This window comes from Coregonus lavaretus (genome assembly GCF_964263955.1).
Source record: "Coregonus lavaretus genome assembly, chromosome: 23".
NCBI lineage: Eukaryota > Metazoa > Chordata > Actinopteri > Salmoniformes > Salmonidae > Coregonus > Coregonus lavaretus.
Window position 1 is genome coordinate 10,591,606 of NC_140010.1, and position 249,308 is coordinate 10,840,913.

General features: G+C 45.0%; 8 protein-coding genes across 11 annotated transcripts; 5 read left to right on the forward strand and 3 right to left on the reverse strand.

The window, feature by feature from the left end:
• Window positions 1-28,427: 28,427 nt before the first annotated feature.
• On the forward strand, window positions 28,428-109,105 carry LOC311099048 (uncharacterized protein). Of its 2 annotated transcripts, XM_084139652.1 has the most exons (94): window positions 28,428-28,536; window positions 28,702-28,832; window positions 29,255-29,284; window positions 30,518-30,542; window positions 30,670-30,738; window positions 31,539-31,628; window positions 31,761-31,829; window positions 31,931-32,014; window positions 32,309-32,395; window positions 32,590-32,673; window positions 32,846-32,920; window positions 33,082-33,171; window positions 33,248-33,334; window positions 33,431-33,520; window positions 33,638-33,727; window positions 33,887-33,976; window positions 34,203-34,265; window positions 34,458-34,520; window positions 34,703-34,771; window positions 34,893-34,976; window positions 35,094-35,180; window positions 35,339-35,422; window positions 35,556-35,624; window positions 43,916-44,005; window positions 44,113-44,178; window positions 44,300-44,392; window positions 46,110-46,199; window positions 46,391-46,480; window positions 46,632-46,694; window positions 46,844-46,906; window positions 47,016-47,084; window positions 47,170-47,247; window positions 47,353-47,439; window positions 47,577-47,660; window positions 47,877-47,945; window positions 48,056-48,145; window positions 48,315-48,404; window positions 48,530-48,619; window positions 51,841-51,930; window positions 52,051-52,134; window positions 52,292-52,354; window positions 52,673-52,726; window positions 52,836-52,904; window positions 53,012-53,089; window positions 62,063-62,149; window positions 62,283-62,366; window positions 62,583-62,651; window positions 62,764-62,853; window positions 63,000-63,089; window positions 63,215-63,304; window positions 66,335-66,424; window positions 66,545-66,628; window positions 66,786-66,848; window positions 67,167-67,220; window positions 67,330-67,398; window positions 67,506-67,583; window positions 75,898-75,984; window positions 76,118-76,201; window positions 76,418-76,486; window positions 76,599-76,688; window positions 76,858-76,947; window positions 77,046-77,135; window positions 80,177-80,266; window positions 80,387-80,470; window positions 80,628-80,690; window positions 81,009-81,062; window positions 81,172-81,240; window positions 81,348-81,425; window positions 91,435-91,521; window positions 91,655-91,738; window positions 91,955-92,023; window positions 92,136-92,225; window positions 92,372-92,461; window positions 92,587-92,676; window positions 98,047-98,136; window positions 98,257-98,340; window positions 98,498-98,560; window positions 98,879-98,932; window positions 99,042-99,110; window positions 99,218-99,295; window positions 105,416-105,502; window positions 105,636-105,719; window positions 105,936-106,004; window positions 106,117-106,206; window positions 106,376-106,465; window positions 106,564-106,653; window positions 107,032-107,121; window positions 107,242-107,331; window positions 107,468-107,530; window positions 107,612-107,674; window positions 107,763-107,909; window positions 108,105-108,146; window positions 108,241-108,276; window positions 108,400-109,105. In XM_084139652.1, exons 1-94 carry the CDS (start codon window positions 28,461-28,463, stop codon window positions 108,951-108,953), a joined length of 7,875 nt encoding a protein of 2,624 aa, XP_083995778.1. In that variant the 5' UTR covers window positions 28,428-28,460; the 3' UTR covers window positions 108,954-109,105. The 2 variants fall into 2 exon arrangements, with proteins under 2 accessions (XP_083995778.1, XP_083995779.1); XM_084139653.1 differs by lacking the exons at window positions 98,257-98,340; window positions 98,498-98,560; window positions 98,879-98,932; ... (7 more) ...; window positions 106,564-106,653; window positions 107,032-107,121.
• On the reverse strand, window positions 109,106-111,736 carry LOC311099058 (uncharacterized protein C14orf119 homolog). The gene is made up of 3 exons (XM_084139672.1): window positions 111,602-111,736; window positions 110,116-110,553; window positions 109,106-109,975 (listed from the first exon to the last, which is right to left on the reverse strand). Exons 1-3 carry the CDS (start codon window positions 111,602-111,604, stop codon window positions 109,802-109,804), a joined length of 615 nt encoding a protein of 204 aa, XP_083995798.1. The 5' UTR covers window positions 111,605-111,736; the 3' UTR covers window positions 109,106-109,801.
• A 2,738-nt stretch (window positions 111,737-114,474) lies between these two features.
• LOC311099051 (uncharacterized protein) lies at window positions 114,475-141,152 on the forward strand. Of its 3 annotated transcripts, none has more exons than XM_084139657.1 (18): window positions 114,475-114,682; window positions 115,551-115,616; window positions 115,884-115,995; window positions 116,187-116,248; window positions 116,464-119,337; window positions 119,374-120,357; window positions 120,951-121,103; window positions 121,223-121,308; window positions 134,921-134,978; window positions 137,263-137,308; window positions 137,503-137,639; window positions 137,806-137,949; window positions 138,186-138,375; window positions 138,678-138,931; window positions 139,170-139,277; window positions 139,405-139,693; window positions 139,787-139,887; window positions 140,053-141,152. In XM_084139657.1, the coding sequence occupies exons 1-18, from the start codon at window positions 114,545-114,547 to the stop codon at window positions 140,353-140,355; spliced, it is 6,105 nt and encodes a 2,034-aa protein (XP_083995783.1). In that variant the 5' UTR covers window positions 114,475-114,544; the 3' UTR covers window positions 140,356-141,152. The 3 variants fall into 3 exon arrangements, with proteins under 3 accessions (XP_083995783.1, XP_083995784.1, XP_083995782.1); XM_084139658.1 differs by having other exon boundaries at window positions 114,476-114,682; window positions 116,464-118,200; window positions 118,243-120,357; XM_084139656.1 differs by having other exon boundaries at window positions 114,476-114,682; window positions 116,464-120,357.
• A 27,674-nt stretch (window positions 141,153-168,826) lies between these two features.
• On the reverse strand, window positions 168,827-184,153 carry LOC311099055 (matrix metalloproteinase-14-like). Its single transcript, XM_084139669.1, has 10 exons — window positions 183,953-184,153; window positions 173,809-173,957; window positions 173,473-173,595; window positions 172,906-173,213; window positions 172,281-172,442; window positions 171,938-172,104; window positions 171,690-171,828; window positions 171,401-171,551; window positions 171,034-171,149; window positions 168,827-170,913 (listed from the first exon to the last, which is right to left on the reverse strand). Exons 1-10 carry the CDS (start codon window positions 184,049-184,051, stop codon window positions 170,540-170,542), a joined length of 1,788 nt encoding a protein of 595 aa, XP_083995795.1. The 5' UTR covers window positions 184,052-184,153; the 3' UTR covers window positions 168,827-170,539.
• Window positions 184,154-195,369: 11,216 nt separating this feature from the next.
• LOC311098868 (uncharacterized protein) lies at window positions 195,370-200,371 on the reverse strand. The gene is made up of 2 exons (XM_084139431.1): window positions 196,943-200,371; window positions 195,370-196,572 (listed from the first exon to the last, which is right to left on the reverse strand). Exons 1-2 carry the CDS (start codon window positions 200,354-200,356, stop codon window positions 196,225-196,227), a joined length of 3,762 nt encoding a protein of 1,253 aa, XP_083995557.1. The 5' UTR covers window positions 200,357-200,371; the 3' UTR covers window positions 195,370-196,224.
• A 29,489-nt stretch (window positions 200,372-229,860) lies between these two features.
• LOC311099057 (E3 ubiquitin/ISG15 ligase TRIM25-like) lies at window positions 229,861-236,234 on the forward strand. The gene is made up of 8 exons (XM_084139671.1): window positions 229,861-229,957; window positions 231,440-231,980; window positions 232,064-232,159; window positions 232,306-232,539; window positions 233,373-233,395; window positions 233,477-233,622; window positions 233,764-234,035; window positions 234,278-236,234. Exons 2-8 carry the CDS (start codon window positions 231,483-231,485, stop codon window positions 234,545-234,547), a joined length of 1,539 nt encoding a protein of 512 aa, XP_083995797.1. The 5' UTR covers window positions 229,861-229,957; window positions 231,440-231,482; the 3' UTR covers window positions 234,548-236,234.
• Window positions 236,235-238,240: 2,006 nt separating this feature from the next.
• Window positions 238,241-239,158, forward strand: LOC311099059 (cerebellin-1-like; the record flags this gene model as incomplete). Its single annotated transcript, XM_084139673.1, has 3 exons — window positions 238,241-238,531; window positions 238,741-238,860; window positions 238,961-239,158. The coding sequence occupies 3 exons, from the start codon at window positions 238,241-238,243 to the stop codon at window positions 239,156-239,158; spliced, it is 609 nt and encodes a 202-aa protein (XP_083995799.1).
• A 5,555-nt stretch (window positions 239,159-244,713) lies between these two features.
• On the forward strand, window positions 244,714-247,670 carry LOC311099053 (uncharacterized protein). Its single transcript, XM_084139667.1, has 2 exons — window positions 244,714-244,962; window positions 245,809-247,670. Exons 1-2 carry the CDS (start codon window positions 244,777-244,779, stop codon window positions 247,507-247,509), a joined length of 1,887 nt encoding a protein of 628 aa, XP_083995793.1. The 5' UTR covers window positions 244,714-244,776; the 3' UTR covers window positions 247,510-247,670.
• The last annotated feature ends 1,638 nt before the right edge of the window (window positions 247,671-249,308 follow it).

The window sequence follows — 249,308 nt, forward strand, 5'->3', positions numbered from 1 at the left end:
CGTCAGCGTAGCAATGATAGGAGAGGCCATGTGAGGATATGACAGAGCCAAGTGACTTGGTGTATAGCGAGAATAGGAGAGGGCCTAGAACTGAGCCCTGGGGGACACCAGTGGTGAGAGCACATGGTGCGGAGACAGCTTCTCACCACGCCACTTGGTAGGAGCGACCGGTCAGGTAGGACGCAATCCAAGAGTGAGCCGCGCCGGAGATGCCCAGCTCAGAGAGGGTGGAGAGGAGGATCTGATGGTTCACAGTATCAAAGGCAGCAGACAGGTCTAGAAGGACAAGAGCAGAGGAGAGAGAGTTAGCTTTAGCAGTGCGGAGAGCCTCCGTGACACAGAGAAGAGCAGTCTCAGTTGAATGACCAGTCTTGAAACCTGACTGGTTTGGATCAAGAAGGTCATTCTGAGAGAAATAGCAAGAGAGTTGGCTAAAGACGGCACGCTCAAGAGTTTTGGAGAGAAAAGAAAGAAGGGATACTGGTCTGTAGTTGTTGACATCAGAGGGATCGAGTGTTGGTTTTTTGAGAAGGGGTGCAACTCTCGCTCTCTTGAAGACGGAAGGGACATAGCCAGCGGTCAAGGATGAGTTGATGATCGAGGTGAGGTAAGGGAGAAGGTCACCGGAGATGGTCTGGAGAAGAGAGGAGGGGATAGGGTCAAGCGGGCAGGTTGTTGGGTGGCTGGCCATCACAAGTCGCAAGATTTTATCTGGAGAGAGAGGGGAGAAAGAAGTCAAAGCATAGGGTAGGGCAGTGTGAGCAGGACCAGCAGTGTCATTTGACTTAACAAACGAGGATTGGATGTCGTCAACCTTCTTTTCAAAATGGTTGACGAAGTCATCCACAGAGAGGGAGGAGGGGAGGGGAGGGGGAGGAGGATTCAGCAGGGAGGAGAAGGTGGCAAAGAGCTTCCTAGGGTTAGAGGCAGATGCTTGGAATTTAGAGTGGTAGAAAGTGGCTTTAGCAGCAGAAACAGATGAAGAAAATGTAGAGAGGAGGGAGTGAAAAGATGCCAGGTCCGCAGGGAGTCTAATTTTCCTGCATTTCCGCTCGGCTGCCCAGAGCCCTGTTCTGTGAGCTCGCAATGAGTCATCAAGCCACGGAGCAGGAGGGGAGGACCGAGCCGGCCGGGAGGATAGGGGACATAGAGAGTCTAAGGATGCAGAAAGGGAGGAGAGGAGGGTTGAGGAGGCAGAATCAGGAGATTGGAGGGAGAAGGATTGAGCAGAGGGAAGAGATGATAGGATGGAAGAGGAGAGAGTAGCGGGAGAGAGAGAGCGAAGGTTGCGACGACGCATTACCATCTGAGTAGTGGCAGAGTGAGTATTGTTGGAGGAGAGCGAGAGAGAAAAGGATACAAAGTAGTGGTCGGAGACATGGAGGGGAGTTGCAGTGAGATTAGTAGAAGAACAGCATCTAGTAAAGATGAGGTCAAGCGTATTGCCTGCCTTGTGAGTAGGGGGGGACGGTGAGAGGGTGAGGTCAAAAGAGGAGAGGAGTGGAAAGAAGGAGGCAGAGAGAAATGAGTCAAAGGTAGACGTAGGGAGGTTGAAGTCACCCAGAACTGTGAGGGGTGAGCCATCCTCAGGAAAGGAACTTATCAAGGCAACCATGGGGCACTCTGTTCACAACGTTGACATCAGCAAACCGCTCGCTCCCACACGATGCCATACACACTGTCTGCCATCTGCCCGGTACAGTTGAAACCGGGATTAATCCATGAAGAGCACATTTCTCCAGGGTGCCAGTGGCCATCGAAGGTGAGCATTTGCCCACTGAAGTCGGTTACGACCCCAAACTGCAGTCAGTTCAAGACTCTGTTGAGGACGACGAGCACGCAGATGAGCTTCCCTGAGATGATTTCTGACAGTTTGTGCAGAAATTATTTGGTTATGCAAACCCACAGTTTCATCAGCTGTCCAGGTGGCTGGTCTCAGATGATCACGCAGGTGAAGAAGCCGGATGTGTAGGTCCTGGGCTGACATGGTTACACATGGTCTGCGGTTGTGAGGCCAGTTGGACATACTGCACATTTTAGAGTGGCCTTTTCTTGTCACCAGCACAAGGTGCACCTGTGTAATGAACATGCTGTTTAATCAGCTTCTTGATATGCCACACCTGTCAGGTGGATGGATTATCTTGGCAAAGGATAAATGCTCACTAACAGGGATGTCACAAAATCTCTGCACAAAATTTGAGAAAAATAATATTTTTGTGCATAAGGAAAATGTCTGGGATCTTTTATTTAAGCTCATGAAACATGGGACCAACACTTTACATGTTGGGTTTATATTTCTGTTCAGTATAGATGAGTATAAGTATGAGTACCCCCACCCCCCCCCAAAAAAATTGTAAAGTGGTTATCCCACTGGCTATAGGGTGAATGCACCAATTTGTGAGTCGCTCTGGATAAGAGCGTCTGCTAAATGACGTAAATGTGCCCTTGAGCAAGGCACTTAACCCTAATTGCTCCTGTAAGTCGCTCTGGATAAGAGCGTCTGCTAAATGACTAAAATGTAAAATGTAAATGTATAACAGAGAAATTGCACAAAAATAATATCTGAACAGGCCCATGGGCCACCAGCCATGTCACCTTTTTAATTGTTTTATTTTTAGATAAAACAAATATTATTGTACATGTCAATTTTGACCAGCCCATCCAACTAAAAAATGGCCCAAATCCGCCCCTGCCTCAGTGCCTCTACCCCAGGGTGTGGGGTGGGGACAGTCTGCTACTAGACAATAGTAGCCCAGAGTCTAGACATATTGGGTCCATGCTTGCGAACATTCGAACCCAGAAGATAGCCTTATTTGGTAAAAGACAAAGTCCATATTATGGCAAGAACAGCTCAAATAAGCAAAGAGAAACGACAGTCCATCATTACTTTAAGACATGAAGGTCAGTCAATACGGAACATTTCAAGAACTTTGAAAATGTCTTTAAGTGCAGTCGCGAATGCCATCAAGCGCTATGATGAAACTGGCTCTCATGAGGACCACCACAGGAATGGAAGACCCAGAGTTGCCTCTGCTGCAGAGGATAGAGTTACCAGCCTCATAAATTGAAGCCCAAATAAATGCTTCACAGAGTTCAAGTAACAGACACATCTCAACATCAACTGTTCAAAGGAGACTGTGTGAATCAGGCCTTCATGGTTGAATTGTTGCAAAGAAACTTGTCCTTTGTTCTGGAGTCCAAATTTGAGATTTTTGGTTCCAACCGCCATGTCTTTGTGAGACGCGGTATGGGTGAACGGATGATCTCCACATGTGTATTTCCCACCGTAAAGCATGGAGGAGGAGGTGTTATGGTGTGGGGGTGCTTTGCTGGTGACACTGTGATTTATTTAGAATTCAAGGCACTCTTAACCAGCATGGCTACCACAGCATTCTGCAGCGATACGCCATCCCATCTGGTTTGGGCTTAGTGGGACTATCATTTGTTTTTCAACAGGACAATGACCCAACACACCTCCAGGCTGTGTAAGGGCTATTTTACCAAGAAGGAGAGTGATGGGGTGCTGCATCAGTTGACCTGGCCTCCACAATCCCCCGATCTCAACCAAATTTAGATGGTTTGGGATGAGTCGGACCGCAGAGTGAAGGAAAAGCAGCCAACAAGTGCTCAGCATATGTGGGAACTCCTTCAAGACTGTTGGAAAAGCATTCCAGGTGAAGCTGGTTGAGAGAATGCCAAGAGTGTGCAAAGCTGTCATCAATGCAAAGGGTGGCTATTTGAAGAATCTCAAATATAAAATATATTTTGATTTTATAACGCTTTTTTGGTTACTACATGATTCCATATGTGTTATTTCATAGTATTGATGTCTTCACTATTATTCTACAATGTAGAAAATAGTAAAAATAAAGAAAAACCATTGAATGAGTAGGTGTTCTAAAACTTTTGACCGGTAGTGTAGTTGCATGTGATGAAATGCCTCTTTGTTTTTCACATTAGATAACCTGTACAATTTTGCCCTATGCTAACCTGTACAGTTGGCCATGATTAAAGCCACTTCAAATTCCGTATCAGCTAATTCAAATTTTAGATGAACACATGTTCATGAAAGCATACTTAACAGAAGTCCAATGGCACGTTCTGATAATCAAAGCAACTAGATCACATGCATTTGACTGACTGGTTATATAGCTCACATTATAAACTGGGTGGTTCGAGCCCTGAATGCTGATTGGCTGAAAGCTGTGGTATTCAGATCGTATACAATGGGTGTGACAAAACATTATTTTTTACTGCTCTAACTATGTTGGTAACCAGTTTATAATAGCAATAAGCTACCTCGGGGGTTTGTGATATATGGCCAGTATACCATGGCTAAGGGCTGTGTCCTAGCAATCTCAGTTGCGTCGTGCCTACAAACAGCCCTTAGCCGTGGTATATTGGCCATATACCACACCCCCTAGGGCCTTATTGCTTAAATATATAATGCCTAGCTCCTCGTATTTGTTGCAGATTGTGTCAAGGGTTTTAATCCCACATTAATCCCCCCTTGAAATGTAAAATGTGACATTTTTAATGGCCTTAATCTTTTGGACGCCATTCATCGCATCTCCATCTCTTCACCCCATGGACCCTTTTAACCGCACGTGTTTCTGCACGGACCCTTTAAAGCAAAACACACAACACGCTGTGAGCCCGTGCTTTGTTCAGTCAGTGTGGACTCCATCTTGGGGAGTGCGGTCTCAGCTTTGAATTACAATTTTGAAGAAAAACGTACAGAAAGTTAAACCATAAACACATTCCCAGGCGTTTCTTTAGATAACAGCAAAAACATAACTTGTATAGATACAGAAGTAGCTAGCTAGTTATGCTAACAGCTAAACCAAAATAATGTTGAATGCCATGGCTGAATTCCTCTTGATTCAACTAACTTCCCACAAGGATTTTACAGTGCCTTGCAAAAGTATTCATCCCCCTTGGCGTTTTTCCTATTTTGTTGCATTACAACCTGTAATAGAAATTGATTTTTATTTGGATTTCATGTAATGGACATACACAAAATTGTCCATATTGGTGTAGTGAAATGAAAAAAATTACTTGTTTCAAAGAATTCTAAAAAATAAATAACGGAAAAGTGGTGCGTGCATATGTATTCACACCCTTTGCTATGAAGCCCCTAAATAAGATCTGGTGCAACCAATGAACTTCAGAAGTCACACATAGTTAAATAAATTCAACCTGTGTGTAATCTAAGTGTCACATGATCTATCACATGATCTCAGTAGATATACATCTGTTCTGAAAGGCCCCAGAGTCTGCAACACCACTAAGCAAGGGGCACCACCAAGCAAGCGGCACCATGAAGACCAAGGAGCTCTCCAAACAGGTCAGGGACAAAGTTGTGGAGAAGTACAGATCAGGGTTGGGTTATAAAAAAATATCAGAAACTTTGAACATCCCACGGAGCACCATTAAATCCATTATTAAAAAATAGAAAGAATATGGCACCACAACAAACCTGCCAAGAGAGGGCCGCCCACCAAAACTCATGGCCCAGGCAAGGAGGGCATTAATCAGAGAGGCAACAAAGAAACCAAAGATAACCCTGAAGGAGCTGCAAAGCTCCACACGGAGATAGGAGTATCTGTCCATAGGACCACTTTAAGCCGTACACTCAACAGAGCTGGGCTTTATGGAAGAGTGGCCAGAAAAAAGCCATTGCTTAAAGAAAATATAAGCAAACACGTTTGGTGTTCACCAAAAGGCATGTGGGAGACACCCCAAACATATGGAAGAAGGTACTCTGGTCAGATGAGACTAAAATTGAGCTTTTTGGCCATCAAGGAAAACGCTATGTCTGGTGCAAACCCAACACCTCTCATCACCCCGAGAACACCATCGGCAGGGATTGGGAAACTGGTCAGAATTGAAGGAATGATGGATGGCGCTAAATACATAGAAATTCTTGAGGGAAACCTGTTTCAGTCTTCCAGAGATTTGAGACTGGGACGGAGGTTCACCTTCCAGCAGGACAATGACCCTATGCATACTTCTAAAGCGACACTCAAGTGGTTTAAGGGGAAACATTTAAATGTCTTGGAATGGCCTAGTCAAAGCCCAGACCTCAATCCAATTGAGAATCTGTGGTATGACTTAAAGATTGCTGTATACCAGCGGAACCCATCCAACTTGAAGGAGCTGGAGCAGTTTTGCCTCGAAGAATGGGCAAAAATCCCAGTGGCTAGATGTGCCAAGCTTATAGAGACATACTCCAAGAGACTTGCAGCTGTAATTGCTGCAAAAGGTGGCTCTACAAAGTATTGACTTTGGGGGGGTGAATTGTTACGCACGCTCAAGTTTTCTGTTTTTTTGTCTTATTTCTGGTTTGTTTCACCCCCAAAAATATTTTGCATCTTCAAAGTGGTAGGCACGTTGTGTAAATCAAATGATACAAACCCCCCAAAAATCCATTTTAATTCCAGGTTGTAAGGCAACAAAATAGGAAAAATGCCAAGGGGGGTGAATACTTTCACAAGCCACTGTATGTTCCATCTCTGCAGTACAATTGATAACCATTGCTATGACCGCTAAGAAGCCAATCTTATTGACAATATCACTCATTGGCCTATCCCTCTGTTCTGGCACAGATCTACTATTCACAGGGATCCTCTCAGAATCCCTCACCCTTGATCCACCCTCCTCTACTTTCTTCACTGCCCAGCATACGAAATCTTCTGCACTACTCTGACCCTGGCCACCTCAACCTGCCTCTCTCGCACCGGACACCTCCGATCCCCAGCTACATGGGCACCCCTACAGTTGACACATACAACTTTTTCCACGAAACTACACATATGAAGAGTGTTGTCTAATTTCCATGTTTGCGGTTTCCTGAAAAATCGGGCTACTTTGAAAACGATGTCGCGGGAGAAAATGTTTTGGTCGTGGGTTGTGGGTTTTTGGGCTATTTCTAAGTTGCGCCGCCATGGCATTTCTCTTGAAAAATATATATTTCACTGTGACCTGCTGCTGACTGTCAGGCAGTGAGGCAGACTGTTGCTGAGTGAGTGAATGGTGGGGAGGGCCGGAGGGATGTGCATGTGTGTATGGGGGGTGATTCATGCCAGAATTAAGCCTCGTGAAGCTACTGATACCTCTCACCAAGTCACCTAACGTCTTCCTAGCGCCATAAAATACTGCCATGAATCAACACTGTCATTGGAAACAAGTTTGTTTCTAAGGCATCAAACTGCCGATGCGTTTCCATCACCTTCATGTCACGTGAAACATACCCGTCATGTAGACGTAGTGTTCACGTCGTGTAACGTGGCACTGACATGTCACGTATCAGTTTGCTTGTAAGTGTATTATGAAAGATCTCACCATGAACGCCTTAAAAACGTCTACATGACATCTACGTGTACATCATGCTTTCACGTCGTATATACGCGACACTTGCACGTCACGTTAGTTTAAGTGTCTGCTTAGTTTATTATTAAAGATCTCACCATGAACGTCTTACAAACATCTACATGACATCTACATCTACATTATTTAAAAAAAAATATTTTTCATTGCCAGAGTAATCGAATCAATTTAAATTGTTGATTTAGCTAAAATAGGCATATAACCTCAGTACAAAAATGATTAGGCTAGTTGATTTGCAGCCAGCCACCGTTACTGTGTAGATATGCCTATTTCTCAAATCAATACTGACACAAGAGCTTCTTTGTTGGAGGTAGCCCTATTCAGAAATAAGAGGTAGCCTAGGTCTCTAGTGGCGCATTCAAAACAACTCGGAACTCGGCAATCTCTGACTTCCGACTTCCGTGCGTTCAAGTTAACTGGGAACTCGGAAAAAAAAGAATTCCAATTCATAAACTCTAGCATCTTTCTCTGACCTGAAAATCACTGATGTCATGATTTGACCTCGTTTTTTCCCCAGAGTTCCCAGTTTACCGGTTTAACAGACACAATGACTGTCACCATGCAATCCTTAGGCTATACATTTCTGTGGAGATGTCTTATGGTTAAAAGCAGGGCTTGAATTGAGGGGCGTATGTGAGGATATAGGCCTAACCCTTGTTATAGAGATGGGCAAAAAGCATATGCTACCCCTTGTTTGCTTAGCCTTAGAAAAAACAACGGTCCAGATTATATAAAGCGATCTAGGCTATAACAATGATTAACTCCACAATTATTTCTGCATAGTCTACTAGCCTATCGAAGGTCTTGCTAAGCCTCAACATCACAGGAAAATGTGGTTGTTTTATTAAATGCTCCGCTATTTAGAATATTAGTGGTAGGCTATGCCTACAGCAAAATACCAAAAAGATAGAATCGGTATGGGTCTATCCATAGACCAAACAGCTTAACAGATAAACTGTTTTTTATTCAAGAGAATCGCATTGAATCAGGCTATTCATTTCAGTGCAGTTGCGTTTTTACGCGTAACCTCAGCCTAAACGGAAAGCGAAAACAGCCCAGCCTGTTTTGATCACAGATCATGATGAAGCCTGAACATTTCAGTTGTTTGTCATTGATTTAGCCCACAATCGCCTATAGATTTGATACACATGAAGACCTGTATTTAATCTGGATTTGACGAACAATAGCCTGACTAAGATGGCGTATCACTGCAGAATGCTGTGGTAGCCATGCTGGTTAAGTGTGCCTTGAATCCTAAATAAATCACAGACAGTGTCACCAGCAAAACACCCCCACACCATAACTCCTCCTCCTCTATGCTTTACGGTGGGAAATATCCATTCGAAGATCATATGTTCACCCATACCACATCTCACAAAGACACGGCGGTTGGAACCAAAAATCTCAAATTTGGACTCCAGACCAAAGGACACATTTCCACACGTCTAATGTCCATTGCTCGTGTTTCTTGGCCCAAGCAAGTATTTTCTTCTTATTGGTGTCCTTTAGTAGTGGTTTCATTGCAGCAATTCAACCACGAAGGCCTGATTCACACAGTCTCCTCTGAACAGTTGATGTTGAGATGTGTCTGTTACTTGAATTCCGTGGAGCATTTATTTGGGCTGCAATTTCTGAGGCCGGTAACTCTAATGAACTTATCCGCAGCAGCAGAGCTAACTCTGGGTCTACCATTCCTGTGGTGGTCCTCATGAGAGCCAGTTTCATCATAGCGCTTGATGGTTTTTACGACTGCACTTAAAGACATTTTCAAAGTTCTTGAAATGTTCCGTATTGACTGACCTTCATGTCTTAAAGTAATGATGGGCTGTCATTTCTCTTTGCTTATTTGAGCTGTTCTTGCCATAATATGGACTTGGTCTTTTACCAAATAAGGCTATCTTCTGGGTTCTGCAAAACACCCATGGATCCACCTGATGTCCTCCATTACCAACCACCGAACAACTTTTCATTACATCATCTACAGCTACGGTTAATGTCATGTTGTCATTATCTGCTAAGAAAGAGCAAGAAAACTATCACACTGCGCACATAATGTGAGATACAGTGCATTCGGAAAGTATTCAGACCCCTTCACTTTTTGCCACATTATGTTACACTACAGCCTTGTTCTAAAATTGATTAAATATATTTATTTTCCTCATCAATCTACACACAATACCCCATAATGACAAAGCGAAAACAGAAATACCTTATTTACATAAGTTTTCAGACCCTTCAGACCCCCTCGAAATTGAGCTCAGGTGCAACCTGTTTCCATTGATCATCCTTGAGCTGTTTCTACAACTTGATTGGAGTCCACCTGTGGTCAATTCTGTTGATTGGACATGATTTTGAAAGGCACACACCTGTCAATATAAGGTCCCACAGTTGACAGTGCATGTCAGAGCAAAAACCAAGCCATCAGGTCGAAGGAATTGTCCGTAGAGTCTGAGACAGGATTGTGTCGAGGCACAGATCTGGGGAAGGGTACTAAAACATATCTGTAGCATTGAAGGTCCCCAAGAACACAGTGGCTTCCATCATTCTTAAATGGAAGAAGTTTGGAACCACCAAGACTCTTCCTAGAGCTGGCCGCCCGGCCAATCTGAGCAATTGGGGGAGAAGGGCCATGGTCGAGGAGGTTACCAAGAACCCGATGGTCACTCTGACAGAGCTCTAGAGTTCCTCTGCGGAGATAGGAGAACCTTCCAGAAGGACAACCATGTCTGTAGCACTCCACCAATCAGGCCTTTATGGTAGTGGCCTGACGGAAGCCACTCCTCAGTAAAAGGCACATGACAGCCCGCTTCGAGTTTGCCAAAAGGCACCTAAAGGACTCTGACCATGAGAAACAAGATTCTCTGGTCTGATGAAACCAAGATTGAACTATTTGGCCTGAATGCCAAGCGTCACGTCTGGAGGAAACCTGGCACCATCCCTACGGTGAAGCATGGTGGTGGCAGCATCATGCTGTGGGGATGTTTTTCAGTGGCAGGGACTGGGAGTCTAGTCAGGATCAAGGGAAAGATGAATGGAGCAAAGTACAGAGAGATCCTTGATGAAAACCTGCTCCAGAGCGCTCAGGACCTCAGACTGGGGTGAAGGTTCATCCTCCAACAGGACAACGACCCTAATTACACAGCCAAGACAACGCAGGAGAGGCTTCGGGACAAGTCTCTGAATGTCCTTGACTGGCCGAGCCAGAGCCCGGACTTGAACCGATCAAACATCTCTGGAGAGACCTGAAAATAGCTGTGCAGCAACGCTGCCCATCCAACCTGACAGAGCTTGAGAGGATATGCAGAGAGGAATGGGAGAAACTCCCCAAATATAGGTGTGCCAAGCTTGTAGCATAATACCCAAGAAGACTCGAGACTGTAATCGCTGCCAAAGGTGCTTCAACAAAGTACTGAGTAAAGGGCCTGAACACTTATGTAAATGTGATATTTCAGTGTTTTATTTTTAATAAATTAACAAACATTTCTAAAAACCTGTTTTTTCTTTGTCATTATGGGGTATTGTATGTAGATTGATGAGGGAAAAAAACAATGTAATACATTTTAGAATAAGACTGTAACCTCACAAAATGTGGAAAAGTCAAGGGATCTGAATACTTTCCGAAGGCAATGTATAGCTCCATTCTTGTGTATTTTATTTTATTCCTCTTGTGTTACTATTTTACGGCTCGTAAGCAAGTATTTCGCGGTAGTCTTTGTTCAGTTAATTCGGCATGAAGCATTCAAAACAGGACGTTGAAGCGGTTATTGTCTTGCTCTTTACTGTAATCAGAGGGCTAATATCAATTATATGCATGTCCTAAAAGTAAAGAAGTGACTGACTGCATCACTTTTTGTTTTTAGAAGAAGCATTAATGTGTTGAACATTTCAAATTGTTTGCATAGTCAACTCACACACAGCGCTGACACACACACTGACACATATACTTTAATTGCATGTAGTTCTGTCCTTAATAAGCTGTTCTTGTTTATTTATATTCAGTATCATGTCATGTGGAACCCAGGAAGAGTAGCTGCTGCAATCGCCACAGCTAATGAGGATCCTAATAAAAAACATTTACTTTTTTTAAATTAGCACTCTACCCTGCACTGGAATTTAGTCACTGTCACTAGCTGGCTAAAATCCGGTTACTACCATGCACCTTAGAGGCTGCTGCCCTATGTACATAGTCATGGAACACTGGTCACTTTAATAATGTTTACATATTGTATTACCCACTTCATGTGTATATACTGTATTCTAGTCAAGCCCTATCCTATTTAACTATTACATATACTATTCTTCAGATATACTACATATTCTATCCATATACTGTCCATATTGTCTATATATCCCATCACATATACTGTATATATATATTTATACTCCGGACTCCAACATTGTCCTAATATTTGTATATTTCTTAATTCCATTCTTTTACTTTTTAGATTTGTGTGTTGTGTTGTGTATTGTTAGATATTACTGCACTGTTGGAGTTTTAAACACAAGCATTTCGCTACACCCGCAATAATATCTGCTAAAGATGTGTATGCCACCAATAAAATTTGATGTGATTTGATTTAAATGGTCTGCGTTACCACCTTATTAATAGGCCTACAGCGTGCAGTAGAATGCTTTGATCAGTTGATTGACAGGTGTAGGCTGTAGAACGATATACTTTCCTCTATTGTGGATGCGCACAAACACAGGCTGGTGATAATGGATGGAGCGGAATGGTATCAAATACATCATGATGCCATTCCATTTGCTCCGTTCCGGCCATTATTATGAGCCGTCCTCTCCTCAGCAGCCTCCTGTGCGTGGACTATAGCGTGCTGTTGGAATAGACTAGATAGCATCTTGTATTGTTTTGTTCCCCTTATTATTATTATTTAGTATTTAGTATAGGATCCCCAGTATTTAGTATAGTATAGGATCCCCGACTCTTCCTGGGGTCCAAACAGGGTTAAAACAATTACATCACAGCAGCCTACTGTCAGGGTTGAGTGTAGAGGTGGTGTAGAATCAGGCGCAGGACACACAGAGGTTACGAACAGCGTCTTTAGTAAAGTCCAAAATGAGCCAAACACGGCAACAGGCTACAGGCAAACTTTACGCACAACAGTAAAGTCTGCTAAGGCGCACAAAGTGCGGAACTCTCTCTCAAAACACAAAATACAGAGAGAACAGAAAAGCACACAACGTGACACGGAAACAATTACACACAACACCTGACCAAACTCAAGATAACTAAATAGGACACCTAATAAACACTAATAAGGAACAGGTGTAGCAACACAGACAAAACCAATCAAACATAGAAACATAGAACGGTGGCAGCTAGTACTCCGGAGACGACGACCGCCGAAGCCTGCCCGAACAAGGAGAAGGAGCAGCCTCGGCCGAAACCGTGACAGTACCCCCCCCTTGACGCGCGGCTCCAGCCGTGCGCCGACCCCGGCCTCGGGGACGACCAGGAAGACGCGGAGCAGGGCGCGTGGGATGACCACGATGGAACTCGGTCAGCAGAGACGGGTCTAGGATGTCCCTCCTCGGCACCCAGCAGCGCTCCTCCGGGCCGTACCCCTCCCACTCCACGAGATATTGGAGACCCCCCATCCGGCGTCTCGAATCTAGGATGGACCGAACAGTGTACGCCGGAGCCCCCTCGATGTCCAACGGGGGCGGAGGAGTCTCCTCTATCTCATAGTCCTGGAGTGGACCAGCTACCACCGGCCTGAGGAGAGACACATGGAACGAGTGGTTAATATTCTTGTAATCAATGGGCAGTTGTAACCTGTAACACACCTCGTTCAATCTCCTCAGGACTTTAAACGGCCCCACAAACCGCCGACCCAGCTTCCGGCAGGGCAGGCGGAGGGGCAGGTTTCTGGTCGAGAGCCAGACTCGATCTCCAGGTGCGTACACTGGCCCCTCACTGCGGTGGAGATCGGCGCTCGTCTTATGTCGACGGATGGCCCGCTGCAGGTGGACGTGTGCAGCGTTCCCTCCGAGCGCCGCACCCACTCATCCACCGCAGGGGCCTCGATCTGGCTCTCATGCCAAGGTGCCAGAACCGGCTGGTACCCCAACACACACTGGAAAGGGGTTAGTTTAGTGGAGGAGTGGCGGAGAGAGTTCTGTGCCATCTCTGCCCAGGGAACATATCTCGCCCACTCCTCCGGCCGGCCCTGGCAATACAACCTCAGAAACCTACCCACATCCTGGTTGACACGTTCGACCTGCCCATTACTCTCCGGGTGGTAACCCGAGGTAAGGCTCACCGAAACCCCCAACTGTTCCATAAACGCTCTCCAAACTCTGGAGGTAAACTGGGGGCCTCGATCAGACACTATATCCTCGGGTACCCCGAAATGCCGGAAGACGTGGGTAAATAGAGCCTCAGCGGTCTGTAGGGCAGTGGGAAGACCCGGCATGGGAAGGAGACGGCAGGCCTTCGAGAACCGATCCACAACGACCAGGATGGTGGTATTCCCCTGGGAGGGGGGAAGGTCTGTAACAAAATCCACCGAGAGGTGAGACCAGGGTCGTTGTGGAACGGGCAGGGGTTGTAACTTACCCCTGGGCAAGTGTCTGGGCGCCTTACACTGGGCACACACCGAGCAGGAGGAGACATAAATCCTCACATCCCTGGCTAACGTTGGCCACCAGTACTTTGTGCTAAGGCAGTGCACTGTCCGGCCAATACCTGGATGCCCAGAGGAGGGTGACGTGTGAGCTCAATAAAGGAGTCGATCCCGGACCTCGAGCGGGACGTACGTCCGACCCACCGGACACTGTGGAGGGCTAGGGTCGGTGCGCAACGCCCGCTCAATCTCCGTATCGACCTCCCATACCACCGGTGCAACCAGACAAGACTTAGGTAGTATGGGAGTGGGCTCTACGGACCTCTCCTCCGTGTCATACCGCCGAGACAGGGCATCTGCCTTCCCGTTCTGGGACCCAGGGATGTAAGTGATCTTAAACACGAACCGGGCTAGAAACATAGTCCACCGAGCCTGGCGAGGATTCAGTCTCCTAGCTGCCCGAATGTATTCCAGGTTACGGTGGTCAGTCAAAATGAGAAAAGGGTGTTGAGCCCCCTCAAGCCAATGCCTCCACACCTTTAGGGCTTGTACCACGGCTAACAACTCCCTGTCCCCTACGTCATAATTACGCTCCGCCGGACTGAGCTTCTTCGAATAAAAAGCACAGGGGCGGAGTTTAGGTGGTGTGCCGGACCGTTGTGAGAGAACGGCCCCGATACCGGCTTCAGACGCGTCCACCTCCACTTGGAATGGTAAAGCGGGATCCGGGTGCGCCAGCACCGGAGCCGAGGTAAACAGGTCCTTCAGTCTCCCAAAGGCCCTGTCCGCCTCAGCTGACCACCGCAAGCGCACCGGACCCCCCTTCAGAAGGGACGTTATGGGAGCTGCCACCTGTCCAAAACCCCGGATAAATCTCCGGTAGTAATTCGCAAAACCCAAGAACCGCTGCACCTCTTTAACCGTGGTTGGGGTTTGCCAATTACGCACGGCTGACACACGGTCAACCTCCATCTTCACCCCTGACGCAGACAACTGATAACCCAAAAAGGAGACCGACTCCTGGAAGAACAGACATTTCTCTGCCTTGACATACAGGTAATGCTCCAACAACCTCCTCAACACTCGGCGCACCAGGGCTACATTTGTGGCTCGGGTAGAACTGTACACCAGAATATCATCTATGTACACGACTACTCCCTGCCCCTGCATGTCCCGGAAAATCTCATCTACAAAGGATTGGAAGACTGATGGAGCATTCATTAACCCGTATGGCATGACGAGATACTCGTAATGACCGGAGGTAGTACTAAATGCTGTCTTCCATTCATCGCCCTCTCTAATGCGCACCAAGTTATATGCGCTCCTGAGGTCCAATTTTGTGAAGAACCGTGCCCCGTGTAATGACTCCGTCATAGTCACAATCAGAGGGAGTGGATAACTATATTTTACAGTAATCTGATTGAGACCGCGGTAATCAATACACGGGCGCAAACCTCCATCCTTCTTCTTCACAAAAAAGAAGCTTGAGGACGCGGGCGAAGTGGAGGGCCGTATGTATCCCTGTCTCAGAGACTCGGCAATGTATGTCTCCATCGCCCTCTTCTCCTCTTGTGACAAAGGATACACATGGCTCCGCGGGAGCGCAGCTCCTGCCTGGAGGTCTATCGCACAATCCCCCTGTCTATGAGGCGGCAACCGCGCCGCTCTCGTCTTGCTAAACACGAGTGCTAAATCCTCATACTCGGAGGGAATGTGCAGTGCGGGCATTTGGTTTGGACTCTCCACCGAGCTCGCCCCTACGGAAACACCCAGACATAGCCCCTCACACTGGGCAGACCACCCCTTAAGAGCCTTCTCTCGCCACGAAATAGTAGGATCATGGGTAATCAACCAGAGAAGCCCCAGTACCACCGGATACGCAGGAGAGTCGATCAGATAGAGCTGAATCGTCTCCTCATGACCCCCCTGCGTCTCCATCCTAAGTGGCACTGTGACCTCCCTAATCAACCCGGATCCTAACGGACGGCTATCTAGGGCATGTACTGGGAAAGGATTATTGACCGAAAGAAGAGGGATCCCTAACTCTACACAGAATTTACGATCTACAAAATTCCCAGCGCCTGAATCTACTAGCGCCTTATGCTGGGAACGAGGTGCAACCTGTGGAAAACAAACAGGTATAGTTATGTGTACGACAGAAAGTTCTGGGTAAGTGGGGCGCCTACTCACCTGGGAGGACTCCCCAATGCGTGGCATGCCTTCTCTTCCACCAGGAGACCCTCCCCAGCACCTAGCCGCGGTGTGCCCTCCACGGCCACAGTTGGTGCAGGGGACGGCCCCCCTCGGGCTCCTTCTCCTCTGTTCTCTAGCGCCAGCACCTCCGAGCTCCATAGGACTCGGCTCGGAGGCGCTGGAGGGTGGAATGGGCGACCCCCACTTGGGACGCCCGCGAGTGGCGAGCAGGGTGTCCAGCCGAATGGCCATGTCAACCAATTGGTCAAACGAAAGCGTGGTATCCCTACACGCCAACTCTCGCTGGACGTCCTCCCGGAGACTGCAGCGGAAGTGATCTATGAGGGCCCACTCATTCCACCCTGCATCTGCCGCTAGAGTCCGGAACTCCAGTGCAAACTCCTGAGCGCTCCTCATCCCCTGCCGGAGGTAGAATAGACGCTCCCCCGCCGCCTTCCCCTCTGGTGGATGGTCAAACACTGCACGGAAGCGGCGGGAGAACTCCGCATAGGTGATAGTAGCGGCGTCTATTCTCCTCCATTCGGCGTTGGCCCACTCCAACGCCTTGCCGGTGAGACAGGAGATGAGGGCGGAAACGCTCTCGTGTCCCGAGGGTGCCGGGTGTACGGTGGCGAGGTAGAGTTCCACTTGCAGCAGGAACCCTTGACACCCGGCAGCGGTGCCGTCGTACGCCCTCGGGAGCGAGAGCCGAATCCCACTGGGTTCCGGAAGTTGGACAGGCGGACTGATCGATGGTGATGGTGTGGTAGGTGGAGGCGTGGGTACCCCGCTGGTCTCCCATCGATGGAGGGTGTTCATAACTCTATCCAGAGCGTGTCCGATTTGATTGATCCTGTCCTCCTGTCCACGAAGACGCTCCTCGATAATTTCACTGGGTGCGGTAGCTCCTGCTGATTCCATGATCGGTGTGTAATTATGTCAGGGTTGAGTGTAGAGGTGGTGTAGAATCAGGCGCAGGACACACAGAGATTACGAACAGCGTCTTTAGTAAAGTCCAAAATGAGCCAAACACGGCAACAGGCTACAGGCGAACTTTACGCACAACAGTAAAGTATGCTAAGGCGCACAAAGTGCGGAACTCTCTCTCAAAACACAAAATACAGAGAGAACAGAAAATGTCGAACTAGCACACAACGTGACACGGAAACAATTACACACAACACCTGACCAAACTCAAGAGAACTAAATAGGACACCTAATAAACACTAATAAGGAACAGGTGTAGCAACACAGACAAAACCAATCAAACATAGAAACATAGAACGGTGGCAGCTAGTACTCCGGAGACGACGACCGCCGAAGCCTGCCCGAACAAGAAGAAGGAGCAGCCTCGGCCGAAACCGTGACACCTACATCACATGTGTCAAACTCATTCCACAGAGGGCAGAGTGTCTGCGGGTTTTCGCTCCTCCCTTATATTTGATTGATGAATTAAGGTCACTAATTACTAAGGAACTCCCCTCACCTGGTTGTCTAGGTCTTAATTGAAAGGAAAAACCAAAAACCAGCAGACACTAGGCTCTCCATGGAATGAGTTTGATATCCCTGGCCTACATCATAAATAAAACAATACATCATACTAGACATTATTAAATTATTAATCTATTAGTACACATTTACAATATAAAGTCCACAATACCACAACACTACAACAAGTGTTGTGTGCAAGGCTTACCCATGGTAGTGGCTCAACTAGCCATGGGCTACTCCACAGTACAAGTGACCAGCATTTTTTCATTCAGTTTCCAAACTGATTTGATTTTGGTGCTTACACTGAGTTGTTAGTAGAATGAGAGAACACGTGCTGTAAATAGTGAACTGAAATTAACTTTTTTTTTGTTAATACCTGTAATGGTGAAAATAGAGGACTTGTTAATATTTCCCTCTCTGAGCAGCACTGGGTTAGCTGTAGTGTATTACCCTTGTAGCTGTTTAGAGGATACGTGCCTTAACTACACTGGTTATCTACTGTTTATCATGGCAAATAAGGGTGTTGGCCACATGATACACACTAATTTAGCTGGTATTGGGTGTGCCTTTTTCTGCAGTATTCTTCTTGTGCAAGACATTTTTGTAAGTTTTACTTCTCCATATTTATTTAGAAAAGGTCATAGAATTGGACTGTGTTCCTCTATGACAGTGAATCATATTCATCATCATCTGAACATCTCACCTTTTGATGTCAATCCAAGGTTACAGTTGGCAAGAATTGTTTTGTAAGTCTTACTTCTCCATATTTCTGTTGAAAAGGTCATACAAGTTTTAGTGGGCTGTGTTCCTCTATAACCTATGCATAATCTTCATCATCATCTAAACTTTTCACCATTTGATGTCAATCCAGTGTCACAGTTTGTTAAGTTTGTATCTCCATGATATCACTCTGACTCCAGCTAAAGCAATCTTATCTAAGCCATTCATTATTTTAATCTCTCTGCTACCAATCATACTTCTGTGAAAACAGATCCAACTATACTGAACAAAAATATAAACACTACATGCAACAATTTCAAAGATTTTACAGAGTTACAGTTCATATTGGGAAATCAGTCAATTAAAATACATTTATTAGGCCCTAATCTATGGATTTAACATGACTGGGAACGCAGATATGTACAGTGGGGAGAACAATTATTTGATACACTGCCGATTTTGCAGGTTTTCCTACTTACAAAGCATGTAGAGGTCTGTAATTTTTATCATAGGTACACTTCAACTGTGAGAGATGGAATCCAGAAAATCCAGAAAATCACATTGTATGATTTTTAAGTAATTAATTTGCATTTTATTGCATGACATAAGTATTTGATCACCTACCAACCAGTAAGAATTCCAGCTCTCACAGACCTGTTAGTTTTTCTTTAAGAAGCCCTCCTGTTCTCCACTCATTACCTGTATTAACTGCACCTGTTTGAACTCGTTAACTGTATAAAAGACACCTGTCCACACACTCAATCAAACAGACTCCAACCTCTCCACAATGGCCAAGACCAGAGAGCTGTGTAAGGACATCAGGGATAACATCGTAGACCTGCACAAGGCTGGGATGGGCTACAGGACAATAGGCAAGCAGCTTGGTGAGAAGGAAACAACTGTTGGCGCAATTATTAGAAAATGGAAGAAGTTCAAGATGACGGTCAATCACCCTCGGTCTGGGGCTCCATGCAAGATCTCACCTTGTGGGGCATCAATGATCATGAGGAAGGTGAGGGATCAGCCCAGAACTACACGGCAGGACCTGGTCAATGACCTGAAGAGAGCTGGGACCACAGTCTCAAAGAAAACCATTAGTAACACACTACGCCGTCATGGATTAAAATCCTGCAGTGCACGCAAGGTCCCCCTGCTCAAGCCAGCGCATGTCCAGGCCCGTCTGAAGTTTGCCAATGACCATCTGGATGATCCAGAGGAGGAATGGGAGAAGGTCATGTGGTCTGTTGAGACAAAAATTGAGCTTTTTGGTCTAAACTCCACTCGCCGTGTTTGGAGGAAGAAGAAGGATGAATACAACCCCAAGAACACCATCCCAACCGTGAAGCATGGAGGTGGAAACATAATTCTTTGGGGATGCTTTTCTGCAAAGGGGACAGGACGACTGCACCGTATTGAGGGGAGGATGGATGGGGCCATGTATCGCGAGATCTTGGCCAACAACCTCCTTCCCTCAGTAAGAGCATTGAAGATGGGTCGTCGCTGGGTCTTCCAGCATGACAACGACCCGAAACACACAGCCAGGGCAACTAAGGAGTCTAACCAGTCTCCAGACCTGAACCCAATAGAAAAATCTTTGGAGGGAGCTGGAAGTATTGCCCAGCGACAGCCCCGAAACCTGAAGGATCTGGAGAAGGTCTGTATGGAGGAGTGGGCCAAAATCCCTGCTGCAGTGTGTGCAAACCTGGTCAAGACCTACAGGAAACGTATGATCTCTGTAATTGCAAACAAAGGTTTCTGTACCAAATATTAAGTTCTGCTTTTCTGATGTATCAAATACTTACAGTGAGGGAAAAAAGTATTTGATCCCCTGCTGATTTTATAGGTTTGCCCACTGACAAAGAAATTATCAGTCTATAATTTTAATGGTAGGTTTATTTGAACAGTGAGAGACAGAATAACAACAACAAAATCCAGAAAAACGTATGTCAAAAATGTTATAAATTGATTTGCATTTTAATGACGGAAATAAGTATTTGACCCCCTCTCAATCAGAAAGATTTCTGGCTCCCAGGTGTCTTTTATACAGGTAACGAGCTGAGATTAGGAGCACACTCTTAAAGGGAGTGCTCCTAATCTCAGTTTTGTACCTGTATAAAAGAAACCTGTCCACAGATGCAATCAATCAATCAGATTCCAAACTCTCCACCATGGCCAAGACCAAAGAGCTCTCCAAGGATCTCAGGGACAAGATTGTAGACCTACACAAGACTGGAATGGGCTACAAGACCACCGCCAAGCAGCTTGGTGAGAAGGTGACAACAGTTGGTGCGATTATTCGCAAATGGAAGAAACACAAAATAACTGTCAATCTCCCTCGGCCTGGGGCTCCATGCAAGATCTCACCTCGTGGAGTTGCAATGATCATGAGAACGGTGAGGAATCAGCCCAGAACTACACGGGAGGATCTTGTCAATGATCTCAAGGCAGATGGGACCATAGTCACCAAGAAAACAATTGGTAACACACTATGCCGTGAAGGACTGAAATCCTGCAGCGCCCGCAAGGTCCCCCTGCTCAAGAAAGCACATATACAGGGCCGTCTGAAGTTTGCCAATGAACATCTGAATGATTCAGAGGAGAACTTGGTGAAAGTCTTGTGGTCAGATGAGACCAAAACCGAGCTCTTTGGCATCAACTCAACTCGCCGTGTTTGGAGGAGGAGGAATGCTGCCTATGACCGCAAGAACACCATCGCCACCGTCAAACATGGAGGTGGAAACATTATGCTTTGGGGGTGTTTTTCTGCTAAGGGGACAGGACAACTTCACCGCATCAAAGGGACGATGGACGGGGCCATATACCGTCAAATATTGGGTGAGAACCTCCTTCCCTCAGCCAGGGCATTGAAAATTGGTCGTGGATGGGTATTCCAGCATGACAATGACCCAAAACACACGGCCAAGGCAACAAAGGACTGGCTCAAGAAGAAGCACATTAAGGTCCTGGAGTGGCCTAGCCAGTCTCCAGACCTTAATCCCATAGAAAATCTGTGGAGGGAGCTGAAGGTTCGAGTTGCCAAACGTCAGGCTCAAAACCTTAATGACTTGGAGAAGATCTGCAAAGAGGAGTGGGACAAAATCCCACCTGAGATGTCTGCAAACCTGGTGGCCAACTACAAGAAACGTCTGACCTCTGTGACTGCCAACAAGGGTTTTGCCACCAAGTACTAAGTCATGTTTTGCAGAGGGGTCAAATACTTATTTCCCTCATTAAAATGCAAATCAATTTATAACATTTTTGACGTACGTTTTTGTGGATTTTTTTGTTGTTATTCTGTCTCTCACTGTTCAAATTAACCTACCATTAAAATGATAGACTGATAATGTCACGAATACCGCCGAGGCTGCTCCTCCTCCTTGTTCGGGCAGGCTTCGGCGTTCGTCATCCCCGGAGTACTAGCTGCCACCGTTTGATGTTTTCGATGTTTGTTTGGTCATGTCTAGTTTAGTGCACCTGTTTCGTATTCTGTCCTGATTATGTCACTTATAAGTTTCCCTGTGTTATGTTTTGGAGTTGTGTGTTGTTGTCCGCCTGTCGTTTGTCTGTTGGTTTATGTTGTGCTTTAGTGTTTTACGCGTTGCGCGTAGGTTTTCGCCTCCTGTGTTTTGAGGCCATTTATTTTCTGTATTTGTGTATTCAGTCAAGTAAAGCTGTTTGACTTATCCGCTGTGTCCTGCGCCTGACTTCACCACCACCTCCACAAGTACAACGTGACAGAACAACACACCTATTACTATGGAGTCAGCAGGAGCAGTGGCGGGAACCGAGTCGCTGGAATATCGGGTCAGCTTCCAGGACGCCAGAATCCAGCAACTTGGGTCCGCCATGCAGGAGGTCATGGACACCCTGCGCCGATGGGAGAGAGGAGGTTTGTCCACACCTCCTCCTACCTTACCACCACCATCTGCCAGCCCCACCATACCAGCTCCGGAGTCCAGTGGCATTCGGCTCTCGCTCCCGAGGGCATATGATGGCACTGCAGCCGGGTGTCAGGGGTTCCTCCTTCAAGTGGAGCTCTACCTGGCTACCATACATCCGGTGCCCTCGGGATACGAGAGCGTTTCCGCCCTCATCTCCTGTCTCTCCGGCAAGGCGTTGGAGTGGGCCAACGCCGAATGGAGGGGAATAGATGCCGCCACCATCAGCTACGCAGAGTTCTCCCGCCGTTTCAGGGCTGTGTTCGATCATCCCCCTGAGGGTAAAGCGGTGGGAGAGCATCTGTTCCACCTTCGACAGGGGAAGAGGAGCGCCCAGGAGTTTGCCCTGGACTTCCGGACTCTAGCGGTGGATGCGGGGTGGAATGAGAGGGCCCTCATCGACCACTATCGGTGTAGCCTGCGTGAGGACGTTCGACAAGAGTTGGCCTGCAGGGACACCAATCTCACCTTCGACCAGCTGGTGGACATGTCAATCCGTCTGGATACCCTGCTGGCCACCCGCGGACGTCCAGAGTTGGGGCCGTCCATTCCATCCTCCAGCACCTCCGAGCCGAGCCCTATGGAGCTCGGGGGTGCTGGCGCTAGAGAGAGGAGGAGGGAGATACCGAGGGAGGCCGTCCCCTGCACCAACTGTGGTCGTAGAGGACACATTGCGGCTAGGTGCTGGGGAGGGTCTCCAGGGGTTCGAGGCAGCAGGTCGCGCACTGGGGAGTCATTCCAGGTGAGTAGGCGCCCACCTCACCCAGAGCTCTCTGTTGTTCACTTTTGTATACCTGTAGTATTTCCTCAGGTTGCATCTCAGTCCCAGCATAAGGCACTAGTCGATTCAGGCGCAGCTGGGAATTTCATTGATCGTAATTTTGGTGTTAAGTTAGGGATTCCCCTCCGACCAGTAGATGTGCCTTTCCCTATCCATGCCCTAGATAGTCGTCCGTTGGGATCTGGGTTGATTAGGGAGGTCACAGCGCCACTTAAGATGAGGATGCAGGGAGGTCATGAAGAGATTATTCAGTTGAATCTGATCGACTCTCCTGCGTATCCCGTGGTACTGGGGCTTCCTTGGTTAATCGCCCATAATCCCACCATTTCGTGGCAACAGAGGGCTCTCAAGGAGTGGTCTAACCAGTGTGTCGGGCGATGTTTAGGTGTTTCCGTAGGGGCGACCACGGTGGAGAGTCCGAACCAAGTGCCCGCAATGTACATTCCCCCCGAGTATGAGGATTTGGCACTCGTGTTCAGTAAGACTAGGGCGACGCGTTTGCCACCTCATAGACGGGGAGATTGTGCGATAGATCTCCTGGCAGGTGCGGCACTTCCGCGGAGCCATGTGTATCCCTTGTCTCAAGAGGAGACGGTGGCTATGGAGACATACATAGCCGAGTCTCTGAGACAGGGATACATACGGTCCTCCACTTCCCCTGTGTCCTCGAGTTTCTTTTTTGTGAAGAAAAAGGATGGAGGTTTGCGCCCGTGTATTGATTACCGTATTCTCAATCAGATCACAGTTAAATACCGTTATCCTCTGCCTCTGATTGCGAGTATGACGGAATCATTACGCGGAGCGCGTTTCTTCACAAAACTGGATCTCAGGAGCGCTTACAACTTGGTGCGCATTAGGGAGGGAGATGAATGGAAGACAGCATTTAGTACCACCTCGGGTCATTATGAGTATCTCGTCATGCCATATGGGTTAATGAATGCTCCTTCAGTCTTCCAATCCTTTGTGGACGAGATCTTCCGGGACTTGCATGGGCAGGGTGTGTTCGTGTACATTGACGACATTCTAGTGTACTCATCTACACGAGCCGAGCATGTAGCCCTGGTACGCCGAGTGTTGGGTAGGCTGTTGGAGCATGACTTGTATGCCAAGGCAGAGAAATGTCTGTTTTTCCAGTCCATCTCCTTTTTGGGTTATCGGTTGTCCGCGTCAGGGGTGGAGATGGAGGTTGACCGTGTGTCAGCCGTGCGTAATTGGCAGACTCCAACCACTGTTAAAGAGGTGCAACGGTTTTGGGGTTTTGCCAATTACTACCGGAGGTTTATCCAGGGTTTTGGACAGGTGGCATTTCCCATCACGTCCCTGCTGAAGGGGGGCCCGGTGCGTTTGCAGTGGTCGGCTGAGGCAGACAGGGCGTTTAATAAACTGAAGAACCTGTTCACCTCGGCTCCGGTGCTGGCGCATCCGGACCCCGCTTTAGCGTTCCAAGTGGAGGTGGACGCGTCAGAGGCCGGTATTGGGGCAGTATTGTCTCAACGCTCAGGCACGCCTCCTAAACTCCGGCCCTGCGCTTTTTATTCAAAAAAGCTCAGCCCGGCGGAACGAAATTATGACGTAGGGGACAGGGAGCTGCTAGCCGTAGTTCAGGCCCTAAAGGTGTGGAGGCATTGGCTTGAGGGGGCTCAACACCCTTTTCTCATTCTGACTGACCATCGTAACCTGGAGTACATCCGGGCAGCTAGGAGACTGAACCCTCGTCAGGCTAGGTGGAACATGTTTCTGACCCGGTTTGTCTTTAAGCTTACGTACATCCCAGGGTCCCAGAACGGTAAGGCAGACGCACTGTCCCGGCGGCATGACACAGAGGAGAGGTCCATTGAGCCCACACCCATACTGCCGGAGTCTTGTCTGGTGGCACCGGTGGTGTGGGAGATCGATGCGGAAATCGAGCGGGCGTTACGCACCGACCCTACTCCTCCGGAGTGTCCAGTGGGGCGGACGTACGTGCCGCTCGAGATCCGTAATCGTCTGATATATTGGGCTCACACGTCGCCCTCCTCTGGACATCCAGGTATTGGCCGGACAGTGCACTGCCTTAGTGTAAAGTACTGGTGGCCAACATTGGCTAGGGACGTGAGGGTTTATGTCTCCTCCTGCTCAGTGTGCGCCCAGTGTAAGGCGCCTAGACACCTGCCCAGGGGGAAGTTACAGCCCCTGCCCGTTCCACAACAGCCGTGGTCTCACCTCTCGGTAGACTTTGTCACTGACCTACCTCCCTCCCAGGGGAATACCACCATTCTGGTCATTGTGGATCGGTTCTCTAAGGCCTGTCGTCTCATCCCAATGCCGGGTCTCCCTACTGCCCTACAGACCGCAGAGGCTTTGTTTACCCACGTCTTCCGGCACTATGGGGTTCCCGAGGATATAGTGTCAGATCGAGGTCCCCAATTCACCTCTAGAGTCTGGAGGGCGTTCATGGAACGGTTGGGGGTCTCGGTTAGCCTTACCTCGGGTTTTCACCCTGAGAGTAATGGGCAGGTGGAGAGAGTGAACCAGGATGTGGGCAGGTTTCTGAGATCGTATTGCCAGGACCGGCAGGAGGAGTGGTCGGGTTATATCCCTTGGGCAGAGATTGCCCAGAACTCTCTTCGCCACTCCTCTACTAACCTGACCCCTTTCCAATGTGTGTTAGGGTATCAGCCAGTTCTGGCACCATGGCATCAGAGCCAGATCGAGGCTCCTGCGGTGGATGAGTGGTTTCGGCGCTCGGAGTAGACGTGGAACGCTGCACACGTCCATCTGCAGCGGGCTATCCGTAGACAGAAGGCGAGCGCCAATCTCCACCGCAGTGAGGGTCCAGTGTACGCACCTGGAGATCGAGTCTGGCTCTCGACTCGAAACCTGCCCCTTCGCCTGCCCTGCCGGAAGCTGGGTCGGCGGTTTGTGGGGCCATTTAAAATCCTGAGGAGATTGAACGAGGTATGCTACAAGTTACAACTGCCTAATGATTATCGCATTAACCCCTCGTTCCATGTGTCTCTCCTCAGGCCGGTGGTAGCTGGTCCACTCCAGGACTGTGAGATAAGAGAGACTCCTCCGCCCCCACTGGACATCGAGGGGGCTCCGGCGTACTCAGTCAGGTCCATCGTGGATTCGAGACGTCGGATGGGGGGTCTACAATATCTCGTGGAGTGGGAGGGGTACGGTCCGGAGGAACGGTGCTGGGTGCCTAGGAGGGATATCTTAGATCCCTCCCTCCTGACGGAGTTCCACCGAAACCATCCCACGCGCCCTGCTCCGCGTCCTCCTGGCCGTCCCCGAGGCCGGGGTCGGCGCACGGCTGGAGCCGCGCGTCAACAGGGGGGTACTGTCACGAATACCGCCGAGGCTGCTCCTCCTCCTTGTTCGGGCAGGCTTCGGCGTTCGTCGTCCCCGGAGTACTAGCTGCCACCGTTTGATGTTTTCGATGTTCGTTTGGTCATGTCTAGTTTAGTGCACCTGTTTCGTATTCTGTCCTGATTATGTCACTTATAAGTTTCCCTGTGTTATGTTTTGGAGTTGTGTGTTGTTGTCCGCCTGTCGTTTGTCTGTTGGTTTATGTTGTGCTTTAGTGTTTTACGCGTTGCGCGTAGGTTTTCGCCTCCTGTGTTTTGAGGCCATTTATTTTCTGTATTTGTGTATTCAGTCAAGTAAAGCTGTTTGACTTATCCGCTGTGTCCTGCGCCTGACTTCACCACCACCTCCACAAGTACAACGTGACAGATAATTTCTTTGTCAGTGGGCAAATACAAAATCAGCAGGGGATCAAATACTTTTTTTCCTCACTGTATGTCATGCATTAAAATGCAAATTAATTACTTAAAAATCATACAATGTGATTTTCTGGATTTTTGTTTTAGATTCCGTCTCTGACAGTTGAAGTGTACCTATGATAAAAATGACAGACCTCTACATGCTTTATAAGTAGGAAAACCTGCAAAATCGGCAGTGTATCAAATACTTGTTCTCCCCACTGTATCTGTTGGTCACAGATACCTTAAAAAAAAGGTAGGGGCATGGATCAGAAAACCAGTCAGTTTCTGGTGTGACCACCATTTGGCTCATGCAGCGCAACACATCTCCTTCGCATAGAGTTGATCAGTCTGTTGATTGTGAGCAATCCTCTTCAATGGCTGTGCAAAGTTGCTGGATATTGGCGGGAACTGGAACACGCTGTCATACAACGTCGATCCAGAGCATCCCAAACACGCTCAATCGGTGACATGTCTGGTGAGTATGCAGGCCATGGAAGAACTGGGACATTTTCAGCTTCCAGGAATTGTGTGCAGATCCTTGCGACATGGGGCCGTGCATTATTATGATGAAACATGAGGTGATGGCGGCGGATGAATGGCACGACAATGGGCCTCATTTGAAAATTGCCATAGATAAAATGCAATTGTGTTCGTTGTCCGTAGCTTATGCCTGCCCATACCATGACCCCACTGCCACCATAGGGCACTCTGTTCACAATGTTGACATCAGCAAACCGCTCGCCCACACGACGCCATACACGTGGTCTGCGGTTATGAGAACAGTTTAACGTACTGCCGAATTCTCTAAAACGACGTTATGGTAGAGAAATGTACATTACATTCTCTGGGAACAGCTCTGGTGGACATTCCTGCATTCAGCATGCCAATTGCACACTCCCTCAAAACTTGAGACATCTGTGGCAATGTGCTATGTGACAAAACTGCACATTTTAGAGTGGCCTTTTATTGTCCCCAGCACAAGGTGCACCTATGCAATGCTGTTTAATCAGCTTCTTGATATGCCACACCTGTCAGGTGGATGGATTGTCTTGGCAATGGAGAAATTCTCACTGACAGAGATATAAACCAATTTGAACACAACATTTGAGAGAAATAAGCTTTCTGGGATCTTTTAGTTCAGCTCATGAAACATGGGACCAACACTTGACATGTTGTGTTTCTACTTTTGTTCAGTATACAATTAATAAACCGTGATTGTTTGTCCATAATCGTCCAGTGCCAGCAGTGCCCCTTCCCATAAATGATAAAGTCCTTAATTTACTGTATATCCATGGCCCTTGTCCAGAGGAATGTGTGGACGCTTCCAGACCGATACCCATTGGTTGGTTAATAGAACATATCAGTTCTATGAACTTTGAATAGATTCCTGTTTCCCGTCAACAAGACTATTTGCTGATAAGACTATTTGCTCGATTCTAGGCTGGTTGTCAAGTTCTCTGCTTTCTTGATTTGGAAATAGGTAGAAATTACACCCCCCCCCCCCCCGGGGGAGGTCTTTAGAAGAGTATTGAGAAACTTTAACAAACATTGGGAGCAGCCAGCTTTATAAAAGCTAGACGACTGTGGGACAAGCACAAGTCTGTCTGACAGAATGATGGCAAGAATACAGACAACTTTAATTGGCCTCCTTCTCCCCTGTCTCCTTCAGGATTCTTTAAGTAGACATGGTGAGACACATCTGAGTTTGAAAATGTATTGCGTCAGGGTTTTTTCACAGCATAGAGAGATATTGTACTACTGGATAATAGCAATAGAATACAATATATCAATTTCTATGTGTCGTTTAAATGGTTATGGACAGTCATTGAACACTAATGTGTTTTGTTTGTCAGTCCCTCATGAAGGTGGCCATGCTTTGCAACCTCGCACCCAGAGAGACTTAAAGAATGTAGATCCCACTGTGGTCTTACAGGGGCCAGGAAGTCATGTAATAGATGTAGACGCAATCCTCCGGAAGCACAATGTAAGTGTAATCGGTGTGAAATGGCTAGCAAGTTAACGGTGCACACTAGTAATATTTCAATTGGTGATGTCATTCGCACTGAGACCTTGATTTTTGTTTGTTTTTTTGGAGCGATAGGTAACGATACCACATGAGAAGGCAGTTGTTAATGTTTTCAGGAGGTCCCTGGTTCAAGCCCAGGTTGGGGCGAGGAGAGGGAAGGAAGCAACACTGTTACATAAGAGCCTTATGCATTCTGCCTCCAAAATTCACACATCTTTTTTAACCATGCTTGGTCCCTCTCTTGTAGCATATGACAGTTGTTTGTCCATACAGTTTTGTCTGGTTTCCACTTGGTGGATAATACTGTTCAAATGTGATTAGTTTAGAATTTGGGTGTTAGAATAATGTTCTGTTTTTCCTCTTATTTTTCATACCTTCAGATCACTCTACCAAATGGCTCCCTTGGTCAGGTAAGAACTTGTACGAACTTTGCCTTTGCAACACAAATAACTAAGTTGATTACACAACGAGTTTTACTTAAAATACTGTGTTGGCTTAAAATACATGTCTTCGGCAAGTTGTATTTTACTTTATTTTCTTCAATTTACTTGTCAGGGAGCAGTTTATAATCTGATGCATTACAACAGATATAGCAAAAAAGGAAGTGGATTTGTTCTCCCCATTAGTGAGATTGTTGTACCTGTTTATATGGTCTGTGGTTAGTCAAGGACGTATATTTAAAAGAACCTGTCTGGTTCATTAATTGGATCATGAATGAAACTAGAAAGGAGTCAAACATTCATATACTCAAACAAAAGAACAACTTTACAACATTCATGTCAATATCAAAATAATTTACATAGTTGAGCAAAAGTTGATATTATAGTTCATCCAACTTAAAATGTATAGTTCAGCTGATGATACATTTTCATATTTAAGTTAAACAACACATTTAAACAACACATTTTCCTAACTCAGGAATGTACCGGTAACCATAGCCGCAGGAAGTAGGGGTGCTGAGGGTGCTGCAGCACCCCCTGAAAAATCAGAATAAAAACAAAAGATTAATAAAAACAATATGTATTTTTGAAACAATTTTTTTCCCACTAAAGTAGTGCACTGGGCCTTTACCAGTCCTGTATTTAGCGGACTGATATAGTCGTCTGCAGTGCGGGCAAAATTATTTTTTCACAAAAGTAATGCACTGGGCCTTTACTAGTCCTGTATTAGCAGACCGATATAGCCTTCTGTAGCGCAATAAAAAATTCAGCCCCCCCTGCTGGGCAGGCGATTATTTTGGCTTCCATGGCAATGCCCCCATAGGATGACAATGCCCCCATCCACAGGGAATGAGTGGTCACTGAATGGTTTGATGAACATGAAAACAATGTAAACCATATGCCATGGCCATCTTAGTCACCAGAGCTCAATCCAACTGAACACTTATGGGAGATTCTGGAGCGGCGCCTGAGACAGCATTTTCCACCACCGTCAACAAAACACAAAATTATGGAAGCTGCTCTGGCTCGTGGTGGCCCAACGCCCTATTAAGACACTTTATGTTGGTGTTTCCTTTATTTTGGCAGTTACCTGTATGTTAGTAAAACATTCCTGCCCCAAAGTTGAGCAAACTAGAAATGGTGTGGCAGCTGGTTGCCTTAATTTTTTTAAAATGTTGAGTCAACTTACATTTTTCTTTACAGTGCACTGTTGTGAACAGCTGTGAGGGTGAGTACCTTGCTTTTGCAAACACTTCTTCATGTAAAATCTATTTTTATACTTGTATCATAAGATGCTGTGATGTGACAAATGATTATATTGAACCTATGTTATTTTAACACAACTGTGTTCTCAGGTCTGAAAGAGCAACTGGAGCACACAGACAGACAATTGCAGGAGAAAACCAGCCACACCATTCAACTGGGTGAGCTGTTGTATTGCTGCTGGTCATACATGTCGCTGACAGCGCGGTCACCCTTTTTCTAGCTCCTAGCCAACTTTGCAGTATTTTGTATTTTTTTGTATTATTACTTACATTATTTGCTCAGAACGTTTCTAGTATTATTATTTCGGACTCTGACATTGCTCGTTCTAATATGTCTTAGTTGTGTATTGTTATTGTATTGCTTGATATTGCTGCATTGTTGGAGCTAGAAACTTAAGCATTTCGCTGAGGCATAAGCGACATAAGCGACCCCAAAAAACATTTATTAAAAAATGTTTAGCAACTAGTCAGGGACTCAATTTACTTGTAATGTCAATCACTGACAGTCACTCAATTACCCATGTCAGCTAACAATTTTTAGATTTATAAGTTAGTCTAGCCAGCTATCTAAACTTGTAGTGATCATGGCCGAATACCGACCGGGCATGCTGGGCACGTGCCCAGAGGTCCTGACCTTCAGAGGGCCCCCATTGATTTTTTTTGTCACTCTCACTCAGATATCATTAACATGGCATAAAGATGTCATGGCAAAATGTGTAGAATTGCAGGTAATTAACTTTAAAACGCAAATATGTTTTATCTCTGCCGTCAAGGGGGGTCCACTTAGGGCCCCCAAAAGGCTAGAGCCAGCCATGATTTCGCTGCATCTGCGATAATATCTGCAAAACTGTGTATGCGACCAATAGTCTTTAATTTAACTCAGCATCTAAGACCAAATATTCAATGTCCAGTGTGGCGACCAATTAAATGTCTCTAAAACTCTTTATTATTCCTTTTAGAACAGGAAGTGTTTAGACTGAAGTTCACAGTGAGACAGTTGAGACTGAAGTCGACATCCTGCGGTCTGGAAACATCAAATCAAATTGCCAGTAAGTATTACCTCACCACTACAACTCTTATATTTTAATCATAAGGGGGGATATGTCAAACAACTTCTTATAGAACAACTGTACTATGGTAAAATACGGGTAATGCTTGAAACAATATAATATATCTAACAGAACTGCAAGCTCAGTTGGAGGATAAGATGAGTCTACTGGAACAGATGTCGAATGACAATGGAAACCTGGGTGAGTGGAGCTGACTTGATTGGTATTGCCATAAATGATAGATTACAGGTAGAAACCCTGTCACTCATATTTATTTAATTTTCTTATTTTTCTCATTACAGTTCTGAGGATCACAGCTCTTACCTATGAAGTGAACGAACTACAGAAGAAGGACACAAACACCTCAACTTCCACCAAGATCACTGGTAAGAATGTTGTTTATTATACCTTCTCTCCATGACCATAACCATGTTTCCAAAAATTACATAGACACTCTTCAACTCCACTCTGTTCAACATTTGTTACAATGTATCATTTGCTGCAGTGAGTTATCCCCACATAATCTAAAGTGCTATGAAACCTAGTGAAAAAAAAGCCAATTTCAATGTGGTCTATCAAATCAAGGTAATGATTTTTGTACTGTTCTAAACTGTGTTAAAATAACAATGTTAACAACTACCTTACTGGTTCTTTATGAAGGATGTTTATTTGTCTTTTAGACCTACTGAGCCAGCTGGAGGAAAAGAACAAACAATTGCAGTTTAAAACAGAACAACTTGAAAAGAACAGTCGCAGCGCTCAACGTAGTAAGAGAAGAAACCTGTTATTTCAGTGTTCATGTTACTGTTCAGTAGTGGTGAATGGTTCAGAATCATGGAATCATTTTCAGTCCAGTTTCTCACAAAAAATGCAGGATAGCAAAATGCAGTTATCTTCAGTTTTGTACTTTTTAAGCATGCATGTGTAATTTCACGTGACAATGATGTTTGTTGTTTTTTAGTTCTTGAGATCATTGAACTGCAGACCCAGATCTGGGAGGTAGAGAAAACAAAACACAGTCAGGAGACTTTAACCCAAATCACTGGTACAGTATAATCTAAACTACTCAAGATTTATAAATGTTATAAATGTTCAGTTTTGTATTTTTCCAATACACTGCATCCCTTTACCATAGAATACTTTCCTTCTTCCTTTTCCAAAAGCCTGGTGCCTGCAAATGTTGTATTTATCAATAATTGTACTATTGTTGTGTCCAGTTCTACAGAGACAACTGGAGGCCAAAATCAATGAACTAGAGGGCAACTCCAAAGGGAGTGATGACTCCAAAATAGGTCAGTTTGTTTGGGTTGGATTACTGAAACTGATTCACCTGAAAATAAACATTTGCACGGCAAACAGACACCTACTCACACAAGATAGCACACATACTGAGAATATCATTGGAGAATGTCTTCCAGAATACATAGCCAAGTTGTCTCTCTTGGCTTTTCAGTGGTGATGATGATCACATTGGAGAGTGAGGTTACAGAGCTACAGAGAAGGATCTCAGAGCTCACAGAGGAATCCAAAACTAAAATGACAGGTGACTAAATAGTTATTTTATAGACAGAATTACCCCCCCCCCCCCCCGAACAAGCTAAATTGCTTTTATAAATTAGATCTACAGAGGCAACTGAAGGAGATGAACCAGCAACTTATAAACAAGATATTACAACTGCCTGACAACAACACTAACACTGAACTAAGTAAGTGGACAAGTCTCTCTACACAATGAGATATGCTGCAGTACGATCTAGTGTCTCTGCATGTCCTACAAACTGCTCTGTTATTGATTATTTCAGCTGAGGAGATTCTGGCGTTGCAGAATGCAATAAATAACCTATACATACAAATATCAAACCTACAAAAGAAGACCGATGCCCAACATGCAGGTACATGCCAATCTTACTTGTAATTGTTCATGGTTTCACCACTGACTGTGAACTCTTTTGCACTAAATGTTGCATGATTGGAAGAATGTCAAAAGCATTGTGTGTTTTTTTTTTTAGAGCTGCAGAAGAATTTGAACAACAAGGAAAAACAACAAGAAGCCTGGAAGGAACAACTGAAGGGGGAGGATGAGGCTAGCATGCAGCTGAGTGAGTGAAGCATCAAAATGTGATATTTGTGATCATATCAAACTATCCAGATAATACAATAGTTATTTAGAACAATTTATGAAATTTGATTTGAAGAAGGGATACAGACTAAAATAATCCCAGCCTGTTACTTTTCTCATTTTCTTTCTCTCTGTCCAGTTATGAAGATAATTTCTATAATGAGGGAGCAGAGAGACTTACAGATACAAACCACACAGGAGATGCAGACAACATCCTCCCAGATCACTGGTGAGATCTTTATTGTCATTATCTCCAATGTTCCTGTGAATGCACCCTCCTGTGAATGAAAAATGTATGCACTCACTAACTGTAAGTCGCTCTGGATAGGAGCGTCTGCTAAATTACTAAAATGTAAAATGTAAAATGTAATGCACCCTCCTGTGAATGCAACCTCATTGGTTTGTGTGTAGTATGATGCTCTAATATGTATCAAAATGAACTGTTTGAACTCTAGCACTTCTGCAACAAGTTCAGGACAAAGAGGATGAGATTACCAGAGTTCAGGCTGAAAACAAAGGTAAAGACCACATCCTCTGTTCCTGTCTTGTTTACCACCAGCCATGTTTAATGACAGGCCTAGAACGCTAGGCTGCTCTAATCGTTACTTTACATGTAAAACCCACAGTGTTCTACATTTCATATTTTATTTGATTGTTGTGTTCATTTGACAAGAATGTCTGAAAGATTACACTCCTTCCTTTTAAAACAGACCTGCAGAAACAGCTGAAGGAGAATAATGCAACGTGTTTCAGTCTCGAGAACAAATATGACCGTGAGACTATGTCTTCTTCCTATCACTAAAGCCATAACATTCTACCTGGAAATATGTTTCATTTACCATGTCCTCAACATTTAACATTTAAAATAAACTAGTTCTCATACATTGTGATGACATTCTGAGATGTTGAAACTCCCTTTATGATCCTTTGCCTGTTTTGTGTGTGCCTCTCACAGGGGTGAAGGGTGAATTAGAGGACAAGATAAACTTACTTAACAGTCAAAATTCAGGCAACTCCAAACTGGGTGAGTGAGGCCAGTTGGACAGTTTCTTCTAATATACAATATGTACAATGTGTTTTCTACATAGAGAACAGTTGACAGTAGCTTACTGTACAGTAATAGTATATCCTTTTGGTTCTAACAGTTCTAAGTATCGTGGCTCTGAATGATGAAGTGAAGTGGCTGAGGACTCAAATCATGTCTCCAGAGGCAGCTGGCAAGATCGATGGTGAGTGTCACTGCCAGTGCTTTCCCCTCATTATTCCATGCTCTGCAGAAGGGTTGTTCTGTAAAGAAAAACTGACATGGTTTAATTTGTTATATTTTAACTGTGTCTGTCTCTCAGAGCTGCAGAAGCAACTGGAGCAGAAGAACCGAGAATTAAAAACGAAGAGCAACGAACTGCAGGAAAAAAGTTCCAACGGACAAAGGAGTGAGTTTTCCACTGATTTAACCCATCCTGAGAGATCACATGTAATGCAATGCAATTATAATAAAGAATACACTGTTGAATTACAAATGAGACAAATTCGACATTTTAGGTTAATTCGATCGAGTCAGGTTGTTTAAAATGTTGTTGTCCTTTTTCAGTTCTGAGAATAATTGAGGTGCAGAATCTGATATGGGAGTTCCAGAAAGGAGTGGCTACTCAGAGCAACATTGACCAGATTGCAGGTGAGTGAAAGAAGCATTTCATTGATTACAAGGTCATGTTAGAGAAATACTTTGATTATTTGAGTGTAAAACTACCTATGAGACATACATTATTCAACTACATCTTTAACTCTGTTGTGCATCTTTTGCACAGTGCTACAGAAAGAGCTGAATGACCTGACTGCTGAAATGGAGGACAAGGCCGATGACGGCTCAAAACTGGGTGAGTTTATGACAATAGGATGGACAGGAAAGCTGAATATCCCACTGGGCACAAACTGATTAATTCAACGTTGTTTCAATGTCATTTGTTAATTTATTGTGACCTGGAATCATAGCCGCAGGAAGTAGGGGTGCTGAGGGTGCTACAGCACCCCCTGAAAATTAATAATGATACAAATATATATATACAGTATATACCAGTCAAAAGTTTTGACACACCTACTCATTCAAGGGTTTTTCTTTATTTTTTAAATAATTTTTAACATTGTAGAATAATAGTGAAGACATGAAAACTATAAAATAACACATATGGAATCATGTAGTAACCAAAAAAGTGTTAAACAAATCAAAATATATATATACAAACATCCACCCTTTGCCTTGATGACAGCTTTGCACACTCTTGGCATTCTCTCAACCAGCTTCATGAGGTAGTCACCTGGAATGCATTTCAATTAACAGTTGTGCCTTCTTAAAAGTTAATTTGTGGAATTTCTTTCCTTCTTAATGCATTTGAGGCAATCAGTTTTGTTGTGACAAGGTAGCCCTATTTGGTAAAAGACCAAGTCCATATTATGCCAAGAACAGCTCAAATAAGCAAAGACAAATAACAGTCCATCATTACTTTAAGACATGAAGGTCAGTCAATACCGAACATTTCAAGAACTTTGAAAATGTCTTTAAGTGCAGTCGCAAATGCCATCCAGCGCTATGATGAAACTGGCTCTCATGAGGACCGCCACAGGAAAGGAAGACCCAGAGTTACCTCTGCTGCAGAGGATAAGTTCATTAGAGTTACCAGCCTCAGAAATTGCAGCCCAAATAAATGCTTCACAGAGTTCAAGTCACAGACACAGCTCAACATCAACTGTTCAGAGGGGACTGTGTGAATTAGGCCTTCATGGTTGAATTGCTGCAAAGAAACCACTACTAAAGGACACCAATAAGAAGAAGAGACCTGCTTGGGCCAAGAAACACGAGCAATGGACATTAGAACGGTGGAAATTTGTCCTTTGGTCTGGAGTCCAAATTTGACATTTTTGGTTCCAACCGCCGTGTCTTTTTGATACGTGGTGTTGGTGAACGGATGATCTCCGCATGTATAATTCCCACCGTAAAGCATGGAGGAGGAGGTGTTATGGTGTGGGGGTGCTTTGCTGGTAACACTGCCTTTGATTTATTTAGAATTCAATTTAACACTTAACCAGCATGGCTACCACAGAATTCTGCAGCGATACGCCATCCCATCTGGTTTGGGCTTAGTGGGACTATAATTTGTTTCTCAACAGGACAATGACCCAACACACCTCCAGCCTGTGTAAGGGCTATTTTACCAAGAAGGAGAGTGATGGAGTGCTGCATCAGATGACCTGGCCTTCACAATCCCCCGACCTCAACCCAGTTGGGATGGTTTGGGATGAGTCGGACAGCAGAGTGAAGGAGTTCCAACAAGTGCTCAGCATATGTGGGAACTCCTTCAAGATTGGACTGGATTTGGAGTCACCCTCAAAATTAAAGTGGAAAACCACACTACAGGCTGATCCAACTTTGATGTAATGTCCTTAAAACAAGTCAAAATGAGGCTCAGTAGTGTGTGTGGCCTCCATGTGCCTGTATGACCTCCCTACAACGCCTGGGCATGCTCCTGATGAGGTGGCGGATGGTCTCCTGAGGGATCTCCTCCCAGACCTGGACTAAAGCATCCGCCAACTCCTGGACAGTTTGTGGTGCAACGTGGCATTGGTGGATGGAGCGAGACATGATGTCCCAGATGTGCTCAATTGGATTCAGGTCTGGGGAACGGGCGGGCCAGTCCATAGCATCAATGCCTTTCTCTTGCAGGAACTGCTGACACACTCCAGCCACATGAGGTCTAGCATTGTCTTGCATTAGGAGGAACCCAGGGCCAACCGCACCATCATATGGTCTCACAAGGGGTCTGAGGATCTCATCTCAGTACCTAATGGCAGTCAGGCTACCTCTGGCGAGCACATGGAGGGCTGTGCGGCCCCCCAAAGAAATGCCACCCCACACCATGACTGACCCACCGCCAAACCGGTCATGCTGGAGGATGTTGCAGGCAGCAGAACGTTCTCCACGGCGTCTCCAGACTCTGTCACGTCTGTCACGTGCTCAGTGTGAACCTGCTTTCATCTGTGAAGAGCACAGGGCGCCAGTGGCGAATTTGCCAATCTTGGTGTTCTCTGGCAAATGCCAAACGTCCTGCACGGTGTTGGGCTGTAAAACTACCCCCACCTGTGGACGTCGGGCCCTCATACCACCCTCATGTAGTCTGTTTCTGACCGTTTGAGCAGACACATGCACATTTGTGGCCTGCTGGAGGTCATTTTGCAGGGCTCTGGCAGTGCTCCTCCTGCTCCTCCTTGCACAAAGGCGGAGGTAGCAGTCCTGCTGCTGGGTTGTTGCCCTCCTACGGCCTCCTCCACGTCTCCTTATGTACTGGCCTGTCCCCTGGTAGCGCCTCCATGCTCTGGACACTACGCTGACAGACACAGCAAACCTTCTTGCCACAGCTCGCATTGATGTGCCATCCTGGATGAGCTGCACTACCTGAGCCACTTGTGTTGGTTGTAGACTCCGTCTCATGCTACCACTAGAGTGAAAGCACCACCAGCATTCAAAAGTGACCAAAACATCAGCCAGGAAGCATAGGAACTGAGAAGTGGTCTGTGGTCACCACCTGCAAAACCAGTCCTTTATTGGGAGTGTCTTGCTAATTGCTTATAATTTCCACCTGTTGTCTATTCCATTTGCACAACAGCATGTGACATTTATTGTCAATCAGTGTTGCTTCCTAAGTGGACAGTTTGATTTCACAGAAGTGTGATTGACTTGGAGTTACATTGTGTTGTTTAAGTGTTACCTATATTTTTTTGAGCAGTGTACAGTTGGGAAAAAAAGTATTTAGTCAGCCACCAATTGTGCAAGTTCTCCCACTTAAAAAGATGAGAGAGGCCTGTAATTTTCATCATAGGTACACGTCAACTATGACAGACAAATTCATGAAAAAAAATCCAGAAAATCACATTGTAGGATTTTGAATGAATTTATTTGCAAATTATGGTGGAAAATAAGTATTTGGTCACCTACAAACAAGCAAGATTTCTGGCTCTCACAGACCTGTAACTTCTTCTTTAAGAGGCTCCTCTGTCCTCCACTCGTTACCTGTATTAATGGCACCTGTTTGAACTTGTTATCAGTATAAAAGACACCTATCCACAACCTCAAACAGTCACACTCCAAACTCCACTATGGCCAAGACCAAACAGCTGTCAAAGGACGCCAGAAACAAAATTGTAGACCTGCACCAGGCTGGGAAGACTGAATCTGCAATAGGTAAGCAGCTTGGTTTGAAGAAATCAGCTGTGGGAGCAATTATTAGGAAATGGAAGACATACAAGACCACTGATAATCTCCCTAGATCTGGGGCTCCACGCAAGATCTCACCCCGTGGGGTCAAAATGATCACAAGAACGGTGAGCAAAAATCTCAGAACCACACGGGGGGACCTAGTGAATGACCTGCAGAGAGCTGGGACCAAAGTAACAAAGCCTACCATCAGTAACACACTACGCCACCAGGGACTCAAATCCTGCAGTGCGAGACGTGTCCCCCTGCTTAAGCCAGTACATGTCCAGGCCCGTCTGAAGTTTGCTAGAGTGCATTTGGAGGATCCAGAAGAGGATTGGGAGAATGTCATATGGTCAGATGAAACCAAAATATAACTTTTTGGTAAAAACTCAACTCGTCGTGTTTGGAGGACAAAGAATGCTGAGTTGCATCCAAAGAACACCATACCTACTGTGAAGCATGGGGTGGAAACATCATGCTTTGGGGCTGTTTTTCTGCAAAGGGACCAGGACAACTGATCCGTGTAAAGGAAAGAATGAATGGGGCCATGTATCGTGAGATTTTGAGTGAAAACCTCCTTCCATCAGCAAGGGCATTGAAGATGAAACGTGGCTGGGTCTTTCAGCATGACAATGATCCCAAACACACCGCCCGGGCAACTAAGGAGTGGCTTCGTAAGAAGCATTTCAAGGTCCTGGAGTGGCCTAGCCAGTCTCCAGATCTCAACCCCATAGAACATCTTTGGAGGGAGTTGAAAGTCTGTGTTGCCCAGCGACAGCCCCAAAACATCACTGCTCTAGAGGAGATCTGCATGGAGGAATGGGCCAAAATACCAGCAACAGTGTGTGAAAACCTTGTGAAGACTTACAGAAAACGTTTGACCTGTGTCATTGCCAACAAAGGGTATATAACAAATTATTGAGAAACTTTTGTTATTGACCAAATACTTATTTTCCACCATAATTTGCAAATAAATTCATTACAAATCCTACAATGTGATTTTCTGGAAAACAAATTCTCATTTTGTCTGTCATAGTTGACGTGTACCTATGATGAAAATGACAGGCCTCTCTCATCTTTTTAAGTGGGAGAACTTGCACAATTGGTGGCTGACTAAATACTTTTTCCCCCCACTGTATATACAGTTGAAGTTGGAAGTTTACATACACTTAGGTTGGAGTCATTAAAACTCGTTTTTCTACCACTCCACAAATTTCTTGTTAACAAACTATAATTTTGGCAAGTCGGTTAGGATATCTACTTTGCGCATGACACAAGTATTTTTCCAAAAATAGTTTACAGACAGATTATTTCACTTATAATTCACTGTATCACAATTCCAGTGGGTCAGAAGTTTACATACACTAAGTTGACTGTGCCTTTAAACAGCTTGGAAAATTCCAGAAAATGATGTCATGGCTTTAGAAGCTTCTGATAGGCTAATTGACATCATTTGAGTCAATTGTAGGTGTACCTGTAGATGTATTTCAAGGCCTACTTTCAAACTCAGTGCCTCTTTGCTTGACATCATGGGAAAATCAAAAGAAATCAGCCAAGACATCAGAAGAAGAATAATTGTAGACCTCCACAAGTCTGGTTCATCCTTGGGAGCAATTTCCAAACGCCTGAAGGTACCACGTTCATCTGTACAAACAATAGTACGCAAGTATAAACACCATGGGACCACGCAGCCGTCATACCGCTCAGGAAGGAGACGCGATCTGTCTCCTAGAGATTAACGTACTTTGGTGCGAAAAGTGCAAATAAATCCCAGAACAACAGCAAAGGACCTTGTGAAGATGCTGGAGGAAATCCATCCACAGTAAAATGAGTCCTGTATCGACATAACCTGAAAGGCCGCTCAGCAAGGAAGAAACCACTGCTCCAAAACAGCCATAAAAAAGCCAGACTACAGTTTGCAACTGCACATGGGGACAAAGATCGTACTTTGTGGAGAAATGTCCTCTGGTCTGATGAAACAAAAATAGAACTGTTTGGCCAAAATGACCGTCGTTATGTTTGGAGGAAAAAGGGGGTTGCTTGCAAGCCGAAGAACACCATCCCAACCGTGAAGCACGGGGGTGGCAGCATCATGCTTTGGGGGCGCTTTGCTGCAGGAGGGACTGGTGCACTTCACAAAATAGATGACGCCATGAGGAAGGAAAATTATGTGGATATATTGAAGCAACATGTCAAGACATCAGCAAGGAAGTTAAAGCTTGGTCGCAAATGGGTCTTTCAAATGGACAATGACCCCAAGCATATTTCCAAAGTTGTGGCAAAATGGCTTAAGGACAACAAAGTCAAGGTATTGGAGTGGCCATCACAAAGCCCTGACCTCAATCCTATACAAAATTTGTGGGCAGAACTGAAAAAGCGTGTGCGAGCAAAGAGGCCTACAAACCTGACTCAGTTACACCAGCTCTGTCAGGAGGAATGTGCCAAAATTCACCCAACTTATTGTGGGAAGCTTGTGGAAGGCTACCCGAAACGTTTGACCCAAGTTAAACAATTTAAAGGCAATGCTACCAAATACTAATTGAGTGTATGTAATCTTCTGACCCACTGGGAATGTGATGAAAGAAATAAAAGCTTAAATAAATTGTCACGCCCTGGCTCTAGGGACTCTTTTATGTTGAGCCAGGGTGTGTAGAGTCTATGTTTTGTGTTCATTGTTTCAGTTTCTAGTTCATGTGTTTCTATGTTGGCCGGGGTGGTCCTCAATCAGAGGCAACGTGAATCAGCTGTTGCTTGTTGTCTCTGATTGGGAACCATACTTAGGCAGCCGTTTGGCACTTGTGTTTTGTGGGATCTTGTTCCGTGTTGGTTTGTGTATGTACCCAAGGACTTCACGTATCGTTTTGTTGTTTTTGTTCGTGTGGTGAATATAATAATAAAGTATGTTCGCATTCCACGCTGCGCATTGGTCCAATCCTTTCGACGATCGTGACATAAATAATTCTCTCTACTATTATTCTGACATTTCACATTCTTAAAATAAAGTGGTGATCCTAACTGACCTAAGACAGGGAATCTTTACTTGGATTAAATGTCAGGAATTGTGAAAAAACTGAGTTTAAATGTATTTGGCTAAGGTGTATGTAAACCTCTGACTTCAACTGTATATAAAAAAAATTTCTTTACAAACGTAGTGCACTGGGCCTTTACTGGGATTAGCGGACCAATGTAGATGTCTGTAGTGACGGCAAACTTTTTTTTTCAGCATCTCCACTTTGGCAAAAAACGTAGTTGTATAATTAAGAACAGTATCTTGCAGGATTCAATAGTTGGAATTGTAAGAGTTGTTGCCCTGTCCCTTTCTCTGTGATTGTCATTCTAATGGAATCCAGAAAGAAAAAAAAACTGTCCTCAAACATTTACATCAAAAGGTGCAAAGTTATGAGCAAAAACACAAGACATCCTCATCCCATTAAATATTGTTCTTGATCAAATAACATGGAAAACAACCACAGTATTCATTTACCATCCTACAAACCACCTAATGTAAATGTACATTACTGTTTTGTACTTTCAATCACCATGAAGATAAACAATGCACAATACAGTAATTGAGTACATTGAGGAATCAAGTGGTTTGTGATGATGTGATGATGTAGCTCAGTTGGTAGAGCATGGCACTTGCAATGCGAGGGTTATGCGTTTGATTCCCACGGGGGACTAGTATGAAAATGTATGTACTCACTACTGTAAGTTTCTCTGGGGGCCTCCCGAGTGGTGCAGTGGTCTAAGGCACTACAGACCCAGGTTCGATCCCAGGCTGTTTCGTGACCGGGAGACCCATGAGGCAGTGCACAGTTGCTTGGTTGAAATTGAGACATGAATCCAACATATCAATTATTATTTTGTAAACAAACTGGAATTAAAGCCAGACTCAGTGGCACAGATGGAGCTATCCAAGCAGCAGAAACGTCTCCTTCAAATGTTGATATTTGGTTGCGTTGACAAACAAACACAATTCAATATCACTTTTGCAATATGGTAAATAGCCTATTAACTTGTCAACAAGTTAACAAATGATATGTTGAATTCACATCTCCATCTCAACCAAAAATACAAGTTAAAGAAATAAAATAATAGGATTAAGCCAGGGGCTCAGATCTAACTATCCAAGCAGTAGATACATATTTTTTTAATGTTGATATTTGGTTGCGTTGTCAACTAAACACAATTCAATATTAGTTTTGTAAGACAGTAAATACCCTAAAACTGATGTACTGTATGTAGCAGTATTTATTCAACTTTAAAATGAGTAAGACATCCATGGCCACATTTTGAGGTTACTGTAACAATACATGTATTCTTATGTAATCATAAAATGAGTGCATGTTTAGGGTCACAGGTCTGTGGAAATCTTCACATTTGCTATAATAATCTGTACAGAATCTGAAACGGCATTGATCATTTGCAACATGTACATTAATGTAATATTAACTGCTAAACAGGTCATTTGGTTGTGCTACTAGATTAACAACAGTGATAACACATTAAGTTGTTATAAACAAAATATCTGACATTGTATTGCCATTTGAACTTTTTTGTGCTTTTAAATGGTTGAAAGAGCAGTGATAACACATTCAGGTGACATCTAAACCAAAAATCCAACATTGACTTTCCATTGGAATTTGGTTGTGCTTTTAGATGGTTGAAAGCATAGTGATAACACATTGGTAATTCAATAAACTTTTGGCAGTCTTTTTTGAGTGGGTGAAATAGGTTGGAATCTCATTGATCAACGTATCTACAAAATATTACCCAATTCTCCATGTTGAAATGAAATGGTGTGCCCAGTGGGTGTGATGGTAGCGCTTGTCATGTTTACTCCAGGCAAGATGAAATTATGGGAGCTCAACACCTTTATTGATTGTCTGTCTTTCATCTCCTTCTCCATCTACGTTTTAGTTCTAACGATAACCACATTAAAGAGTGAGGTGGTCAACCTACAGAGAATGCTGTCAGCCCTCAGTCAGTCTACCGCAGCACAGATAATTCGTAAGTGACATCTCTATTCACAATTTTAATGTGATTCAAGTTACTTCTCTTTTACGTAAAAGTATTCGTTTATCAGGTGGTCCTTTTCCTTTTCATATCTCTGGTAGGGCTCGAGAAGCAGTTGGAGGAAAAGAAGAAGCAGTTGGCCAAGCTGATTGAGCAGAGTGGAAAGGGTGATGAACAGACTAAGTGGATCCGTCCCCCTGACACAGTTTCCTTCAGGAGACAAACATATTTTATTTGTAATGTCTGACAGTTACCCAGAATTAATTTATATCTCATTTTTCATTTCAGGTCCAAAAATGTCAAACCTTGAGAATCAAATAAGTGAAATAGAAAAGAGAATAGCAGAGCTAAAAGAATCAAATCCTGAAGCCAAGATCACTGGTAATATCATTAAAACTGTGTCATACAGTGAGGGAAAAAAGTATTTGATCCCCTGCTGATTTTGTATGTTTGCCCACTGACAAAGACATGATCAGTCTATAATTTTAATGGTAGGTTTATTTGAACAGTGAGAGACAGAATAACAACCAAAAAACCCAGAAAAACGCATGTCAAAAATGTTATTAATTGATTTGCATTTTAATGTAGGAAATAAGTATTTGACCCCTCTGCAAAACATGACTTAGTACTTGGTGGCAAAACCCTTGTTGGCAATCACAGAGGTCAGACGTTTCTTGTAGTTGGCCACCAGGTTTGCACACATCTCAGGATGGATTTTGTCCCACTCCTCTTTGCAGATCTTCTCCAAGTCATTAAGGTTTCGAGCCTGACGTTTGGCAACTCGAACCTTCAGCTCCCTCCACATATTTTCTATGGGATTAAGGTCTGGAGACTGGCTAGGCCACTCCAGGACCTTAATGTGCTTCTTCTTGAGACACTCCTTTGTTGCCTTGGCTGTGTGTTTTGGGTCATTGTCATGCTGGAATACCCATCCACGACCCATTTTCAATGCCCTGGCTGAGAGAAGGAGGTTCTCACCCAAGATTTGACGGTACATGGCCCTGTCCATCGTCCCTTTGATGCGGTGAAGTTGTCCTGTCCCCTTAGCAGAAACCCCCCCCAAGCCTAACGTTTCCACCTCCATGTTTGACGGTGGGGATGGTGTTCTTGGGACCACAACACTTTCACCCAGTTCTCCTCTGAATCATTCAGATGTTCATTGGCAAACTTCAGACGGGCCTGTATATGTGCTTTCTTGAGCAGGGGGACCTTGCAGGCGCTGCAGGATTTCAGTCCTTCACGGCGTAGTGTGTTACCAATTGTTTTCTTGGTGACTATGGTCCCAGCTGCCTTGAGATCATTGACATGATCCTCCCGTGTAGTTCTGGGCTGATTCCTCACCGTTCTCATGATCATTGTAACTCCACAAGGTGAGATCTAGCATGGAGCCCCAGGCCAAGGGAGATTGACAGTTATTTTGTGTTTCTTCCATTTGCAAATAATCGCACCAACTGTTGTCACCTTCTCACCAAGCTGCTTGGCGATGGTCTTGTAGCCCATTCCAGCCTTGTGTAGGTCTACAATCTTGTCCCTGACATCCTTGGAGAGCTCTTTGGTCTTGGCCATGGTGGAGAGTTTGGAATCTGATTGATTGCTTCTGTGGACAGGTGTTTTTATACAGGTAACAAACTGAGATTAGGAGCACTCCCTTTAAGAGTGTGCTCCTAATCTCAGCTCGTTACCTGTATAAAAGACACCTGGGAGCCAGAAATCTGTGTTTTTCTGTCTCTCACTGTTCAAATAAACCTACCATTAAAATTATAGACTGATCATTTCTTTGTCAGTGGGCAAACATACAAAATCAGCAGGGGATCAAATACTTTTTTCCCTCACTGTATATATAAATAAAGGGCTCTATTCAATCCGTATTGTGGAAATTCAGCGTTACAGCTTGATTGAAATTTAAAAGCAATGTTCCGCGTTAGCATTCATGGTAAATGCTGCATCTGTCGGCTCAACCAGAAATTACCTTTAGATTTCTAGCGCGCAATCTGTATTGATTTAGCGATACAGATTGAAAAGAGCCCAAAGTGTAATTAATTATGATGAAGTCAGATTTGTCAGGTTGTGATATGACCTTTTAAATTCCATCTCTCAGAGCTGACAACACAGCTCAAGGAAAGGGAGAGGCAGCTTGAGGAGAATATAAAAAGACTGAAGAAGAAAGACAGCAACGATTCTGACCTGAGTGAGTACACTATAATAACCTGAAATAGCCAACAACTGTTTTAATATAGTGGACATGCTGCTTAAATTATTTTTTTACCTGGTTCTCAACAGAACAAAGACTTATCTAAAAGTTCCATGATACAGTTTATTTATTTAGTGCCACTTTAAAATACTGTAACTCACAACTCTTTCCTTTTTTTGTACTCGTAGTTATGCAAATTCTTCATCTACAATGGAAACTCAGAGACATACAAAATGCTGCATCTCAGCAATTCAATGAAACTGCTGCTGATGTTAATGGTGTGTTTGGACTTTATCAAGCATAATAGATATATCACAATTGTGTTGATTATTTAAGATATCATGAACCTATTGAAATATGTCTCATACACTCTTTGAATATGTACCTAATATATGTAACAATATGTTAACATTAGTGCTTGAATTACAGCGCTTCAGGAACAACTAGAGGCCAGAGAGGAAGAGAGCGCCAGATGTCAGGCCCAGAACAAAGGTAAGCCAAGATCAGGTTCTTCTGATATTAGTCTGGTTCACCAGTTTGTGTAACTAGACGCTTGGTGAGCATAGCTGCTTGAATCACAACTACAGGTAAAGAAACAGAAGCACACATCTCATCAGTCTAATATTTTTTTCTCAAACCAGACCTGGAGAAGAGGCTGGGCAATAAGGATGCACAGTGCTCTGGACTCCAGGACAGATATGACAGTGAGCTTCACCCCTCTCTACCTTTTGCTGATGACACTGAGTGATCGACATAATAGAACCCTATTCAATAGAACCTAGTTAAAAGCTGATTTGTATTGGTCTCTCACAGGTCTGCAAGATAAGCTTGGTGCTGCAATGAATAAACTGGACAATGTAACTGGATACAACGACAAACTCGGTGAGTGGATAAATGTACATCAGTGCTCACAGATGAATGAGTCGAGTAGTCTCGTTACTCAGCTCATTTCAATGTGTTCTGTCAGTTCTTGAGGTATGGACGCTGACTAATGAGGTAGACGATCTTAAGAAGAGAACTGTGACTTCTGCAGCTAAGATCAATGGTGAGTATCCCTGTTGCCGCTCCTTATTCATAGCAAATCATGTTTGTTTCTAAAGACCTAGATATGTTGGCGTTGATCCCGTCATGATTTTTCCTCGTCTTTCAGAGCTCCAGAAGTTGCTGGATGAGAAGACCAAAGAACTGGCAAAGAAAACACAGGAATTGGAGGATAACGCTCCTCAACCAGAGAATGGTGAGTTTTATTTAGCCTTTGCCATTATAGAGTCTGTTTTCAGTTGAATAGACAGCTTTTATCATTTAGGCCCAGCCTGCTCAGTATTTCTCTGTATATGATATTCCTCAAATTGTTAAGGTGTTTGTTTGTTGCAGTTCTAAGGATCATAGCAATACAGAATGAGATCTTGAACCTGCAGAAAGGAGTTAGCAATGGGACAAACTTTGACCAGATTGCTGGTGAGTAGCAGGCGTTCTGAAGAACATAGGAGTCACTGTGTGTTCAGCACGTAAGACCAATACAAATAGTTATCATGTTTCCTCAAAGGGATAGTCCTTCACTGGTAGACATATAGGATGGTGTGATGGAAATACACTGGATTTTGCCCATTCATGGAGTTTTCCAATCCAATTATGCTTGTAACATTCAAGCTCTTCAATTATTCTTGTCCACAGCGCTTGAGAATGAACTGGATGAATTGATTGCCACAATCGAGGAGAAGAACAATGGAAACTGTAAACAAAGTGAGTTTGAAAAGCCTAATCATTTCTGGGTTGGCTGCTATCATGAGATGAATATTCTACTTTACTTAATGTTGAATGTTGTGACATCCTGCATCTCCCTGCTCATTTAGTTCTGCAGATAATTTCACTCCAAAATCAAGTCACAAGATTACAGAGGCAAGAATTAGAGTTCATTCAGACATCTGAGGCCAAGATTGCTGGTGAGTGCTATTGTAATTTTTCTTTATCCTCAGTAATAGTCTTAAAGTCACGCTGGAGAGTTTATTATCCTTATATTCACCACTAAGAGCTTTTTGTAGGCATACCGTGTAATAGAAAACTTTGTGGTGGAAAGAGGAGAACATTTGAAATAATGTTTGTGTCTCATAGAGCTAGAGAATCAACTACAGGAGACGAGAGAACAGCTGAATGAAAAGAAAGAGGAGCTGAAAGAAACAGGCAGTAGAATTCCACAACTCAGTAAGTTGTCAAGCATGTTTCCAGGAGTTTATCTAGAATCTAGAAGTCAATAATTTCTACATTTTTTGGAAACTGACATCTATTTCTGAATGCTTCATCCAGAGTGGCGTGCTTTTCTTTTTTAGCTGCAGAGATCATGGGACTTCGTAACAAAGTGACAGAGTTAGAGAGAACATTATCAGAGCTCAAACAGACAAGTGCTGACAAGATCGAAGGTAATTTGTGCTTCATTGAAATACTATTGAAAGTCTTGTTGGGTTGATTCAAATAAAACATTTTGTTTAAAGTGGACGCTATCTTAACACAGGGGAGATTATAATTGGTAAGATACAGTGCAGTCGGAAAGTATTCAGACCCCTTCACTTTTTCCACATTTTGTTACGTTGCAGCCTTATTCTAAAATTGATTCAATACAAAACATTCCTCATCAATCTACACACAATACCCCATAATGACAAAGAGAAAAAAAAAAAAAAAGATTTTTTTTCAAATGTATTCAAAATAAAAAACATAACCACCTGATTTACATAACTATTTAGACCCTTTCCTATGAGACTCAAAATTAACCTCAGGTGCATCCTGTTTCCATCGATCATCCTTGAGATGTTTCTACAACTTGATTGGAGTCCACCTGTGGTAAAGTCAATTGATTGGACATGATTTGGAAAGGCACACACCTGTCTACACTACCGTTCAAAAGTTTTAGAACAGCTACTCATTCAAGGGTTTTTCTTTATTTGTACTATTTTCTACATTCTAGAATAATAGTGAAGACATCAAAACTATGAAATAACAGATATGGAATCATGTAGTAACCAAAAAAGTATATTTTATATTTGAGATTCTTCAAATAGCCTTGATGACAGCTTTGCACACTATTGGCATTCTCTTAGCCAGCTTCATGAGGTAGTCACCTGGAATGCATTTCAATTAACAGGTGTGCCTTCTTAAAAGTTAATTTGTGGAATTTATTTCCTTCTTAATGCATTTGAGCCAATCAGTTGTGTTGTGACAAGGTAGCCCTATTTGGTAAAAGACCAAGTCCATATTATGCCAAGAACAGCTCAAATAAGCAAAGACAAATAACAGTCCATCATTACTTTAAGACATGAGGGTCAGTCAATACCGAACATTTCAAGAACTTTGAAAATGTCTTTAAGTGCAGTCGCAAATGCCATCAAGCGCTATGATGAAACTGGCTCTCATGAGGACCGCCACAGGAAAGGAAGACCCAGAGTTACCTCTGCTGCAGAGGATAAGTTCATTAGAGTTACCAGCCTCAGAAATTGCAGCCCAAATAAATCCTTCACACGGTTCAAGTAACAGACACATCTCAACATCAACTGTTCAGAGGAACTGTGTGAATCATGCCTTTATGGTTGAATTGCTGCAAAGAAACCACTACTAAAGGACACCAATAATAAGAAGAGACTTGCTTGGGCCAAGAAACACGAGCAATGGACATTAGACCGGTGGAAATTTGTCCTTTGGTCTGGAGTCCAAATTTGAGATTTTTGGTTCCAACCGCATGTGTATTTCCCACCGTAAAGCATGGAAGAGGGGGTGTTATGGTGTGGGGGTGCTTAGCTGGTGTGGGGGTGCTTTGCTGGGGACACTGTCTGTGATTTATTTAGAATTCAAGGCACACTTAACCAGCATAGCTACCACAGCATTCTGCAGCGATACGCCATCCCATCTGGTTTGGGCTATCATTTGTTTTTCATCAAGACAATGACCCAACACTCCTCCAGCCTGTGTAAGAGCTATTTTACCAAGAAGGAGAGTGATGGAGTGCTGCATCAGATGACCCGGCCTCCACAATCCCCCGACCTCAACCAAATTGAGATGGTTTGTGATGAGTCGGATCGGAGAGTGAAGGAAAAGCAGCCAACCAATGCTCATCATATGTGGGAACTCCTTCAAGACTGTTGGAAATGCATTCCAGGTGAAGTTGGTTGAGAGAATGCCGAGAGTTTGCAAAGCTGTCATCAAGGCAAAGGGTGGCTATTTGAAGAATCTCAAATATAAAATATATTAAGATTTGTTTAACACTGTTTTGGGTACTACATTATTCCACATGTGTTATTTCACAGTTTTGATGTATTCACTATTATTCTACAATGTAGAAAATAGCAAAAATAAAGAAAATCCCTTGAATGAGTAGGTGTTCTAAACATTTTGACCGGTAGTGTATATAAGGACCAACAGTTGACAGTGCATGTCAGAGCGAAAACCAAGCCTTCAGGTCGAAGTAATTGTCCGTAGAGTTCCGAGACAGGATTGTGTCGAGGAACAGATCAGGGGAAGGGTACAAAAACATTTCTGCAGCATTTAAGGTCCCCAAGAACACAGTGGCCACCATCATTCTTAAATGGAAGAAGTTTGGAACCACAAAGACTCTTCCAAGAGCTGGCCGCCGGACCAAATTGAGCAATCGGGGGAGAAGGGCCTTGGTCAGGGAGGTGACCAAGAACCCATAGTCACTCTGTAAGAGCTCCAGAGCTCCTTTGTGGAGATGGGCGAACCTTCCAGAAGGACAACCATCTCTATAGCACTCCACCAATCACGCCTTTAAGGTAGAGTGGCCAGACGGAAGCCACTCCTCAGTAAAAGTCACAACACAGCCCACTTGGAGTTTGCCAATAGGCACCTAAAGGACTCTCAGACAATGAGAAACAAGATTCTCTGGACTGATGAAACCAAGATTGACCTATTTGGCCTGAATGCCAAGTGCCATCTCTGGAGGAAACCAGGTACCGCTCATCACCTGGCCGAAACCATCCCTACGGAAAAAGCATGGTGGTGGCATTATCATGCTGTGGGGATGTTTCTAAGCGGCAGGGACTGGGAGACTAGTCAGGATCGAGGGAAAGATGAACAGATCAAAGTACAGAGAGATCCTTGATGAAAACCTGCTCCACAGCGCTCAGGACCTCAGACTGGAGCAAAGGTTTACCTTCCAACAGGACAACAACCCTAAGCACACAGCCAAGACAACGCAGGAGTGGCTTCGGGACAAGTCCCTGAATGTCCTTGAGTGGCCCAGCCAGAGCCCGGACTTAAACCCGATCTAACATCTCTGGAGAGACCTGAAAATAGCTGTGCAGCGACGCTCCGCATCCAACCTGAAAGAGCTTGAGAGGATCTGCAGAGAAGAAAAAGAGAAACTCCCCAAATACAGGTGTGCCAAGCTTGTAGCGTCATACCCAAGAAGACTCGAGGCTGTAATCGCTGCCAAAGGTGCTTCAGCAAAGTACTGAGTAAAAGGTCTGAATACTTATGTAAATGTAATATTTCAGTTTTAAAAATATATATTTGCAAACATTTCTAAAAACCTGTTTTTGCTTTGTCATTATGGGGTATTGTGTGTAGAGTTTTTGAATAAGGCTGTAACGTCACAAAATGTGTAAAAGGTGAAGGGGTCTTTCCTCCTCAGAGCTACAGAGTCTACTGAAGCAGAAGAGCAAGCAGCTTGAAGACAACACTACACAACTGAGGGCTGTGGATGCCAAAAATGCACAACAGAGTATGTTAACAAGAGTAGTTATTAGAAGTCATTAAACATGTATAATCTTCTAAAAAGTCGAATACCATTATATGATGTTAGTGTTGAATTACACAGTGCCTTTTTGTTCTGTTCTTTCAGTTCTGAAGATCATTGAACTCCAGAAACAAATGAATGAGATACGGATTGAAGCTTCAAAAGATGAAACTGCAGCAGAAATCTCTGGTTTGTCTATTTTGTCTCATGTTCCACTTATGTATAATCATCAAAATATCACAGGTTGAATAGTGTTAAAAATGGGTTTTGAGAAATTGTTATGTATAGTCATCATGATGTAACGAATATATGTAGCAATATGCTAACATTAGTGCTTGAATTACAGCGCTTCAGGAACAACTACAGGCCAGAGAGGAAGAGAGCGCCAGATGTCAGGCCCAGAACAAAGGTAAGCCAAGATCAGGTTCTTCTGATATTATATACAGCCCTCCTGTAGCTCAGTTGGTAGAGCATGGCGCTTGCAACGCCAGGGTTGTGGGTTCAATTCCCACGGGGGTCCAGTATGAAAAATGTATGCACTCACTAACTGTAAGTCGCTCTGGATAAGAGTGTCTGCTAAATGACTAAAATGTAAAAATGTAATATTAGTCTGGTTCACCAGTTTGTGTAACTAGACGCTTGGTGAGCATAGCTGCTTGAATCACAACTACAGGTAAAGAAACAGAAGCACACATCTCATCAGTCTAATATTTCTTTCTCAAACCAGACCTGGAGAAGAGGCTGGGCGATAAGGATGCACATATCCAGGACAGATATGACAGTGAGCTTCACCCCTCTCTACCTTTTGCTGATGACACTGAGTGATCGAAATAATAGAACCCTATTCAATAGAACCTAGTTAAAAGCTGATTTGTATTGGTCTCTCACAGGTCTGCAAGATAAGCTTGGTGCTGCAATGAATAAACTGGACAATGTAACTGGATACAACGACAAACTCGGTGAGTGGATAAATGTACATCAGTGCTCACAGATGAATGAGTTGAGTAGTCTTGTTTATTTTTCTGATTCAGAAAACTACTCCGCTCATTTCAATGTGTTCTGTCAGTTCTTGAGGTATGGACGCTGACTAATGAGGTAGATGATCTAAAGAAGAGAACTGTGACTTCCGCAGCTAAGATCAATGGTGAGTATCCCTGTTGCCGCTCATTATTCATAGCAAATCATGTTTGTGGTAACATTACAAGTATTATCCACATGCGTTTCAATGTTTTTTGCCTTTACTTGTAAACTACAAAATAAAGGGGTACAGCCCTGTACAAACGGTAGAAAACAGGAGAGCGAAAAACCCAACTCAACATTAGGTAGTGTCCCTTTGAATACTGAGCCAACTCTTGGTGATGACATCACAGGAGGGTAAAGGTCACAGTCAACACCAATGTCCATAATAACCATGCTCCCATGAATAGTAATAATACTATACTGCAGTTAAGTCCACCACCTATTCAGTAAGAATTATTCATATACAGTTGAAGTTGGAAGTTTACATACACCTTAGCCAAATACATTTAAACTCAGTTTTTCACAATTCCTGACATTTAATCCTAGTAAAAATTCCCTGTCTTAAGTCAGTTAGGATCACCACGTTATTTTACGAATGTGAAATGTCAGAATAATAGTAGAGAGTGACTTATTTCAGCTTTTATTTATTTCATCACATTCCCAGTGGGTCAGAAGTTTACATACACTCAATTAGTATTTGGTAGCATTGCCTTTAAATTGTTTAACTTGGGTCAAACGTTTCGGGTAGCCTTCCACAAGCTTCCCACAATAAGTTGGGTGAATTTTGGCACATTCCTCCTGACAGAGCTGGTGTAACTGAGTCAGGTTTGTAGGCCTCCTTGCTCGCACACGCTTTTTCAGTTCTGCCCACAAATTTTGTATAGGATTGAGGTCAGGGCTTTGTGATGGCCACTCCAATACCTTGACTTTGTTGTCCTTAAGCCATTTTGCCACAACTTTGAAAGTATGCTTGGGGTCATTGTCCATTTTTAAGACCTATTTGCGACCAAGCTTTAACTTCCTGACTGATGTCTTGACATGTTGCTTCAATATATCCACATCATTTTCCTTCCTCATGATGCCATCTATTTTGTGAAGTGCACCAGTCCCTCCTGCAGCAAAGCACCCCCACAGCATGATGCTGCCACCCCCGTGCTTCACAGTTGGGATGGTGTTCTTCGGCTTGCAAGCAGCCCCCTTTCTCCTCCAAACATAACGATGGTCATTATGGCCAAACAGTTCTATTTTTGTTTCATCAGACCAGAGGACATTTCTCCAGAAAGTACGATCTTTGTCCCCATGTGCAGTTGTAAGCCATAGTCTGGCTTTTTTATGGCGGTTTTGGAGCAGTGGCTTCTTCCTTGCTGTGCAGCCTTTCAGGTTATGTCAATATAGGACTCATTTTACTGTGGATATAGATACTTTAGTACCTGTTTCCTCCAGCATCTTCACAAGGTCCTTTGCTGTTGTTCTGGGATTGATTTGCAAATTTTTTGTGCGTGCAGATGCACTCGCACCTGCCTGCTGCCATTCCTGAGCAAGCTCTGCACTGGTGGTGCCCCGATCCCGCAGCTGAATCAACTTTAGGAGACGGTCCTGACGCTTGCTGGACTTTCTTGGGCGCTCTGACGCCTTCTTCACAACAATTGAACCTCTCTCCTTGAAGTTCTTGATGATCCGATAAATGGTTGATTTAGGTGCAATCTTACTAGCAGCAATATCCTTGCCTGTGAAGCCCTTTTTGTGCAAAGCAATGATGACGGCACGTGTTTCTTACTAAATCAGCATGACAGAGTGATCTCCAGCCTTGTCCTCGTCAACACTCTCACCCGTGTTAATGAGAGAATCACTGACATGATGTCAGCTGGTCCTTTTGTGGCAGGGCTGAAATACAGTGGAAATGTTTTTGGGGGATTAAGTTAATTTTCATGGCAAAGAGGGACTTTGCAATTCATTGCAATTCATCTGATCCCTCTTCATGACATTCTGGAGTATATGCAAATTGCCATCATCAAAACTGAGGCAGCAGACTTAGTGAAAATTAGTATCTGTGTCATTCTCAAAACTTTTGACCACGACTGTATGTCTACTGTTCAAAAATTAACACCATGAGTCTCCTAGTCTCAACTATAGAGTCAGTCTGTCAGGAGACTTGTGACTACGCTGTGATCTGCGCAGTATTCCTGGTGTCCCACTAGGGTCTGAGGGCACAGGAGTGGGTCAGGTGTTTGTAAGAGACAGTCCATCACCCTCTCCTGGAGCCACTGAATGCCCCTGTTCCTCCGAGACTGTTCCCTGTGGTGTTTCAACTTCTGCACTACGACCCACAGCTGTTTTGCCGGAATACATTTAGACGCAGCCCTTCATCAGAGAGTCTCTTTAACGCCTGGTCCAGATTGCGGAGGTGCTCCTCCTCCGTCTCCCCTGTAACCAGGATGTCGTCCAGGTACATTGCTACATGAGGGATCCCCTGCAACAGATTGTCCATTGTCCTCTGGAAAATGGCCAGACTGGACGCCAACCTGAAAACCAAGCGGTTGTATTTGAACAAGCCTTTGTGAGTATTGACTGTAACATACTCTTTTGAATCCTCGTCCAGGAGGAGCTGTTGGTAGGCGTGGCTCATGTCCAGCTTTGAAAATGTTGTTGATGGTGAGTTTGTAGCCCCCGCATATACGCACCGTGCCGTCACTCTTCAGAACGGGAATTATTGGAGCTGCCCAGCAAGAGAACTGAATGGGCGTAATGATGTTTGTTTCTTGCATCCGCTCCAACTCATCCTCCACTTTCTTTTTCATGGCATATGGCACTGTCCTGGGCTTGAAAAAACAAGGCTCTGCTTGAGGATCCACAAACAGCTTAACTGCAGTACACTGCAGCGTGCCCAATTCATCTCTGAAAACCTTCAGGGTACTTTTGAATGACATCCACAGTCACTTGTGTGTGTTTTATCTCACCCCAGTTCAGTTGTATTTTGTTGAGTCAGTCACGCCCTAGTAAACTAGGCCCATTCCCTTTCACCACCAGGAGCCGTGCTCTCGCTTCCTGGCTTCCTGGCTGAAATGTCCACCTCTAGAGCCCCCAGCAATGGTATGGTCTCTCCAGTGTACGTACGCAGTCTGATCCCTGCCGATGTGATGGCAGGAGCCTGTTTTGAGTCCCAGGTCTTTCTGTAGGTCTCCTCACTGATGACAGATGCAGAGGCCCCTGTTTCAACCTCCATCCTCAACTCTTTTCCATCTACCTCCACTGTAGCATATAATGGCTCCTCGCACTGCTCACTCACATTAAAAATGTTGTAGGAACAATCCTCTTCCTCTTCTTCTGTGCTCTCTAGGTGGTGCGCTGCTGGCTGCGGCTTCTTTGATTTGAACTTGCCCCTCCGAGTCTGCCCACCCTCTGGCTTGCTCTAAGCAACCCTGCACTTTTAGGCTAAATGCCCCTTTTTGTTGCAATTGTGACAGACGTTGTCCTTGAACTTACAGTTGTTTGCATAATGTGTTCCCCCACATCTAAAACATTCCACTGCTTTTCCCTTTTTTCCTGCTGCCTCTTTTGTCACCTGATGCACTGCACAACTTCCACTGTTGGCCTTTTGAATATCTATAGCATTGCTAGCTGCCATCTCCATCCCTTGAGATATGTCCGATGCTCTCTTCAAAGTCAGTGTGGCTTCCCCCAGCAAACAGCGCTGTATGCTGTCCTCATTAATGCCACAGACTAATCTGTCACGGAGCATGTCCGCTAACACAGTCCCAAACTCACAATGTTCAGAGAGTTGATGAACAGACTGACCTGTTTTCCGAAAATGGCAATTAAACTTGAACCTCTGGACGATCACTGAATGCTTTGGATTGTGGTGAGTCTGAAGGAGAGCAACTAGATCAACAAAAGGAACTTGTCCCGTCCTCTGTGGTGTAGCTGTCCTCCCTGGTGTAGCCAAATTTCTCATTAGCTTGTAAGTTTTAGCCCCACACACACTCAAGAGAATAGAGCGCTGTTTAGTCTCCTCTGTAATTCCATTTGCCAAGAAAAAGTGTCCCACCCTTTCCACATATTCTGTCCAGTTCTTGTTCTCTTCCAAAAACGAATTGATAGTCCCAAACATTGCCATTGTAACTGTCACGATCGTCGGTAAGAGAGGAGGACCAAGGCGCAGCGTTGAATGCGAACATATTTATTATAGTGATACACGATCAAAACAACAACAAACGATAACGTGACAGTCAACGGTCTAACACAAACCAACTAGAACAAGATCCCACAACTATTGTGGGAAAACAGCCTGTTTAAATGTGGTTCCCAATCAGAGACAACCAGCCACAGCTGACACTCGTTGCCTCTGATTGAGAACCACACTGGCAACATAGAAAAGAAACAACTAGACCTACAACACAGAAATCTACACACCCTGGCTCAACATAACAGTGTCCCCAGAGCCAGGGCGTGACAGTACCCCCCCCTAAAGGCGCGGACTCCGACCGCGCCAACCAAATACCACAGGGGAGGGACCGGGTGGGCACTCCGCCTAGGCGGTGGATCCGGCTCCGGACCTGATCCCCGCTCCCTCTCCAACCCCCCAAAGTACCCCTGGTCCGGTCTGGCCCCGCTGGCCGGAGCTGGACTGCACATTGGTGGAGCGGATTGCTCTAGCTCCGGCGTGAAGCATCTGACCGGTGCCGGACCAGGCACCGGTGGAACAGGCACGGGACGTGCCGGACTGACGACGCACACCACTGGCTTGGTGTGGGGAACAGGCACGGGCCGTGCCGGGCTGACGACGCACACCACTGGCTTGGTGTGGGGAACAGGCACGGGCCGTGCCGGGCTGACGACGCACACCACTGGCTTGGTGTGGGGAGCAGGAGCGGGCCGGACCGGGCTGGCGATGCGCATCACTGGCTTGGTGTGGGGAACAGGCACGGGCCGTGCCGGGCTGACGACGCACACCACTGGCTTAGTGTGGGGAGCAGGAGCGGGCCGGACCGGGCTGGCGATGCGCACCATTGGCTTGGTGCAGGGTGCAGGAGCAGGCCGGGCCGGGCTTACTTTAAAAAAAATGAAAAATAACTATTTTAAACAACATCAACTGTGAACTTATTTGGGCGTGTGTGTGTTAAAGAGACAGACAGGGAGGGACAAAGAGAGAGAGAGGCTACATTACTTGTACTGAAACTGTTCTCTTCTCTCTTTCAATGCAGCAAAGCGGTCAATGACTTTCTCATTGAAATCAGGCATGCTGAGGACTAGTTCCCTCTCCATGGAAAGCATGGCCAGTGCATTCAGACGTTCCTGGCCCATTGAATTTCGCAGGAATGTCTTAACTCGTGTCAAAGTTGAGAAACATCTCTCAGCTTCAGCTGTTGTCATGGGAGTAGTTATGAGGATGTTCAACAGAGTCACAGTCTCAGAGAACGTCTCCTGGAGGTTGTAGCTCATGAGAACCTAGTACAGTGCCAGTGCACCACAGTTTGACTTTCTCGTCGTCGGCAAAAAGACCGTTCAGTCTCTCCAAAAGCACACTGGCGATTGAGACTGAGGTTGATTCCGAGATGGGAAGGAACTCAAAAAAGCGCTCCTGCACTTTGTGGTTGCTATCTATGTACCTCAGCACAAGCACCAGCTGTGTCTGTGTAGAAACGTCCGTGGTCTCGTCAGCTTGGATAGCTACGAAGTTCGCCGACTTCACCTCCTCCACAATATGTTCCCTCATGACCGCTAGCATACACTCCAGTAGCTCGTTTTGAATGGTCTTTGATGTGAACTTCTTTCAAAGAGACAATCGAGTTGCACTGAAGGCTAGCCATCTTGATAGTAGTACGTGAATTGATTGTCACGATCGTCTGAAGAAGCGGACCAATACGCAGCGCGTGGAGTGAACATGATGACTTTATTTAATAAAGCAACCACGAAAAACAACAAATGACGATAGTGAAGTCCTCTGTAACACTGACAGAAACATGGAACAAAAACCCACACACCAAGGAAAAACCACACAGTTTAAATATGGCTCCCAATCAGAGATAACGAGCCGACAGCTGACACTCGTTACCTCCGATTGGGAGTCATATGACTAATCAAGCACAATACCCAAACATAGAAATGAACAACTAGAATACCCAACATAGAAATACACCCAAACAATGAAAATGAACAACCCTGGCTCAAATAATCAAAGTCCATGGAGCCAGAGTATCACAGTACCCCCCCCTAAAGGTGCGAACTCCGGGCGCACCAGCCTACAGTCTAGGGGAGGGTCTGGGTGGGCGTCTGTCCATGGTGGCGGCTCTGGCCCAGGTCGTGGTCCCCACCCCACCTTAGTCACTATCCGCTTCCGTAGCCCCCTCCACCTGACCACCCCCCAATTAAACCCCACTGGATTAAGGGGCGGCACCGGACTAAGGGGCAGCACCGGACTAAGGGGCAGCACCGGACTAAGGGACAGTACCTGACTAAGGGGCATTACCGGACTGAATGGCGGATCCTGGCTGGCTGGCTCTGGCGGATCCTGGCTGGACGGCTCTGGCGGATCCTGGCTGGCGGAAGGCTCTGGCTGATCCTGTCTGGCGGAAGGCTCTGGCTGATCCTGTCTGGCGGAAGGCTCTGGCTGATCCTGTCTGGCGGAAGGCTCTGGCTGATCCTGTCTGGCGGAAGGCTCTGGCTGATCCTGTCTGGCGGAAGGCTCTGGCTGCTCCTGTCTGGCGGAAGGCTCTGGCTGCTCCTGTCTGGCGGAAGGCTCTGGCTGATCCTGTCTGGCGGAAGGCTCTGGCTGCTCCTGTCTGGCGGAGAGCTCTAGCGGCTCCGGTCTGGCGGACGGCTCTGAAGGCTCATGGCAGACGGGCGGCTTTGCAGGCTCAGTACAGACGGGCAGTTCCTGCGGCGCTTGGCAGACGGACAGTTCAGACGGCGTTGGGCAGACGGGCAGTTCAGACGGCGTTGGGCAGACGGGCAGTTCAGACGGCGTTGGGCAGACGGACAGTTCAGGCCCCGTTGGGCAGACGGCAGACTCTGGCCGTCTGAGGCGCATCGTAGGCCTGGTGCGTGGTGCCGGAACAGGAGGTACCGGGCTGAGGACACGCATCTCAGGGCTAGTGCGGGGAGAAGCAACAGGGCATGCTGGACCCTGGGGACGCACCGTAGGCCTGATGCGTGGTGCCGGAACGGGAGGTACCGGGCTGAGGACACGCATCTCAGGGCTAGTGCGGGAAGCAGCAACAGGGCATGCTTGGCCCTGGGGACGCACCGTAGGCCTGATGCGTGGTGCCGGAACTGGAGGTACCGGGCTGAGGACACACATCTCAGGGCTAGTGCGGGGAGAAGCAACAGGGCATGCTGGACCCTGGGAACGCACATAAGGGCTAGTGCGGAGAGCCGGAACAGGGCATGCTGGACCCTGGGGACTCACATTAAGCCTAGTGCGGAGAGCAGCAACAGGACGCACAGGACTCGGGAGACACACAGGAGGCTTGGGGCGTGGTGTAGGCACTGGTGGGAAAGGGCTGGCGACGCGCACCGTATCCCTGGTGCGAGTGGCCGGAACAGGCCGGGCCGGGCTGGCGAAGCGCACCGTATCCCTGGTGCGAGTGGCCGGAACAGGCCGGGCTGGGCTGGCGAAGCGCACCGTATCCCTGGTGCGAGTGGCCGGAACAGGCCGGGCTGGGCTGGCGAAGCGCACCGTATCCCTGGTGCGAGTGGCCGGAACAGGCCGGGCTGGGCTGGCGAAGCGCACCGTATCCCTGGTGCGAGTGGCCGGAACAGGCCGGGCCGGGCTGGCGAAGCGCACCGTATCCTTGGTGCGAGGGGTCGTAACAGGCCGGACCGTACTGGAGGCACACACCACTGGCTCTACCCCGGGAACTGGAACGGGCCGGACCGGACTGGATACACACCTCAGTCTCTCACGCCGTGCCTCTACATCTCCTTTCCCTACTTTGGCCAGTGACCCCCGTAACCTGGTTGCCTCTTGAATTCGCCCCTTCTCTGCCTCCGTTAGCCCCGTCGTCCAAGCCATGTGCCCCCCCCAAAAAACTTTTTGGGGTTGCCTCTCGTCCTTCCAACGATGATGGCCCTGCTGACGCCGTTGCTCCTCTCTCGCCAGGGCCTTGATCTTCCCCCAAGGTCCCTTGCCCCCGAGCATGTCCTCCCAGGACCACGATTTGCCCACCTGGGCCATCGCCAGCCTCTCGATCTCTTTACCAGGTGCTTCCTCCCATGTCCAGCTGTCTTGCTCCTGGACACGCTGCTTGGTCCTTCTATGGTGGGTTTTTCTGTCACGATCGTCTGAAGAAGCGGACCAATACGCAGCGCGTGGAGTGAACATGATGACTTTATTTAATAAAGCAACCACGAAAAACAACAAATGACGATAGTGAAGTCCTCTGTAACACTGACAGAAACATGGAACAAAAACCCACACACCAAGGAAAAACCACACAGTTTAAATATGGCTCCCAATCAGAGATAACGAGCCGACAGCTGACACTCGTTACCTCCGATTGGGAGTCATATGACTAATCAAGCACAATACCCAAACATAGAAATGAACAACTAGAATACCCAACATAGAAATACACCCAAACAATGAAAATGAACAACCCTGGCTCAAATAATCAAAGTCCATGGAGCCAGAGTATCACATTGATTGACGCTGCTACCCGCTCTTTTCTTAGTTACGTTCATGGTTATGTTACGTATGACGAAAGCGCGTAAGTGCAAGCCCTCAGAAACCCATAGAGATTGTATTGAAAGCTCTGATATTTGAAAAAAAAAGATTTTACATGAGAGTCTATGAGATACTTCTGGGGCGATTTTCAACCTGACTGAAATCGCCCCAAAAGGGGCGGGGCCATTTGAAGCACGACTTTAGCCTGATTGGACATTTAGTGGCAGATCAGACGTCTAGATTAGAACACTGATAACTACTGTTGCCGTGATATAATTGATTAGAAAAAAAATCCCTTCCTTTTCCCGTTTGGCAGTGCGTCGCCCATATCGCCCTAATGAACACACCGCCCCTGTCTGCACTATAACAATGTTTGTTTCTAAAGTTCTAGATATGTTAGCCTTGATCCCATCATGGTTTTTCCTCGTCTTTCAGAGCTCCAGAAGTTGCTGGATGAGAAGATCAAAGAACTGGCAAAGAAAACACAGGAACTGGAGGATAATGCTCCTCAACCAGAGAATGGTGAGTTTTATTTAGCCTTTGCCATTATAGAGTCTGTTTTCAGTTGAACAGACAGCTTTTACCATTTAGGCCCAGCCTGCTCAGTATTTCTCTGTATATGATATTCCTCAAACTGTTTAGTTTTTTTTTTCAGTTCTAAGGATCATTGCAATACAGAATGAGATCTTGAACCTGCAGAAAGGATTTACCAACGGGACAAACTTTGACCAGATTGCTGGTGAGTAGCAGGCGTTCTGAAGAACATAGGAGTCACTGTGTGTTCAGCACGTAAGACCAATACAAATAGTTATCATGTTTCCTCAAAGGGATAGTCCTTCACTGGTAGACATATAGGATGGTGTGATGGAAATACACTGGATTTTGCCCATTCATGGAGTTTTACAATCCCATTATGCTTGTAACATTCAAGCTCTTCAATTATTCTTGTCCACAGCGCTTGAGAATGAACTGGATGAATTGATTGCCACAATCGAGGAGAAGAACAATGGAAACTGTAAACAAAGTGAGTTTGAAAAGCCTAATCATTTCTGGGTTGGCTGCTATCGTGATTTGGATATTCTACTTTACTTCAAATGTTGAATGTTGTGACATCCTGCATCCCCCTGCTCATTTAGTTTTGCAGATCATTGCACTCCAAAATCAAGTCACAAGATTACAGAGGCAAGAATTAGAGTTCATTCAGACATCTGAGGGCAAGATTGCTGGTGAGTGCTATTGTAATTTTTCTTTATCCTCAGTAATAGTCTTAAAGTCACGCTGGAGAGTTTATTATCCTTATATTCACCACTAAGAGCTTTTTGTAGGCATACCGAAAGAGGAGAACATTTGAAATAATGTTTGTGTCTCATAGAGCTAGAGAATCAACTACAGGAGACGAGAGACCAGCTGAATGAAAAGAAAGAGGAGCTGAAAGAAACAGGCAGTAGAATTCCACAACTCAGTAAGTTGTCAAGCATGTTTCCAGGAGTTTATCTAGAATCTAGAAGTCAATAATTTCTACATTTTTTGGACACTGACATCTATTTCTGAATGATTCATCCAGAGTGGCGTGCTTTTCTTTTTTAGCTGCAGAGATCATGGGACTTCGTAACAAAGTGACAGAGTTAGAGAGAACATTATCAGAGCTCAAACAGACAAGTGCTGACAAGATCGAAGGTAAATTGTGCTTCATTGAAATACTATTGAAAGTCTTGTTGCGTTGATGCAAATAAAACATTTTGTTTAAAGTGGACGCTATTTTAACACAGGGTAGATTATAATTGGTAAGATACAGTGCAGTCGGAAAGTATTCAGACACCTATGAGACTCAAAATTGACCTCAGGTGCATCCTGTTTCCATTGATCATCCTTGAGATGTTTCTACAACTTGATTGGAGTCCACCTGTGGTAAAGTCAATTGATTGGACATGATTTGGAAAGGCACACACCTGTCTACACTACCGGTCAAAAGTTTTAGAACAGCTACTCATTCAAGGGTTTTTCTTTATTTGTACTATTTTCTACATTCTAGAATAATAGTGAAGACATCAAAACTATGAAATAACAGATATGGAATCATGTAGTAACCAAAAAAGTATATTTTATATTTGAGATTCTTCAAATAGCCACTCTTTGCCTTGATGACAGCTTTGCACACTATTGGCATTCTCTTAACCAGCTTCATGAGGTAGTCACCTGGAATGCATTTCAATTAACAGGTGTGCCTTCTTAAAAGTTAATTTGTGGAATTTATTTCCTTCTTAATGCATTTGAGCCAATCAGTTGTGTTGTGACAAGGTAGCCCTATTTGGTAAAAGACCAAGTCCATATTATGCCAAGAACAGCTCAAATAAGCAAAGACAAATAACAGTCCATCATTACTTTAAGACATGAAGGTCAGTCAATACCGAACATTTCAAGAACTTTGAAAATGTCTTTAAGTGCAGTCGCAAATGCCATCAAGCGCTATGATGAAACTGGCTCTCATGAGGACCGCCACAGGAAAGGAAGACCCAGAGTTACCTCTGCTGCAGAGGATAAGTTCATTAGAGTTACCAGCCTCAGAAATTGCAGCCCAAATAAATGCTTCACACAGTTCAAGTAACAGACACATCTCAACATCAACTGTTCAGAGGAGACTGTGTGAATCATGCCTTTATGGTTGAATTGCTGCAAAGAAACCACTACTAAAGGACACCAATAAGAAGAAGAGACTTGCTTGGGCCAAGAAACACGAGCAATGGACATTAGACCGGTGGAAATTTGTCCTTTGGTCTGGAGTCCAAATTTGAGATTTTTGGTTCCAACCGCATGTGTATTTCCCACCGTAAAGCATGGAAGAGGAGGTGTTATTGTGTGGGGTGCTTAGCTGGTGTGGGGGTGCTTTGCTGGGGACACTGTCTGTGATTTATTTAGAATTCAAGGCACACTTAACCAGCATAGCTACCACAGCATTCTGCAGCGATACGCCATCCCATCTGGTTTGGGCTATAATTTTTTTTTCATCAAGACAATGACCCAACACTCCTCCAGCCTGTGTAAGAGCTATTTTACCAAGAAGGAGAGTGATGGAGTGCTGCATCAGATGACCCGGCCTCCACAATCCCCCGACCTCAACCAAATTGAGATGGTTTGTGATGAGTCGGATCGGAGATTGAAGGAAAAGCAGCCAACCAGTGCTCATCATATGTGGGAACTCCTTCAAGACTGTTGGAAATGCATTCCAGGTGAAGTTGGTTGAGAGAATGCCGAGAGTTTGCAAAGCTGTCATCAAGGCAAAGGGTGGCTATTTGAAGAATCTCAAATATAAAATATATTAAGATTTGTTTAACACTGTTTTGGGTACTACATTATTCCACATGTGTTATTTCACAGTTTTGATGTATTCACTATTATTCTACAATGTAGAAAATAGCAAAAATAAAGAATGAGTAGGTGTTCTAAACATTTTGACCGGTAGTGTATATAAGGACCAACAGTTGACAGTGCATGTCAGAGCGAAAACCAAGCCTTCAGGTCGAAGTAATTGTCCGTAGAGTTCCGAGACAGGATTGTGTCGAGGAACAGATCAGGGGAAGGGTACAAAAACATTTCTGCAGCATTTAAGGTCCCCAAGAACACAGTGGCCACCATCATTCTTAAATGGAAGAAGTTTGGAACCACAAAGACTCTTCCAAGAGCTGGCCGCCGGACCAAATTGAGCAATCGGGGGAGAAGGGCCTTGGTCAGGGAGGTGACCAAGAACCCATAGTCACTCTGTAAGAGCTCCAGAGTTCCTTTGTGGAGATGGGCGAACCTTCCAGAAGGACAACCATCTCTATAGCACTCCACCAATCACGCCTTTAAGGTAGAGTGGCCAGACGGAAGCCACTCCTCAGTAAAAGTCACAACACAGCCCACTTGGAGTTTGCCAATAGGCACCTAAAGGACTCTCAGACAATGAGAAACAAGATTCTCTGGACTGATGAAACCAAGATTGACCTATTTGGCCTGAATGCCAAGTGCCATCTCTGGAGGAAACCAGGTACCGCTCATCACCTGGCCGAAACCATCCCTACGGAAAAAGCATGGTGGTGGCATTATCATGCTGTGGGGATGTTTCTAAGCGGCAGGGACTGGGAGACTAGTCAGGATCGAGGGAAAGATGAACAGATCAAAGTACAGAGAGATCCTTGATGAAAACCTGCTCCACAGCGCTCAGGACCTCAGACTGGAGCAAAGGTTTACCTTCCAACAGGACAACAACCCTAAGCACACAGCCAAGACAACGCAGGAGTGGCTTCGGGACAAGTCCCTGAATGTCCTTGAGTGGCCCAGCCAGAGCCCGGACTTAAACCCGATCTAACATCTCTGGAGAGACCTGAAAATAGCTGTGCAGCGACGCTCCGCATCCAACCTGAAAGAGCTTGAGAGGATCTGCAGAGAAGAAAAAGAGAAACTCCCCAAATACAGGTGTGCCAAGCTTGTAGCGTCATACCCAAGAAGACTCGAGGCTGTAATCGCTGCCGAAGGTGCTTCAACAAAGTACTGAGTAAAAGGTCTGAATACTTATGTAAATGTAATATTTCAGTTTTAAAAATATATATTTGCAAACATTTCTAAAAACCTGTTTTTGCTTTGTCATTATGGGGTATTGTGTGTAGAGTTTTTGAATAAGGCTGTAACGTCACAAAATGTGTAAAAGGTGAAGGGGTCTTTCCTCCTCAGAGCTACAGAGTCTACTGAAGCAGAAGAGCAAGCAGCTTGAAGACAACACTACACAACTGAGGGCTGTGGATGCCAAAAATGCACAACAGAGTATGTTAACAAGAGTAGTTATTAGAAGTCATTAAACATGTATAATCTTCTAAAAAGTCGAATACCATTATATGATGTTAGTGTTGAATTACACAGTGCCTTTTTGTTCTGTTCTTTCAGTTCTGAAGATCATTGAACTCCAGAAACAAATGAATGAGATACGGATTGAAGCTTCAAAAGATGAAACTGCAGCAGAAATCTCTGGTTTGTCTATTTTGTCTCATGTTCCACTTATGTATAATCATCAAAATATCACAGGTTGAATAGTGTTAAAAATGGGTTTTGAGAAATTGTTATGTATAGTCATCATGATGTAACGAATATATGTAGCAATATGCTAACATTAGTGCTTGAATTACAGCGCTTCAGGAACAACTACAGGCCAGAGAGGAAGAGAGCGCCAGATGTCAGGCCCAGAACAAAGGTAAGCCAAGATCAGGTTCTTCTGATATTATATACAGCCCTCCTGTAGCTCAGTTGGTAGAGCATGGCGCTTGCAACGCCAGGGTTGTGGGTTCAATTCCCACGGGGGTCCAGTATGAAAAATGTATGCACTCACTAACTGTAAGTCGCTCTGGATAAGAGTGTCTGCTAAATGACTAAAATGTAAAAATGTAATATTAGTCTGGTTCACCAGTTTGTGTAACTAGACGCTTGGTGAGCATAGCTGCTTGAATCACAACTACAGGTAAAGAAACAGAAGCACACATCTCATCAGTCTAATATTTCTTTCTCAAACCAGACCTGGAGAAGAGGCTGGGCGATAAGGATGCACATATCCAGGACAGATATGACAGTGAGCTTCACCCCTCTCTACCTTTTGCTGATGACACTGAGTGATCGAAATAATAGAACCCTATTCAATAGAACCTAGTTAAAAGCTGATTTGTATCGGCCTCTCACAGGTCTGCAAGATAAGCTTGGTGCTGCAATGAATAAACTGGACAATGTAACTGGATACAACGACAAACTCGGTGAGTGGATAAATGTACATCAGTGCTCACAGATGAATGAGTTGAGTAGTCTTGTTTATTTTTCTGATTCAGAAAACTACTCCGCTCATTTCAATGTGTTCTGTCAGTTCTTGAGGTATGGACGCTGACTAATGAGGTAGATGATCTAAAGAAGAGAACTGTGACTTCCGCAGCTAAGATCAATGGTGAGTATCCCTGTTGCCGCTCATTATTCATATCAAATCATGTTTGTGGTAACATTACAAGTATTATCCACATGCGTTTCAATGTTTTTTGCCTTTACTTGTAAACTACAAAATAAAGGGGTACAGCCCTGTACAAACGGTAGAAAGCAGGAGAGCGAAAAACCCAACTCAACATTAGGTAGTGTCCCTTTGAATACTGAGCCAACTCTTGGTGATGACATCACATGAGGGTAAAGGTCACAGTCAACACCAATGTCCATAATAACCATGCTCCCATGAATAGTAATAATACTATACTGCAGTTAAGTACACCACCTATTCAGTAAGAATTATTCATATACAGTTGAAGTCGGAAGTTTACATACACCTTAGCCAAATACATTTAAACTCAGTTTTTCACAATTCCTGACATTTAATCCTAGTAAAAATTCCCTGTCTTAAGTCAGTTAGGATCACCACTTTATTTTACGAATGTGAAATGTCAGAATAATAGTAGAGAGTGACTTATTTCAGCTTTTATTTATTTCATCACATTCCCAGTGGGTCAGAAGTTTACATACACTCAATTAGTATTTGGTAGCATTGCCTTTAAATTGTTTAACTTGGGTCAAACGTTTCGGGTAGCCTTCCACAAGCTTCCCACAATAAGTTGGGTGAATTTTGGCACATTCCTCCTGACAGAGCTGGTGTAACTGAGTCAGGTTTGTAGGCCTCCTTGCTCGCACACGCTTTTTCAGTTCTGCCCACACATTTTGTATAGGATTGAGGTCAGGGCTTTGTGATGGCCACTCCAATACCTTGACTTTGTTGTCCTTAAGCCATTTTGCCACAACTTTGGAAGTATGCTTGGGGTCATTGTCCATTTGTAAGACCCATTTGCGACCAAGCTTTAACTTCCTGACTGATGTCTTGACATGTTGCTTCAATATATCCACATCATTTTCCTTCCTCATGATGCCATCTATTTTGTGAAGTGCACCAGTCCCTCCTGCAGCAAAGCACCCCCACAGCATGAAACTGCCACCCCCGTGCTTCACAGTTGGGATGGTGTTCTTCGGCTTGCAAGCAGCCCCCTTTTTCCTCCAAACATAACGATGGTCATTATGGCCAAACAGTTCTATTTTCAGACCAGAGGACATTTCTCCAGAAGGTACGATCTTTGTCCCCATGTGAGGTTGCAAGCCATAGTCTGGCTTTTTTATGGCGGTTTTGGAGCAGTGGCTTCTTCCTTGCTGTGCGGCCTTTCAGGTTATGTCAATATAGGACTAATTTTACTGTAGATACTTTTGTACCTGTTTCCTCCAGCATCTTCACAAGGTCCTATGACGGCTGCGTGGTCCCATGGTGTTTATACTTGCGTACTATTGTTTGTACAGACGAACGTGGCACGGTACCTTCAGGCGTTTGGAAATTGCTCCCAAGGATGAAACAGACTTGTGGAGGTCTACCATTTTTTTCTGAGGTCTTGTCTGATTTCTTTTGATTTTCTCATGATGTCAAGCAAAGAGGCACAGAGTTTGAAGGTAGGCCTTGAAATACATCCACAGGTACACCTCCAATTGACTCAAATGATGTCAATTAGCCTATCAGAAGCTTCTAAAGCCATGACATCATTTTCTGGAATTTTCCAAGCTGTTTAAAGGCACAGTCAACTTAGTGTATGTAAACTTCTGACCCACTGGAATTGTGATACAGTGAATTACAAGTGAAATAATCTGTCTGTAAACAATTGTTGGAAAAATGAGTTGTGTCATGCACAAATTAAATGTCCTAACCGGCTTGCCAAAACTATAGTTTGTTAACAAGACATTTGTGGAGTGGTTGAAAAACGAGTTTTAATGACTCCAACCTAAGTGTATATAAACTGCCGACTTCAACTGTAGTTCCACACTATAACACTTCTCCCCCCTTCATTTCAATCCCCCTGTGAAGAAAATACATTAAGTATACAAGACAACAACTAAACAACAACAGTGTTTCCTCTTCTTTTCTTCACAATACTTTAGAACTTGTACTAGTGTTACTGCAACTGGAAACAAACAAAGACCACAGATATTTTTCTTTCAACTACAGTCGTGGTCAAAAGTTTTGAGAATGACACAAGTATTGGTCTTCACAAAGTTCGCTGCTTCAGTGTTATGAGATATTTTTGTCAGATGTTACTATGGTATACTGATGTATAATTACAAGCATTCCATAAGTATCAAAGGCTTTTATTGACAATTACATTAAGTTTATGCAAAGAGTCAATATTTGCAGTGTTGACCCTTCTTTTTCAAGACCTCTGCAATCCGCCCTGGCATGCTGTCAATTAACTTCTGGGCCACATCCTGACTGATGGCAGCCCATTCTTGCATAATCAATGCTTGGAGTTTGTCAGAATTTGTGGGTTTTTGTTTGTCCACCCGCCTCTTGAGGATCGACCACAAGTTCTCAATGGGATTAAGGTCTGGGGAGTTTCCTGGCCATGGACCCAAAATGTTGATGTTTTGTTCCCTGAGCCACTTAGTTATCACTTTTGTCTTATGGCAAGGTGCTCCATCATGCTAGAAAAGGCATTGGTCGTCACCAAACTGTTCTTGGATGGTTGGGAGAAGTTGCTCTCGGAGGATGTGTTGGTACCATTCTTTATTCATGGCTGTGTTCTTAGGCAAAATTGTGAGTGAGCCCACTCCCTTGGCTGAGAAGCAACCCCACACATGAATGGTCTCAGGATGCTTTACTGTTGGCATGACACAGGACTGATGGTAGCGCTCACCTTGTCTTCTCTGGACAAGGTGTTTTCCGGATGCCCCAAACAATCGGAAAGGGGATTCATCAGAGAAAATGACTTTACCCCAGTCCTCAGTAGTCCAATCCCTGTACCTTTTGCAGAATATCAGTCTGTCCCTGACGTTTTTCCTGGAAAGAAGGGGCTTCTTTGCTGCCCTTCTTGAACCAGGCCATCCTCCATAAGTCTTCGCCTCACTGTGCGTGCAGATGCACTCGCACCTGCCTGCTGCCATTCCTGAGCAAGCTCTGCACTGGTGGTGCCCCGATCCCGCAGCTGAATCAACTTTAGGAGACAGTCCTGACGCTTGCTGGACTTTCTTGGGCGCCCTGACGCCTTCTTCACAACAATTGAACCTCTCTCCTTGAAGTTCTTGATGATCCGATAAATGGTTGAATTAGGTGCAATCTTACTAGCAGCAATATCCTTGCCTGTGAAGCCCTTTTTGTGCAAAGCAATGATGACGGCACATGTTTCTTACTAAATCAGCATGACAGAGTGATCTCCAGCCTTGTCCTCGTCAACACTCTCACCCGTGTTAACGAGAGAATCACTGACATGATGTCAGCTGGTCCTTTTGTGGCAGGGCTGAAATACAGTGGAAATGTTTTTGGGGGATTAAGTTAATTTTCATGGCAAAGAGGGACTTTGCAATTCATTGCAATTCATCTGATCCCTCTTCATGACATTCTGGAGTATATGCAAATTGCCATCATCAAAACTGAGGCAGCAGACTTTGTGAAAATTAGTATTTGTGTCATTCTCAAAACTTTTGACCACGACTGTATGTCTACTGTTCAAAAATTAACACCATGAGTCTCCTAGTCTCAACTATAGAGTCAGTCTGTCAGGAGACTTGTGACTACGCTGTGATCTGCGCAGTATTCCTGGTGTCCCACTAGGGACTGAGGGCACAGGAGTGGGTCAGGTGTTTGTAAGAGACAGTCCATCACCCTCTCCTGGAGCCACTGAATGCCCCTGTTCCTCCGAGACTGTTCCCTGTGGTGTTTCAACTTCTGCACTACGACCCACAGCTGTTTTGACGGAATACATTCAGACGCAGCCCTTCATCAGAGAGTCTCTTTAACGCCTGGTCCAGATTGCGGCGGTGCTCCTCCTCCGTCTCCCCTGTAACCAGGATGTCGTCCAGGTACATTGCTACATGAGGGATCCCCTGCAACAGATTGTCCATTGTCCTCTGGAAAATGGCCAGACTGGACGCCAACCTGAAAACCAAGCGGTTGTATTTGAACAAGCCTTTGTGAGTATTGACTGTAACATACTCTTTTGAATCCTCGTCCAGGAGGAGCTGTTGGTAGGCGTGGCTCATGTCCAGCTTTGAAAATGTTGTTGATGGTGAGTTTGTAGCCCCCGCATATACGCACCGTGCCGTCACTCTTCAGAACTGGAATTATTGGAGCTGCCCAGCAAGAGAACTGAATGGGCGTAATGATGTTTGTTTCTTGCATCCGCTCCAACTCATCCTCCACTTTCTTTTTCATGGCGTATGGCACTGTCCTGGGCTTGAAAAAACAAGGCTCTGCTTGAGGATCCACAAACAGCTTAACTGCAGTACACTGCAGCGTGCCCAATTCATCTCTGAAAACCTTCAGGGTACTTTTGAATGACATCCACAGTCACTTGTGTGTGTTTTATCTCACCCCAGTTCAGTTGTATTTTGTTGAGTCAGTCACGCCCTAGTAAACTAGGCCCATTCCCTTTCACCACCAGGAGCCGTGCTCTCGCTTCCTGGCTTCCTGGCTGAAATGTCCACCTCTAGAGCCCCCAGCAATGGTATGGTCTCTCCAGTGTACGTACGCAGTCTGATCCCTGCCGATGTGATGGCAGGAGCCTGTTTTGAGTCCCAGGTCTTTCTGTAGGTCTCCTCACTGATGACAGATGCAGAGGCCCCTGTTTCAACCTCCATCCTCAACTCTTTTCCATCTACCTCCACTGTAGCATATAATGGCTCCTCGCACTGCTCACTCACATTAAAAATGTTGTAGGAACAATCCTCTTCCTCTTCTTCTGTGCTCTCTAGGTGGTGCGCTGCTGGCTGCGGCTTCTTTGATTTGAACTTGCCCCTCCGAGTCTGCCCACCCTCTGGCTTGCTCTAAGCAACCCTGCACTTTTAGGCTAAATGCCCCTTTTTGTTGCAATTGTGACAGACGTTGTCCTTGAACTTACAGTTGTTTGCATAATGTGTTCCCCCACATCTAAAACATTCCACTAATTTTCCCTTTTTTCCTGCTGCCTCTTTTGTCACCTGATGCACTGCACAACTTCCACTGTTGGCCTTTTGAATATCTAGCATTGCTAGCTGCCATCTCCATCCCTTGAGATATGTCCGATGCTCTCTTGAAAGTCAGTGTGGCTTCCCCCAGCAAACAGCGCTGTATGCTGTCCTCATTAATGCCACAGACTAATCTGTCACGGAGCATGTCCGCTAACACAGTCCCAAACTCACAATGTTCAGAGAGTTGATGAACAGACTGACCTGTTTTCCGAAAATGGCAATTAAACTTGAACCTCTGGACGATCACTGAATGCTTTGGATTGTGGTGAGTCTGAAGGAGAGCAACTAGATCAACAAAAGGAACTTGTCCCGTCCTCTGTGGTGTAGCTGTCCTCTCTGGTGTAGCCAAATTTCTCATTAGCTTGTAAGTTTTAGCCCCACACACACTCAAGAGAATAGAGCGCTGTTTAGTCTCCTCTGTAATTCCATTTGCCAAGAAAAAGTTTCCCACCCTTTCCACATATTCTGTCCAGTTCTTGTTCTCTTCCAAAAACGAATTGATAGTCCCAAACATTGCCATTGTAACTGTCACGATCGTCGGTAAGAGAGGAGGACCAAGGCGCAGCGTTGAATGCGAACATATTTATTATAGTGATACACGATCAAAACAACAACAAACGATAACGTGACAGTCAACGGTCTAACACAAACCAACTAGAACAATATCCCACAACTATTGTGGGAAAACAGCCTGTTTAAATGTGGTTCCCAATCAGAGACAACCAGCCACAGCTGACACTCGTTGCCTCTGATTGAGAACCACACTGGCAACATAGAAAAGAAACAACTAGACCTACAACACAGAAATCTACACACCCTGGCTCAACATAACAGTGTCCCCAGAGCCAGGGCGTGACAGTAACGCCAACTTGTCCTTGATTCTCGTTAGCGATTCTCACCATCGGCGATTCCATCCGGCAGCTCCAGCTCTCCGTCGCTCAAAAAAAAAAGCAAACTCACTGTTTCTTAGCTAGTGCAGCGTCATGTGCAAGCTGACCTCAAAGTTTTATCCTCGTCGCCAAAAAGATGTGGTATCTTTACAAGGATTATCCACATGCGTTTCAATGTTCATTGCCTTTACTTGTAAACTACAAAATAAAGGGGTACAGCCCTGTACAAACAGTAGAATACAGAAGAGCTAAATACCCAACTCAACATTAGGTAGTGTCCCGTTGAATACTGAGCCAACTCTGGGTGATGACATAACAGGAGGATAAAGGTCACGATCAACACCAATGTCCATAATAACCATGCTCCCATGAATAGTAATAATACTATACTGCAGTTAATTTATATAGTGTCTGCACTCAGTGGCGGCTCCTGAAAAAATTCTCAGGGGGGGCAATTTTTCTGATGATTTAGGTGACCTACACACATTTTAAAAAAGATATGTCCAGCAACAACATGAAGACAGGGGCAGCATATAAGTCAATGCCAGAAGCATTTATTGACTGATCTCAAAAGTGTTGGCTTACAAAAGCAAAATAAGTTATCACAGTAAAAATAATCAAGGGTGTTCTTTCACATTCCTCAACACTGCATAAACAATATGCATTTCCATAAACAAATGAAATATCAGCTGAAAATACAGCATCTTGGTATTTGTTCAGATTGCAGGATCAACAAGAGCTTTTACCACATTTTTTGCCTCATGGTTGAATTGGAAATATGTGCACCTGAGCATAATTCACAACAAGCAAGCAGGAGCTTTTGATAGAGGCTACTGAAAACATTGATGCAAGTTATTGGTAATAAGAAATTTTTATAGACTTCCATATTCTGCCCTCTTGTATAGATTTGTGAAAATGAACAGTGATAGACATTTTGCCTGAAAACAGAATTTGAAAATAATTTCTAGAAAAGGTAAACACAGCTATCTGTATGGCTTTGTAAAAATGAACAACCATATTCTGGCCAATTGTATAGATTTGTAAATATGAACAACCATATTTTGGCCAATTGTATAGATTTGTAAAAATGAACATGAACAGATTTTTTTTTTTTTTTTTACTTTAAAAAAAATGAAAAATAACTATTTTAAACAACATCAACTGTGAACTTATTTGGGCGTGTGTGTGTTAAAGAGACAGACAGGGAGGGACAAAGAGAGAGAGAGGCTACATTACTTGTACTGAAACTGTTCTCTTCTCTCTTTCAATGCAGCAAAGCGGTCAATGACTTTCTCATTGAAATCAGGCATGCTGAGGACTAGTTCCCTCTCCATGGAAAGCATGGCCAGTGCATTCAGACGTTCCTGGCCCATTGAATTTCGCAGGAATGTCTTAACTCGTGTCAAAGTTGAGAAACATCTCTCAGCTTCAGCTGTTGTCATGGGAGTAGTTATGAGGATGTTCAACAGAGTCACAGTCTCAGAGAACGTCTCCTGGAGGTTGTAGCTCATGAGAACCTGGTACAGTGCCAGTGCACCACAGTTTGACTTTCTCGTCGTCGGCAAAAAGACCGTTCAGTCTCTCCAAAAGCACACTGGCGATTGAGACTGAGGTTGATTCCGAGATGGGAAGGAACTCAAAAAAGCGCTCCTGCACTTTGTGGTTGCTATCTATGTACCTCAGCACAAGCACCAGCTGTGTCTGTGTAGAAACGTCCGTGGTCTCGTCAGCTTGGATAGCTACGAAGTTCGCCGACTTCACCTCCTCCACAATATGTTCCCTCATGACCGCTAGCATACACTCCAGTAGCTCGTTTTGAATGGTCTTTGATGTGAACTTCTTTCAAAGAGACAATCGAGTTGCACTGAAGGCTAGCCATCTTGATAGTAGTACGTGAATTGATTGACGCTGCTACCCGCTCTTTTCTTAGTTACGTTCATGGTTATGTTACGTATGACGAAAGCGCGTAAGTGCAAGCCCTCAGAAACCCATAGAGATTGTATTGAAAGCTCTGATATTTGAAAAAAAAATATTTTACATGAGAGTCTATGAGATACTTCTGGGGCAATTTTCAACCTGACTGAAATCGCCCCAAAAGGGGCGGGGCCATTTGAAGCACGACTTTAGCCTGATTGGACATTTAGTGGCAGATCAGACGTCTAGATTAGAACACTGATAACTACTGTTGCCGTGATATAATTGATTAGAAAAAAAATCCCTTCCTTTTCCCGTTTGGCAGTGCGTCGCCCATATCGCCCTAATGAACACACCGCCCCTGTCTGCACTATAACAATGTTTGTTTCTAAAGTTCTAGATATGTTAGCCTTGATCCCATCATGGTTTTTCCTCGTCTTTCAGAGCTCCAGAAGTTGCTGGATGAGAAGATCAAAGAACTGGCAAAGAAAACACAGGAACTGGAGGATAATGCTCCTCAACCAGAGAATGGTGAGTTTTATTTAGCCTTTGCCATTATAGAGTCTGTTTTCAGTTGAACAGACAGCTTTTACCATTTAGGCCCAGCCTGCTCAGTATTTCTCTGTATATGATATTCCTCAAACTGTTTAGTTTTTTTTTTCAGTTCTAAGGATCATTGCAATACAGAATGAGATCTTGAACCTGCAGAAAGGATTTACCAACGGGACAAACTTTGACCAGATTGCTGGTGAGTAGCAGGCGTTCTGAAGAACATAGGAGTCACTGTGTGTTCAGTACGTAAGACCAATACAAATAGTTATCATGTTTCCTCAAAGGGATAGTCCTTCACTGGTAGACATATAGGATGGTGTGATGGAAATACACTGGATTTTGCCCATTCATGGAGTTTTACAATCCCATTATGCTTGTAACATTCAAGCTCTTCAATTATTCTTGTCCACAGCGCTTGAGAATGAACTGGATGAATTGATTGCCACAATCGAGGAGAAGAACAATGGAAACTGTAAACAAAGTGAGTTTGAAAAGCCTAATCATTTCTGGGTTGGCTGCTATCGTGATTTGGATATTCTACTTTACTTCAAATGTTGAATGTTGTGACATCCTGCATCCCCCTGCTCATTTAGTTTTGCAGATCATTGCACTCCAAAATCAAGTCACAAGATTACAGAGGCAAGAATTAGAGTTCATTCAGACATCTGAGGGCAAGATTGCTGGTGAGTGCTATTGTAATTTTTCTTTATCCTCAGTAATAGTCTTAAAGTCACGCTGGAGAGTTTATTATCCTTATATTCACCACTAAGAGCTTTTTGTAGGCATACCGTGTAATAGAAAACTTTGTGGTGGAAAGAGGAGAACATTTGAAATAATGTTTGTGTCTCATAGAGCTAGAGAATCAACTACAGGAGACGAGAGACCAGCTGAATGAAAAGAAAGAGGAGCTGAAAGAAACAGGCAGTAGAATTCCACAACTCAGTAAGTTGTCAAGCATGTTTCCAGGAGTTTATCTACAAGTCAATAATTTCTACGGTTTCTGAATGCTTCATCCAGAGTGGCGTGCTTTTCTTTTTTAGCTGCAGAGATCATGGGACTTCGTAACAAAGTGACAGAGTTAGAGAGAACATTATCAGAGCTCAAACAGACAAGTGCTGACAAGATCGAAGGTAAATTGTGCTTCATTGAAATACTATTGAAAGTCTTGTTGCGTTGATGCAAATAAAACATTTTGTTTAAAGTGGACGCTATTTTAACACAGGGGAGATTATAATTGGTAAGATACAGTGCAGTCGGAAAGTATTCAGACACCTATGAGACTCAAAATTGACCTCAGGTGCATCCTGTTTCCATTGATCATCCTTGAGATGTTTCTACAACTTGATTGGAGTCCACCTGTGGTAAAGTCAATTGATTGGACATGATTTGGAAAGGCACACACCTGTCTACACTACCGGTCAAAAGTTTTAGAACAGCTACTCATTCAAGGGTTTTTCTTTATTTGTACTATTTTCTACATTCTAGAATAATAGTGAAGACATCAAAACTATGAAATAACAGATATGGAATCATGTAGTAACCAAAAAAGTATATTTTATATTTGAGATTCTTCAAATAGCCACTCTTTGCCTTGATGACAGCTTTGCACACTATTGGCATTCTCTTAACCAGCTTCATGAGGTAGTCACCTGGAATGCATTTCAATTAACAGGTGTTCCTTCTTAAAAGTTAATTTGTGGAATTTATTTCCTTCTTAATGCATTTGAGCCAATCAGTTGTGTTGTGACAAGGTAGCCCTATTTGGTAAAAGACCAAGTCCATATTATGCCAAGAACAGCTCAAATAAGCAAAGACAAATAACAGTCCATCATTACTTTAAGACATGAAGGTCAGTCAATACCGAACATTTCAAGAACTTTGAAAATGTCTTTAAGTGCAGTCGCAAATGCCATCAAGCGCTATGATGAAACTGGCTCTCATGAGGACCGCCACAGGAAAGGAAGACCCAGAGTTACCTCTGCTGCAGAGGATAAGTTCATTAGAGTTACCAGCCTCAGAAATTGCAGCCCAAATAAATGCTTCACACAGTTCAAGTAACAGACACATCTCAACATCAACTGTTCAGAGGAGACTGTGTGAATCATGCCTTTATGGTTGAATTGCTGCAAAGAAACCACTACTAAAGGACACCAATAAGAAGAAGAGACTTGCTTGGGCCAAGAAACACGAGCAATGGACATTAGACCGGTGGAAATTTGTCCTTTGGTCTGGAGTCCAAATTTGAGATTTTTGGTTCCAACCGCATGTGTATTTCCCACCGTAAAGCATGGAAGAGGAGGTGTTATGGTGTGGGGTGCTTAGCTGGTGTGGGGGTGCTTTGCTGGGGACACTGTCTGTGATTTATTTAGAATTCAAGGCACACTTAACCAGCATAGCTACCACAGCATTCTGCAGCGATACGCCATCCCATCTGGTTTGGGCTATAATTTTTTTTTCATCAAGACAATGACCCAACACTCCTCCAGCCTGTGTAAGAGCTATTTTACCAAGAAGGAGAGTGATGGAGTGCTGCATCAGATGACCCGGCCTCCACAATCCACCGACCTCAACCAAATTGAGATGGTTTGTGATGAGTCGGATCGGAGAGTGAAGGAAAAGCAGCCAACCAGTGCTCATCATATGTGGGAACTCCTTCAAGACTGTTGGAAATGCATTCCAGGTGAAGTTGGTTGAGAGAATGCCAAGAGTTTGCAAAGCTGTCATCAAGGCAAAGGGTGGCTATTTGAAGAATCTCAAATATAAAATATATTAAGATTTGTTTAACACTGTTTTGGGTACTACATGATTCCACATGTGTTATTTCATAGTTTTGATGTCTTCACTATTATTCTACAATGTAGAAAATAGCAAAAATAAAGAAAATCCCTTGAATGAGTAGGTGTTCTAAACATTTTGACCTGTAGTGTATATAAGGACCAACAGTTGACAGTGCATGTCAGAGCGAAAACCAAGCCTTCATGTCGAAGTAATTGTCCGTAGAGTTCCGAGACAGGATTGTGTCGAGGAACAGATCAGGGGAAGGGTACAAAAACATTTCTGCAGCATTTAAGGTCCCCAAGAACACAGTGGCCACCATCATTCTTAAATGGAAGAAGTTTGGAACCACAAAGACTCTTCCAAGAGCTGGCCGCCGGACCAAATTGAGCAATCGGGGGAGAAGGGCCTTGGTCAGGGAGGTGACCAAGAACCCATAGTCACTCTGTAAGAGCTCCAGAGTTCCTTTGTGGAGATGGGCGAACCTTCCAGAAGGACAACCATCTCTATAGCACTCCACCAATCACGCCTTTAAGGTAGAGTGGCCAGACGGAAGCCACTCCTCAGTAAAAGTCACAACACAGCCCACTTGGAGTTTGCCAATAGGCACCTAAAGGACTCTCAGACAATGAGAAACAAGATTCTCTGGACTGATGAAACCAAGATTGACCTATTTGGCCTGAATGCCAAGTGCCATCTCTGGAGGAAACCAGGTACCGCTCATCACCTGGCCGAAACCATCCCTACGGAAAAAGCATGGTGGTGGCATTATCATGCTGTGGGGATGTTTCTAAGCGGCAGGGACTGGGAGACTAGTCAGGATCGAGGGAAAGATGAACAGATCAAAGTACAGAGAGATCCTTGATGAAAACCTGCTCCACAGCGCTCAGGACCTCAGACTGGAGCAAAGGTTTACCTTCCAACAGGACAACAACCCTAAGCACACAGCCAAGACAACGCAGGAGTGGCTTCGGGACAAGTCCCTGAATGTCCTTGAGTGGCCCAGCCAGAGCCCGGACTTAAACCCGATCTAACATCTCTGGAGAGACCTGAAAATAGCTGTGCAGCGACGCTCCGCATCCAACCTGAAAGAGCTTGAGAGGATCTGCAGAGAAGAAAAAGAGAAACTCCCCAAATACAGGTGTGCCAAGCTTGTAGCGTCATACCCAAGAAGACTCGAGGCTGTAATCGCTGCCAAAGGTGCTTCAGCAAAGTACTGAGTAAAAGGTCTGAATACTTATGTAAATGTAATATTTCAGTTTTAAAAATATATATTTGCAAACATTTCTAAAAACCTGTTTTTGCTTTGTCATTATGGGGTATTGTGTGTAGAGTTTTTGAATAAGGCTGTAACGTCACAAAATGTGTAAAAGGTGAAGGGGTCTTTCCTCCTCAGAGCTACAGAGTCTACTGAAGCAGAAGAGCAAGCAGCTTGAAGACAACACTACACAACTGAGGGCTGTGGATGCCAAAAATGCACAACAGAGTATGTTAACAAGAGTAGTTATTAGAAGTCATTAAACATTTATAATCTTCTAAAAAGTCGAATACCATTATATGATGTTAGTGTTGAATTACACAGTGCCTTTTTGTTCTGTTCTTTCAGTTCTGAAGATCATTGAACTCCAGAAACAAATGAATGAGATACGGATTGAAGCTTCAAAAGATGAAACTGCAGCAGAAATCTCTGGTTTGTCTATTTTGTCTCATGTTCCACTTATGTATAATCATCAAAATATCACAGGTTGAATAGTGTTAAAAATGGGTTTTGAGAAATTGTTATGTATAGTCATCATGATGTAACGAATATATGTAGCAATATGCTAACATTAGTGCTTGAATTACAGCGCTTCAGGAACAACTACAGGCCAGAGAGGAAGAGAGCGCCAGATGTCAGGCCCAGAACAAAGGTAAGCCAAGATCAGGTTCTTCTGATATTATATACAGCCCTCCTGTAGCTCAGTTGGTAGAGCATGGCGCTTGCAACGCCAGGGTTGTGGGTTCAATTCCCACGGGGGTCCAGTATGAAAAATGTATGCACTCACTAACTGTAAGTCGCTCTGGATAAGAGTGTCTGCTAAATGACTAAAATGTAAAAATGTAATATTAGTCTGGTTCACCAGTTTGTGTAACTAGACGCTTGGTGAGCATAGCTGCTTGAATCACAACTACAGGTAAAGAAACAGAAGCACACATCTCATCAGTCTAATATTTCTTTCTCAAACCAGACCTGGAGAAGAGGCTGGGCGATAAGGATGCACATATCCAGGACAGATATGACAGTGAGCTTCACCCCTCTCTACCTTTTGCTGATGACACTGAGTGATCGAAATAATAGAACCCTATTCAATAGAACCTAGTTAAAAGCTGATTTGTATTGGTCTCTCACAGGTCTGCAAGATAAGCTTGGTGCTGCAATGAATAAACTGGACAATGTAACTGGATACAACGACAAACTCGGTGAGTGGATAAATGTACATCAGTGCTCACAGATGAATGAGTTGAGTAGTCTTGTTTATTTTTCTGATTCAGAAAACTACTCCGCTCATTTCAATGTGTTCTGTCAGTTCTTGAGGTATGGACGCTGACTAATGAGGTAGATGATCTAAAGAAGAGAACTGTGACTTCCGCAGCTAAGATCAATGGTGAGTATCCCTGTTGCCGCTCATTATTCATAGCAAATCATGTTTGTGGTAACATTACAAGTATTATCCACATGCGTTTCAATGTTTTTTGCCTTTACTTGTAAACTACAAAATAAAGGGGTACAGCCCTGTACAAACGGTAGAAAACAGGAGAGCGAAAAACCCAACTCAACATTAGGTAGTGTCCCTTTGAATACTGAGCCAACTCTTGGTGATGACATCACAGGAGGGTAAAGGTCACAGTCAACACCAATGTCCATAATAACCATGCTCCCATGAATAGTAATAATACTATACTGCAGTTAAGTCCACCACCTATTCAGTAAGAATTATTCATATACAGTTGAAGTTGGAAGTTTACATACACCTTAGCCAAATACATTTAAACTCAGTTTTTCACAATTCCTGACATTTAATCCTAGTAAAAATTCCCTGTCTTAAGTCAGTTAGGATCACCACTTTATTTTACGAATGTGAAATGTCAGAATAATAGTAGAGAGTGACTTATTTCAGCTTTTATTTATTTCATCACATTCCCAGAATGGTCAGAAGTTTACATACACTCAATTAGTATTTGGTAGCATTGCCTTTAAATTGTTTAACTTGGGTCAAACGTTTCGGGTAGCCTTCCACAAGCTTCCCACAATAAGTTGGGTGAATTTTGGCACATTCCTCCTGACAGAGCTGGTGTAACTGAGTCAGGTTTGTAGGCCTCCTTGCTCGCACACGCTTTTTCAGTTCTGCCCACAAATTTTGTATAGGATTGAGGTCAGGGCTTTGTGATGGCCACTCCAATACCTTGACTTTGTTGTCCTTAAGCCATTTTGCCACAACTTTGAAAGTATGCTTGGGGTCATTGTCCATTTTTAAGACCTATTTGCGACCAAGCTTTAACTTCCTGACTGATGTCTTGACATGTTGCTTCAATATATCCACATCATTTTCCTTCCTCATGATGCCATCTATTTTGTGAAGTGCACCAGTCCCTCCTGCAGCAAAGCACCCCCACAGCATGATGCTGCCACCCCCGTGCTTCACAGTTGGGATGGTGTTCTTCGGCTTGCAAGCAGCCCCCTTTCTCCTCCAAACATAACGATGGTCATTATGGCCAAACAGTTCTATTTTTGTTTCATCAGACCAGAGGACATTTCTCCAGAAAGTACGATCTTTGTCCCCATGTGCAGTTGTAAGCCATAGTCTGGCTTTTTTATGGCGGTTTTGGAGCAGTGGCTTCTTCCTTGCTGTGCGGCCTTTCAGGTTATGTCAATATAGGACTCATTTTACTGTGGATATAGATACTTTAGTACCTGTTTCCTCCAGCATCTTCACAAGGTCCTTTGCTGTTGTTCTGGGATTGATTTGCAAATTTTGCACCAAATTACGTTCATCTCTAGGAGACAGAACGTGTCTCCTTCCTGAGCGGTATGACGGCTGCGTGGTCCCATGGTGTTTATACTTGCGTACTATTGTTTGTACAGATGAACGTGGCACGGTACCTTCAGGCGTTTGGAAATTGCTCCCAAGGATGAACCAGACTTGTGGAGGTCTACCATTTTTTTCTGAGGTCTTGTCTGATTTCTTTTGATTTTCCCATGATGTCAAGCAAAGAGGCACAGAGTTTGAAGGTAGGCCTTGAAATACATCCACAGGTACACCTCCAATTGACTCAAATGATGTCAATTGGCCTATCAGAAGCTTCTAAAGCCATGACATCATTTTCTGGAATTTTCCAAGCTGTTTAAAGGCACAGTCAACTTAGTGTATGTAAACTTCTGACCCACTGGAGTTGTGATACAGTGAATTACAAGTGAAATAATCTGTCTGTAAACAATTGTTGGAAAAATTACTTGTGTCATGCACAAATTAGATGTCCTAACCGGCTTGCCAAAACTATAGTTTGTTAACAAGACATTTGTGGAGTGGTTGAAAAACGAGTTTTAATGACTCCAACCTAAGTGTATATAAACTTCCGACTTCAACTGTAGTTCCACACTATAACACTTCTCCCCCCTTCATTTCAATCCCCCTGTGAAGAAAATACATTAAGTATACAAGACAACAACTAAACAACAACAGTGTTTCCTCTTCTTTTTTTCACAATACTTTAGAACTTGTACTAGTGTTACTGCAACTGTAAACAAACAAAGACCACAGATATTTTTCTTTCAACTACAGTCGTGGTCAAAAGTTTTGAGAATGACACAAGTATTGGTCTTCACAAAGTTCGCTGCTTCAGTGTTATGAGATATTTTTGTCAGATGTTACTATGGTATACTGATGTATAATTTCAAGCATTCCATAAGTATCAAATGCTTTTATTTACAATTACATTAAGTTTATGCAAAGAGTCAATATTTGCAGTGTTGACCCTTCTTTTTCAAGACCTCTGCAATCCGCCCTGGCATGCTGTCAATTAACTTCTGGGCCACATCCTGACTGATGGCAGCCCATTCTTGCATAATCAATGCTTGGAGTTTGTCAGAATTTGTGGGTTTTTGTTTGTCCACCCGCCTCTTGAGGATCGACCACAAGTTCTCAATGGGATTAAGGTCTGGGGAGTTTCCTGGCCATGGACCCAAAATGTTGATGTTTTGTTCCCTGAGCCACTTAGTTATCACTTTTGTCTTATGGCAAGGTGCTCCATCATGCTGGAAAAGGCATTGGTCGTCACCAAACTGTTCTTGGATGGTTGGGAGAAGTTGCTCTCAGAGGATGTGTTGGTACTATTCTTTATTCATGGCTGTGTTCTTAGGCAAAATTGTGAGTGAGCCCACTCCCTTGGCTGAGAAGCAACCCCACACATGAATGGTCTCAGGATGCTTTACTGTTGGCATGACACAGGACTGATGGTAGCGCTCACCTTGTCTTCTCTGGACAAGGTGTTTTCCGGATGCCCCAAACAATCGGAAAGGGGATTCATCAGAGAAAATGACTTTACCCCAGTCCTCAGTAGTCCAATCCCTGTACCTTTTGCAGAATATCAGTCTGTCCCTGACGTTTTTCCTGGAAAGAAGGGGCTTCTTTGCTGCCCTTCTTGAACCAGGCCATCCTCCATAAGTCTTCGCCTCACTGTGCGTGCAGATGCACTCGCACCTGCCTGCTGCCATTCCTGAGCAAGCTCTGCACTGGTGGTGCCCCGATCCCGCAGCTGAATCAACTTTAGGAGACGGTCCTGACGCTTGCTGGACTTTCTTGGGCGCCCTGACGCCTTCTTCACAACAATTGAACCTCTCTCCTTGAAGTTCTTGATGATCCGATAAATGGTTGATTTAGGTGCAATCTTACTAGCAGCAATATCCTTGCCTGTGAAGCCCTTTTTGTGCAAAGCAATGATGACGGCACGTGTTTCTTACTAAATCAGCATGACAGAGTGATCTCCAGCCTTGTCCTCGTCAACACTCTCACCCGTGTTAACGAGAGAATCACTGACATGATGTCAGCTGGTCCTTTTGTGGCAGGGCTGAAATACAGTGGAAATGTTTTTGGGGGATTAAGTTAATTTTCATGGCAAAGAGGGACTTTGCAATTCATTGCAATTCATCTGATCCCTCTTCATGACATTCTGGAGTATATGCAAATTGCCATCATCAAAACTGAGGCAGCAGACTTAGTGAAAATTAGTATCTGTGTCATTCTCAAAACTTTTGACCACGACTGTATGTCTACTGTTCAAAAATTAACACCATGAGTCTCCTAGTCTCAACTATAGAGTCAGTCTGTCAGGAGACTTGTGACTACGCTGTGATCTGCGCAGTATTCCTGGTGTCCCACTAGGGTCTGAGGGCATAGGAGTGGGTCAGGTGTTTGTAAGAGACAGTCCATCACCCTCTCCTGGAGCCACTGAATGCCCCTGTTCCTCCGAGACTGTTCCCTGTGGTGTTTCAACTTCTGCACTACGACCCACAGCTGTTTTGCCGGAATACATTTAGACGCAGCCCTTCATCAGAGAGTCTCTTTAACGCCTGGTCCAGATTGCGGAGGTGCTCCTCCTCCGTCTCCCCTGTAACCAGGATGTCGTCCAGGTACATTGCTACATGAGGGATCCCCTGCAACAGATTGTCCATTGTCCTCTGGAAAATGGCCAGACTGGACGCCAACCTGAAAACCAAGCGGTTGTATTTGAACAAGCCTTTGTGAGTATTGACTGTAACATACTCTTTTGAATCCTCGTCCAGGAGGAGCTGTTGGTAGGCGTGGCTCATGTCCAGCTTTGAAAATGTTGTTGATGGTGAGTTTGTAGCCCCCGCATATACGCACCGTGCCGTCACTCTTCAGAACTGGAATTATTGGAGCTGCCCAGCAAGAGAACTGAATGGGCGTAATGATGTTTGTTTCTTGCATCCGCTCCAACTCATCCTCCACTTTCTTTTTCATGGCGTATGGCACTGTCCTGGGCTTGAAAAAACAAGGCTCTGCTTGAGGATCCACAAACAGCTTAACTGCAGTACACTGCAGCGTGCCCAATTCATCTCTGAAAACCTTCAGGGTACTTTTGAATGACATCCACAGTCACTTGTGTGTGTTTTATCTCACCCCAGTTCAGTTGTATTTTGTTGAGTCAGTCACGCCCTAGTAAACTAGGCCCATTCCCTTTCACCACCAGGAGCCGTGCTCTCGCTTCCTGGCTTCCTGGCTGAAATGTCCACCTCTAGAGCCCCCAGCAATGGTATGGTCTCTCCAGTGTACGTACGCAGTCTGATCCCTGCCGATGTGATGGCAGGAGCCTGTTTTGAGTCCCAGGTCTTTCTGTAGGTCTCCTCACTGATGACAGATGCAGAGGCCCCTGTTTCAACCTCCATCCTCAACTCTTTTCCATCTACCTCCACTGTAGCATATAATGGCTCCTCGCACTGCTCACTCACATTAAAAATGTTGTAGGAACAATCCTCTTCCTCTTCTTCTGTGCTCTCTAGGTGGTGCGCTGCTGGCTGCGGCTTCTTTGATTTGAACTTGCCCCTCCGAGTCTGCCCACCCTCTGGCTTGCTCTAAGCAACCCTGCACTTTTAGGCTAAATGCCCCTTTTTGTTGCAATTGTGACAGACGTTGTCCTTGAACTTACAGTTGTTTGCATAATGTGTTCCCCCACATCTAAAACATTCCACTGCTTTTCCCTTTTTTCCTGCTGCCTCTTTTGTCACCTGATGCACTGCACAACTTCCACTGTTGGCCTTTTGAATATCTATAGCATTGCTAGCTGCCATCTCCATCCCTTGAGATATGTCCGATGCTCTCTTCAAAGTCAGTGTGGCTTCCCCCAGCAAACAGCGCTGTATGCTGTCCTCATTAATGCCACAGACTAATCTGTCACGGAGCATGTCCGCTAACACAGTCCCAAACTCACAATGTTCAGAGAGTTGATGAACAGACTGACCTGTTTTCCGAAAATGGCAATTAAACTTGAACCTCTGGACGATCACTGAATGCTTTGGATTGTGGTGAGTCTGAAGGAGAGCAACTAGATCAACAAAAGGAACTTGTCCCGTCCTCTGTGGTGTAGCTGTCCTCCCTGGTGTAGCCACATTTCTCATTAGCTTGTAAGTTTTAGCCCCACACACACTCAAGAGAATAGAGCGCTGTTTAGTCTCCTCTGTAATTCCATTTGCCAAGAAAAAGTGTCCCACCCTTTCCACATATTCTGTCCAGTTCTTGTTCTCTTCCAAAAACGAATTGATAGTCCCAAACATTGCCATTGTAACTGTCACGATCGTCGGTAAGAGAGGAGGACCAAGGCGCAGCGTTGAATGCGAACATATTTATTATAGTGATACACGATCAAAACAACAACAAACGATAACGTGACAGTCAACGGTCTAACACAAACCAACTAGAACAAGATCCCACAACTATTGTGGGAAAACAGCCTGTTTAAATGTGGTTCCCAATCAGAGACAACCAGCCACAGCTGACACTCGTTGCCTCTGATTGAGAACCACACTGGCAACATAGAAAAGAAACAACTAGACCTACAACACAGAAATCTACACACCCTGGCTCAACATAACAGTGTCCCCAGAGCCAGGGCGTGACAGTACCCCCCCCTAAAGGCGCGGACTCCGACCGCGCCAACCAAATACCACAGGGGAGGGACCGGGTGGGCACTCCGCCTAGGCGGTGGATCCGGCTCCGGACCTGATCCCCGCTCCCTCTCCAACCCCCCAAAGTACCCCTGGTCCGGTCTGGCCCCGCTGGCCGGAGCTGGACTGCACATTGGTGGAGCGGATTGCTCTAGCTCCGGCGTGAAGCATCTGACCGGTGCCGGACCAGGCACCGGTGGAACAGGCACGGGACGTGCCGGACTGACGACGCACACCACTGGCTTGGTGTGGGGAACAGGCACGGGCTGTGCCGGGCTGACGACGCACACCACTGGCTTGGTGTGGGGAGCAGGAGCGGGCCGGACCGGGCTGGCGATGCGCATCACTGGCTTGGTGTGGGGAACAGGCACGGGCCGTGCCGGGCTGACGACGCACACCACTGGCTTAGTGTGGGGAGCAGGAGCGGGCCGGACCGGGCTGGCGATGCGCACCATTGGCTTGGTGCAGGGTGCAGGAGCAGGCCGGGCCGGGCTGGCGACGCGCACCATAGGCTTGGTGCGGGGAGCAGGAGCGGGCCGGACCGGGCTGGAGACTCGCACCATTGGCCTGGTGCGGGGAACAGGCACGGGCCGTGCCGGGCTGACGACGCACACCACTGGCTTAGTGTGGGGAGCAGGAGCGGGCCGGACCGGGCTGGCGATGCGCACCATTGGCTTGGTGCAGGGTGCAGGAGCAGGCCGGGCCGGGCTGGCGACACGCACCATAGGCTTGGTGCGGGGAGCAGGAGCGGGCCGGACCGGGCTGGAGACTCGCACCATTGGCCTGGTGCGGGGAGCAGGAACAGGCCGGACCGTACTGGGGACACACACCACTGGCCCTACGCAGGGATCTGGAACGGGCCGGACCGGACTGGTAACACACCCCAGTACCCTTCGCCGTGCCTCTACACCTTCCATCCCCTCTTCGACCAGTGGCCCCCGTAACCTGGCGGCCTCCTCTGCCAACCCGCTGGGCCGCTCTGTCGCGGTCTCCTGCTGGCCCGTCGTCCACGGCGTTTGCCCCCCCTAAAAAATTTATGGGCTTCACTCCTACCCGTGGACCAGGTCTCCATACTTCTCGCCAGCCTTTCGCCCTTCTGCTTCCACGTCAAGCCCCTCTCTTCCTCACCCGGCTTGACCCAGTCGAGGAGGCGCTGGATATCCGCTAGGGATTTCCCTGGCGATGGCTCCTGGACCCGCTGCTTGGTCCAGTTCTGGTGGGATCTTCTGTCACGATCGTCGGTAAGAGAGGAGGACCAAGGCGCAGCGTTGAATGCGAACATATTTATTATAGTGATACACGATCAAAACAACAACAAACGATAACGTGACAGTCAACGGTCTAACACAAACCAACTAGAACAAGATCCCACAACTATTGTGGGAAAACAGCCTGTTTAAATGTGGTTCCCAATCAGAGACAACCAGCCACAGCTGACACTCGTTGCCTCTGATTGAGAACCACACTGGCAACATAGAAAAGAAACAACTAGACCTACAACACAGAAATCTACACACCCTGGCTCAACATAACAGTGTCCCCAGAGCCAGGGCGTGACAGTAACGCCAACTTGTCCTTGATTCTCGTTAGCGATTCTCACCATCGGCGATTCCATCCGGCAGCTCCAGCTCTCCGTCGCTCAAAAAAAAAAGCAAACTCACTGTTTCTTAGCTAGTGCAGCGTCATGTGCAAGCTGACCTCAAAGTTTTATCCTCGTCGCCAAAAAGATGTGGTATCTTTACAAGGATTATCCACATGCGTTTCAATGTTCATTGCCTTTACTTGTAAACTACAAAATAAAGGGGTACAGCCCTGTACAAACAGTAGAATACAGAAGAGCTAAATACCCAACTCAACATTAGGTAGTGTCCCGTTGAATACTGAGCCAACTCTGGGTGATGACATAACAGGAGGATAAAGGTCACGATCAACACCAATGTCCATAATAACCATGCTCCCATGAATAGTAATAATACTATACTGCAGTTAATTTATATAGTGTCTGCACTCAGTGGCGGCTCCTGAAAAAATTCTCAGGGGGGGCAATTTTTCTGATGATTTAGGTGACCTACACACATTTTAAAAAAGATATGTCCAGCAACAACATGAAGACAGGGGCAGCATATAAGTCAATGCCAGAAGCATTTATTGACTGATCTCAAAAGTGTTGGCTTACAAAAGCAAAATAAGTTATCACAGTAAAAATAATCAAGGGTGTTCTTTCACATTCCTCAACACTGCATAAACAATATGCATTTCCATAAACAAATGAAATATCAGCTGAAAATACAGCATCTTGGTATTTGTTCAGATTGCAGGATCAACAAGAGCTTTTACCACATTTTTTGCCTCATGGTTGAATTGGAAATATGTGCACCTGAGCATAATTCACAACAAGCAAGCAGGAGCTTTTGATAGAGGCTACTGAAAACATTGATGCAAGTTATTGGTAATAAGACATTTTTATAGACTTCCATATTCTGCCCTCTTGTATAGATTTGTGAAAATGAACAGTGATAGACATTTTGCCTGAAAACAGAATTTGAAAATAATTTCTAGAAAAGGTAAACACAGCTATCTGTATGGCTTTGTAAAAATGAACAACCATATTCTGGCCAATTGTATAGATTTGTAAATATGAACAACCATATTCTGGCCAATTGTATAGATTTGTAAAAAAAAATTTTTTATTTTTTACTTTAAAAAAAATGAAAAATAACTATTTTAAACAACATCAACTGTGAACTTATTTGGGCGTGTGTGTGTTAAAGAGACAGACAGGGAGGGACAAAGAGAGAGAGAGGCTACATTACTTGTACTGAAACTGTTCTCTTCTCTCTTTCAATGCAGCAAAGCGGTCAATGACTTTCTCATTGAAATCAGGCATGCTGAGGACTAGTTCCCTCTCCATGGAAAGCATGGCCAGTGCATTCAGACGTTCCTGGCCCATTGAATTTCGCAGGAATGTCTTAACTCGTGTCAAAGTTGAGAAACATCTCTCAGCTTCAGCTGTTGTCATGGGAGTAGTTATGAGGATGTTCAACAGAGTCACAGTCTCAGAGAACGTCTCCTGGAGGTTGTAGCTCATGAGAACCTGGTACAGTGCCAGTGCACCACAGTTTGACTTTCTCGTCGTCGGCAAAAAGACCGTTCAGTCTCTCCAAAAGCACACTGGCGATTGAGACTGAGGTTGATTCCGAGATGGGAAGGAACTCAAAAAAGCGCTCCTGCACTTTGTGGTTGCTATCTATGTACCTCAGCACAAGCACCAGTTGTGTCTGTGTAGAAACGTCCGTGGTCTCGTCAGCTTGGATAGCTACGAAGTTCGCCGACTTCACCTCCTCCACAATATGTTCCCTCATGACCGCTAGCATACACTCCAGTAGCTCGTTTTGAATGGTCTTTGATGTGAACTTCTTTCAAAGAGACAATCGAGTTGCACTGAAGGCTAGCCATCTTGATAGTAGTACGTGAATTGATTGACGCTGCTACCCGCTCTTTTCTTAGTTACGTTCATGGTTATGTTACGTATGACGAAAGCGCGTAAGTGCAAGCCCTCAGAAACCCATAGAGATTGTATTGAAAGCTCTGATATTTGAAAAAAAAAGATTTTACATGAGAGTCTATGAGATACTTCTGGGGCGATTTTCAACCTGACTGAAATCGCCCCAAAAGGGGCGGGGCCATTTGAAGCACGACTTTAGCCTGATTGGACATTTAGTGGCAGATCAGACGTCTAGATTAGAACACTGATAACTACTGTTGCCGTGATATAATTGATTAGAAAAAAAATCCCTTCCTTTTCCCGTTTGGCAGTGCGTCGCCCATATCGCCCTAATGAACACACCGCCCCTGTCTGCACTATAACAATGTTTGTTTCTAAAGTTCTAGATATGTTAGCCTTGATCCCATCATGGTTTTTCCTCGTCTTTCAGAGCTCCAGAAGTTGCTGGATGAGAAGATCAAAGAACTGGCAAAGAAAACACAGGAACTGGAGGATAATGCTCCTCAACCAGAGAATGGTGAGTTTTATTTAGCCTTTGCCATTATAGAGTCTGTTTTCAGTTGAACAGACAGCTTTTACCATTTAGGCCCAGCCTGCTCAGTATTTCTCTGTATATGATATTCCTCAAACTGTTTAGTTTTTTTTTTCAGTTCTAAGGATCATTGCAATACAGAATGAGATCTTGAACCTGCAGAAAGGATTTACCAACGGGACAAACTTTGACCAGATTGCTGGTGAGTAGCAGGCGTTCTGAAGAACATAGGAGTCACTGTGTGTTCAGCACGTAAGACCAATACAAATAGTTATCATGTTTCCTCAAAGGGATAGTCCTTCACTGGTAGACATATAGGATGGTGTGATGGAAATACACTGGATTTTGCCCATTCATGGAGTTTTACAATCCCATTATGCTTGTAACATTCAAGCTCTTCAATTATTCTTGTCCACAGCGCTTGAGAATGAACTGGATGAATTGATTGCCACAATCGAGGAGAAGAACAATGGAAACTGTAAACAAAGTGAGTTTGAAAAGCCTAATCATTTCTGGGTTGGCTGCTATCGTGATTTGGATATTCTACTTTACTTCAAATGTTGAATGTTGTGACATCCTGCATCCCCCTGCTCATTTAGTTTTGCAGATCATTGCACTCCAAAATCAAGTCACAAGATTACAGAGGCAAGAATTAGAGTTCATTCAGACATCTGAGGGCAAGATTGCTGGTGAGTGCTATTGTAATTTTTCTTTATCCTCAGTAATAGTCTTAAAGTCACGCTGGAGAGTTTATTATCCTTATATTCACCACTAAGAGCTTTTTGTAGGCATACCGAAAGAGGAGAACATTTGAAATAATGTTTGTGTCTCATAGAGCTAGAGAATCAACTACAGGAGACGAGAGACCAGCTGAATGAAAAGAAAGAGGAGCTGAAAGAAACAGGCAGTAGAATTCCACAACTCAGTAAGTTGTCAAGCATGTTTCCAGGAGTTTATCTAGAATCTAGAAGTCAATAATTTCTACATTTTTTGGACACTGACATCTATTTCTGAATGATTCATCCAGAGTGGCGTGCTTTTCTTTTTTAGCTGCAGAGATCATGGGACTTCGTAACAAAGTGACAGAGTTAGAGAGAACATTATCAGAGCTCAAACAGACAAGTGCTGACAAGATCGAAGGTAAATTGTGCTTCATTGAAATACTATTGAAAGTCTTGTTGCGTTGATGCAAATAAAACATTTTGTTTAAAGTGGACGCTATTTTAACACAGGGTAGATTATAATTGGTAAGATACAGTGCAGTCGGAAAGTATTCAGACACCTATGAGACTCAAAATTGACCTCAGGTGCATCCTGTTTCCATTGATCATCCTTGAGATGTTTCTACAACTTGATTGGAGTCCACCTGTGGTAAAGTCAATTGATTGGACATGATTTGGAAAGGCACACACCTGTCTACACTACCGGTCAAAAGTTTTAGAACAGCTACTCATTCAAGGGTTTTTCTTTATTTGTACTATTTTCTACATTCTAGAATAATAGTGAAGACATCAAAACTATGAAATAACAGATATGGAATCATGTAGTAACCAAAAAAGTATATTTTATATTTGAGATTCTTCAAATAGCCACTCTTTGCCTTGATGACAGCTTTGCACACTATTGGCATTCTCTTAACCAGCTTCATGAGGTAGTCACCTGGAATGCATTTCAATTAACAGGTGTGCCTTCTTAAAAGTTAATTTGTGGAATTTATTTCCTTCTTAATGCATTTGAGCCAATCAGTTGTGTTGTGACAAGGTAGCCCTATTTGGTAAAAGACCAAGTCCATATTATGCCAAGAACAGCTCAAATAAGCAAAGACAAATAACAGTCCATCATTACTTTAAGACATGAAGGTCAGTCAATACCGAACATTTCAAGAACTTTGAAAATGTCTTTAAGTGCAGTCGCAAATGCCATCAAGCGCTATGATGAAACTGGCTCTCATGAGGACCGCCACAGGAAAGGAAGACCCAGAGTTACCTCTGCTGCAGAGGATAAGTTCATTAGAGTTACCAGCCTCAGAAATTGCAGCCCAAATAAATGCTTCACACAGTTCAAGTAACAGACACATCTCAACATCAACTGTTCAGAGGAGACTGTGTGAATCATGCCTTTATGGTTGAATTGCTGCAAAGAAACCACTACTAAAGGACACCAATAAGAAGAAGAGACTTGCTTGGGCCAAGAAACACGAGCAATGGACATTAGACCGGTGGAAATTTGTCCTTTGGTCTGGAGTCCAAATTTGAGATTTTTGGTTCCAACCGCATGTGTATTTCCCACCGTAAAGCATGGAAGAGGAGGTGTTATTGTGTGGGGTGCTTAGCTGGTGTGGGGGTGCTTTGCTGGGGACACTGTCTGTGATTTATTTAGAATTCAAGGCACACTTAACCAGCATAGCTACCACAGCATTCTGCAGCGATACGCCATCCCATCTGGTTTGGGCTATAATTTGTTTTTCATCAAGACAATGACCCAACACTCCTCCAGCCTGTGTAAGAGCTATTTTACCAAGAAGGAGAGTGATGGAGTGCTGCATCAGATGACCCGGCCTCCACAATCCCCCGACCTCAACCAAATTGAGATGGTTTGTGATGAGTCGGATCGGAGATTGAAGGAAAAGCAGCCAACCAGTGCTCATCATATGTGGGAACTCCTTCAAGACTGTTGGAAATGCATTCCAGGTGAAGTTGGTTGAGAGAATGCCGAGAGTTTGCAAAGCTGTCATCAAGGCAAAGGGTGGCTATTTGAAGAATCTCAAATATAAAATATATTAAGATTTGTTTAACACTGTTTTGGGTACTACATTATTCCACATGTGTTATTTCACAGTTTTGATGTATTCACTATTATTCTACAATGTAGAAAATAGCAAAAATAAAGAAAATCCCTTGAATGAGTAGGTGTTCTAAACATTTTGACCGGTAGTGTATATAAGGACCAACAGTTGACAGTGCATGTCAGAGCGAAAACCAAGCCTTCATGTCGAAGTAATTGTCCGTAGAGTTCCGAGACAGGATTGTGTCGAGGAACAGATCAGGGGAAGGGTACAAAAACATTTCTGCAGCATTTAAGGTCCCCAAGAACACAGTGGCCACCATCATTCTTAAATGGAAGAAGTTTGGAACCACAAAGACTCTTCCAAGAGCTGGCCGCCGGACCAAATTGAGCAATCGGGGGAGAAGGGCCTTGGTCAGGGAGGTGACCAAGAACCCATAGTCACTCTGTAAGAGCTCCAGAGTTCCTTTGTGGAGATGGGCGAACCTTCCAGAAGGACAACCATCTCTATAGCACTCCACCAATCACGCCTTTAAGGTAGAGTGGCCAGACGGAAGCCACTCCTCAGTAAAAGTCACAACACAGCCCACTTGGAGTTTGCCAATAGGCACCTAAAGGACTCTCAGACAATGAGAAACAAGATTCTCTGGACTGATGAAACCAAGATTGACCTATTTGGCCTGAATGCCAAGTGCCATCTCTGGAGGAAACCAGGTACCGCTCATCACCTGGCCGAAACCATCCCTACGGAAAAAGCATGGTGGTGGCATTATCATGCTGTGGGGATGTTTCTAAGCGGCAGGGACTGGGAGACTAGTCAGGATCGAGGGAAAGATGAACAGATCAAAGTACAGAGAGATCCTTGATGAAAACCTGCTCCACAGCGCTCAGGACCTCAGACTGGAGCAAAGGTTTACCTTCCAACAGGACAACAACCCTAAGCACACAGCCAAGACAACGCAGGAGTGGCTTCGGGACAAGTCCCTGAATGTCCTTGAGTGGCCCAGCCAGAGCCCGGACTTAAACCCGATCTAACATCTCTGGAGAGACCTGAAAATAGCTGTGCAGCGACGCTCCGCATCCAACCTGAAAGAGCTTGAGAGGATCTGCAGAGAAGAAAAAGAGAAACTCCCCAAATACAGGTGTGCCAAGCTTGTAGCGTCATACCCAAGAAGACTCTAGGCTGTAATCGCTGCCGAAGGTGCTTCAACAAAGTACTGAGTAAAAGGTCTGAATACTTATGTAAATGTAATATTTCAGTTTTACAGTTTTTTTTGATTGCTTAAGCACGATTTTCAAAACAGGGCCCGTGTTTTCAAAACACTACACACAATTAGCACAACCACACACCCAATTAGCAAAACACTACAGATCCTTTGCAAAATTAAACACTCTTGTAAAAACTATACACTTCTTTTTAAAAACCACACTTTGTTACCATATGAAACACACACGTTTCACATTACTATACTCTGTTTGCACGAGTTACACTCTGCTGTGATAAACCTAAAACACTTTTAGCACTTCTACTTCCCTATGATTAGAGTAGGCTACTCTCAACAAAGTACAAATATAATGTAAATTCACCAAACACTGCACAAGACCAATGTTGCAGACTGAAGAAACTCATTTATTTCTCAACACGCCCAAAATGTTGACATGGAGATTCATAATACTGTAACCAAACGTCACTTTACGTATTGTAAGTTCAAAAAAAATAAAAATAAATAACTAGACATTGTCTCTTCGCCTAGCTGGATCTGGCCAGAGAATTTCATCAACATCGCAGGCAATGTTGTCATTAGCAAGACACCTTGGAAAGAAACGTCTTGAATGACGAATCCATCCTTGCATTGCTGCTACCTCCATCTGGTCACAGGCCTCCTCCATGGCTTGGATGAGGGGTACCTCAGCCTGGAGACGGAGATCATATACCTTCCACCGCCATGCCGAGAAAAACTATTATATAGGGTTGAGGAATGGAGAGTATGGTGGAAGATATAGGACGGTGAAATGTGGATGTTGCTGAAACCAGTTCTGAACCAGAGCAGAGCGGTGGAAAGACACATTGTCCCAGACAACAATGTATTGCATACGATCGATTTGATTTGCTGCTGTTATGTTGTGCAATTGGTCCAAGAATGTAAGTATGAGTGCTGTGTTGTAAGGGCCCATATGGGCATGGCGGTGGAGGACCCCATTCTGTGTAATGGCTGCACAGAGTGTTATATTACCCCCACGTTGCCCTGGGACATTGACTATAGCCCTGTGGCCAATAATGTTTCTTCCCCTCCTTCGTGTTCTCGTCAGGTTGAACCCAGCCTCATCTACGTAAATGAACTCATGCTGGATCTCCTCTCCATCCATTCGTAAAACTCTCTGAAAAACAGTGTCAGGCAAAATTGTGTAGTTCAGTGTAGATCTAGTATACATATTACAGTACAGTAAAAGATTATGAGACAGTATGCAAGATCACACTGCTAAAGTGAATACATACCTCTGCATAATCATGCCGCAGTCGTTTCACCCTTTCGGAATTGCGCTCGAAAGGCACTCGATAAATTTGCTTCATTTGAATATGTTTTTTTTTTTAGGATGCGTGCCAGTGTTGATGTTGAGACCTGATGGATATCGTTGAAAATGGCGTGGTTATTGACAATGTTAGCTTGGAGCTGCTTGAGTGTTATAGCATTGTTGGCCAAAACCATGTTTACTATCTCCCTCTCTTGCTGTTCTGTGAACATAGGAGGCCTTCCCCCTTGTCGTCCCTGACCCTCAATCCTATGTAGAAAAAAAAACAGTATACAATAGTACAGTAATTTCACAGGAAAAGGTAACAGAAGTGCTGATAGTGCATAGAATATAGTACTGTAAGCAGTTACTGAAACCGTGCAGATGTTTTTGATATGATGATATTTTTACAATACCTATTTTCCAGTCGAAATGTTCTCATCACACTTGCCACTGTATATCGGCTTAGATTTGGCTGTACTCGCAGTCCAGCCTCCCTCAGCGTCAGGCCGTGGTTGACAATGTGGTCAACCAGTGTTGCGCGGATCTCATTTGTCAGATTCGGTCCTCTTTGAGCACCTTCTTGTCTTCCTCTTCCTCTTCCTCTTCCTCCCCTTCCTCCTCCTCCTCCTCCTCCTCCTCGTTCTCCTCCTCGTCCTCCTCCTCCTCCTCCTCGTCTTACTCTTTCTCTGACTCTTTCCATTGTGCTTGAAGACCGATGAACTCACCTGCTGCTTTTTATAGTGCTTATACACCTGATTGGTGTGTCTACAATTAAGCAAACGAGTGTTTGCACACCTGATGACTGTGTTGAACCAATTGGTTGGACGGTGTGGTAATTTGACAGTCAGTGCTTTGGTATTGCAAGGACGTGACTTCATGATAGATTTTTGTGTGTAATGTATGTTAACTGTGTTTAGTGTTTTGCAAATCACTGTGTGTAGAGTTTTGCAACAAGTGTAAGGTTGACAATGTGCTTATAGTTGTGCAAATATGGGCTGATGTTTTGCTTCTTGAGTGTAAGGTTTTGCTAATAGTGTACTACTTTTAATTTTAGTGTGTAAGCAATCCAAAAAAACTGTAAAAATATATATTTGCAAACATTTCTAAAAACCTGTTTTTGCTTTGTCATTATGGGGTATTGTGTGTAGAGTTTTTGAATAAGGCTGTAACGTCACAAAATGTGTAAAAGGTGAAGGGGTCTTTCCTCCTCAGAGCTACAGAGTCTACTGAAGCAGAAGAGCAAGCAGCTTGAAGACAACACTACACAACTGAGGGCTGTGGATGCCAAAAATGCACAACAGAGTATGTTAACAAGAGTAGTTATTAGAAGTCATTAAACATTTATAATCTTCTAAAAAGTCGAATACCATTATATGATGTTAGTGTTGAATTACACAGTGCCTTTTTGTTCTGTTCTTTCAGTTCTGAAGATCATTGAACTCCAGAAACAAATGAATGAGATACGGATTGAAGCTTCAAAAGATGAAACTGCAGCAGAAATCTCTGGTTTGTCTATTTTGTCTCATGTTCCACTTATGTATAATCATCAAAATATCACAGGTTGAATAGTGTTAAAAATGGGTTTTGAGAAATTGTTATGTATAGTCATCATGATGTAACGAATATATGTAGCAATATGCTAACATTAGTGCTTGAATTACAGCGCTTCAGGAACAACTACAGGCCAGAGAGGAAGAGAGCGCCAGATGTCAGGCCCAGAACAAAGGTAAGCCAAGATCAGGTTCTTCTGATATTATATACAGCCCTCCTGTAGCTCAGTTGGTAGAGCATGGCGCTTGCAACGCCAGGGTTGTGGGTTCAATTCCCACGGGGGTCCAGTATGAAAAATGTATGCACTCACTAACTGTAAGTCGCTCTGGATAAGAGTGTCTGCTAAATGACTAAAATGTAAAAATGTAATATTAGTCTGGTTCACCAGTTTGTGTAACTAGACGCTTGGTGAGCATAGCTGCTTGAATCACAACTACAGGTAAAGAAACAGAAGCACACATCTCATCAGTCTAATATTTCTTTCTCAAACCAGACCTGGAGAAGAGGCTGGGCGATAAGGATGCACATATCCAGGACAGACATGACAGTGAGCTCCACCCCTCTCTACCTTTTGCTGATGACACTGAGTGATCGAAATAATAGAACCCTATTCAATAGAACCTAGTTAAAAGCTGATTTGTATTGGTCTCTCACAGGTCTGCAAGATAAGCTTGGTGCTGCAATGAATAAACTGGACAATGTAACTGGATACAACGACAAACTCGGTGAGTGGATAAATGTACATCAGTGCTCACAGATGAATGAGTTGAGTAGTCTTGTTTATTTTTCTGATTCAGAAAACTACTCCGCTCATTTCAATGTGTTCTGTCAGTTCTTGAGGTATGGACGCTGACTAATGAGGTAGATGATCTAAAGAAGAGAACTGTGACTTCCGCAGCTAAGATCAATGGTGAGTATCCCTGTTGCCGCTCATTATTCATAGCAAATCATGTTTGTGGTAACATTACAAGTATTATCCACATGCGTTTCAATGTTCATTGCCTTTACTTGTAAACTACAAAATAAAGGGGTACAGCCCTGTACAAACGGTAGAAAGCAGGAGAGCGAAAAACCCAACTCAACATTAGGTAGTGTCCCTTTGAATACTGAGCCAACTCTTGGTGATGACATCACATGAAGGTAAAGGTCACAGTCAACACCAATGTCCATAATAACCATGCTCCCATGAATAGTAATAATACTATACTGCAGTTAAGTACACCACCTATTCAGTAAGAATTATTCATATACAGTTGAAGTTGGAAGTTTACATACACCTTAGCCAAATACATTTAAACTCAGTTTTTCACAATTCCTGACATTTAATCCTAGTAAAAATTCCCTGTCTTAAGTCAGTTAGGATCACCACTTTATTTTACGAATGTGAAATGTCAGAATAATAGTAGAGAGTGACTTATTTCAGCTTTTATTTATTTCATCACATTCCCAGTGGGTCAGAAGTTTACATACACTCAATTAGTATTTGGTAGCATTGCCTTTAAATTGTTTAACTTGGGTCAAACGTTTCGGGTAGCCTTCCACAAGCTTCCCACAATAAGTTGGGTGAATTTTGGCACATTCCTCCTGACAGAGCTGGTGTAACTGAGTCAGGTTTGTAGGCCTCCTTGCTCGCACACGCTTTTTCAGTTCTGCCCACACATTTTGTATAGGATTGAGGTCAGGGCTTTGTGATGGCCACTCCAATACCTTGACTTTGTTGTCCTTAAGCCATTTTGCCACAACTTTGGAAGTATGCTTGGGGTCATTGTCCATTTGTAAGACCCATTTGCGACCAAGCTTTAACTTCCTGACTGATGTCTTGACATGTTGCTTCAATATATCCACATCATTTTCCTTCCTCATGATGCCATCTATTTTGTGAAGTGCACCAGTCCCTCCTGCAGCAAAGCACCCCCACAGCATGAAACTGCCACCCCCGTGCTTCACAGTTGGGATGGTGTTCTTCGGCTTGCAAGCAGCCCCCTTTTTCCTCCAAACATAACGATGGTCATTATGGCCAAACAGTTCTATTTTCAGACCAGAGGACATTTCTCCAGAAGGTACGATCTTTGTCCCCATGTGAGGTTGCAAGCCATAGTCTGGCTTTTTTATGGCGGTTTTGGAGCAGTGGCTTCTTCCTTGCTGTGCGGCCTTTCAGGTTATGTCAATATAGGACTAATTTTACTGTGGATATAGATACTTTTGTACCTGTTTCCTCCAGCATCTTCACAAGGTCCTATGACGGCTGCGTGGTCCCATGGTGTTTATACTTGCGTACTATTGTTTGTACAGACGAACGTGGCACGGTACCTTCAGGCGTTTGGAAATTGCTCCCAAGGATGAACCAGACTTGTGGAGGTCTACCATTTTTTTCTGAGGTCTTGTCTGATTTCTTTTGATTTTCTCATGATGTCAAGCAAAGAGGCACAGAGTTTGAAGGTAGGCCTTGAAATACATCCACAGGTACACCTCCAATTGACTCAAATGATGTCAATTAGCCTATCAGAAGCTTCTAAAGCCATGACATCATTTTCTGGAATTTTCCAAGCTGTTTAAAGGCACAGTCAACTTAGTGTATGTAAACTTCTGACCCACTGGAATTGTGATACAGTGAATTACAAGTGAAATAATCTGTCTGTAAACAATTGTTGGAAAAATTACTTGTGTCATGCACAAATTAGATGTCCTAACCGGCTTGCCAAAACTATAGTTTGTTAACAAGACATTTGTGGAGTGGTTGAAAAACGAGTTTTAATGACTCCAACCTAAGTGTATATAAACTGCCGACTTCAACTGTAGTTCCACACTATAACACTTCTCCCCCCTTCATTTCAATCCCCCTGTGAAGAAAATACATTAAGTATACAAGACAACAACTAAACAACAACAGTGTTTCCTCTTCTTTTCTTCACAATACTTTAGAACTTGTACTAGTGTTACTGCAACTGGAAACAAACAAAGACCACAGATATTTTTCTTTCAACTACAGTCGTGGTCAAAAGTTTTGAGAATGACACAAGTATTGGTCTTCACAAAGTTCGCTGCTTCAGTGTTATGAGATATTTTTGTCAGATGTTACTATGGTATACTGATGTATAATTACAAGCATTCCATAAGTATCAAAGGCTTTTATTGACAATTACATTAAGTTTATGCAAAGAGTCAATATTTGCAGTGTTGACCCTTCTTTTTCAAGACCTCTGCAATCCGCCCTGGCATGCTGTCAATTAACTTCTGGGCCACATCCTGACTGATGGCAGCCCATTCTTGCATAATCAATGCTTGGAGTTTGTCAGAATTTGTGGGTTTTTGTTTGTCCACCCGCCTCTTGAGGATCGACCACAAGTTCTCAATGGGATTAAGGTCTGGGGAGTTTCCTGGCCATGGACCCAAAATGTTGATGTTTTGTTCCCTGAGCCACTTAGTTATCACTTTTGTCTTATGGCAAGGTGCTCCATCATGCTAGAAAAGGCATTGGTCGTCACCAAACTGTTCTTGGATGGTTGGGAGAAGTTGCTCTCGGAGGATGTGTTGGTACCATTCTTTATTCATGGCTGTGTTCTTAGGCAAAATTGTGAGTGAGCCCACTCCCTTGGCTGAGAAGCAACCCCACACATGAATGGTCTCAGGATGCTTTACTGTTGGCATGACACAGGACTGATGGTAGCGCTCACCTTGTCTTCTCTGGACAAGGTGTTTTCCGGATGCCCCAAACAATCGGAAAGGGGATTCATCAGAGAAAATGACTTTACCCCAGTCCTCAGTAGTCCAATCCCTGTACCTTTTGCAGAATATCAGTCTGTCCCTGACGTTTTTCCTGGAAAGAAGGGGCTTCTTTGCTGCCCTTCTTGAACCAGGCCATCCTCCATAAGTCTTCGCCTCACTGTGCGTGCAGATGCACTCGCACCTGCCTGCTGCCATTCCTGAGCAAGCTCTGCACTGGTGGTGCCCCGATCCCGCAGCTGAATCAACTTTAGGAGACAGTCCTGACGCTTGCTGGACTTTCTTGGGCGCCCTGACGCCTTCTTCACAACAATTGAACCTCTCTCCTTGAAGTTCTTGATGATCCGATAAATGGTTGATTTAGGTGCAATCTTACTAGCAGCAATATCCTTGCCTGTGAAGCCCTTTTTGTGCAAAGCAATGATGACGGCACATGTTTCTTACTAAATCAGCATGACAGAGTGATCTCCAGCCTTGTCCTCGTCAACACTCTCACCCGTGTTAACGAGAGAATCACTGACATGATGTCAGCTGGTCCTTTTGTGGCAGGGCTGAAATACAGTGGAAATGTTTTTGGGGGATTAAGTTAATTTTCATGGCAAAGAGGGACTTTGCAATTCATTGCAATTCATCTGATCCCTCTTCATGACATTCTGGAGTATATGCAAATTGCCATCATCAAAACTGAGGCAGCAGACTTTGTGAAAATTAGTATTTGTGTCATTCTCAAAACTTTTGACCACGACTGTATGTCTACTGTTCAAAAATTAACACCATGAGTCTCCTAGTCTCAACTATAGAGTCAGTCTGTCAGGAGCCTTGTGACTACGCTGTGATCTGCGCAGTATTCCTGGTGTCCCACTAGGGTCTGAGGGCACAGGAGTGGGTCAGGTGTTTGTAAGAGACAGTCCATCACCCTCTCCTGGAGCCACTGAATGCCCCTGTTCCTCCGAGACTGTTCCCTGTGGTGTTTCAACTTCTGCACTACGACCCACAGCTGTTTTGACGGAATACATTCAGACGCAGCCCTTCATCAGAGAGTCTCTTTAACGCCTGGTCCAGATTGCGGCGGTGCTCCTCCTCCGTCTCCCCTGTAACCAGGATGTCGTCCAGGTACATTGCTACATGAGGGATCCCCTGCAACAGATTGTCCATTGTCCTCTGGAAAATGGCCAGACTGGACGCCAACCTGAAAACCAAGCGGTTGTATTTGAACAAGCCTTTGTGAGTATTGACTGTAACATACTCTTTTGAATCCTCGTCCAGGAGGAGCTGTTGGTAGGCGTGGCTCATGTCCAGCTTTGAAAACGTTGTTGATGGTGAGTTTGTAGCCCCCGCATATACGCACCGTGCCGTCACTCTTCAGAACGGGAATTATTGGAGCTGCCCAGCAAGAGAACTGAATGGGCGTAATGATGTTTGTTTCTTGCATCCGCTCCAACTCATCCTCCACTTTCTTTTTCATGGCGTATGGCACTGTCCTGGGCTTGAAAAAACAAGGCTCTGCTTGAGGATCCACAAACAGCTTAACTGCAGTACACTGCAGCGTGCCCAGTTCATCTCTGAAAACCTTCAGGGTACTTTTGAATGACATCCACAGTCACTTGTGTGTGTTTTATCTCACCCCAATTCAGTTGTATTTTGTTGAGTCAGTCACGCCCTAGTAAACTAGGCCCATTCCCTTTCACCACCAGGAGCCGTGCTCTCGCTTCCTGGCTTCCTGGCTGAAATGTCCACCTCTAGAGCCCCCAGCAATGGTATGGTCTCTCCAGTGTACGTACGCAGTCTGATCCCTGCCGATGTGATGGCAGGAGCCTGTTTTGAGTCCCAGGTCTTTCTGTAGGTCTCCTCACTGATGACAGATGCAGAGGCCCCTGTTTCAACCTCCATCCTCAACTCTTTTCCATCTACCTCCACTGTAGCATATAATGGCTCCTCGCACTGCTCACTCACATTAAAAATGTTGTAGGAACAATCCTCTTCCTCTTCTTCTGTACTCTCTAGGTGGTGCGCTGCTGGCTGCGGCTTCTTTGATTTGAACTTGCCCCTCCGAGTCTGCCCACCCTCTGGCTTGCTCTAAGCAACCCTGCACTTTTAGGCTAAATGCCCCTTTTTGTTGCAATTGTGACAGACGTTGTCCTTGAACTTACAGTTGTTTGCATAATGTGTTCCCCCACATCTAAAACATTCCACTGCTTTTCCCTTTTTTCCTGCTGCCTCTTTTGTCACCTGATGCACTGCACAACTTCCACTGTTGGCCTTTTGAATATCTATAGCATTGCTAGCTGCCATCTCCATCCCTTGAGATATGTCCGATGCTCTCTTGAAAGTCAGTGTGGCTTCCCCCAGCAAACAGCGCTGTATGCTGTCCTCATTAATGCCACAGACTAATCTGGCATGGAGCATGTCCTCTTACACAGTCCCAAACTCACAATGTTCAGAGAGTTGAGGTACAGACTGACCTGTTTTCCGAAAATGGCAATTAAACTTGAACCTCTGGACGATCACTGAATGCTTTGGATTGTGGTGAGTCTGAAGGAGAGCAACTAGATCAACAAAAGGAACTTGTCCCGTCCTCTGTGGTGTAGCTGTCCTCCCTGGTGTAGCCAAATTTCTCATTAGCTTGTAAATTTTAGCCCCACACACACTCAAGAGAATAGAGCGCTGTTTAGTCTCCTCTGTAATTCGATTTGCCAAGAAAAAGTGTTCTTTCCACATATTCTGTCCAGTTCTTGTTCTCTTCCAAAAACGAATTGATAGTCCCAAACATTGCCATTGTAACGCCAACTTGTCCTTGATTCTCGTTAGCGATTCTCACCATCGGCGATTCCATCCGGCGGCTCCAGCTCTCCGTCGCTCAAAAAAAAAAGCTAACTGGCTAACTCACTGTTTCTTAGCTAGCGCAGCGTCACGTGCAAGCTGACCTCAAAGTTTTATCCTCGTCGCCAAAAAGATGTGGTATCTTTACAAGGATTATCCACATGCGTTTCAATGTTCATTGCCTTTACTTGTAAACTACAAAATAAAGGGGTACAGCCCTGTACAAACAGTAGAATACAGAAGAGCTAAATACCCAACTCAACATTAGGTAGTGTCCCGTTGAATACTGAGCCAACTCTGGGTGATGACATAACAGGAGGATAAAGGTCACGGTCAACACCAATGTCCATAATAACCATGCCCCCATGAATAGTAATAATACTATACTGCAGTTAATTTATATAGTGTCTGCACTATAACAATGTTTGTTTCTAAAGTTCTAGATATGTTAGCCTTGATCCCGTCATGGTTTTTCCTCGTCTTTCAGAGCTCCAGAAGTTGCTGGATGAGAAGATCAAAGAACTGGCAAAGAAAACACAGGAACTGGAGGATAATGCTCCTCAACCAGAGAATGGTGAGTTTTATTTAGCCTTTGCCATTATAGAGTCTGTTTTCAGTTGAACAGACAGCTTTTACCATTTAGGCCCAGCCTGCTCAGTATTTCTCTGTATATGATATTCCTCAAACTGTTTAGTTTTTTTTTTCAGTTCTAAGGATCATTGCAATACAGAATGAGATCTTGAACCTGCAGAAAGGATTTACCAACGGGACAAACTTTGACCAGATTGCTGGTGAGTAGCAGGCGTTCTGAAGAACATAGGAGTCACTGTGTGTTCAGCACGTAAGACCAATACAAATAGTTATCATGTTTCCTCAAAGGGATAGTCCTTCACTGGTAGACATATAGGATGGTGTGATGGAAATACACTGGATTTTGCCCATTCATGGAGTTTTACAATCCCATTATGCTTGTAACATTCAAGCTCTTCAATTATTCTTGTCCACAGCGCTTGAGAATGAACTGGATGAATTGATTGCCACAATCGAGGAGAAGAACAATGGAAACTGTAAACAAAGTGAGTTTGAAAAGCCTAATCATTTCTGGGTTGGCTGCTATCGTGATTTGGATATTCTACTTTACTTCAAATGTTGAATGTTGTGACATCCTGCATCCCCCTGCTCATTTAGTTTTGCAGATCATTGCACTCCAAAATCAAGTCACAAGATTACAGAGGCAAGAATTAGAGTTCAATCAGACATCTGAGGGCAAGATTGCTGGTGAGTGCTATTGTAATTTTTCTTTATCCTCAGTAATAGTCTTAAAGTCACGCTGGAGAGTTTATTATCCTTATATTCACCACTAAGAGCTTTTTGTAGGCATACCGTGTAATAGAAAACGTTGTGGTGGAAAGAGGAGAACATTTGAAATAATGTTTGTGTCTCATAGAGCTAGAGAATCAACTACAGGAGACGAGAGAACAGCTGAATGAAAAGAAAGAGGAGCTGAAAGAAACAGGCAGTAGAATTCCACAACTCAGTAAGTTGTCAAGCATGTTTCCAGGAGTTTATCTACAAGTCAATAATTTCTACGGTTTCTGAATGCTTCATCCAGAGTGGCGTGCTTTTCTTTTTCAGTTGCAGAGATCATGGGACTTCGTAACAAAGTGACAGAGTTAGAGAGAACATTATCAGAGCTCAAACAGACAAGTGCTGACAAGATCGAAGGTAAATTGGGCTTCCTTAAAACACTATTGATCGTCTTGTTGGGTTGACGCAAATAAAGAATTGAGTTGAAGTGGATGCTATTTTAGCGGTAGACTCAGCGATATGACGTTGATGCAGAAAGTACATTTCCACAACAACTAAAAGCGTTGAAGCGTAAGGCTTAACTTCTCCGCTGTTTTGGTGTCCTGGCTACAACGCTGTGAACAGCGTGAAGCGAAACCGAGCACAGGCGCAGATAATGTGTGAGAACGAAGCGTTGCATCTCGCTCATCTCAACATCTCTTGTGCTGCTCGTGGCAACTTCATTTCGCAGTCTACCTTTATTTAACACAGGGTAGAGTATAAATGGTAAGATATATAAATGTCTTTCCTCCTCAGAGCTACAGAGTCTACTGAAGCAGAAGAGCAAGCAGCTTGAAGACAACACTACACAACTGAGGGCTGTGGATGCCAAAAATGCAGAACAGAGTATGTTAACAAGAGTAGTTATTAGAAGTCATTAAACATTTATAATCTTCTAAAAAGTCGAATACCATTATATGATGTTAGTGTTGAATTACACAGTGCCTTTTTGTTCTGTTCTTTCAGTTCTGAAGATCATTGAACTCCAGAAAGAAATGAAAGCCATACGAACGGAAGCTTCAAAAGCCAAAGATGAAACTGCAGCAGAAATCTCTGGTTTGTCTATTTTGTCTCATGTTCCACTTATGTATAATCATCAAAATATCACATTGAATAGTGTTAAAAATACAAGGGTTTGGGGAGTCGTTCTGTCTATAGTCATTATGATTCATTTTGCTTTCCTTCAACCCAGAGCTACAGAAACAACTTAAAGCCAAGGAGAAGCTGAATTCAAGACTGGACTCCAGAAATAGAGGTGTGACACACAGGTCCCTGAAAGCCTTTCTGGTCATCTTGGGGGGAAATATTTGAACTTCTCTCTTTCATCTCTTTTTAGAGCTGGAGAAATTACAGAAGGAAATGAAAATGGAATGTGATGAAATCCAGCACAGGTGCAATGGTGAGATTTTCATTGTACTTCGTTAACAGTTTCAATAGATGTAAATGATTTGCTGAATGTGGTGTACTGAACAACATGTATCACCCAGAGGTACAGCGACAAAACGATCAAAACCAAGAGGACTTGCTTAAACTGCAGCAGCAATTGCGAGAGAAGGAGGCAGCCTTCAATAGACTGCAGCAGCAACTCAGAGACAGCAAGGATGACAATGCCAGACTACAGGGGATAAATAAGAGTGAGATATTCGTATTATCAGCGACCAATCAATAGGACAGTGATTATAATGTAAACCAAACACTGAACATGTAAAAGAGTTCAACAATAGCCTTCAATACTGCAAATAATTTTGAGGAGTTGTCTCGTGAGTTGTCTCGTTTGTTGTCTCAAGCTATTTCTCTCTCGCCCCTCCTTTCACTCTCACTCTATAAAGGTTTGCAAGACGAGAATGACAAACTCAAGATGAATTTACAAGGTAAGATGTGTCTTTTTACCTTTGTCAGACAAAAACATGTCAAGGCTTTTATTGTGAATTAATACAATGTCTTTGGGTTGCACTCTTCTCTTAGATCTTCAGGTCGATCCAGAAACGATTGTCCATAGCTGTAAGTCTGGAAGATAATTGACATATCAACATTGAATGGATGTACATGTGTGAAGCATATTGCATGAATGTCTGGCTCTGTGCAGTAGAGACTATTACTATATCCATTCCTCTCTACCCACAGCTAAGGTGGCCTTAGACCCGGACACAGCCCATCCTAAAATCATTCTGTCACTGGATGAGACAGAAATGTCTGTAGCACAACAGCGACGTAATGTCCCCAACAATCCAGGGCGGTATGACTTGTCTCTTGCTGCTCTTGGAAAGACTGGGTTTAACAGGGGGAGAAATTACTGGGAGGTTGAAGTGGCTGGGAAGACATGTTACAACATCGGAGTTGCCAGCGGATCAGCTAATAGGAAGGGGCAGCTGAAACTAAAACCAGCAGATGGCTACTGGACCATGATCTTGACGAAACAAGGTGCGCTCAAAGCCCTTGCAGCTCGTCCACTTGACATTCAGCTGTCTGCACTCCCCCAGAAGTTTGGAATACTATTGGACTACAAGAAGGGAGAGGTCTCTTTCTACAATGCAGATACCAGGTCTCTTCTCCATACATTCACAGGCAATAGATTCACGGATAAACTATATCCATTCTTCAATACCTGTCTGGAGACTAATGATGAGGATGCTCCGATTGTCTTAACTCGTGTTGGCTCAGTGTCATGGATACAGTAGAGATATTGCATTTGACATCAAATTAATTTCAGTATAAAATCTTCACGTAGAATCATCTTTAAAAATGTAATCATTTCTGTGGTGTTGATTCAAGATTATGTTATTTCAATTATGCATTTTCAATCATTCAACAAATAAAATATGGCACCTGATCTATGAAATAGCATTTTATTTCTGGCATTGTAGAAAACTGCTCAAGATCATTACAGAAGTATAAGCATTCCCACTGGTAACAGAATTGGCCCTGGTCTCTCACACTTATTTATCTACCTCTAGTCTACACTCACTCCATTTTACCTGAACACAGCTGTGGTGTAACTGCACTGAGAGAAGAGCAAAGGGTTGATCAATAAGGATATTACATCTATCCATTAGTTTGGTAATTGAGAATTAAATGAATATGTTCACCTTATTCAGTCCATGTCTTCTCCTGTACTACCCACAAGTATGTCATCAACAGAATATGTATCAATACTATAAGGGCTTTCTCATACTTTACTAGATTCATCTCAGCCCTAGCCAGAAAAAATGATTTTACATTTATATTTTAGTCATTTAGCAGACGCTCTTATCCAGAGCGACTTACAGGAGCAATTAGGGTTAAGTGCCTAGCTCAAGGGCACATCGACATTTTTCACCTAGGGGCACATCAAAAATGTTCACCTAGTTGGCTCGGGGATTCGAACCAGCGACCTTTCAGTTACCGGCCCAACGCTCTTAACCACCCCCCCGTTCTTCACTGTCTCCACACATATGCTTCCCCATGTACCACTCCAACTTTACTTGTTTCTATCTGTCTACCACCCACGCATTGTCTATCCATTCTACACCCTCTTCTCCCGTATCCCTCAATCCCTGCCTGCTGTCCCAGCTACACCTCTGTAGAAGTGGGCAACAAAGATCGGGTCCCTCTCTTCTAGAATGTGCAGGAAACTGTTCCTCTCCTCCTCACTCCATGACTCAAACCATTGGGTCCAGAGGCGCAGTTGGCACTCAAAGATATTTGGTGGGCTGTCCTTAACCTAGAATCAGAAAGGAACAGATGGTGGTGAGGGTTTCAGTGCAAATGAGATCAACATGACTGTTACATTACTAGTAACTGGAGTAACTGGTATCTGGAGGACAAACCATTACATAATTGTAATAGCAAGATGGGTTGTACCTGTAGCGTATTGAGCGACTCGAGGAGGGTACACACTTTCCCTGGCACAGCTTTCCCCAACAGGTCCTGCAGAAACCGTTCCCTCTGGGCAGTGCCCCAGCTCAGGAACCAGCTCAATACACAACGCTGCTCCTGAAGAGTTACATAGGAGAGTGGCAGGGGCTCTCTGCCTGCCGCTGAGTTCAGAGAGGTACAAGATAGGTTCTCCAAGCTGGGAGGCACTAAACCCTGTGGTACTGACGGAAAGTCTGCCTGGCTGGGTGAAGACGAACTGGACTGTGCGCAGAGCCAACCCTGTCCAGCAGTGTTAGCTGTATCCAGTGTGTTGCTACTGATGTTGGGATAGTGTGTGTTGCTGGACAGGGTGCCAGCAGCTGGGGGCATCATGCCAGGGGGCTGCTGGTTTGAGCCTTGATTGACATGGAAGAACCAGGACATCTTTGGAAAAACAGAATAATAAAGATATGGTAAATAAATGTCTCATGTCATGTTTACATAAACAGATGAGATGTCCAAATAGCTAGCCTAATAGTTACAGGATCAGGATATGTTAGTTACCACCTAGCCCAATGTTGGACTAAAGGAGCCTAACAGTAATCCTTAGTCCAAGGACCTTACATGTTCTGTTTAAAGGGAAAATTGGCTCTGGAAGGCAAAACAGCCAAATACATCTAAACGTGAATCGATTCTCAATTGCGCTACATTCTAGAAACATAAATCCCTCTACTTTCACAAATGCAAAATACACACTTACTGTACACCACAGGAGGCTGCTCAGGGGAGGGCAGGTCATAATAACGGTTAGAACAGAGCAAATGGAATGTCATTCCACTCATTACCACGAGCCCGTCCTCCCCAATTAAGGTACCACCAACCTCCTGTGCCATACACTGTTTTAACACAGCTGCAGCCGACTATTTTTCAAGGGACAACATGTTTGTGGCGTCTGTGTTCCGCACACAGGTGTTTGAGATGCAGACAGCTAATTAGCACTGGTAGTCCACTCCGTCTTCCGTAAGCAAGCTCTGTAACATGGAAATATGACCGTGTGGGAACCCTATAAAAGGTGTATCAATTTTACCTTTTGTTTTTGGAATATTATTTCTGGCCGATATGAAAGATCCTTATGCTTCCAAAACCGTACCACAAGCGACGCGACTCTAAACAACCCCCCACCCCACAGAAGACGCCTTCGTCCAATTACTTGTATGTGTAATGTAATGGAACTGATAGTCATGATGAAGGGCTAGTTACCACCGAACTTGGACATCCCTCTTCGATCATGTCATATAGATAGCTGGCTATCGTAACCAGTTCTTTGTGTTTATTCTATCTGCTTCGACCACAACAGTAGCTAACTTAGACAGTAATGGCACTTCCTTCTTTGTATGGTGGCTAGTTAGTTGTGTACCGAACGCCGGTAACGTTTGATATGGAAAATTACCACCAGACATGCTCAGATATCTAAAAACACATTATTCCTCACCATGCACCGTTTTTTACAAGTCACGTTCTTCTTATTTTCAACATGTTGAAACCTCCAACTGAGCCGAGCAGCACTGGCACCAAATATATTTATAACTAAACCAAGATAGACCACAGCCTGTCGTTTCAAATGGGAACATATGAGCCATAACGGGCAGAACAAGCAAGAAGGTGGGCAGAGCCATGAACGAGCTAGCGAGATCCTATTGGCGCGTTCTTCTTCTTCTGTGGGTTTTATGGCGGACTACAACCCAAAAAGGTGTATTGCCGCCACCAACTGGACGTGTTGAAATCGAAACAAGGTAAAAATAAAATCCATATGTGATAGGGAAACTAACTTAATCCACCCAAATAAAAATAGTACATTGACAAAACAATCATTCTTTCAATTCTCCATATCACCCTTCTCAGGCTCTAGGGCCTGAGAGGGTGGTATGGCTTGTGACAATATTCCTTCGCCGAGAAATCTTTCAGCCCCAGGAACCGCTCCGCCACCTCCACAATGATTTATTTCTTCCTGGACCTTCTCTCCACCTTGGCAGTGCCATTTATCACCATAGCTATAAAGGCCATAAAGTCCACCTTCTTAACCTTTACAATGTCAGGATCCTGCTGGTGAAAGGCAACCCATACAGTGAAGGCCTATCCACCACCATGGACTCTTCAAGTGCACCATTCAAACCCTTAACCCTTTTAACAGCTGCTGCATATGATATGCTCTGGATAGCCCTGCCTTTGACCACCTCATTCTCTTTCACTCTTGTGGGGCATTAGAAAGATGTGGCTTCATGGTTCACACCACAATTGCAACATGTCACATTTTCATCACTTTTATAACACATAATAGGATATTTTCCACAACTTGGACATCTCGGCTTCTCCCTTCTGCAAACCCTTGAAACATGACCAAACACTTTACAATGATCACACTGCATTGGTATTGGGATAAATGCTCTGACTCTGTAGTTAATATACCCTAACTGCGCTTGAGTAGGGAGAGACTCCATATAAAAAAAATAAAAGAACAGATAGACTCTTCACGTTTTCTTCATTCACCACACTATTCATCCGACGTGCATCAATCACTCCAGGAATATTTTTAATCTCTTCAACATCTACTTCCCACGAGACTCCAGATATAACATTTACATTACATTACATTTTAGTCATTTAGCAGACGCTCTTATCCAGAGCGACTTACAGTTAGTGAGTGCATACATTATTTTTTGTATTCTTTTTCATACTGGCCCCCCGTGGGAATCAAACCCACAACACTGGCGTTGCAAACGCCATGCTCTACCAACTGAGCTACATAACCCCCTTGAGGGGTGCCCTGTTCCTAAGAGACACACACGACACTTAAAACGTATCAAATCGGTTGAAATGCAACACACGTTTCGTCTGATCCTCAGAAGCACAAAAAATCTAAACAAGCCCGCCTCTCGTGATCCTCACAGCCTTCACTCTACCCAGCACTATCTCAAATGGATTCCTCAAGACTGGTAATTCTATCAGCTGCTCCTCATTTACAAACCTTACTCCTACAATATACGAATTGACATTATATTTATATATATATTTTTTTTTTTTCTCTTCACTGTACTCTACTTTACTCCGTTTTCCATTCTTTTGGACAATATTAAATTCTCCTTGATTCTACCGCCATTAGATTCAGAATTCACTTCATCATCCACTTCCGCCATCTTTCTATTGGCGCGTTCTATCATAATTTTGCATATTTCCGTTGGGGAACGCCTACTTTGAAGTGCACGTGTGCAGTAACTCAATTCGCCTTTGCACTCCTAAACAACACCATTTTTTGAAACTTTGGCAAAGGCTAAAGCCTACAAAACGTTGTCCACTCTGTTCCTAACAGATTGCAGTTTTTGGAACAGTAAACTGTATTGAGATCAAATGTTTCACCAATGAGTAAATTATCAGAATGTCGGCCATAATCCATCTACTCCCACTACTGGCCACTGGGCTTCCTCTCACTACCATATTTGGTAGTGAGTGCAAACGCCAACCGGATGTTTCAAATGTATACATCCAGTGAAATATCTGTCTCATTGTTCTATCTGTGCTGGCGCTGTATTCTTCTTCTTCATTGGTATCATGGCGTTCGCACATTTTGTTTGTGCATGCCTCCACCTACTGTGCGGTAGTGTGTGTTCAATCACGTTACATTTTGTGATACAAAAATAAAAAAGTGGGAAAAGGAAAAAATTGCACCACCAACTAACCCTACACCTATACCACTATTTCATAAAAAATAAAATAATAATAATAAAACCCCCTTCCAACTAAACCACCGAAACTACACAATCCTCTGTCCCATGTTCTCCTGCACACTTCCCCATCTTGGAATCGCCCTCCTACACACTTCTGCAACATGACCATAAACGTTGTACCTGAAACACCGCAGTGGATTCGGCACAAAAGTTAACAGGATAACTCGGTGACCTCCATACAAAAACTCCTTGCTTGCTGTGGGAAACAACGAAAAATAGCCAGCTGCTGGAGGGAGACAGATTTTCCGCTGAGTTGGGCCTCTCTCTTCCTTTTTCTCTCTGGTTTCTCCTGACTCTGATCACAGTCAGACCAAATATAATTATGGTTACCCCTTCTGTCTGTGTTCAGACCCATCTCCCTTGACACGACCCACAGATTATTTGGACATGTGAAAGAGTTCCCCCTGTTGGCACAAATAACAATCTGGGAAAGGACATTTTCAAAAGAATGTTTAGGTATCTTATTTCTGCATGTTCACAGTGAATAGCTTGTATGGATAACAATCCACCATCTAATTTATGTGTCTTATTTTAATAAAATCTAAGAATTTGTAATACAACCAATGATTCCGTTTACACTTTTACCGGAAGTTGTCTACTCTGACGTTAGTAGAAGGAAGGCGTTGCTGACGCGAACGAGTGGAAAGGGGAAAATGGCGGACCTCGAAGACGTTAAGCTGGACGGGAGGCCCCTACAATCTCTTCGCGTGGCGGATTTGAAAGCTGCTTTAGAGGAGCGCGGGCTTCCTAAAAGCGGACAGAAAAATGCTCTCATTAAGAGACTCAAAGGGGTACGTTTCGTTAAGTATTTGAGACCATTTATAACATGCAGTCGCTAAACCTCGGTGTTGGCTAGTAGAGACTGGCGGATGCTTGTCTTGCAGGCCGGAGTTCTTGACTAGTTTGTGAAAAAAAATATGTGTGCTGCTTACTTTATGTGGTGTTGATGTTTTGTCGTCGTTGGAAGCTTTGTGCTATGTTGTACCATTTTAAATTGCTCGTTTGATAAATAAATTGTTAACCAAAGTTTAAATGGACGTGTGTTGTTTATGTGAGACACGTCTGGTAGGTAGCTATTGCTGGTGATAACTAGTTTTATCAACCGCGGCAGCGTCATCGCTTTGTTGATGTGCAAAAGTGTGTGTGTGTGTGTGTGTGTGTGTGTGTGTGTGTGTGTGTGTGTGTGTGTGTGTGTGTGTGTGTGTGTTGGGGGGGGGTTATACAACGTGGACGCGCCTGCAAGGTAACTTACTATTTACTGTACTTTAAACAAGTACGCGTTGGGGAAGCGTAGTAAACCAAATAATTAATGAATAGTAAAAAGTTAAATGGTTTATATCGGCCAGTCTACGCTTCTTCTACGACTATGAAACTTTGATCTTGACTTTGATGTTTTGCAGAACAGTGACTGTTGCATGCCTGTTGAACCAGTATGACCAGTATCTGGGCCGAGGAGGACGATATTCATCGGCTCCTCCTTGGCCCAGATACTGGTTCACACATGCCTGTCTGCCATGTGAGTGCTTTCCTCTGAGCACATCGTGGAGCTAACTCAACAACATGACTATCAGATGCAATACAACAATGACTAATTATTTAGGGTGTAAAAGGTTGTTTACTGTGTTTTCTATTTGTCATCATTTCTTATGTTTGTGACAGGCTCTCATGCTGGAGAACCTCCAGAGAACTTCACACCATCACATAGGACTGCAGCCAAACTCCCAGGTAAGACCTATCAAGATGTTGCATAGCAAGGATCATGTTTTAGCACCATGAAGAATGCACTGCGTTGCAGAAACATTGGTTAGGTTTACCCATTCAATTGTTGGGAGTATATATTGTGACTTTCTTCCTTATTTAAATTTTTTTTTTTCTTCCAATGAACCATAACATATTTAAATCGTCTCCTTGTGTAGATATTTGGCAGTTTCTCTGATTACTTCTTCAAGATGATGGTTATGGGCAAGGATTTTATTAGTCTGTGTATTTCAGATTGGTGAAGAGATGAGCCAGAACAGCTTCATAAAGCAGTATTTGGCGAAACAGCAGGAGCTCTTGAGGCAGCGTCTGGAGAGAGAGGCCCGGGAAGCAGTCGAAGATGATGGTAAGTTGGCAGTGCCCCCCCCCCCCCCCCCTCACCTGTACATATTGGCTTGGAGTTTAAGCTTGAGTAGTTTCCATGCCAGCTCCATGCCTTTACTGAGAAAGCTTTGTTTGTGTATCAAATCAGATCAACTACTCATCTCTTGCTCAGGTTACTTTCCCCTCTTACATATCACTACTATGTTTTTCCAGATACAGACCAAGAGGACCACACACAGGACAATAACAGCTCTGCCTGTGCTGCCCCAGACCCGGTTAGTTGCAGACTAATCGCTGTATACTTTCGTTTTTTAAGTCTCCTGTTGTACAACTTGCATGTGTGAGAAAAGCTTGCATGTATGAGAATCTTGCATGATTGATGTGATCTTGCATGCAGTTTAATGAATGCTTGAACAATTGCTTGCATGGGAGAAACTCTGGCATAGTCCTGCAACAAACTCAATCTCAACACCCTTTCTGTCCTCATCAGGATGTCGCACCCGTGTTGGTTGACCAGCTCAAGCTTCTTGGCCCCTCCGAGGGAGAGGGACTAGCAGGCCCAGCAAGCGATGGAGAGGGGCACATGTCCAGAGATGGCCATGTGTCTGGTCCACCTGCTCCTACCTCGCCTACCTCTGCCCCTGCTGCCGTTGCCTCTCTGGCTGTGCGTGTTGCTGGTGGCGAGCAGCGACCGGAGAGAGTCCCAACCTCTAGTCAAGTCCCAGCAGATGGCGATGATGACGGCGCTGATGAGGACTGGGATAGCGGTGCCAGGAGGAGGAATCTAGTAGAGCCACCAAGAGGCCAATTAGCAAGAGCGAGGTCTGGAGGATCCCACCAACACCCACAGCACATTCCCCCCCTGTTGTCTCCGCAGCTTCGACAGCCTACCCCTCCTCCCTCCCCTCCCCCAGAGTTATCATTCCCACTGCCTGATACACCTAAACAAAGCCCCCCTAGTCCAGGTGAGCCCCCAGCTAGGCAGTGTACTTCCAGTACCTCCAGCTCTGGCTCCTCTAGCAGTGGCAGTCGTAGTAGCAGCCCAGAGCCACAAAGCAATGCAGAGCGCAAGCCTGGCCCACTGACCCTGCTGGCACGCAAGATGGCATCAGAGGGGGCTTTCTCTGGAGTTGGGTGGCATGGACGTGGGGATGCAGAGAGACAGGACAACAATGCTGCAACTGCAACAATGTCTTCTGCTAGAGGTCCTCAAGAGGGCATAGTGTCTGCCATCACCCACACAACCAATGCTGCAGCCAGTTTGCCCTTCCCCAGACAGGTTACAGTAACCAACCAGGGAGTCCTTGGAGGCCATCTCCCCCACAGTGAAGTTCCTGTGAGTGTGCTTAGGCCCACTATTATGGAAGAGCGAGATGCTACATGGCAACAAGAAAACAAGGAAAAGGAGCTGCAGGCAGAGAGGGAAAGAGAAAAAGCCCTTGAGCAAGACAGACTTAGAGCTGTAGAGCAGGAAAAACTGGAGAGGCAGAGAATATTTGAGCAACAGCGTGCCGTGGAGCAAAATAGGGAAAGAGCTTTGGAGCGAGGGAGGGAGAAGGCTTTGGAGGCAGAAAGGAAGGAAAGGGAAAAGGCTTTGGAGGCAGAAAGGGAGGAGACTGAGAGGGCTTTGGAGAAAGAGAGGGAAGAGGGAGAGAAGGCTATGGCAAGAGAGAAAGCCCTGGAGCTTGTTAGAGAGAAGGCTATGCAGTTAGAAAAGCAGAGAGCCATGGAACGAGAGCGAGCTTTGGAGCAAGAGAGGGAGGAGAGGGAAAGGGCTCTGGAGCGGGTGGAAAGGGAGAAAGCTTTGGAGCGAGAGAGGCAGGAAAGGGAGAAATCCTTGGAGCGAGAACTGTTGGAGAGGGAGAAAGCTTTGGAGCTAGAGCGGCAGAAAGCTTTGGAACGGGAGGAGAGGGAGAAAGAGAGGGAGGAGAAGGCGAGGGCTTTGAAGCAAGAAATAATTGAACGTGCGAAAGCCCTTGAGAAAGAAAGAGCCATGGAGAAAGAAAGAGAGGAGAGGGAAAAAGCTTTGGAACATGAGAGAGAGAACAAGGAGATAGCCTTGGAACAGGAGAAGGTCCTGCAGAGGGAGAAAGAGGAGAGGGAGAGAGCTTTGGAGCAGGAGAAGGTCCTGCAGAGAGAGAATGAGGAGAGGGAGAGAGCTTTGGAACAGGAGAAGGTCCTGCAGAGAGCGAAAGAGGAGAGGGAGAGAGCTTTGGAACAGGAGAAGGTCCTGCAGAGAGAGAGGGAGAGAGCTTTGGAACAGGAGAAGGTCCTGCAGAGAGAGAAGGAGGAGAGGGAGAGAGCTTTGGAACAGGAGAGGGTCCTGCAGAGGGAGAAAGAAGAGAGGGGGAGAGCTTTGGAACAGGAGAAGGTCCTGCAGAGAGCGAAAGAAGAGAGGGGGAGAGCTTTGGAACAGGAGAAGGTCCTGCAGAGAGTGAAAGAGGAGAAGGAGAGAGCTTTGGAACAGGATAAGGTCCTGCAGAGAGAGAAGGAGAGAGCTTTGGAACAGGAGAAGGTCCTGCAGAGAGAGAAAGAAGAGAGGGGGAGAGCTTTGGAACAGGAGAAGGTCCTGCAGAGAGTGAAAGAGGAGAGGGAGAGAGCTTTGGAACAGGAGAAGGTCCTGCAGAGAGAGAAAGAGGAGAGGGAGAGAGCTTTGGAACAGGAGAAGGTCCTGCAGAGAGAGAGAGAGGAGAGGGAGAGAGCTTTGGAACAGGAGAAGGTCCTGCAGAGAGCGAAAGAGGAGAGGGAGAGAGCTTTGGAACAGGAGAAGGTCCTGCAGAGAGAGAAGGAGGAGAGGGAGAGAGCTTTGGAACAGGAGAAGGTCCTGCAGAGAGAGAGAGAGGAGAGGGAGAGAGCTTTGGAACAGGAGGAGGTCCTGCAGAGAGAGAAGGAGAGAGCTTTGGAACAGGAGAAGGTCCTGCAGAGAGTGAAAGAGGAGAGGGAGAGAGCTTTGGAACAGGAGAAGGTCCTGCAGAGAGTGAAAGAGGAGAGGGAGAGAGCTTTGGAACAGGAGAAGGTCCTGCAGAGAGAGAAAGAGGAGAGGGAGAGAGCTTTGGAACAGGATAAGGTCCTGCAGAGAGCGAAAGAGGAGAGGGAGAGAGCTTTGGAACAGGAGAAGGTCCTGCAGAGAGAGAAGGAGGAGAGAGAGAGAGCTTTGGAACAGGAGAAGGTCCTGCAGAGAGAGAGAGAGGAGAGGGAGAGAGCTTTGGAACAGGAGGAGGTCCTGCAGAGAGAGAAGGAGAGAGCTTTGGAACAGGAGAAGGTCCTGCAGAGGGAGAAAGAAGAGAGGGAGAGAGCTTTGGAACAGGAGAAGGTCCTGCAGAGAGAGAAAGAGGAGAGGGAGAGAGCTTTGGAACAGGAGAAGGTCCTGCAGAGGGAGAGAGCTTTGGAACATGAGAAGGTCCTGCAGAGAGAGAGAGAGAAAGAGGAGAGGGAGAGAGCTTTGGAACAGGAGAAGGTCCTGCAGAGAGAGAAGGAGAGGGCTTTGGAACAGGAGAAGGAAAGGGCTAAGGTGGCTGAAAGAGAGAGGGCTAGTCATCTTCCTCCATGGAAGCGTAGTCGTGAGATTGGTCTTACCCCCCTGCGTACTCCTCCCCTCTCCACAGGAGCAGGTAAGATGGCGGCAACAGAGGAGGGTGGGGAGCCCAAAGTGCCATCCCTACCCCAAACAGCATCAAGAGACAACCAGCCAGCTGAATCTGGTACGCCCCTGTCACAAACTCTAGCAACGTCTCTATCACCACAGTCCTCCTTCAAGAAGTTCCGTTTCTTGAGAGACCCCCTAGTTCTATCCCCATCTTCAGCATCCCTGGTCATCAAGAGGCCCCGTACATTCTCTGAAAGCCCCCATCCTCAGGCCTTAGCTCTCCAGTCCCCCAGCAAACCTGGGGAACCAGAGCAGGAAGTTACACCGCAGGGGCCCCAGCCTTCTGCTGGACAAGCAGCACCAAAGAAGCCTGCAAGACAGGGGGTCCTTGTTTCTGTAGCAAACACGTCAGGGACGACAGGGCCAGAGAGGGAGACCCCAGTGATTGCCACAATGGGTAAGAGTCCTGAAGAAGAAAAGGGTAAGAGCCTGGCGTCAGAGGAGCATCTCCAAGCACATAAAGAGGAAACCGACAAACAGGCGGTGGGAGAGATGACCAGAGAAACAAACGCCCCCTCGGTTCCAGCGGGAGCTGTGCTACCTCCCTCAACCCCACCAGAGAAGGGCAAGGTAGAAAAAGGAAGGGAGAGAAGTCAAAAGAAAGAAGAAAAGCAGGGAAGACGGGCTTCCTCATCTAGTGACTCCTCAGATTCTGACTCTGGGTCGTCGTCCTCACGTTCGTCTGATTCGTCCTCATCATCCCAGGGCAAAACACACACCACTCCCAGTGGTAGAAGGGTGAGTGGTCTATAGGTGTTCTTTCTCTCTCAATCAGTGAAATGACAGTGATCCAACAGCAATATGAGAATAGTAATGTTCATTAACCATGTAGCCTAGTACTTGGACTTTCTTTAGATTTCTTTAGGTTGTTTTTCATTCTGTCAGGGCCTAGGTTTGACAGGACCACCCAATTAGTGACAATCAATGGTTCATTGGAGATCAGAAGCTGTTATTTCATTCATGTTCAAAGGCAACTTGTCCAAATGATCAAATCCAGATGTTCAAGATGTTTTCAAGAAAGGTTTCTGATTTATTAATAACATGTTTTGCTGTAGTAGTGAAAGATGGAGGCAAAGGGGTTTCCTGTGCACATATATATGCAAGTACATGGGTATAGGCCTAGGTGTGCTCTTGCTGGTAAAGCACACAATGAACGTTAAACAATTTGCAGCAAAACAATTATGAAATATGAAATGATTATTAAGTCCATTGTCATGTACTGTATTTGCTCTTTGCATTGCTTACTCAATAGCCCATTAGACAAGCCGAGACGTTGTCTATGATATTTTGCCCAATATACAATTAATTGACTTGTTCTCTCTCTCCCTTAGCCTGAGAAACCTTTGACAAACACCATATCCCAGCATAAGGAAACGGTTAGTCAACCTGAGAATCCAACTGAGGCCCCAAAAGCCCCACAGCACAAAAAGCGAGTATCTGGGGAGGAGGAGGACATAACCATTGATGGAGCCAGACACAGAAAGGTCAGCAGAGATTCAAACTGTAGTCTCTTTATTCTCTACAAATCTCCTAAATATCTGTGTATTTTTATTGTTTTTTTATGGTTCTTCCCCTCTGACACCACCCACTTTATGACCATCAGAAGCCGTTCCTTGGGATACCTGCTGGAGAAGACAATTGGCAGAAGAAAAACAGCGTGGGAGAGGAGGTAAAGACAGACACTACAAGGTCAGTTTACAGAATTGGTGCAAAAGACACACACGTGTGTGTATATGTGTATAGATGTACAGTTGAAGTCGGAAGTTTACATACACTTAGGTTGGAGTAATTAAAACTTGTTTTTCAACTACTCCACTAATTTCTTGTTAACAAACTATAGTTTAGGCAAGTCGGTTAGGACATCTACTTTGTGCATGACACAAGTCATTTTCCCAACAATTGTTTACAGACAGATTATTTCACTTATAATTCACTGTATCACAATTCCAGTGGGTCAGAAGTTTACATACACTAAGTTGACTGTGCCTTTTAAACAGCTTGGAAAATTCCAGAAAATGATGTAATGGCTTTAGAAGCTTCTGATAGGCTAATTGACATAATTTAAGTCAATTGGAGGTGTACTTGTGGATGTATTTCAAGGCCTACCTTCAAACTCAGTACCTCTTTGCTTGACATCATAGGAAAATGAAAAGAAATCAGCCAAGACCTCAGAAAGAAATTTGTAGACCTCCACAAGTCTGGTTCATCCTTGGGAGCAATTTCCAAATGCCTGAAGGTACCACGTTCATCTGTACAAACAATAGTACGAAAGTATAAACACCTTTTGGACCACGCAGCCGTCTTACCGCTCAGGAAGGAGACGTGTTCTGTCTCCTAGAGATGAACGTACTTTGGTGCGAAAAGTGCAAAGGACCTTGTGAAGATGCTGGAGGAAACGGGTAAAAAAGTATCTATATCCACAGTAAAACAAGTCCTATATCGACATAACCTGAAAGGCCGCTCAGCAAGGAAGAAGCCACTGCTCCAAAACCACCATAAAAAAGCCAGACTACGGTTTGCAACTGCACATGGGGACAAAGATTGTACTTTTTGGAGAAATGTCCCCTGGTCTAATGGAACAAAAATAGAACTGTTTGGCCATAATGACCATCATTATGTTTGGAGGAGAAAGGGGGTGGCTTGCAAGCTGAAGAACACCATCCCAACCATGAAGCACGGGGGTGGCAGCATCATGCTGTGGGGGTGCTTTGCTGCAGGAGGGACTGGTGCACTTCACAAAATAGATGGCATCGTGAGGAAGGACATTTGTGGAAATATTGAAGCAACATCTCAAGACATCAGTCAGGAAGTTAAAGCTTGGTCACAAATGGGTCTTCCAAATGGACAATGACCCCAAGCATACTTCCAAAGTTGTGGCAAAATGGCTTAAGGACAACAAAGTCAAGGTATTGGAGTGGCCCTGACCTCAATCCTATAGAACATTTGTGGGCAGAACTGAAAAAGTGTGTGCGAGCAAGGAGGCCTACAAACCTGACTGTTACACCAGCTCTGTCAGGAGGAATGGGCCAAAATTCACCCAACTTACTGTGGGAAGCTTGTGGAAGGCTACCCGAAACGTTTGACCCAAGTTAAACAATTTTAAAGGCAATGCTACCAAATACTAATTGAGTGTATGTAAACTTCTGACCCACTGGGAATGTGATGAAAGAAATAAAAGCTGAAATAAATCACTCTACTCTTTTTCTGACATTTCACATTCTTAAAATAAAGTGGTGATCCTAACTGACCTAAGACGAGGAATTTTTACTAGGATTAAATGTCAGGAATTGTGAAAAACTGAGCTTAAATGTATTTGGCTAAGGTGTATGTAAACTTCCGACTTCAACTGTATATGTGTATACAGGTAAAAGTCAGTAAATTTAGAATATTTTGAAAAACTTGATTTATTTCAGTAATTGCATTCAAAAGGTGTAACTTGTACATTATATTTATTCATTGCACACAGACTGATGCATTCAAATGTTTATTTCATTTAATTTTGATGATTTGAAGTGGCAACAAATGAAAATCCAAAATTCCGTGTGTCACAAAATTAGAATATTACTTAAGGCTAATACAAAAAAGGGATTTTTTAGAAATGTTGGCCAACTGAAAAGTATGAAAATGAAAAATATGAGCATGTACAATACTCAATACTTGGTTGGAGCTCCTTTTGCCTCAATTACTGCATTAATGCGGCGTGGCATGGAGTCGATGAGTTTCTGGCACTGCTCAGGTGTTATGAGAGCCCAGGTTGCTCTGATAGTGGCCTTCAACTCTTCTGCGTTGTTGGGTCTGGCATTCTGCATCTTCCTTTTCACCATACCCCACAGATTTTCTATGGGGCTAAGGTCAGGGGAGTTGGCTGGCCAATTTAGAACAGAAATACCATGGTCCGTAAACCAGGCACGGGTAGATTTTGCGCTGTGTGCAGGCGCCAAGTCCTGTTGGAACCTGAAATCTCCATCTCCATAGAGCAGGTCAGCAGCAGGAAGCATGAAGTGCTCTAAAACTTGCTGGTAGACGGCTGCGTTGACCCTTGATCTCAGGAAACAGAGTGGACCGACACCAGCAGATGACATGGCACCCCAAACCATCACTGATGGTGGAAACTTTACACTAGACTTCAGGCAACGTGGATCCTGTGCCTCTCCTGTCTTCCTCCAGACTCTGGGACCTCGATTTCCAAAGGAAATGCAAAATTTGCTTTCGTCAGAAAACATGACTTTAGACCACTCAGCAGCAGTCCAGCTCTTTTTTTCCTTAGCCCAGGTGAGACGCTTTTCGCGCTGTTTCTTGGTCAACAGTGGCTTGACACGAGGTATGCGGCAGTTGAAACCCATGTCTTTCAAGCGTCTCTTGGTGGTGGATCTTGAAGCCCTGACTCCAGCAGCTGTCCACTCCTTGTGAATCTCCCCCACATTTTTGAATGGGTTTTTTTTCACAATCTTGACTAGGGCGCGGTGATCCCTATCGCTTGTACACTTTTTCTGACCACAGTTTTTCCTTCCCTTTGCCTCTCTATTAATGTGTTTGGACACAGAGCTCTGAGAACAGCCAGCCTCTTCTGCAATAACCTTTTGTGTCTTTCCCTCCTTGTGCAATGTGTCGATGGTCGCCTTTTGGACAGCTGTCAAATCTGAAGTCTTCCCCATGTTTGTGTAGGCTTCAGAACTGGACTGAGAGACCATTTAAAGCCCTTTGCAGGTGTTTTGAGTTAATCAGCTGATTATTTTGTGGCACCAGGTGTCTTCAAAATGTAACCCTTACACAATATTCTAATTTTGTGACACACGGAATTTTGGATTTTCATTTGTTGCCACTTCAAATCATCAAAATTAAATGAAATAAACATTTGAATGCATCAGTCTGTGTGCAATGAATAAATATAATGTACAAGTTACACCTTTTGAATGCAATTACTGAAATAAATAAAGTTTTTCAAAATATTCTAATTTACTGACTTTTACCTGTATACACACTACCAGTCAAAAGTTTGGACACACCTACTCATTCAAGGGTTATTCTTTATTTTTACAAAAAAAAAAATACATTATAGTTTTGATGTCTACACTATTATTCTATGAAATAACACATGGAATCATGTATTAACCAAAAAGGTGTTAAACAAATCAAATATATTTTATATTTGAGATTCTTCAAAGTAGCCACCCTTTGCCTTGATGACAGCTTTGCGCACTCTTGGCATTCTCTCAACCAGCTTCATGAGGTAGTCACCTGGAATGCATTTAAATTAACAGGTGTGCCTTCTTAAAAGTTAATTTGTGGAATTTCTTTCCTTCTTAAAGCGTTTGAGCCAATCAGTTGTGCTGTGACAAGGTATACAGAAGATAGCCCTATTTGGTAAAAGACTAAGTCCATATTATGCCAAGAACAGCTCAAATAAGCGAAGAGAAATACAGTCCATCATTACTTTAAGACATGAAGGTCAGTCAATGCGGAATATTTCAAGGACTTTGAAAGTTTCTTCAAGTGTAGTCGCAAAAACCATCAAGCGCTATGAAGAAACTGGCTCTCATGAGGACCGCCACAGGAATGGAAGACCCAGAGTTACCTCTGCTGCAGAGGATAAATTCATTAGAGTTACCAGCCTCAGAAATGGCAGCCCAAATAAATGCTTCACGGAGTTAAAGTCAGACAGATCTTAACATAAACTGATCAGAGAGGACTGTGTGAATCAGGCCTTTATGGTCGAATTGCTGCAAAGAAACCACTACTAAAGGACACCAATAAGAAGAAGAGACCTGCTTGGGCCAAGAAACACGAGCAATAGACATTAGACCGGTGGAAGTTTGTCCTTTTGGTCTGGTCTCCAAATTTGAGATTTTTGGTTCCAACCGCCGTGGCTTTGTGAGACGCGGTGTGGGTGAACAGATTATCTCGGCATGTGTATTTCCCACCGTAAAGTATGGAGGAGGTGGTGTTATGGTGTGGGGGTGCTTTGCTGTTGACACTGTCTGTGATTTATTTAGAATTCAAGGCACACTTAACCAGCATGGCTACCACAGCATTCTGAAGTGATACGCCATCCCATCTGGTTTGGGCTTAGTGGGACTATCATTTGCTTTTCAACAGGACAATGACCCAACACACCTTCAGGCTGTGTAAGGGCTATTTTACCAAGAAGGAGAGTGATTGAGTGCTGCATCAGATGACATGGCCTCCACAATCCCCCGACCTCAACCAAATTGAGATGGTTTGGGATGAGTCGGACAGCAGAGTGAAGGAAAAGCAGCCAACAAGCCCTCAGCATATGTGGGAACTCCTTGAAGACTGTTGGAAAAGCATGCCAGGTGAAGCCAGTTGAGAGAATGCCAATAGTGTGCAATGCTGTCAAGGCAAAGGGTGGCTATTTGAAGAATCTCAAATATAAAATATTTTGATTTGTTTAACACTTTCTTGGTTACTACAGGATTCTATGTGTTATTTCAATTTAAGTTTTTAAGACTTCACTATTATTCTACAATGTAGAAAATAGTAAAAAAAAAAAAGAACTTGAATGAGTAGGTGTGTCCATACTTTTGACTGGTACTGTATATGTTTGTGTGTGTGTATATACGTGATATGTGATCAAAAACAATGGAGAAAATGCATCCCATAACATTTTAACATGGAAATAGCTGTTCTATCATTCAGCCTACAGCAGCAGCCAATGTGTGGTGTTCAATGTAGGCCGCAGTACTGTAACCACTGTATCACAATACAAAGTGTCACAATATACTGTGTCATCGGTCCAAACCCGCCCCACCTAGTCCAATAGTAACACCAATGACTAGTGGGCAGATCACCAGAATACGGGCCATACTAATCTGTACTAGCAGATAGATGATACCTCAATATCCTGTTACAACAATACCGGCCACTAATGGAATGACACAAAGTGTCACTCTACATTGTGCACACGGTAGCCCGCCCCACTCAATCAATGGAACCCCAAAGATTAGTGGGAAGATCCCAGAACATGATTCATACTAATCTGAACAAGCAGATAGATGACGTCACATTCCGTCAAAATTGTCAGGACCGGTCTAATAGTACCGTAACCAAGGTTACTACTATTATCCCTCATCATTCCGCCTCAACCCAGTTATTCACTGGTGGGCAAATCAATACATGCCTTCTACTGTACTGAACGATTAGTTACCGGAGTGTAACTCCAGTTCTATGAGTGGAGCGGAGCCCCATAGGGGAGCTCTGCTCCTATTGGTTTACCCACTGCCCTAAGGCAGCATCAGCCTGAGACAAAATTATGCACACACCTGCAGCCAATAGGAGTACAGGTGTCCCTATAAGAGGGGATGCCTCCCCTCAATCAGCCTCCCGAGATATTTATCTTCAGCGAGACTAGAGAGGGTCGGCAGGGCCTTAAGTCCTATGGGGCACCGCTCCACTCATAGAACTGGAGTTACACTCCGGTAACTATCGTTCTATATCGTGGAGCACCGCCCCATAGGGGAGCTCTGCTCCTATTGGTTTAAGGCGGAGCGTAGCGCTCCACAATGTACTCCCTGCCGAGCCCAACACTTCCCATCAAAATGAAAAGGTCAGGCCTAGCAATGGCTGCAACCAATTCCCGCAGTACTGTAACCACTGTCACCCTACAAGTGTCACAATATACTGCGTCATCGGTTAAAAACCCGCCCCACCTAGTCCAATGGCAACACCAATGACTAGTGGGCAGATCACCAGAATACGGGCCATACTAATCTGTACTAGCAGATAGATGATACCTCAATATCCTGTTACAACAATACCGGCCACTAATGGAATGACACAAAGTGTCACTCTACATTGTGTACACGGTAGGCCGCCTCAATCAATGGAAACCCAGAGATTAGTGGGCAGATCCCAGAACATGATTCATACTAATCTGAACAAGCAGATAGATGACGTCACATTCCGTCAAATTGTCATGACCGGTATAATAGTATCGTAACCAAGTTACTACTATTATCCCCCATCATTCCGCCTCACTCCAGTGAATCACTGGTGGGCAGATCAATACATGCCCTCTACTGTACTGAACCTGTCAGTCAGGAGTATGTCCTTCTATCAGAAGCGGACCTGATAGAGACCCTGTCTCCACAGTCCTGCATTCCTCTCCTCCTATCTCAAAGTCTCCCTTCAGCCACGCTGAGTACAGACTGAGCCAAAGAGTTAGAAGACATATCCAAGAGATAGAAACGGATAAATGGAGACTGTGTTGACCATGACGCCGCTCAACATATATCCTCTACCCCTGTTCCTCTGAAAAGGGCAGTAGAAGCTGCTACTCCACGAGTGGAGTGAGCTCTGATACCCTGAGGCAATTGTCGCCCCGCTGCCTCATAAGCTGTCTCAATGCCTTCACAAAGCCAATGAGACAGACGCTGTTTTGAAAGTGGTCTACCTAGTGCAGCCGCATCGTGACACACAAACAGCTGAGGCGATGACCTAATCGCTGCTGTGCGCTCAACGTAACACGCCAAAGCGCGAACTTGGCACAGGTGATGGAGCCTTTCCTCTCCCCATGAGGAGGGGGAGAAAAAGCCCACAGCTCCACGGTCTGTGATCTATATGAGCTCTTAATAACCTTCGGCACAAATGCCGAGTTAGGACATAACACCGCTCTGCTCAAATCGCCATTAATGGCAAGGCAGTCGGGTCTCGTCGAAAGAGCACACAAATCACTAACACGCTTAGCAGTAGTCAAAGTGAGCAACAGTGCAGTCTTCATAGACAGCATCTTGAGGGGTATTTGATTAAATGGCTCGAACGGCGACTCACAGAGCGCTTTGAGTACCAAAGCCAAATTCCACTGAGGAAGCGTGGCTCTAGGCATTGGCCTAAGCCGCCGCTTTCCTAATAAGAAACGTTTCACTAGAGGGTGGCTGAAGACGGTGTCTCTGCCAAACCCCTCGTGACAAGCTGAAATCGCCGCTGCAAACACCTTAATGGTGGCGGGCGATCGCTGCTTATCAAACAAACTGCACAAAAGAACACTCTCAACCTGACAGTTCATGGGGTCTACATTCTCTGTGACGCACCATTATGAAAAAAACGTTGCACCCTGGAAGTGGAACTGGCACGTGAACCCTGTATGGTCCTGATTACTGAATCAGATAACCCACGGCGCTCTAGCCTGTCCCTCTCAGGAGCCAAGCCTTCAGTGGTTGGCCGATTATGGGCAATCGCCTTATCGAGCCTCCCGCCTGAGACAACGCGTCCGGTTGATGTGGAATTGGCCAAGGTGGCGCAATCAACATCTGACTCATCTCCGCAAACCATGGAGCCCCTGGGCGATCGGGGGCTACCAATATTATTGACAGCCCGACTGATCTCACCCTGGCTAACAGTGGGAGAATGCAGGACATCGGAGGGAATGCATACAGAAGAACTCTCGGCCACAGATGGGGCGCGAACGCGTCCCTTCCTAGTGGCAGTTCGTCCTGTTCCCTCAGAAAGAACCATAGGGGACAATGCGCGTTCAAGCGTGACGCGAATAAGTCCACCTCGGCTCTCCCGAACTGTTCCCAAATTTGGAGAACAATGTCCGGATGCAGACGCCACTCGTCGTCTCGGGGACCCCCTCGAGACATGAGGTCTGCTCCTACGTTCAAGTAGCCCGGAATGTGTGCTGCTCTCAATGAGCGAATGTGCTCATGAGCCCACAGCCACAATTCCTCCGCCGACCGGTGGAGAGCAGGAGACCTGACTCCTCCCTGGCGATTTATGTAGGCTACTGTGGTCCGGTTGTCTGACCAGACCAGCACATCACGACCCCGAAGGGTAGACGCGAAGTGGGTCAGAACCAGTCGAACCGGTTCCAACTCCCAAGAGGTTGATGTGGTGACTCGAAAGAGGCCACACCCCTCCTATCGCTTGGGTCTGACATGTCCCTCCCCATCCAGTCAGAGAGGCATCTGTAAACACTGGAATGTAGGAGGACACTTTGCCTATCGGGACTCCGTGCATGAGAACGCGCGGGTCTCTCCAATAGTTCAGATCTGCGCTGAGCGAGAGAGGAACCACCACCAACCGATGACGTTGACGCACTGGGTCTAGTCTTAGTTGGGCAAACCATCGCTGCATCCTGCGCATGCGCAGGAGTCCCAGCGGAACCACGAAATGGGCTGACGACATGAGACCCAAGAGTGACATGACTGACAGCGCCGTTACCGGCTGATTTGGAAGACACTTTCTCAGGGCTAGCAACAAGACTACCCTTCGAGGGTCTGAAATTCGAGCCCTCATCATTAGTGTCTAGCTGTATCCCCAGGTAGACAATCTGATGACTGGGCCAGGGCGCGCTCTTTTTCCAATTCACAGCGAACCCCAGACGCGTGAGATGAATCACTGTCTGTGTCGTGTGAGTGAACGCCAGATCTGCTGACGGGGCGAGAACCAGTAGGTCGTCTAGGTAGGCTAGTAGCCTTATTCCCTGACGACGCAACGGTTCCAATGCCGCCTCTACACACTTGGAGAACGTGCGAGGTGCCAGGGCGTACCCGAATGGCATCCTCGTGTATTCGTACGCCACCCTTGAAAGGCAAATCGCAGAAACTTTCTGTGACGCGGCTGCACCGGCACATGAAAGTACGCGTCCTTTAGGTCTATGCTTGTACAAAAGTCTCCTTTCTGGACACATTCCAGCAGACGTTTTGTCGTGAGCATTCGGAAGGGCCGTTTGGTTACGCTCTCGTTGAGAATGTGTAAATCCAATATCGGCCTCGTTCCCCCTGTCTTTTTGGGCACCAGGATGTAGGGCGAATATAGCCCTTTGTTCCTTTGCTCCTTGGGAACTACTGTGACCGCCTCCTTTGCCAAAAGTTCCGTAATCTCTGACACCAGAGCGGCCACTTTTTCAGGCGTTTTCATCACCATCTCCACCACTCCCCTGAATGGGGGCGGGGTCCGATGGAATTGGATGGCATAACCCTTCTGCAACGTCTGGTCTAGCCAGCGTGAGAGGGTACAGCTTCGCCGCCACTCCCAGCAATGCAGAGAAAGCGGGCGAGCGCGAAGCTGTGGTACGTTCAGTAGGAATGACCTGTATTCCTCGATGGCCCTTGCCGCCGCTGTTCCCCAGCACTGAGGTGGTGGAACAGCCCAAGGCGGGCCTCCCATGAAAGGGAGAGGAAACATCAGCGCGTTCTGAGAGAAGTTCCGTGAACGCAGCACGGGTCTGAGCTGCACTGACTGAGGTGTTAGCCTGAGACAGAGCGCCATCCCCAGATAGCAGTCGTGTCATCATGCCATTATCTGGCGGAGACTGCTGCCTGCTATGTGAGACACTCACTACAGCACTCCTAGGAGTCTGTGACGAGAGGTCTCTATTAGGTATTAGAGACATAGGGCGTGAAGTACTCTGAACGTTCTCAGACGTGTTATGGAAAAGGGGCTCTCTTGTGACAATGTCAATGGGAGCCAACTCTTTATTAAACACATTAAAACAGTCTCCTCCATACCCTGTACAGAAGGGTGGGGGGGAATAGTGGGCTCAGTCGTTCTACACGCTGAGCCAGCTCCCATTCTCTCCCCCTCGTTCCGTCATTGACGTCGTCTCTTGTGCGCCCCCTTAGGGTGCTGCCAGGTCGACGTCGTGATCACCTCCCTCGCCGGCGGAATCGTCGTAGCCACAGGTGCTGCTGGGGGGGCGGGGCCCACTCGCCTGCTGCTCGCGGCTGACGTCTGACGCCTGGCACGCCGCCTCGCTGTAGATCCTGCTCTACTGGGGGAGTTGGAGGTAGACTGCTTTTGTGGCGTGTGGCTAGACTTCCCTGCCAATGGCAGGTGTCTTCCCAGCTGCTTCTTCTCCTTGTCCATCTTTGCAAAACGCTCCGTCGCCTCTTTGACGACGACTCCGAAGAGACCGTCGTCAGAGAGGGGGGCGTTGAGCAGTGACGCTCTGTCGGTCTCCTTCATGGCCGTCAAAGACAGCCAGAGGTGTCGCTTCGTGACCACCGAAGTGGCCATGGACCTCCCCGCACATACAGCCGACGCCTGAGTTAGGTGAAGAATAGCGGCAGATATTCTAGACGCCTCTTCCACCTCCTCACTCGTGAGCTCAGTTCTACCTGTTGTTAAACGGGATAGAGAGGCTGCGAGGAGGGCAATATTGTTAGCTGCTGCTACAGCTTGGGCTCCCAACGTGAAGGACTTCTCTGCCAGCTGCGCTGTAAGTCTGTCTTTTTGTGTTGGCAAAGTGGCTTTTTTGGAGGAGGGCCAGGGACTCGAACCCGGCACTAGATACTTCCTTCCACTCTAGTGAATGGGCAGTACGCTTTAGCTGGCGAACGCGCCACTAAACGTGCCTCCCATGAGCCCCCGACGTATTTGCTGAGATAGGGCATGGCTGGAGCCAATGGCTCTGCCGCCCTTCTCGGCCGAGAATAGGGTCCGCCCTCCATCATATCCACTTCCGCAGAGGGGGGAATGGGGGGCAGCGCTATCTCTAGTCGTTTGGCAGCCCGTTCAATGAGCCCAGGAAAGTCTGAGCGCAGAGAGGCCGCTGCGAAGGACAGGGCTACTGATCTCTCAGAGCCTGTGTCGTCATCGCCCAGGGAGCTACAAGACCTCTCACTCTCCACTGGAAAGGGGGTCTTGAAAGTCTGGGTCAGAGGAACGGATTGTTCCATTGGAATATCCATCTCTTCCCCATTCTTCCTGTCATCCTCAGAGTCGGTGCCCTCAGATGATGCCTCAGAGGCTGAGGCTAGCACTGAGAGCACATCCTCCAAGGGGATATCCTCCCTGAAAAACGGCCAGCGCTGCTTCCTCTCCTTTAAAGAAAGGAGGGCGCAGCTGACGCAAATAGGGGGATCGCTGATTCCATCCTTGGCGTGCTGCGCAACCAAACACACGAAACAGAGCCACCATGGAGGAACAGCGGCATTGAGCTCTGAAAAGAGCTTTTGAGGGTGGAACATTTCCTGGTGTGCTCTTTTAGGACGACGTCGATGAACTGGAAAATTTACGTCGTATCTCGTCCTGAGTCTTCTCTTCGTCTCTTCTTGGCTTCTTCAGTCTAGTCCAGTCGCTGAAGATAAAGGGAGGCTGATTGAGGGGAGGCATCCCCTCTTATAGGGACACCTGTACTCCTATTGGCTGCAGGTGTGTGTATAATTTTGTCTCAGGCTGATGCTGCCTTAGGGCAGTAGGTAAACCAATTGGAGCAGAGCTCCCCTATGGGGCGGAGCTCTACGATATAGAACTGACTTGCTTTTCAAAGATGTGTAGAAATGTACACGTTTTGTGCTCTTGTAGGAAGCAATCACTCCCCTATCTCTGACTACAAATTATTTATAACTGGGCTAATAACTCTAACTAGCAAAGGATATGAACAAAATGTGCACATGTGGCTACATGCAGCTCTTGTTTTGATCTCAAAACAAGCACATCTACTCACGACCACAGCTATAAACAGTCCATTTCAAAATAAATTGCACAGATCCATATATGGCAATAGTCTATTTGCATATAGGCCTATTGCAGCTCTGATTGGTTATGCCGCACCGGTCTGTGTAGAGTAGTGGCTGAGTCGTGGGCAATAGAATCCTACTCTGATGCGTTCTGGCTACAACAAAATCTCTTGCATAGTTTGTTTTGTTTCACTATGTTGCATTGAAAGTGGTTAATATTGCGTTGATTCGATCACAATTGCCACAGTAAAGGGAAAAGTTGATAGTGTTAACTAACAGGGGAAATTCTAGAAAGTTGAATTAAATTCAATCTTGTGCTTCTCTCCATGGGCTGATATTTCTTCTGAACCCGGCAAGTCAGTTTAGAAGGAACGTTACCATCAACTCAAGGTCATTTCGGTTATTGTCTGCTTGGCTCATCATTCAAGCAAGCCTAGTAAAATGATTTGAAATGGGGTGATAACTGGCTAGTGGCTACAGGTTTCCGATATGACCCAGATGAATCACATTAATTTCCAGGCCACCCATGCTCCACATAAAATTATTACCTTAAAAAAAGATTGCTAACTTTTGTGTGGTGTCTATGTGCATTCAGGATACTGCTTATAAAGTTTGCCATTCCAAATGCATAACTCCATCATAAAGCCAATCTGAAAAATACCTGAGAATACAAGTGTCAACCTCGCAAGATTTACCATCCCTATTTGTAGATAAAACAGCAGGAAAAGAACAATACCATTAAAACATGCAGTGCTTGACCCCCTATTATTAAATGGGTTGTCAATGGAAGAATCACAGGTTAATAAAATTCCCGTCAGGCGTTTAATGCGCCTGCCTAGAAACCGGTGTGGCTGAGAAGATGAGGGTCCTTTTTCCTGTCATTTTTCATTCAATTCAGTATGGCTGTGCTGCGTGTATGGTTTGGTTGTAACCGATGACAAAGCATTGCATCCGCCAGCAGCCAAATTTATCGCAACGCGTGTCTCCTTGTATAGTTTAATCGGGCTGAGATATTTGGCTATCTACCGGGCTCTGTAAAAATGCTGTCCGGGGGGATTAAAAGCCGGAAAGCGTGAGGTAGGAAGAGAAGAGACTGCTCGTGGTTGTGCTGGGATTGCGGTGTTTCATTGTAGCGACATTGTTTTGTCGTCCAGCTCTTTTAGAACCCATTGCAATTTTGTAGCGATAAATGTTGCGCTCTTAGATTATTAATCCGAAGCAGAAGAGTCCTGTTGAGTGAGTGTGGGGGTGGACGGGAGGTGTATGGGGGGGCGTTCAGTCACCGCTCTCATTGTACTGTGCCGCTCCTTGACGGAATGAATGAAAAGGGATTGCGCTTGAATAGCATATTCCAAAATGCCTTGCTTTTCGAAGTGACTGCAGAATCTGCATGAATTGGAAAGAGAATGCGCGAATGGCAATAATAAGCATACACATTTATCTATTGTCATTTTGTTAGCAGACCTAATTTCATATATCAAATTCAGTTTTTACAGAAGCATAATTACATTCTAATAGAGCAAGTTCTGGGATTTGATTAAGCACAAAACAAACGCCTAATATTTTATAAATGAGGTTTGTTCTCTAATGGAAGTAAATGCTTAAAAAGCACATTTGCAAATGAGGGATTCCTGCCTTATTTGGTCATATGTAGTATTTGCAGCAGATGTTGCACCTCTTCTCTTCTACACCAATCTGTATGGAGCACCCTGTTAGGCAGGCCATTCTTTTTTTGGACAGGACACTACCATATTGCTTGTACATCCTATCCCCATATTGCATATTTTTTTGACCCTATTGTTCTGAATACCTTTTTGCAACTAACCAGAACCACACTCTCTCTGTCTCGCTCTCGCGCTCTCTCTCTCTTTTTTTCATAGGGAGGTGAATGAGGCTGCCATGGCTGAGCCTAAGAGGGCTCCTGAGAGCAGTGAGGAGGTAAGGCCACTGAGGAACACTGGAACTTTATGACTCTAAAGAGGGCTTGGACTGTCACTGGCCAACCAGTGAGGAGGCATCACTCCAGTTGTCAGCCATCAAAACTAACCACTTCGTTGAGGAATGAGAGATGAGGTGTTTGTTTTTGGTCATAGTTTTAGGTGGTGCTATTGAGCGTATCAGTGCTCCGTATTCTCCAGTTAACAATGTCTCTCATGTTCCTTTTGCTTTATATCCCCTATCTCATTGTAGGCAATTAAGTGCTTTTAGGTTATTTTTTTATGTAGTATTAAGATACTGATTTGGTGACATTGCACCTTAAAAAAAAATATGAGCAAGGTGTAAAACAATAAATAATAATTAGCTGTGTATTTTTTTTAAACCTTTGCTGATGCTATCTCAGACAGAACCAGCAGAGGAGATGCTCCTTCTGTGGCTGATGTTTAAAACCCCATTGATTGCTTTGTTATAAAGGTGCTCATGCCTCTTCCATTGCCCCTAATGGTACCTGCATACTACTTCTGCCACTACTACTGCTGCACCTGTTCCAATGTCCCCAAGAGCCCTGGGTATACCACAGATAGGCCCCCCGAGTCTGCACTGCAGTGGGACAGCTGTGGCAACAAAGGCCACGTTGTCACGGAGATGGCACTTGATTGGACTAATGGGCTGAGGGTTTGGGATGACTGATCTCGTCTGTCTGTCACCAACACCTGGCTCAACTGGTTCATACACACCTGTATGGCCACGTACAATCTCACCACACAGAGGGGTCAGAGTGGAGATGAAGAGGCAGACACTCTATAGACTGTTTCAAACCCTTCAACGACAGGCCTGTAGATGGCTTCCGATGGGGTCGCTTCAGTACATTTGTCTTCTCATCATCTACACACGAATGTACTGCTTAATGGACATGCATGGACAGTTTAACTGGTGAATCTTTTTTTTCTGGACTAAACGGTTTCTGTGAGAAATAACATTTTTGGATTTTGTTCTCCAACTGTTCAGAATGGGATCCGAATGAATCTCTCATGAGGCCAACTTGGGGCTTCTCTTCATCGCTGTTTTTCAAAGACATGATCTCGGACATTTTATATTATTCTCAATGGTTTTTAGCATTTCTTTGGACTCACAACCAAACATGTCAGATTGTTGGCTGAAATAGGGATTTGCCAATTGGATCCCTTTTTCTGCTACAACCTGTCACCCAACAGACTGTCTTCTGATGCCCCTGAGAAAGAGGGTGTATGCTTACGCCCCTTCTAGTTTTAGGAGTGACTCTTGTTCAACATTGATTATCCCATCTCCATTTAACCTCAGTTGGACAAAGATCTGAAAGGACTGATGCCTGAGCTCTTAAGGACTTGACTCCAAAACCTTTTCAAAAGCCACTCAAGCCCCGCCCCCACTGAACTACAGAGCCCATCCTGTCAACCAGCTGTCAGATATCCACCCAAACTTCACAACCTCCTTTGATTGGACCCTTGTTGCCTAGATACAGTACATGCAGTCGAGATTGGGCCATATCCAACCCAGTAAGGATCAGGTGTCAGTGGTACCAGGGAATAAGTAGTCATTTTCTCAATGTTATTTTCTATCAAAAAACTATAATTAGGAAATGCATAGTTTGTCGACTACCTCCTCTTAGCCTAAAATGGGGGAATTGATTCCGACACAATTGTCAAATCCAAATAGATTAATTTACATATTTATGGCTACTGCAGTTTTGAATGAAAACGGTTGTAAACCACCAAATATTTCATAGTCTTGTTGTATGTCTCAGTAATCCTGGCAGCCACTTAGTTTACCAGCTACACTATTCAGATGTTCTATGAAAGTGAAATTAATTTCAACTGCAGTATTGCTATCAAGCTACTATCTATCTGTCTTTCTGTGTGTATGAGACTTCGGCTCCCCTAACACCTTTCTACACCAATCATAAACACATTTGGGGCTTCAGTCATTAATGTTACATATCTTAAAGCCATACACACTGTTTTGAGACCAAGCATAGATATAATCCACAGTATGCTCACTACAGTGTGCCATTGAGAGCCATATATATTGCGGTTCAATATGACTCCGGTGCTATTCATTGTCTGGTTGTCATATGTTGAGGTGGAAAGTGACCTGCAGTCTCTCTCACCTAGTTTCTCTTCCCTTGTGCACCCACCCACTCTCTCTTGTCCTGTCTTCCCTTCAATCTGTCCATGCACCTCTCCATCTCTGCCTCTCACCTTTCCCCTCTGTACTTTGGGGTGTGTTTATTTCTTTTTTTTCCCAGAGTTTGACACCAAAGGCATTCACAGCCCGTAGGATCTCCCTTAGCAGTGAGTATACCTCCCTCTAAATGCTCATGCCTGTTTTGGTTGATTGTTTTCTTCAGCCCAGTAGGTAGTCTTGGTTTTTCGTTTAATTTGCCTGTGTGTGAGTGAGAGCCAGTTATAGATGCGGTGTCGTGCGTTGTCTGTGTGTGCTTGCGATTATGCGTTTGGCCATGGTTCAATTCCCGTCTGTGTTCCAGGCAGCAAGCTCTCTCAAGGTGCTGTCAGTGCAGAGGGCGAGACAGAGTCTGGGGCCGGGAGGAAGAGGAGGTGGGGATCCAGCACTGCAGTCACAGCCAAGAAATCATCCATGAGCATCACCACAGACTCTCTGAAGGTATAGCATGATCAATTACACTGCAAAAAATACTGTTGTACATATTACTTATCTAAAACACCTTCTCATAATGAATACTAACAAACCTTTTACTATCTGTTGTTGAGTCTTGATGCTTTTTTTCCTTTTCTTCCACCCCTAATCTGTAAATTCTGTTTCTCCCCAGTCTCTGATCCCAGACATCAGGCCATGTCCAGGCCAGGAGGTGGTGGTGGATCTGCACCTGGAGGAGGATCACCTCTCTGGGGTGGAGGAGGAGGACAGGGAGCAGGGCGAGCAGGACCTCAAGATCAGACGCACAGTCACACAGGTCAGAGTTTAACTTCACCTGTTCTGTGGACTGTACATTTATCTAGTTTCAAGTAGTAGGAATGTATTACTGGAAATTGGTTTTGCTGCAGTCATTAATAAAGGTGCATTCAGTAGGATTTACTATAACGGCTAACATTCTTAATTGACCCAAAGGTATTAGCATTTGTGAATGTCATATTAAAACATCTGTGTGCCGCTGCCTCCTCTTCCCCACCCACCTCTAATGTAATGTAGGTGGTCCCGTCAGTGACCCAGGAGAATGGACAGAAGGAGTCCAAGAGGAGTGAACATGAGGAGGAAGACCGAGAGCATGGAGGGGAGGTTAAAGGAGACAGAGAGGAGAAGTTGGACGACTCATTCCAGAGAGACTCCATGGAGACACAATGCCCCTCTCCCCCCAGCCATGACATGGAGATGAAAACAGGTGATAGATTGATCCAAAATTTAAAGAGCAACTTAACATTTTAAACATTTTAGTCATTTCGCAGACGCTCTTATCCAGAGCGACTTACAGTTAGTGAGTGCATACATTTTCATACTGGCTCCCCTTGGGAAACGAACCCACAACCCTGGCATTGCAAGCGCCCTGCTCTACCAACTGTGCTACAGGGGACTGTGTGCTTAATTATCAGATCAGATCAAAACCTCTAACCCTGGGCTACATTCTACCCTTTGATATGTTGAGTGAGTTCAGGTTGATGTATCTCTATCCTTTCCTCTCCTCAGTGACCCCCAGTGACACATTGATCCGTCGCTCCATCAGCCAGCAGAAGTCTGGCGTGTCCATCACCATAGACGACCCTGTCCGCACGGCCAAGCAGCCCTCTCCTCCACGAGGCAAAATGTCCAACATCGTCCACGTGTCCAACCTGGTTCGGCCGTTCACCCTGGGCCAGCTGAAGGAGCTGCTCGGCAGGACCGGCACCGTGCTCGAGGACGGCTTCTGGATCGACAAGATCAAATCTCACTGCTACGTCACAGTACGTCTCTGTCTGTTGGCCGTCATCCTGAATCCAGTGCTGCGTCTCAACCGACGTCCTATTCTCCGTAAAGTACACTACTATGGTCAAAGCTAGTGTATTTGACTATAGGGGGGATTAGGGTGTCATTTGAGATGCGGCCCAGAGCAGCTCCTATATCTCCCTACTATCTGTCTTATCTAAGGCAATCCTCACTGTCCCTAATGGATGTCCTGTCTTGCTCTCCTGTCTCTTCCAGTACTCCAGTGCAGAGGAGTCAATGGCCACACGTGCAGCCCTGCATGGGGTGAAATGGCCTCAGAGCAACCCCAAGTTCCTCAGTGTGGACTTCAGTCAGCAAGACGAGGTAAGAGTGTCTGGGTCCTCGTGGTTTTGCCCTACCTATGATGGATATCGTTCCCCAGTTCTTTCATGTTTCAGTTCTTATGGTGTTCCTTATGGTAACTCCTTTTCCTCTGTGTGTGTGTGTTTAGCTGGACTTCCACAGATGCCTGCCTCCCCCTGAGAGGGCTGGGGTGTGTGAGCGGGGGGCTGCGGCGGTGCCTGTTCGAGGGGTGGCCTTGCCCCCTCTCCTGCCCGAGCGGGACCAGTGGGCGGAGCGAGAACGTGAGATGGAGCGCAGGGAGAGGTCCCGGGCTGAGAGGGAGTGGGACAGGGACAAGGTCCGGGACTTTGGTCCAGGAAAAACTGGAGAGGAAGCGGGCCCCAGACGATCCCGCTCCAGAGAGAGGAAACGCAAGGAGAGGAAGACGGACAAGAAAGGTGAGGAGTTGGTGATGGAGAGATGGGGGTTTAGATCTGTGCCCTGTTGGGTCAACTGTATGTTTACTCTTTGTGTTTGTGTTGTTTCTTCAGAGAAAGCTGCAGACGAACCTCCTGTCAAACTGCTGGATGACCTGTTCAATAAAACCAAAGCAGCCCCTTGTATATACTGGCTCCCCCTCACAGAAGAGCAGGTCGGTTATACACACACAACTCAACTATGTGAACAAGATAATACATTCATGTCTTATTGATGATATGGGGTCCACATGTCCTTCCTTACATTTGTTGAAAGTATTGATTTAAATTGTTCACATTCCACACCTCTGATATTCTCCCATGTTCTGTCTCTGTGGCAGGTTGCACAGAAGGAAGCAGCTCGACAGGAGAGGATGAAGGAGCGAGAGAAGAGGAGGAAAGAGCAGCAAGAGGAGGTGGAGAAGAAAAGGGAGGAAGAGCGGAAAGAAAGGATGAAAGCCGGGAGTGCCGCATCTGGAGAAAGAGGCGAGGGGGAGCGGTACAGAGAGAGAGAGCGGGGCAGAGACGGAGAGAGTGACAAACACAGAGAAGGTGGCTACCGCAGACCTCGGGGCAGCAGTGCAGGGGGGGGCAGACGCTCCCGCAGCCGCAGTGACACCCCACCTCGTGACAGACGATGCTAGAGGGAATCGGTGTGGCTGGAACTGTCTTAAAATAACCCCCCATTCCCCATCACTACATTTACTTCATTACAATATAAGACCCTACAGTAGACCAACAGGTGTAGTCACTATCTGTCACTTTTTTTTTTAACGCACACTGACACACATACAGATAGGGACCATGGTTTAGTTTTCCCCCAGACTGCTATCTGTCTTGAGATTTTATTTGTGTTCATTTTGCCTGAGTGTTTTCTTATTCCTTTTTTTTATATTATATTCTTGGCAGATCGACGGTAAGGCAACCAACCCTCCCCCATGTGTCTCTGAAGCGTAAGTGCTCTACGTAGAGTTCTGTGTATACACACACATCGGTTTTTAGCCTTCCCCAGTGTTGTGTGTGTTCCACAACTGGTTTCTGTGGGGTGCTTCGTCATTGCTGCATGCTGTCCCAGTCCGCCGTCCTCCGCCTTGTGTCCTAGGGAGGACTGACGGGGTTGTGCAGTGTTCTGTCCCCTGTGTCTTTGTTTAGTTTGAGGGATGAGACTATATTATCTGCAAGAGATTAGAAATGACACACACTCCTCTGATGTCTTCATCTTCTACATGCTTCTTTCTGTGCATCCTTTGTCAACCCCCCCCCCCCCCCAAATCCCCCAATAGGGTTCTCCCTATACGGTCAACGCAAGCTGGAGAAGGGGTGCATATTAGAACGCCACACAAATGGTTTTAATAGTTTTAAAAATCATTATTAAAGCTTTTCTTTTTTTGTTTACTCCTGTAAGTGGTGAATGTACAAATAAAATTTTGAAAAAGCTTTTGCACTTGTTTTCTGCAAGAGAGGACTTCTATCAGTAGGAGATGGCCATATTTATTTTCAATCATTGTAGCAAAACAAATAGAGCTAAATGGATTCCATTTTTTAACTATTTCACACATTTCATGTTGCAGTAACTGATTGATTTCTTAGTAATCTATTACTATGAAGCTGAAAATGGCATATAAACTCAGCAAATAAAGAAACGTCCCTTTTTCTGGACCCTGTCTTTCAAAGATAATTTGTAAAAATCTAAATAACTGCACAGATCTTCATTTGTAAATGGTTTAAACACTGTTTCCCATGCTTGTTCAATGAACCATAAGCAATTAATGAACATGCACCTGTGGAACGGTCTTAACAGCTTACAGATGGTAGGCAATTAAGGTCACAGTTATGAAAACTTAGGACACTAAAGAGGCCTTTCTACTGACTGGAAAAACACCAAAAGTAAGATGGCCAATAAATTGCAATGTCTGTACTGTGAGATGCCTACAACAGCACTACAAGGAGACAGGACGGACAGCTGATCGTCCTCCCAGTGGCAGGCCACGTGTAACAACACCTGCACAGGATCGGTACATCCGAACATCACACCTGCGGGACAGATATAGGATGGAAACAACTACCCGAGTTACACCAGGAACGCACAATCTCTCCATCAGTGCTCAAACTGTCCACAATAGGCTGAGAGGCTGGACTGAGGGCTTTAGGCCTGTTGTAAGGCAGGTCCTCACCAGACATCACCGGCAACAACGTCGCCTATGGGCACAAACCCACCGTCGCTGGACCAGACAGGACTGGCTAAAAGTGCTCTTCACTGACTAGTCGTGGTTTTGTCTCACCAGGGGTGATGGTCGGATTTGCGTTTATCGTCGAAGGATCGAGCGTTACACCGAGGCCTGTACTCTGGAGCGGGATGGATTTGGAGGTGGAGGGTCCGTCATGGTCTGGGGCGGTGTGTCACAGCGTCATCGGGCTGAGCTTGTTATTGCCGGCAATCTGAACGCTGTGCGTTACAGGGAAAACATCCTCCTCCCTCATGCGGTAGGTACCCTTCCTGCAGGCTCATCCTGACATGACCCTCCAGCATGACAATGCCACCAGCCATACTGCGCGTGATTTCCTGCAAGACAGGAATGTCAGTGTTCTGCCATGGCCAGTGAAGAGCCCGGATCTCAATCCCATTGAGCACGTCTGGGACCTGTTGGATCGGAGGGTGAGGGCTAGGACCATTCCCCCCAGAAATGTCCAGGAACTTAATAATATAATAACATGCCATTTAGCAGACTCTTTTATCCAAAGCGACTTACAGTCATGCGTGCATACATTTTTGTGTATGGGTGGTCCCGGGGATCGAACCCACTACCTTGGCGTTACAAGCGCCGTGCTCTACCAGCTGAGCTACAGAGGACAACTTGCAGGTGCCTTGGTGGAAGAGTGGGGTAACATCTCACTGCAGTAACTGGCAAATCTGGTCCATGAGGAGGAGATGTACTGCAGTACTTAATGCAGCTGGTGGCCACACCAGATACTACTGACTGTTACTTTTGATTTTGACCCCCCCTTTGTTCAGGGACACATTATTTCATTTATGTTAGTCACATGTCTGTGGAACTTGTTCAGTTTATGTCTCAGTTGTTGAATCTTGTTATGTTCATACAAATATTTATATATGTTAAGTTTGCTGAAAATAAACGCAGTTGACAGTGAGAGGACGTTTTTCTTTTCTGAGTTTACTGTAAACCAAGGCCAGTCAACAACAAAAAAATAGTTGCAGTAATATTAGAGATCCACAAGGTGTCAGTGATGGACAATAGGCATTTGTAGGAAGGGCCATGGAGTGAAGTAGATGAAGAGACTAAAGAGCTGATGAACATGAGTTATTAATAGGAAAGCTGAATGGAAATGTTTTCTGGCATACACTTTGGGGGAGAATTTAAATTGTACTTTATTACTGAAACAAATGGCTCTAAAAAAAGAGTGTCAGATGAGGAATATGTGATGGTTAGAATAGCATTTCCCTATATGGCAGGGTTCTTCAATTCCGGTCCTGGAGGGCCGAAACACCTCTGTTTTTCATCCTCTCCTTCTAATCAGGGGCTAATTCAGACCTGGGACACCAGGTGAGTGCAATTAACTACCAGGTAGAAATAAAAAACAGAAGTGTTTCGGCCCTCCAGGACCGGAATTGAAGAACCCTGCTATATGGCTTTGTCAAGCCAATAAAATACATGCATTTTGCTCTGCAGTGCTGTAGTTAATTAGTTTGTGTGAGTATCTACCGCTAAATGCAGTTTTAAGTTAATTGAGAGACTGCAATGGAAACTTACCATGTTTTTAAAGTTGTTAAAAAACAACCTCTCCCCCTTACACACACCCAATTCCCCCTTTCTATCTCACTTTCCTCTTTCCCACCCTTCCTCCTCTCTATCATTAGTATTTTGTGCATGGTGAAGTGCTCTCTCTTCCTCTGGCCCATCCCTTGCTACTTCTCTCAGGCCTTGATGTTCTTCCTGCCGAGCTCAGCAAAGCTCCTCTATAATTACAGCTCTCTGGTCGCTGAGCTGAACATTTTTGTGCCCTGATGCAACTCTGTTCAGGGCGGCTCAACTGAACTGGGTCGACCCTCCTGCTTCCGGCACCCTGGCCCAGCCGGCACACTCCTGCCAGCCTGTGAGCAGCTCACTCCATGAAGAAACCCACTATAGAAATGAGAGAATTGTGTTTGACACATCTTTCAATTAAGTGGTTATCAAGCAGGATAGTGTTTTACTCAATTAACAACACAGCCATGTGTGCTCATTTACGTGTCAGAGTGAAGACAGAAGGATGAGAGCCTGTTCCTACCATTATGAGGTGTTTGGGAGTAGCAATAAAGGTTTGAGGTTGAAGGTAGAGCGAAGTGTTGAGAGTGTGGGTAACTGTACGGAAGGGATCATCAACTAGATTCAGCCGTGGGCCAATTTTTTTCTTGAGCAGATGGTCGGGGGGCTGGAACATAATTACAAATAATTTGTAAACAGCAAATTGACCGCAAGAAGCCCAAACAGATATGTTTGACTAAAACATAATTTCAAACCTTGCTTACATTTGTATACGATCACATTTCTCTCTATGTGTGGGAATACTTGGAAACAGATTTCTTAAATTAAAATCACTTGGAGCTGATTTCCTGGTGTTTTTAGTATATTATGTCCAACAATAAAAATAAAAAAACTTGGTGGGCCAAATAAAACCACCTGAGGGCCAAATTCAGCCTGCGGGCTGCCAGTTGGGGAACCATGGAACCGTGGTGTACAAAATGGAGGGTGTGGGGTTTGTAGATGTTCTGTGGGCCTGGAATCTGTTGCGATCTTGTATGAGACAATAGTTACCGTGAGGCCGGGGGAGTTTGGCTAACCTCTCTGTGGAAAGAGAGACTGAAGAAGACAAGGACGTAGGTCCGCTGGCCATGTAGGCTAAGTGCTCTACAGGACACAGCCAAGGAGGATAGGGATACATGGCTATTTCCACCCTCTAGGTTGCCAATAGGCTGACTCAATTTAGGTTCCCGAACACAGCAATCTTCTGGTGTGGGAAGATGGAGCTCAAATGCATTGCTCTCTGGTTGTAGCTAGGTGTAGCGGAACCTCTCCCCACCTCTTTCGGGGGTATACTCATCAGTACAGGCCCCTCTAGCCCTCCCTGGAAACTGAGCTGAGCCAGGCTAATCCATGCTGATGACTGGGCAATAAAAACATGGTTTAGGCCCACATGGTCCTTTGTGTCCAGAGTCCAGACCAGCACTCACAGTAACAACCCTGACGGGGGCCCCCGGCGCCACTTTCAAAGGCTACCTCTGATGTGGCAGCTCAGAACTGTCTCTCTTTCGCTCTCGCTCTTGCTTTCGTTTTCTTCTAGTCCTTTTTCTGACAAGAGTTTGACCTGTAGGACAATGCAGAAATAAGGTGCAGACAACTTGAAAGACAGTGATATCTGGGTAATCGGAAACAGCATGAGGTCAAAGACTGCCCTCTCATGTGGTCTAGACTAACATTGTGTGCATATTTAGTTGCCAGATTAAAAGTGCCAGTAGTCCAGACCAGGCCCAGATTAAAGCAGGGGGGTTTCCTAACGGATGTGACTGGGTCAGAGCGAGGGTGGCTGGGGTTTGGGAGAGGAGGGAAGGAGGGCGAGTCTGATTCAGCAGCTCCTGCTGGGAAGTCTCTTCCTGCTCAGTTTGGGAAACTGTGCCATATGATAAAAAAAAATAAAAAAGCATATTACTCAAGTTCCTACCACCTGTATTATTTTCACACAATACTTTGTTTGGCTAAAAAGAACTAACACCACACCCTAGTCAAAGTGCAGACAGAGAGTATAACTTACATAGCATAGCACATTAATGCAGCCGTTTCAACCATACCATGATAGCTGTGTTCAGATTCATCACTGGTGGGAGAGAGACATACCGTGCCACAAAGGAAAACAGAGAAAGGATTCGAAATCAAACAGTTGGTAAGTTATTGAATTGGAGAAAAATAGGAATATTAGCACATCTGCAAGAACACACACATGCAGTCTCACACACACACACACGTTTGTTTTACTATACTTGTGGGGACCTAAAATTGATTTCCATTCAACATTCTGTTTTCCCTAATCCCTAAACCTTAACCCCTAAACCTAACCCCTTAACTCCTAAACCTAACCCTTAACCCTAATTCTAACCCTAAACCTTAAGCCTAAAATAGCCTTTGTCCCCACAAGGGAGATTTTTCCTTGTTTTACTATCCCTGTGAAGACTTCTGGTACCCACAAGGATAGTAAAACAAACACACACACACACACACACTATAGACCTATAAGTGAGGAAAGTTTTTTTTCCATTGAAACTAATATAATATGTAATAGAAGACTTGCAAGAGAAATGAAGCAAGATTAAAAAAAGGAGTGAATATTAGACATACCATCTTTCTTTCCCCTTTCTGTTTTCCATTGAGTCCAGCTACACACCACCAATATGCACACAGAGCAAATATCATACAAACAAGTGTAGGTGGCTTTGTTTCTGTGTGCAAGCGTATTTGTGTCAGTGTGTCTGCGTATTTGAATGAATATGTGTGGTGTTGAGTATAGATAATGACAAGGTTTTTTGGTGTATCAGAGCTTGTACAGGATGTGGCATGGCTGTTTGAAAATGAAGCCATGTGTAGCCTATATACTCACTCGATACAGAAGGGCCTTTACCCTGTGTGGGTTCTGGAATACATTGAATACGTGCAATGGTTGGGGGTACTGGAGGAGAGGTTTGGGAAAAACTGCACAAGTACAGTAAATTCTATTTGTGTTATTGTCAAGGCTGAGGTGTATGTGGTGTGGGAGTCAGGCGCAGGACACCGAAGCTTAGTCCAACAAAGTTTACTTGTGAAACCACAAGGCAAAGATACAATGATCGGCCTCAAAACAAAACAGAGGCGAGCAATTACGCAACTATGCGTAAAACAATAAAACAACAAAACAGAGACAAACACGCAGCACTACGGACAGGCGAAAAACAACACACAACCTAACCAATACAAAACAGGCAACTTATAGAACACGTAATCAGACACAAACGGACACAGGTGTAATAGACAGACAAAAGCAATCAAACATAGAAACATTCAACGGTGGCAGCTAGTACTCCGGGGACGACGAACGCCGAAGCCTGCCCGAACTAGGAGGAGGAGCAGCCTCGGCAGAATCCGTGACAGTACCCCCCCCTTGACGCGCGGCTCCAGCCGTGCGCCGACCCCGGCCTCGGGGACGGCCAGGAGGACGCGGACCCGGGCGCGTGGGATGCCCACGGTGGAACTCAGTCAGGAGGGATGGATCTAGGATGTCCCTTCTAGGCACCCAGCACCGTTCCTCCGAACCGTACCCCTCCCACTCCACGAGATACTGGAGACCACTCATCCGGCGCCTCGAGTCCAAGATGGTCCGGACCCTGTACGCCGGGGCCCCCTCGATGTCCAAAGGGGGCGGAGGGTTCTCTCCTATCTCATCTTCTTGGAGTGGGCCAGCTACCACCGGCCTGAGAAGAGACACATGGAACGAGGGGTTAATATTCTTGTAATCAATAGGCAGTTGTAACCTGTAACACACCTCGTTCAATCTTCTCAGGACTTTAAAGGGCCCCACAAACCACCGACCCAGCTTCCGGCAGGGCAGGCGGAGGGGCAGGTTTTGAGTCGAGAGCCAGACTCGATCTCCCGGTGCGTACACCGGTCCCTCACTGCGGTGGCGATCGGCGCTCGCCTTTTGTCGACGGATGGCCCGCTGCAGATGGACATGGGCAGCGTCCCACGTCTCCTCCGAGCGCCGAATCCACTCATCCACCGCAGGGGCCTCGATCTGGCTCTCGTGCCATGGTGCCAGGACCGGCTGATACCCTAAAACACACTGGAAAGGTGTTAAATTGGTGGAGGAGTGGCAGAGAGAGTTCTGGGCCATCTCTGCCCAGGGGATATACCTAGACCACTCCTCCGGCCGGCCCTGGCAATAGGACCTCAGAAACCTACCCACATCCTGGTTGACTCGTTCAACCTGCCCATTGCTCTCTGGGTGGTACCCCGAGGTAAGGCTCACCGAGACCCCCAAGCGTTCCATGAACGCCCCCCAGACTCTGGAGGTGAACTGGGGACCTCGGTCAGACACAATATCCTCGGGGACCCCATAGTGCCGGAACACGTGGGTAAATAGGGCCTCAGTGGTCTGTAGGGCAGTAGGGAGACCCGGCATTGGGAGGAGACGACAGGCCTTGGAAAACCGATCCACAACGACCAAAATGGTGTTATTCCCCTGGGAGGGGGGTAGGTCGGTCACAAAATCCACCAAGAGGTGGGACCATGGTCGTTGTGGAACTGGCAGGGGATGTAACTTTCCCCTGGGCAAATGTCTAGGTGCCTTACACTGGGCGCACACCGAGCAGGAGGAGACATAAACCCTCACATCCTTAGCTAACGTTGGCCACCAGTATTTCACGCTAAGGCAGTGCACTGTCCGGCCAATACCTGGATGTCCAGAGGAGGGTGATGTATGAGCCCAATAAATAAGGTGATCACGAACCTCGAGCGGAACGTACGTCCGCCCCACAGGACACTCGGGGGGAGTAGGGTCGGTACGCAGTGCCCGCTCGATCTCCGCATCGACCTCCCACACCACTGGAGCCACCAGACAAGACTCCGGCAGTATGGGAGTGGGCTCAATGGACCTCTCCTCTGTGTCATACCGCCGGGACAGGGCGTCTGCCTTACCGTTCTGGGACCCTGGGATGTATGTGATCTTAAAAACAAACCGGGTCAGGAACATGTTCCACCTAGCCTGACGAGGGTTCAATCTCCTAGCTGCCCGGAGGTACTCCAGGTTACGGTGGTCAGTCAGAATGAGGAAAGGGTGTTGAGCCCGTCAAGCCAATGCCTCCACACCTTTAGGGCCTGGACTACAGCTCCCTGTCCCCTACGTCATAATTACGCTCCGCCGAGCTGAGCTTCTTAGAATAGAACGCACAGGGGCGGAGCTTAGGTGGCGTGCCGGACCGTTGCGACAGGACTGCCCCAATACCGGCCTCGGACGCGTCTACCTCTACTTGGAATTGTAAAGAGGGATCCGGATGCGCCAGCACCGGAGCAGAGGTGAACAGGTTTTTCAGTTTGGCAAATGCCCTGTCCGCCTCAGCTGACCACTGCAAGCGAACCGGACCCCCCTTTAGCAGGGACGTAATGGGAGCTGCAACCTGTCCAAAGCCCCGGATAAACCTCCGGTAGTAATTAGCAAAACCCAAAAACTGCTGCACCTCTTTTACAGTGGTTGGAGTTTGCCAATTACGCACGGCCGACACACGGTCAACCTCTATCTTCACACCAGAAGCGGACAACCGATAACCCAAAAAGGAGACGGACTCCTGGAAGAACAAGCATTTCTCTGCCTTGACATACAAGTCATGCTCCAACAGTCTCCTCAACACTCGGCGCACCAGGGCTACATGCTCGGCTCGTGTAGAAGAGTACACTAGGATGTCGTCGATGTATACTACCACACCCTGCCCATGCATGTCCCGGAAAATCTCGTCAACAAAGGATTGGAAGACTGAAGGAGCATTCATTAACCCGTATGGCATGACGAGATACTCGTAATGACCCGAGGTGGTGCTAAATGCTGTTTTCCATTTATCCCCCTCCCTAATGCGCACCAGATTGTACGCGCTCCTGAGATCCAACTTTGTGAAGAACCGCGCTCCGCGTAATGATTCTGTCATAGTCGCAATCAGTGGAAGAGGGTAACTGTACTTAACCGTGATCTGATTGAGACTACGGTAATCAATACACGGGCGCAAACCCCCGTCCTTCTTCTTCACAAAGAAGAAACTCGAGGAAACCGGGGAAGTGGAGGACCGTATGTATCCCTGTGCCAAGGACTCGGCTATGTAAGTCTCCATAGCCGCTGTCTCCTCTTGAGACAGGGGATACACACGGCTCCGCGGAAGTGCCGCTCCTGTTTGGAGATCTATCGCACAATCCCCCTGTCTATGAGGTGGTAGCCGTGTTGCCCTCGTTTTGCTGAACACAAGTGCTAAATCCTCATATTCAGGGGGAATGCGCATTGCGGGCACTTAGTTCGGACTCTCTACCGAGGTCGCCCCTAAGGAAACACCTAGACATCTCCCTACACACTGGGCAGACCACTCCATAAGAGCCCTCTGTTGCCACGCAATGGTAGGATCATGGGCGCTTAACCAGGGAAGCCCCAGCACCACGGGATACGCAGGAGAGTCAATCAGATAAAACTGAATGATCTCCTCATGACCCCCCTGCGTCGTCATCTTAAGTGGTGCTGTGACTTCTCTGATCAACCCCGACCCCAACGGCCGGCTGTCTAGGGCATGAACAGGAAAGGGGGCTTCTACCGGCCGAAGGGGAATTCCTAACCTATAACAAAATGCACGATCAACAAAATTCCCAGCTGCGCCTGAATCTACTAGCGCCTTATGCTGGGAATGAGGTGCCACCTGTGGAAACCTCACAGGAATACTCATGTGACCAACAGAGAGCTCTGGGTAAGGGGGGCGCCTACTCACCTGAAATGACTCCCCAGTGCGTGACCTGTTGTCCCCTCTCCCAGGAGACCCTCCCCAGCACCTGGCCGCGGTGTGTCCTCCACGGCCACAGTTGGTGCAGGGGATGGCCCCCCTCGGGTTCTCTCTCCTCCTCCCTCTAGCGCCAGCACCTCCGAGCTCCATGGGAATCGGCTCGGAGGTGCTGGAGGGTGGAATGGACGACCCCCACTCGGGACGTCCGCGGGTAGCCAGCAGGGTGTCGAGACGGATGGAGATGTCCACCAACTGGTCGAAGGATAGGTTGGTGTCCCTGCAGGCCAGCTCATGACGAACGTCCTCTCGTAGGCTACACCGGTAATGGTCGATGAGGGCCCTCTCATTCCACCCCGCATCCGCCGCTAGAGTCCGGAACTCCAGGGCGAACTCCTGTGCGCTCCTCTTCCCCTGTCGGAGGTGGAACAGACGCTCCCCCGCCGCCTTCCCCTCAGGTGGATGATCGAAGACAGCCCTGAAGCGGCGCGAGAACTCCGCGTAGGTGATGGTAGCGGCGTCTATTCCCCTCCATTCGGCGTTGGCCCACTCCAACGCCTTGCCGGATAGACAGGAGATGAGGGCGGAGACGCTCTCGTATCCCGAGGGCGCTGGGGGTATGGTGGCCAGGTAGAGTTCCACCTGCAGGAGGAACCCCTGACACCCGGCTGCAGAACCATCATATGCCCTCGGGAGCGAGAGCCGAATGCCACTGGGTTCCGGTGCTGAGAGAGGAGGACTGGCCGTTGGTGATGGGATGGTGTGAGAAGGCGTGGGCACCTCTCCCGTAACCAACCGGCGCAGAGTGTTGGACACCTCATTCATGGCGGCCCCAAGTTGCCGGATCATGGTGTCTTGGTCGCTGATCCGCTCCTCCAGCGACTTGGGTACCGCCACTGCTCCTGCTGACTCCATACTGGTGTGTTGTTCTGTCAAGGCTGAGGTGTATGTGGTGTGGGAGTCAGGCGCAGGACACCGAAGCTTAGTCCAACAAAGTTTACTTGTGAAACCACAAGGCAAAGATACAATGATCGGCCTCAAAACAAAACAGAGGCGAGCAATTACGCAACTATGCGTAAAACAATAAAACAACAAAACAGAGACAAACACGCAGCACTACGGACAGGCGAAAAACAACACACAACCTAACCAATACAAAACAGGCAACTTATAGAACACGTAATCAGACACAAACGGACACAGGTGTAATAGACAGACAAAAGCAATCAAACATAGAAACATTCAACGGTGGCAGCTAGTACTCCGGGGACGACGAACGCCGAAGCCTGCCCGAACTAGGAGGAGGAGCAGCCTCGGCAGAATCCGTGACAGTTATATCTCAGGATAGTTTTACAGCAGTGGAGGCTCCTCAGAGGAGGACGGGGACGACCATCCTCAGTGAATTTCATAAAAATAAAATAGTGAAACTACAAAAGTTATCCTTTTTAGATAAAACTATTCTGAATATATTCACATCACCAAATAATTGATTAAAACACACTGATTTGCAATGAACGTCTACAGTAGCCTCAACAGCACTCTGTAGGGTAGCACCACGGTGTAGCCGGAGGACAGCTAACTTCTGTCCTCCTCTGGGTACATTGACTTCAATACAAAACCTAGGAGGCTCATGGTTCTCACCCCCTTCCACAGACTTCCACAGTAATTATTACAACTTCCAGATGATGTCCTCCAACCTATCAGAGCTCTTGCAGCATGAACTGACATGTTGTCCACCCAATCAAAGGATCAGATAATTAATCTAGGACTGAAAGCATAAACTACAGCTAGCTAGCACTACATTGCATAATATGTGGTGAGTAGTTGACTCAAAGAGAGAGAGAAAGACAATAGATGAACAGTTTTTAACTAATTACATTCTTTAAAAATGAAGGAGAAGCGAGAGAGAGAGACTATTTACACTTTCACTAGTTTAGCCTACTCAAACATCTGGCTCAATTTTAGGGCTGTCCCCGACCCAAAAAATCTTGGTGGACCAAGAGTCGTCTGTTCTTTCGACCAATCGATTGGACGAAACTTTAAAAGGTTTATTTTTCCATATATTGACACATCTTATGTGTTTTGATCAAATCAATTATATTCACTGAGTTTGTCTGATGCTTTTAAAACACTGTTTGATTAAATAATTAAGACACACAAATGACAAGAGGGAGTCCGACCAGCAATTGATTTGATTGTGCCGGGCTCAGACTTGCTGTGCAGTGTAAAAAAACTAAACTGCAAGTGACTGTGTGACTAACACCTGTTGTCTCTCTCTCCTACCTGCTGCAGCGACCATCACAGATCATCAAAGTGTTTATCGTGCTACCAGTGTTTCTGAAGCTGCAACATAATTACAGCCATTTCTAACTGAAAAGTTCTGTTTCCGAAATCCCTCATTTGTTTAGGAAAAACATTCCCTATTCCCTCAACCCTTGCTCTCTTTATGTGACCAAAGACCTATTCGCACGGGACTAGTATTACTAGAGAACGTTGGTTATATAAGTATTACTCCAGAATGTCCGTTATTCCAGAGGACGATTCGGACTGATTCGTTTTTTCCAAACTGCCCCCTGTAATTATTGTTTTTGTTCCATAAATTGACAGTAATGACGGAAGCCTGGAGATTTTTATTCTAGGCATGAAGATACAGTATTTCAACATGTTCAAGTGATAGGGCCACATTGATAACTCGAGCTTGGTTCCCAAGTTTCTAAACTATAGCAAACCATCTTTGGTATAGTGTCGCCATAATATTTGAATTGAGGAAGTGTGATCATAATCAAATCAATTAAAAATCTAATCAAATTTGGATATTTTAGCAATCCGCAGTACTTCCTAAATGCCCCCCAGCCTTCAGATGTGAGCTAGGGTAAACATAATCGATTTGATTAAACTCGTTAGATCTGTTTCCAAATCAATGAAAGTAGATTTGACTCGTTGACTGCTAATGTATTCCTTTTGAGCCTGTGAGATCTTTGCAAAGAAACACTTGGATGACCTTTAAGGCTATTTTCTGGTAATTGTGTTATGTGCCAGATGTTAAGACTACAAACCGTTATAATTGGGATATTTGCGGGATTTACTTGTCATTTCAATAGGCATACAGTGCCTTGCAAAAGTATTCATCCCCCTTGGCGTTTTTCCTATTTTGTTGCATTATTTGTTTTCATGTAATGGACATAGACAAAATAGTCCAAATTGGTGAAGTGAAATGAAAAAAATAACTTGTTTCAAACAATTATAAAAAATAACTAATGTGTGTCTGGTTCGGCACCGGTCAGCTGCTCCACTCCGGAGCCAGAGCAATCCGCTCCACCAGGGTCCGGTCCAACTCCAGTCAGCGGATCCACTCCGGAGCCAGAGCAATCCGCTCCACCGGTGTCCAGTCCAGCTCCGGCCAGCGGCTCCAGTCCGGAGCCTGTACGGTTTGATCCACCGTCGTCGGGTCCAGCTCCAGTCAGCGGTGCCAGACCAGATCAGGGGCGCAACGGGGAGGTGGAGAGAAAGTGGTGGTCACGCCCGGAGCCGGATCCGCCTCCGAGGCGGAATGCCCACCCGGCCCCTACCCTGTTGTGTTTGTGTGGCGCGGTCGCAGTCCGCGCCTTTGGGGGGGGGGGGGGGGGGGGGTACTGTCACGCCCTGACTCTGGGGACTCTGAAATGTTGAGCCAGGGTGTGTAGTTTCTGTGTTATATTTTCTATGTTGATGTTCTAGATCGTTTAGATCTATGTTGGCCAGGGTGGTTCCCAATCAGAGGCAGCTGTATCTCGTTGTCTCTGATTGGGGACCATGTGTGTGGGTGTGGATCTTGTTCCGTTAAGGTTTGTTTTGTGTAACCTAGGACTTCACGTTTCGTTTGTTTGTTGTTTTGTCGTGAGTTAAGTACTTAATAAAATGTACGCTTATCACGCTGCGCCTTGGTCCGTATCTTCCGTTAACGATCGTGACAGATGACTATGGATGAAACAGCAAATGTATACTGGATAGGGAACATAGAATCACCAGTACGAAAGGTACTAAAGAAGTGAGGAACATTTATCAGGGCTCAAGTTCCAGAAATGAAATAACCTAAATTAGGTTATCATTGTACACTGCAATCTGACCCATATCAAAATCAGTTGTTAGAACAACTACGGTTGAGGAAGGCATGGGGTAAACCGGCCTCCATGAGATCACAATATTTTATAATAGGGAAACAAGGGGCGGCAATGGAAGAATAACTGAGTTAAGACAGATGCCAGTAGAATAAACAAAACAAGAAAAGCTAAGGAAACAAATGGAAAGTATGATCACAGAAGACTTATGGGCAAAACATGATACAGATGTGGGTTTGGTAAAATCAGCTAATCCAATTTGCATTAAAGTAAAGGCAGACACAAGACCCCCATGGAAACAGCAATACCCAATGAAACCGGAAGCAGAGGCAGGAATCCAACCTACAATAGAGGGATTGTTAGAAGCAGAAGTACTGATTAAAACCCATAGTGACTGCAACACGCCACTGCTACCAGTACTAAACGCAGACAAACAGAAGTGGAGACTGGTCCATGACCTGAGAGCAGTGAATGACGTAGTTCAAGACTACCAAGCAGAGGTACCAATCCACACACACTGTTAACAAACATTCCACCAGATGCAAAGTGGTTCTCAGTAATAGACCTAGGTGGTGCATTTTTCAGTGTACCTTTAGCAGAAGAAAGTAGACACTTGTTTGTGTTTACTTACAAAGGACAGGAATTTATATACACAAGGAATTAGATTGAAACAAACTATTAATGATTTGAGGGAGCACAGTGGAATTACCTTCATCATGTTTTGTTTGTAGTTAAAATGTTTGGGTTGCTGATTAAGATGTACTATTTTGAATGTTAACGAAATGTACACTTTCTCTTCCAGGAGAATGGGTGTTTCATTATCTCTCTTTGGAATGTTTCCCGAGTCTGTGAGCTGAGGAGAGCAGTTAGTGAAATTCGGCAGTTTTATAAGTATACGAGGATCCAGATGAGTCCATAGAATTAATTAAGGCCTGGCCATTTGTTTGTGTTTGCCCTACATTTTACCACACACACAAGCACACACAACCCACCTATTATGAATATGTGTTAGTTGTGTAGGGTTTTTATTTTTGGTTTATTGGATTTTTCACAGGTTAGAAATAATACACCTTAAAGGGCACATAAATTACAATTTCTGAAGTTTCTATTGCCAGAGTTTTGGTTGCACACATATAAATTATTCGGAAAACAAATGTACTGAAAAACCCAGTGTAAATCTTGTCCACAAGATGTTTGAAATGTCTTTAAATAATGTCTTATGTACAGGGAAAAAAAGGGAAAGATACTCACTTAATGGGGTTGAATGACCTCTGACCTCTGTTCTGACTTTCTGGTGAGGCCTGATCACCCACACTAGAGAGCCTAGAGACATTGAGTGAGATTTAAATGTAATATGTAAACACTAATGATTAGGAAGAAGTTTATAATTTAGCAATAGTCCTATATATGATTTGGACCATGACAAGGACAGAGAGAGAGCGCTAGCCCTGAATGAGGGAAATTTGTCGCTAGTCAATTTGACTATTCCTTGAATTACTTTATGGAATACAATTAAGTTAAGATGTTATCAAGGGTTGTCATTCTAATTTGATTTGTTATTTTGATTTAACAAGCAGTGTTGTTTTGTTTTTTGGGCGCATGAATCACGATGCAAGTCATGTGTCCAAAGGGGAAGTTACCGGTCCCCTTGGGCCTTTTGGTAAATATGCAAATTATATTAAGAATATAAGCAGTAGTAATTAATGGGTTTGATCATTGGGGAAGAGGGGAGGTAGTAAGGCAACTTAGAAAACAGGGTTTCTGGTCTCCATATATGCAAGCAACAGTAGATTTAAGATTGGCAGAATGTGAAACGTGCGAAAAACAATATCAGAAAAGGAATAACGGTACCAATTGGACATATTCCAGTACCAGAAGGACCTTTCAGACACCTAGTAATAGACTATGTGGATATGATAAAACCAGTGAATGGGAAAAGGTATATGCTAGTGGTAATTGACAGATTTAACAGATGAGTAGAAGCAGTTCCATCTAAAACTCTAAGGGCAGCAACAGTAGTAAAATTCTTAACGAGAGAAGTGATACCATGATTTGGGATTCCGACAGAAATCAGTTCAGACAATGGTTCAGCATTTATACAGAACACAGCAAAACTAGTGAGGCAGCAGTTGCGCATAAAGCAGAGATTAGGATGTGTTTACCATCCCCAATCGCAGGATATGGTGGAAAGAGTAAACGGTTCTCTGAAAGCGAAGATTGTGAAAATCTGTGGGGGTACAAGGTTGAATTGGGTAGATGCCTTACCTCTGGCACTAATGAGCTATCGCATGCAAGCTAACAGAATAATGCATCTAACACCGCATGAAATGCTTACGGGACGACCCATGCCAGTGCCGGTGCTTAGGGGACCATATGAGGGTCAGCCTCTAGAACAGTTGGAAAGGGAATTAGAAGAGTATATCAGGCAACTAACTGTCATACATGAAGTTATATACCAACAGGAGAGTAGCAGAGTTCCAGAACCAGAGGCGAATCCTCCCGGGGGAGGAGGTCTACGTCAGGGTCTTCAGAAGGAAGTGGAAGAAACAGAGACATGAGGGACCATACACTGTCACCCAGGCTACATCAACTGCTGTAAGGGTCGAGGGGAGCTCGACCTGGTATCATCTAAACCACAGCACAAGAGTACCGCATGGAAACCGACGACCGAGAGATGAGGAAGCTAAGGATGCCGAGACCCTAGTGACGGAAGAAGGTCCCGAGCCAAAGGGACCCAACGCCGGCCCGGAGTAGTGGCCCAGAAGTAGATGGTCATCGTAGAAGGAGTCCTGAGCGAAAGGGACCAACGCCGGCCCGGAGTAGATGGTCATTGTCGGAAGAGAGCCCTGCTGGGCCCTCACAACAATGAGGACAATTTGTTCTTATCTAGAGCAGAAAATGGTTGTTAGGGAGGTGTCCGAGAGGAAGAGCAAGCATTACTAGACCTTGTAAAACATAAGAGATGATATTATGAAGCTTCCTGGGCTTCGCAAATTTCTACCGGCATTTCATCAGGTCCTTCAGCTCCATAGCCGCCCCACTCACCTCTCTCCTTAAGGGTGGGCCTCAGAAGCTGGCCTGGAACCCTGAGGCTGACGCTGCCTTCAAGAGGCTGAAGGAGAGGTTCACCACAGCGCCCCTCCTAAAACACCCAGATCCAGCTCATCCTTTCATCCTGGAGGTGGATGCATTTGAGGATGGCGTGGGTGGGGTCCTCTCCCAGCGGCAAGGTAAGCCAGAGAAAATGTATCCCTGTGCCTTTTTCTCGAAAAAGCTTACCCCCTCAGAGAGGAACTATGGAGTTGGAGACAGGGAGCTGTTGGCGGTGGTCCTCGCTCTGGAGGAATGGAGATACTGGCTGGAGGGCGCAGTCCATCCATTCCAGATTCTCACTGACCACCGGAATTTGGAGCACATACAGGCAGAGAAAAGGATGAACTCTTGTCAAGCCAGGTGTGCCCAATTTCTTACTCGCTTTCAGTTTATTCTGTCCTACCACCCAGGATCCCAGAATGTGAAAGCCGGCATACTCTCCAGGATGCATCATACCGGAGAAAGGAGGGATCTGGGGGGTCCTATCCTGCCTTCGTCTCTCATCGTGGCACTTGTCGTTTTGGGATGTGGATGAAGACAGCCGCCTGGAGGCTCAGGAGGACCCAGCGCCTGCCAACGCCCCTCCGGGGCGCGTGTATGTACCCACCAGGGTCCGTGACTGCCTGCTGATCTGGGCGCACATCACCCTTACAGCAGGGAACACCGGTATTATGCTCACCCTACATTCTATCTCACAAAAATACTGGTGGCCCACCTTGGCTACTGATGTCTCCCGCTATATCAACTCCTGTTCCGTATGTGCCCAAACAAAGACACCTCGGAACGCCCCGGCAGGCAAACTAGTTCCTCTCCCAGTGCCTCAGTGACCTTGGTCACACCTGTCCATAGACTTTGTCACCGACCTCCCACATTCTGACGGCTTCACCACAGTCCTGGTGGTCGTAGATCGGTTCTCCAAATCATGCAGTTTTTTGCCACTAACTTGTCTTCCATCTGCTCTCCAGGTCGCTGAGGTCCTGTTCCAACAGGTCTTCCGGCATTATGGACTTCCGGAGGACATCGTCTCGGACCGTGGCCCCCAATTCACCTCCCGAGTGTGCCCCTGGACATTGACGGGAGTCCGGCGTATGCGGTGAGGGACCTGCTGGACTCCAGGTTCCGTGGGGGATGGCTCCGTTACCTGGTGGACTGGGAGGGGATATGGTCCTGAGGAGAGGAGCTGGGTTCCGGACGTTCTGGACCCCAACCTAATTCGGGACTTCCACCGTCGCCGCCCTGACCGGCCTACTCCTCGTCCTCAGGGTCGTCCTCCTGGTTGCTGACGTCCTGCGGCGGGAGCTGCGTGTCCGGGGTGGGAGGGTACTGTCACGTTTCCTCCCGTTGCTTCCCTCCGGCGCTCTGATTCGCCGGTCTACTGAGCCACCGGTCTGAGCGCACCTCCTCGGCAACACCGGAATGGAAACCCAACGCACCCTAATCACCTCCAGCGCACCTGCACCTCATCATCTCATCACCACCCCTATATAGCCCTGGACTGTTCAGTGTTGTGCTGTGTGTGATTGTTAATGTCATGTCGTGTACTCGCTCTTTGTTGTTCTCTTGTTCAGTGTTAAGTAAACCTTTACTTTGTTGATTCCTGCGTCTGCGTCCTGCCTCTTCGTATCCTCAGTACTCGTCACACAAGCGCTGCGTGCATATTATGTGTGCCAAACAGGTGTTGAATAGATTACAATATAATTTTTCTGACCGTTTGGAACAATGTAAACAACACTAAATACATTATAAGCCTACCAGAGAGTCTGTTGTAACATTTTTGTGTTAAGCCTTTATTACAGCAAAGACTAAAAACAGTCGCATTCATTCGTGAATGCAATTTCCGAAATGGAACTGTCTCGAGCTGATGTGGATGTGGTGTTGGAGTCAGGCGCAGGACACAGAAGCTTAGTCAAACCGACTTTACTTGTCAAACACGACAATACAAAATAACGAGCCTCAAAACTACGGAGGCGAGCGATTACGCATACAGTGCGTCAATACACTAAATACAAGAGAGCAATAACAAATCACCAGCGGACAGGCGGACAACAACACACAACTGCAAACAAAACCAAAGGAAACTTATAGGTGACATAATCAATACATAAGACGAAACAGGTGCACCAACAAGACAAAACCAAACAAACATAGAGAACATCAAGCGGTAGTAGCTAGTACTCCGGGGACGACGAACGCCGAAGCCTGCCCGAACAAGGAGGAGGAGCAGTCTCGGCGGAATTCGTGACAGTACCCCCCCCTTGACTCGCGGCTCCAGCCGTGCGCTGACCCCGGCCTCGGGGACGGCCAGGAGGACATGGAGCAGGGCGCGTAGGAAGACTACGGTGGAACTCAGTCAGGAGGGATGGATCTAAAACGTCCCTCCTAGGCACCCAGCACCGTTCCTCCGGACCGTACCCCTCCCACTCCACGAGATATTGTAGACCCCCCATCCGACATCTCGAATCCACGATGGACCGGACTGAGTACGCGGGAGCCCCCTCGATGTCCAGTGGGGGCGGGGGAGTCTCTCTTATCTCACTGTCCTGGAGTGGACCAGCTACCACCGGCCTGAGGAGAGACACATGGAACGAGGGGTTAATGTGATAATCATTAGGCAGTTGTAACTTGTAGCATACCTCGTTCAGTCTCCTCAGGACTTTAAATGGCCCCACAAACCGCCGACCCAGCTTCCGGCAGGGCAGGCGAAGGGGCAGGTTTCGAGTCGAGAGCCAGACTCGATCTCCAGGTGCGTATACTGGACCCTCACTGCGGTGGAGATCGGCGCTCGCCTTCTGCCGACGGATGGCCCGCTGCAGATGGACGTGTGCAGCATTCCACGTCTCCTCCGAGCGCCGAAACCACTCATCCACCGCAGGAGCCTCGATCTGGCTCTGATGCCATGGTGCCAGAACCGGCTGATACCCTAACACACACTGGAAAGGGGTCAGGTTAGTAGAGGAGTGGCGAAGAGAGTTCTGAGCCATCTCTGCCCAGGAGATATACCCCGACCACTCCTCCTGCCGGCCCTGGCAATATGATCTCAGAAACCTACCCACATCCTGGTTCACTCTCTCCACCTGCCCATTACTCTCAGGGTGGAACCCCGAGGTAAGGCTAACCGAGACCCCCAAACGTTCCATGAACGCCCTCCAGACTCTAGAGGTGAATTGGAGACCCCGATCAGACACTATATCCTCGGGAACCCCGTAGTGCCGGAAGACGTGGGTAAGCCTCAGCAGTCTGTAGGGCAGTAGGGAGACCCGGCATTGGGATGAGACGACAGGCCTTAGAGAACCGATCCACAACGACCAGAATAGTGGTATTCCCCTGAGAGGGGGGAAGGTCCGTTACAAAGTCCACCGAGAGGTGAGACCACGGCCGTTGTGGAACGGGCAGGGGTTGTAACTTCCCCCTGGGCAGGTGTCTAGGCACCTTACACTGTGCGCACACCGAGCAGGAGGAGACATAAACCCTCACGTCCCTAGCCAATGTTGGCCACCAGTACTTAACACTAAGGCAGTGCACTGTCCGGCCAATACCTGGATGTCCAGAGGAGGGTGACGTATGAGCCCAATAAATTAGACGATCGCGGACCTCGAGCGGCACGTACGTCCGACCCACTGGACACTCTGGGGGAGTAGGGTCGGTGCGTAACGCCCGCTCAATTTCCGCATCGACCTCCCATACCACCGGTGCCACCAGACAAGACTCCGGCAGTATGGGAGTGGGCTCAATGGACCTCTCCTCTGTGTCATACCGCCTGGACAGGGCGTCTGCCTTACCGTTCTGGGACCCTGGGATGTAGGTTATCTTAAACACGAACCGGGTCAGAAACATGTTCCATCTAGCCTGACGAGGGTTCAATCTCCTAGCTGCCCGGATGTACTCCAGGTTACGGTGATCAGTCAGAATGAGAAAAGGGTGTTGAGCCCCCTCAAGCCAATGCCTCCACACCTTTAGAGCTTGAACCACGGCTAGCAGCTTCCTGTCCCCTACGTCATAATTCCGTTCCGCCGGGCTGAGCTTCTTAGAATAAAAAGCGCAGGGACGGAGCTTAGGAGGCGTGCCTGAGCGTTGCGACAGCACTGCCCCAATACCGGCCTCTGACGCGTCCACCTCTACCTGGAACGGTAAAGCGGGGTCCGGATGCGCCAGCACCGGAGCCGAAGTGAACAGGTCCTTCAGTTTACCAAACGCCCTGTCCGCTTCAGCCGACCACTGCAAACGCACCGGGCCCCCCTTCAACAGGGAAGTGATGGGAGCTGCTACGTGTCCAAAACCCCGGATAAACCTCCGGTAGTAATTAGCAAACCCCAAAACCGCTGCACCTCTTTAACGGTGGTTGGAGTCTGCCAATTATGCACGGCTGACACACGGTCAACCTCCATCTTCACCCCTGACGCGGACAACCGATGACCCAAGAAGGAGATGGACTCCTGGAAAAACAGACATTTCTCTGCCTTGACATACAAGTCATGCTCCAACAGCCTACCCAACACTCGCCGCACCAGGGCTACATGCTCGGCTCGTGTAGAAGAGTACCCTAGGATGTCGTCAATGTACACTACCACACCCTGCCCATGCAGGTCCCGGAAGATCTCGTCCACAAAGGATTGGAAGACCGAAGGAGCATTCATTAACCCGTATGGCATGACGAGATACTCATAATGACCCGAGGTGGTACTAAATGCTGTCTTCCATTCATCTCCCTCCCTAATGCGCACCAAGTTGTAGGCGCTCCTGAGATCCAGTTTTGTGAAGAAACGCGCTCCGTGCAATGATTCAGTCATACTCGCAATCAGAGGAAGAGGGTAACTGTATTTAACAGTGCTCTGATTGAGACTACGGTAATCAATACACGGGCGCAACCTTCCATCCTTCTTCTTCACAAAAAAGAAACTTGAGGACGCAGGGGAAGTGGAGGACCGTATGTATCCTTGTCTCAGGGACACAGCTATGCATGTCTCCATAGCCGCCGTCTCCTCTTGAGACAGAGGATACACATGGCTCCGCGGGAGTGCCGCACCTGTCTGGAGGTTTATCGCACAATCTCCCTTTCTATGAGGTGGCAATCGCGTCGCCCTCGTCTTGCTGAACACGAGTGCCAAATCCTCATACTCGGGGGGAATGTGCATTGCGGGCACTTGGTTCGGACTCTCCATCGTGGTCGCCCCAACGGAAACACCTAAACATCGCCCAACACACTGGTCAGACCATTCCTTGAGAGCCCTCTGTTGCCACGAAATGGTGGGGTCATGGGTGATTAACCAAGGAAGCCCCAGCACCACGGGATACGCAGGAGAGTCAATCAGGTACAACTGAATGATCTCCTCACGACCCCCCTGCGTCTTCATCTTTAGTGGCGCTGTGACCTCCCTAATCAACCCAGATCCCAACGGGCGGCTATCTAGGGCATGGACAGGGAAGGGTGCATCAACGGGCAGGAGGGGAATCCCTAACTTAGTGCAACATTTCCGATCAATAAAATTCCCAGCTGCGCCTGAATCGACTAGCGCCTTATGCTGGGAATGAGATGCAACCTGAGGAAATACCACAGGTATACACAAGTGAACAACAGAGAGCTCTGGGTGAGTGGGGCACCTACTCACCTGAAATGACTCCCCAGTGCGCGACCTGTTGCCCCGATTCCCTGGAGACCCTCCCCAGCACCTAGCCGCAGTGTGTCCTCCACGGCCACAGTTGGTGCAGGAGACGGCCCCCCTCGGGTTCTCTCTCCTTCTCTCTCTAGCGCCAGCACCCCCGAGCTCCATAGGGCTCGGCTCGGAGGTGCTGGGGTATGGAATGGATGGCCCCAACTCGGGATGTCCGCGGGTGGCCAGCAGGGTATCCAGACGGATGGACATGTCCACCAGCTGGTCGAAGGACAGATTGGTGTCCCTGCAGGCCAGCTCTCGACGAACGTCCTCACGCAGGCTACACCGATAGTGGTCGATGAGGGCCCTCTCATTCCACCCCGCATCCGCCGCTAGAGTCCGGAAATCCAGGGCGAACTCCTGTGCGCTCCTCTTCCCCTGTCGGAGGTGGAACAGACGCTCCCTCGCCGCTTTACCCTCAGGAGGGTGATCGAAAACAGCCCTGAAGCGGCGGGAGAACTCCGCGTAGCTGATGGTGGCGGCGTCTATTCCCCTCCATTCGGCGTTGGCCCACTCCAACGCCTTGCCGGAGAGACAGGAGATGAGGGTGGAAACGCTCTCGTATCCCGAGGGCGCCGGGTGTATGGTGGCCAGGTAGAGTTCCACCTGAAGGAGGAACCCCTGACACCCGGCTGCGGTGCCATCATACGCCTTTCGGGAGCGAGAGCCGAATCCCACTGGATTCCGGAGCTGGTCTGGTGGGGCTGGCCGATGTAGGAGGAGGTGTGGGCACGCCTCCCCTTTCCCATCGGCGCAGGGTGTTCATCACCTCCTGCATGGCGGAGCCGAGTTGCTGGATCCTGGCGTCCTGGCAGCTGACCCGATCCTCCAGCGACTCGGTCGCCACCGCTGCTCCTGCTGACTCCATAGTATGGTGTGTTGTTCTGTCTCGAGCTGATGTGGATGTGGTGTTGGAGTCAGGCGCAGGACACAGAAGCTTAGTCAAACCGACTTTACTTGTCAAACACGACAATACAAAATAACGGGCCTCAAAACTACGGAGGCGAGCGATTACGCATACAGTGCGTCAATACACTAAATACAAGAGAGCAATAACAAATCACCAGCGGACAGGCGGACAACAACACACAACTGCAAACAAAACCAAAGGAAACTTATAGGTGACATAATCAATGCATAAGACGAAACAGGTGCACCAACAAGACAAAACCAAACAAACATAGAGAACATCAAGCGGTAGTAGCTAGTACTCCGGGGACGACGAACGCCGAAGCCTGCCCGAACAAGGAGGAGGAGCAGTCTCGGCGGAATTCGTGACAGGAACGGTTTATTTTATTTTAAAACTAAAATGCTTGATTGTATTTCAAATCATGAATGACTCATATGCTGTGTGATGACATGAACGAATGAATGATTGATTGATTCAGTAGCCTATATAAGTATTGAAATATAGGCCTAAGTAAGTTACGGTATTAAGACTAAACAGGTTGCGCTCTTAGGCCTACAGCTCAATGGTGGTTATACAAGGCTGCTATACTAAGCCTACTAATGATAATGACATTACTTATGATCATAATAATAATAGTAATAATAACAATAAGAAAATCAAGAAAAATAAGCGTTGTTATTATTAGAAATATTATTTTTCTGACAATTTGGAACAGTGTAAACGACACTGAAGAAATTATAAATAATACCAGAGAGGCTGTTCTAACGAAAAATAAGTGGAAAGCCTTTATTACAGCAAAGCAAAGATTAAAAACAGCAGAATTTGTGAAATTGTTTACTTGACATTCGTTGCATGCTTGGTGCTCACGGAATCAGTAGGCTATTAAACAAACACTCAAATAGACAACCAAAGCAGGATCTGTCTTATTTCTGTAACAGTTAGGCTATTGATTATAGACCTAATTAAGTTGGGGTTTCCTCTCTCCTAAGGCAAGGGCTGTTTTCTCATCTCGTCATTCTGCTGGTGCCTCCGCCGCGTTGTTCTCAACACCGACAGGCTGGTTAACTTTGCTATTATGCACATAGCAACATGGGCTAGGAAAAGGCGTCAATTCAACAGCACACTGATGTGTTTCTGAACCACGGACAGTGATCACTATATATTTTTTAAAAATATTTTTTTGTTATTTTTTTGCTACTGCTCGGCTAAAGAAATCTCGGTCGACCAACAGCTCATGGACCAAACAATGGACCAGTCAACTAAATGGGGTCAGCCCTAATTAATTTATTGCCACCGGAGCCCACTGGTGTAACTGCTAAACTGCTTGCTGACTGTACACTGTACTGCATGATTGTAGCAGGTTTACTAATGCGTTAGTTCTAGTAGCTATGTTGATTATGACGTTAGCTATTATGGTGACAACGATGTAGCCTGTGTGTAGTGGTTAGCGATTATGATATAACGGTTTGGCTTGGAAAGGTTTTTTAGCCTGTTCACAGACAGCTGATGTGTTGTGCACTGATGTCCACTAGCAAAGGGAAAAGGTATGAGGTGGAGAGCACGTTGATGCGAGAAGGAATTTATACAACAAGCAAATGATCATGCTGTTTGTATGTGGCTGCTATGAAAGTGAACTGTGTTTGCGTGGGATCGGAGTGTATTCATTCCGCCGATTCTACTGAAAAACATTTCTTAAATGGAAGCAAACAGAACAAAATGGGGATAAACATACCTGAATTTGTCCAATCGAAACTTGTTTGCAACTGTTGGACTAATGATTACACCCTAGATCAGCTAGATGCAGGCAAGAGAGTGCAAGGCGGTATTGAATGTGTCACTGTCTATCACTGAATTTTTCTCTGGACCTGTGCACCTATGTTGTAAACTTTCATTCATAGGCTAGGTTGTAGCAACCTCATGATGGGTATAGGGAAAATTAGAGTATCATGTAGTAGCCTAAACCTATTGATGTTACATTGAGCTGGGTGAATGGAATATGAATGACAGTCATCCAATATGCTGTAATAGAAATTAGGCCAAATTCATACATGTTTTCTTGTCCTCATCTTAAACATCACTGATGGCCACTGTTTTACAAGAATGGTTCATGAGTAGGACCTTGAATTTTCAACCTGGACTCAGGGGTAAACGTAAGATAGTAAATGACAATCCGGGACACTCAAATTATTATATGTTACATTTGGTAAGGTATGTATTCATTTGTGGATGTCCATCCATTTGTATGATATGTTATGAATTACATTTCGTATATGTTACGAATTACAATTCATATGAAACAGTATGATACAAATTATAATTTGTTGTGGCTAAAATTAGCTAGGTGGCTTACATTAGCTAGGTGGCTAACGTTAGCTAGGCTAGGGGTTAGGGTTAAGTTTAGGGTTAAAGTTAAGGTTAGGAGTTAGGTTAAAGGTTAGGGGAAGGGTTAGCTAAGTAGTTGCAAAGTTGCTAATTAGCTAAAATGCTAAAGTGCATAATAGCGTTATACGCACCCATCCCCTCAACCAACCACCCTCCTTTTGTTTTTGCCATAAGTAACCTTCTGTCTTATGTAACCTTACCAAACATAACATATCATACTAATTTGAGTGTCCCAGATGTTCGTTTACTATGTTACGTCTAGTCTATGAGACCAGCATGTTCTTCCTGACCAATTGACATGACCAAAACAACTTACATTTACGCTCTTATCCAGAGCGACTTACAGTTAGTGAATGCATACATGTTTTTTGATACTGGCCCCCCGTGGGAAACAAACCCACATTCCTGCCGGCCAAACCCTCCCCTACCTTGGACCAATTGTGCGCCGCCCATGGGTCTCCCGGTCGCGGCCGGCTGCGACAGAGCCTGGACTCGAACCAGGATCTCTAGTGGCACAGCTAGCACTGCGATGCAGTGCCTTAGACCACTGCGCCACTCAGTTCCTACTTATAGCCTTCGACTTGGGGCCAGAGTTTTGCCTGTTCAAGTTATGTGGTCAGCAAAGACTCTAGGTCCTATTCATCATAAGTTGCCTGGCCAGACAGTGATGTCACACTGTGGCAGACAAACGGTGACTTCCTCATCACCAAGGCCCATTCATTAGTAGGCCTGCGGCACTGCAACTAAAACAACCCCAGGAAGTCTCTCCTGGAGAGATAGAGAGACTGGGGAAATATAGGAAAAGCAAAAGAAAGCGAGAGCAGGGACATTGTCTGGGGTGCGTATAATGTGGCTAGGTGTTGGACTGCAAGAAATGTAGGCTCCATAGAGAGGGGAAGAGAGATGGATGGATAAGAGAGTGAGATTAAGAAAATAGTGGGTTTTCATCTGTTCATCAATTTGGAAAGAGAGATGAGAGCTGGATGATGAAAGAGGGGCTGGGAGAGGAGGAGGTTATTGAGCGGAGTGGTCTTTGTTAGGGCTTGTGAAAAAAGTGAGTCATTTAGCCAAAACAGGGAGAGAGAGAGAGAGAGAGGGGGGGGGGGGGGGGGGAGGGGGGGGAGAAGGAGAGGCAGGGAAAGAGGGAGTTGTGGAGAGGGAGTTGTGGGGAGGAATATGCTGAGGTTGTTTTTTTTTCATACTGCAGAATCAGCTGGGAAAAGAGTATGTGCACACACACACACACACACACACAAATCCACGCACGCACACGTCTGACAAGTTAGCAGGGCATGGAGGTAGACTCTTGCACATAAAACATGTACTGTGCATTTACAGATAGAATAGCAAGATACAGTCAAATACTCAGCATACACAATGGAAATACCCCCTCCAAGCGCCATCCTGTTGTCCTGCTGTGTGTCTGGCAGTTCAGATGCAGTTGGAATTCCAGATGTTGTTCATGGAATTCTGCTCCATCTCTGGCTTCCAAATGTGATTTAACCCTCCCTCTCCCTCCCCATCCCAACCAAGTGAGCCTCATGCCTCTCTCTCCCCTGTTCAAAACTCAACTCCACAACATACTGTCTCCAGCAGATGGAAAGGCTGGTCGACCTAAATAATTTTAACACAATAGGAAAATACAGTACCTCATCAACGTAATTGCATGAACGCCATGCTTTAATCATAACATATAATCTGTTAACTAAAGTAATTTCCCCTCTCTCTTTCTACCCTCTCCCATGCACAAATCAGTTGTTTGTCAAAGGCTCATTAGCTGTTAGGAGACGCCTTAGCCTGTTGCTTCAAGATTTGATTGCTTGCTTTATTTGCTCATATAACACACACACACACACACACACACACACACACACACACACACACACAACCTCCCAATAGCCAATATATATTCTCCTACCATGAATGCCATAGGGTTTACACAATCCTCTTCATTCCTGGTTTTGCTTAATCCTTGGACACTTCCTTTATTTTCCGACCTAGTTTTAGGCCTGCCAGTTTCCAAGCACCAGTAAGAGAGTGGAGCTTTTGGGGAGCAAGAACCCTGGAGGTAAAGGAAGAGTGAGTATGGGACCAGTTGCCGTCTGATGGTAAGGTGGAGCAATATGGAGAGTAGGTAAGAGGTAAGGGTGAATGATTACAATACCAGGGTGATATTGAGCTTCAGTTAGGATTTTACTTGTGTATGTTGTTTACGAAGTCATTTGTTAAGGAGTGTGTGAGTGTATGTGCCTGTGACTAACCACTTAGTGCTGAAACAAAAATAAAGAGCACATATAGCTATGCATTTTTAAAAAACATTTTATTTTAATGAAAAGTATAAAAGTGAAAAAGACAGGCACAATCTTATTCAAATACTTTAGATACAGTAGTTATCATTATTATTATAAAAATGAATATCATTGTTATTGTTCTAACTACTAGTAAACCCTTGCATCCCTGAAAAATAAAAATAAAACAGCACCATGATTTGAGAACTGTAAACAAGTGCAATGACAAAAAGGAGTCATTTTTATATCTTCCATTTATTGCATTGAGATGGAAAAACAATCAAGTTTCACAAAATAATATCCCCATCCCAATAATATCCCCAAAATCAAATATAAATTTAAGGCCACTTTCAAAATGTAGTTCCCTGTCCAGCAGGACATTTAATGACAATGTACAAAAACACATTCTATACATGGTGAACAACAATAACAATAGTACTAGACATAATAATAATGACAACATCATTGATAATAATAATCAAAATAATAATAATTAAAACACCGCATGACATTAAAGAATATTAAGGACAGACAAATTGCTCAGCTTTCAAATTGGTGTTAGGGACACAGTAAGTATATCATTTCCCTTTAATGCTCAACACTGGCAATACATTTCCATTTTATGTTCAAGTTGAAATATCAAATGGATGAATGGGGGCACACAGTCACTGTAGCACTGTGTGTTTCATTGACTGTAGACCCTTATCGGATATACACTGAGTTTGCAAAACATTAAGGACACCTGCTCTTTCCATGACATAGACTGACCAGGTGAAAGCTATGATTCCTTTTTGATATCACTTGTTAAATCCACTTCAGTCCGTATATATGAAGGAGAGGAGACAGGATAAAGAATGATTTTAAAGCCTTGAGACAATTAAAGATTGTGTAGGTGTGCCATTCAGAGAATGAATGGGCAAGACAAAATATTTAAGTGCCTTTGAACAAGGTATGGAAGTAGGTGCCAGGCGCACCGGTTTGTGTCAACAACTTCAACGCTGCTGGGTTTTTCACGCTCAACAGTTTCCTGTGGGTATCAAGAATACCCAAATGACATCCAGCCAACATCGCACAACTGTGGGAAGCATTGGCGTCAACATGGGCCAGCATCCCTGTGGAACGCTTTCGAAACCTTGTAGAGTCTATTCTCCGACGAATTGAGGCTGTTCTGAGGGCAAAATCGGGGGGGGGGGGGTGCAACTTAATATTAGGAAGGTGTTCCTAATGTTTGGTATACTCAGTGTATATCCCCTCTCTCTTCAGACCATTCATAGTTCATGTGATATAACTGAGATACTGTCTATGAGGCAACACTTAACGGGTGAAAGGCTTTGACAGAATCTAGCATCATCTGCTAACATGGAGCAGAACATCACATGATGCTGGTTGTATTCTTTACCACAATAGGTGGTGGAATGGATGGATGGAGGCACTGAACATAATCATGTTCAAATAAAGCTGAAATTCACCAGGACACAAACACTGACGACAACAACTAAAAAATGAAATTAAAAAAGGCTAAACAAACAGCGATGAGCTGGCGTCAACAAACACAACTAGAGAAAGGAGGGAAGAGAAGAGGGGACAGAAATAGAGGACTAGAGTGGGAGTGAAAGAGCAAAAGGAATCTCTTCCATATTTAAGTTGGCACCGGTAGGAATATCTAAGCTATAGCTAACAAGTATATCTTGCTCTGGCTAACCTTCGCTCATAGTCTACAGATCCCTTTAGTTCTCTCATTTTTCTCCCTCATCTCCACTAGCAAGTCCCTCTGTTCACTCTCTTCTCTTCTATTCAGTCCCTCTCAACTCCTCAACCTCCTATCTTTCCTTCTCTCTCCCTCTCCTCCCTCTCCTCCCCTCTACACCTTGTCCAGTAGTGAGCGTTGGCAGTAGAGGAGACGGCGTGGGGTGCCGTACCTGCGGAAGAACAGCAGTGCCCCCAGAGTGAGGATCACACACGCCAGCAGCATGAGGGGCACCACCACCGCCGCCACGCCCGCCCCTACGCCAGATCCTCCCTCCTCCTCGATGATGATCACCTCCGTCTCATCTCTATCCTCCTCTCTGTCTTCCCGGTCGTGTCCTCCACCCCCTCTCCCTCCGTCGGTCTTGGGGTCCTCCTCTGGACAGCCCATCCAGTCCTTAAGAGCAGACTTGGGGTATCCAGGCTCAACACGCAACTTCTGGTTGTTGAACTTCCAATACTTATTGGCTTTGTAGAAGTAGGTGTGTCCTGAGAGACAAATACAGTGTGGAGATAAAGATGAAAAAAAGAAATCCAAGAAATGTTTTCTCTAGATTAAAACAGAAAAAAGACCCAGTGCACGCACACAAAAATACACAGGATGGTTACCTTGGTCTATGCTCATGATGCCAGCTTTAATATTGTCTGGGACGCCCTGCCACACACTGATGGGTTTGGGGTATTCAGGGTCCACAGAGCGTGAGTCCTCATTGTATCGATAGTACCTAACATGGGGAGAGACAGACATGTTTCAGTTCTCCTTCTCAAATGTCAGAGGCCTATAAGCCCTCTTACCAGCAAAAGTGGCGGCACTTATTTGGGAAATTTGCAATAATCTTTTGGCCAAATAGAGCAATTCATGACAGATACATTTTATGTTTTCAACGTTCTTTAGTCTAGTGTACGCTCCACTCCACTGTCATGTAATGTTGTTGTTAACAAAGACACAGAGACACGCAGATGCAAAAAGACTGACTTGTGTCCTCTGAAGAAGTATGTCTTGCCGGTTGGGGTGTAGAAGAGAGCGGTGTCTATTTTGTCTTTGGGTAGACCACTGCCCATCTCCTTCAGAGGCTTGGGATAGCCATCCTCCAGAAGAGACTCCTTGAAAACCCAGTGCCTGTCTCCTACACAGACAGAGAGAATCTGAATGAGTGGTTTTCCTCAGTATTGATATCTAATTTAATGGGAATAGTAGGATACGTAAATATTGTGAGGGAGCCTTAACAGAGGATGCAATGTTATCAGAGTAAAGTCAAACTTACCTTTGAAAAATATGAAGTTGCCATCATCCCTTTCATAAGCAGCATTGATGTTTGATGGCAGGCCCCTCCAGAAATGACCTATTGGCATTGGGTATCCATCCAGAACCGCGTTATTACGGACTCTCCAGAACCACTTATCCTGAAGGAGAGAGAGAAAGACAGGGTTAATACCTCTACAAACTAAATATACATGTATATACACACAATGACAAAGCTGATTTCAGCTGTACAAATCTGTAATTAAGTACCTTGAACACAAACATTTCTCCTCGGAGGATGGCGATGGTGTCAAAGTGTCCCTCACAGATGTCAGGACCAAAGCGAGGGTTGTATGGGGTGTGAGTGGGTTTGGGTGGGTGGTGAGGGGAGCGTGGGGTAGGTGGAGGAAGGCGGGGGCCACCACCTGATCTACCCCCTGCAGGGTACCGGGAGAGAGAAATAAATGGTCAATGTAATCCTCTACTTCTATCATTACATAGGCCCTTTTTTTTGGTGATCTGACAAAAATTAACTCTGGGTCCTAGTTATAGCCTAGATACAGTAGAACAACTAACAGTAATGATAATGCATTTTCTCTTAGCCTTTTCTCACCATAGATTTGTTGTATCCCCCTGAGGTCATCTTCAGGCAGCTGGAAGTTCTCGGTGTCCATCCACTGGTAGAATGGAGCCATGATGGCAGAGGGGTCGTTGGAGTGCTCCAGACCAAGAGCATGACCCAACTCATGTACCGACACCAGGAACACGTCATTGCCTAACACCAACAGAACCATGTCATTATCATAACATAGTATCTGAGAAAGAAGGTACCATGTCATCACCATCACATTAAATTGTCCCATGAAATTCAATCTTGTATAACAATGGCTTAAGTGTGCATGTAGAGCAAAAGCACTATTCAAATTTAACTGACTGGAAACATCTAAAGTATTGACACCCTATTCCTATGGTTTTACATAGCAGGCCTCTCACCATCAAAACAAAAAACAAAAATAATCTGTAGATCATTCATTTTCTCCACACAAACACTCCCTGGAGATAAGTTCAAAACACAAACACGTTGGGGCCTGCTGATTGGGTTTTTGTGGCCTGCTGCTCACAACTGCCCGGGGAGCATGGTAACTCCCAACAGGTTAAACCTGTTTTCCTGACATCGGGAATCACGCTGTGAATTTCCCGTCATAACATTCCTCTTCCAAACACTCAAGGTCACTCACCTGACAGATCACTGTTGCCGACCGTCCAGGGCTCTGCAGAGTCAAAGTGAGTGTCTCCCCCTATGCCGTTCCCGGGGAAGTAGGCGTGTGCCAAGAAGCCCCCCTCGCCATCGAAGGGACTGGCGTCGCCATGGAAACCCTCACCAAAGAAGAGCATGATGTCTGCCATGTCCACCACCTTGTCCCGTATGTGACTGTAGGGGATCTCCCTGAAGCGTAGAGGGGTCACACTCTCCCACACCTTGAAGGCCTTCCTGATAGCCTCATAGGTCTCATACTCCCCCACCTTAGGGGTGTAGTTCTGTATACTGAGAGAGGGAGAGAGAAGGCACCGTTAGAGAGAGACGAGAACAGTTTGTGGAGGGAGGAAGGAGGAGACAGAGGGGGAATAAGAGTGGAAACGGTGATACACTTTACTGGCATATTAAGTCACTGGGGAATTTCTGAAAATCTGGTTGAGGTGAGGACAATTTACAGTATGACTTGACATGACTTCACCATATGGGTTGTGGGTGTTATTTTCATTTTTACCCTACACATGCACTTAGAGTTGGAGGGCTAACCTACCAGTAGGTGAGATCGGTCTTGTCCCATTTCAGGCCCTGGATAGCATAGCGCTTCTTTCTCAGGTTGCTCTTCAGCACAGTGCCAAACTTGTCTGGAACTCCACAGCGAGGCCGCTTCATCGCCCTGGCAAAAACAATTCAGGGACCGGTCACACAATGCCCAGTATAATCTCTATCTTGGAAACAGGTCTTTGATTACTTTAACTTTGAATCAGTGATTTCACACAGGTAAGACCATGCGTTTTCCTTGCCACATGACCTGACCAGAAAAAACTCCTACAAATAGGGTAATATGGTACTGAACCTGCAACAGTTGTTTAGCATGAAAGGGACTCACTCTACAGTGTTAGTGTCGATAGAGCCGGTGATGGTCAGGCCATAGAATCTCTGCATGGCTGCGATGGCCGTGGTGATGGAGTGAGGGGAGCGGGCAGCATGTGTCCGCAGGTCAACTGGCGGCAGGTAGCCATATTGCTGCAACCACACCTGAAACATGGAAGGAGAAGTTGTACTGTTACAACATGTCTCAAATGGGTGAAGAATTAAAATACTATAAATAAATCAGAATACTGTATGTATAGTATATGGATGCTGCTTCAACATCTATTGAATGTCTGCAAATAAGGCAGAGTGCGCTCTGGTGTTGATATACATTTTACAATGACATAAAGAACAAATAAGCTCTCATTTAGGTTTTCATATGTTTTGGCATGCAGGAGAAGCACAATGTCCACAAAATGGTGCTGGTCATTCCAATGAGTAAGTATAAAAGCATTTAAACATAAACACTACTCTTCAGTGACTGTGTCCAGCCAGCCCAATGAAACTCATCAGTTTCACCAAAGCTGATGTACTGAAACCAAACCAGGACAAAATGGCACCTACAAAGACAGCTCAGATTTCACTCATGCCCTTGTAGGGAAAATCCCAAATCCTGGTAGACAAAAACTGATCAGTGAAACTGAAAACACTCTGTAGGTAAAAGATGAACCTATATGTCCACATTGTACGTTACTAACTATAGTACTCTGGTGGCTATTTCATTGTGTTTGTGCAATCATGGTCTCTATTGGACTACAGCAGTATCGTTTTTGATCAAGACCATGCTCCAAATCTTTGTCATAATTGTTTGAGCAGAGATTTTTATTCCAGTCTGGCCTCTGCATTAAGGGATGTCCTACATCCCTAGAGGTCTAGGGTGGCCTCGCTTTTCAGGCTTCTCCTTGTGAGATTACAGTGTCTGGCTGCACTAGAGAAGGTGCCGAATGATTATATATCTGACCTTACTTTCCCCTGGAAGCTCATCAAACTCTGGTGCCTCCCTCCCTCTATCTGGAGCAGAACCAGTGGCTGGGTTCCAAACTTCTCCCACACAGTTTCAGCTCTACCCTTTATCTCCCCCCCAAACAGGAGTTGGAGGAAGTGAAAGCTGATACCTCTCTGATATTCTCTACTGAACGCATCCTGACTTGAACATTGTCAATAAGCTAGCACACAGCCAGGAAGTGTTTTTCACAACTTTAAATACGATTTGTTTGACTGTATGTTTGACCTTCAACTATTTAGTTCTTCACAAAAGTAGGCTAACCTCTTTTGTTGCATTAATGTCAGTCTCCAGTGAAACAGTCAGTCAGTCATTTTACTTGGAATTTCTCTATGATCCCATCCAAACCTCAAAGTCAAAACCTCTCCCCCCTACCCGTCTCTCTGTCCTCTTCTCTCCCCACTCCTCCTCCCTCTCTTTTCTCATATGGAAAACCCAGAGGCCTGAGGGTAAATAATTGTGAACAACCACACCCAGTGCACACTCAGTACATTGTTACTGTAGTGTATGTAACTGCCTGGTAGGTTGCTGTACATGTTCCAGGAACATAAAGAACACAACAACACTTTTAATTAACTAGTAATGATGCCATTTCAGCATTTTCTCTGTATCAACGGTGAATTGTCAGCAGTTTCATTATACCTCAGAGGAGGAAGGGGAGGACCATCCTCCTCAGTGAATTTCATAAAAATAGTGAAACATTAAAAAAGTTATCCTTTTTAGATAAAACTATACTAAATATATTCACGTCACCAAATAATTGATTAAAACACACTGTTTTGCAATGAAGGTCTACAGTTGCCTCAGCAGCACTCTATAGGGTAGCACCATGGTGTAGCCGGAGGACAGCTAACTTCTGTCCTCCTCTGGGTACATTGACTTCAATACAAAACCTAGGAGGCTCATGGTTCTCACCCGCTTCCATAGACTTACACAGTAATTATGACAACTTTCGGAGAACATCCTTCAACCTATCAGAGCTCTTGCAGCATGAACTGACATGTTGTCCACTCAATCAAAGGATCAGAGAATGAATCTAGTACTGGAAGTATAAGTTACAGCTAGCTAGCACTGCAGTGCATAAAATGTGGTGAGTAGCTGACTCAAAGAGCGAGAAAGACAATAGTTGAACAGTTTTGAACCCATTTATTTATTTAAAAATGAAGGAGAAGCAAGCGAGAGAGCTAGCTATATTTCATAGTATTTTTTTTCACGAGAGAGAGCTATATTTGGTAGTATTTTTTTTTTACTTTCACTTAGCTAGCTAGCAAATGGAGCTAGCTAGTTTAGCCTACTCAAACAGATAGGGATGCTATATTAGCTAGCTGGCAATGACTATCCAACACTGGAACTCTTCCAAATCAAGGTAAGCTCAAATCAAATTGTATTTGTCACATACACGTGTTTAGCAGATGTTATTGCGGGTGTAGCGAAATGCTTGCGTTTTTTTATATATATATTTTTTTTACCCCCTTTATTGTGGTATCCAATTGGTAGTTACAGTCTTGTCCCATCGCTGCAACTCCCGTACGGACTCGGGAGATGCGAAGGTCGAGAGCCGTGTGTCCTCCGAAACACAACCCAACCGAGCCACACTGCTTCTTGACACAATGCTTGCTTAACCCGGAAGCCAGCCGCACCAATGTGTCGGAAGAAACACTGTACACCTGGCGACCGTGTCAGCGTGCACTGCGCCCGGCCCACCACAGGAGTCGTTAGGGACAAGAACATCCCTGCCGGCAAAACCCTCCCCTAACCTGGACGACGCTGGGCCAATTGTGCGCCGCCCCATGGGTCTCCCGGTCACGGCAGAGCCTGGACTCGAACCAGGATCTCTAGTGGCACAGCTAGCACTGCGATGCAGTGCCTTAGACTATTGTGCCACTCGGGAGGCCCATTGCAGTAATATCTACCAAGTAATATCTAACAATTTCACAACATATACCCAATACACACAAATCTAAGTAAGGAATGGATTAAGGATATATACATATATGGACGAGCAATGACAGAGCGGCATGGACTAAGATACAGTAGAATAGTATAGAATACAGTATATACATATGAGATGAGTAATGCAAGATATGTAAACATAATTAAAGTGACTAGTGTTCCATTTCTTAAAGTGTCTATAGGCAGCAGCCTCTAATGTGCTAGTGATGGCTATTTAACAGTCTGATGGCCTTGAGATAGAAGCTGTTTTTCCAACTCTTGGTCCCAGTTTTGATGCACCTGTACTGACCTCGCCTTCTGGATGATAGTGGGGTGAACAGGCAGTGGCTCGGGTGGTTGATGTCCTTGATGATCTTTTTGGCCTTCCTGTGACATTGGGTGCTGTAGGTGTCCTGGAGGACGGGTAGTTTGCCCCCGGTAATGCGTTGGACAGACCGCACCACCCTCTGGAGAGCCCTGCGGTTGCGGGCGGTGCAGTTGCTGTAACAGGCGGTGATACAGCCCAACAGGATGCTCTCAATTGTGCATCTGTAAAAGTTTGTGAGGGTTTTAGGTGCCAAGCCAAATTTCTTCAGCCTCCTGAGGTTGAAGAGGCTCTGTTGCGCCTTCTTCACCACACTGTCTGTGTGGGTGGACCATTTCAGTTTGTCAGTGATGTGTACGCCAAGGAACTTGAAGCTTTCCACCTTCTCCACTGCGGTCCCGTCGATGTGGATGGGGGGTGCACCCTCTGCTGTTTCCTGAAGTACACGATCATCTCCTTTGTTTTGTTGATGTTGAGTGAGAGGTTATTTTCCTGGCACCACACTCCCAGAGCCCTCACCTCCTCCCTGTAGGCTGTCTTGTCATTGTTGGTAATCAAGCCTACTACTGTTGTGTCAGTCACAGCTTTTGGTTTTATTAATTTATTGCCACCGGGGCCTGCTGGTGTAACTGCTAAACTGCTTATGCAGCTAGCTAGTTTAGCCTACTCAAACACCTGGCTCAAACAGAGAGGGATGCTATGTTAGCTAACTGGCTATGACTATCCAACCCTGGAACTCTTCCAAGTCAAGGTAAGCTTTTGGTTTATTAATTTATTGCCACAGGGGCCCACCGGTGTAACTGCTAAACTGCTTTCTGACTGATGATTGTATCGGGTTTACTAATGCGTTAGTTCTAGTAGTTCTAGTTGACTATGACGTGACAACGATGTAGGCTGTGTGTAGCGGTCAGCGGTCATGATATGAAGGTTTGGCTTGGAAAGGTTTTCTCGTCTGGTCACAGACAGCTGATGTGTTGTGCACTGAAGTCCACAAGCAAAGGGGAAAGGTAAGAGGAGGAGAGCGCATAGATAGTTGTGAGAAGGAATTGCATATACAACGAGCAAAGTGATCATGCTGTTTTTAAGTGGCTGCTATAAAAGTGAACTGTTTGCATGTGATCAGGGGTGTATTCATTCTGCCGATTCTGTTGAAAAATGTTTCTTAAACAGAAGCAAACAGAACAAAACAGGGATAAACATACCTGAATTTCTCATTTGCAACTGTTGGACTAATGATTACACACAAGATCAGCTAGATGCAGGCAAGAGTGTGCAAGGTGGTATTGAATGTGTCACTGTCTGTCATCTTGATTACTCAAAATTCTCTCAACCTGTACTTTCATTCATAGGCTAGGTTGTAGCAACCTCATGATGGGTACAGAGAAATAGATTAATAGAATATGAATGACAGTCATCCAAAATGCTGTAATAGAAATAAGGCCATGCTCATAAAAATATGTATAATCCTCCCTCATCTTAAACGGCACCGACCGCCACTGCATTATACTGTGTGGTGTGTGTGTGTGGGTGGGTGTGTTTTGAAAAAAGTGACTGAGATACTGACTACATCTGTTAGTCTACTGTGGAGTCTTAGTTGTAACAAAGTAAATGTAGTGATGGGGAATGGGGGTTTATTTTAAGATGCGTGCGTGCTTTGAATGGAGGGTACTAATCTCTCTCGGGGAGACCCTGCTCTCTGTGTTTAGACTTAATCTATGAAATAGGTATTTCATCATGAAAGAGAGAGGGATGGTGAAACATGTTAATAATGGATTATGATAATATAAATATAATGGAGGTGGGAGGACATGTCTTAGAGGAATAGTTTGTTTCAGGACAACATTCAATTCTATGTTTGGTATAAGGCCACAGCTGCTCTTTCTGAGGCCACTATACCTTTCATTCTAGTCTTCTATCTAGGTATTTCATAGTGTATGTTGTTGTTAGACTGCATTTAAAATGGATGTATGAGCGAGAGAGCCATTCAGTAACACTGAACACTTGTTTCAACCATAAGCCCAGTGAGTCCCACTCCTCCCATCCATGGTCCCATTGGTGGGTCCACAAAGAACAGTCTTTAAGTGTTATCCAATAAGGGTATGCTACTATTAACTGTAGTCGTTTTGATCACTGAAGCCTAGAGAGTGAGTGGGCAGTGGGCAGTTATAGTAGTCACTTTATTTGCTTTAGTTGAGTGAATCAGACCTAGTATATAGACGTTTTACATTAACAAAGTAACAAATTAATTGGCCTATGGTTTTTAGAGGTAAGGATATGACTTCCCTGACCTTAAAAATACATTGCAAATGAGAGTTCAAAGGATGTGTGTGTGTGTGTGTGTGTGTGTGTGTGTGGGTGTGTACTCGCGCCCCTGCATAGATGAGAAAGCGAGAAAGATGACTGAATTAAATTTCTAAGAAGAAAATAAACTGAGTCAGTTGTTCCTTTGCTCTGGGCAAATGAAAATAAAACTCTGGTCAACAGTGATGGAGTCCAAAAGAGCCTTACAGGAAATTTGGCTCGGTTCTCCAGATTACTGATCCACTTAGTATGTCACAATGACTACCAACAAACACAACAACAGAGCATGACAAAGAAGCCTCAAAGCTCATAGCTAGATACACAATATACTAACACAATGATCTGGCCCATACAAGGCACTTGGCTTAGGAGCCACAGCACACAGTATTACAAATCACAACACACATATACACTACATGGCCAAAAATATAGGGACACCCCTTCAAATTGGTGGATTTGGCTATTTCAGCCACACCCATTGCTGACAGGTGTATAAAATCGAGCAAACCGCCATGCAATCTCCATAGACAAACATTGGCAGTAGAATGGTATTGCTGAAGAGCTCAGTGAATTTCAACATGGCACCGTCATAGGATGCCACCTTTCCAACAAATCAGTTCGTCAAATTTCTGCCTTGCTAGAGCTGCCACGGTCAACTGTAAGTGCTGTTATTGTGAAGTGGAAACATCTAGGAGCAACAACGGCTCAGCTGCGAAGTGGTAGGCCACACAAACTCACAGAATGAGACCGCCAAGTGCTGAAGTGCGTAGCCAAGTGCTGAAGTGCGCAATGACATGCGTCGGCTGGAGTGGTGTAAAGCTCGCCGCCATTGGACTCTGGAGCAGTGGAAACGCGTTCCCTGGAGTGATGAATCATGCTTCACCGTCTGGCAATCCGACAGACGAATCTGGGTTTGGCGGATGCTAGGAGAACGCTACCTCAAATCAAATCAAATCAAATTGTATTGGTCACATGCGCCGAATACAACAGGTGCAGACATTACAGTGAAATGCTTACTTACAGCCCTTAACCAACAGTGCATTTATTTTAAACAAAAAAAGTAAAAATAAAACAACAACAAAAAAAGTGTTGAGAAAAAAAAGAGCAGAAACATTATGTACAAAATAAATTACAAATAACGCGGAAAAACACACATAATAGTACAATTGGTTAGAGGGCTGTAAAACGTTCATGGTTCGGGCTAGGCCCCTTATTTCCAGTGATGGCAAATCTTAATGCTAGAGCATACAATGACATTCTAGACGATTCTGTGCTTCCAACTTTGTGGCAACAGTTTGGGGAAGGCCCTTTCCTGTTTCAGCATGACAATGCCCCCGTCCACAAAGCGAGGTTCATACAGAAATGTTTTGTCGAGATCGGTGTGGAAGAACTTGACTGCCCTGCACAGAGCCCTGACCTCAACCCCATCAATCACCTTTGGGATGAATTGGAACGCTGACTGTGAGCCAGGCCTAATCGCCCAACATCAGTGCCCGACCTCACTAATGCGCTTGTGGCTGAATGGAAGAAATTCCCCACAGCAATGTTCCAACCTCTAATGGAAAGCCCTCCCAGAAGAGTGGAGGCTGTTATAGCAGCAAAAGGGGGACCAACTCCATATGAATGCCCATGATTTTGTAATGAGATGTTCATACTTTTGGTAATGTAATGTATATCATAAGAGTCAATAGACATGTGTCTGGGTGGTGTTGCAACATTATCGTCATAAATCTTCTATGTTACTGATAAGCCTCCCTGACCTCTGACTCTCCTCTACATGCACATAGTGTGTATGGGATTACAGCTTTTGTCTATGCAAACAGTCCTCTAGCCAACATCAACAAGACTGAGCAAAAGAAGCAGCTCAGTTGGTACAGCACGGCACTTGTAACGCCAGGGTAGTGGGTTCAATTCCCACGACCACTAAAATGTATGCTTGACTAACTGTGAGTTGCTTAGGATAAAAGTGTTTGCTAAATGGTATATATTCTTATTATATACTGTATATATAAAAAGTAAAACAAATTAAACATCCCACTGAGCATTAGCCAATTTGTCTGCATATCTTAATAACAGCGCAAAAACAAGAAGATGGTCAGTCTAATATACTTCACTATGTTAACATTACCTACAATTGGGGCCAGAGTTATCTTTTCTGACCAGATGACATGATGTGAGTATGATAAAGTTATAACTAAGACAATGAGTATTTCCTGGTCAGGTTGTGTGGTCAGGAAATTGGAATGTAGCCTCGTTGCCATGTTAGAACCCAGCAGTGCTGCTTGCGGATGTGTAGCCTACTACATGTTTGTGGCCTATGAGTAACATCCTGTCACACTGTGTATAGCCTAATTGCATCATTCATAAACCTAAACCCTCTTGTTCCCAAATTGCATCATCACAATGACTTATTTTCGGTTCCTCTTCATGTGGGTAGTACCGTTTTCTCTCTCTCCTTCCTGTCGCATTACGTCATCTCCCACTCATTCCCATTTCCTTGAGACTGGTTCCCTCTTTGTACTGACTAACACTCCCCCCTTCCTCCCCCATCTCTGTGTCAGTCACTGTGTGTGTTGTCATGGTCACACTGCAGTGAGACTAATAGAATGTGTTTTAAAGCAAAGAGGAAATCCCCTGCCCACTTCCTCTCTCTCCCTGAGCCCACAATATATGACACACCTGCCTACCTTCATGACTGGTACTATGGTCTTTACACAGCTGCTTTGAGCCCAGTCTAACTGACTATTACACAGAACTGCTGATCTCGATGTACTGTTAATTTAGGGTATTATCACTCTCTCAATACCTAATGTGTAAGCTAGTGAGTGTTCTGGTGCAAAATGATGGCCAAGCATTACTCCTGTAAGAGTCTGTTTGAGGGACTCATTTTACCATTAGTGTTATATGTGTTTTGTTGGTGAGTCACCCCAAAGCAATGTAAAGGAGAAGCAGCAAAAGGTGGTCTGTCTAAATGACTAACTCTAATGTTATCAGTGCTTCAGTTCCCTCTGAGAGACCTAGTAGCCTGCTTTCTGCTAAATTGACAGTCTAATCTAGGTCAATGTAGTTAAATTATTCTTTCCATTTGCACAGCTGGAAATACAATCCAGGTGCCTACAGTACGCTAACATTACAGTTCAGACGCCAGCAGTCAGATTGAAAACATCAAAAGGGCAGTGATGAAGTAAGAACTTCTTGGGACATGATCTAGCTGACTGCATTGTCTTAAATGGCAGATGTCTGTCAGTAGAGGGTGGGGTGCGTAGGGGTTTAACATCATGGTGACTTCCTGTAGTCGAAACAGGCGAGTCCTCCTCCACTGCTGACCACCAGACTATCATATCCTCAGAGGCAGCCCTTCTCTCTGTAAAACTCCCATCCCCCAGTTCAACCCTAACTCAGGACAGATGTCAACAATTATATCTCTGCATCTCTTTGAACTTGGATTCTATACCACAACTATACCGCAACTCTAAATCCCCTCTCCTTTCAGAAAGTGCCTCTGTACCTGACCACAATACAGAGGCCATAAAATTTCTCCCCATTTGCCTTCTTCTTCTCTTATTTTTTTCTCATCTTATATTATTTTGGCGTCTCAGCATTTCTAAGTGTTGTCATGTAAGCCATCATCATTGTGGTCTGCTTCCTTTAGCTGAGGTCTGATCCATTCCACATCGCCCCAGTCTTACTGTAGTCTTGGATATCCTCGACCGCACTGAAAGATTGCGGAAGTAAGCCATCTTTTAAAATATATATTATTATTTTTATTAAGGTTTTGACATTGTACAATCGTGAAAGGGATGTTATTATATTCAGATGTATCTCCTTGCCTACCATCTTTATACATAGGTGGCTGGTGTTTGTGGGATAAGAGGTGTAACAATAAACATGTCAGACAAGTAATTCCCAAATAATTCATCCCAGAACAGTTCAAATGTAATTATATTTGTAAAATGTTTGATGTATCTGAACCCAAGAAAATAAGAACAAAATATTTGTCTTTACCTATACCACCCAAGACTAAAGAGAACCATTTTAATATTCTAAATGATATTTATCTGTACATTTTTAAGGTTGAAATTCAATGTAGAGCGTAATGACATTGGAAGTAAGCTGTCCCGCTAGGTTCTGAATATATATGGAATACAACTACGATCGGAAGTGACTTTTTCGTAACAGGTGAGGAGAACTTAGGTAGCAGGTTACGATAATTAAAGTAGCCGGTTAGGAGAATTAGGTTAAGGTTAGGAAAAGGGTTAAAGTTAGCTAAAATACTCTCCTAACCTACTACGAAAAGTCACTTCCGGTCGTAGCTGTACTCCATCTAGTCACAAGCCTAGTTTTACTGACAGTCTGACATCCCAGACTTGGGAAATTATTTCAACTTTTTTAACAGGAGGGCCTATTGCTTTATAACAGTTTAAATCATTATAATGCAAAAAAAAAAAATATGATAATGCATATTTTTTGCATACATTTTAATAATAATAATAAGATATGCCATTTAGCAGAAGCTTCTGTCCAAAGCGACAGTGCATACATTTTCAATAAGCCAACATCTCCCGTTATGATATTTGTTCTTTGACTTTGACCACTCACCTCAGGTTTTACATCTTGTGGCGCCGCTCCTTGTGCGCTCTGGTCCCATGCCAACACGAGAAACAGCAGTTGGGCAAACGCCTCTATCCAGAGTGCCATTCCTTGACCACGACACGTTCAAAAAGGCCCTGTTTTTCCCTCTATGACTTTTGCTTGATTCTTCAAGAAGCTATTTGTCAAAACATTATATGGAAAAATGCCTTCAACAAATTTCAAGAGACAACTAGACTACACCTAAAGGAAAAATGCTTCCAAATGCTAAATAAAGTGTCAAAAATATTATTATCACTTGCATCCTAGGTCGAAAATGTACATCTTCAACACAGTTAGCTTCTAATGAAAAAACAGATTTATTTATCAACATAAACTGAGAATTAACTTGATTAAAGTAAGAAGTGCGTCAATTATTTGGCATCCGACGTTTTAACGGTTCAGTTTCCACTCTAACTATAATCGACTACCTTGTTTCTCTTTGTCCGCAGTCCTCACCGTTTTATCTATTTCTTTGTATCTTCCCCTAACTTTTCCATGTGTCGGGATATTTTGATTCCTCTCTCTTCACCCTCTCTCACACAGCTGCAGACGTGGTAGTTTGAGAGTCCCTCTAGAGGCCTTTGCTGGAAAATACTAAAACCTCCCATTTCAACATTGGCCTTTCCCTTCTACTTTCTCATTAAGGGGTATGGTCAATTTAGCTGATGACCTTGGCAGAGATGTTTGGCTGTTTATTAGTGGGGGAAATGGTGCCCAGTCAGCCTCTGCAGGCCAGTGGCGGTCAGTGACGTTTAAGATGAGGGAGGACGATTGTATTTTTTTATGAGCATGGCCTTATTTATATTACAGCTTATTGGATGACTTTCATTCATATTCCATTCACCCAGCTCAATGTAACATCAATAGGTTTAGGCTACTATATGACACTCACATTTTCCCTATACCCATCATGAGGTTGCTACAACCTAGCCTATGAATTAAAGTTTACAACGTAGGTGCACAGGTCCAGAGGAAAATTAGATGACAGACAGTGACACATTCAATACCACCTTGCAATCTCTTGCCTGCATCTATCTGATCTAATAATAATATGCCATTTAGCAGACGCTTTTATCCAAAGCGACTTACAGTCATGCGTGCATACATTTTTGTGTATGGGTGGTCCCGGGGATCGAACCCACTACCCTGGCATTACAAGCGCCGTGCTCTACCAGCTGAGCTACAGAGGACCACTAAGGTGTAATCATTAGTCCAACAGTTGCAAACGAGAGTTTCTATTGGACAAATTCAGGTATGTTTATCCCCGTTTCGTTCTGTTTGCTTCTGTTTAAGAAATATTTTTCAACCGAATCGGCAGAATGAATACACCCCTGATCACACGCAAACACAGTTCACTTTCATTGCAGCCACATACCAACAGCATGATCATTTTGCTCCTTGTATAAATCATGGGCACCACTTTGGGTTTAGAATTGCATTCATATACAATCCAACATGCCGTCTCTATTTAGAACTAAAAGTAAGCAAAAATCACAGTCATCAAGCTAGGTAAGAGATCATTATTAAATATGTTTAAGTGATTAATAAGACTGAACTAGATCAAAGGTAATTCAATAATAAATATTGTGTTACACCTTTAACCAATAGCCTAACAAATGAACAACTCTTCAAAAAATACAGACTTTTGATTGTCTTTATTAAAACATCATCTATATCAAATTTCAGCCAGACCGACCAGCCAGCCCGAGCCGCCTGCACACCCGACCCCCACCAGTCTAGTCAGTAATTCACCTCTCTCCCAACACAATTTCCTTCCCAGTTCACACCTTTCAACTTAGTTAATTCCCAAGTGAAAGGTTTGGAAACCCAAAAAAAATGAGCTGTGCCAAGAGAGTGCAAAGCTGTCATCAAGGCAAAGGGTAGCTACTTTGAAGAATCTCAAATATAAAAATGTATTTTGATTTGTTTAACACTTTTTTGGTTGCTACATGATTCCATATGTGTTATCTCATAGTTTTGATGTCTTCACTATTTTTATACAATGTAGAAAATAGTGAAAATAAAGAAAACCCCTGGAATGAGTAGGTGTGTCCACACTTTTGACTGGTACTGTACATTCACACAGAAACAGCAAATCCTCAATATAATTATTCTCATAGGACTAATAGTACTGTAGAGTTATTTTTACTTGCACACAATATAGCTGGGTCGCCCCGTCCTGTCGCTAGGGGTCCACACCCTGCAGCGCCCCTACCCAACGCACCCCACTCAGCTTTAGGAGCTTAGTGAAACATTAATTATTGGTTTCGGATGTGTTAGGCCAAGGCCAGAGTGACAACCCACAGGACGGCAGACCCCCAGAACCTGGACTGAGCAGCGCAGCAGCTAGGGATTGCCTAAATAGGTATCTCCCCTGACGTGGGCATGTTTTCAATACAGACTATAAGGCATCCAGACCTTATGAAAGTTGCCCAGTATACCATTAATCTTGTAATAAATCAAATCTAGTGATACATAACTTGACATTGTGGGAGGATAACTAACCTTCCAATTAATGGCAATGCATTTCTTAGCCGCTATAAATGCTTGGTTACACCGTTTCTTCAGATAACAGTCTCCAGTATCAACATTTCCAAGCAAACAAAAACAGGGAGAAGGGAGAATCTGTAGACATGCTGAGATAAAATAACATACTCTTAGCCAGAATTCAGCCAGCCTCACAAGACCATAACATATGCAAATATGTCCCCTTTTGTGTTTTACACCTCCAGCAGAGGAATGACTTTTCTGAGTGCATGTAATTCAGTTTCACTGGCATATACACTACCAGTCAAATGTTTTAGAACACCTACTTATTCAAGGGTTTTTCTTTATTTGTACTATTTTCTACATTGTAGAATAATAGTGAAGACATCAAAACTATGAAATAACACATATGGAATCATGTAGTACCCAAAAAAGTGTTCAACAAATCAAAATATATTTTATATTTGAGATTCTTCAAATAGCCACCCTTTGCCTTGATGACAGCTTTGCACACTCTTGGCATTCTCTCAACCAGCTTCACCTGGAATGCTTTTCCAACAGTCTTGAAGGAGTTCCCACATATGCTGAGCACTTGTTGGCTGCTTTTCCTTCACACTGCGGTCCGACTTATCCCAAACCATCTCAATTTGGTTGAGGTCGGGGGATTGTGGAGGCCAGGTCATCTGATGCAGCACTCCATCACTCTCCTTCTTGGTAAAATAGCCCTTACACAGCCTGGAGGTGTGTTGGGTCATTGTCCTGTTGAAAAACAAATGATAGCAAAGCACCCCCACACCATAACACCTCCTCCTCCATAATTTACGGTGGGAAATACACATGCGGAGATCATCCGTTCACCCACACCGGGTCTCACAAAGTCATGACGGTTGGAACCAAAAATCTCCAATTTGGACTTCAGACCAAAGGACACATTTCCACCGGTCTAATGTCCATTGCTGTTACTTGAACTCTGTGAAGCATTTATTTGGGCTGCAATTTCTGAGGCTGGTAACTCTAATGAACTTATCCTCTGCAGCAGAGGTAACTCTGGGTCTTCCATTCCTGTGGTGGTCCTCATGAGAGCCAGTTTCATCATAGCGCTTGATGGTTTTTGCAACTGCACTTAAAGAAACTTTCAAAGTTCTTGAAATGTTCCGTATTGACTGACCTTCATGTCTTAAAGTAATGATGGACTGTTGTTTCTCTTTGCTTATTTGAGCTGTTCTTGCCATAATATGGACTTGGTCTTTTACCAAATAGGGCTATCTTCTGTATACCCCCCCTACCTTGTCACAACACAACTGATTGGCTCAAACGCATTAAGAAGGAAAGAAATTCCACAAATTATCTTTTAACATGGCACGCCTTTTAGTTGAAATGCATTCCAGGTGACTACCTCATGAAGCTGGTTGAGAGAATGTAAAGCTGTCATCAAGGCAAATTGTTTTTATTTGAGGAATCTCAAATATAAAATATATTTTGATTTGTTGAACACTTTTGTGGTTACTACATGATTCCATATGTATTATTTCATAGTTTTGATGTCTTCACTATTATTCTACAATGTAGAAAATAGTAAAAATAAAGAAAAACCCTTGAATGAGTAGGTGTGTCCAAACCTTTAACTGGTAGTGTATGTTGCGTGGATTAATGAGGGCTGGAAATAAAAATAATAAAAAATGTGTGGCGCTTATAAACTCAGCAAAAAAAGAAACATCCCTTTTTCAGGACCCTGTCTTTCAAAGATAATTCGTAAAAATCAAAATAACTTCACAGATCTTCATTGTAAAGGGTTTAAACACCGTTTCCCATGCTTGTTCAATTAACCATAAACAATTAATGAACATGCACCTGTGGAACGGTCGTTAAGACACTAACTGCTTACAGACGGTAGGCAATTAAGGTCACATTTATGAAAACTTAGGACACTAAAGAGGCCTTTCTACTGACTCTGAAAAACACCAAAAGAAAGATGCCCAAGGTCCCTGCTCATCTGCGTGAACGTGCCTTAGGCATGCTGCAAGGAGGCATGAGGACTGCAGATGTCCGTACTGTGAGACGCCTAAGACAGCGCTACAGGGAGACAGGACAGACAGCTGATTGTCCTCGCAGTGGCATCGGAACATCAGTACATCCGAACATCACACCTGCGGGACAGATATAGGATGGAAACAACTGCCCGAGTTACACCAGGAACGCACAATCCCTCCATCAGTGCTCAAACTGTCTGCAATAGGCTGAGAAAGGCTTGACTGAGGGCTTGTAGGCCTGTTGTAAGGCAGGTCCTCACCAGACATCACCGGGAACAACGTCACCTATGGGCACAAACCCACCGTTGCTGGACAAGACAGGACTGGCAAAAAGTGCTCTTCACTGACGAATCGCGGTTTTGTCTCACCAGGGGTGATGGTCGGATTTGCGTTTATCGTCGAAGGAATGAGCGTTACACCGAGGCCTGTACTCTGGAGCAGGAGCGATTTGGAGGTGGAGGGTCCGTCATGGTCTGGGGCGGTGTGTCACAGCATCATCGGACTGAGCTTGTTGTCATTGCAGGCAATCTCAACGCTGTGCGTTACAGGGAAGACATCCTCCTCCCTCATGTGTTACCCTTCCTGCAGGCTCATCCTGACATGACCCTTCAGCATGACAATGCCACCAGCCATACTGCTTGTTCTGTGCTTGATATCCTACAAGACAGGAATGTCAGTGTTCTGCCATGACCAGCGAAGAGCCCGAATCTCAATCCCATTGAGCACGTCTGAGACCTGTTGGATCGGAGGGTGAGGGCTTGGGCCATTCCCCCCAGAAATGTCTGGGAACTTGCAGGTGCTTGGTGGAAGAGTGCCGTAACATCTCACAGCAAGAACTGGCAAATCTGGTGCAGTCCATGAGGAGGAGATGCACTGCAGTACTTAATGCAGCTGGTGGCCACACCAGATACTGACTGTTACTTTTGATTTTGACCCCCCTTTGTTCAGGGACACATTATTCAATTTCTGTTAGTCACATGTCTGTGGAACATGTTCAGTTTATGTCTCAGTTGTTGAATCTTGTTATGTTCATACAAATATTTACACATGTTAAGTTTGCTGAAAATAAACGCAGTTGACAGTGAGAGGACGTTTCTTTTTTTGCTGAGTTTAGGTCCTTATGGGAAACTTGTTGCTCATGAGAGGCTGCATATACAGTGGGGGAAAAAAGTATTTAGTCAGCCACCAATTGTGCAAGTTCTCCCACTTAAAAAGATGAGAGAGGCCTGTAATTTTCATAGTAGGTACACGTCAACTATGACAGACAATTTGAGAATTTTCAAAATCACATTGTAGGATTTTTTATGAATTTATTTGCAAATTATGGTGGAAAATAAGTATTTGGTCACTTACAAACAAGCAAGATTTCTGGCTCTCACAGACCTGTAACTTCTTCTTTAAGAGGCTCCTCTGTCCTCCACTCGCTACCTGTATTAATGGCACCTGTTTGAACTTGTTATCAGTATAAAATACACCTGTCCACAACCTCAAACAGTCACACTCCAAACTCCACTATGGCCAAGACCAAAGAGCTGTCAAAGGACACCAGAAACAAAATTGTAGACCTGCACCAGGCTGGGAAGACTGAATCTGCAATAGGTAAGCAGCTTGGTTTGAAGAAATCAACTGTGGGAGCAATTATTAGGAAATGGAAGACATACAAGACCACTAATAATCTCCCTCGATCTGGGGCTCCATGCAAGATCTCACCCCGTGGGGTCAAAATGACCACAAGAACGGTGAGCAAAAATCCCAGAACCACACGGGGGGACCTAGTGAATGACCTGCAGAGAGCTGGGACCAAAGTAACAAAGCCTACCATCAGTAACACACTACGCCGCCAGGGACTCAAATCCTGCAGTGCCAGACGTGTCCCCCTGCTTAAGCCAGTACATGTCCAGGCCCGTCTGAAGTTTGCTAGAGTGCATTTGGATGATCCAGAAGAGGATTGGGAGAATGTCATATGGTCAGATGAAACCAAAATATAACTTTTTGGTAAAAACTCAACTCGTCGTGTTTGGAGGACAAAGATTGCTGAGTTGCATCCAAAGAACACCATACCTACTGTGAAGCATGGGGGTGGAAACATCATGCTTTGGGGCTGTTTTTCTGCAAAGGGACCAGGACGACTGATCCGTGTAAAGGAAAGAATGAATGGGGCCATGTATCGTGCGATTTTGAGTGAAAACCTCCTTCCATCAGCAAGGGCATTGAAGATGAAACGTGGCTGGGTCTTTCAGCATGACAATGATCCCAAACACACTGCCCGGGCAACGAAGGAGTGGCTTCGTAAGAAGCATTTCAAGATCCTGGCGTGGCCTAGCCAGTCTCCAGATCTCAACCCCATAGAAAATCTTTGGAGGGAGTTGAAAGTCCATGTTGCCCAGCGACAGCCCCAAAACATCACTGCTCTAGAGGAGATCTGCATGGAGGAATGGGCCAAAATACCAGCAACAGTGTGTGAAAACCTTGTGAAAACTTACAGAAAACGTTTGACCTGTGTCATTGCCAACAAAGGGTATATAACAAAGTATTGAGAAACTTTTGTTATTGACCAAATTCTTATTTTCCACCATAATTTGCAAATAAATTCATTAAAAATCCTACAATGTGATTTTCTGGAAAAAAAATTCTCATTTTGTCTGTCATAGTTGATGTGTACCTATGATGAAAATTACAGGCCTCTCTCATCTTTTTAAGTGGGAGAACTTGCACAATTGGTGGCTGACTAAATACTTTCCCCCCCACTGTAGGCCTACAGTTGAAGTCGGAAGTTTACATACACCTTAGCCAAATACATTTAAACTCAGTTTTTCACAATTCCTGACATTTAATCCTAGTAAACATTCCCTGTTTTAGGTCAGTTAGGATCACCACTTTATTTTAAGAATTTGAAATGTCAGAATAATAGCATTTTTTATTTCAGCTTTTATTTCTTTCATCACATTCCCAGTGGGTCAGAAGTTTACATACACTCAATTAGTATTTGGTTGCATTGCCTTTAAATTGTTTAACTTGGATCAAATGTTTCGGGTAGCCTTCCACAAGCTTCCCGCAATAAATTGGGTGAATTTACCCAAGGTAGTGGGTTCGATCCCCGGGACCACCCATACACAAAACAACAAAAAAAAAATGTATGCACGAATGACTGTAAGTCGCTTTGGATAAAAGCGTCTGCTAAATGGCATATTATTATTATTATTATAATTTTGGGCCATTCCTCCTGACAGAGCTGGTGTAACTGAGTCAGGTTTGTAGGCCTCCTTGCTCGCACACACTTTTTCAGTTCTGGCCACAAATGTTCTATAGGATTGAAGTCAGGGCTTTGTGATGGCCACTCCAATACCTTGACTTTGTTGTCCTTAAGCCATTTTGGCACATATTTGGAAGTATGCTTGGGGTCATTGTCCATTTGGAAGACCCATTTGCGACCAAGCTTTAACTTCCTGACTGATGTCTTGAGATGTTGCTTCAATATATCCACATCATTTTCCTTCCTCATGATGCCATCTATTTTGTGAAGTGCACCAGTCACTCCTGCAGCAAAGCACCCCCAAAGCACCCCCACAGCGTGGTCCTCTGTAGCTCAATTGGTAGAGCATGGCGCTTGTAACGCCAGGGTAGTGGGTTCGATCCCCGGGACCACCCATACGTAAAAATTTATGCACGCATGACTGTAAGTCGCTTTGGATAAAAGCGTCTGCTAAATGGCATATTATTATTATATTATTATGATGCTGCCACCCCCGTGCTTCACGGTTGCGATGGTGTTCTTCGGCTTGCAAGCAACCACCTTTTTCCTCCAAACATAACGATGGTCATTATGGGCAAACAGTTCTATTTTTGTTTCATCAGACCAGAGGACATTTCTCCAAATGTGCAGTTGCAAACCGTAGTCAGACTTTTTTATGGCGGTTTTGGAGCAGTGGCTTCTTCCTTGCTGAGCGGCCTTTCAGGTTATGTCGATATAGGACTCGTTTTCCTGTGGATATAGATACTTTTGTACCTGTTTCCTCAAGCATCTTCACAAGGTCCTTTGCTGTTGTTCTGGGATTGATTTGCACTTTTCGCACCAAAGTACGTTCATCTCTAGGAAACAGAACGCGTCTCCTTCCTGAGCTATATGACGGCTGCGTGGTCCCATGGTGTTTATACTTGCGTACTATTGTTTGTACAGATGAACGTGGTACCTTCAGGCGTTTGGAAATTGCTCCCAAGGATTAACCGGACTTGTGGAGGTCTACAATTTTTTTTCTGAGGTCTTGGCTGATTTCTTTTGATTTTCCCATGATTTCAAGCAAAGAGGCACTGAGTTTGAAGGTAGGCCTTGAAATTCATCCACAGGTACACCTCCAATTAACTAAAATGATGTCAATTAGCCTATCAGAAGCTTCTAAAGCCATGACATCATTTTCTGGAATTTTCCAAGCTGTTTAAAGGCACCGTCAACTTAGTGTATGTAAACTTCTGACCCACTGGAATTGTGATACAGTGAATTATAAGTGAAATAATCTGTCTGTAAACAATTGTTGGAAAAGTTACTTGTGTCATGCACAAAGTAGATGTCCTAACCAACTTGCCAAAACTATAGTTTGTTAACAAATGTGTGGAGTGGTTGAAAAACGAGTGTATGTAACCTTCTGACTTCAACTGTATGTACAAATTGCATGACTGTAGCTCAAACGGTACAGGAGATGTGCTTGTTCAAAGTTTTCAGTTGATTACTATAGTGCCCCCCTTGGGCCAATCAGTGAAATTGTGTATAGGCCTAATCTCTGTAGGAAGACGCATCATTCACCGAATTTTCGTCAAAATCGCAAGAATGGGTAACTGCATACTTGAAGTGTGTCTGAAAGTGGGTGTTTCAAAAGATCAACAGCGATGGGTGTAACATCAGTGGGTGGCTCAACAGGGTTTGGTTTAAGATCAGAACTCCATTATTGGTTAGACCCAAGCCAGGTGCACAGCGGGTCAGCTTTACATTGCAGATTAAGAGAACTACCGTAGCAGGTTAGGAGAATTAACGTGGCAGGTTCGAATAATTAACATGACAGGTTAGGAGAATGAGGTTAAGGTTAGCAAAAAGGTTAGGGTTAGGCTTAGCTAAAATGCGTATCAGCTTAGGATAATTAACATGGCAGGTTAGGATAATTAAAGTTACAGGTTAGGAGAATGAGGTTAAGGTTAGGAAAAGTGTTAGGGTTAGGCTTAGCTAAAATGCTAGAGTTGTCAACAATCGACTAATCCTGTAGCCCAATCAGCCACGCAAAACGGTCTTGAGTGTCAACAAATCTGCCCAATTAGCTCATTTGCGTTCCATACACCCACTTCTGTTGAACCTCCCACTTCTGTGGAGACGCCCACTTTCAGACATACTATGCAGTTACCCATGACTAACGCAAGGTTGATTTCATCGTGGGGAACAACAACAATAAAATGTCTTATGCAAATTGGTCTATGATGAATTTATCTTTCACATTCTTTCTGAAATGTTTAGTAGTCTGGAGACATGCTCAAATGTCCTGTGATAGATAATTGTTGCTCCCAGTTGAATGACGCAGTTATCATCAGGCAGGAATGCACACGGGGCCGTTGATATTGGATAATGAACGAGGGGTTAGGCTTACCTCAGCCCAAATGGGTCAGTTAGTTCACTTGGTCAATCCAACAGGTTCTCTCATGCTGAAGGCCTGGCTAAACACTGTCACGTTGTGGTCTTAACCAGTAATATGTTATTAAATATATCTTCCAACATTTTTTTTAAATCCTGAAGGTTTTGTTTAACGCATTACAATAATGTCTTGACAGTGATACTTTAGGGTTTTTCTATTTATCCACCACTTCTACTCCTCCTTACTCCTCTTTATATGCTGTCTGGATCAGCATCTAAAACTGCACACTGCCATCTGCTGTACAGACATACTAAACCTTTCTCTTAGTATACTTGTCATGCATGTGGTGATTAGTTACACATGCACTGATGCTTTACATGTTTTACATGTTACATTTTAGTCATTTAGCAGATGCTCTTATTCAGAGTGACTTACAATTAGTGCATTCATCTTAAGACAGCTGGGTGAGACAACCACATATCACAGTCATAGCAAGTACATTTTCCCTCAATAGTAGTTATAGTCATGCCCTTTCCTAAGTGTTAAGATGAATGAGCACCAGCTAAACAGATCAACAAAGACTGCACACCCACAGAATATTCAGTACCTTACTGAATGTGCCCACACTCCTAAATGTTAATTAATTGATGCTTACACCTTGGCAATCCTTTTAACCCTCAATGACCAGTGACCACAGTCTGAGCCATCAGCCCCCCCCTTTGACCTTTCACTCACACACACACACACACACACACACACACACAAACACACACACACACCATGCTCTGGTTGTCATCATGGCTGAGGGGGATTAGGGTCTGAAGTGGGGACAGCTGGTCTCTTCCCCCCTCTTCCTCTTGGTTGATGTGACAGACACAGAGGAAGGCAGAGGAGTTTAATTGTGTTGAAAGAGAGCAGGGATTAGTGACGCCTGTGTGTGAGGAAACCTGGCAAGGCCAAGGCAGTTAGGGGCTACACACTGCTGTGCCAACACACATATGCACATTGGTACACACATACGTGTGTACACACATACACACACGCACAAATAAATGCCCAAATGCACACTTATGCACGTACACTGTGTGCATCTGGCATGTGTGTGCATGTACCATTTTTTTGGTGTCACTAACAGCAGTGTGACAAATAAACAAATAAACAAAACAGATCTACAGCAGAATGTAGAACAGGCACGATAGACGTCCAAGACAAAGCAAATAGCCACAGTCAACAACAAAAAAGAGAAATCGTCATGTTTCCCAGTTGTTGTTTTTAATGTATTTTTTTCCTCCCTCTCAGGAATACACTGAACGTACAACTCACAACAATACCAGACGTAGACCTCTGATTTGTTTTGTTTCGTTATAAAGATACAACATGAAACAAAGACAACGAGTTACAGAGAACAGACTGTGAGACCAAACGACAATCAGCTTATTCACAAGATCCAAAGGAATGGGTCACACAGGAAACTGTCTCTCTTTCTTTCTTTCTCCACCTGGCACACCACAACACCCAGTCCTCTGTGCTTCTCTGTCTATCAGTTGGAGGAAGAGTCTGGAGTAATTAAGAGTTCAAAAGTAAACCACGATGACATGAAAGGTTAGGTTTTGTACAGTAGTAGGATGAGAGACTGCATCTCCATAGACTGCCAGGGTTGAAGCTACTGTACACGTTTAGTTTAGTGACCCCTCCCATTCTGTTCCACCTACTTTTCCCTTTTATGTTTGAATGAAGGAATTGTTTACGTGAGAACAATATTACATCCTCTCTACCTTGCCTCCTTTTCCAATACGTCTTTATTAGAGTTTATATCTATCAAATAAACAGTGAGTCAGACTGTTCAGCTCCAACTCTCATCGTCTTGACAGTGACTTATGACCTCAATCTCCCAATCCTGGAGTTATGTCGTCTTTTTGCATCCTTCAACTTTCTCCTCTTTTAAAAGAAAAGGCCAGGATGGCCAACTTACAGTTATCACAAATTAACTAAGCAATTTACTCACAGACAACAAACTGACAGACTACTCAACTGAATTTGGAAGCAATACAATACAAAATTCCCTACGATTTGACCCAAAGGTACAGTGAATGTCCATTGAGAGCACCAATTACATTGACTCTAGAGTAGACCCTTCGTCAGACCCATCCTCTGAACCCCTCCCAGTGGTCGGCTCCTTCAACAGCTGGGATCTAACAGGAGATTTAGCCAATCGGGGCATCTCCCCATCCTCTCCTTGGCTGCCACTGGCCAGGCCTTGTGCCAGGTCGTCTGCCGGGTCGTTGCTGGTGTTGAGGAAGGCTTGGTACTGGTTCCAGAAGCCCACATTGCTCCTGGTGGCCGGGGGGTTGGAGGACGTTGTCGGTGTGTTAGCAGGAAGTCGCTCAGAGGCCGAGCGACCGCTCCGTACAGGGGGACGTGTTGCCTTGACAACCCCTCCATGATGCTTCATATGTCCCTGTGGATGAATATGAAAATAACAGATTGTTTAAGTGACACTCTGACCAACCTCTGAGTCCCCCTTGCTGGAAAGAACATTTATATCACAAACATTTAGCTTGACTGATTCCCTTCAGTCTGGAAGGAGCTTTATCATCAGTGAATGTTTCTCAGTTAAATGTAACCTGAATATCAACTAACAGACCAAAGTAGTTTTAGTAGTAATGTCTGGTTCATTGGTTGCGATGTTTTGGACATCTAATGAACAATTCCACAGATTAATAAATCACTTCAAAGTAGCTATCATGAAGTCCATAAACATGTAGTCCATAAGAAAGGGCTAAGTTCTCTACCAACCCGCACATCAATCTATACCCACATCCTCTTACCTTCAGTCCACTGCGGCTGGCATACTCTTTCCCACACTCGGCACAGCTGTATGTCTTCTTCTCAGGGCGAGACAGGGGAGGGGGGAGAGTGGGAGCCAAACTGATGGGAACAGTGCTTTCCAGTTGGTCAGAGACACCACCCATCCCATCCTCCTTCCCATGGGAGCCAAGGTACGCCCCCTGACTCGTCTCCCTGGTGTAGGGTATAGCTTTCTGAGGATCATCCCTAGCCTCAGCATCGCTTGTGTCTGCGGTCTCTGATGGTGGTGCCATTCTGGGGTCCGTATCAGGCACAAGAGCTTGGTCATGCTTTGGTGCTGCAGGTTTGGGGGTTTCAACCCTGTCTTCCTCTGTGGGCTTGGGGGTTTGGAGTTTAGGGGGATGCTCTGGGTCTGGTTTGGGTGCTAGGTGGGTTTTGGGTTGCTCTGGGTTAAGGACAGGGGTAAAGGAGGGGGCTGGGCTGGGGTGTGCTAACGGGGCACTGAGGGTTGGGGTGCTCAGTAGATTCTCCAGGTTTGATCTAGGTCCAGGGAGGAAGACATCGAGAGGAAGGGCATTCTGACCCAATAGACAGTCTGACATCATTAGACTGGACAAGGGGGTGGTTTTGGTAACACTGGAGGAAGTGGGAGCAGGGCCAATGGTACCAATGGTTGAATCAAGGAGTTCAGCATGGTTGTCATCACTGACTGGGGAGCCTGTATCTCCTAGAGGAGGGGGTGGAGAAGGCACACTGACAAACAGGACTGGGGGGTCTGCGCTGCCGGGTGGAGGGGTGTGTGAGGTGTTTAGGAAGGAGTCAGGGCTGAGGTCAGAGGGAGGGATCAGGTCAGGGCTGGAGGAGTGAGATCTGTTGGGCTCCCAGACACACTTTGGTGATGTCACACTGACCGATACGGGTGCGGAGCCTCCCACTAGGGTTTGAAAGTGTGTGGACGCTGCTGAATTCTTTGACTGGCTGCCTGAGGCTGCAGTGGAGCTCTCAGTGGAGACCTTGGGGGTGTCATTGGACTGTGGCTGGGAATGGGCCTGGATCTCAGAGATAGCATCAGGCTCTGCTGAGGCCTCTGACAGAGACTCTGGACCGCCCTCCGGTGGCAGCTGCCCTCCCAGATGCATGCGGATGTGGTGCTGCAGCACCAGGGCGTTTGTGAACTTGCGCTGGCAAAGAGGGCAAGAGTTCTGGGCGCGAGAGTTGGGCGGGCGGGCACGGTGGGTTGCCAGGTGGGACCGCAGGCTGCCCTTGGTGGAGAAGGAGCGTCCACACAGTTTACAGGGGAAGGGGCGCTCACCCAGGTGGGTGGCCTGGTGCAGAAGCAGTGCCCTGGGGCAGCTCAGCACACGCAGACACACCCCACACTGGTTGGGGGCCAGGGAGCCAGTGCTCATGATGCCAAGGCCGGGGAGCATGGCGCCTGCCAGAGCGCTGCCCCCGTTTGCGCTCATGCCCAGAGCGGCCACCATCTCCCTGGTGAAGTTGGAGACGGAGGTGGGGGCGTGGGTGGAGGACGATGGGGATGCCATCACATAAGTGCTGGAGGTGCTGGCGCCCATGAGGCCGCTGCTGAACAATCCAGCAGAGGCCATGCTGCTGTGGGAGGTCTCCCCTGAGGAGGAGGCCCAGGGAGAGGAGGTGGGAGGCTCCTTCTCTAGCTTCTCCACCAGCCGCTGCAGCTTGGAGGTGTCTGAGGTGGGGGTAGAGGAGGAGGGGGAGGAGGTGGAGGCGTAGGCTTTGGGGTAGTGGGAGAAGGGGAAGGAGAGCTGAGAGTGGGTGGAGGAGAGGTGGGAGGAGCCTGGGGCAGGGGGTGGAGGGCGGAGCAGGCCCAGGGCAGGGTGATGGTGGGGGGAGCCAGAGGGGAAGAGGAGTTTAGGGAGGTGGGCCAGCTGGGAGTAAGCAGAGTGTGACATCATGGGAGGGTGAGGGGGCGTGTTCTCATCAAAACGCTGCTGCTTCACCCCCTTGAAGAACCCAGCGATGGCGGAGGCGGACGAGGAGGGAACAGAGAGGAGGGAGGAGGATGCAGAGGAGGAAGAGGAGGATGTGAGTGAGGAAGCAGCAGAGGATATGGATGCAGCAGCGGCTGCAGCGGCGACTTGGTTGAGCCGCAGGAGGGAGTGGGCAGTGGAGATGAGGGCCAGGTCCACACTGGGGGGAAGGGGGAGAGAGGAGGGGGGAGCACTGGTGGACGCCCCCAGAGAGAAGCCCCCTCCGACACCTCCCACCTCCATACCGTCTCCATACGGGTCATCCTCAGCCCGCCGTTTACGACGTCTCTGAGCCTGCGCTGCGCTGATGCTCAGACCAATGCTGCTCATGGGCTGACCCTGGGGCTCAGACCCCCCCGCTGGTCCCATGCCCGGCCCAAACAGGGAAGGGGGGAGGAGGGAGAGCGAGAGCTCTGGGTTCTGCTCGCGGTGGCGGAGGAAGTGCACCTTGAGGTTGCCGCGGGTGGTGAAGCGGCTGAGGCAGACAGGGCACTGGTATGGCCTCTCGCCCGTGTGGGAGCGCAGGTGGATCTGCAGGGACGAGTCACTGCTGAACAGCTTCCCACAGAACCGACAGGCATGCTGCAGACGCCCCAGGGAGGAGGTCGAGGACCCCGCTGAGGAGACAGACAGGTGGGGCTCCTGAGAGGAGGGGGGTGCCATAGAGGCAGTGGTGGGCAGGGACGGGGTAAGGAAGGACAGGCCACCATGGCTGCTGGCTGACGTGGTGTTGGGGGATTTCTCATGGAGGTAACGGGTGGGCAAGGCCAGGGAGAGGGCCAGGGGGTAGTTGGATGAGGCCATGGTAGAGATGGCAGAGGAGGCAGAAGAGGAAGAAGAGGAGGAGGAAGGGCGGACACTGGTCCCAGGGTAAAGATAAGACTCTGTAGCCCCTCCTGCGCCCTCCATCTGGGACTTGTGTGGCCGCAGGACATGGGACAGGGGGTGGCTGGGCTTGGAGGGCTTGGAGGCAGGCTGGGGAGGGAGCAGGGAGGAGAAGCAGGCCAGCAGAGGGGCTACAGAGCTGGGAGGCTGGGTGGGTGTAGGCTGGGGAGGACTGGAGGCCCTCTCACTGGCCTCCAGACAGAGCTGGGGCAAAGGAGGCAGGAGGATCTGGGGCGCCTCCAGGGCACAGGAGGCCCCGCCCAGCCGCAGCACCTGCCTACAGATCTCCTCCGTCATCTGCATCTGGTGAATCTGCCTCTGCTGCAGCACCCGCAGTTCATCCAGGATCACCGCAATGCTCAGGTGGGCGCAGGGCGGGGCTGCAGAGGCAGCACCCGGGCTGGGGGAGGGCGTCACAGGGCTGGGAGGGCCTTCAGGTACAGGGCTGGGGCTGCCAGGGTGGGGTGGGGGGCAGAGGGAGGCTGAGGAAGAGGATGAGGAGGTGGTAGTGGTGGCTGACACGCCCAGCTTGGGAGAGGCCATGAGAGAGCGGGGAGGGTGGGTCTGACTGGAGGGCGTCGTGGAGGTGGTGTCAGGAAGGCGCAGGACTGTCTGGGAGAAGAGGGAGGGGTGGGGGAAGTCAGGGGAGAGGGAGGACTGGGGGTCTGTGAGGGAGATGGGGCAGGAGGTGGGCTGGCAGGGGGAGCAGGGGAGGGGGGAGCCCTTGCTGGGTAGAGAGGGGGTGTGAAGCCCCCAAAAGTAGGAACGTGGAGCCAGGGGTGGCTGGTAGCTCTGAGGAGAGGAGGAAGATGATGAAGAAGAGGAGTCTGTGGTCAGAGGAAAGGAGAATGACTTCACTGCCAACTGGTCATCTGAGAAAAGAAGAGAAAGAAGACGAGCGAGAGTTGACTTAGTTATTGTCTTACTGAGCATGACAGAACTTTGCATCTACTTTACACACTGTTACCACTTTCGCTTAATAAAACTCAGTGAAGTCTGTTTGAGCAGTGAGCACTACTCAGAATGTCCTTTTTGAGACTGTTTTCCACAGGTCGACCTTATCACGCTCTGATTATGGTCAGTGGATAGCACAGAAATGCAACTCTAGCAAATCATAGAGGTAACAATTACCAGATAGAAGAGAATGGACCTCTGAGAATCCATCTTATAATTGTGATTTTGCAAGTAGTAGCAGATAGGTAGAAGCACAACAGATAAGGAGTGAAGCCCTCAGATAACAACTATACATTACAAGACCATGCTGTCAGGTGAACTCCTGATCCAGATCCAATTTCACTCTTTGTTCTCTTCTCCATTACCTCATCCTCCAAACTCCCCCTTTCTTTCCTCATCCTCCAAACTCCCCCTCTCTTTCCTCATCCTCCAAACTCCCCCTTTCTTTCCTCATCCTCCAAACTTCCCCTCTCTTTCCTCATCCTCCAAACCCCCTCTCTTTCCTCATCCTGCAAACACCCCCTCTCTTTCCTCATCCTCCAAACTCCCCCTCTCTTTCCTCATCCTCCAAACTCCCCCTCTCTTTCCTCATCCTCCAAACTTCCCCTCTCTTTCCTCATCCTCCAAACCCCCTCTCTTTCCTCTTCACTTCATTCTTTATCTTCTCCATCTTCGTCTGCACCCCCCCCCCCCCAACTTACACCATGAGCAGCCTACCTTGTTTCCACGGCAACACAGTACAGAGGACAATGGACCCTAAAACCGCTTACAACCCTGACCTCCGAAAAAGACATGCATACTGTATATAGACATGCACATGCACTCTATCACACACTACTCTCTCTCCTTCTCTCTCTCTCTGTCTTTCATCTCTTGGTGCACCCTTCCCCCATTACCCTCTGGGGTGTCAGGGGTCAGGCTGTGATTGGCTGGCATACTTGACCTTAAGAACTCTGGGGTCACATTCCATCAACTAAATTCTGGGCCAGAGAGGAAGAGGTGGAGGCAAAAGAAAACACACAGGCTACCAGACAAGAAAACAAACAGACCATCAACAACCACACATCACTAACACACACACACACAAACACACATTTTAAATACTTTATTTGAATCCACAAACACAAACACACACGCACACACAAACACACACCTACATGTACAAACACAATATTACTACACCCAATCACTACAATGTTACTACACCCTATCACTACAATATTACTACACTATTCGACCCCACTAGCCCTGTTTGACTGGTCGCAGCCGCACAACCACATATAGATACAGACAGACACACACACACACACACACACACATTTTGAGATTCACACTAGTTCTTGGGTATGTTCATGCCTTACTGCTCAACCACAAAGCCCAGATGGACAATGGGGTCGCATGCTATTGCAGTTACACCTTATACATCACCTCTCACAGTCATCAGTCCTCTACCATCTCCCTCTCATTGCTCAGTCTCCCAAAACTCAATATGAATATTTGGAATTATAGAGTTGATAAGGGTTAAATAAATAAATAATATCTTATCTACACTGTATTGCCTCTGCATTCTCATGTCTTTTCTATTCTTTATCCTCCCACTAACTGGGTGGTCTGTGCCTCTGAGCCTGGCAATAGGAGGAGGGCTGGTGAGGGCAGTGAGAAGGAAAAAACGAAGAATCTAAATAAGAAAAACAGACTCCTAAGACACAATAATTGCAATAATATGACATTATTGCTGACATTAATAAGAGGAGCATCAAAGCATCACCATAACTTTAGATTTTGAACTGTCAGAGATGGGAGTCAACGTTTTCAATCAAACTATCACCAAAACTTTCCAGATGACAGGTAGAATATGCTGCCTCTTGAAGTTGTTGTTTTTATAGATGTGCCACTACACAATCACTGTTATGTAGAGGAAATAAAGGTATTAACTACCCAGAAAAATAGCTTTCCAAAAAATATCATAACCACTTGGCCTATTAATTAGAAAAACACGTTGAGCTACTTTGAAAAACATAGAAAACTAATGGCTAATGTATTCAGTTGTTAACTTGCATATCAATAATAGTCAATTTCTCACCATGCTCTAATATCTGAGAGGCTGCAGGGAGCGGTCTCATGAGCTGCTGGGGTCGTTTCTGTTTCCGACGAGACATGCTTCATCTGCACATGGGCCAACAGAATGCTTAGATTATTTTCTCCCTGCACACTGAAAAAGTGGTTAACTAAATTGCGCGAATTAGAAGCGAAGCGCAGATGAATTTTCCGCTAAAAATGTTAAACTCCGTTGGTGGCATCTTGGTGCAAACGGGAAGAACTTGTGAAGACTACAGGCATATGTGTCAATTTCTCTCAACAAGTCTTCTTTTCTCAAACCCCCCCCCCCCCCCCCCCCCCACAAAACACACACACACACACACACAGTCCTCCTGTTCAACCACTGCATTTGCATTCAAATGGCGAATGAACACTTCTTTTGAGCCATGACCCCCTCTTCACTCCACTTGCTTCCTTCTAGTAACCCACCTCACCCACAAAAGCCATCACGTTCTTTCCTTCAGATAAACACAATCGTGAGTATCCCACGAAGTGTTGTCTTCGATTTCAGTATATACAAAAGTTTTGCGTCCCCATGTGCTACATTTATAGTCCCTATACATTTGATGAAGAACAGACCAATTAATGTACACCTCTCCCTTGATTAGATGTTTCTCTTTATATGTTATACTGCGTGTGTGTGTGTGTGTGTGTGTGTGTGTGTGTGTGTGTGTGTGTGCGAGTGTTTGGGTACAAGTAGGCCTACATAAAATAGCATCCTCCCATAAAATAGCATCCTCCCATCATTATGGATATCCTATTCAAGTAGGTAGATCCAGTCAACTGCTTGGAAAGGATGATTGGCGGACGGTGAGAGCAGTGGTGCACAACCAATCTATTGGTGGAACCCCAACTTGGAATTCGAATGACCTCCCTACCAGCTTTCCGATGCACGAGCTCTATTAACAGGACACTGAATGAACAGGAATTCGCAACAATGGGGCAAGGACACAGCTGAATGAGCATCACCCTCTGCGAGCCTCTCGAATACACAGGACCACTGACGCGACGCACAATGCTTCCTTTTCAACCTCGAGCTCTACTGCTTATCACGTGGAGAGGTAATGAAAAGGAGAGACAGACAGAGTGAGGAAAAATATATACTTTTTTTACTGGACCTACCCGTACCCGCCCACGCGCGCAGGCACGCGCACACACACATATACACACACACACACACACACACACGTATACACACTACCCTGTGGTGTAGTTTCATGTACATTTGGTCCCCTGTGAGTCAAATGTTCTCTCCTTTTCAGCTGATGCTTTTCAGCCACAACAAGCACTAAAATGCTGTACGTATACTAATCAACCTAGGGGTTTCAACTCTACGATTATAGGCCTTGAGTTGTTACTGCTGGATGAAGGAAATTTACCACACACACATTTTACATCAAGCCAATAATTGCACACACACAAGATATCGGCTATATTGCAGGCCTGTTACGCAATCGATTAGCATTTACATTTACACACATTGTTTACACAAAACAAACTGGAAACAAGCCAATACTGTAGTATTGCAGGGCCTTATTAGGCATGGTTACCTACCATATAGTCTAAACCCCAGTGCCCACAAATATGGGTACAAGCTCAGTTCCCTGTGTTGCACTTAAACTTATCACATAGGCCAACATGAAACCCTTTCATAAATGTTCAATAGGTCTAGGCTAGCCTATCTTGTATCAAATGTGTGTTCATGATTGTGCGTAATTCTGATTTTGACCGTGTCCTCCTGGTCTGTACACAGGCCCGCACATCTTGGGCGCACGTCGCCCCTCAAACACACACAAATACATGCTTAACTGTGTTGCACCCTCTGCTGTTTCCCCAAATCAGTTTTAAATAATAATTTAAAATCAATTGATAACATACATCTTGTACATATCAAGCAATTCAATTATCATTTATCATCGTGGATTGTAGGCCTATACAAATATCTAAATATTAAAATAAGAAAGCCTGGTATTCGCCAAGCCTAGGCCTATTTAAGTGTATCTATAAAATACAATAATATACTTTTAGGAAAAAAGGGTTCCAAAAGGGTTCTTCGGCTGTGACCATAGGATAACCCTTTTTGGTTCCAGGTAGAACCCTCTGTGGAAAGGGTTCTACATGGAACCCGAAAGGGTTCTACCTGAAACCAAAAGAGTTCTACCGGGAACCAAAAATTGTTCTTTAAAGGGTTATCCTATTGGGAAGAGCCGAAGAACCCATTTAGGTTCTAGGTAGCACCATTTTTTCTTAGAGTGTAGGTTTCCCATTCACAGTTGGCGCCATAGATATTCTATTTAAGGGGCTATGTTTTGAGTCAACGATTAAAAATATATTTAGGGGCCTATTTGTCATAATAGCCCACATTTGTCATCCTTGCCTCCCATAATTTAGGCATTGAATGTATAGCTTTATGGTTTGGGATCAACGTGTCTATGCTGCCGGACAGTGATGTATGTCCAGATTTCACTGTTTGATATGGCCTACACATTAGCCTACATTTTAGAATTCCCTTTTCAGAGGCTTACGAGATATTTAGACAATCTTTCATAGCTAGAAAAAATATTTATAAGGTTTATACAAAGAAACAATCAAATCTGTTGTCCGTGTATCGCAAACTATTTCATTCTATTAAAACACAGCCTATTGTGCCAACAAAGCATTTGTGTTTTTCGTGCCATCGCACCTTGACATTTAAAGCGACCATCTAACATTTCATACACTTCTGAGAACAGCGCGATAACTTCTGCTGTCCCGCTACTGTACCCGCGACCTGTTGCGTGCCTGCGCGCGCACTGATCATAACAAGTTATGATTTCATAAATTATTATGACTGTCCTAAAATATCGCTACAAATTGCTCATACCCTAGTTTGCGTCGTCGACATAAAGAAGATAAAGGAAATTACTCACCATGTAAGAAGCGATTATATTTGACAGTGGTTTACAAAATGATAAAATATGTTGGGCAATAGGCTACGTCTCCCAGTCGGGACATCAACATAGCCTTTTCCGGCATTCAGCCACAAAGATGCGCAATCGTCCCTTTGACAGCCGGGCGGAACACCGCATTGTTAAATTATTTATTTATATCGTCGCCGTGAATTTAGACTATATGATATCGTAAATGTAGCCTAACAATTCATTGTTTTTACTGACCCAGAGAAACAGGCGGGGGAGGTTGAAGATAAGCTACTATGCGGTAACGAAAGGGAATTGGATTAGTGTTCCTGTCATCCTCCTCCCCCAACACTCTTTGTAGACTATTTGGCGAGGGCGGCCTGCTTCTCGGCCTGCGTCTGTGGTCTCTGCGGCAGTGACGGCTGTCTGTTTGGCGGTCTGTCCGTCTTATCCGGACACTGTCCCGCTATAATTAATGACATTCGTCGACACCGTGACTTGGCCTAGGACACAGTCTGACCCTGACTAGACTAGCCTACCGACTGAGCCTTTTTACTGCCTCACATATTGCTCTGAAAACCACAACGAATTAAATAATCTTCCCCGTATTAGCCCATGGGGGCATTGTGCAAATCCTGTGTAACAGCCAGGCACAACTTGGATAGGGCCCAGCCTACCCTAGAAGTTCCAATGGAGGAATGTTCTTTTTCCACCTGGCTATCTTTTGTGGTCAACTAGACTATCACATTATAATGGTCCTATGTGTCTCCTTAGAATAGACCCCATTCTATTCTATTTTATTCTAAATCCATACATAGTGGGCTACATAGAGGAAATTCATTAAAGACCATGAAAATAATGCACTAGGACTATAGCAAAATATGCAGCACATTTAAATGGCACATGAAGAATGTTAACAACAGTCATTGCCACTGCCACACAACAGTCATTGCCACTGCCACACTTTTAGCAGTGAAAATATCATCCCACATCTCACAGACAATTACAGGTCTATGAAAATATAATACTCATATTCAAGCTTTGGTCAGACATGTAGGTCTACTGAATTCCCCACCAACGCAACTGTTATTATCAGGCTGTGTAGGCCAATATGTTATTAATAGACCCAGTAGATAATCTCTCATTGTGTTTTAGACAGCAGTGAGGTGAGTGTATTTGGTCTGCCCCAGCCAAGCAGCAAGCAGCAGGTTATGAAATCTACATCCCTTCATGAAGAGGAATGTGTCCATTAGGTGGCTCACTAACACCAAAAACAAGGTTGTGTTGCAGCCAGTGGATGCTTTGGGCATATTCGAGCTGATCACTTTTGTCAAGTCTTTCAAAGTTTGTTGCATTATGGGGATACAAATTGTATGACTTATGCCTACATGTGGACTGCATGAACTTGACAAAAATCATGTGATCAAAGGTCATGAAGTTTTGACTGCAGTCGACTGCATGTTTCTGCAAGCTTCACCAACTTCATCCTGCAGAAATCGGCTACATTGTGGGAGGCTCTATTGTCAACCAATCATTACGGTGTTTGTGTTTGACCCACACGAAAGTGACCAAAGACGTGACTGAAACAGGAACCAACTGCAAGACAAAGGAACTGATCGTGGACTACAGTAAAAGGAGGGCCGAACAGGCCCACATTAACATCGACAGGGCTTTAGTGGAGCAGGTCAAGAGTTTCAAGTTCCTTGGTGTCCACATCACCAACGAACTATCATGGTCCAAACACCCCAAGATAGTCGTGAAGAGGGCACGACAACACCTTTTCCCCCTCAGGAGACTGAAAAGATTTGGCATTGGTCCCCAGATCCTCAAAAGGTTCTACAGCTGCACTACTGAGAGCATCCTGACTGGCTGCATCACCGCCTGGTATGGCAACTGCTTGGTATCTGACCGTAAGGCGCTACAGAGGGTAGTGCGTACGGCCCAGTACATCACTGGGGCCAAGCTTCCTGCCATCCAGGACCTATATACTAGGCGGTGTCAGAGGAAGGCCCAAAAAATTGTCAAAGATTCCAGTCACCCAAGTCAGAGACTGTTCTCTCTGCTACCGCACGGCAAGTGGTACTGGAGCGCCAAGTGTAGGACCAAAAGGCTCCTTAACAGCTTCTACCCCCAAGCCATAAGCCTGCTGAACAATTAATCAAATGGCCACCCGGACTATTTACATTGACTGTTTATATCTATGCATAGTCACTTTACCCCTACCTACATGTACAAATTACAATGGCTTGCGAAAGTATTCACCCCTTCTTGGCATTTTTCCCATTTTGTTGCCTTACAACCTGGAATTAAAATTGATTTTTTGGGGGTTTGTATCATTTGATTTAGACAACATGCCTACCACTTTGAAGATGCAAAATATTTTTTTTGTGTGAAACAAACAAGAAATAAGACTGTTAAGTTGCGTCAATTCAAATCTGGTATAGGAACAAAAAGAGGTCAATACACGTCTTCTAAAATAGACTAGTATTTTAATTAATGCAAAACACTTCAATGGTAAATATGATGTTCGTATATACAGGTCCACTGAAACACCACACAGGGCAGTCAGATAACTGAGCCATTGTTATAAGTTCTTCTTTAAATACTCTGAAAGAGATAGTTCCTGCTCCAAGCAGGCCTATCAGAGTAGAGGCTGGGTGTGGTTTAAACTTACCCAGCCTATCGTTGGCGCTCAGGCTGGTCCCAGTCCCTTGGCGCTTCACTGTTGCCAGGTGTTAGTTGTTTTGCAACTTGTCCAGAGAGTCAGCACTTTTGCAGTACACATGTCCTTGAGCGGTCTAACAAAGAGGCAGTGTGTGTAAGTGAGACACAAGTCTTATCTCACCCTACCCCCTAACAGTTCCTCACATTAATCACAGCTTGTTAGGTTAAACAATTTATATCAGTACAGTACAAACCTATTATGTTTAATCATTAATGCTTTCTTATTAAGCTAACAGCACATCTAAAATATAAGATAATAATTTCCCACAATCCCCCTTTTTACACCCACTGGGTGTGAACCCAAAATAAGAAAACCCAAAATAAGAAATTTCAGGGAAATTTAGGATTCCCCCTTTTGACACCCACTAGGGTGTCACTCATTAAAATACAATACAAAAAACAAAAATCACACTTTTATTAATAGGCAATAATGATAATAAAAAGGCCTTCAGTCCTTCCATCTACACCCAACTTGTACTAGGTTGGCTACCAGCCACCCAGGAACTTTAAACCTTCACATAAGGAAAGACAAACATTCACAATGGTTAACTTGATTAATAAAGCATAAAACATAAACAGGGAAGTAAACTTTGGTCCCCTTTAGACATCCACTAGGGTGTCACTCCACCACCTCACCAATAGCAAACCAAGGGTCATCCTTTGTCAACCCCAGTTTCTTCCGAAAGCTAGACTCAGTGTCTGCATCCCCTTCTTGAGCCCCTAGGAGGGGCATCATACCAGCCGTATGCACGACATCTGTAACAGACTTTCTCAAACAAGGAATTACACAGGCAGCACAGCACATTAATATTAGAAACACAACTATTAGGGTCAGAAATCCAGTAACCACCATAACAGAGTACTTACCAAACCAATCATTCAACCAGGAGAACAGTCCGGTTTCCTCCACTCCAGCCATGCTCTTCATTTCAGCTGATAGTTTATCTAAACCAACTAGGGCTTTAGAGATACTCCCGTCAGGACTGGTATTGTTAGGGATAAACGTACAACAATGGCTTACCATTCTATAGACACCACCCCTTTCTGCCTGATCTACAGCCAACCTCTTTTTACTAAGTCATAAGAGTGAGATGGCGGATAATTGTTCAAAAGATCCCTTCTGTTGCATCCCTAGTCCAGCCAATAAATCGTTGTTGGTCGTAATAGATATAATTCATCCAATTCACAATTTTGTTTATTGTCACCCACCAAAAGAACGTGGTAGTAAACCCTTCCCCTAATTGTTTCATAGCTCGGTATCCATCCGATACCCCACTTGGTATCCCAATCGCATCCATCTAAATAGGGCTATTCTCCTTCTTGTTAAAACTCCTCCTACATCTGTTTAATCCTTGGTTCCTGGTGACTAATTCTAACTAGCTGAACCAGTAGAACCAGGGCGCATGTATCTAGCCACCCTTTTGGAATTCTCTGCCTTACACTGCCTTTACTGGCACACGCCCACCACACATCGGTTACAGGGGCTGTAAGGTTTAGAATTCTCTCCTGTGCTTAAGTCTGTCACATTACTACTATCTCCAATTGATAATTGGTGATGTCTTTGTTTCTCTTTACCCCCCATCTGGATGTTCAGTCCCCCTCGGTCTCATATCCCCATCCCCAAGTGTGTTTAAACACTTGAATCTAGGAACAATCCGCCGTGGGGGCCGAACACGAATATAATGGGATTTTATAATCCCAAGCTGCTTATTGACATGTACCCCACCCATTGGCTATGTCCCTAACCCTTATTTTGAATCTGACAGTCTGCCCTTCTCTGACTCCCATTTTGTAGGCCATTCGTCCTTGACGGTCAGTATGTCGGGTCGCTTCTCTTCTCTTTTACTTCTTAACAATGGTAAGGGCATAGCACAATTGGTGGTGGATCCTGACATATCAAGACCATTACCGAGACTATGATGCAACTAAAGTTATCCATATTCCCAAAAACCGCCAACCCTCTCCTGTCCTCAGTCTTTCTGCTTGGTACTACCCCATACTCACACCCTGAGAACACACTACAGTGATGATAGGTCGGGGTAGGAGATCTTCGTTAACAGAGGTGATCCCCAGACCCTATTGGTCTAGTTCTTCTCTCTAACTCTGCATGTGTTCAGTGATGCTTGCATGTGTTCTTACCTTTTTGCAGTGGGTAACGTTGACCCAGGTTGCTCTTTCTGCTATTCTAATGGCAAAGGCAGTGACCAATATAACCTGATAGGGCCCTTCCCAACAGGCCTGCTTCCAGTTTTTCTTCTTTAGGGACTGGATGCTCACCAGTCACCTGGTTAGATAGAGTGGGTCACCTTCTCCTTTAGTTCACCTGTGGGGCACAAAACCTCTGACATACGGGTGTGGTTAATAAACTATCTTTACACATGTTCAGCTCTCAATTTCTATTTCTGACTTCATTCTCTTTCTAGACTGTATCTAAAATTATTATTTTTTAAAATATTTTGTCCTCTCCTTCGTATATATTTATTATTTAATCCTACCATCCCCCCTTTGACACATGTTTTGCTCATGTGTCAATATTACCACCTACCTAAACAATCACTTAGGTAATATTGGTAATTTATCATCCAATTGCCATCCCTTATTTTTAAATACTGCCTAATTTTAACATAACAACCCTTTATAACCATCATACTAGGTGTGTTGTTTTTATTTGAAAAACCCAATTTGAAAAACAACAACCACAAATAGCCAGGCCCCACTTGATTTGGTAGCTCACTGCCTAACTTCTCTGTCGTAGCCGGCCGCGACCGGGAGACCCATGGGGCGGCGCACAATTGGCCCAGCGTCGTCAAGGGTAGGGGAGGGAATGGCCGGCAGGGATGTAGCTCAGTTGGTAGAGCATGGCGTTTGCAACGCCAGTGTTGTGGGTTTGATTCCCAAGGGGGGCCAGTATGAAAAATAAACTAACTGTAAGTCGCTCTGGATAAGAGCGTCTGCTAAATGACTAAAATGTAAATATAAATGTAAAATGTCTAACTTCACTACTGCTCCCCCTCGCCCTGGGCAACATTCCAATGAGATAAGCTAATGTCTTTCTCCTGGTTATACATTTTGTTAACCTTCAATTACCATCAGTAATCTAAAGATGGTAGTACACACAAAACATGATACCGATATCCCCAGTCCTAACCCATCAATAATTGTTTGTATCAATCTAATTCCTCATAACTAATCCATAAAACCACTCAAAATTCCTTGAGTATACAATGATTATTTAATTGATTACCCTAAATCTGCTACATGTGATCTCATCTCAAATGATCCATTATCAATTATTTGATCAACCCCCTAGGAAAATCTGTCTCCCCTTCTATTGTTCCTGTCCCCCCTGTAAATGTCATATTTCATTTTTTAGCCAATACAATCACGGTTACATCAAATGTTCCCTCCTTTGGCCATTTAGTTACTATCTTTCTGGTCCTTTTTCTCATTTGTTAGAGATATTACCAATATCTTCACTATTTTCTGGGAACCTTCTCTTCATGATTGCTACTGGTGATCCTGCCATCTCTACTTCTGGTGTGGTCTAATGTATATATTAGGGTGTAAGGTAAATTATTCCTGTTGTCTTTTTCAGCTAAACGTTTTAAATCCCTCAGTTAAGGGTATTTTCTCCCTAATATATCTTCATACTCTTCTTCTTTCCCTAAATGAGATTTAATCCCTTGCCTTTCCTCTACTATCCTTCTATCATTACTGGATCAATGATAATAACTGTAATAACTATTAATAATAATTGTAATAACCATTTCACATTAAATTGTGCCTTTTTCTGATAATGTTATAATTGTAGCCTATTGCATTACTTTAGTTTAAAATATAAGTTTGTTTATTTAACAAATCTAGAACCCACTATAGGTTGGTGCTATTCCCTCAGCATAATGGCTAAAGCTACTTGCATCCCCTGGTCCCCGTAACGAAAATAAATTATCGTTCTAGAATTCACCAACTATTTGCATACACCACTGGTGTTAAGCAACCTATCGATTCAAGTAATAACAATTATAATTAATTAAAGCACTGCCTCCAGTCAAGTATTTAGACCTCTACTTGAAATCTTACAGCTCAATCTAACTCGCTTGACTGTCTCAATTTTTTTAATTTTCCGCTAACCAGAGCCATAAATTATTCTCAACTCAATTTTCACAGCTCTATCGCCATTTCAGTTCGCTATTCAATTTCTTTAACTGTTCTCTCTGATTAGGCCCTAATTAATAAAACAAATACTGGCTATAATTTACCAGCACACATTTAATTCATATCCCTATCATTTTTTAACTATGTACTGTCTCTCACCCCTCCCCTTGCTCCTTCCTACACAACGGGGGAGGCGTGGGGACCTTGTAACATATTTTCATAGACCTTTCTAGAATACTTCTACTTAAGCTATCTAATTCAACCTTTCACATTTCTCAATCCACGTAGTAATCTAGGTCTATAGCCCCAATGCGAAAGCTTTACCCACTGTCCCTACCTGGGTTCGAACCCGGGACCCTCTACATACATTGCCAGTCACCCCACACATTCCGCGATGCTTTCAAAGTAAATACTTCCAGTTCATAGAGCAAGTGACATCACCAAATGAAAACCGCACTAGCTCTCACCTCATTCAGGAACACAAAAACTCTCTCTCCCTTCACCCATTCCCTATTGAATAAGTGAGTCTTTCTATTTATTTAAATCAAATTATTCCCACCTAATTAGTTAAAGTCGGTGCATATTTATATTTCAATGATAAACCAAATTATTTCAGTCTAATTATTTAACCAGTATTTTGCAGGGTCAAACATCAAACGTTAAATTAAATAATAAACCAAATTGCTTCAACTTAATTATTTAAAACCAGTATTATGCTATGTCAAACATCAAACGTTACAGTTCAGTTATATCAGTTCAAACGTTTCAGTTTAGTCATACTGAAACACCACACAGGGCAGTCAGAGAACTGAGCCATTGTTATAAGTTCCTCTTTAAATACTCTGACAGAGATAGTTCCTGCTCCAAGCAGGCCTATCAGAGTAGAGGCTGGGCGTGGTTTAAACTTACCCAGCCTATCGTTGGCGCTCAGGCTGGTCCCAGCCCCTTGGCGCTTCACTGTTGCCAGGTGTCAGCACTTTTGCAGTACACATGTCCTTGAGCGGTCTAACAAAGAGGCTGTGTTTGTGTAAGTGAGACACAAGTCTTATCTCACCCTACCCCCTAACAGTTCCTCACATTAATCACAGCTTGTTAGGTTAAACAATTTATATCAGTACAGTACAAACCTATTATGTTTAATCATTAATGCTAACAGCACATCTAAAATATAAGAGAATAATTTCCCACAAGACAAAAAAACAGAAAACTCAAGTGTGCATAACATAGCCACCTTTTGCAGCAATTACAGCTGCAAGTCTCTTGGGGTATGTCTCTATAAGCTTGGCACATCTAGCCACTGGGATTTTTGCCCATTCTTCAAGGCAAAACTGCTCCAGCTCCTTCATGTTGGATGGGTTCCGCTGGTGTACAGCAATCTTTAAGTCATACCACAGATTCTCAATTGGATTGAGGTCTGGGCTTTGACTAGGCCATTCCAAGACATTTACATGTTTCCCCTTAAACCACTCAAGTGTTGCTTTAGCAGTATGCTTAGGGTCATTGTCTTGCTGGAAGGTGAACCTCTGTCCCAGTCTCAAATCTCTGGAAGACTGAAACAGGTTTCCCTCAAGAATTTCCCTGTTTTTAGCACCATCCATCATTCCTTCAATTCTGACCAGTTTCCCAGTCCCTGCCAATGAAAAACATCCCCACAGTGTTCTCGGGGTGATGAGAGGTGTTGGGTTTGCTCCAGACATAGCGTTTTCCTTGATGGCCAAAAAGCTACATTTTAGTCTCATCTGACCAGAGTAGCTTCTTCCATATGTTTGGGGAGTCTCCCACATGCCTTTTGGCGAACACCAAACATGTTTGCTTATTTTTTACTTTAAGCAATGGCTTTTTTCTGGCCACTCTTCCATAAAGCCCAGCTCTGTGGAGTGTACGGCTTAAAGTGGTTCTATGGACAGATACTCCAATCTCTGCTGTGGAGCTTTGCAGCTCCTTCAGGGTTATCTTTGGTCTCTTTGTTGCCTCTCTGATTAATGCCCTCCTTGTCGTGAGTTTTGGTGGGCGGCCCTCTCTTGGCAGGTTTGTTGTGGTGCCATATTCTTTCAATTTTTTAATAATGGATTTAATGGTGCTCCATGGAATGTTCAAAGTTTCTGATATTGTTTTATAACCCAACCCTGATCTGTACTTCTCCACAACTTTGTCCCTGACCTGTTTGGAGAGCTCCTTGGTCTTCATGGTGCCGCTTGCTTGTTGGTGCCCCTTGCTTATTGGTGTTGCAGACTCTGGGGCCTTTCAGAACAGGTGTATATATACTGAGATCATGTGACACTTAGATTGCACACAGGTGGACTTTATTTAACTAATTATGTGACTTCTGAAGGTAATTGGTTGCACAATAACTTATTTAGGGGCTTCATAGCAAAGGTGAATACATATGCACGCACCACTTTTCCGTAATTTATTTTGTATAATTTTTTTAAACCAGTACTTTTTTTCATTTCACTTCACCATTTTGGACTATTTTGTGTATGTCCATTACATGAAATAAAAATAAAAATCCATTTAAATTACAGGTTATAATGCAACAAAATAGGAAAAACGGCAAGGGGGATGAATACTTTTGCAAGGCACTGTACCTCGACTAACCTATACCCCCGTACATTAACTTGGTACCGGTACCCCCTGTATATAGCCTCGTTATCGTATTGTCATTTTATTGTGTTACTTTTTATTTTATTTTCTACTTTAGTTTATTTAGTAAATATTTTCTGAACTCTATTTCTTGAATTGCATTGTTGGTTAAGGGCTTGTAAGTAAGCATTTCACAGTAAGGTCTACCCCTGTTTTATTTGGCACATGTGACAAATAAAATGTGATTTGATTTGAACTCAATTCATGTTTATAATGGATATGTACAAATTAATGTGATATTTGAGTCTCTGTCTCACCAATTGATTGTACAATGTAGCATACACACATATATTATACCTTTGTAAGTGTGTGATATGGGGGTTAGAGACATGTTTATTTCGACATTATAAAGAACAACTTTTATAAACAATGGCAACACTGGCACTGCCATGTTGCACTTAGCCTTGCTGTTGAAAAACCACATCAGTGTCCAACTTTCGGCTGTCGCAGATGCACCTCGCCCGGCTTCACTCCCTGACGTTCGCTTTTACCATCAGCACAATCCTCTTCAGAAGCTCTTTGACCTGAGTGACATCCCCCCTGTTCTTGACGTTGAGGAAGTGGTATCTGTTGTCACACTTCCTGAGGAGCCACTGGAGGGCTCTCCCATCACTCTCAATGAACTGCTCTATGGTGGTGTCTCCCATTGTGTCACACCAGCTGAATATCACCAGGGCGTTGATGTGCTCATTTACTGATCTCAGGTGGGCTTCAGTGAAGGCAATACCTGCAGCAATGACCAGAAGGATGGCATGGGGTCGAGGGGGACACAAAGATACAGATTTCAGGATCTCTTGCTTTACCATTACTGGGGTGTCACGGAGAGAGGCGAAACGCCACCAGCCTGGTGTCCCCACCACAGTGACTGTCATTTCACCCACCTGGATCTGTCTCTTCACACTCTGAATGGCTCTACTCCTTTCCTCTGTGCCTCCATCGCTACCCATGATGATGTCTGCCACCTCCGTCTTCCCAACCAGGACCCAGCCCAGTGGCACAATCTTCAGCTCTGAGAGGTGTTGGGCCTCACCTCTCAGAGAGATAGAGAGCATCAGATAGTCCTCTAGAACAACAGACAGACAGACAGACATATAAATGACCTACCTTTGAAGAGTTATCTGAGTGTCTCGCTCTCTCTGTTTTAACCTTTATCTCTCTAAAACTGCATTGTTAGTTAAGGGCTTGTAAGTAAGCATTTCACTGTAAGGTCTACACCTGTTGTATTCGGCGCATGTGACAAATACAATTTTATTTTATTTTACTTCCATGGAGAGAAGGTCTTCCACCATCCTAGAGTTTCCACTACGGTGAGTTGCAACTTTCCCCCAACGTTCCCGTCTCCTCACATTGTCCACGGTCTCGATGTCGATTTCAGACTCCTCTCGGCCAAGTATGGTGTTGCCTGCCTGACACTTACCAGCCCTTTTCTTACCCAGGAGAATGATCTGCATCTCTGGGAGGTGATTTGGGTCAGTCATCTCTGTCTGTCCCAGGGAAACACAGTACTGCGGCTCTTCGGCTGTGGAGCGCACTTTCAGTCACTGTCAGGGCTGCAGAGTCTCTGGCCTCATTTAAGGCACAGCTAAAGACTGGGCTGTTCAGAAAAGCTTTCCAAGGACCTATATTAATTCTTTTTGACATTTTAGCAGACGCTCTTATCCAGAGCAACTTACAGTTAGTGAGTGCATACATTATTTTTTATTTTTTTATACTGGCCTCCCGTGTGAATCGAACCCACAACCCTGGCGTTGCAAACGCCATGCTCTACCAACTGAGCTACATCCCTGCCGGCCATTCCCTCCCCTACCCTGGACGACGCTGGGCCAATTGTGCGCCGCCCCATGGGTCTCCCGGTCGCGGCCAGCTACGACAGAGCCTGGATACGAACCAGGATCTCTAGTGGCACAGCTAGCACTGCGATGCAGTGCCTTAGACCACTGCGCCACTCGACACCTGTATGTAGCTTTGATTGTTGTCTGCTTACAATGTTCTGTGTTTTTACATTTCAAAAAATAGAAAAGCGCTTTACAAATTAAATGAATTATTATTATTATCATTATTATTATAATTATAATAGTAATTATTAGTAGTATTATTATTAATATTATTATTATTGTTATTATTATCAGGTCCAACATTTTTGGCACCCTTGATAAAGATGAGCAAAAAAGACTGTATAAAATAAATAATACACACACTGAGCTATATTGTATTATTTAATAATAATACAATTGCTCAGAGAAAGGGATTTTGTTTAACATGTAATGGTTTTTCTTCTCAAAAAGATATGTGTCAAAATTATTGGCACCCCTAAAGATTCTTATAAATAAAATAAAACAAAATAAAATCTGCATTAACATTCTACTTTTTTAAGTTAATCTGATTTTAAGGAAATATACAGTATTGTAGCCTTCTATGGCTTCCTGTTTCACTGGGGTATAAAAAGGAGGTAAGATGAATGTGAAATCCCTTTGTCATCCATCACCATGGGAAAAGGCAAAGAACTCAAACGAAAAGAGACAAATGGTTGTTGACCTTCATAAATCAGGCAAATGGGTACAAAAAATGGCTATTTTTTTACTCCTGAACTTATTTAGGCTTTCCATAACAAAGGGGTTGAATACGTATTGACTCAAGACATTTCAACTTTTCATTTTTAATTTGTTTGTAAAAATGTCTAGGCCAGTGACACAACATCTCAATTTAATCAATTTTTTAAAGGAAAAAGTCAAGGGGTGTGAATACTTTTTGAAGGCACATACTATACATGTACATCCGAAGTACAATTCTATAATGTGTTGTATTATGTTGAGTGAATGGTCAGAAGATTTTCTCTATTAATTCACAACGCGTGAATTCTCTTGTGTTGTGTTACCAGTGAGCTCAGCTGAAATCCGATTGGCTGACAGAGGGGAAGTCTGGAAATGCTGAAGATGTTTCGGGATATAGGACCAGTGAATATAAGTCCAGTGAGTCTCATATGAGACCAGTGAGTCCAGTGAAGTGGAGAGCTGGGACAACAAGTAATATTTTAGAAGGGAAAAATAAACGTTTTAAATCTTGAACCCTGTTATCCACATGATCAGACTATGTCAATTTATTTAGCTAGTTTGACGAAAACAAAATCTGACTGTATGTAATGTAGGCCTATTTTTTTTATTGTGAAATTACCTAATGTTAAAAACATTAGTGAAAACAAGTAACATTTTACTGCGGAAACATAAACTTCATAAATATTGAACGTGAAACCTGTTATCCATATGGTCATACTGTACGTACCATACCACCAAAAGCTGACTGTATGTCATGAATTTTTATTGTGAAGTTGCATAATGTTCTTTCTACATGTACAGTCTTACCATGATTTCCTATGATTTTCTGTGTACTTCGTTTGGTGAACATCGTAGAGATATTGTAACACACAAGTAAAGGACTCTGTAGATCAGTATGGCTGGCATATACAGTGGGGGAAAAAAGTATTTAGTCAGCCACCAATTGTGCAAGTTCTCCCACTTAAAAAGATGAGAGAGGCCTGTAATTTTCATCATAGGTACACGTCAACTATGACAGACAAAATGAGCATTTTCTTTCTCCAGAAAATCACATTGTAGGATTTTTAATGAATTTATTTGCAAATTATGGTGGAAAATAAGTATTTGGTCAATAACAAAAGTTTCTCAATACTTTGTTATATACCCTTTGTTGGCAATGACACAGGTCAAACGTTTTCTGTAAGTCTTCACAAGGTTTTCACACACTGTTGCTGGTATTTTGGCCCATTCCTCCATGCAGATCTCCTCTAGAGCAGTGATGTTTTGGGGCTGTCGCTGGGCAACACGGACTTTCAACTCCCTCCAAAGATTTTCTATGGGGTTGAGATCTGGAGACTGGCTAGGCCACTCCAGGACCTTGGATGCAACTCAGCATTCTTTGTCCTCCAAACACGACGAGTTGAGTTTTTACCAAAAAGTTCTATTTTGGTTTCATCTGACCATATGACATTCTCCCAATCCTCTTCTGGATCATCCAAATGCACTCTAGCAAACTTCAGACGGGCCTGGACATGTACTGGCTTAAGCAGGGGGACACGTCTGGCACTGCAGGATTTGAGTCCCTGGCGGCGTAGTGTGTTACTGATGGTAGGCTTTGTTACTTTGGTCCCAGCTCTCTGCAGGTCATTCACTAGGTCCCCCCGTGTGGTTCTGGGATTTTTGCTCACCGTTCTTGTGATCATTTTGACCCCACGGGGTGAGATCTTGCGTGGAGCCCCAGATCGAGGGAGATTATCAGTGGTCTTGTATGTCTTCCATTTCCTAATAATTGCTCCCACAGTTGATTTCTTCAAACCAAGCTGCTTACCTATTGCAGATTCAGTCTTCCCAGCCTGGTGCAGGTCTACAATTTTGTTTCTGGTGTCCTTTGACAGCTCTTTGGTCTTGGCCATAGTGGAGTTTGGAGTGTGACTGTTTGAGGTTGTGGACAGGTGTATTTTATACTGATAACAAGTTCAAACAGGTGCCATTAATACAGGTAACGAGTGGAGGACAGAGGAGCCTCTTAAAGAAGAAGTTACATGTCTGTGAGAGCCAGAAATCTTGCTTGTTTGTAGGTGACCAAATACTTATTTTCCACCATAATTTGCAAATAAATTCATAAAAAATCCTACAATGTGATTTTCAGGATTTTTTTTCCTCAATTTGTCTGTCATAGTTGACGTGTACCTATGATGAAAATTACAGGCCTCTCTCATCTTTTTAAGTGGGAGAACTTGCACAATTGGTGGCTGACTAAATACTTTTTTCCCCCACTGTAGGTAGGTTCCATGTGGCATATTGTATACTAACGTTTCGGATAAACACTCTAATAACAAGATGACAGTAAATGTAAATCTTTATTTTTTTTGTGATACAAAATAAATGTCAATATTTTAGCAAAGTTGCAAAGCAATATGAAATAAAAAAAATTCTCTGCATAAGGTGGCGCAGTGCTAAGAGACAGCTCCCTCGTACTGTAGAACTTGGTGCCCACATAGAAATACAAAATAAATTAACCACACAAACATGAGAGGATAGGAAGGCACCATAGCAGAAAGCTATTGTCAGCTTCCTGCCTCCTGTTTGTCTCCGGGCCTCTAGAGGTCATCTGTGTTCCCCTCTGCCTTAGTTCTTCCTCGTGTGTCCTTATTAGCTTGATCCAGGTCACCTGTGCCTTGTTTCCCCTAGAGCATTTTAGCTGTGTGTTTTCCCCTTGTTTCTCACTTGGTTTTTGAGTCCTGGCTATGTGTCTCCTGCTTTGTCCCACCGTGTCTTTCCAAGTAAGCTTTTCTAAGTTATCTTTAATTTGTTTTTCTCCCCTCGTGGAGTTATTTTGTTTTGCCTCCTGTTTTGTTACTCTACCTCTGTTAATATACCTCCTTCGGAGAAGAACTTTTGTTGGACTATTTTTGAAGTGCGAAGAACCTTTGTTTTTACATTAAATCTACTTGCCTGGAGTATTGCCTTGGGTGTTTCATTTGGGTCCAACTATACCTCCTCTGTGGCTAAGGGGTAGAACCCCCCAGCTCTCCACATCTGAGACCGGAGTTCTAGCCCAGCTTGTGACAGAAAAACCAAGTCAATCATGGACCCAGAAACACTCAGTTCCCAGGACCTGTTGGCGGTGATCACTCGACATGAGGCTTCTTTCCAGCGCCATGAAGCCGTTCTCAGCCGACAAGAAGAGCTGATGGCTAGTCATTCTCAACTCCTGGCCGAAATGATGAGTTCCCTCCGCCAGCTCTTTGAACGCCTCCCTGGTTCTCTCCCTTCCCCCAGGTCACCCCCCAGTGACGACAGGCCTTCTCTAGTGGCGGAGCCCCGACTACCACCTCCCAAGCCCTTTGCTGGGGATCCCAGCTCTTGCCAGGGTTTCCTCACCCAATGCTCCCTCACCTTCGAGCTCCAACCCTCAAGTTTTCCCACAGACCGTTCCAAGATTGCCTACATCATTACCCTTCTTTCAGACAAGGCGCTCGCCTGGGCCTCTGCGGTGTGGCAGTCCCAGGAGGCCTGTTGTGACTCCCACGCTGCATTTGTAGAAGAGTTCAAGCGGGTGTTCGATCATCCTGTCAGTGGGCGGGAGGCTTCCAAGCGCCTACTGTCTCTCCGTCAGGGCTCCCGAAGCACGGCAGATTTTGCCATTGATTTCCGGACCATAGCAGCAAGGAGCGGATGGAATGATGAAGCGCTGAGGGTCTGTTTTCAGGGAGGGTTATCTGAGCCCCTTCAAGATGAGTTAGCCACCCGAGAACCAGCTGGAGATCTCGAGTCCCTCATAGCCTTGGCCATCCGCCTGGACAATCGTCTAAGAGAGCGGAGAACGGCTCGCCGCCAGATGTCTCAGTCCCAAGTTCCTCTGAGCAGCTCTGTTTCTCCTGTTTGGACTCCGTCATTCAGAGCTTCCCCGGCTCCTGAACTGCTCCAGGATTCCCCGGAGAGCATGCAGTTAGGCCGTTCCAGGCTTTCTCCCAACGAAAGGGAACGTCGCATGAGGGAGCGTCGGTGCCTCTACTGCGGGGTTGCCGGCCACTTCCGCTCCACTTGCCCCGAGCTTTCGGGAAACGCCTGTCCCCGCCCAGCTACAGGAGGGCTGTGATGGGGAGAATTAGAGCTCCTCCTACTAACGCTGTCCTGGCTATTCCAGCCATTCTGTCCTGGGAGGGCCACCAGCATCGGGTCCAGGCTATGATCGATTCCGGTGCCGCAGGTGATTTCCTGGATGTAACCTTGGCTAAGGAACTTAAGATCCCTACCCAACTACTTCCTCAACCCCAGGCAGTTACAGCCTTAGATGGCAGACCTCTGGAACCAGGAAAGGTTACAGAGGCGACTCAGTCCCTGCGACTTACCATCTCTCAACACCAGCAGGAGGAGACCTTCTATCTCATTGACTCTCCCGAGTATCCTATTATCCTGGGTCACCCTTGGCTATGCAGACATAATCCCCAGATCGACTGGCCTACGGGCACCATTCTAAGCTGGGGTCCCACTTGCCAACTCACCTGCATGCTTCAGAGTCCCTCAGCCCCTAGTACCCAGTTTCAAGAGTCTGTTGACGTCTCCCGAGTCCCCAGTGTTTACCATCGGTTCAAGGCAGTGTTCAGCAAGGCCCGGGCTACTTCCTTACCGCCTCATCGCACGTATGACTGTGCCATTGAGCTACTCCCTGGGTGCTGCCCTCCTAGAGGTCGGATCTTTTCCTTGTCCTCCCCCGAGCACGCAGCTATGGACACCTACATTAAGGAGTCCTTGGCAGCCGGCCTCATCTATGCCTCTACTTCCCCGGCTGGGGCGGGCTTTTTTTTTGTTGAAAAGAAAGACGGGGGTCTTAGGCCTTGTATTGATTACCGGGGACTCAACAAGATCACGGTTCGGAATCGATACCCCCTTCCTCTCATGGCCACTGCTTTTGAGCTGCTTCAAGGGGCTTCCATTTTTACTAAACTGGATCTCCGCAATGCTTACCATCTCGTGCGGATCCGGCAAGGAGACGAATGGAAGACGGCGTTCAACACGCCCACGGGGCACTATGAATATCGGGTGATGCCGTTCGGGCTCACCAATGCTCCCGCAGTATTCCAAGCCCTGATTAATGATGTTCTCCGGGATATGCTTAATCTGTTCGTCTTCGTGTACCTGGACGATATCCTCATCTTCTCGAGGTCACTGAAGGAGCATGAGGGGCATGTTAGCAGGGTTCTCCAGAGGCTCCTTGACAATCACCTCTACGTTAAACCTGAGAAGTGTGAATTTCATGTTTCTCAGACTCAGTTTCTCGGGTTTATTGTCACTCCCGGGCACCTAGAGATGGATCCCAAGAAGGTCAAAGCGGTCCACTGCTGGCCCACACCTGCCACGGTCAAGGAGGTTCAACGGTTCATTGGCTTTTCTAACTTCTATCGGAAGTTCATCAAGAATTTCAGCTCGGTGGTAGCCCCCTTGACGACGCTTACCAAGGGAGGAGGGACCAAGATTCACTGGGGTCCGGAAGCAGCAGGGGCCTTCGAGGATCTCAAGCGCCGCTTCACTTCTGCTCCGATTCTGGTGATCCCTGACCCAGAAAGACCTTTCGTGGTGGAGGTGGACGCCTCAGAGGTGGGGGTGGGAGCCGTCCTGTCACAGAGGGGTGAGGATGGGAGATTACACCCTTGTGCCTTCATGTCTCGCCGCCTGTCTGAGGCCGAGCGCAACTACCACGTGGGGGATCGAGAGTTGCTTGCGGTAAAACTGGCCTTGGAAGAGTGGCGCCATTGGCTTGAGGGGGCTCAGCACCCTTTCCAGGTTCTCACAGACCACAAGAACCTGGAATATCTCCAACAGGCTAAGCGGATGAACCCTCGGCAAGCACGATGGTCCCTTTTCTTTAATCGATTCCAGTTCCTCCTGTCTTACCGACCTGGCACCAAGAACGTCAAGCCGGATGCCCTGTCTCGAGCCTATTCTCCCGAGGTACAAGAGAAGCCCTTGGCATCGATTATTCCGAGGTCTAGGATCGTCGCACCTCTTCAGTGGGAACTAGAAAGAGGGGTACGAGAAGCCCTTGTCCATGAGCCCGATCCAGGCGGTGGTCCTGCCGGTCGCCTGTACGTTCCTCTCTCTGTTCGGGCCCGCGTCTTGCAGTGGGGTCATGAGTCGCCCTTGACATGCCATCCAGGCAGTGCTCGCACACTGGAATTCCTCCGACGGCGGTTTTGGTGGCCGTCCATCAAGAAGGACGTGCAGGTCTATGTTGAGGCCTGCCCTGTGTGCAACCAGGGAAAGTCGACACGCCAGCGACCCCAGGGACTGCTCCATCCCTTACCTATTCCTCGAAGGCCATGGTCACACCTTTCTCTGGACTTTGTTACGGGACTTCCTCCATCCCAGGGCAACACCGTCATCCTAGTGGTGGTAGACCGGTTCTCTAAGGCTGCTCGGTTTATTCCCCTGCCCAAGCTGCCCTCGGCTAAGGAGACTGCCGAGCTCCTCATGAACCATGTCTTCCGGATATTTGGTATTCCCCTGGACGTGGTCTCCGACCGAGGTCCCCAATTCTCGTCCCGGTTTTGGGGGGCCTTCTGCAGGCTTATTGGGGCCACAGCCAGCCTATCGTCGGGGTTCCATCCAGAGTCTAATGGCCAAACGGAACGGATTAATCAGGATCTGGAGACCACCCTGCGGTGTATGGCGGCCAGTAATCCCACGTCTTGGGCCACCTATATCATTTGGGCTGAATATGCCCACAACACCCTCCAGTCCTCAGCCACCGGATTGTCCCCCTTCGAATGCCAGTTCGGTTACAACCCTCCATTATTTCCAGAGGAAGAGGCGCAAGTTGGTGTTCCCTCGGCCCAGCGCTTTGTCCAACGCTGTAGGCGGACCTGGAAGAAGGCCAGGCGTACCCTCCTTCGGACCTCCCAGAGATACCAAAGTCAGGCTAATCGCCACCGCCGGACGGCCCCTAGTTTCCGAGCTGGTCAGAGAGTTTGGTTGGCCACTAAGAACCTGCCCCTCCGGGTCGAATCCAAGAAGCTTTCCCAGAGATACATCGGCCCTTTCCGCATAGCTAGAAAAGTTAACCCTGTTTCTTATCGTTTGGTTCTCCCTCGCTCCCTTAGAATTAACCCCACTTTCCATGTTTCACTACTTAAACCTGTCTTGTCTTCTCCCTTTGCCCCCCCACGCAGACCCCCGCCACCTCCCAGGATCATTGACGGCCAGCCAGCCTACACAGTCCGCCGGATACTGGACTCCCGGAGGGTCCAGAACTCTCTGCAGTATCTGGTGGACTGGGAGGGCTACGGGCCAGAGGAGCGCTCCTGGGTTCCAGCCAGGGACATCCTGGACCCAGGTTTGATCCGAGATTTTCGCACCCTGAGGCCAGGGTGTTCTGGAAGGAACGTCAGGAGTCGTTCCTAGAGGAGGGGGTACTGTCAGCTTCCTGCCTCCTGTTTGTCTCCGGGCCTCTAGAGGTCATCTGTGTTCCCCTCTGCCTTAGTTCTTCCTCGTGTGTCCTTATTAGCTTGATCCAGGTCACCTGTGCCTTGTTTCCCCTATAGCATTTTAGCTGTGTGTTTTCCCCTTGTTTCTCACTTGGTTTTTGAGTCCTGGCTATGTGTCTCCTGCTTTGTCCCACCGTGTCTTTCCAAGTAAGCTTTTCTAAGTTATCTTTAATTTGTTTTTCTCCCCTCGTGGAGTTATTTTGTTTTGCCTCCTGTTTTGTTACTCTACCTCTGTTAATATACCTCCTTCGGAGAAGAACTTTTGTTGGACTATTTTTGAAGTGCGAAGAACCTTTGTTTTTACATTAAATCTACTTGCCTGGAGTATTGCCTTGGGTGTTTCATTTGGGTCCAACTATACCTCCTCTGTGGCTAAGGGGTAGAACCCCCCAGCTCTCCACATCTGAGACCGGAGTTCTAGCCCAGCTTGTGACAGCTATATGAATGAAACAGTTGACATTTTCATTCCACAAAATAATGTTCTCAGACACGATCAAACGGCCAGTCTTGGACCAGTCTGTGTGTCTCCCTGATCAGTCTGTCTACTGCTCCTGTCAACGTCTCCCACACTGAGCAGCCTCCTGCAGCAGGGGAAGGCGTCCACAGTGTCTCTGAGGTCCCTCCTCATGAAGATATAGAGGAAGCAGTCAGTGAGAGGGCTTAGGTACAACAGGGCACTGGTGATCACAGAGGACAGGTCCCTGTCTGGGTCTGACACTGAGGGGGCATGGGCCTTGAGGGAGTAGTACAGGTTCCTGATGCTGTATGGGAGGAAGAGGAGTGTATAACTGCCCAGGACCAGACCCAGAGCTCCCAGAATCCTCCTCCTCCTATCTGCCCCCCTGAGAGCCATACTCCTGGAGAGGGCCCTCCGAGTGACCAAGAACAGCAACAACAGGAAAGGGGCAGGCAACAGGGAGACGGCAGAGAAAACCATCAGTGAGTACCGCATGTCGATCAAGAATATGTAATCGAAGGTAACGTAAACCAGTGCCAGTGCCCAGAGGCTCAGAGAGACCAGGGTGGAGTGTTTGACTGAGCGTTGGAGGCGGTACCACAGAGGACAGGCCACCACTATGTACCTCTCCAGGGAGATCAACAACATGAAGCCCAGGCTGGTGCAGAGGCCCAGGCGGACAAAGATCCTTGACAGGCAGCGGGCCTTCATGAAAGGCAGGCATGTGGTGTCAAAGAACCTACTGAAAATGAAGACCAGCGTGATGGTGATCTGGAGAAGGTCTGAGATGAGCAGGTTGATCACGTAGACGGGAGCCACTCGGCCGGCTTTGACCAAACTGAACAGAGCATAACAGGCCAGGCAGACGGCAGGAAGTCCTATGAGGAATATGATCCAGTCCACCACGATACCTATCATGTTTGTGTAGTAGGGTGGATCCAGACCACATGGAAAGGCACTGATGTTGTTAACGGCAGTCATCTGATTACCGATGAGTAGTATTTGCCTTGACTGTTTTGCTAAAAAGTAGAGATATGTCCTTTCCTGGTAATTTGAGATGCGTAGGTTAGAGTCCTTACTTGGTGATGGAGCATTGATCAGCTTTTGTCTGCATGATCTATTGGGGCAAATTGAAGAGGGTGAATGTCTTACCCAACCCCTCTACAATTCCCTGTAAGAAGTGAAAAGAATGCTAGTACAAAAAGGCTAAATTATTCAACACTTTTCAATGACTGTTTTTGCTCATCTGTTGCTTTACTGGAAAAAGTCTCTCATCTAAAATGGTGAAACTCCTCCCTATATAATCCCTAGATGTTTCACTCTGTTTTACATAGTTATGTGCTTACCTTGTCTCTCTGCGTCTGTCAATACTAGTCACGTTGTGTCCTGTCTGTCTCGACAACATTTAGTTATGAAGACTTATCCACATCCTGGGCAGAACCATTCCAGTACTTACCCTGCTGTTGTTATCACATAGAAACATGCAAACCATGTTTGCCATTTAAGGTCAGTGCTCGGGAAATAAGTCAGGGGGCTGACATCACTCTGTCTGCTGTTCTGGTGTTTCTCTTCCTACCAATCTCACTCAGTCAATAATAGGCTATCAGGTTAGACGTATTTGTTTATATCCATTTTGTGCGTACTGTAAAACAATGACACCAATTGACTCTGGTTAGCCTGACAAAATGATAACATATATAATGATGCCATAAAGCAGGTGCCATAAAAACATAGACGATGAGCATATGCAAATAACAAAGTGTTTATAAAGACTGCATGCTCACCCCTACTGTTGTCAACCATGTCACATTGTGGCCACAAAGGCTGAATAGTGAGCTTTGAAACACAGCAGGGAAATGTAACATTTGTAGTGTATTGGAAGTTTAAAAAGGCTTCTGAAGTTTGTAATTTCGTCTTTTAAATTTCAGACTTGATTTTCCATGACCAAAAACGTATCAACCCCTACAAAAATGTCCATAAATTATAATCCACATAATAATTCTCATTTCCTGTTGCTGCAGGATTGTTTTCCTGCTGTAGCAAACTGGCTCAAATTAAGATCCTACATCTGTAGTTGTAGAGCACAAACTGGTTAAATCAACATTGTTTCAACATAATTTTTCAACATATTTTGACAAGGAATCTACATGGAAAATACATTGGATTTTGAGGGTAGAATTTCAACCACAGGATTATGTCATCATGGTAACCAATTTTCAACATAGACAAACCTTGTATAAAATATGTTGAATTTGTACCTTTGAAACAATGTTGGATCTTCAACGTAATATCCACTATAAGAAAAAAACAATAGTCTGGGCAGCACCTCCTACTGGAGAGTTGATCTATCTACAGCGATCCCTTCCCATCCAGGGTTTTAACCAAGCCCAGCCCAGCTTAGCTGTGATATTTGTCACTGACTATAACCAATGCGCTATCGTGATAATGATTGTTGAGAAATCTCTGTAGCTCAATTGGTAGAGCATGGCGCTTGTAACGCCAGGGTAGTGGGTTCGATCCCCGGGACCACCCATACGTAAAAATGTATGCGCACATGACTGTAAGTCGCTTTGGATAAAAGCGTCTGCTAAATGGCATATTATTATTATTATTATTAATAATGTAGATTCACTGTTGCTATCAAAGCAATTCCAAAGGGTAGGTTCAACAGAGCAAATGAAATGTAATCATACTTTATCAATCATATATTGTATCATCAATGATGCTATTTAAGCTTATATAGCATTTGGGAAGTCATCAACAGCTATTGTTAAAATTCAGCCCAGTATTCAACTAAAAATAGACTATACATATAGGCTTAGGGTTTCAGGCTTTGGTTGATTTCAAATGGAATCTACAAGTTAATAATAAATATGTTGGATTCACGTCTCCATTTCAACCCAAAATCTAAATTAATGAATAGGATTAAATCAAATCAAACTATATTTAAAGTGCATTTAAAGTTTGATTTTATTTAGTCCTATTCTTTAACTTAGATTTTTGGTTGAAATTGAGACATGAATCCAACATATACATTATTATTTTGTAAACAAACTGGAAATAAAGCCAGACTCAGCGGCACAGATGGAGCTATCCAAGCAGCAGAAACATCTCCTTCAAATGTTGATATTTGGTTGACAACCAAACACAATTCAATATCACTTTTGCAATACTGTAAATAGCCCATTAACACATTTTATCGTGACCTTGGGACTATGAGGTTCAATCTGTGCAAAGCATAGTTCTGAGATATTGAGCATAAAAGTTTTCACATCCCAGATCTCAGAAATGTCTTGTCCTGAATTCTTCTTTCTAAAAATTAGTAACACATCCATTGCCACATTTTGAGCTTAATGTAACAATACATGTCTTCTTATGTAATCATAGAATGTGGGCATGTTCAGGGTCGCAGGTCTGGAAATCTTCACAATTGCTATAATAATCTGCACAGAATCTCAAAACGTCTTTGATCACTTGCACCATGTACTTTAATGTAATCTCAATTGCAAATCAGGTATTTGGTTGTGCTATTAGATGAAGCATAGTGATAAAACATTAGGTTGTGATATAACCAAATTCCAATGGAAAATCTATGCCAGATAAAAAGAAATGTCACCTAAATGTGTTATCACTGCACTTTCAACCATTTAAAAGCACAACAATACAATACATTCCCATTTGAACTTTTTTGTGCTTTTAAATGGTTGAAAGTGCAGTGATAACACATTTTGGTTACTTTTTTTTATTTTTTTTATCTGACATTGATTTTCCATTGGAATTTGGTTGTGCTTTTAGATGGTTGAAAGCATAATGATAACACATTGGGAATTCAACAAACTTTTGGCTGTCTTTTTGAGTGGGTGAAAATAGGCTTGATCAATGTATCTACCAAATAACACCCAATTCTCCACGTTTACTGACGTGTTGTGCCCAGTGGGAATATAGTGATTGCCTACTACTGGAGAGTTGCTTTCACTCCTCCACTTACCTCATAGCGCTGCAGATGAAGGAAATTAGATGAGGAGAGGAAGCCTCCATAGAGTCTTGAGATGCACCCTTGCGCGCTGAGTAGGTCATGTGCTCTCTGAGGTCAGTCCCTCTGCTTAAACAGACATTGGGATTAGCCGGCTTCTACACACAATGACAGGACAGCACCCAACGATGGCCACACTCTGACAGCCCTGGGACACAAACAGGTAGGGGGAATCTATACTTTATAGTGGACGTTTGAACAATCAGAAGAAAGAAAGAAAGAAAGAAGAGAGTTTCATCAGAATGTGTATAGGACAGTTGTAAACCGGATAGGAGGATCATATAGGCAGGCAGGCCGGTAGTTCCGATTAGAGCGATGCCTTCCATTGTGTGTAGATAGCCACACACATATACGTAGGAAAAAACTTCAACGTCCCTTGTCTGTCACGAATGTTGAATACAATTATATTTGAACTTACTCTGCCGATTATCCATTGCGTTGGGTGAAACTCCTCCCTGACTCGGAGAGACAGTGGGTCGATATTTAATACAAAATATCCACAGGAAGTATTATTAAACCTACTTCAAAATGCGGGTCTCTGTGTGTGGCAATGAAGATGTGTTTGCTCATGACCTAAGGCACGTGCACAAGACGAAAGTACATGCATGCATACTAACCAAAGTCTTGCAGGTGTTTACATGGTTTTAAGCATGTGCCAGACGATATACATTTCAATGCCAGAACCAGCACTCTAAAAAGTCGGGTAAATAATACTTTCCTGTGGATATTTTGTCCAAAAAAATGACCCACTGAAGGACCAACCGCACAGACAACCAGTAGAGTAAGTTCAAATGTAATTGTATTCAACATTCTGGCTTGTAAGGAAACTTTCCATGTTTTTGCAGTGGTTTGTTTCAGACTGTATACGAAGAATTGGTATCTCAGTCTGATTTATTAGGCAAACAGGCGGGCAGGGAGGATGATCCCTTGATCCCTCCATTGCAACAGACAGGGATTGGGATGAGCTTCAGGTCAGTGTTACAACTCCATAGGACGAGAATAAACTCAGTGATGCGGGTTATACTAGTTCGCTACAGAATAAACAGTCCTGTCTGCCACCAAAGACAATGGGAAGATCTTGAGGTGTTCTAATAAGAGGACAATTGCCGAAGACCTTATAAACAGACTTAATGGTTGATTAGTAGGCAGATAAAGAGAGCAGTTGGGCCGTTGTAGAGGACTTTACATGGACTGAACAGGCCCTGTTCTTAATACCTAATTCCTAGTATTAGTTTTTACATAAGTGACTTTGGCGTGAACTATGAGTGAACACTCTTAGAAAAAAGGGTTCCAAAGGGGTTCTTTGGCTGTCCCCATAGGAGAACCCTTTTTGGTTCCAGGTTGAACCCTTTTGTGTTTTGTTCTGGGTTTTGTTTGTTTCTTTGGTTATTTTGTATTATAAATGCTTGAGTATGGGGACAGCCAAAGAACACTTTAATTAAGGTTCTAGATAGCACCTTTTTTTCTAAGAGTGTACTGTAAACCTACCTGACCCCAGGACTCACAGCTTACAACGGTCATCATGTGGCTTCTAAGAACTGTGGCTTGAAAATAAGATGTTGGGAATTAAGATGATCTCAACTGCTCATTATTTTGACAACTTGACACAAGTTTTGACATTATTGTGATGTTTTTGTGTGCAAAGGTGCCTTTTCCCTTTTTGTGTTCCTGTTGACAAAACGGTTGTCATGGCGTCCCTGGAGGAGGAGTTGACCTGTTCGGTGTGCCGCGATGTCTTCAGCCAGGCCCAGCCCCTGCCTTGCGGCCACAGCTTCTGCCCAGCATGTGTGCGAGATGCCTGGGGCCACGGGGAGGCGGGGGTCAGGGGTCGCTTCACCTGCGCACAGTGCCAGGAGGAACAGGGGGTGGTGGCGTGTGACTGCTGCCCCCCTGTGGGGGACGGGGACCAGTCTGGGAATGCCGTGGCGGTGAAGACCTGTCTGCGCTGTGAGGTGTCTCTGTGTGCAGAGCACCTGAAGCCCCACCTGGAGCGGCCCGCCTTCAAGACACACCTGCTAGTGGAACCTCTGGGAGACCTGTCCCACCGCAGGTGTCCCGCCCATGAGGAGATGTTCCGCTACTACTGTGCAGACGAGCGGGTGTACGTGTGTGCAGACTGTCTGTTGGAGGGTGGCCATGCACAGCACCGGGTTAAAGGACTGAGGAAGGTGGAGGAGGACCTGAAGGTCAGTTAACGACCTGTAGTTCCTTACTGCTTGTGTTATAGTGTGGCTATAACAGTTCTAAATCCGTGTGTGTGTTTCCACAGGTCATCCTCCAGAGCCTTCTCCAGAAAGCAGATGAAAAGCTGAATAAAGGTGAACAGATCCTCCAAGAGCACCAGAACACTGACCGCACTATGACAGTAAGTAACCACACACTGTATGCTTATAGCAGTCCATCAATTTACTGTTCATGCTTATGTTAGTCTATCCGGCCTTCTATTCTGCCCTGACGTTGAGTCTTCTTATGACCTTAGAGTCTGTGGTGGTGGTTGTTGTCCCCCTGCAGGACTTGTCTTTGGCAGATGACTCCCAGGTGGAGCGTATGGGTGTAGCCCTGCAGCTGCAGGTGGAGAGGCTGGTGCTGGCCCTGAGGGAGAGCACCAGGAGGGAGAGGCAGCAGGCCATGGAGCGCCTCCAGAACATCTGCAGCAGGGTGAGAGAGGACCTGAGCCAGACCCAGGACATCCACCACTACCTGGGCTCCCTGCTGGAGGAGACAGACCCCTTCCTGCTCATATGGGTGAGATGTTTATTATTAACCCTTTTACCAGGTACCAAGATGACTAGAGAGGGGAGAGGGTTTGAAGGAGCCAATTGGAATTTGGGGATGATAAGGGGACCATGGTAGTAAGAGGAGCCAGTTTGGTAATTCAGCCAGGCTAGTGGAGTCAACACCCCTACTTTTGGGACAAGTTCCATGGGATCATTAGTGACCACGCCAGAGTCGGTACCTCCGTTTTGTAATATGGCAATACATATCCAACCTCACAGTAACCATTTCAGGTAGTTAATCTCTGGGCGTTAGACACAACCTTTGAGTAACGTCAAACAAACCAAAAAGATCAAAGCCATCATCTCAAACCATCGGATGACATACAGTACGTCACAGGTAATCATTCTGAATCTGAACATTCACCTTTGTACTGTACTGCAATGTTTTAACCACCTACTGTATTTATTTACGAGACAGCATCTGTTGTACACTACATAACGGAGGATTTCAACTAATCTGTTTACCTCCCTGTCCATCTGGGGGAGATTCACAGTGCCATTTGTGCAGGATTTGTACGATGGCATTAAAGGCTTTCTGCTTTAATTCGTTAGCCGTCAATTAATGTCTATTTTCTTGAGATAGTAGATTTGATTAACTTTATTAAAGGGATAGTTTGGGATTTTGACAATGAGTCCCTTTATCTACTAACCCCGGAGACTCTGGAGAGATAAAGGTCTTCATTGTCAAAATCCCAAACTATCCCTTTAACAGTTTTGTGTTATTGTCTTATAACAGTGAATAGCAGTGGATTTTAAGTCTTATAACATTCCTTGACTACTTTTCTTTTGTTCTGTCCACAGGCATTTCAATCTGATGACTCAAGGTAAATAAAGAATAGTCATTCATTAGTATGATATTGTGTGTATTTTGTCTAACCTGCTACCTGCTGTGCTCTGCTTAACAGGCTGCTTGCGGACCTGAATTGTCCCCTGTTCACTCCTGACTCCCTCAGCCTGGACAGGAAGTACATTGTGGAGGATATCGAGAGCAAGTACCGAGAGTTCATCACCGAGACACTGCGCTGTCTCACCGAACTCAAGAGAGAGCTCTGTGAGTGCACAGGCCAAATCTTCAACCCTTATATTTGAGATGGGAGGAATTCAGGCTGTTTATTCATTCATATACTTGTTTCCCTCTCTGTGCTTCATGTCTCAGTCTGTGCTTCATATGTCTGTTTCTCTGTTTCCATAGTAACAAGTCCATTGACTCTGGACACTAACTCTGCCCATCCTCTCCTGAGCATTTCGGACGGCCTGCGGTCAGCCATGCGGGTCAAACAGCGCCTTCCATGTGCCACTCACCCTGACCGCTTCGACCACTGGGCTCAAGTCCTGACCGTCCAGACCTTCTCCTCAGGAACCCATTACTGGGAGCTGGAGGCAGAGGGCTTCTGGGACATTGCGGTGTCCTACCGGAGCATCGGGCGGAAGGGGAAGGAGGGCACTGCCTTTGGAAATAACAAGGTACATTATCATCACTCTTCTTCCTCTTCTACATATGGTCTTTAATAATAGTAACAGTTGTGGTAATAAGAGTAGTATTAGATATTAGTTGATTTATTGCTGGTGTTAGCCTAGCCTTTTGGTATTTCTTTGTAAACTGATCGATGACTGACTTAAATTGGTCTATTTAAACTGACATCACAAGGGAGATTGGTTGGTTTCTCTATTGACTGCTAGATGATGGATGAGGTTTTGACTTGCAGATGTCTTGGAGCCTGACGCAGCAGCACGACAGGAAGCTGGCCGCCTGGCACAACCGCAGGAAGACCCGCCTTTCCAGCCGGATGTCAGGCAACCGTGTGGGCGTGGCCCTGGATTATGGCGCAGGCACCATCACCTTCTCCGAGGTGGGGCCTTCCAACACCCTGACCCACCTGCACACCTTCAGCACCTCCTTCAACCAGCCTGTTTGCCTAGGCTTTGGCCTCTACAAGGCCGAGCTCCACAGCAGAATCTCCATAGTGAGGGTGTGAGGGATCATCAGGGACCAGATAATGAACATTATATTTCTATAGCTGGGACACCTTCGGGGTGGGGCACAAGGATGGAGACTTTGTGGGAGGTTTCCTTCTGGAACATCGCCCGGGATCTCATAAGGGATTGGACTATGAACAATAGAGCTTGTGTGAGCATGAAGAATTGTAAGACTACATTCTTACAGAGCTCAGGACTTGAAATACTGTGAACAATGACTTTGAATCGGTAAGGAATGGATGTGTATGTCCTACTTTTGTAACAGTTTAGGGGAATTTGAAAGACCCAAGCAACTTGGACCCAAGGGAGAGGGTTTTTTGATCAAATACATCCAAACTACAGGACAATATTCTGAAAGAATTAGAAAAGTACACAATCAGTGGATAGTTCTAGATTATTGTGATGTAACATAGCTATGGGGTCCCATTCCCTTTTATGAGTTTGTTTAGACTATTTTTTATGCATACAATAATCAATATAGGTTCTATGTACCAAGCTAAATACCATAAATGATGTAGGTAAGTTAAGAAAAGGTGGAAGGTATGTGGACTGAACCATATTGTAATATAGATGACAAAATCATCAGGCATTAGAAGCTTTCACAAAAGTTAAATTACACTGAGTGTACAAAACATCAGGAACACCTTCCTAATATTGAATTGCACCCCCTTTTGCCCTCAATTCATCGGGCATGGACTCTACAAGGTGTCGAAAGCCTTCCACAGGGATGCTGGCCCATGTTGACTCCAATGCTTCCCACAGTTGTGTCAAGTTGGCTGGATGTCCTTTGGGTGGTGGACCATTTTTGATACACACGGGAAACTGTTGAGTGTGAAAAACCCAGCAGCGCTGCAGTTCTTGACACACAAACCGGTGCGCCTGGCACCTACTACCATACCCTGTTCAAAGGCACTTAAATATTGTGTATTGCCCATTCACCCTTTGAATGGCACACATACACAATCCATGTCTCAATTGTCTCAAGGCTTAAAAATCCTTCTTTATCCTGTCTCCTCCCCTTCATCTACACTGATTGAAGTGACAGCAATAAGGGATCATAGCCTTCACTTAGATTCACCTGGTCAGTCTATGTCATAGAAAGAGCAGGTGTTCCTAATGTTTTGTACACTCTGTGTACACAGGCCATTATATTGAAAGGGATTCACTTGAAGATTCTCAAGGTAGATTTATAGTCTATAAATCAATGTCATAGATCGTGTCAGACTGAACAATGTCACAAAATGACCTTCGACATTAAAACATTACAGATGCAATACTTTCACTGCCACTTTTCATTGTTAGAGAAAAAATGAGTGAGAGCGAGAGAGAGAGAGGGAGCGAGCGAGCGAGAGAGAGAGAGAGAGGGAGCGAGCGAGCGAGAGAGAGAGAGAGAGAGAGAGAGAACGCAGTGGGTCCTCTGGCATAGCCATTAAGATGCCTGTTTCAAAGAGAGGTGTCTGATACTGTAGAAAGTGAGAACAGAGAAGAGAGAGGTTACGAGGAATGTGTTGCTATCACTTCATCTCTAAGGACCAATGACTGACTTCAACTGATATGGAAAGCAAGGAGGACACCTTTCAAACTGAAACAGGTGATATCCTCAACTCTTTTTTTATTCACTTAAACCTAGACTCCAGGATTGTATTACAGTACTCAGTGAATAAATGCCTAGTTTTGCAAATCCCTACATTGCTTGTGTTAAAATCTCAGATCATTCAGGAAGACAGTTCATCTTCTGACTGTTTATTAAATATTGGGGACCAACTCTATAAAACAAACCATGTTGGGTCCGTGTGAGGGAGTGCATGGGTGTTTGAAAAGCGAGTGTATGGTGGTTTTAAAGGGTTGTTTATAACAGGGTAATCACTAATGGCGTAGTTTTAGAAGGTTGTTTATGACAGGGTAATCACTAATGTCATAGTTTTAGAAGGTTGTTTATGACAGGGTAATCACTAATGTCATAGTTTTAGAAGGTTGTTTATGACAGGGTAATCACTAATGTCATAGAGTGTGATCATCAGAGATGAGTCAGTGTCTTTTTACACTTGAATTGACGAGATTGTAGAGATTATTTTAGAAGGAAAGAGAAAATCACATTATAAACACATGTTAAAGTCTAAAATGTTGTTCTATAGGTAACTGCCAAAATAAAGGAAACACCTATTTAGTTTCTTAATAGGGCGTCGGGCCACCACGCGCTGCTAGAACGGCTTCAATGCGCCCTGACATAGATTCTACAAGTGTTGGAGGGATGCGATACCATTATTCCACAAGAAATTCCATAATTTGGTGTTTTGTTGATGGTGATGGAAAAAGCTGTCTCAGGGGCCGCACCAGAATCTCCCATAAGAATCTCCCATAAGAATCTCCCATAAGATCTGGTGACTGAGACGGCCAAGGCATATCGTGAAACATCAGCAAGTTAAGCAGTCTTCGTCACTAAAGCTCCTGCCAAAAGTGCCCCAACAATCACCCCTCTTTCAAAGTCACTTGAGATCTCTTCTTCTAGCCATGGTAGACAAAATAATGGGCAACTGGGCCTGCCCAGCATTTTTATACATGACCCTAAGCATGATGGGATGTTAATTCCACACCTGTGTGGAAGCACCTGCTTTCAATATACTTTGTATCCCTCATTTACTCAAGTGTTTCCTATATTTTGGCATTTACCTGTATTTATATTATCAATAGAGGATGAAGTGCCATCTTCTCTGTGTGATATACAGTAACCATATATTTAAGGAATTAAGTGAGTAAATAAAAGAGAAGGACAGAGACACTAAGTGAGAACATGGTGGGTGAGGGGAGGAGGGGGGCATGTTGTGGAACGTCAGGAGGGAGAGAGCGCATGTGAAAGACAGATGGTCTCTCAGTGGAGTTGCTCCCCCACTCCGTCTTTCTTTCTCACTCCCTGCTGGATTGTACATCCTCCCCTGACACCGGTACAGAATGCTACCTCATCCCCTCACTAACAATATTCTCCTCTTCATCAGCTTCTCTGGTAGCCAATGCCAAGATTCCTCACAGGTGCCCTATCTTTACCTTTCTCCATTTATCCCTCCCTCCCTCCCTCCCTCCCTCCCTCATTCTCTCTCTCAGGTCTTGTACAATGATGAAGTAGATTGGAACACACCCAAACGTCTATTTGTCCTTGCCATCCTGCCCTCTACTGCCACAGTTCCAAACAAGCACAGAATCCACAGGAGAGACATCCGTGAGAACAGAGTGAGAGAGATCGAGGGAGAGAAGGACAGACCGATAGCATTGAGGGTGATCAAGGGAGAGAAGGACAGACAGATAGAGGGTATGTGTTCTTAACTTGGCTCCTGCTGCTGAACACTAATAACCCCAAAAACCTCCTGGTTGTCAGTCATACCTGTTGACTCACCTATGTCTTTATTACTGGGAGAATTCCTACATAGGGTCTACGCTAGGAGGTGGGATAAGAGAATGCTGTCTTAGACCAGGGTGTTCGACCAAGTTCAACCAATTGAGGACCCTAACGATCCTGCTGAAAATCAGACACAACATCAACAACATTTAGGGCCAGAGTAAGCAAAGGACAGAATATCGAGTGATTTAAAAGTCTTACACCTCTTTTGCCTGAGCATGTGTATCTATGTCTCTAAGTAACATTCCTCCATAACAGAATCAATCACATATTTACATTCAAAACATAGCCAATTAAAAGCATGTATCCCAGGGTGGTTCGTCCATCCAACTTCGAGCCCACAGTGCTGCTAGGGCTGCTGCTCCTATGGGGGCCTCTACGGTCCCAGGCCCAGAATGACACAGAGCCTATCGTCCTGGAAGGCAAGTGTTTGGTGATCTGTGACTCCACTCCCAACTCTGAGCCAGCGGGAAATGCCCTTGGCATGTCAGTACGCTCAGGCACCGGCCGGGTGGCCTTCTCTGCCACCCGCCAGACCAACCATGAGCCCACAGACATGAGCAACCGCACCATGATCATCTACTTCGACCAGGTGAACAAACGCAAAGAAACATTGACCATATAAAGTAGTACATCAACAGGTGAAGTTGACTCATGCTTTCTGATTAAGTAATTCCCTTTGGCTGTTGATTGATTTCTCTGATTGATCATTGATGAATTCTAGATTTTTATACCTTACCACCACTCCCCATCTCTCTTATTCTCCTGTATTCATTCTCTTCATTTCTCTTCTTACCTTAGATCCTGGTGAATGTGGGCAATCACTTTGACCAGGAGAGCAGTGTCTTCCTAGCCCCCAGGAGGGGAGTCTACAGCTTCAACTTCCATGTAGTGAAGGCCTATAACAGACAGACTATCCAGGTGAGAAACACATACACACCACAAATACATCGTATGTAGCATCCACACATCTCACATACGGTTAGTTATTTGGCATTGAGACTCTGGGGTTCTTCTCCAGGTTAGTCTGATGGTGAATGGGTGGCCAATGATCTCAGCCTTCGCTGGGGACCAGGATGTGACGCGGGAGGCAGCCACCAACGCAGGCCTGGTGATCATGGAGAGAGGAGACAAGACCTACCTCAAACTGGAGAGGGGAAACCTGATGGGCGGCTGGAAGTATTCCACCTTCTCCGGCTTCTTGGTTTTTCCCCTATAGGGAGACAGTCAGCAGGAGGGAGAGGAGGACAGAGGGAAAATACGGAGAGAAATAGGGATTGGGTGGAAAAGGGTGCGACTGAGAAAGAGATATGATTTCATGTCTGAGAGAGACAATTATAGATGAGGGATGGAGGGAAACCGAAAGACATAATGAACATTGATAGCTACGGGTATTTGAATTGTCTCATTCCGTGTCCAGTCTGTGTGTAACTTGTCCTGTAGGATGGAGGATCGAGATAATATTTTTGTTCAGACACCAGAGTTGATGATGTGCAGTATGGTACAAAAATGGCAATGTGCAATCAATTTGTATCTTTTTCATTTTCAAGTAACAAGAAAAGTAAATCCTGTAGCCCCTTAAAACATGGCAAGACCTTAATGCAACATTTGATTGACATTTGGATTACCTGTTAATCTGGCCAGCCCCCATGGTTTCCTGCTTTGTTTAACCTGTTTGTCCTGTGATGGATTATATTTCCCATTTGCCTGTATGTGTTTTGCAGTGTGCATACCTCTTATGAAGATTTAAACAAGTCATATTAAAATGAATATATACATTAGCTCTTTAGAGGTACAATGTGAATAAGATTATTATAAAAAAAAATTCATGCATGTTACATTGCATGTTACATTTGGCTACAGAGTATCAATATTCACTCTTCCCTTGTGTTCTTCATTGAACCAGAATCCTGACAGCTGTTTGTAAATATAGCTCTCGCCACCAGAGTTGGCACGGTGGCAGGGCATTGGCAAGTCGGGAGAGCATAAGCATAGTGAATAACGGATAGTCCTCATAGGGCTAACAGTTGCGCACAAACAGATGGAGGCTTTGGCGAGCACACAAGCATGTCTTCGCCGGACTCCTGTGGCTCAAGTGTGGTGTGCTGTCACAACTAGTCAGTCACGCTTCCCTAGTTAGGGGTTCAGCAGCCAAGCTGGTGAAACCCTATTGTATTTGTTTGCGTTTATTATTATTATTAGGGGTTCAGCAAGCATAGGCTGCTGAAGACCTATTTTTATTATTCCGGTTCATTATTATAATGCATATTTCCGTGAGATGGTAATGCCTACAAAGGTGCAACTTAACATGATGGTAAAGTCCCGTGGGCAACACCATCTCATGCAATCCCATGCCAATTGGCCAGATGGTGGTGCTATAACAAGCGATTGAAAATGCAAACTTTGGAAGCTCACGCCCCTCGCAACATGTGACCTAGAGTCATGAAATTCGGTACACAGGTCTCTCTCCTCACAAGAAACACATTTTCCTCAAGGACCCATAACGTCTGCCATGATGGATCTTCTGCCATTTTGAATTTTGTGAAAAACACTTAAAATGCTACTCCTTGGGCACCGAATGACCAGTCTACACGTAACTTGATAAATGTCATGTATTGGCCAAGATCTCTCAACGCAACATTTTCCAGACTATACCTAAAACAACATGGCTGCTATTTACCAATAAACATTCAGATTGGCGTGACCTGGCACATAAATGCATGTAAATTAGACACGGATAGTCGTATTGTAACAAAATTTGTAACACATGTTCCAAGCACTGTCAAGACTCAACCTATGTAAGCACATTCAGATCAACCACACCGTGGCGCTATAACTGGCACATTTTTATATCACTTGATCTGTTTGACTGAGTGATGAAATTTGGCACACATGCTCAGGGATATGCATCTAGCTAACCTCTAAAGTATTGTTTAGTTTGGCCGCATGGTGGCACAGATGGACAGGAAAAACAATTTGTCTCAAAGTGGCCATATTGTTCGAGCTAGAGTCCTGGAAAATGTTGCGTTTAAAAACATGGGTACATACTGTAGATGCTATGTACCAAATGTGGTGCTGATCGGTCCAGCGGTCCTCAACATCATTGAAAATGTTCCAAAATATCTCAAAAGCATATTATATTGCATAATCAGTTTGATTTTGAGTTCTGATATTTGTCAAGCATGGTAAATAGTACAGAAGTAACTCGTCATAGGGAAATTCGTAAACATTTTCCTGATGGTGGCACAGTGGACGCACAGCTGAACCCTGGTAACACTGCTTGCAGCATTAATTATTATTCCTCTACTTCCGTAAGGCCAAATTAAAATACAAATTCCTGTGAGATGATAAAGCCTAGGAGGATGCAACCTGGTATAATGGTAAAGGTCCAAGGGCCACACCCTCCCCTGCAATATCTTGCCAATAGGCCACATGGTGGTGCTATAACAATCGATTTAACATGCCAACTTTGAAAAGGCACGCCCATCACTTCTTTGACTTAGTCATGAAATTCGGTACATAGGTCCCTCTCCTCACAACGAACAAATTTGCCTCAAGGACCCATGTCTGACATGATGGATTTTCCACCATTTTGAATTTTGTGAAAAATACTTAAAACGCTACTCCTCTGGCACCGAATGACCAATCTGTACGTAACTTCATATGTGGCATCTATGGACAAAGTTCTCCCAACGCAACATTTTCCAGACTAGTACCTAAAACAACATTGACCAATAAGCATTCACATGGGCGTGGGCTTACGCATAACTGCATATAAATCAGTCACGGATATTCATATTGTAACAAAACTTGGTACACATGTTCCAAACACTGAAGACTCAACATATTCAAGCACATCGACCACACAGTGGCGCTATAACAGGCACATGTTTATATACCTTAATCTGTTTGATTCAGTGATGAAGTTTGGCACACATGCTCAGGGATATGAGTCTGGCTAACCTGTAATGTGTGGTTCAGTTATGCCGCATGCTGGTGCTGTTGGACATGAAAAACCATTCATGCAAGCTCATAGTGGCCATATAGCTTGAGCTAAAATCCTGGAAAATGTTGCGTTTAAATAAATGGGGACATAGATGATATATACCAAATTTGGTGCCAATTGGTCCAGCGGTCAAGAAGATGTTTAAAGTAGCCAACATCATTGAGGTATTTTGGACCATTTTCAAAAGTATAATATAGCATGACTTGTTCAATGTTGAGTTCTGATATTTGGCAAGTGTGGTAAACAGCACAGAAGTAGCTTATCCTAGTGCAATATGTCCAATTTGTCCTGATGGTGGCACAGTGGGCACACAGCTGAACCCCGGCAACACTGCTTGCTACTTTAATTCATGATAGGTCTACATAGCAATAACTATCACCTGCTCTGTAGGTATCAAGAAATTGCCATTATACAGTGCATTCGGAAAGTATTCAGACCCCTTGACTTTTTCCACATTGTTACGTTACAGCCTTATTCTAAAAATGGATGAAATTGTTGTTTTTTTCCTCAATCTACACACAACACCCCATAATGATAAAGCAAAAACAGGTTTAGAAATGTTTGCAAATGTATTAAAATAAAACGAAAATATCACATTTACATAAGTATTCAGGCCCTTTACTCTGTACTTTGTTGAAGAACCTTTGGCAGCGATTACAGCCTTGAGTCTTCTTGGGTATGACGCTACAAGCTTGGCACACCTGTATTTGGGGAGTTCCTCCCATTCTTCTCTGCAGATCCTCTCAAGCTCTGTCAGGTTGATGGGGAGCGTCGCTGCACAGCTATTTTCAGGTCTTTCCAGTGATGTTCGATGGGGTTCAAGTACGGGCTCTGGCTTGGCCACTCAAGGACATATAGAGACTTGTCCCGAAGCCACTCCTGCGTTGCCTTGGCTGTGTGCTTAGGGTCGTTGTCCTGTTGGAAGGTGAACCGTCGCCCCAGTCTGAGGTCCTGAGCAGGTTTTCATCAAGGATATCTCTGCACATTCCTCCGTTCATCTTTCCCTCGATCCTGACTAGTCTCCCAGTCCCTACCGCTGAAAAACATCCCCACAGCATGATGCTGCCACCACGATGCTTCACCATAGGGATGGTGCCAGGTTTCCACCAGACGTGATGCTTGGCATTCAGGCCAAAGAGTTCAATCTTGGTTTCATCAGACCAGAGAATCTTGTTTCTCATGGTCAGAATCCTTTAGGTGCCTTTTGGCAAACTCCAAGTGGGCTGTCGTGTGCCTTTTACTGAGGAGTGGCTTCCGTCTGGCCACTCTACCATAAAGGCCTGATTGGTGGAGTGCTGCAGAGATGGTTGTCTTTCTGGAACGTTCTCCCATCTCCACAGAGGAACTCTGGAGCTCGGTCAGAATGACCATCGGGTTCTTGGTCACCTCCCTGACTAAAGCCATTCTCCCCCAATTGCTCAGTTTGGCCAGGCAGCCAACTCTAGGAAGAGTCTTGGTGGTTCCAAACTTCTTCCATTTAAGAATGATGGAGGCCACTGTGTTCTTGGGGACCTTCAATGCTGCAGAAATCTTTTGGTACCCTTCCCCAGATCTGTGCCTCGACACAATCCTGTCTCGGCGCTCTACAGACAATTCCTTCGACCTCTTGGCTTGGTTTTTGCTCTGACATGCACTGTCAACTTTGGGACCTTATATAGACAGGTGTGTGCCTTTCCAAATCATGTCCAATCAATTGAATTTACCACAGGTGGACTCCAATCAAGTTGTAGAAACATCCCAACGATAATCAATGGAAACAGGATGCACCTGAGCTCAATTTCAAGTCTCATCGCAAAGGGTCTGAATACGTATGTAAATAAGGTATTTCCGTTGTTTTTTTTTGCAAACATTTCTAAAAACCTGTTTTCACTTTGTCACTATGGGGTATTGTGTGTAGATTGAAGATTTTATTTTATTTAATCAATTTTAGAATAAGGCTGTAACATAACAAAATGTGGAAAAAGGGAAGATGTCTGAATACTTTCCGAATGCACTGTATATCACCTAACTCTGTAGGTAGCGACAATTTACGATTACAATTTGTTCTCTGTGCACTGTTCTACAATTACTGCGTCCAAAATACCACAGTCGACTGCAGTTACTGCACTTTTACTGCAGTTTCAAAACTGCAATCTTTTTAAGGGTATATTTGGTCAGATTACTGCCATTCAGTTCCTTTAAAACAGGGATGGGCCACTCCAGTCCTCAGGGGCCGGAGTGGTGTCACACTTTTCCCCCATTCCTAGCAAACACAGCTGGTTAAACTAATTGCATTCTAAAGTGAAGATCATGATTAGTTGACTATTGGCGTCAGGTGTGTTAGTTGGGGCTGGGGCAAAAGAGTGACACCAGTCAGGCCCCTGAGGACTGGAGTTGCCCATCACCGCTTTGAAATGTCATTGGGGACAGACTATTGGGTCATGCCTACATGGGATACAGTTTTTATTTTTTATTTTAAGTGTGATTTTTAGCTAACCCTAACTCTTCTACTAACCTGCTGCCTTAATTATCTTAAAATTACAGCGAAAAGTCATCTTTGACAAAATATGTATCCCTTCTAGAAAAAGGGGGAGTAATGAACCCAGGTGCCACTTCAATATAATATCCTGAGATTGGATCATAAACGACTGCGATAAAGACAATTTGGAACATAGCCACAAATATACAGGGGGCTGGGTTACTTGGGTAGAAAGTAACCAATGGTAGTAACGCATTACAAGTAATCCGGATTACGTGGTTACGTAATCAGACTACCGCAGTGTGCTTTGTCTGTTTCCACAAATTGCTGTCTCGCACTAAATGCAACACATTGTACGGATAATTTGTTTAAAATGGATACCAGTATGGATAGCGGTACTCTTGCCACATCTTTCCACGTCTGGCGATATCGACAACATTTCATTTTCAAGGAAGTAAAAGACAAGAATATAATCGTTCAATGTGTTCTATGCAAACCCAAAATCCGCATGCTGTCTACCTCCAAGAACTCTACATCAAATCTGAAGAAACATTTAGAGGTTAGTTGAATACTTTCAATTAACATGTTGTATGGTGGGTTAAAAATGTATGTAGTTGATAAAAAATTAAGCCAAAACCCGTATCAACTTTATAAACCAGCTCTGGCCTAGCTACTACTCTGCTACCATCTCTTTCTAAGAAGAATGAAAGCTTCGCTGTGTTTTGATTGGGTTGCGGTGTATTTCGTCAGCCCATAATACTGACATTTAATTGGTTCCCTCATGCGTCGCCATATTAGCCCCCCTCCCCCCACCAAATACAAGAACACAATCAGACAAAAAAGTAACTTGGAAATTAAATGATAACATTCTTAAACATTGCAATGCGTTGTCATTTTCACTTACTTAAAAATAACAACAAAAACAGCAACCACAAATACATTTGGGGGAGGGGTGGGCTTCTCAATAGAGTAGCCATGTTCAAGAGCATTGCATTTGTTCAGTTGCCGGCTGACTGATATATTTTGTATTTTGTGACTTGGCTAACCTTGTGTTTGCATACAAATAAAGAAAGAAAAAGGTCAAATTAAAGGGATCTTCCTAGTTACACCTATCCTGTTTTTTCCTATAAGTAAAGCTGGAGAGGAGGTAGGGATGTCACTTAAGACTTGAGATGCATGAAATATGTATCATATGGGTAAACTGGATTCTACTGGTGGTCCGTGAAATGTATATAATATGGGTAAACAGGATTCTACTGGTGGTCAGTGTGTTTGTGTGTGTTCACCTTTAGAAACAATTGCATAAGGATGGGCTCTGTGGATATTGCAATAAATAGGTTGGGCAAATATTTTGGGCATTACAAATACAACAGATGTTCTGATGCATTTTATTTTTATATTTCAGAGAAAGCATCCCAGCATGTATCTAAAGTCTCCTAAAGGTGAGATGAATGGACCGAATGGACCAACCACCTCAGACTCTCCTAAGGAGCCAAAGTACAAGAAATCCAAGCTGGAAAACCTAGTCCATCAAATGACGTCACAGCCAAAAGTGAACGCCCTGGTCTTCAACTTCATGGTGGATGATGTCCAGTCACTGTCTATCTTGGAACAGCCTGCGTTCAGGAAGCTGATTGAGGGCTTAAGTGGAGGGAAGATGTCCATGACCCGAAATACATTTATCAATAGAATTGAGATGGCATACTCCAAAATGAAGTATAAACTAAAGGAACATCTGGACAGTGTACAATCGGTGTGCACTACAGCAGATATCTGGACAGCCCACAACAGAAGCTACATTGGGATGACATGTCATTGGATTGAGAAGAATGAGCTGGAGAGGAAGTCTGCTGCACTTGCCTGTGCCAGAATACGGGGCGTGCACACATTTGATACAATTGCATCCAAGATAAACGAGATTCATGTGGCCTACAATATTGAAAACAAACTTCAGGCTACTGTCACTGATAATGGCAGCAACTTCGTCAAAGTCTTCAAAGAGTTTTCAAAGGGGGACGATGAAAATGATGAAGATGACAATGTTGAATTTGAGGACGTGGGCACCATTCTTGACGGAGCAGATGAGGCCATGCACCTCTTTCTGCTGCCACACCAGAAATGTGCATCACACGCATTGAATCTGATTGCCTCCCACGACCTAGCGCAAGCTCTATCACAGGGAGAAACTGCCCAAGTGTACTACAGCGCAATGGCCAAGTGTTCTGTCGTATGGAACAGGGTCCACCAATCCCCATTGGCTATAGCAGCAGTGGAGGACATAGAGAAAATGAAATTGACTGCTCCTTGTGAGAGTCGCTGGAATTCTGAATACTGTGCAGTGGAAAAGATGATCTCTCTCCCTGAAACGAAACTAATGGATGTTTGTGACAGCCTGGGGGTCCCAAGACTGCTATCTTACGAGATAGCATTTTTAAAAGAATACGTAGATGTCTTCAAGCCACTTGCTTTTGCACTGGACCTCTTCCAAGGAGAGCAAAAATGTTTTCTTGGACTGGTCATACCTACGGTACTCACATTGAAGAAAAAGCTACGTGAGAAGAAAACTCTTACACTCTATCTCTTCGACGTCATCAACCCTGTTCTAGAAGCAATAGATTCTCGCTTCAAACAGCTGTTTGCCAGTCTGGATGCAAAAATGGCAACAGCAACTACTCCACAATTTCGTTTGTGGTGGCTACCAGAAGCTGAGAGAGAAGACATGCATTTGATGCTGGTAGCTGAGGCGACCCCAATGGAGCCGAGTGATGGTGCACCAATCGGCAGCGACGACGTGCAGTCAGAAGATGAATTCTTCAGTTTCGGACCTGGGACCGGCAACAGTGACACAGAAGAGGAAGTCCGGAGGTACCTAGAGGGAACCAGCAAAAATCTCAGCTGCCTGAAATACTTCCCAAGAGTGAGAAAGCTGTTCCTCAAATTCAACACCATCCTACCCTCAAGTGCTCCTGTGGAGCGGCTCTTCTGTCATAATGGGAATATTCTCACCCCACAAAGGAATGGTCTGACTGATGATCAGTTTGAGCAAGTTCTCCTTTTGCGTTACAACAGCAAAATATTCACTCTGGACAAAATATTCCCTGAGTGAAAAAGGAATGGGATTTTTCTCACAGATCATGTATTAGAGGTGTATTCTTTGTTGTGTTTGTTAAGCTGTTTAAAAGTAATCAAAGGCTGTGCTTACTGAGGTTTAAACAGATAATTATGTTTGAAAAATGTTTTAGTCTGCGTGACATTTATTATTATTATTATTATTATTATTATTATTATTATTATTATACTGAACTAAAATATAAATGCAACATGTAAAGTGAAATAAAATCCCAGAAATGTTCCATACACACAAAAAGCTTATTCCTCTCAAATTTTGTGCACAGATTTGTTTACATCCCTGTTAGTGAGCATTTCTCATTTGCCAAGATAATCCAGCCACCTGACAGATGTGGCATATAAAGAAGCTGATTAAACAGCATGATCATTACACAGGTGCACCTTGTGCTGGGGACAATAAAAGGCCACTCTAAAATGGGCAGTTTTGTCACACAACACAATGCCACAGATTAAGCTAGATTTGAGGGAGCGTGCAATTGGCATGCTGACTGCAGGAATGTCCAACAGAGCTGTTACCAGATAATTTAATGTTCATGGCTGCGCCCCTGCCCATTAATGTGAAATCCATAGATTAGGGCCTAATGAATTGATTTCAATTGACTGATTTACTTCTATGAACTGTAACTCAGTAAAATCTTTGAAATTGTTGCATGTTGCGTTTATATTTTTGTTCAGTGTGTATATATATATGTATATATTCAGAATATTGAGTTATGTACTAGTTGTTAAATGTAAACATAGTCTACTAGTTGTTAAATGCGAAATTTTACTTTACTACAGTGCCTTGCAAAAGTGTTCATCCCCCTTGGAGTTTTTCCTATTTTGTTGCATTACAACCTGTAATTTAAATGGATTTTTATTTGGATTTCATGTAATGGACATACTCAAGTGGTGCGTGCATATGTATTCACCCCCTTTGCTATGAAGCCCCTAAATAAGATCTGGTGCAACCAATTACATTCAGAAGTCACATAATTAGTTAAATAAAGTCCACCTGTGTGCAATCTAAGTGTCACATGATCTCAGTAGATATACACCTGTTCTGAAAGGCCCCAGAGTCTGCAACACCACTAAGCAAGGGGCACCACCAAGCAAGCGGCACCATGAAGACCAAGGAGCTCTCCAAACAGGTCAGGGACAAAGTTGTGGAGAAGTACAGATCAGGGTTGGGTTATAAAAAAATATCAGAAACTTTGAGCACCATTAAATCCATTATTAAAAATGGAAAGAATATGGCACCACAACAAACCTGCCAAGAGAGGGCCGCCCACCAAAACTCACGGACCAGGCAAGGAGGGCATTAATCAGAGAGGCAACAAAGAGACCTAATATAACCCTGAAGGAGCTGCAAAGCTCCACAGCGGCGATTGGAGTATCTGTCCATGGGACCACTTTAAGTCGTACACTCCACAGAGCTGGGCTTTACGGAAGAGTGGCCATTGTTTAAAGAAAAAAATAAGCAAACACGTTTGGTGTTCGCCAAAAGGCATGTGGGAGACTCCCCAAACATATGGAAGAGGGTACTCTGGTCAGATGAGACTAAAATTGAGCTTTTTGGCCATCAAGGAAAACGCTATGTCTGGCGCAAACCCAACACCTCTCATCACCCCGAGAACACCATCCCCACAGTGAAGCATGGTGGTGGCAGCATCATGCTGTGGGGATGTTTTTCATCGGCAGGGACTGGGAAACTGGTCAGAATTGAAGGAATGATGGATGGTGCTAAATACAGTGAAATTCTTGAGGGAAACCTGTTTCAGTCTTCCAGAGATTTGA

What these genes read in the sequence shown, in the direction of transcription:
- LOC311099048 (XM_084139652.1), top strand. Translation starts at nt 28,461, where the DNA reads ATGATGGCAAGAATACAGACAACTTTAATTGGCCTCCTTCTCCCCTGT. An exon ending in TATCCAGGACAGATATGACA is followed by an intron (nt 67,221 to 67,329) that starts GTGAGCTTCACC and finishes GGCCTCTCACAG; the next exon opens with GTCTGCAAGATAAGCTTGGT. An exon ending in ATGTCAGGCCCAGAACAAAG is followed by an intron (nt 80,691 to 81,008) that starts GTAAGCCAAGAT and finishes TTCTCAAACCAG; the next exon opens with ACCTGGAGAAGAGGCTGGGC.
- LOC311099058 (XM_084139672.1), bottom strand. An exon ending in AGTCGCTCAATACGCTACAG is followed by an intron (nt 109,976 to 110,115) that starts GTACAACCCATC and finishes TTCTGATTCTAG; the next exon opens with GTTAAGGACAGCCCACCAAA.
- LOC311099051 (XM_084139656.1), top strand. Translation starts at nt 114,545, where the DNA reads ATGGCGGACCTCGAAGACGTTAAGCTGGACGGGAGGCCCCTACAATCT. An exon ending in ATGGAGCCAGACACAGAAAG is followed by an intron (nt 121,104 to 121,222) that starts GTCAGCAGAGAT and finishes TATGACCATCAG; the next exon opens with AAGCCGTTCCTTGGGATACC. An exon ending in GAGGAAGACGGACAAGAAAG is followed by an intron (nt 139,694 to 139,786) that starts GTGAGGAGTTGG and finishes TTGTTTCTTCAG; the next exon opens with AGAAAGCTGCAGACGAACCT.
- LOC311099055 (XM_084139669.1), bottom strand. Translation starts at nt 184,051, where the DNA reads ATGGCACTCTGGATAGAGGCGTTTGCCCAACTGCTGTTTCTCGTGTTG. An exon ending in ATCGACACTAACACTGTAGA is followed by an intron (nt 173,596 to 173,808) that starts GTGAGTCCCTTT and finishes TGTTTTTGCCAG; the next exon opens with GGCGATGAAGCGGCCTCGCT. An exon ending in GGGGATACAACAAATCTATG is followed by an intron (nt 172,105 to 172,280) that starts GTGAGAAAAGGC and finishes GGTACCCTGCAG; the next exon opens with GGGGTAGATCAGGTGGTGGC.
- LOC311098868 (XM_084139431.1), bottom strand. Translation starts at nt 200,356, where the DNA reads ATGGCCTCTCCCAAGCTGGGCGTGTCAGCCACCACTACCACCTCCTCA. An exon ending in CCAGCCGCAGTGGACTGAAG is followed by an intron (nt 196,573 to 196,942) that starts GTAAGAGGATGT and finishes ATTCATCCACAG; the next exon opens with GGACATATGAAGCATCATGG.
- LOC311099057 (XM_084139671.1), top strand. Translation starts at nt 231,483, where the DNA reads ATGGCGTCCCTGGAGGAGGAGTTGACCTGTTCGGTGTGCCGCGATGTC. An exon ending in ACACTGACCGCACTATGACA is followed by an intron (nt 232,160 to 232,305) that starts GTAAGTAACCAC and finishes GTCCCCCTGCAG; the next exon opens with GACTTGTCTTTGGCAGATGA. An exon ending in ACCCCTTCCTGCTCATATGG is followed by an intron (nt 232,540 to 233,372) that starts GTGAGATGTTTA and finishes TTCTGTCCACAG; the next exon opens with GCATTTCAATCTGATGACTC.
- LOC311099053 (XM_084139667.1), top strand. Translation starts at nt 244,777, where the DNA reads ATGGATACCAGTATGGATAGCGGTACTCTTGCCACATCTTTCCACGTC. An exon ending in ATCTGAAGAAACATTTAGAG is followed by an intron (nt 244,963 to 245,808) that starts GTTAGTTGAATA and finishes TTTATATTTCAG; the next exon opens with AGAAAGCATCCCAGCATGTA.